Raw genomic sequence first — 288,358 nt, forward strand, 5'->3', positions numbered from 1 at the left:
AGTACACAAATCATTTTACATTTGTATGTGTGATGTTTCGACTCAATAAGTACTAAATCCATTGTAGATATATGTCAGTAATAGGTGTTGTGAATGTGAGCATTTATCTTTCATCCGTATTTCAGTGGTGGTGGAAGTTTTTCTCATTTGGTATGAGATTGTACTATATCAATTTCAAAAGAAAGATTTTGTGAATGTTGTGCAAAATTATATAAGAATCACCTTAAAATAGGAGTCTCCTTTAACATATATATTTGCCCAGAATAAATGAAACGTATATGAAATGTGAAAAATGAATGTTTCACAAATTATCAATTTACATGCAAATTTCATCAACTTTCCTATTACAATCATGCCTCATTCTGTAAAGCTGGTAGCCCAGAATAGATTGTCTATGACAGTGTATCTGTGAACTTCTATGAATTCACAAAAGGCTTTTTAAATGATTGCTGACCCTGGATATTACAGACACATTTTGGAGTGTAAGAAGTAAAATGTGGTACACAACACACTGATTGTTTCTTGTTGAAAATATAGTATTTTTACGCCCTGAATTTATTAAAAAATCGTACCTGGAGTAAATGGCCAGTATACAAGGCAAAACATTAGATTCTGAGCCATCAAATTATTTTATCAAAAAACAGCTCTTATTAAATTTCTAGTGTGTCCAGGCTATGCAAAAGACATATATTCTCCTTGTTACCTAAGCTCTGTGATTATTTTCCTTACTATCAAAACCATGTTTTCCTCAGCACCCCCATGCACTCATGTTAGCTTGAATATACTTGTCCTGATTCCTGATAGTCAATAAACATGAATTCTGTATAACTTCTACAGTACTGATTTTAAGCATAAGAGCTTTTGATGACAATTATTTAAAAAAACTAACGAAAACATTAACTCTTATGAGTATGGAATTTATTGCATTTCACCCAAAACAGTCTCTCTTATGAATAGGTCTTTTTTCCTTCCTTGTGAATTCTAACTTTTAAAAGAACATCTGGGCTTTCTCCTCAACCTTCATCTCAAATTCTCTTCAAAGCTTTGAGGATGAATAAATGCTGTCATGGTTACTTAGATCCTGAAGTGGTGAACAGTGGGGGGAGAGCAGACCTGACTTCCTCTTCATGGTTATAACCACATGACAAACACCACTGTATTTTCCGTAGCATGCAAGGGAAATCAAAGCGAAATATTTCTTCTTCATTCCTTTATGTCCCACAGAGATGGAAATCCAAATTTAATGTCACTTCTGTTTATGAAATACCTTTGTTGTGTGCGAGTCAATAGTTCCATGGTTAATAGCACTCCCATTCAGTGGGCTCTGGCTTCTCATGTGTGTCCCGGCTAAGGGTCCTTTAAGAACAAAGAACCTGAGAACTTTCTCTCTTTACATAATTTAGGCCTAATTTATACCAGCATCGCACCTGGACTTTGAGGTTTCTGTTGCAGGAGGATGAAGCCATCTCTTTTTTTGTGTGTGACTATGGGAAAAGCCATCTCCGTGTATCTGCCCAATCTTCTTCCCCATTCTGCCTCTTCACAATCGTTTTTATTGTTGTTGTTGTTAAGGCAAAATAAAGGGATTAACGTATAAGCCATATTAATCATGAATGCACTAAAAGTTGTTTTTTAAATTCATTTAGCAAGTAATTTATTCAATTCACATCTATCTTGAACTAATAATGGTAAGCACTTAATCTAATTTCTGTAATTACTTCAGTGAGCAAGACAAACCTAGTCCTTGCTCTCATGGAGCTTATGTCTACTGAAAGAGATAAGACACCCCAGTTTAATCAACAAACAAAATACAGTTATAATTATATAATTGAATAGTGTAGAGGAAACAAGATGGATGAGAAGGATATGGTCAATGAGAAAGGCAAAGGGATTAGATTACAGAGAAAAGAACCAATATATTAAAATTCCTCGATGTGTGACAGAGCTTGGCAAATTTTAGGGCTAGAAAGAGGGCTACTTGGTGGAAGATGGAATTACTTCCCAAATTAGAGAAAGCCTCTAATGCACTTATAGGTTACTTTTAACTTATATGAGTATGTATATCTAAAACACATCTCTGTAGACAAAATACACAGTCATCCCTCCCCATTTGTGGGGGGGATTGGCTCCAGCTCTCTCCATGGATATCAAAATCCACCCATGCTCCAGTCCCTTATATAAAATGGCCTAATACAGTTGCCCCTCCGTATCCATGGATCCACCTGTGGTTCACTGAATCCGTGGTGGCAGGAATCCATGAATACGGAGGGCCAATGGTAATTGGTTCTTCTTTGTTAATTCAATCTGACAAATTGTAACTTTTAATTATATTTGCACCATTCACATTTATAGTGATTATTAATATATTGGTATCTCCTATGTTTGCCAATATTTCTGCCTTTTTTGTGTAAATTGAGCATTTTAAATGGTTCCTTTTTATGTTCTTTCTTAGCATACCAATTATTATTAAATTTTTAATACATGCCCTTAAGTTCACTATATAACTACTGTAAATCAACCTACAAATAACACTGTCACTTCACTTGAATTTCAGGAACCTAAGAATAAAATATCCCCAATTCCTCTTGCCCATGTATTGTGGCATTGCTGCCATTCATTTCACTTGAACAAATGTTATTGCAATCCAATACATTTTTACAATTATTACTTTAACTAGACAGGTATCTTTTAAATCAGTTAAGAAAATAAAGGATTTTATTTTACCTTGATTTATTCCTTCTCTGGCCTTCTTTCTTTCTTTATATAGATCCAAGTATCTAACCTATAACATGTTCTTCTGCATGCAATATATAAGCTCTTTACTTCACAGAACTGAAATCTTACTTGCATATTCTTAATTAATGAGTGTGAAAAAACATTAAAGGTATCATGAAATTATTGACTTGCTTAATGCTACACATTATAAATATTTGATATGAAGGCACAAGAACATCATAATCAATATCATTTCATATAAGAGTATTCAATAAATACTGACTTATATTTTAAATTTGTATTAAATGCTGTAGCTGTTATAATTTCTGAGCTTTTAAATTCATCAACAAATCCATATTTGCCACATTCTCTTGCCCTTAGTACCTGTGTGCTATTCCCTTACCTGTAACTTCCTTTCATCATCATATTTACCACTTGCCACAAAATTAATGTAACTCAAGAGATAGTGCCAAATTGGCAGAGGGGTGTCCACCAAAGTTATTCATCTACTTTTTAAATTAATTTGCACATCAATTTAATAAGTCCTTAAATAAGCCTCTATCATCTGCAACATGGAACCTTCTCTAATTTTAGATGATGTGGTACATATTTTTATTTTATTACATTTTGACCTGCAGGCCCACTTCCAGCACAGAAAGAAGAGAATATACCCTCTGATATAGGTCTGGTACTTTAATCACTTTGGCAAAATCAGAAACTACTTGGAACAGCACACTGACTGATTTGCTACTAAGTAACCAGTTAGTGCTCATGGAAAATAAAAATATGCCTTGTTATATTATGTTTACAGATTTTTTTGGCCTTCAGAAGGTTTGTTTCCCCTCAAACTTTATTTTAATATAAACAAAGAGAGAGACTCAGAAAATAAACATTAGCAAAACAGTAAAAAAAAAAAAAATCCCTTTATAGGAAACGTCTTGTCCTGAAAGAAAGAACCACATTAAACCCAGCAAAAGGCCAAACTCCACCTTTCTGTTTGCCACAGTGATTCCATCTGCAAAAGGCAGACATTTGGGGATTTTGAGGCGATGGTGAGGAAAACAGATTTAAGAGGCCAGGTCTTCTCAACAAATTGACCAAATGCTGTATTCAGACATGAAAAATTGTATTAAATTCCTACTAGAAAAACCACAGTATACTTAATAGAATTGAGACGATCAAGTAAGATTATAGATATATTTAACGAGAGTAACATAATCTATAATTATTAACTGGGAAACATTATGGATGAAATCAAAAAGAACAGCCAAAAATGATTGTAGGCATGAATGGCCCAGCTGTCTGGGTTTAAAAGTCTCAAGTGCCCCATGATTCCACCACATTCATTTTACGTGAAAACAACCTTTTCTGTACCTTTTATATATCTTCCAGAATGCCAGAGGAAAAACTATTTTAATTACACACTTTTGCTATCATTTAAAGAATAGCACTTTTCATTTTTATTTTCCTCGTTATCCCTCAGTATCATGGAATTCTCACCATTCGTCTTAATCTCGTAAATTATAATTCATATGCTTGAAAAACAAGAAATTGAAGGCTAATTGATGAGATCAGTCCTTTTTAGTTCCTATGGGTTTATTTCATAAATATAAAATATTTAATTTGTCGTAAGGCTAGAGGGTTTTAATTTAGAATTTATAAAGGAAAAGTAAAGAAAAATAGATATTCCTTAGGATTGAATAATTAAATTTCTGGGTAAACTTAGTAGGAATAAGGGTTCTAAATTCCTTAATTCACAGTTGAAGACACCAAGACCTAAAGAAGGGAAGTTATGGATTAATAACTCAAATCCCCATGTGCTGACTCCCAATTCAGTGCTCCTATTGTCATAAAACTGTGGTGCATTTTTTACCCTTTGGCCATTCTTTTCTCCTTTCTGCCTTTAATTATGTCCTTCAACTGAGGTACAAGATATTGAACACAATACATTGACCACTATTTTCCCTGTTTATTTTGCATGGGTGTATCTGAAATAAGTTCACCTGAAAATTATGAACTGTAACATTTTGTCCACATCATAAAATGGAAATTACTAAAGTTTTCCAATTTTTTTCCCAAAATCCTATACTCTCCAATACAAGAATATGATTTAGCCCATTGAACCACCAACTTTTCATAATAAGTTACTCTTCTCTCTTCATTCTGCTAAGATTTCTCAGAATTCCCTAAATCTGTGTACTGGAACACTCTACACAGGCTAGAGTATACTTATGAAGGGCAGCAGGGATGGAGATCTTGGAAGGCACTGAATTGTTCTGAAATTAAATTAGCCAATCTCTTGGAAATTGAGTCCATAATATACTAAAGAAAAATGCATTTGAAATGTCACTGCCCTCCACTAAACACTCACTGTGACAAATTCTAGCTTGGTGCTGATTTTTAACAGGCAATCATAAGCCTTTTGAAAATAGGGTTTGCATTTAAAATGCTGAAATTTAATTATTTAAAAAACTCAGGTGTCTGAATAGAGAGAAGATATATATTTCCTTTTGTTTTTCCAAGAGAGTAGGAAACTTCAGTGATTGTTTTCATATGATACAATAACTTTGGCTCATTTTCTTTAAAAAATGTTATTAAATACAAAAAAAGAAAATAAATGTATTAAGAGCGCACTTATATGCATTAAATTTCGACAACAATAATTGCTGGAACTCGATCTTTTTACTTAACTTCTGGGCTACTTGTCATCCACACGCAGAAACTCCAAATGTCTTTTCACTCCTTTCTTCTTCTTATGCCTTTTAAAAAGAAATGAGGCTAGCTAGATTTGTGTGTACCATCCAAAAAGCTTCCTATGTCTAATTGGTTTCCACAGACAGAGTGGCAAAAGTTTTATACAGCAGAATTGCCCATAGATAGCAGCACAATGCAATGAACTATTTTTAGATCCCCTCTTCTATTCTCTGTCATAGCATAGTCTATCCATAATAGCAAAGTCTCACAAAGTGAGATGTCCATTACTGTGAATTTCAAATTGCACACTGCTGCAGTCTCTATATCCTAAAGTACTATGTAGCCTATCCTAGGCAATCATTTATATTTTCCCATTCCTTTTTGTTTTTGAATCTGGCCTGTTACCAAGTAAGAGAGCAAAGCACAATTGAAGCATGACTACCTGTTTTACTGATCAAGCTGTTGCTTGAAGTTCCCTGCACCATCCAGCTATAAATCCATAGCTTAAAAAATCTGGCATGTAAACAACAGATCACTGTCCAATGGAACAGAGATTGTTACTGCAGAGGAGGAAAGAGGTTGAAAGGTTGGGAGAAAGCATTTGATTCAGCAAAGGTATTGAACCTGAAAATAGCGAAGGAACCCTAGGCTTGCTGCATATTTGAATACTATATTAAGCGTACTGGAAGAGCAACTGTAGTGGGTAAGAACTACAATCTTCATTTCTTCTTTATCATTCATTGGCAGAAATTCTGTTTGGGCTGACAGGGCCAATAAAATAGACACAAGAAATCATTTACTAGTGAGATATGAAATCAAAAGCATAGTGCGTAATAAATAGCTAAAATATGGGCATTTTTAGCTGTAAACACATTATTAACTCTGACACATATATAATTTTTTATAATTTGGGGGAATTTGTTGTTATATTCCTCAAGACTTGCAATATGCAGGGATGATTATGGGGTAACATAATTGCTATGAGAAAATAGAATATAATATTTTTAACAAGTTCAGCAGAGTATACAGCAAATAAAGATTGGAGAATACAAACTGGGTTTCACTGTTTCCCATTTATGTTTCCAATGAGTTTTACAAAACCCTGTTTTCTTCTTTAATTTCTTTTTGTGAGAATTCAGGACTTCACTTGCATATGTGAGTGTCATTTTCATGTGCGTGCTTGCAGAGGCTTTGCAAATGTGCACAAGGATGAAACGGGATTGACTGACAGGAAGTGTAAAGAGAAAAGAGATAAAATATTGGAGGATTATAGAATAGTTTATAACTGGTGAGATTTGGGCAAGAAAGGAAAACAGAATTCATAGAATACAAGCTTTACACAAACACTTAACGTTTAAGCCCTGACTTAAGAATCTGTGGTTGAGAGGTGGGGCAAGATCCAAACATGCTGAATGTTTTTCAATGTACTTAACAGTCTCATTCAATAAAATAGTGTTTAACCGATAACTGCTGTTTCCAACCCTGAGAAACTGATAGTGTGGAGAATGTGTGGCTCCTACTGCAACACAAGAACTTTGCAAACAATTATCTTCACTCATTGACATTGAAGTAAATGTTCCAATCTCGACTAAATGTTCTAATCACTACCATTGTTTCTAGGCTCTGGTCAACTTGTCTATAATTTCTAGTAGCAGGTGCCCCCCATCCCCCAGCACTTTTAGTGCTTTCCTGACTGCCAGCCCCTAAAAACCTATACTCTCCCGGGAAACCTGTCTTGGCATAAGGAGTATATAGGTTCCTTTTTCTCTTTCTAGTAAATACTGAAATATAAAACAACTATGTCCTTTAATTTAGTTTAAGTATAAATTTCCAATTCCTTTCCTCGCCACCTAATTTCCAGAATTCCTGGGTTACACTCCCTAACAAACTGGCATTGTATTGCATACACTTGGCTTCTACATGAAACATCTAGTTTTGAAAGGGACATCACACAATGTTGCAAGACTAAACTCAGCAGTTTTTACAACATGCCCTGACATTGAAGTTGTAACCATGTCAGGTAAATTTTTACTCTTTTGTAATATTATTATTAATGTTACATAAATGCTATTGAGGATATTTTCTACTATTATATTTATTCCTAATCTAGGCTGTTCATCGAAGTTAACAGAGTAGTACATTTTAAAATATGTGTTCTGGATGAATAAGTGATCTGGAAGATAGAATAATGGAAATCAACCCATCAGGGCAGCAGACAGAAAGGCAAGTGAAAAAAAAAAAATGAAAGCAATATGAGACCTGTGGGATAATATAAAGCATCCCAACTGACACATAATAGGGATTCCAGAAGGAGAAGAAAGAGAAAAGGGTATCAAAAAGGTATTTGAAAAATTATGGCTGAAAATTTACCAAACCTAAAAATGGAAACAAATATCTGGGTACAGGATTCACAGAGGGCCCCAAACTAGATGAACCGAAAGAGACCTATACCTAGACATATTATAATTAAAATGCCAAAAGTTAAAGATAAAGAGAGGATTCTAAAAGCAGCAAGAGAAAAACAAAGTGTTAATTACAAGGGAAACTCCATAAGGCTATCAGCTGACTCTCTACACAAATAGAGATTGCAGGCCAGCAGGGAGCAGCAAGATATATTCAAAGTCCTGAAAGGGCAAAACCTGAAACTTAGGATACTCCACCCAGCAAGATTATCATTTAGAATAGAAGGAGAGAGAAAGAATTTCTCAGACAAGCAAAAATTAAAAGAATACAGCAACAAAACACATATCCTAAAAGAAATATTGCAAGATCTTCTCTAAATAGAAAAGAAGAATCTATAGGAAAGAGAAAACCACAACTGAAAAGTGAATGACTTAAATAAGCCAGTACACAGTTTAAAAAAAAAATCAAAAATGTTTTTGTGAAAGTGATGATAACTACAATAAACAGCCTAAGGATAAACTTGAAGATGTAAAAGAGGACATCAAAAATGATCAAATGTGAAGGAGGAGAGCAAGAAAATGTAGATTTTTTAAAAAAAATGTGTTTGAGCCTATATGACTACCAGTCTAAAGCAAGTAGATATAGGAATGGGTTGATATATTTGAAAAACAAGGTAACCACAAATCAAAAACATACAAAAGATTCACAAAAACCAAAAAGAACACAAGCATACTACAAAATAAAACCATCAAACCACAAAAGGAAAAAGAAAAAGGAACAAAGAAGAAATACAAAATCAACTGGAAGACAAGGTTTAAAATGGCAATAAATGCATATCTATCAATAATTACCTTAAGTGTCAATGGACTAAATGCTCCAATCAAAAGACGATGATTCAGAGAAAGGGAAAGATATCTCATTCTTTTGGATTGAAAGACTTAATATTGTTAAAATGGCCATACTACCCAAAGCAATCTAAAGATTTCATGTGATCCCTATCAAATTACCCATGACATTTTTCACAGAACTAGAATAAATAATCCTAAAATGTATATGGAACCATAAAAGACCCAGAATTGTCAAAGAAATCCTGAGGAAAAAGAACAAAGCTGGAGGTATAACCCTCCCAGACTTCAGACATACTGAAAAGCTACAGTAATCAAAACAGCATGGTTCTGGCACAAAAACAGACATATGGTTTAATGGAACAGAATAGAGAGCCCAGAAGTAAACCCATAAACCAATGGTCGATTAACCTTTGACAAAGGAGGCAAGAATATACAATGGAGACAATACAATCTCTTCAGCAAGTGGTGTTGGGAATGCTGGACAGCCACATGTAAATCAATGAAGTTAGAACACACTCTCACACTATATACAAAAATAAACTCAAAATGGCTTAAAAACTTAAATATAAGACATAACACCATAAAAGTCCTAGAAGAAAACATAGGCACAACATTCTCTGACATAAATCTTACTGATATCTTCTTAGGTCAGTCTCCCAGGGCAATAGAAATAAAAACAAAAATGAACAAATGGGACCCAACCAAAATCATAAGCTTTTGCACAGCAAAGGAAACCATAAACAAAACAAAAAAAACAACCTACAGAATGGGAGAAAATATTTGCAAATGATGGGACTGACAAGGGCTTAATCTCCAAAATATACTTACAGCTCATACAACTCAACAACAAACTCAATCAAAAAATGGGCAGAAGACCTAAATAGACATTTCTCCAAAGAAGACATACAGATGGCCAACAGGCACATGAAAAGATGCTCAACATCGCTAATAACTAAAGAAATGCAAATCAAAAGCTCAATGAGGTACCACTTCACACTGGTCAGAATGGCCATCATTGAAAAATCTACAAATATCAAATGCTGGAGAGGGTGTGGAGAAAAGGGAACCCTCCTACACTGTTGGTGGGAAGGTAAATTGGTGCATCCACAATGGAAAACAGTATGGAAGTTCCTCAAAAAACTAAAATAGTTTCCATGTGATCCAGCAATCCCACCTCTGGGCATATATTTGGAAAACACCATAATTTGAAAAGATACATGCACTGCAAAGTTCATAACAGCACTATTAGAGAAATGCAAATCAAAAGTACAATGTGAGTATAGTGTGGGAAGATGCTCTTTTTTCCTGATTATCTTTGATTCAATTTTCCTTAGTAGATTTCCTCTTAGCTAAACTAGCTAAGAGTTTATAAATATATTTTGAATAAGTCAATTTCAAGCCCTGTACAAAACAGTGGGAGAGACATTTCATGTAATTTTATCTCATTGTGTAGTCAGCTACTTAGTACTGCTAAAAATAGTAACTACATGTGTTTCATGTTGTCAAGAAGGTACTATGAACTGTTTTTGATATTCTGGATGATGCGTTTACTTTATATTGTCATTTTTATTAACTAGTAAAAGCATTAAAAATGTAACATAGTTTATTTTAAAATGCCCATTGTTTTCATTTATACCATATTTCCAGCAAGTAACTTCCTATCTAAGATAAAACAGTTTTATGGAAAAATCCATGAATTTCAAGTATTTAATATTCAAGTTATATGGAGATAGCTAAATTATTAAGTTTTATATAAATATGTGAGAATGGTTTAATCAATTATTGCACAATAATTTAAGCAAATAAAATGTTCTATAAATCAACAAAAATTGTACTTAATGTACATGAAGCTATAGAAAAATGAAAAGGAAAATCCTGTTAGATAATCTACTAATTGTCTATATTTTGCAACTTAAGGTTATTGGTCACATGGTTTCCTTCAAACCCATGATTATTAAATGGGTAATGATCAGTAAAGTCTTTTAGAACCTGTATAGCAAGTCATATTATTTACAAACTGAGTATGTTTTCTATATAAGAAATCTTACATGTTTTGAATACTTAGCATTATAAATTTTACATCTTCATTCATGCAGGGCTTATCTCCCTCACTTTGTTATTTTAGTGAACAAATCTTTGTGTATAAATCTGTCATGAAACTAGACATAGAGTTGGTCCTTTTAAAAGCTTCATTTTAAATTATCTGCTATGGGATAGTACTACTACTATTAGGTGAATATATAAGCAGAAACAATTTTAATATTCAATTAAAATTATATATATGTATGCATGTGTGTGTGTGTATATATATACATATATATATGTATATAGTTTCCTGGAAAGCTTCCAGCCAGCAGAAATGAATGTATGCTCAGATATCCTGAGAAACCCTGCCAAACTGTAGAAAATAAATGGGAGGAGTTAACCTAAGCCAACAGAAAAACTATTTTCAGGAATAACACGGAGAAATAGGAAGATACACAGCCATGGGGAAGAAGACATCACTTTAATAACTTTAATAACCACAAATTATAATATACTAAGTATTTCCAGACAATATTATTTAGGATTTCAAAGTCTTTTAAAATCTTCAGTAGACAAGGAGCTAGCAGTTTTGTTATACACTTTACACAGGTTTTAAAACTAACTGTGCCGTGAAAATTATTTTAGTACTCACACTGTACATGTTTTCACAATCTTAAGTATTTTATCCACTTGACAGTTGGAGTAACTCCCACATTTGGATCTTGGTTTACAGACTAAGTGTTATCATGGTGTGGAAAGCCAAACTGAAGCCTTTGAAACTGTCCTTCTACTTTGGCCAACACAGTAAATCAAAAATAATGTGCTTCAAAGAGAGGTGTCAGACACTAGTGATCCTATTAAAGACCTAAATGATCCAAGGGTGGTGGTCCTAATCATAAGCACTGAAGAATTATTATCGAATGACTCTAGCTCAATGACTCTAGCATTAGCCTTATTGTAGCTGTTGTGCCAGATATGGTATCAATGCCAAATGAATTCCAGAATGTAGCAAGTCCTTCCTAGTAGAGAAGAGACTAATACTGCTTTCAGCTTTGGTGAATTGGCAGAAAGAGGAAGGATAGGCCAAAGAGAATGAGAAGAAATTAGCTATATTTAGAAATTGGGTAAATTATCTGTCATATTTCAGCTGGCATGATTTACTAAAATCTTAAATTTAAGTTTTGAGGACCCCAAGACACACAGCAAATCTCTACCTGCCCCACAACTCTTTACAAGTCTTCATCAAAATGCAAGGAGATAATACATAGAAGGTTGAGGATAGGGCAAGAGAACTAAGGAAGATCACTCTTAAGATACATTGGACTTCCCAGAGTGTTTATGCTGCATAACAAACTACCTAAAACGTGGTGGCTTAAAACAACATATTTATTATCTCATGGTTTCTGTGGTGCTAGAATCCAGGAATGGCTCACTTCAGCCCTCTGCAGAGGGCCACATAAAACTGTAATTAAGGTTTACCCCAGTTCTGGGATCTCATCAGAAGCTTGACTGAGAAAGAATCTACTTCCAAGCTCCCTCCAGTCATTGGCATAATTAATTCCCTTGTGCCTGTAGGCTTTATAGCAAATGGTTTATAGAAGGACAGTTAGGGCAAGTGGAGGGGAGAGCGGAAGGGATGGGCGGAAGGAGGGAGACAGGGCAACTGACTCCAAAGATGGGGGCTCTCTGGAGCCTCTTTTATTAGAGCACTAATCCCATTCATAAGGGCTCCACCCTCATGACCTTAGCACCTCACAAAGGCCCCACCTCTTAATACCATCACCATTGGGGTTAGGTTTCAACATATGAATTTGCAGGGGACACATTCAAACTATAGCAGAGTGGAAAGAGTACAAAACAATAGAAAAGAATATGTTAGTTATTATGTATGTATTACATATATATGCATATACTTAGTTATATATATACAATGTATATAATATACATAATTATAACTTATATATATATACATATATATATATAATTAGCTTTCTATCATTATATAACAAATTACCAGCCCTTTAAGCAATATAAATTTATTATCTCACAATTTCTGAAGGTTGGAAGCCTGGCATGCAGTGGATAGATCTTCTGCTCAGAATCTTACTAGGCTAAAATCAAGTTATAAGCCTGGGCTACAAGTATCTTCTAGGCTCGTGATCCACTTCTAAATTCACTGATTGCTGCCAGAATTAATTTCTCTCTCATACTTTCCACATTGCCCCTCCATCTTCAAGCCAGCAATGGACGGTCAAATTCTTCTTGTGTTTCTCATCTGACTTCCTTTTCTACAGTCATCTTCTAGTTTTATGGGCTCACATGATTACACTAAACCCAGTTTAATAATCCAGGAAATCTTAAAGTCAAGTGATTAGTAACCTCAGTAACATCTAGAAAGCCCCTTTTTTTCATTCAATGGAACTTATCCTTCAGCATAACACCAGGAGTCAAAGGTTATGGGGGCCAAAATTCTGCTGTATATTCAAAGGATATACTATTAACTGACTATTTTAAAGAAAATGCATGCATTTATGAAATGTACAGTATATGTAGAAATAAAATATATAGCATCAAGAAAACAAAGTATGAAGGACTTCCCTGGTGGAGCAGTGGTTAAGAATCCGCCTGCCAATGCAGGAGATACAGGTTTAATCCCTGGTCCAGGAAGATCTCACATGCCACGGAACAACTAAGCCCGTGCACCACAACTACTGAAGCCTGCAATCTAGAGCCCACGTGCCACAGCTACTGAAGCCCATGTGCCTAGAGCCCATGCTCCGCAACAAGAGAAGCCACCGCAATGAGAAGGCTGTGCACCGCGACGAAGAGTAGCCTCTGCTCACCTCAACTAGAGAACGCCTGCTCGCAACAACAAAGACCCAACACAGCCAAAAGAAAACAAAGTATCAGAGAAAAGTAAATGGAATTATGTAAGTCCCTTATATTATTTGTGAAACAGTATAAGGTTATTTAAAGACAAAATCTAATAAGAGAAGATAGACATTGTTATTTCTAGAACAACTACTAGAAAGCAAGATGGAAAAATAAATCTAAGAAGTCCTCATGGTAGGAAAGTCAGATGAAATAATTTGTTTTACTTTGGAAGGGATTTCCCAGAATGCTAAGAGCATTGGTCCTTAGCCATTTCACCAATGTTGCAGGTCTCTGACTCTTTAGTTCCCATCCTCTGGAGTCCTTGATGTCTAGACAGTCTAGATCTCTTTGGTTGACAGGAAAGGGAACAAGGGAATTGACATAGCCCTGGGTAAACTGTAAATATATACCATTATCTCTTCCAAGTGAATGTGAGCTCATTCTGATTCTCTGTCCTAATAAAGATATAAACAAATGAATTTGATAAATCTATGGACTCATGCATGTTTCTGAGATAATGTTAATTTTCTTTAGTGCAGATACTGCATCTGGTAGAGTGTCTGAAATTAAAGTTACCACTTGCTTGAGATAACAGTATTTAATTTTCATGCTCCATATTCTATCTGATTTTTGTAAGGTCTGGATTTATGAATTAAACTGATGAATGTTGGGACCACCACTTCTCCATCCATTAGTTCTTTAAGGTGACATCTATTTCTGCTATTCCCTCAAAGATGTGACTTTTTTAAATTGAAATCCTGGTTGCGGAAGAAGAGCAGTTTCAGAGGTGCCATATAGACTTCCAAACTACAATATAGCCTACCACATGGGCTAAGTGCCAAATATAGTGTTTATGCCTTATGCCAAGTAGATTGATTCTAATTATACATTTAGAGGTTAGAGAGATGACTAACAGGTAGGTCTATGTCTGAACTCAACTTAATACCTGCTCACTTTATGTTCCTAATCTCTAAGGGGTTGTGGAGTAATTGTCAAGAACTACAAAGTATCCGGAATTTTCTCTATTTGCAAGGTAACAAGTTAACCTGCCACAAGTTCATGGATGGTAGCAGAAGACATGAGACTCCTGGGTCATAGATAAAGGACTTTTATTACTCATGGCACAAGAAGAATCTCATGTTTGCATTAGTTCCACCTGTTCTACAAGTCCCATTGGGGTCCATGTGGGGTGATACAAGTGGATACTGCACAAAAGAGTGGGTCTGAAGCACAGCTGACGGACCATAAGCTTACAAAACTCAAATCTGTGATAAGGAAGCTGTTAGAAAACTTGCTTAAATTTCTCCCCAGAGCTAGACATTATCTTTATTATTATAGTTAATAAACAAATCTGACCTCTGCTCTGGAAGGGAACACTATGACTATCTTCTAAGGTTGTTGGCTCACCTTCTTCAGAAAAAAAGTTAATTTAAAAACATGCAAAAAAAAAATGCAAAAACAGAGAGGACCATGGAGAATTGTCTACCAAAAGTTATGAAGCCACTTCATGTCTCCAGATACACATGTGAAATCATACCTTGTGGACAGTCCTCAAAGTATTTAAGTATCTCCTCCATTCCCCTTGCCAACAGTGCAGAGTTATAGGAGTAGTCATGTTTCAGTTCCTTTAGGGAAGGACTGAGGTAATCATTACTGTGTGTAGTTTCAATGTAGAGTCCTTCCTTCTGGTTACCTAACCATTATTTCAGTCAGTTTGCTCTGAGTTTAAAAACTAATGTAGGTCTAGAAATTGAACAAATTATCATGATGTTTTAATGGAACAACTGCCCTCAGATTCATGATCATCCAGCCTTGATTTCTTCTGATGGTACAAAGTTAGAATTACCCTTACTGACTGTCCACATATTTTGCCCTCATGATACTGTGCTCTACTAAATATCCCACAATGCTCTTTGGGTCTTGGCTGTCATTTTAACATTGTTCTTCATTATGATAATTGAACACTTGCCTTCTGACAGCGAAGCATCAACACCTGGTCAATAGAGTTTTGCAAGCCTAGAATCCTTACTGCTATCAGTGGATCTAGTTTTATAACAGAATCTTCTACAGTAAGCTCTGGTTTTCAGAGGAAAGACACCAGTGAACTGCCAAGATGCTGGTGTTTGCCCCACTCACCTGTATATCCCTCATCACTTTAGTAAATAGAATGACCTTTAAATCCTTCCCTGGAACATGACCATCTGGTGGGTTTTGGAGAATTCCTTCACTTAGACATGCTCATTAAAGGCATCTCCACCTCACTAAGCACAGATTATTACTTCAGAAAAATGGTCCTAAGAGCCATCACTGCAACAGGTTTGTGCTAGCTCCAGGGATAGAAAGTAAATATACCCCTTGCATGACTAAACAAGAGGAGAGAAAACAAACTAAAAATACTAGCAATGAAAGCTGAGACAACAGTACAGGTATTACAGTAATTAAGTGGATAAGAGGGAAATATAATGAACATTATGCCACTGAATTTGAAAATTTAGATCAGCCACAAAATTTTTGTAAGAAAAGAAAATTTACCTAAACTCATCCAAAACCAAATAGGAAATGAAAATAGCTTTATATCAATCAACAGGATTGAAAACATAATTTTTTAAAAGCACTATGGAAAAAAAAAAACTCTAGGCTCAGAATGCTTTACTGGTGAATTTTCCTTTTAAAAAAACAAACATCGTATATAAGATCTTTTAGAAAATCCAGCAGAATGGAACTTTCCCAATTCATTCTATGAGACCAGTATAATTGGACTTGAAAATCTGATAAGACTATTACACAAAATAAAATCACAGAATAATTTCTCATCATGATACATGCAAAAGTCCTTAACAAAATATTAGCACAGTGTATCCAGTGATATACCAAAAGGGTAGTACTTCATGATCAAGTGAAAATTCTCAGTAATGAAAAACTGATTTTACATTTGAAAATCAATTTATGGTATTAACAACTGAAAGGAGAAAAGCATATGATCATCTCAATAAATGCAAACTAAACTGTTTGATAATATCCAACATGCATTTATAATAAAAACTCATTAATTTAGAAATAAGAGCATACTTCTATCTGATAATGTGAATCTTCAAAAATAATATCAGTATATAAAAAAGCATTAGTTTGAGCAAAAGAAAACAGATTCTAACTGTCTTTACTCATAATCAGTTACTTTATTTGTATTAAGTCCCAAAATAAGCAAAATAATCCTTGGTAATATAAATCAGAAAGTGATTTCATCAGGGTACAGAGAAAGACTGGAAAAAAAATTTTGGAAACTTTTCTTGATGATGGAACTATTTTATGTCTGATTTTCGATGGTGGTAAGCAGGTAAACACAGTTTCAAAACTCAAAGTAAAAATGTGGGAACTCTTTATTATGTGTAAATTATACCATTAATATTAAAGAAAAATACTAGGTATGCTTGTAATATTTTATTTTTACAGCTGAGTTCTGAAATAGCCAATTAAATGGGCTTATTTGTTTTGGTTTTGCTGGCCTTGTGCAAACATGACTCATGATATTAATGATTTACTGTCTTGTTTGCAGTGTGCCCAATGCATATTTAAGTAACTTTGATAATAGCACATTATCAGACAAACTGTAAAAGGGCTATTTATTGATGTTTTATCCATTTCCTGAGTTTTCACAACAAATTGATCTATTTGCAGCCAAAAGGTCAAGTAATGAAAATAAAAACAAAAATAAATGGGACCTAATTAAACTTAAAAGCTTTTGCACAGCAAAGGAAGCTATAAACAAAACAAAAAGAAAACCTACAGAATGGGAGAAAATATTTGCAAACTATGTGAGTGACAAGGGTTTATCTCTAAAATTGAGCTGTATGAGCTGTTTGTATATACCAAAAGCAAACAATCCAATCAAAAAATGGGCAGAAGATCTAAAAAGACATTTCTCCAAAGGCACATGAAAAGTTGTTCAAGATCACTATTTATTAGAGCAATGCAAATCAAAACGACAATGAGGCATCACCTCACACTGGTCAGAATGGCCAACATCAAAAAGTCTACAAGTAATAAATGCTGGAGAGGGTGTGGAGAAAAAGGAACCCTTGCACAATGTTGGTGAGAATGTCACTATGGAGAACAGTATGGAGGTTCCTTAAACAAAGAAAAACAAGAGCTACCATATGATCCTGCAATCCCACTCCTGGACATATATCTGAAGAAAACCATAATTCAAAAAAATACATGTACCCCAATGTTCATAGCAGCACTATTTACAATAGCCAAGTCATGGAAGCAACCTAAGTGTCCACTGACAGAGGAATGGATAAAGAAGATGTGGTATATATACACAATGGAATACTACTCAGCCATAAAAAAGAATGAAATAATGCCACTTGCAGCAACATGGATGGACCAAAAGATTATCATACTAAGTGAAGCAAGCCAGATAGAGATAGACAAATATCATGGGATATCACTTATATGTAGAATCTAAAAAAAAATTATATTTACAAATGAACTTATTTACAAAACAGAAATAGACTCACAGATAGAAAACAAACTTATGGGGGCTTCCCTGGTGGTGCAGTGGTTAAGAATCCGCCTGCCAATACAGGGGACACGGGTTCGTGCTCTGGTCCAGGAAGATCCCACATGCTGTGGAGCATCGAAGCCTGTGCGCCACAACTACTAAGCCTGTGCTCTAGAGCCGGCGAGCCACAACTACTGAAGCCCACGTGCCTAAAGCCCTTGCTCCGCAACAAGAGAAGCCACCACAATGAGAAGCCCGTGCACCACAACAAAGAGGAGCCCCTGCTCGCTCCAACTAGAGAAAGTCCACATGCAGCCACGAAGACCCAACGCAGCCAAAAATAAATTAATTAATTAAAAAAAAAAAGAAAAGAAACTTATGGTTACCAAAGACGGCGGGGGGTGTAAATGAGGAGTTTGGGATTAAAATATACACATTATTATATATAAAATAGATAACCAATAAGGACCTACTGTATAGCACAGTATTAAGATATTAAGCTATTAATATACTTAGTATAAAGATATTAAGATACTTAATATCTTGTAATAACCTATAATGGAAGACAATGTACAAAATAATATATATGTATTTATATATATATATATACATATATATGCATAACTGAATTACTTTGCTGTACACCTGAAACACATTATAAATCAACTATATTTCAATAAAAATTTTTTAAAAATTAAAAAATCGTTTAATACAACAAATATTTATTCAGTGCCTACTATGTGCTAACCATGCTTTGAGGAGCCCAGGATATGTTAATAAATCAAACAGACAAAATTCTCTGCTTCTGTGGAGCTCACATTCTTCCATTTTCTCTGCCCAGTACAGTTAGTCTCCTTTATGCTATTACCTTTGCATCTTAAACTCTAAAAATTAGACTTATTCAGAGCTCTTTCTTCAATCTCTTATTCTTTCTACATTAATTCTCTTGGTGGTGATATTTACTCTCATGGTTTTACATATCATCCATTCACTGATTACTTCCAAAATCATACCTCCATTTGATCTCTTCACAGAGCACTGGACTCACTTATCCAACTCCCAACTTGACTTCTACAAGTGAATAGCTAATAAGCACCTCAAATACCTAAAACTGTGATGATCATGGGTCCCAGTTTAGCCAAGACAATCTGTATTTACACTTATAGTCTTATTGTCTCTGTATAACTACTAATATATTCCCCTTCAATCTCAAAGGGATCTTGATATGGCTAATATGGACATTCTATCCAAACAGCCCTCTTGATTCCACTTCCCAATTTAGTTTTAGCCATCATAATAATGGCAAATCAATTCACCTAAGCATTCAGTCCAAAATAATGTTTTATTCTCTAATACTCTTGTTTGCTTGTACTCTATCTGCTAGAAACTACTACTGTTTCTGATTTCAAAACATACCAAATCTAACCAACGTATAAAATGCCACAGTTATTTCGGATTTATAATACTTTATTTTCCTTAAAAGGTACTCCTTCAAATTTTAAAACCACATAGCATCCAGGGTGAACTTACTAAAATCTAAATCAAATCTTGCCATTCTATTACTCAAACCCTTAAGTAGCTTCTCATGAATCTCAACATGAGGTCCAAATTAAAACTGATAATATTCTTTATAATTTCCCCAAGCCTACTTCCCTGAGTTAATCTCCTACCACTATGTGTTTATATACTCTGCTTTTGTCAAACATAACATCTCATTGCTCTTTAAAGGTGCCGTTTTTTGTTGACTCCAGAGCTTTCAATTTATTGTCCTTAAATCTTGGAGAACTTCTCTCTTAGGTTTTCTGATGCTTCCTCACTTTCATTCATATGTGTGCTCAAGAGTTCTCTTAGTTGGGAGAAAATATTTTCAATGAATCTCTCACATTTCTGCATGCCTAGGTATTCAAAGCATATTTATTCAAGTTTATTTTTATATTCCAGGATAGTAAAGATAGAGAATGTCTCTTTCCCTAAACATATATACCAAGATTACACAGATAAAGACCTCAATCCTCTATCCTAAGAAAACTTGCTCACATTTCAGGGTAATAATGTATCTTTCTGGAGGGAAGATGAACAGGTTTCCTAGAGGTCACTTTTTAAGACTGGGACTATCCTAAGCATTTCTCAGCTGTGACACAACATATACAACATCCATTTGGGCGCACCTCTGCATCACCCCCATGGGACTCAGGAGGGTAAGTAATGATGAAAACATGGAGCTCATGCTACCTGCTGTATTCTGTGAGTAATCTACTTAGGTTCATTGTCTTCTCATCAGCTGAATCTATGTAATTGTAGTGAGTCTGCCTAGAACCTAGAAGTTGCCCCTGCACTGCTGGTTGGGAACCACTTGGCTGCTAACAGTTAAAAGTTCTCATCACCCAATTTCTACATGGGAGGGGAGGTTTACCTATGCCAGCAAGAATTCTCAGACACCAGCTGGGTGTCCTACAATTCACCTCAAATCTGAGGCTATCTCTCCAGAGATAGGCTCAGATTCCACAGGTTAAGACTTTAGTCCCCACGAGACTGCTCCTCTCTCTTGACTGTAGATATGAGTTGAAAACCCAGGTTATTACCGGTGTTTCTGACCAACAGGTTATAGATTGGATGTTCCAATGACCCTCTCCTCAGGTTTGATTAATTTGCTAGAGTAGCTCATAGAACTCAGAGGAACATTCTACTTACTAGATTATTACAAAAGATTATTTATGTATTATAAAAGAATATAACTCAACAACAGCCAGATGGAAGAAACATATAGGACAAGGTATGGTGAAAGGGCAACTAGCCTTCATGTCCCCTCCAGAAAGACCACTCTCTCCAAATCTCCACACGTTCATCAAACTGGAAGCTCTCTGAACTCAGTCCTTTTGGGTTTATATGGAGGCTTTACTTGATAGGGATAGTTGATTAAACCATTGGTCATTGGCTATTGATTCAAATTCCAGTCCCTCTCCCCTCCCTCCCTGGAGAGCAGGGGGATAGGATTGAAAGTTCCTACCCTCTAATCACATGGCTTGTTCTCCTGCCAACCAGCTCCCCTACTTAGATTGACTCCAAATCACCTCATTGACATAAGATATATTTTATGTCTCTTAACACTTAAGAAATTCCAGTGGTTTAAGGAGCTATGTACCAGAAAAGGGGACAAAGAACAAAAATATATTTCTTATTATAAATCACAACAGTTTTTCAGAGATTAGATAATTCCCTTGTTCAAAACCTTCATCTGTTTTCTGTCTCAGTAAAAATAAAGTCATATTTCTTATTGTGCCTCATAAGGTATGGTCCCTACCTGCATCTAAAAACACATTTACCCCCTCTCTCCTCTCTTCCTCTTCTCCCCTTCCACTCAATGTTCAATTAAGGCTGATAAACTGCTATTCAGTCTAAGATCATTATACCAACACTCATTGCTTCTTATTCTCTACCATTCTTCCTGTTCATAGAATACATTTCTACCCATATCCATCAGGTGAAAACCTATTGATTTTTCAAAATTCCATTAAATTGTCTCATCTTGTAAATAATTCCTCTTTCAGAAGTACTGGCTACTCCCTTCTTTGGTGACAACTCTATGAATATAAGGCTCTTATAATTCTGCATATAACCTTGCTATTTCACTCATATTTGTAGGTCCAACTTTTCCACCAAGCTCTTTAGTGGATACCATTTATTTAGTTCCTACTGTGTGCCAGAAAGTGCACCTTTCACTCTAGATGCATATAAAGTAGATGTTATTCCTATTTCAGGTTCATAGGTCGAAATACTGCTCAAAGACTTACAGTTGTTAAGAAGAAGAGGCAGGATGCTAACCAAAGTCTTTGAATTCCCAAGGCTCTAATTTGCATCACTGTGTAAATTTCATGACACCTATTAGAACAAGACAATATCATTCCCTTTAAACAGGTGATAAATCTGAGCCTCAGAAATGTTAAAACTTTTTCCTGTTCAGAGATAAGATTTGATTTTTTTAAATTCTAGGACTTTATACATAGTTACTGCAGAATAAGAGATTTACAGAGAAAATGAATGAGTATTTCTATGACTACATGGGTTTATAGGGAAAAAAATCAACAAGACTCAAAGTTTAGGTATTGAGATTTTTAGGCTCAGTAAATGAGTGACAGAAGCAGGTTTATTGAGTAGAGGAACCTATTAGGTTCCATATGTCAGGCCTTGTTTCAATTATTCTAAGTGTGAGATGATGATGAGGCTTTTATTGAAGATTTTTAACAGGCAAATTGAGATAAATTCAGTACAAACTCCTAATCTGTTTATGGCAAATGGTTCCTGGGCTAACTTAATTTGTAGAAAGCCTGTCTAATTTCTCACATTTTGACCCACATCTGTCAATCAAAGTAAGTACTCTTTAACACCAGGCACTGAAAAGTGAGGCAAAGTTTTATTTATTGGGTATAGTTGTGAAGACTGCAGGAGATCAGTGGCACTATTGATTCATTAATTTAATAAGTAATTATTGATCTTCTGTGATGTGCAGGATGCTGTGATAGGCAACTATTACACATTGAGAAGTGAAGAGAGCTTACATTTTAGAGAGGGAAGCACGTAATCAAAAAGTACACAAGGAAATAAATGTATAAATAGCATGCACAGTTCTGTGAAGGAAATGAATATGTGACCATGATTTAAAAAACAAAGCAAAACAACAACAACAAAACAATGGTCATACACATGGTAAGTAAGGAGAAATTTCTTGATCAGGTGGTCAGGAAATTCCTCTCTGAAGACATGATGTTTGAGTTTAGAAGGCTAATAAAAATAGTTCAAGGAAGAGCACCCTTAGAAGATAGAATGTGTACAAAGACCTGAGGTAGGTAGGAGAACTTGGCATGTTCCATAACTGAGTGAAAACCAGAATGGAGGAATGCTATTTTAACCAAATATGGATTTTAAATTATTTTCTTTTATCAGTCAGTCCTAAGGAACTGCTAGCCAAGTTGCCTTGCTATGTTCTAAACATAAAATAAGAGATGAACTGCGTTGGGTCTCAAATTATTATCCTGGAAAGCAAAATGTGCCAACTGTTGGTCCATCTTGCAAATGATACTCCCAAAGTATGCAAACCCCACTGTTAACCATCTAAACATGGTTAGTCTATTGGACTCTCTCACATGTAGCTGTTAAATCAAAACTGCACATACGGAAGTATTTTTCTTTGGCTTTTTATAGCTTTATGCTTATAAAAACAGATGAAGAAATGACAAAGAAATGGGCTCATGTTGAGGCTATACCTATTAACACTGTGTTATCATGTTCTAGTTTAACTTCTCAGTGCCTCCATTTCATTATAATCTAGAAAATGAGTGATAATGGGATCTGCCTCATGGGACTTTTGTGAGGATTTAATAAGATAAATCATGTAAAGCCCTCAGCAAAATGCCTAGTGTGTAGTAGATTTCAGTAAATATTTACTATTACGAAGTTTTAAAAGATTTTGCTCTGCTTATAAGAGAAATATTTCTATAGCTATATTATGTTGATGTGTACAGAATTATCCTGATTCCTTTTTATCAGTAAAGCAAAATGTACTACATCTGTGAACATTAGGCTAAACTGTGTTTCACCTCTATAAAAATGAGAATGGGAAATATAAACCTATACTGCAGTGAAAAATCCCCAAATTCCAGGTTAATAGCTGCTTTATCCTTTTTTATTTTGACAATAATTATATATAAATTCAAATAGTTTGAGGTTTTATTTTCTATAATTATATATTTAGTTAATTGAGCTTTAATGGAATAAAAAAATCTCTTAAGAAATATTATTTACCTATGAAAATAGAAATCGTTACTAAAAACAGTTTAATATATGAGGAAGAGTGTGTGTTGGGGTGTGTATATATGTTGGGGTGTGTTGGCCTGGGAAAAGGGTAAGAGAAGAATGAAGGGTGGAAGTTTTGCTCTTTTATTGGTAGAGAGATTATTGAGAAACAATAACAAAAGGCAGAAGTTAACACGGATTTATTTGGATTCGGAATTTAAAAAGATGATTACCTCAAAATCCAGGCTTAAGACCAAGTAATAATGATTTTATAAATTGCCATTGAAAGCAACTACACATTTAAATACTCAAGGTAGTGGAGGACACTAAATTCTGGGTGCTAAAGAGAAAACATAATATGAACAGGCCAGAGGAAATTCTCACAGTCATGTCCACTTGATTAGATAACAAGATTTTTTAATTTATCTACCTTCAACATGCTTCTATTGCAATCTTATATCAATATTTCTCAGTAAATAGAAATCTATTCTTTTAGTTTCTCAAGCCAAACTTTTTCAGCCATTTTTGACCCATCTCTTTTATATTTCCCACCCAATCCATCAGCAAATCCTGTCAAATCTACTTTGAAAAATAAATGAAGAATGCAACTATTTCTCATAATCATCATCACAACCCCATGAGTTTAAGATACTGTCAGCTCTTTAGGTCATTGCAATAGCTTCCAAACCACTGTCCCTGCTTCCCGCTTTGTTCCCAATGGCCTATTCTCCATCCAGTAACTAGAAAGATCAGGTAATATTGCATTTCTGTTGAAAATCAATCAAGTAGCTTCGCCTCTCACACACATTAAGGCAAAGTTTTAAAATGACCTACAAGGTCACTGGCTATGTCACTGGTCTAATTTTCTACCAGTTTTTCCTCCTTAACTCTGCTACTCTCACAACGTTCATTCATTATCTTTACTGTTAATCCCATTTCTGCTTTAGAGGCTATCAACTGCTACTCGTTTGACCTGAATGTTTTCCCCCAGATGCTTTCAGTGGTTGCCCTCCAGATACTCCATTCAGGTATCTGATAAAACATCACTTCCACAGAGTCCTTTCCTGATAACAATATGTAAAATAGCTACCCCTTGCACCACTTGTGATCCAAGTTTGTTCTGTTTTTCCCTAAAACACCTACTACTACCAAATATGTAGTAATTTATATGTTTGTAGCCTTTCTTCTCTCACTACTAGATCCTACTCCATCAGGGATTTTTCTCAGGGAGAGGACTTTATTTCTATAATTACGTCGACTTAAGGATTGTATATGGTATGTTGTAGAAATTCAGTAATTATTTGTTTAATTAAAAAAAAATAAATGTGAGGGACTTCTCTGGTGGTCCAGTGGTTAAGACTTTGCCTTCCAATGCAGGGGGTGCGGGTTCGATCCCTGGTCGGGGAGCTAAGATCCCAAATGCCTCGTGGCCAAAAAAACCAAAACATAAAACAGAAGCAATAATGTAACAAATTCAATAAAGACTTTAAAAAAATGGTCCACATAAAAAAAAAATCTTAAAAAAAAATCAATGTGAATGATTCCATAAAAATAGTAGATATATGGACAAACACAATAAACTCAAGAAAAAATCAGCAACTAATGAAGAATTCTAAGTATATTTTGATATCTAAGAAAGAAACAGATGGTATTTAGATTATTCCTTAAAAATTAACGTGCCTAATATTTTCCCTACAAAATAAAATTTAATTAACATCAGAGAAGAACAAAAACAAAAACCTTTTTCTGACCGTTGATAAAATTAGGTTTTTCCTTACCAGGAAAATAGATTACAGTACTGAAGTATGTACTACATTCCTCATCAAAGATACAAGAAGCTATAGCAAGTCCAGAGAAGGGACTATGCTTTTCAAAGTAGAATGGGTAGACAATCTGCATTAATAGCATCTAGATTGACCATCACAAGTCTAATGTTCAACTCTAATCCAGACCTACTAAAAATGAATCTCTAAAAATTAAGTCCATAAATATTCTTTTTTAAAATAATCTTCCAGATTTTATTTATGTGCCCTAACTTTGAGAAATACTCTGTTATAAACATCTGTCATTGGACCTGTGTTGGCAAAAGACTACTTGATTACATGAATCATGTATCTGAGCAGTCTTAGTATTTTACATTAAGGTATAAAATGTAAATTGAGAAATAATGGAGTTATTTTAAAATCTTTTATGCACAACATATTAAATTCAGGATTGTAATGCTAATAAAATAATTAATTATAATTAATATTATAATTAATAATTTAATTTTAAATAAAATGTATCTCTAAATTAAAAGCACACATGATCTTATTTGAATGTTCTTGTATCAAGCTGAGCTTTTGGTATCCTCTAACAAAACTGATCAGTCAAACAAAACAGACTAACAAATATTTTTAAGAGAAAAATAGAAAAAGCAGACAATACTCTCTCCCTCTACCTCTCTCTCTCTCATGTAACAACAGGAATGTGACTGGTGAAATAATGACTAAGATAAGCAGATAAGCAAAAAATAAGACAATAGTGTACATTATGGCATCAGTTTTTTGAAGTTGAAAAAATGACTAACACTAAATAATTTTAGGTATACCTATCAATTGATGAAAATATAAAAAGAATGTAATAAAAATTATGGTTATTTCGGTGTTGGGGAAAGGTAGGCAAGTGGTAAGGCAATGGTATGGATCTCAGTATAGACAAGCTAATATAAATTAACAGTTCTTTGGTTGGGAGTTGGAATCATATGCTCTCACTGAAAATATAACTGTCAAAAATTTATCTCTGATGAGATTAATTAACAGATAAAATTTGATTGTGCCTTTGATGAAAAAATATTGTTTGATTTTGGAATGTATGTGTTGGAATTTTCAAAATTATAAGATAGAAACAAATTTTAGGATATTGGGAGAGATTTACCTTGGAGACGGTACAGTCTTTATCTTAGACACTGAAAACCAGTGTACACTAAGAAACATAATCATTTAAGAACAATGGCAACAGCTACAGCAACAAACTGTCAAACAGCAACATCCACCCAGCTCTATATGAAGATATTCAGGGATTATTTACTTTTTATGAAGATGCCTCTTCTGAAATGTTCCAAACAAACTGTATATTTCTTTACAATAAATCTTCATCAATAAATTAAAGATATAATGTCATAATTTCTAATGAAAATTCATTTATCCCCTTTTATTTCCATTTTGACATCTTAGTGTATTTATTCTATCCACTTTTGAAATCACTACACATGCTAAGTACAGTGATATTGATATAAGATAATTTACATTTTTATAAATACTCTTCTCATTAATATGCTTCTGCAGCCAAGGAAGAGGCAGTCTTAACCCAAACGGGAATTTTTTTTCACATCAAAAGGAGACAAATGTTCCTTCTAACTTAAAATAACTGAAGGTAAAAGAAACTTGATACAAACAAATGCATGCCCATGGATGGATATGAGTATGTCCTTCTAAAAGGAAAAGAAATCTGTTTTTCCTCTGATCGGGGGTAAAATTCCACAGTGCCTTTAGCTGCTTTCTGATGGTAGGAGGTTTCCTTCAGTTCTGATTTTCAACGCCAGTTACTTGTATGATTAAAAAATATATATATTCTTGGGCTTCCCTGGTTGTGCAGTGGTTAAGAATCCTCCTGCCAATGAATGGAACACGGGTTCAAGCCCTGGTCTGGGAAGATCCCACATGCCGTGGAGCAACTAAGCCCGTGTGCCACAACTACTGAAGCCTGAGCACCTAGAGCCCACGCTCTGCAACAAGAGAAGCCACCACAGTAAGAAGCCCGCGCACCTCAACGAAGAGTAGCTCCCGCTGGCCGCAACTAGAGAAAGCCTGCGTGCAGCAACGAAGACCCATTGCAGCCAAAAATAAATAAATAAATAAATTTATTTTAAAAATATATACTCTTAATGCATTAATCAACTTGTCTGAAATCTTCCTTAATGTCTCCAAATTATTTTCTCCTACATTATATTTGCTGGATAGGATGAAATAGATAACTAAAAAAAGTGTTTATGATATTTTATTGTCTAATTTAAACATATGTTAAAAGTTCACATGTAGTAAGTTCTTTAAACGTTTCAAAAACTGTACCAGAAACTGTTATAAGCAATTTGCACATAGTAAATCTTTTAAATATCAACATCCTATGAGCTAGGAATTTTTATCTCCAGGCAAAAAGAGGAAAATAAATCACAGATAAGTAAATTGTGCAAGGTCACATGCTTAGTAGGAGTGGATCTGAAAACTGTAATTAATTAGTTTAATTGCAGACCCCATGCTCTCAACCATTATGCTATAATACATCAAGCTCTGTTAAAAAACTATTTCCAACTGAAAAATTAAATAGCTGGAAAACACAACTAAATATGTGGTGCAAGGAAAACAAATTTTGAAATATTTAGACCACTATTATCATCAAAAATTAAAATTAATAGTTATTTTATTTTATATATATTTATTAAATAATGACATTTAAAATAATTCTGCTTTATAGTTATAAAACACTCAAGTCTTTAAATGCCTAAGCTTTGCAAGCGTATTCTATGATAAATTCTGTTGTAATGCTCTTTTGTGGACCACTGAAATGGGTATGGAATTTTAAAAACTGTTTATCCTTACACACTGTGGGTTAAGTCAATACCAGTGAAGAAACTGGGCTGCTTATAATGTGGCTACATAAAAATGCTGGGAAAAGAAAATTGAGTCATTTTGGCTCTTTCTAGTGCCCTGCCAGAATAGAAATGTCATTAATTATTTTCATTCAGTCATACATGTATGCAGTCATTCCAAAAAACATTTTCTGAGCCTATGAAGCACAATAAGAACAACAAAAAAAATCTATTATTCTATGTCAAATACAAGGAATAGAATGATAATGAAGAAAAAAATCACACTGTTCCAGCCTTAGGTTTTTCAGAGTCCAGAAAAGTTGATCTTAGTCTGTATATAAACTGCTTATATGTATAGAGTGTGAGGAAATAATCATGTCAATCTTAGGTTCTAGACCAGGGGTCAGCAAAGGATAGCCCAAATGACTAATGTGGCCTTCTGTCTGTTTTGGTTCATTTTGCATGTTGAGGTAAGGAAGTATTTTTCATCCCCAATACTGAAAAGAATCAAAATTATGATATTGTGTGACACATAAAAATTAGAGGAAATCAAATTTTAGTGCCTGTAAATAAGTTTGTTTGTTTGTTTGTTTTTAACACATCCATGCTCATTCGTTTATGTATTGGCTATGGCTGTTTTTGCACTACAAGGATTGATTTGAGTAGCTATGAAAGATGATATGAACTGCAAAGCCTAAAATATTTGCTATCTGTACCTTTCTGGATATGTCTGTTGCCCCTCACATGTACTACCCATATCCACCCATATATGAAATGTTTACTGAAAAATTCTCATTGTATGAATGGAGCTACTCACACTGAAATAATCCTTTTCTGAATAACTTAGTTAACTCTTTGTTAGAAATTCAGATGCTGCCCATTTTGAACAGTGACTGTGACTGATTATTGCAATCTTTTAAAAATACAAGTAATATGTTTGTTTTAAAATATAGAATATTTTGTATTATATATGTGATATTACTCTATTTAATTATGTCAATTTTTTAAAAAAATCTAAAGTGGAGCCCCTATCCACAAATAACTAATATTAAAATAGGAAGAAATCATTAATTACTTATTTGTCAAAACATGGGCTATTTCTTTGGATGTAGCTCTGTTTCTTAAATCTCTAATGTTGGGATAGATTAAGTTTGGGAATAAGGCTAATGTCGGGTGATATAACTATACCTCAGATTTCCCAAGAGCAATTTTATTTTTCTCCCTGATTATATTTTGGGATTCTCTTGGCTTATTTTCTTAGAAGAGTTTAATTTTCTTGCAGCTGATGATATTAAAAAACAAATTCAAAAACAAACAAAAAACTCATACTGATGACCTAGATTAAAAACAATGTTGATCCCGAGATCGCTTACTGTTACTTTGGATTCTATACTATCAGAACCAAGTTTTCCCTCCAGACTTAGTCTTCCATCAGAAAATTTTTTGGATCGACTATAAGAAAACTTGTCTAGTAGTAAAGTTAAGGTACACACCTAAGAAAGAGTGGTTTAAACGTCATTCAGTTCATTAGTGCGAATAATCTTTTTCATTGACTCAGTGTATGATGTAATTTCACTAGAAATACTATTAATAAATTGTCTATTAAATTGTTAAAGACTCCTAGGGTAGCCTTAACCATCTTTTTTCCCTATATTTTTATTTCTTAGGACCCCATTTATACCCAGAGTTTCTTTTATCACTTCCATACATCTTTGGCTATCCCAAATCTGCATCAGCAGTGCCGAATTTCCCCGAGAACCAAACCTGTGTCTCTAAATGTCTGTTGAATATGGCCATGTATGTTTCATGGACAACTTGATTTCATAATGTCCAAACTGAATTTATTTAGTTTTCCTTCTCCAAATTCACTTCATGGTCAGTACTTTTCTTTTTTTTAATAGATCTTTATTGGAGTATAATTGCTTCACAATACCGTGTTAGTTTCTGTTGTACAACAAAGTGAATCAGCCATACGTACACATATATCCCCATATCCCCTCCCTCTTGAGCCTCCCTCCCACCCTCCCTAACCCACCTCTCTAGGTCATCGCAAAGCACCGAGCTGATCTCCCTGTGCTATGCGGCTGCTTCCCACTAGCTATTTTACATTCGGTAGTGTATATATGTCGATGCTACTCTTACTTCGCCCCAGCTTCCCCCTCCCCGCTGTGTCCTCAAGTCCATTTTCTATGTCTACGTCTTTATTCCTGCCCTGCCACTAGGTTCATCAGTCATGGTCAGTATTCTTAATTTCAGTGAATGGTATCAGTTTCCTCTCATGTTTCCAAAGCCAAAATATCGGAATCTTTCTAGACATTTTCCCCACCCTTCCTTCTTGTTGTCATGCCTTCCCTCTCCCCACTCAGTGAAACAACTGGAGATCAATATTTATATATTTTAGCTCCTAGGTATCTTCATCTCTAAGTACTAAATATGTAAACATTCTCTCCATTTCAACAGTCACATCCTTAATTTGGTTCATCATCTCTTATGCTTTTGACTTTTATATTAGCCTCTTTACTAGATTCCTTGCCTAAGTTTATTCTCAAGCTATCCATCCTCTGCAATGTTTACAGAAATGATTTAACAAATCTGCATTAAATGATTAAGTCCACATTGCCCAAATTAAGTCCAAATATTGTATTATGGCATAAGGAGCTCTCAGTCTCCATCCTATCTCCTGTAAAATGCATGTCTTTTTACTTTTAATTGCACCCTATCATTTAGCCTCGCAGAATTAGGGCCATTTCCCGGCACACACCATTCTCCTTTGCTTCTGGGCCTTTTAACACAATGTTCTCTCTACCTGGTTTGTTTCTCTTACCTTTCCTACCTAATTCCTGCTGGTTCAAATCCAGCTTAGTTGTAACATTATTATAAAAGTTTTTCTAGTGTTGTGAGTAAAAATGGCAAAGAAATCCCGAAATGCATCCTTCCATAAAGGCAATGAAAAATGTGTAAAAACTGTCAGAATCAACCTTTATGGAACTTGGGAAAATTATAAAAAGCTTGCAGCAATGAGGGTAATACTTAAGTAATAAAAGCCATCTGAATCTTGGAAAGAACCTTGTGGCATTTTAACCTACCCTGTTTCTACTTCACATTCCCCAGTTATGCAATGTCTTTGAAGATAACAACCCAAAACCCTTGTTCAGGTACCAGTACCAGATGGAACAAAATTATGGTTTGTTTGACCTGTTTAGTGGCTCCCTAGATGACCAGCTCCAAAGGGTTTGCCTTTGTCTTGCCCAATAGGAACTCTCCCAGTGCTGAAGCTATCCGAGGCATTTGTCAAAAACTTTATAGGGAGATGTAATAGCCATTGCTGTCTGGGACAATGAATAACATTTGGAACAAATCACTGACTAAACAGAACGCTTGGGAGAAAAGCCTGGGGAATGAGATGCTTTAGGTAATAGGTGTTTTTAAAAGCTCCAAGTTATTCTTGGGAATCTAGAAGGCAATGTGAATTCCCAGAGTAGGGCACATGCTCAAGAAAGAAAGAAGGCTCTAAACTGTCACCTCTGACTGACCTTTATGCTCTACATGGGGAGGAAGTACAGATTAAGGAAGAGTTGTAAACTGCCTGGCTGAGTGTTGAAGGCGTGCCCAATATGCAGAGGCCATCAGCAGACTGGGAGTTCATTGTTTCTAGGTATTTAAGCAAATCTCACCACTAAACCACCCAAATAGAGGAACTAGTGGCCACACATGACAAAGAATAAAGACTTTACAAAATTAATTATTCAGAATTGTATTCAATGTATTCAATATATAAATTATATAGCTGTATATAAGTGATAAAAGAAACTCTGGGTATAAATGGGGTCCTAAGAAATAAAAATATAGTGGGATGGGGGCATTATCTGATTTCCAGAGTTGTCACATTATCATATTAAAAATGATCAGTTTTCTACAATATGATGCATACAAATAAACAAGAAAGTATGACCCATATACAGAAGAGAAAAAAGCAATAGATAGAAACTGTCCCTAAGGAAGCTCAAACACTGAGCTTACTAGACAAAGATTAATATATTTGTATGTTTCTATTTATATGAAATGTCCAGATTAAGCAAATCCATTGAGACAAAAAATAGATTTTGGTTTCCTAGGGGGGAGGGGGAGGGGGAAATGAGCAATGGCTCCTTAATGGGTATAGAGTCCTTGGGGGTGATTAAAATTTTCTGGAATTAGATAACGGTGATAGTTGCGCAACTTTGTGAATATACTACACACCATTGAATTCTACAGTTAAAATGGTGAATTTTTTGTTACATGAATTTATCTCAATAAAAATGAGTCCCTCCCCCTGCCAAAAGGCTTTCAAGACATTTCCACATTAGGTTTGGTATTCCTTATAGATATCATAAGACCCATGGTATATATCTATCAGATTCTCTTGAAATTGCCATTTCCTTGCATGTTTTTCACTTTAACTGTGAGTTCATGGGGATTAGTGATAATGTACTTCAGTCTAATAGCTAGAACTATTCTTGAAGTACATATTCACTGCACTGGAAAAACTTAAAATAGGACCTTACAAACACCTACTAGGGATTTCTCTATGATCATGGGCTGCTTCAAAATGAGAGTGGTAATTGCCCCCAAAGAATGTAGCAAAAGGAAATGCTGCAGTTTTCAGGGGTGGCCAGAGAGAGCCCTTAGTCTGAGACATCAAAGAGCTTACTATTTCTTTTTTTTTTTTTTTTTTTTTTTTGAGCTTACTATTTCTGAGGAAATGTAAGCACAAGTGAAACAATTCAACTACAACACCAGATGTAAAATATAGGACATGTGCATTACTGGATAACAGAAAAAATGTAAAATATGAGAATGAATGCTATAGAAAGAGTTAATGAGGAAAGTGGAAATAAATCTGGGCCTGAATAATGATTACTTAAACATTTCTTGGGGAAGTCACTCACCATCTTCCCATCTGTAGACTGAGTTCTACCATGTGTAACTGGGTTGTTATCAAAATAAATGTGTTTAACAAGGTACTCAAAGTCTAAGACAATTAATCAGATATGATGGAGCAAGAAGACATTTGAAAATTACCTTACGTTTGCAGGTTTTGATGGCTAGAAAAATTGTAGTGCCTCAACAGTATGAGGAAGACAAGAGGGACAAACTATTTTGAGCAAAATATGATGATCTTAAGACTGGACACGTTATGTTTGAAGACTAAGTGGAACGTAGATATAACAACGTCAGAATTCAGGGGTAAAGAGTGAACCTTTCTTAATATAAACTTAGAGTTTTTTCAAATAAATATAAGTAGATGCTCTTCAAATTGGGTTTTGTTGCTTTAAATGACATCCAGAAGTTCAGGTAACAAGGAACACATATTTAGCAACTTATCTTCAAATTCATATTTCAAATCAATGACATAATAATTGATCCATTAATCCATTTATAATCAATATTAATCACTAATACATGCCAAGAATAGATGTTGAGGATAGATGAGTGAACACTATCTACAAAGTTCTTACCTTTACAGAGCATACTTCATAGAAAAGTTAAACATGTCAGTCAAGTAAGGTCTTCAACTTTGATTTTAAAATATCAGTATGCATGTGCATTACAAAGCTGTCATCACATAACTTTTTCATTTCTGTCCTATTCCTCAGCAGATTAGTTCACTGTTATTATTAACTTCATGGCAAGCACCATATGCTGCCGCCAAGAGGAAGCATTTTTACCAGGCTTCAGTTCTGAGCTGTTCCGACTGCTTCCTTAGTTCCCTTTCAGTACCAAAGTTGTGCTGAGCAAAAACAAAGGGCTTATTGCTGGGTCACAGCTGAGAGGACAAGTATACCAAGGTATATATCATACCCCTGCCCCAGAATGGTATTTACAGTCTAGAGACTGAAGCAGAAATTTATACAAGTATGAAACTATGAGATGTATAGATTGTTAGCTACATATCAAACTTGTCAAACTCAATGTTTTATTCAGAATTCTGAGAGTACATTATGAGTTCAATACCTGTGTCCCAGGATCCTGATCAGTATCAGAGTGTAGTGAGTAGCGAAAGTGAGAAGAGGTATCTACACTCCATTCCAGTAGCATAGTTGAAGGTAGATTCTTCATTCTCGAAAGCCAAGATGGTAAAATTTCATTTGTTTAAAACTATTATTTATAATCACGTATTTCAAATTTAATCCCTTAAAAAAATCAGCATTAGTTACAAAATGATATTTTTAAAATTTAAATGATGATAAGTTTTACATTAGAACTGAAAGCCCATAAACAGTAGTTAGAAATGATTTTTTTTAAAAAGAAAGCCTATAAACAGAAAATACATTCATTTCAAATAAGCTTGGAGAAGTTATAAAAAAATGATCATGCAACTAAGTCACAGAGACATTTTTACTAAATTCCAAAAGAGGAATTTAATTTGCATGACCAAGGTAAAATTATTCTAAGAATTTATTTTGAAGTAAAGACATTCTCTTGACAGGCAAGTTCAACTCAGATCATTGGAGAATGGATAAGATTGGATATAAAAAGGGGAGTACATTTCAGTGAAACAAACTGTGAGCAAAGATACAAAAACATAAGTGATGTGTTTGGTAAATAGCATATATATATAGATATACAGTCAGCCAGAATTTAGTGATTAGGAAGGATATACTACGACAGGATAAGAGGCCCAATATTTAGTCTTTGTATTAGGCATTACTCTTTCATTGGCAAATCATATTTCTTATGCAGCTATGGAATTCTAAGGTGTGCAACTGATCAGAAGCTCTTTATACATAGCTATATAGATGAAATATAATATTTTCAGATTTTCTCTCTTTGCAGGTAGCATGATGACTGGCATAGAAAGCCTTAGCAGAAAAACATCTATCTGCTCTAGCAAAAATATCTTAAAGAGAATTTTGATCAACTCGGCTTGATTCACATGTCCATCTCTAAATCTTTTCTTCTCTGGCTAAGGCAATTTTATTTGGTTTGACATAGGCTATATAACTACACCACACTACCTTGCTATTAAAATTGTTTGAATGGCTTGTATTTCCACTGCTAAGTTAAAAAATTACCACAAATTTAGAAGCTTAAAACAACACATGGTTATTCTCTCATAGCTTCCATGGTCAGGTGTACAGGCATAGTTTAGTTGGGTCTTTTTCTCAGCTTAGTCACAGCAATCTGGAAGCTAGACCAGGACTGATATCAAGACTTCCATCAGGCTGCAGTATAATCTATGTTGAGAGTTTAGCTCAGCTACTCCATGATATTGCTACTTTGGCATCCATTTTTGTGGCGAAGTGGCCTGCAGAGACCTTGAACTGATATGAGCCCCTCCCTGGAGCACATACCTTAGCTAACAGCCCCCAGAGTCCCAAGTAATTGTAAGTTCCTGATAAACTCCCCAGATTTCTTTGTGGTAAGAACTCTACCCCATCTCCCAGGAGATCCCCTTGTCCACTCCTTTGATAAAGCCCTATCAAAGCTTACCAAAACCCCACTCTTTTTGGTTTGAGGTGACTATTCCAGCCTTAGCAGGGGAACCCCAAAACACTCCACCCCATGGACCCTGACAGAGTGTGTGCCCCAGGGCCTGAGGTGCTCCCTCTGCCTGCACCCTGCCTTGACCTCCCTTTATGGCCCCTGGAGGTGTGCTGTGTACCTTCTCCAGAACCTGTAAATAATAAACTTCTCTATTTCACTTTCCCTTGTAGTCTTTTGTTGACCCATGGTTCATTATCAACACCCCAGGGCTCTACCTAACAAATGTTAATTTAACAAAGTCACAACCATCTGAAATCTAGACCAAGGAATAATCCACTTCAAGGTCCCTCAGGTTGTTGGCTGAATTTATTTCTTGTGATTGTAGGACTGAGGTCTCTGCTTTCTTCATGACCATCAGCCAGGCATCTAGAGACTGCTTGTAGTTTCTTTCCATGGGGCCCTTTCTAGACATGGAAATCTGCAACTTTTTTCTTCAGTTTGCTACTCATTGTTGGACTTCACGCCATTCCTGAAAGTTCTGTAATAATTTTCCATTTTACCATGAATTCAGTTGAAATCTTTACTTTAAAAATTAAAAATAGGAACTTCCCTGGTGGCGCAGTGGTTAAGAATCCACCTGCCAGTGCAGGAGACACGGGTTTGAGCCCTGTTCTGGGAAGATCCCACATGCCGCAGAGCAACTAAGCCCGTGTGCCACAACTTCTGAACCTGCGTGCCACAACTACTGAAGCCTGTGCACCTAGAGCCCGTGCTCCGCAACAAAGAGAAGCCACTGCAATGAGAAGCCTGCGTACCACAAGGAAGAGTAGCCCAGCTCCCCACAACTAGAGAAAACCCGCATGCAGCAACGAAGACACAACACAGCCAAAAATAGATAATTTTTTTAAAAAAATTAAAAATAGTCTCCAAGGTGTTCTTACACAATCTTCCACCCAGATTTACTTGTTTTCTTTATTTTTCCTTGAATTATCGCCTCAAAGTCCTCTCTTAGTGGTCTTCATTGTCTTACTTCCACACCTTTTCCCAAAACAATGCCTTATGTGTGGAGATAAATTTTCACAACCCTTTTCCTACTGGGCTTGTCTAGCAAATCCCAATTTATTAATTAAAAGCAATGTCTAGAACTGAATGGCATAAATACCTCTCTCCTGACCAGCCTAAAATGACCACTGAGGAAATGGACATTTTTCTGAGATTCTAAATCAAGACTACTATCTGTATTAAATGTATGTGGGAGACCATATGTAAAGTTTTAAATCTTCCTCTAGGGTTACTGTTCCTTTCTAGATTAACATCAATATTTTAGTGCTCCCTTACAATACCTTTCTTAACATTGAACATACTGTTTCTGACATAATAAACACTACAAAAAACGACTGAATTATTTTCTTTAGTAGAGCAAATCCTAATTTAATATAACTATCTTTTACCCCAGTATGAACTCTGTAGGAGATTGAGCTTGTGGTCAATCAAAAATTTCTATTATTTTAAATAAAGTTTCTGTTTAGCCAGGTCTCAATAATCCTGCACTTATAAAACTGATTCTCTCACTCAATATAAGATCTAATATTCATGTTTGCCAAGTTCATTTCTGTTGGTGTAGACAAATTTTCTTTAGAAGTAAAATTTATCCATGCAGGATTAACTAATCTTACCATTTTTTACTTGTCTACATATTTGAGAAGTATGCTTCCTATATCCTGATTTCAATTATTGACTACTGAAGAGTACAGATTGGAGGGCAGAATCTTTGGTATGCACTTTACTACAAGCTGACATCATTTCATTAACACTTTGAGAGTATATTTTTCATTTATAATTATAACCATTTAATCATCTTAAATATCTAAACTTTATATGAGACCTTATTGAAAGCAGCACTAAAATCAAGGTAAAGTACATGTATGAGTCCTTTCTAATGGTCTTCTCCTAGATATCTACCTCAATTCCTTTCTCTCTTCCTTCAGTTCTTTGAAACCCTCTTTTCAGTAGGGTTTCCACAGTTACCCTATTTAAATTACAACTTCCATCACCCCAGGCATGCCTTACAACCTTTTATTTTTCTTTGTTTTTATGTTTTAGTTATTTGTCAATTACTCCCCCTAGCTAGAATGTAAACCCCATGAGGACAAAGATTTCAATTTCTTTGTTTCTGTTTTATACTTGTGTTCACAGAAGCTAAGAAAGTTCTTGGAATAATGGACACCAATGAATATTTATAAGTGAACATGTGCATTACTCTTATTATTCAACTTGTGTCATATTACCATAATGTGTTTTAAATAAAATCTTGTCTATATTTAATGATTACCATTATTTTTCAAGATGGCATTTCTTTAATCATTCCTTCTAGAACTTTCCTCAAAGCTTAGAATTATTTTAATTTTTTGCAGCTTCTATTCTCAGTCTTTCTCTTTTTTCCAGATGTTTTCCTTTATCCTTCAACAGGTTTTCAATTCCTTTAGAAAATCATACAAAGTCTAAATCAAAGTATGTTTTTCATCTATAAAATTGATTATAAATAATATAAATCTTCAAATAGTAGTTTATAATATTTCTCAAACTGGATTTTGCAGAAGTACTCAATGTCATGTCACCTTGTCTAATAAGTTTTCAAGCTTACTGTAGGCATAGAATCTGAATATTCTACCTATTAGACTTCTGAATTGTCTTGTTTTAATATCAACTGCATTTTTTTCAAGTCTAAGAATAGTGCTTGCTCATGGGTTTTCTTGTAAATGACAAATAAGAATTCCATAATTTGGAATTAATTAATTCCATAATTAATCATGAATTAATTCTGCTTTTAAAGAGGTATTGACAGTCTTTGCTTACTTTTGGATTAATATGTAACAAAGCTATTCCCTGAGGGTACATATCTTTATTCAATATTGGCTGTGCAAAAATGTGCTCTCTCTTAGCCCCTAAAGTACCACTGTATACCAGCATACAGCTTCTTTTCATCCATTAGGAAAGCAGTAATCAAAAGAAGAATATATTCACAAAATGTATGGCTCTTGGCTCGCCTAGAACTTGAGATGACTCTGCTGAATACACTTGATTGACAGAACACTTGGCTACTTTCATTACTGCTCTAAAAAATGAAGCATCCTCAGTGCAACAATTCTAAGTAGAGATCTTACTATTTCCTCCTTCTTAATTTGAATATCTAGCTGGAGACAAATTTTCAGTTACTCTTGATCTTCAAATCTGGGGTCCCTCTTCTTTTACTTCCCTATTCATTTGTTAAAAATATCTAGGACAGATTTTTCCCAAAGAACTTTTTGTAAAATAGTAACTTGGGTTGAAATTGCTGAAAATAAAGCTGATAATTTCTGAAAATACTAAACTTATAAAGGAACAAATATTTAAATTAAATGTGTGATTCTGAATAGCCACAAGAGGATATGGTATAGAGTAATCCTAAATTATTCTAACTACATTTTATTTTTTTTACTTTTCTCAAAAACTTCATTACTTTTTGATGGAACAGTTTTGGAAGTGGAGAGATAATAACTTCAACATTCATGATTTCTATATTTCATTTTAATTTCAAATGTAATTCCTAAACAGATGAAGACTAAATTTAGCCTATAGCATGCCACTCACAACTACATCTTGGGTTAACTACAGTTCACTGATGACAAATTTCATCTTTGAATGTTTGGAAGACTTACCCACAAATTCAGTTAAAATAGTCCACGGCACCTAACTCTACTAAATCACTAGACTGGCAGACCTACTATATTTTGCTAATCTTCCTTAGGTCACTTTCTCTCTCTGAGATAATAAAAGGAACATCACATTTAATGGTTTGCAGTTTGCAAGTGTTATCATATGCATTATTCCATTTTAATTTGATTCCTCAAAATAACTATGTGATATAAAAAGAGTTGTATAAGCCACATTTTAGAGGATAATTAAAGCATAGAGAGAAATGAAATGCCTAATTTCTCATTGCTTGTACATGAAAAAGAATTTATTTAGGTCTTCTGATTTCAAGTTTAGTATCCTTTTATAAAATATCCAAATTTAAAATATTCTACTCATAATTCCAGTCATCTAAGGCCAAAAACAATGATATTCTCATCATCCATCCAGATTTGGCCTCTTGCCTTTATAAACAGGATTGTGAAAAAAGCTAATGCCTTTTATTTTAGTTCAATATTTATTCAGCACCTATTATGTACCAGACAATGTTCTAGGCACTAGGAATTCATATACAAGTATACTATGGCATAATCTCTGAAGAAGCCAACACATTAGAAAATGTATATATACATATAAATATACAAAAATTGCATACATACTAAGTACAGAGAACATAGAAGGTACAAAGGTTAAATAGAGAGCAAATGACCCTTTAAGGAGAATGGTGTTGGTCTGGAAGGGATTTATGGGGAATCTATAATATGATGATACTTTTTAAGAAAAATAGTTTACCAGGTATTTAAAAGTAGAAGGAACTTCAATATAAACAAAACAAACAAACAAAAAAAGACAGAGAAAACGAGTAATGTATGAAAGGTATAGAGAGAGAGTAGATATGAAACATCATGGAATTTTCAGAAAACTGGTCTATTTTTATACTGCTTTAGTAGAAAGTGAGCTGGGAATGAAAAATAGTAAGGTATGATACTGAACAGAAAAGCAGTTTGGTAGAGAGAGAAGGGCCTTAAGTTTGAAGCCAAAATTTCCTACATTCAAATTCTAACTCTCCCATGTATTAAACATGCTACCTTGGGAAAGTTACCCAATTTCTCTGAAACTCACTTTTTTCCCTATGCAATTGGGATAAAAACGCCTACCTGTTATCATTATGAGTGTAATGAACCTACCATAGGATGTGACAATAAGTAAGTGCTACATAAATGAGTTAGTGGTATGAAAGAGTTTAAGCAGGAAAACGTCAAATCTTAAACTTTCAATTTTGCTATGGATCACAGATTCTATCATAAATCACCCTCGAATGCTTTTAAATTATAAAGTAAATTGTAGGGTAAATACATTCTGAACCATCTCAAATCAGTTTTCTTTTCTCTGAAGAAATTAAAATGACTGCTTTTAGCACTTGATCAAAGATCCATTTTCCAAATGTGTTTTATTTATTTTGTCTCATTTTTCTAGCTTGGTGACTTATTTCCATTATATAACTTTAGCTAACCTAGTTCAGTGTTTTTCCATTTTATTTAATGTATACATTTTATCATAAATAATTGTGATGGTGTCATATTCTGGTATTTGGAGAGATCTAAAATACAGTTCAAATTTTAAATTTCATAACTAAATAGCATATGATTTTAAAAACAAAGCAATGTTTTCAATATTTAGTGCTCATTTCAGAGGAAAATAAAAGACTGATAGACAAAACCTATTGTATCCAAAGTGTTTCAAAATGTACTAAAAGTGAAAATTTATAAACTTTAATTAATTATATGAAATTATACATCACAATAGATATGAACCTCAGACTTGCTTCATAATAGAAATAATGATTTATACAAATATTTTTTATTATAATAGTTTTCCAGTGAAATTTGAGGATACCAGTGGTAATTCCTTGTAATTCTTTGGCATACCAGCTATGATTAATGTGTAAACAATGACTTCATTTGGTTTAGAGAAACCCTTAGACATTTAATCCTAATTCTAGGAGAGAGAGCACCAGTTTGACTCTTTCCTTTTGCTTTTCTAATGGTATGTTGATACAACAGACAGAACAGACAGAACAGCTTAAAAAAAAACACAAAAAGAACAAGTAAACATCAATCCAGTATTGAGTTCATAATATATACATACATGAGGATATATATTTAAATTTTTATATTAGATTTAAGTATATTTCTGTATTTAATCTCATGAAACTATAGTTACTTTCAGATGCTTGGGCTGTTTCCAACAGTTTTCTCTGAAAGGTTAAGTATGAAATTGATCCTAAACCTAAAGAAGCAATTTAAAATATTGATATATCATTTGTCTTTACAAAAGTCCTCCTGGGTTTACCTATCTCTACATCTGAATTCCAGATTTTCTCTACAGAAAACCCCCAGTTTTGGGGGTCCCTTTATTCTTTGAAGTTGGTCATGTCAATACCCTAAGTGAGTTTCAAAGATTTTTTCTCCTACTCTATCAAATTTTATGTCCACATCTGGGTCTTAAGAATCTCCAGAACCTTCTGAGTTATTTTCTAATTTAGAATCTGAGGCAATTGGATCTTATCTTAATTCTGAACTGGTTGACATATATATCCCCCAAATATAGACTAAGTAACTCATTCTCACACTTAAAATTTTTTTTCTTCTGAATAAATTAATTCATTTAATCGCTTAGTCATTCTTTTAGGGAACATGTACTGAGTGTCTACCATAGGCCAGAAACTGAACTATTATGGGTCTCAGCTACTACTTTTAAGGAAAAAAAGGCCAATATTATGTGATAAAAGCCATGCTACAGAGAAACAGTTTGGTAGGGTAGCTCAAAAGAGAATGAAACATGCTGTAGGTCAGGGAAGATTTCTTGGAAGAGATGAAGTCTAACCTGATCCTAAGAGAGCACGCCAGTTAGGGTAGTTTGGACTATAAGGGTGCTAGATTAGCAAGCAGGGAGGGATCTAACTGTTTAAGCCTTGGAGTCACTAATGCCTCATTTTGGAGAAGTTTCACATATGTATACCCATTAAGTTCTCTGTGATTTTGAGGTCATAAGTTCAAGTTCTGGGATAAGTGTTTTGGAGTCATTCTCTTTATTTTCTAATATCTTTTTCATATTGGCTTTGTACAATGTATTGGCAATTATAACCAGTGTATTAGATCTTAGTCCAGTCGTCTGGCAAGATGCTCTCAGGATCAGAGAGTATATTCCCCAGAATGCCATGAAAAAATTCAAATTTGCTTGCCTTTTCTCTTCTGCTACAAGATTAAAGTTGATCTATTCACTTTTGACTCATTATCACACATGTTCTCCCAAATCAAATTAGACAATTTGACAGTATCACTATTGTACATACCAGTTATGATGTATTTTAAACAAACCACCAAAATCTAGTTGACTTAGTTTTTTAAGGTCTTTCAAAGTTTATTTACTAGAAAAATATTAGAGGTAGGGTAGCGAGGATGATACGGTTCTTATCCAGTCCCTTCATATCTTTGAGTAAATCATTGTGCAAAATCTAAGTAAATCACTTAAATAAAACACTGATTTTCAGTTTGCCTATCAGTAAAAATGTGGTAATGACAACCTGTATAAATTTGATAGCTTGAGAAACTGCTATAAAGAGTATTATAAGGTTGGGCTTCCCTGGTGGCGCAGTGGTTGAGAATCTGCCTGCCAATGCAGGGGACACGGGTTCGAGCCCTGGTCTGGGAAGATCCCACATGCCGCGGAGCAACTAGGCCCGTGAGCCACAACTACTGAGCCTGCGCGTCTGGAGCCTGTGCTCCGCAACAAGAGAGGCCGCGATAGTGAGAGGCCCGCGCACCGCGATGAAGAGTGGCCCCCACTTGCCGCAACTAGAGAAAGCCCTGGCAAAGAAACGAAGATCCAACACAACCAAAAATAAATAAATAAATTAAAACATCACCCTTGTGTCTGCTACTGAAAAATGACAGTAGCTCAAGATTAAAAAAAAAGAATATTGTAAAGCAAAGTTAGGGTCAATAGAATTGTAAAAAAAAAGATAATTCAGACACTTATGTAGATTTTTTAATGCCAAATAAAGCAATTCTGATTGCTTTATCTGAGCAGTCTCTGGTTCTGAAGACATAAAATGTGGATTTAATTGATACATATTATACTTACTGAATACTGACTGTGAAACTCAGTTTGATTCCTCTTTATTTGTGCTTAGGATCAGACTATGCAAAAAGAATACAATTTTATCCAGATCCAGTAAAACAAAATATTGACTGTATACCAGTTTATTGAAAGTTGAAGACAAAAAAATAGAAGTGATTATCAGATTGACTAAACTGACTAAATTTTGGCATCAAAACTTACTTTTTAAAATTCAAATTTCTAAGAAAACAGTTTTAGTTTTAAAATCACTCTTTTACATGAGCCAGATTATTTCTGTATAGCACAATTTTTAAATACTAAACACTGAGTAGCTTCTTCCTTCACTTAATCTTCTGAAAATAATAAAAACTCAGAGTGGTTGTTAAATTTATTGTAATTAAAGTTGATTCACTTTGTTATCCAGCAGAAACTAACACACCATTGTAAACCAATTATACTCCAATAAAGATGTTTAAAAAAAAAAAGAATAGACATTATGCTAATTAAAGGTAGTAAGGATGCAAATTTCATTTAGCTGATGCTGTAGTGAAAGTGTTTCCATCCTTTCTAATGGAGTCACATATAGGCGTCTGGTATTTAATGTACCAAAGCAGCTGGAGCATCATAGTTGATGTTGGTTTCAATAATTAATCCCTGTACTAATATCTGGCAGAGTGGAAAATTGAAATATCACACCAAATAGTATATAAGTAACATTAAATATCTATAGCTTTCAAATCTTTGGTCAGGTGCCTGCGGGGCATATAGCTAAGGAAAGTTTTGTCATCATGTTTGTTTCTTTATAAGTTTGTATAAAGAGTAGCAAAAACCAAAGTTACAATTGTATAAAATATATTTTGACTATAAGGTATGCAATAATATATTAGTAGGGTGGAGTATATGGCAAGTAATATTCAGATTATCAATAGTAAATTGTTCAATTCATTCACACAATTAATATTTGAATAGCTGTAAATTATCAAGTACCACATTAGGTATTCAAATGATAGACATAATCTCTGGCCTTAAATTGTACAGTCTGGTTGAAATGCAAAAATTAGCCAGAACAAATGCAATGTAAAAGAGATGAAAAGGGTGCTGCAATGGAGAATAATAGGGTCTATGAGGTATATAAACTAGTTGATGGTATATAACTAATATTTTAAGAAATCGTAGATTAAGGCAACAGCATGTCTGAAATTTTAAAAATCAAGTAAATAATGTTGCTTAACATTGCCAGATCTTAATTTGTTTGAAATTCTGTTCACTAATAGTCTGGTTCATCCTGCTTTAATATTTGCTTTAATGGAAGGTATCTGGTCCAGCCGTTGCCTCTTTTCACTGATCTCTTTATAATTTACAAGTGTAAGACTCATATTTCCTATGATCTAATCCAATCAAACCATGAATTGAACATCAAGAATTATGTTTATTATATTTCATTGTGAAATTGTCCTTCAATCACATTTTGTTGACTGGTTTCAGTACAGATATTTTAAGTCATCCAAGCATGTGGTCATAAGGAGATTTATTGTTTATTACTTCAACCATTTGCTCTTTTACTAAATACTGCTTATGCCTTCCAAGTTACAATTCTAGAGTGACCCATTCTTCATGCTCTCTCTGTTACTTAATACTCTACATAATAACTGCTTGAAATAGTTACTTTTATTTGACTCCCAAACTCCTCTGGCCTTACAGACAGACCTTATTTCTGTAACTGCAGAATATGTGATATTGATGACTATCTCTTTCATAACAATAATAGTAATAATGACAACATGAAGAACAAATGTGTACTAGTTTCATTTACCAATGAAATGGTAAATGACATATCTGACATATAAATATATGACATATAAATATATGACATATAAATAAAAATAAAATGTAATCCATCAAAACAAGGATCAACAGCATCATTTAGACACCATAGTGATAATATTGACAATAATAACTTCAAAAGATACACCAAAGATTTAACCATAGTTCTTCTGACTCTAGCACTTTTTCCATCTGTGATACTGTCCCAAAATTACATAAAAAGTTGGTTTAATGAATATATATCGTGAAAGAATTATATGAAGAAGAGTATGCATAAATTATTTATGAAATGTCATCTAGACAATTAAGCATGAATTAAGAAACCAAATTAATATTTAGTATACTTTTGTTTAATCACAAATAAATAAATTACTGAAGAAAAATTGTGAAAGCAAAAGTTATGAGTTTAACCAAAAGCTTGTTACAAATATAAATCATCATATATCCAAATAAAAGGAAAGTAAAATTTATGTTAAAGAGAATATAATAAGATGAAAATTATAATATTTTCTATAAAAGTCACTGAGGGAGAGTACATAAACTATGGAATTAAGGCTTGGCAACAATCCTTTAACATGTATATGTCTACTTGCTTTTTGTTTTCTAATTTTAGGAGAGATTTAAAAAAAGCAAAGTCTCCTTGAAAGATCAATTTAAGTTACATTTCAAAAGCTAAAAACAAAACAAAACAAAATACAGACAGCAGCTGACCCATCCCATTGGTAGTCATGGATTAAATTTGTTGTAAGATTTCTGACTAACTAATATAAGAATTACAGGGAAATTACATGGCTTCAGATCCCTGAGCAGAGAACGGTTCAGAAAAAGATTCTATGTCACATTTTTTCAAACAGGTCATAAAATTATCAAAAAAAAAAAGACAAAACATGATATCATAAGCAAAGTATTAGTGTTTCCATTTATTGTAACTAAAATGTTAGTTTTCACTATTATTTTTTAAAACAAGTCTTAAAATGGTTAGGGACTCTAAAAGATTTTAAGATACTTCTTTTTAAATATATTATGGAATTACCACTGAATAAATATACACAGGTAAAACTGCTTTGCCAAAATTCAATGGATCAAAAAAAGGAAATTTCACACTCATATTTAGAATCACTAAAAAACAATGCTATTCAATATGCTTCCTTTTTTTTCTTTGCACTTACTCCTAATGACAACTTGAAATATTACAAGTGGGAAAAATAGACTTCTAATACTCAGAGCTACTATGACAACAGAAAAAATAATTTTTTTAAAATCCTAGAAATGAAAACCATCAACATAAACTATAGTTTCTATAAAAATGTAATATTATTCAACAGAGAAAATATTTAAGATTAATCAATAGGCCTCAAATTATGTTCCTTTAGAGATACAAAATTATGTTCTTTCAGTAAGAAACTGTTAAACTGTCAATTGACTTCATCCAAATGTTTATTTAGAATTTATCATCTTACTACTAGTCTCTTGATGCATACGGAGTCTTAGAAATTATATGTAGACTGTAGTTATACATTCTACCAATTAATGAAATCTTCTCTATTAATGTAGCACTCTGTGCTATACTGATTCTTTTCTGTTTTAAACTTTTCAGATTTTGTGCAACTATAGTCAAAATCATATTTTGCAACTACTTATGCATATCAAAGTTTGAATCACAGGTCTTTTTTTAACTCAAATAATTACATAGTACATTGCATGTAGTAGTTACTCAATATATCCTGTTGAGTTCATGGACAGAGAATTTGTATGTAATATGAAAGCTAGTTTTGTATTGTTTGTATTGGCATTGCTTTCTAGATGTTATAATACTGGTTTTCAGAAGATGTAATAATTGTGTTAGAATGAAAGGCATCCTCCCTCATAAAGACCATACTTAGATATTCTGTTTGCCAATTCTAGTCTCCAATTCTTTGAATATAAAATTTGAGGAATCTACAGAATATATAGAGTTGTACACCTTATACTTCACAAGAAGAACAATGGAAGTAAATAGAAAATGTAAAAAAATCACAATGGAGAAATTAAGGGAGTATCAAAAGGGAGTAATCTGACAATTTATCTCAATAATTAGAAGATGACATTTAAAAACAGTGCTCTTACCTGGCACAAAATGTCAAGAGCAGATTCCATGCTTACAGACTACCCACACACAAAGAATATATGACAACCTTTTTAATTGCATTGTGGTAGTTGTTCTCCTTGGTGCAATTTTTAGGTTTGCAACTTAACATTATTATTTGCCAGTTATTTAGAACAGAGAAAAAAGGTACATTCTTTGTTTTTTTTTTAAATTTTATAGCTACTTTATTTATTTATTTATTATTTATTTTTGGCTGTGTTGGGTCTTCGGTTCGTGCGAGGGCTTTCTCTAGTTGCGGCAAGCGGGGGCCACTCTTCATCGCGGTGCGCGGGCCTTTCACTATCGCGGCCCCTCCCGTTACGGGGCACAGGCTCCAGACGCGCAGGCTCAGTAGTTGTGGCTCACGGGCCCAGCTGCTCCGTGGCATGTGGGATCTTCCCAGACCAGGGCTCGAACCCGTGTCCCCTGCATTAGCAGGCAGATTCTCAACCACTGCGCCACCAGGGAAGCCCAAAGGTACATTCTTTGAACCTTGTCATATGAACCAAAGGGTCATGCATTAGCTGGATGTAAATGATTACTGTATATTCATTGTTTTGAGTATTTAAGTATATTTTTAAGATTATTAATCAGTTTTTGTAATGTACACACCATTAACTCTACAAATATTTAGAAAATTATGCTAGTTTCAGAGAGAAGTTTTCTTTTTAGGCAGAAGATATATTTAGAGACAAGATGAAGGCCATGAATCTCCTCTTCCAATCTATTTAAGTTATGACAGTGTAAAATAATTGTTTCTGAGCCAAATAGGATTATATACCTACATTCTGAGTTTTTCTAAACTCTTCTTATTAAAACAAAAGACCATCCACAGATTATAGAAATATTCTATTCCTATGGCAGCGTCCTGAATTTCATGATTTCCTTGTTACATCCCAATTATTGAATGTAAAAATCTACAAATATTCCATCATTTGGGTCTACTCTGGAGGCAGTAAAGATTACTGATTAAATGTAAATATATCTGCTCAACTATTAAATACCACTAGAAAAAAATTATCAATTGAAATCAACATGAGGGTTTAAACAACAAGGAAATGAAACTGTCGAAAGTGATTAAGACAGAAAAGAGGAAAGAGAAGAGAAAGAAACCATTGTAAAGACTAAAAATATAAAGTCAGAAAGAGTGATTCCAAGCATATCAATAATCCAAATAAATCAGAATGAGTTTGACTCTCAGAGGAAAATAAAAATTGTTTTAAAATGGTGTTCTTATAAGAGACACATCTAAAATAAAAGGAAGGCATGAAAACTATGTACCATATACAGGCTAGCAAATATAAGTCACTATGGCAATATTATCATATAAATTAAAATTCTGTGTCAGTATTGTTACATTAGGATGTGGCAGTCATGAGAATATGCCTTGCTGACCTTCTATTGTAGGGAGTATAAATGACAAAGGCCATTCCAGCTTTGAAATCCATCACCTTTTTGCACAGAAACTGTGTCATATTGGAATACATCAGAGATACAAAGGCAGACCAGTTCTTGGGAAAGAAAGGATCACTTTGTCTTTTGCCTTTTGTTCAAGGACTCACTGATGGCTTTGCAGAATTTTCTTTACACTGCTGGGCAGTCTAAGATAATTTCACCCAACATTATCCCCCTTTCCGACCTCTCACCCACCCTTTTACATCTCCCTCTCTATTCCCTATAACAAAGGCATTTCCCCTCATATAATTCTCATACATTTAATTCTGTCTTGGTGTTTGCTTCTTGGAAGACCGAGACAAAAGGAGAACACAGAATAAAGGAAATCTGCTTAATTAACATTTAAATTCTAAGAGTCTCTCAGTAGATTATTTGACTTTTTGACGCACACAATTGTAATGTCCATGAATAATGAAAGTTTTATTTCTCTTTTAAATCTAATGAGCTGTATTCTATCTTATTTCTTTTTTGTACTTCTAGGGGTTTTAGTGCAACAACAAATACAAGTAGTGCTATGAGACCATCTGTGTATGATGCTAATTTTTAATAAATACTAGGATGAGATGAAGAAAGTTCCCTACTGTTCCTAGTTTTCAAAGATGGATTGAGACTGTCGAGCTCTCTTTAATCACCCTACACTCTTAATGTGGTGATTTACAATAGTGGATCTTGAAAAAAATACTGAAACCTCTCACTTCTGGAATTAGTCTCCACTTTTTTATGACACATTATCCGAAATTTTTATTTCTTATTTATCTATATTTTTCTTTGTATCATTATTCCTAATAACATATATGCATATATAATGGGATATATTCATAAATTTTACCTTTATTTTTGAAAGACTTAAGATATGTAATTTTTCTTCCTTGTAATTCATAATCTATAAAAATCGGTCAACTGTATTTCATCAAAATTTAAAACTTTCACTCTTCAAAAAGCACTATTAGGAATAATAATAAACAAAAGAAACTATAGACTGTGAGCAAATAATTGCAAGGCATATATCTGATAAAGAACTTGTACTGATCTCAAACCTCAGTTATAAGTAAGCATACAACTCAACAAATAAATGCACAAAAATTTAAACAGATATTTCATCCAAATGTATGTATTTATGGATAAAAAAATAAGCTTATGAAAAATATTCAAATGTATTAGTCATTAGCCAAATCCAAATTAAAACCACAATAAAATACAAGTAGGAATATGTAAAATTAAAAGGAACAGTCAACTCAAAATGGATCAAACGCTTAAATATAAGACCTGAAACCATAAAACTCCTAAAAGTAAACATAGGGGAAAAGCTCCATGACATAGGTCTTGGCAGTATTTTCTTAGATATGACACCCAAAGAACAGGGAACAAAAGCAAACACAAACAAGTGGATCTACATAGAATTAAAAAGCTTCCGCACATCAAGAAAAATAAATATAGTGGAAAGGCAATCTATGGAATGGGAGAAAATATTTGCAAACCATATAACAGTTAAGGGGTTCAAATATATATAAGGATCTCATAAAACTTAATAACAAAAAGTCTAAATAAAAAATGGGCAAAGGACCTGAATAGACATTTTTACAAAGAAGACGTACAATGGCCAACAGGTATATGAAAAAGTGTTCGACATCACTAGTCATCAGGGAAATGCAAATCAAAACCACAGTAAGATATCAACTCACACCTGTTAGAAAGACTATTATCAAAAAGTCAAAAGAGAAGTGTTGGCAAGGATCTGGAGAAAAGGGAATATTTGTGCCATGTTGGCGGGAAAGTAAATTGGTACAGCCATTAGGGTAAACAGTAAAATATATGATCCAGCAATCCCACTTTTGGGTATACCTCCAAAGGAAATAAACTCACTATCTCAAAGCACTCACGTTCATTGCAGCATTATGCATGATAGCCAAGTAAGTGTCCATCAACAGAAGAATTGATAAAGAAGATATGATACACACACACACAAAGGAATATAGTTCAGCCATAATAAAAGAAAATTCTGCCATTTGCAACAATGTGGATGAATTTTGCGGACATTATGCTAAGTGAAATAAGCTAGACACACGAAGACAAATACTACATGATCTCATTTATATGTGGAATCAAATAAAGTTGAACTCATATAAACAGAGTAGAATGCTGATTACCAGGGTCAAGGAGGGTAGGAGAAATGGGGAGCTGTTGGTCAAAGGATGTAAACTTTCAGTTAAAAGTTCAGTTAAGTTCTGTAGAACTAATGTACAAGGGGTGACTATAGGTAATAGTACTGTATTGTATAATTGAAATCTGCTAAGAGAGTAGAACTTAAGTGTTCTCACCACCAAAGGAAAAAAGGTAATTATATGAGGTGATGCATATGTTAATTATTTTGGTTGTGGTAATCATTTCACAATATATACATGTATCAAATATTACATTGTACAGTTTAAATATACTTAAATTTTTGTCAATCACACCTCAATAAAGCAGGAAAAAAAATAAAAGGAATAACTACATTCAACGGTGAAGAGGATGAGGAATTGCTAGTGGGAATGTAAAATGATATGGCCATTTTGAGAAACAGTTTGTCTATTGCTTAAAAACCTAAGCATACAATTGCCGTATGACTCAACCTTTCCATGCAGTTTTTTACACTAAAGAAAAGAAAGGTTATGTCCATAGAAAGACTTACACATATACAGTATAGTGGCTGTATTTGTAATAACCAAAAGCTGAAAACCCACATATTTATTAGATGAATGTTCCACAGGACAAATTTTTAAAAACAGACTATTTATACATATCACAACATAAATAAATCTCAAAATAATTATGAAGTGAAAAAAATAGGATAAAAGTACATACTCTTTTTGGTTCCATTTATATGAAACTCTGTATGTGCAAAGTAATGTAACCAAAAAGTAAAGTAACCAAAAGTGGGACAGGCTTTATTTTTGGGAAGAGAGGGAGTGAAGGTTGGGGAGAGGAGGGAGAAGGAATTGCAAAGGCAAAGTAGGAAATTTTGGGGGGCAATGGATATGTTTACTATCTTGATTTTACTGATAGTTTTAAAAGCTATCAAATTGTGTTCTTAAATATCTGCAGTTTACATCAATTAACTTCAATACAGCTGTTACAAAGACTAAAGGAAACTAATACTTTAAAGTAGTAATTTTCAAATTAATATCCAACAGAATCATCAAATAACTTTTCAAAAGATTACTGGGCCCTAACCTTCAAAGGGTCCGTTATAAAACGTCTGGCATAGGGCCTGAGAATTTGGATTTCTAACACACTCGCATGCACTGTTCATGCTGCTGGTACTAAGACTGCAGTGTAATTAAGCAGTAAGACTGCTTTAAGTCCTGGTTAGTCAAGGTATCCTCAGACTGACATCTTCAGCATCACCTAGGAGCTTGTTAGATATGATCATCTTAGACCACAGCCCAGACCTCCTGTATCAAAAACTTCATTTAAATAAGAAATATTAAATATCACATATGGAGAAAATGATACCTTAAATAGGATATGCATCACTAAAGAATATTTTTCTAAATTGTGTAAGAAAAAATATGTTTAAGTCTCATGCACTGAGAGAGCAAGGAAATTTGAACAATTTTTTCCTCTAGATTGCACATATGATGTTTAAATTAACCTCTAGATAGGTAACTCCCATAGTTTAAATTTATGAATTGTGGATTCTGGACAACTTGTACAGTTGTACTCTTCCAGACAAGGCTGAAATCAAGAATTGTTTCTTCTCTCTCTCTCTACCTCATTCCATCTGAGATGACTAATTCACTGCTATTGTCTTTGACTGGAAATATAAAGTGAGCCTGGAAAGATTATTAGCTGTGTTAAGGAGTCGGGACTTTGTATTTGCAAGACTTTCTGTTTGAAGGCTAGTGTATAAAAACATTAAATTATCTAATAAATCCTTTAGGGTTGAAAATTACACATTAGAGATTTGGCGATAAGATCATCTTCAGAGCTCTTACAAGGTTATATTTATTACAACAAGAGACTAAAGAAACTCCAATTCTACCCAAGCATCACAGTGAGATTCTTTTGGCTGAAATTGAATAGGATAAAATATTAAGATCTTAATTCATTTAAATGCTTGTTTACATGCGTGAACTTTTATTTCTTTAACTTACAAAAAGATGATATTTTATTTCTTGAACTCTAATTTCTCCAAGAGACCTTAATATTTTTAGAGGACTCAATGATTTCATTATTCTTTAACACTGATAATTTTTAAATATTTGTAGAATTTTTATGCTGCCTTTTACACTCATCATACAGCTTCTGTTTGGGACTCATTCAAAATAGTAGATAGAATAGAGAATATATTTTCTGTCTGGGAAACAGTATCTCCTCGATCCATGTCACAGCCTACCAAGGACAAAATAAAAAAACTACCTCTATTGGTTCCAGAAAGATACACAGAGAAGCAATGGTTGCTACTGGCAGAGTAGAGTTATAAACATGGATTTCGACTACTGATCTCTTCTCAGGAATGCAGCTACAACAGCGGTTGATTGTAACTTAACTGATAAGCCCAATGTAGTAAGCAATACTGACTGAACTGCACAATTACTTAGTAAGCATTTATAACCTAAAGGTCTCCGAGAATCACTCTCAGAAATTCTGATCTAACTGGTCAGTGTTGGACCCAGGTACTGGTATATTTTAAAATACACTTGAGATGATTATAATGTGCTGCCACATTTGAGAACCACTGAGTTTTAAATAAAAAAAACACAAAAAAACCCTGGAAACTGTAAAATGGAATTCCTTTCTCTTTTCTTCATTTTTTTCCAGTTTATTTCCATTATTTTTAGCTACTCACTAATAACATACTCTTCTCTCTTCATGGGAAAGTTATAACCTATATGATTGGGGAGCTAAAATGAGGCAATTGAGAAATCTTAATGCAGCTCCTGCTACATCTTTTGAATAACCTGTCTTAAGCATTCAAAAGTTCTGGTATTCTATGCGAAAACTGCCAGGGCAGGTCTTATTCTGCAAGAGATTTATGTGTAGGAGAAGGGGAGAAAAAATGAAAGATTTTAGATCTGGGTATATGGAACAAAGTTATAGTCAAACTATTTCACCATGGGTCCTGCAGCAAATACTGTGGTTTACCACTCAGATACTCCCTCCAGGACTGAAAGTGTTCCCGTTAATCAGTCACAGGTGAATTTCTGCAGAAGTTATTCTTAGGCAAAGGGAGTTGCTCGCCCAAAGTTCTTCTTCCTACCCAGGGGTGGACTGCTTCCAATGACTGCTTAATACAAGGGAACAAGGCCTCCTCCTCCCTTCTATCCCTCAGGTTCAGTGCGGGATATCTCTGAAGAGCTATCCATAGGACTGGCTGAGAATTTTGATGCTACTGCATTGCAGGTTGATTTTTCCTTCTGCGCAATCCTGTTTCTTTCAACCTCTTAAAAGGTATTGTTCCCTAAAGTATTTCCCAATATTCCTAAAACTCCATTTTCTGCAGAACCAGGCTAATAACTGATGGTGTTAGGAGGAGGAAGCAGTTTATAAAAATGGGATTTTGAAGATGGATTATTCATTGGCCTATTTACTGGCAATTAGAACCCCATTGCTGGGATAGGTGAAGCGCTGATAGCCTCTGGAATGAGACAGCTGTGTAATTGTTAATACTCTCACCAATGGTGACCTTGAATTGTATACAGTGAAACGAAGGCACTGAAGCATCAACATCTTAGGCATCTGACAGGTTCAGGGGAAGTAGTAATTATGAGAAACATAATTGCCAGAGGTGTTGCTAGGGGTAATCAATGAACTGGAGAAAGAGAGCAAAAGCCTGTGTTAATTCATCACTAATATAAGACCATGTGTTTAAAAGTCATAGAGCCTCCTTGGCAACAGAAATGGAAACTTTTATCTCCTGCAGCTGGAAGGCAGAAGCTGAAGCTTAAGGTCATCTCTTAGTTATAATGGTAATGCAGCTCCAGAGAAGACTGAATCCTCATATATAACAATTCCATTACACCATGATGGGGCCCTAACTGGGAAGGAGTGAGACCCTTATACTTGGGATGGAGACATCTGTGACAATGCACGTGAACATCTGAAATCTCCATGTGCTCTTAAACATTCTCAGACCGCAGAATCTCCTAAATCCCCACCCCCTAAGTCTCAGTACTCCCCAGAATCCTCCAGGATACCTCCATGTTAAAATCTTGCACCTTGTCTAAAGAAAATCTACCAGTTGCTGCTTTAAGAGATAACATGTGTCCCCCACAGAATGTCTACCTCTCCTCCAGTTTTGTCCATGAGAGCAATAACCAGTATTAAGTGGCAACATAACTCAGCTTGGATGGCACGTGATCTACTAAGGGAGCGAAAGGAATATAGAGCTTATGTAAGGGATTGAATGCAGAAAATCTGATGTCAAGGGTATCATGACATAAAGTTAGGTAAGAGACACGTTATAAAATTGGGAACAATTTCTTATGAAACTCTATTTAAAACACTGTCTAAGATACAAGAGATAGTTTTAACCTGGTAGAATGGAGTAGAAAGCCCAGAGAAGGCAACGTCCCCCACTAAGTACAAAATAAAAGCCACAACTACCCCTAGCAGGCAGTGTAAAAAGGAATTGAGAATCTCGGTAAGACGGAATGTTGAAATGGGTATCTATTATGTAAGGCTGGAAACCACTAGTCAACTATATTTTAAAGGAGGCCTAAAGGACGCTCCATTTACCCAGTCAATAAGGCATGCACTGGTGAGAAATTGAGCAGTAGTTTCTCTGTAAGACTGTAGTTCAGGTCTGACCACTGGAAAAGCTGTTACAGAACTGGGTTCCCTGAGAGCAACGTGAATGGTAATGAGAGTTTCCTGACAGAAAGAAGGTCATGTGATAAATTACTGTAATAAACAACAATGTCATAGCAAAAGTGGGGTGGAGGCTGACATCAAGCCATTGAGGTTTTTAGTTGGATATGGCATCCTTGGGGGAAAGATATGTAGGGCAAGACTGATGGCTCAATCTGTATAATCAATCTTAAAAATCAAGGTAAATTAAGGAGGCATGATCAGGAAGCTAAGGACTGCCACTCAAAAATTCATGATGCTCTGCCCGCTTTCAGGTCCTGGACCAGTTTTCAGGCCCAAAACTATTTGTCTGAAGGAAGGTCCAAGTTCCCAAAAGGAAGGACACTGAAAAGCAATATTATGTGTAAGTACTAATAATACACCTAGCCTCTTCCCAAAAAAGATCCAGGACTCTTTACTCCGGAAATGATACACTAGGGACTGGGAATACATAAATATTTGGAGGATTGATGCACAGAGTCCTAGATGACACTGATATATGGTACCTGCAGCATCATCACTCCTGCTAGAGTGGCAGAATGTGGGGACTAAGTAGTAAGGAAAGACTGACCCAGGTCTGGCTTATATCAGGTTCCACTAACCTCACAGACTTACTATCACCGAATCCTCATTTCCCCAATCCCTAAGTGTAAGTTTAACTGAACATTCTTCTCAGTAAACCAATCCCCAAACTGGATCCTTAGTCTATGTAGTAAGAACTTTTTGCAGGTAAGTCCTGCAAAACTACCCATCCCCCCATACCAGGCAAGATATTAAAATGATATCACAAGCCAGAGGAAATAGGAGAGGTCAGTGCTACCTTTAACTAAAGAATTCCAAGACTGTGGTCTCTGTTGTATCCTCAGTTATTCATCATGTCAGCCCTTACAAAAGCAAGATGGATCCTAGCGAATGATGATCAATTCCCTCAAATTTAAGTGAGTTGTATCTACACTGCTGCTGTACAAGAGGAGTTATCTCTTCAAGAGCTTAGTAACATGGCCTTGGGTACGTGGTATGTAGTAATTGATCTGCTCAATGTATCCTTCTCAAGCCTTACTGTGAAAAAGGACCAGAATCAGTTTACATGGAATGCCACAGGACTATGTTAACTCTCTCCCCTTCCCTCACAAAATACTCTCAAGAATTCTAGACCATTAATATATTCTGCAGACTATCAGACTGGTCCACTATATCAATGGCATGATAATCAAACCAACTGAGCAAAAAGAGCAAGTATGTTTGAGGATTGGTAAGATCCATGTGTCCCAGAGGAAAACTCTAAAAAGCTATGGGATGCGTCACAACAGTGAAGTTTTTAGTTGTCGAATGGACTGGGGTATGCTTTTCTCAAAAGTAAAGAACGATAGATTGCATCTTGCACTACTTACAATGACAAAGGAAGCACATAACCTGGGAGACATTTTGTATTCTGGATATAGCATATTTCACACTGGGAATTATTGTTTTGCCTCATTTGCCAGGTGATTTGGAAGACTGAGAACTTTTGGTGGGACCCAGAGCCAGAAAAAGTATCAGTGGCAGACACAGGTTATGATTCTTCTACTTGGGCCCTTATACTTGGGTTAAATGACTCTGAAGGAATAATACCCCTTAGAATGTATGTCAAGTCCCTGTGAGAGCATCATCTTGTAAAGCTTTAATTTTCTAAAGTCACGTCATCATATGAAAACAACACCTGGCATCATTCTACTGTGCACTTGTAAAGATGGAACAGTTGATTAAGAGATATCAAGTGAATTTCAATTAAGAATGCCAATCATGAGTATGTAAAATGGGTGAAAGGGATCAAAAGGTACATACTTCCAGTTATAAAATAAGTCATGGGGATATAATGTACAGCATGGTGACTATAGTCAGTAATATTGTTTCGCAAATTTAAAAGTTCTAAGAAAGTAAATCTTAAAAATGTTCATCACAAGAAAAAGTATTTTAACTTTGTATGGTGACAGATAGTAACTAGACTTATTGTGGTGATAATTTTGCAATGCATATAAATCTCAAATTATTACATTGTAACCTAAATGTTATGCCAATTATAATTCAATTAAAAAAAAAAGAATGCCCATCCTGAATACGCATTCTATCAGACCTAACAAGTTACCAAGTCAAAAGACTGGGGAGGCCCAGCAGCAATTCATCACAAGACAGAAGTGTTCTAGGAAGCATAGGGCACAGGTAGGTCCAAAGAGCAGAAATTAACTTCACAAGCAAGTGATTCAGACTCCCATGTCGTCCAACGTTGTCCCAATACCTCTCCCTCACGTCACACCTATGGGTGCCAGGGGAGCACTTAAAACAGATGATGGAGAAAGAACAAGGATGAGCTTGGTTTGCATGTGGGTCAGCTCATATATGAATGCAAACTGAAGATACACTCCTTCTATACTACAGCCACACTCAGGTATGACCCTGAAAGCCAGCAGTGAGGTGAAACCTCCCTATTGGTAAAGCTTTGATTAGACAAATTCATGTCAGTCAGCCTGTCTTCAGCAACATCAGTGCTGTTACAGTGGGCCCATGAAGAGAGCAATAGAGCTACACCCACTTACCAAGGCTAATCTAGCTGCTGATGCCTCTGAATATCCAACAGAATCCAGTGCATAAGATCTGTTATGGATCATGCCTAGAAGATACCAGTGAGCGACTTGGTAGCAAGGTGATTACATGGGACTCCTTTCAGCAGTGGACTCCTTTCATGATGACTAGAACTGATGCCCATTCCGAATGTGGATTTGCCTTTCTTTCTTATAGGACCTTAGCCAACATCACTACCTAAAGATTTATATAGTGATCCACTAACATAAGATCCCTCGTTACTCCACATGGAACCAAGCAGAAGATGTGCATAAGTGAGCACATGATCATGACGGCCACTTATTCCATTACCTCCCATACACTCTCCAACCATGAGCTCAACGAGGAAGAACACACTTCTGAAAGTCTACCTAAGACTCCAGCTTGAAGATGGTAACAAGACACTAATTCAATCACGGTATCATTTACTGAAATGAATTCTGGAGATCAAACAGGTTAGAAAAATAAACAAATAGTTTTATACAATGACTATTTCTGACATAAAAATTATTTTTATACAATTAGAAAATTTTATTAGGATTTAGTTCATTTGCTTGCTTGTATAACTATCAAAATCTTATTCGAAAGCTTTCATTAAAAAATTACTAGTGACTTTATTATATAAATTAGAACGAATTATTTTTTTTCTCATCAGCATCAACATCAAAAAGTCATAAAAGGCAGTCATAGTGTTTTGATAATAGGATTAAGTTGCAAACTAGAAGCAATAAATGATTGACACCATGTGGGACAAAATTGATTTCAAAAATTATACTGGAGAAAGGCAGTTTTTCAGAATAATTTGAAAATACTTAAAAATCTTCAAAATATTATTTTACAATGTTCATTTCATCAGAATCTCATTTGGTTAAATGATTTTCTTTGATTTGCCTCACAAGTGACCAGATATAATGTACATGGAAAAATTATGCAGGTGTCTAAATGTCACAAGGGCTTGGTATCCTAGGTAACACCACAAGGATATGAAAACTCATCTCCCAACTAGAAAATGAGTTGGGTCAATGCTCAGTCTATGCTTAAGGTTAAAAAGTAAAGAAGCAACCTCTATTTTACAAAAACGAAATCCCTTCTAGATCCCTTGGTTTCTCTAAATGTTGTTGATGTATTAGCTTTAGCAAAGTAATTGCTAAAGCTGGCCATTATTATATATTTAGACTGTGAGGATTAAAGTGGGATCAAGTAGGTACTGGAGGAAAATGATCACAATTAGGCAGTGATGCTTACATTTATTCTAATTAGCTCCTCTTTAGACTTTCTATCCTTGAGAGCTTTCCAGATAAATTTCATTGCTGAACCTCTTATTCAACAACTAAGTACATCCATCTCTATTTCCTCTCTACTTTGATCTACTCTTTCTGCCTTTAGACATTTAACTGTCATCCTTTACTAAAAGAAATGTTGAACATATGCTTCTTTTTAAGATTCATTTTTGAGAATGAGAACAATGCTCTCATGAGTAAAATGAATGAAGGCCATTAGATTTCCAAATAACACCCTGAAACTATGGCAGATATCATTTGAGATAAACCTATGATAGAGTTACTTATAATAATACAAAGTAAAATTATAGATCTTACAGAAACCTAACAAAATGCATGTTATTGTTAATATTGATTAAAATAAAATCACATATTTTCTCTTAGTCTTATAAAAGGGAAGAAAAGGAGAGGGGATTAGGGTTACATAAGTGACATTAAGGTCTGGTTGCATTCTATGCTGGTTCTTTAACCGTAATAAGTGTCTTTGTTTGAAGCTATGTAAAAGAAATCAAGTCAGCTCTACTGCATTGTTTTCCAAGGAAGTCAGAAACTAATCAAATTTGAATTCTAGCAATGTTTACAGTAAATGGAAAGACACTTTTCAAAAATGAATATTTGTGAAAGATGTAAAAATTTCCACTTACACACTACAATTTTCTTCCCACAGATTTATTTCTCATCACAGATTGAAACTCCATATTCTCTACTGATGTGACATGTGATTTATGCATTAGGTGCCTATTCTAGACAAGTTATATTTCATGAAAGCATGAATATTTTGTTTGACAAAAAAGTAAAGGGCTAAAGGGAGGGAAGGGGAGGGGATGTCCAGGTTTATGGGCAGCAAATTATGAGAATACAAAACTGGCTAAAGGATTTTATATAGCAAGAGTTCCCTGTTAAAGTTGGTAACATAATGATTCATGTTCTATATGAATTGGTGTTTAATAAAAAACCAAGAGCTTTATGAACAAAATTCTGTTCATATATTTGAAGGTCAGAGTTTTGATTTATATTACTTTGATGATTTGGAAAAGAAAATAATACTATGCAAGAATATGTAGCAATATTAACAGCAAATGAAAACTATAGTGACCAAAACTTTGAATGTCAAAATTGAGCCCAAAGTGAAATATTTGTCATCAATGCAATTGTAAACTTTAAAATGACATGGAAAAATGGAAGGGGTTATGGGAGGTATAGCAGATATATTTAGTGGGTAAGTCTTGGATTTGAATCCATCCCTGGCATGAGTCATTGTTTTTCCATTTTTTAATTATGTGATATTGTGTACGTTATTTTTCTACCTCCAGAAATGTTGTGAGAATTACCTAGAATAAAAGAGAAAGTAATCTGCCATCTATAAATATTTAAGCAATTAACATTTAGTGATTATTTTTCTTCTTGTCTAGATAGATAAATCTGTTTTTATTTCCTTTTCAAATGTAAATGTTTCACCATACATAAAAAAATGGTTAGGAACTAGAAATTCAAAAAGCATGACTAAAAAGTTTTTTTAAACAAAAAGCTTTTAATAAATTATTTAACCATAACTCCAGAAGAAATTTTTGGAATTTATGATATAATAAATTAAATCTAAAAAGTGAAATATTTTTTTTAACATTACATAAAACATTTTTATTTAGAAATACAACATTTGTTTTCTTTCTTACCTTGTATTAAACAGTTTTACCTAGGCTCTTGACTTGCAGTACTGGCATCAATCATATAGCCAATTTTTGCATCATGTAACACAGTTTTTGCATTTAAAAATATACATATAGCTCTGTTTCCTTATGATGCTTTCACAAAGAAATCAAATCCTAAACCACATATCTAAATGTTACTAAAATTTATACCAGTTCCCCAAGCCTCCCAGTACTTAGTTGGCATGTGTTTGGTACATATACATCAGTTTGTTGCTTTTAAAGGTGAAATTTTAGAGACTTGTTTACCATCATATAGAGACAATTACAATTGTAAACTTCATGTTAAATGTTTTATCTAATTGGATAGTGTTTCCATCAGCTGAGTCTTCTAATCAGAGATATGTTGGGAAATATTTAAAACAGGCTTTGGCAGTGACGGGAAGTTCAAATCCTGATTTGTACTATTTTCCAATTTCCATAGGGTAATTTCCATTTCCTACTCTGGTTAATTTTAAACTACCAACGTGAAGTCAACTGTCTTGCAAACTTCCTGAAATTTTAACAGTGGGCCCTCCTGAGCCAGCGTGAGCCAAACCCACAACACCAATAAAAAACCACAAACATCTTTCTACCTACAAATCTGGTTCTTTTCCACTTAGCACTCCCAGGTGCTTGTCTTTAATCTGGGTTACTCCACAGTCTCCATCTTTACTGGCTGCTTCTCTTCAATACAAACTCACTTATATTTACTAAAATCTCTCACTCAGTCCCAGCTTAGGCTCATTTTAACAAAAATAATTTCCATAATATTGACATTGACAATATTCAACCTCATGTTAACTCCAAAGCTTAGTGAAAGTTTTGTTCTAATCATTTACATTGTTCTCCGGTCACTAATTACCATGCCATGGCCAAATTTGAAGGTTCCTTTGCAGTTTTCCCAACTCATTTTATGAGACCAGTATCATCCTGACACCAAAGACAGTACAAAAAAACAAACCGACCCCCTGCAAAAAACCACTATGCAAAGTTGATTTAACATTTGAAAATCAAATTAAATCCACGATTCCAACATGCTAAAGAAAATTATTTGAGAAAATCCAACACGATAAAAACTCTCAGAAAGTTACAGAGGAATTACCTCAACTTGATAAAGAAAATCTACAAAAAACAAACAAAAAAACCACTAAAACCAACATCCTACTTAATAGCAAAAGACACAAAGCTTTCCCTCTAAAACTGGAAACAAGGCAAGGACATGCTCTCACAACTCTCATTCTCCTCACTACAGGAAGTTCCAGCTACTACAATAGGCAAGAAAAAGACATAAAACGCACAAAGATAGCAAAGGAAAAAATAAAACTCTCTGTTTGCAGGTGTCCATGATTATCTATGTAGACCAACCCAAGTAATCACCAAAAGAAAAAAACAACAAGTAAGCGAGCTCTGTGAGGTCACACAATACAAGATAAACACACAAAAATCAATCGCATTTCTATATATTAACATGAAACAATGAAGAAAATAACGTTCTTATATTTTAGAGATAAGTACTGATATATTTACAAACAAAATAACAATTTCTGATATTCATTTCAAAACAATTTGCTGAGGAGGACGGGGTAGGGATATACATAAAGCAAGATTGGTCCTAGGTTGCTAGTAGCTGAAGTTGGATAATATAGAAATCTTTACAAGCACTAACCTCTCTTGTTCCGCTGTTCTCTAAGCGTGGTCCTTGCACCGGCAGCACCTTCCTCCCTGCGGAACTTGTTAGAAGAGCAAATGCTCCGCCCCCAACCTATTTATTTGGAATCAAAGGCTCTGCACGTGAGGCCCATTACTCTGGGACTTAACAAGCCCTTCAGGTGATTCTGATCCAGGCTAATGATTCCAAACCGTGGCATGTCAACTGCTCTCACCTGAAGATGTTACCAAACCAAACTTGGGTCCGCTTGCCCACGCGCTGTAAAGCCAATCTACTGACACTGGGTTCTGGTGAAGGAAAGTGCAGCGTTCACTGAAGGGCATCAAGCAAGGAGGCCAGGACAGCTAGTGCTTAAAAGACCCAAATTCCCCGAAGGCTTTCAGGGAAAAGTTTTTAAAGACAGGGTGAGGGAGGGGGGCTTGGGGGGGTGTGTGATCCGCTCATGGACATTCTGATAGGCTGGTGGTGAGGTAGTCAGGAGTCAAGATCATCAAACTTTAGGTTCCAACCGGTCTGGGGTCTCCGTGCTTGTGAGCAGCAGACAGTTAACCTCTCCCACCTGGCGGGGGTTTCAGTATCTGCAAAACAGCTCGAAGGACATGGCTCAGAATATTACCTATAGCGTTTGAGGAGGAACTAAAGGTCCTTGATTTTGTTTAATGGCTAAACTGTTATTATTTTCTCTTACTTGACTGTTTTTCTTTTTTTCTGCATTTTCTCCCTTCTCTGATTAAATTTATTCTTTGACTAAAGTTTTTTTTACAGACAAAAGGCAGGCAGAGGATATGGGGGAAAGGACCATAGGGTCCTGCTCTGTCTCAAAGACTGGTAGATTTTGTTATGTTTTAAATTATCCGCAATACGATGTGGAAATAAATGAAAACACCTATGCCAGATGTTTCACTAGCAAATTAGAATAAACTTTGAAAACATACAATTCTAATCTTAAACACTTTCAGAGGACAGCAGAATGGAATCTGTTCCCTAACTCAGTTTATGAGACTAGGAAAATCTTAGCCCTGGAATTGAACAAAAAGTATGAGAAAAGGAAATATCAAAGCCAATCTCACTCGTGAACACAAGATTCAATAATTTTACACAGGAATTAAGGAAATTGCATACAGCAGCATATACAAAAACAAATAACAACAACAAAACCCCCACCATAAGTAAACTGCAGTTACACTAGGAAAGCAAAGTTGGTTTAACATTGGAAAAACTATAAACGGAAGGGAGTATGAGAGAGGTTTGTTTATTCCTAATATATTCTGTTTCTTGCTCCAAATGTTGGCTACCTGAGTATGCTTGACTTTTTAAAATGTATTAAGATGTATGCTTATGATTGTTACATTTCTGATTGTAAGATAAACTTAAATGAAGATTTTGAAAAAATCTTTAAAATTGTTTTTTATTCTCAAAGTTCTTAGTCATTATTATAACTGATTAAAAAATAGGAAACATAGGAAACTCTATTATCGTAACATAATACACTGAGGAAAGTACAATGATAATAATTCTGCAACTTTTCCTCCAAATAATCTTGAGATACTTTCATCTACTGACATTTGATTTTTAAAACACCCAAAACTTCAAGGTTTTTCAATACTATAATAAGCGTTTAAAAGAGTAAATACAGTGATGATTAAAACCAATTTGGCTTTTTAAATATTAAAATAAACTGGAACTTATCTTACTCAGAATACAAAATATTAAAACATTTGATTTTTTTAAATGAAAATGCAATTATGAATATTAGAGAATGAAATCAGTCTTTGTCTGATGTTTTAAAACATCATTGGTTCACAACTGCAGGAGTTCCTGAGGTAAAATCTGAAACTGGGCCCCTTACACGGAAGGCAAGGAGAGACCAAAGAAAGAGGAGGCCACCCTAGATTGGTAGGTGGCAGGTTTAATAAACAGGGGAACTTATATGTGTGTCTACTGGATTAGTAGATCTTTTCAACTGCCCATGACAATCTTAAAATTTTATATAGAGGCTTTAACTGGGTTCAGTCACATCAACCATCCAGATTGTCTCAACACCACCTCTCTCTCTCAAGAATGTGTCCTTGGAACAGCTCCTAGTGTAGGAATGGTGGGCAGAATGTACATTCCCAGGACAGGAGGTGGGTGACGAGCCTCAGATTGCCCCATCCAGCTTGAGGGTCAACCTGTGTCACGTCTTCTCAATGACCTCCTCAAACAAGCATAATAAAATTTCCTCCTATCTTTCAATATCCCTTTAGTCCCGAAGTCATGTATGACACAAAATGTCAATTAAAAATTAATTTAGAAACAAATTATAATTTTCTTAAACATTTAATTATCACACACCATTGTTATTAAATGAAAAAAAGTCCAAGTTTGGTTTTATATGACTAACAATTTATGCATTTCATTCAACTGAATGAATTATATATAATTTAATAAAATAGTAGCCAACAATGAAAATATTTTGTATTCAAAAAACGAAATATTTTAATGATGAGAAAACACTCTGAAAAAACCAAAAGGAAGTTTATTAACAAGCTAAAGCAACAAAAATTTTAATAACAAATATCTTAACTGACAGATATTGGAAAAACTGGTATCTTTAATTACATAATAGAAATACATTTGTCTCAGAAATGCTATTATTTGTTTCTGTCTGAAGTCATGGAATAAACCAGCCCAATATTCTCTGGAGTCTCCTTCACAGTCTGTGGCTATAAATATTCCACAATATCAGAAAATTTCTTCTTCCCTATCCCCCTCCCATTTTTAAAAAGTGAATCTTTTGTCATTTTTTTCACCTTTCATGCAGCAGAACTTTAGCTAGTAAATCCGGAGAGATCATTTGATACAGACTTCTAGCTACTGTATATAAGTCTAACACTTATCTTTATTTAAAATTTACAGATAGAAACACAGGCATATTTAAATGTATTTTCAAAATTGGCTGTTATAAATTTTTCAGCATAGTTGTTTTAGCACCTTGACTGTTGGCACAAGAAACATGATTTTAAAAGAATTCACATTCTCCACAGAACCAATTTTCTATGGGTCAATACAGGTATCTTTTCCTACATTCTGAAAATAGAGCTCCTTTGTACATAGAGCACTTATTTTTTTTAACCATGGAAAATCTTTTATACTAAAAAAACATGATTCCCTCAGGATGAGATTTTATGTAAAAACTAAGAATGACATATGTATTAAGCATTACTGTGTGCCAGAAACTTTACATAAGTTATTTCTAATTCTCAAAATTTCTGTGACGTACAGACAAGAAAAATCAAAACCATAGAGAGGTTAACTAATATGCCTACATTCATATGACTTAGAGAAATCAAGCTCAAAACCAAGGTTATCTAACAGCAAAATCTGTGTTGTCTACTCATCATTCCCTAAAGGTCTGCAGATAGGAAAATTTACATCTGAAAGATGGTTCACTGCACTGGTTCACTGGTTCACATGCACTGGGCATGATTTTCCTGACCATTTAACGTTATGGTCCTTTTGTAGGAGCTTTTAATACCTAAGATACATCTGGTAAATCTTTTCCTAAGCACCATTGACTACTTAGCTTTAGACAAATCTGGATGAATAGAATATTTTTTCAGCAAAAAATTATGTTCCAAGCTCTAAGCAAGGAGTTGATGTATCTAATCTAAATAAGACAGGGATCCTACTCTCAGAGAATTCAGTACTTTATTAGGGCACACAGACACAAATGATTTAAAGTTAAAATTTTGCCATAGCAAGAGAAACAAACAAATAGAACTATCATATGATCCAACAATTCCACTCCTGGTCATATATCCGGAGAAAACCACAATTTGAAAAGATACATGCACCCCAATGTTCATTGCAGCTCTATGTACAATAGCCAAGACATGGAAGCAACCTAAATGTCCATCAACAGAGGAAAGGATAAAGAAGATGTGGTACATATATACAATGGAGTATTACTCAGCCATAAAAAAGAATGAAATAATGTCATTTGCAGCAACATGGATGGACCTAGAGATTATCATACTAAGTGAAGTAAATCAGACAGAGAAAGACAAATATCATATGATACCACTCATATGTGGAATCTTTTTTTTAATGATATATATCAGCTTATTTACAAAACAGAAATGGACTCACAGATTTTGCAAACAAACTTGTGGTCACCAAAGGTGAAATATGGTGGTGGGGGTGGGGGTGTGATAAATTTCTGATTGACATACACACAGTACTATATATAAAATAGATAACCAAACAAGGACCTACTGTATAGCACAGGGAAAAGAATCTGAAAAAGAATAAATATATGCATATGTATAATTGAATCACTATGCTGTACACCTGAAACTAACAATATTGTAAGTCAACTATACTCCAATACAATTTTAAAATTAAAAATTAAAAAAATGTTTAAAATATTTAATGGGTGCTTTCTTTGCCCTAGATTCTTTATATTCCTTGTAGTAATTTAAGTCTCACGATAGCTCTACAAGGTTAGTATCAGTTTTCTCTTGGTGTTGATCAGAAGTCAAGTTATCTACATAGAGATACATGTATATGTAAAGGGAAGAGTTGGTACTTGAACCAACTATGTGGATTCTAAAATATAAGAAATTTCAACTCTATACACAGCTTCCTATAAACTTTATGTTCAAAATAGTTCCATAGGAAAATTTTAGTTTCAGCTCAGAGATATTGAGAGCCAGAGAGTAGTATTTCTACACTCACAGCTGAAGACTACAACTACTTTACATGAGGGAACTGAGATTGCAAGGCAAAGAACTAACCCAAAATCCAGAGAAAAACAGGTGACTAAAGAGAAAAACAAGATTTAGGCATTTTTGTGTATGGTGTTAGGGAGTGTTCTAATTGTATTCTTTTACATGTAGCTGTCCAGTTTTCCCAGCACCACTTATTGACTCAAAATGGATTAAAGACCTAAATGTAAGGCCAGACACTATCAAACCCTTAGAGGAAAACATAGGCAGAACACTCTATGACATAAATCACAGCAAGATCCTTTTTGACCCACCTCCTAGAGAAATGGAAATAAAAACAAAAATAAACAAATGGGACCTAATGAAACTTAAAAGCTTTTGAACAGCAAAGGAAACCATAAACAAGATGCAAAGGAAACCATAAACAAGATGCAAAGACAACCCTCAGAATGGGAGAAAATATTTGCAAATGAAGCAACTGACAAAGGATTAATCTCCAAAATTTACAAGCAGCTCATGCAGCTCAATATCAAAAAAAACAAACAACCAATCCAAAAATGGGCAGAAGACCTAAATAGACATTTCTCCAAGAAGATATACAGATTGCCAACAAACACATGAAAGAATGCTCAACATCATTAATCATTAGAGAAATGCAAATCAAAACTATAATGAGGTATCACCTCACACCAGTCAGAATGGCCATCATCAAAAAATCTACAAACAATAAATGCTGGAGAGAGTGTGGAGAAAAGGGAACCCTCATACACTGTCGGTGGGAAAGTAAATTGATACACCCACTATGGAGAACAGTATGGAGGTTCCTTAAAAAAATAAAAGTAGAACTACCATATGACCCAGCAATCCCACTACTGGGCATATACCCTGAGAAAACCATAATTCAAAAAGAGTCATGTACCAAAATGTTCATTGCAGCTCTGTTTACCGTAGCCAGGACATGGAAGCAACCTAAGTGTCCATCGACAGATGAATGGATAAAGAAGATGTGGCACATATATACAATGGAATATTACTCAGCCATAAAAATAAACGAAATTGAGTTATTTGTACTGAGGTGGATGGACCTAGAGTCTGTCATACAGAGTGAAGCAAGTCAGAAAGAGAAAAACAAATACCGTATGCTAACACATATGCAGGACAGGAATAAAGACACAGATGTAGAGAATGGACTTGAGGACACGGGGAGGGGGAAGGGTAAGCTGAGACAAAGTGAGAGAGTAACATTGACATATATACACTACCAAATGTAAAATAGATAGCTAGTGGGTAGCAGCTGCACAGCACAGGGAGATCAGCTTGGTGCTTTGCGACCACCTAGAGGGGTGGGATAGGGATGGTGGCAGGGAGATGCAAGAAGGAGGGGATATGGGGATATATGTATGCATATAGCTGATTCACTTTGTTATACAGCAGAAACTAACACAACACTGTAAAGCAATTATATTCCAACAAAGATGTTAAAGGAAAAAAAGGAAAAAAAAAGAATAGCAAGGAAATGTTGTGAACAAATCTATCTCCATAAACTGAACATTTTATATGGAATTGACTAGGAAAGTCGCTTAAGAAATAATAACTCTGAATAGTCCCATCTATCAAAACGGTTCAAGAATACTAAGAAAGTTGATTGCTGGAAGCTCATGGGTTTTGTAGGACTGGAAAACAGGTGAGTGTGTGGGATGTTAAGGAAATGAATTTGTAAGGTCAAGACAACTGAATTTAATTATGCATTTATTGGGAGTGATATGCATCACTATATATCAAGGGAGTGATATGATCAAACACCCAGTTCAGAAACACACACATCTTGGTTGTTTCTAATTACCTCTCACCAAAAACAATGGATTTTTTCCCTTGTTATACACATATAATGGAAGACCCATGGGTGTTCTATGATTTTGTTGTTGCTTATTCCAAACAATAACTTAACTTTGAGTGTACATTTCCAAGTGTGTTAGTTTTCATCCTTGCCTCTTTTTCTTTTTAACAAGTGTATCATCCTAACTAGTGTGTTATGTTGAGACAACTGATGGAAAAACAGTAACAAAAACTGTTATTTTTCCCCATGAAAAATCTCTCAAATTCATCCTATATACTACTTCTGATATATTTCTTTAAAAATAACAATAATTGATTCATTAGTGTTATCTTGCCAATAAATTAAACACAAACATCTTAATCTGTTTTTTTAAATCTGTCCACATTGTGATTATTACCAACAATTCCAATTTTTATATCCCATTATTCCTTTTAACGTACTCACACTGTAACTATACAGTACAACTTACAGTTTCACAAAAAAATGTTCTATGCATACCGTTCTTATATTCATTCATGTGTACATTCTTCAAACATTTATTGAGTTTAAGCCATGCATTAGTCACTAAGCCTATCCTGTATCACTAGGAATAAGATGATAAATACAATCGTATTTTCTGCTCCCTAAAGACGTTGTAGTCTAGTAAAGAGGTATGCAAGTGCACCTGCCAGAAAGTTAATCTAACAAGTTTAAGCCAAAAAAGGACTTATTGGCCGAACATCAGATTGAACTAAGATTTAGGAAACAGGCAAGTTCCAAGCAAGCTCTAAAAGGTGAGACAGTAAGAACAGCAGCAAAGGGTTTGTCTGGTCCACCTGACTGCTGTGGCATAGATAAAAGTGACCTCTAACTAGTTCCATGTTGCCCTAGAGGAGAAAATCTGATTGTTAATACTTGTTCTATATTGCAATCTGACAATCCTATGCTACGATTTCAACAGCCTTTCTTTATGCAAGATACAATATAATGCATAACGTTTTCTTTTTAAATTATAGGTACTTTAATCATATCTCATCCAATTTGCAAGGTTTAGAATTTTGTAAGTTCTCATACTCTCAGACACATACTTTGCATACAGTCTTCGGTTTGCACCATCTAATGATTAACCTCATACACTGTATAAAGAGTAAATTAGGAGAAGCTTATTTTGATTTATTTTCAAGTTATGTTAAAGTATGTCATTACTGCAGCCATTAAGATGTCTAACAAAAATTTTTTTTAAATACAACTAAAAGTTGAGGTATCCTTTTTTCTACTTCACTGTATTTCTATTTTTATAAAATATTATTCACTGGAAAAGGTATAGTTTTGTGTAAAGACACAAAACATGATTGGGTGGTTTAGGATTTCAATAGTGGGAAAAGGAAATTTGAAAGCGCTAAATTACATTTCCAGTTGAAAGTTAACAATAGTTAATATTACATATGGATTTCAAGTATCATAAGTGACTTCAATAGCACCCATTCGTCAACTTTCAACAATACCATTATTCCACAAAACTCAACCAATATTTCTGTTTCTTACTTGACTGCAGTAAAATTTCATTTTGTTTAACCATTTATGTTAAATAAACTTTGAGGTATAATTTACATAGAATAACACTCAGTGATTTTAAGTGTATATCTCAAGGAATTATCACAAATATATACTTGTGTATGCATGTCCATTCCCCCCAAATTTCTCGTGTGTCATAGCAGTCAATCACCAGGAAACCATTCTTCTTCTTTCTGTCCTTACGTTCTAGTTTTGTCTGTTCTAAAATTTAATATGAAATCATATCAACCACTTAATTTAAATGAAATATTACAGTATGTGCAAATTTGCATTTGGCCTCTTTAGCTCAGAATATTTTTGAGATTTATCTTTGTTGTCGTGGGTATCAGTATTTGTTGTTGTTAGTATTCCATTTTACTGATATACCTTGATGTTTATCAGTTTACCTGTTGACAAACATTTGAGTTGGAACATAAATTAAGGTAGTGTAAGTACGAATTTTGTTCTTATTTTTCCTAATTATTTTGGCTATTCTAGGTCCAATGCATTTTCATATAAATTTTGTACCAACCTGTCAATTTTGCTGAAAAAAACCTATTATTTTAATTGGAATTTGAATTCTAAAGATCAATTGCAGAGAATAACTTAAAATTATTATGTTATCCAATTCATGTACATAATAAACTCCACTATTTAATTTCTCTTTGCAATGTCTGATAGTGTTCCTTGTACTGGTCCTTCACATATATTCAATATTTTGATGTTACATTCATTGGTATTTCTTTTTTATTTCATTACCCAATAGTGTATTTCTAGTTATAAAAATACAGATGATTTCTAAATATCCCTATGTCCATTGACTTTGCGAAATCTACTTATTAGTTCTTACAGATCTTTCTATAGATTCCTTAGGATCTTCCATGTATACAATTTTATTTTCTATGAATAAAGGCAGTTTTATTACTTCTTTTCCAATTTGTGCTGACTAGGGTCTCCAGTATAATGTTACATTACATAGAAATGATGAGAGTAGATTTCCAGAAGGCATTCACATGTTCCCCAGCTTTAGCATTCTACACTTCAATTCTCCTATAGCGGTAGACATCTGTAGGCTACTGCTGTTCTTCTCACGTAACAAATAACTACATTTGATTCTCTTACCTATGTATTTCCTAAATCAATAAAGCATACAACGTGCCAGGGACTGTATTGATTTTTTCTGATAAAATTATCACATTAAGCACAGTGACCGCGATGGAGGCAACCACTTGCTAAGATTACATAGTCCAGTGTCATTAGCCGGAATTCATCTGAGTTTTGAAGGGGTCAAAAAGGCAAAGAGAAAGGGATAGGGTCTATCACATCTTCTTTCAGTTTTTGAGAACAGCATTCATATCTGCAGTGCTACTTAGGGTTTTACATTGTTTCTGATTTACTTTTTTAGCCAGGAATGGGTAATTTCAAGGCCTTCTTGTATCTTGGTTCTATTCTAAGTCCAGGTAATCATTCTAAAAGCAATGCCAGTTGCTAAGTATGTCCAACATAAATATATACGTAAGAGTCAAGAAAATAACCACAGGTTGGGTCTGTGTATTCTATGGACTTGGACTAGAACTCTATAGAGCACTTGGCCTCTAGAAGACCCAACTTTAAACAGGGGCCGTGATTTCATTTAGGTCTCACTGATATCAGTGTTTGCTCAGACCCTATATTTAACAGTCCAAAGGAATTCTCCTTTCCCAGAGGTACCATTACTCTTTTAAATAGCTGCAAGCCCTTTATGCAAGTACTGGGGAAATACTAATATCATATACATGTAGTAACATTTCAGGATCCTTCCTCAAGAGTATCTAGACTTACCTTTAATCAGTGGGCTCTGGATCTAAGTGGTTCAAATCTGGAAATTGAGCAAGGTATCACAAATTCCCATAGAGGCAACTAATATCAACTTATTCTGGCTAAGTAAGTCAAGCAATGGCTTGTTCTACTGCCTATCTCTCTCCTCTCTTGGACCACCGTGGTCTAATAGCCAGAGCCACAGATTGCTTTGAGTAAAGATACCCTACCATTCTGCTTTATTTTTATTTTTACCATTATGTGTGTCTTGCCTTTAAGTGCCATCACCTGTGTTCTGCTAGGCCAGGATTCTATCACACCAAGAAATATGGAAGTATCACTCACTGTTAATTCTGGCCCAAGGAAAATAACCAACATTAACTTTCTCAAATACCTCTCCGTTGAATTGCATATCACTTTAGTGTTCTCTGGGCCTTCTAAAGGACAAAAGTTAAGAGAACTCCAGTTTCAAGTAATAAACCTATTTTCTCAGGTCCACCACTTTGACCTCTTCCTTAGAACTTTGCCAAAGAGATCCTGGCATCTCCACATCATTTATTGTAAACCACTACTGCTTCAAGCTTTAAGTAGTCCTCCCAGCATCATATTAAAACCAGCTCTAAGTGTTCACACAGAGTGTATTTTATGTCACTAAATTATGCCTCCAGGTAAATAAAGCTGTACTTCTTCAGCCTTATATTATGTACTTATCCAGTGATATATTATCAATATCCACTCCTATATAGGTTTCTGAGTTTCTGTTAGTGCATATTTACCTATTATCCCAGTCCTGAAGCTTGTCTGATGAGATCTTACTAGTAGCAGAGACTATATTTCCCTTCTTGGACTATACTGAGAGTTGAGAATATTTATAGATTTGAGTGAAATATTGAAGATGTGAATGACCTTCAGAGGAAAAAGTACATTTCAAGGGACTCACCTCAGGTAATTTCTTTACATTGTCCTCTGTCAAGGGAAGACGCTGCTGCCAAAGTCCAGAGATATCAGGAAAATCTGGAGATGCAACATTCTCAGGTCAATTCTTTCCAGCCATCCAAGTTGTCAGAGTCTCACTTACTACCACAGCACTGATGTCAGGAAACCCCCAGAAGCTGAATGTTCCGTGTATTTTGCAATTGTTCAACACTTGTAATTAAATCCTGGACCTGCCTTTTCAGTGTTATCTCTCCTCCAGTTGCAGGTAATAAACAGTGCAAGAAGGCTTTCTTAATTTTCTAGCATGTCTTGAGCTGATAGCTGACTGAACTGAGCCTGCCATTCTTCCACCTCAAGACTTCTGGAACAACTGAAAAAGGTAAGTCGCCTCCACAACCCTTATAAAAGGTTTGCCCTCATAGATTTCACATGTTAGAGCTATTACACAAACCTGTGTGCCTCCCTCCACCTGATTCTCATTCAACTCTCCACAATTGAGTCTTTAGAAACATGGTGGTAAAGCACATAAACAAGGAGTTTTCAGCATCCCATTTATCACCAGTAACGGGGTCTTTCTTGCCATTTGACCTATGAGGGAACCAATTTCAAAATCCCATCTAAAGAGGCTAATTACTATTGCTACTTCCAGTATCAACTGTTTTGGTTTAGGTTCCTTCCTGAGAGCAGGTCCTGAAACAAGCACTTGGAAGTCTGGGGGTGAGGGGAGGAAGAATGGAGTAACAAAAATGGAGAGAATGGGGAAACTGAACAGGTGAAAAAGAAAGCCTGTGATTGAGCACTTATGATGTGGTTAGTGTTGTGAACAGCAAGAGCTAAATCCACTCTCAGGGAATCATTTGAGAAACTACACTGAATGTATCTTAATTTATCCTTCCAGAGAACATGGGGGATGAAACATTTATCCACTCACCACTGGTTAAGACTCCCTTTGAAGGGCATTAAATTTCCTTTACTTTCTAATTCCTCTAATTGTAACTGAGTGGCATTCTAGAGCAGAGAGACATCAGAGTGAGCACTTGACATAGGAAACTGGCAAACATGTGTAACTATCTATCCCAGATGCCTGTGCTGAAATCAGCGGAGTTGAGAGCGTGGCTTGGAGCCCCACATGCAACTACTGTAACAGCACAGCACCTGTGTTTCTACACGATGCCTGGCACTTACTAGGATTTCAATAATTATTTTTAAATTTTTTAACTGAATAAACTAATATAGTTAAATTCTAATGACACCATGATTTTAAGATATTAATCTAGCATAAACTACTAAATTCTTGAAAAGATGTCCTTTATTTCTTATTCCCATAAATGGGTAAAAAGCTTTTCTTTCTCCATCATTTCTTTAGCTGTAAAGTCTTAGCAGACGAGAGCTATCTTTCTTATATTATCAATGAACACTTCTCATATCTGTGTTGCGCTTTCTTATGCATTGGGTGTGCTTTGTGCCCTTTATTTCAATAGTGTGTTTGTCAGTAGGGAGAGTGTCTGAATTCTGGTGTGCACTAATGTGAAACGTTCACAGTATTTTTATCTTTTTGAGCCAAGTGCCTGTGATATATCTTTTGACATTGATGTTCTAATGTAGCTCATTCATGTCAGAGTTCTTTTGATGCCATCTACCTTGACTGGAAAATCATTTGAGGAAGGCGGGTGAAGGTGGGGGAATCATCTTTATGCTTGCTCATGCTATAATTATGTCAGAAGCTGAGGAAATTTAACAGTGTGCTGCACTTTAAGCACTTTGTGATAGTCATCATCTTTGATCAATGTTTTAAAGCTTCACTACTGATAGAAAGGATGAAAAGCAATTATACAGCATTACTGTTGAGCTGTTATTCAAGGTCCATCATGTTTTTCATTCTTTTTCCCCCCTCTGCTCTTAAGAAGAATATGTTTTGTCACATTGACACAGCCATCATATTTTGAGTGGTTGCAAACCTCCTTTCTTCCAATTAAAGCCATTGATAAAGCATCTATGTCTTGGATTGAACTATTCATTCTAAATAGGTTATGATTATACTCACTGTTAGACTTTTTTTTTTTTTGCATGTGTGTTTGCTATTCCATTTAGATCTGGCTCTAAAATACAATCAACAAGCTCTGAAGTTGGTTTGCCTTACATAACCATCCATTATTTGAAATAGAGAAATGCCTAAATTTTTATTATATTAGATTAATGGTCCCTGGGACATTTCATGTATTTTGAATTAAATAAAAGTAAAAATGCATTAAACACCAAATATTACATATAGAACACACATTTTACTATTAGAGTATAATGAGATGTTTTGAGTAAGAAAATTAGCCAAACATTTAATTATTAGAACAAATTTAAACATAGTAAAGGTTTTTTTTGACTTTACTACCATACCCCAATCAAAAAATTAGCATAGTAGTGATGAAAATAATTTTTGCTTTAGGCATAGTAAGCCACAAATGCAGTACACTGAGTACTGCAGAAATACGGGCTAATTAGCTTAGTGACAAATGTATTAAATGCTACTTTTAAAGAAAATGATAATGTTATAGGGCACTTATACCTTAGTATTAAAAAGAATATAAAATTTATTTTAGTGGTTAACAAAATGCTTTAGGAAAACACAAGGCTTATGCTTTGAATCCCAGTGTAAGTAAGCAATTGTCACATCATTCAGTTTTTTTTGGTTTAGAAACATGTCATTGGTATTGAAACATGTCATTGGTATTTACACTTACTTTTATTCAGTTACTGGGTTCTAATCTTCCTAATTTCTTTCCCCCAAATGGAAGAGTCTGATTTTCTAAGGCTCCTTAAGCACAATTAACATATGCTTTTATCTCTGTATCACCTACACCTGGCACATACACTGTGTTCAGTAAACATTAATTAAACCAACGGTACAAATGAATCAGAATACTATTTGTTATATGATTAATACCTCTGGCATTTGGCATTCTAGAATTTATGACCATCTCTAGTTCTTTTTAAGATTTAATCACCACTATTGGTTGACTTTGTCACCATTGTCTTCATCATCATCTTCACCATCTTCACCAGCTAGGCTAACCAGAGACTTTCTGTATATTGATCCTCTCTCTCTCTTCTTTCTTCCCTTTCTTGTTTCCCTTCCTTCTATTCAATACTATTCAGTAAGTATTTTTGAGAAACCTACTATTTTCTTAGCACTGTACTTGGTACTAAGAACACAATGCTAAACAAAACAAGCAAAATCACTAAATATTGTCACTAACTACCTAGAGGAAAAGGCCAAATAAATACATAAACATTACCAAAACAGAGGAAATAATCCTAAAATTCACATGGAACCACAAAAGACACCAAATAGCCAAAGCAATCTTAAAAAACAACAAAGCAGGAAGCATCACGTTTTCTGATTTCAAAATATATTACAAAGCTACAGTAATAAAAAACAGTATAGTACTGGCATAAAAACAGACATAGAGACCAATGTAACAGAATCAAAAGCCCAGAATTATACTCAACCATATACAGTTACATGATGTTCAACAAGAGTATTAAGAATCCACAATGGAGAAAGGATAGTCTCTCAACAAACAGTGCAGGGAAAACTGAATATCCACATCAAAAGATTGAAATTTGACCCTTATCTTACACAGTACACAAAAACAACTCAAAGTGGATTAAAAACTTAATTACAAGACCTGAAATTGTAAAAGTCCTAGAAGAAAACGAAGGGAAAAATTTAAGGACAGCTGTCTTGGCAATGATTTCTTGGAAATGACACCAAAAGCACAAGTAACAAAAGCAAAAATAGCCAAGTAAGACTACATCAAACTAAAAAGCTTCTACACAGCAAAATGAACAATCAAAATAATGAAAAGACAATCTATGGAAGGGGAAAAAATATTTGCAAACCATATATTTGATAAGGGGTTAATATCCAAAATATATAAGGAACTCAAACAACTTAATAAAAAGCAAAAACCACATAACCCAATTTAGAAATGGGCTAAGGACTTCAGTAGACATTTCACCTATTGCAAATTGTCAACAGGTATATGAAAAGATGTTCAACATCAGTAATAATCAAGGAAATGCAAATTAAAGCCACGATGAGATATAACCTCATACCTGTCAGGATAGCTATTACATATTTAAAAAGAAAAAAGTGTTGGTGAGAATATGGGAGAAATGAGAACCTGTACAATGAAAACAATAATGGAAAATGGTGTAGCTCCTATGGAAAACAATCTAGAAGCTCACAAAAAAATTTTAAAAATAGAACTACCATATGATCAAACAATCCCTCTTCTGGGTATTTATTCTAAAAATTGAAATCAGCATCTCAAAGAGATATCTGCACTCTAATGTTAGTACACTAACTGCAGTACTATTAGTTAGTACACTAACTGCAGTACTATTCACGATAGCCAAGATATGGAAACAACCTAAATGTGCATCAACAGATGAATGGATAATGAAAATGTGAAAAAATATTTATATGTATGCAATGACATATTATCCAGCCTTGAAAAAGAAGGAAATCCTGCCATATACGACAACATGAATGTGTGGAGGACATTATGCTAACAAAATAAGCCAGTTATAGAAGGGCAAATGTTGCATGATTTCACTTATATGAGGTATCTAAAGTAGCCAAACTCATAGAAACAGAGAGTAGAACGGTCGTTGTCAGGGGCTGGGGAGGGGGAAATGAGGAGTTGCCGTTCAAAGAGTATAAAGTTTCCATTATGCAAGATGATTAAGTTGTACAGATATACTGTACATTGTCTTTGGTTAACAATAATGTACTGTGCACTTAAAATCGTGTTAGGAAGTAAATCTCATGTTAAGTGTTCTTACCACAATTTAAAAAGAAAGAAAATCAGTGAACAATACATTTTATGAATACGAACACAATAATCCACAACCAAAATCTAGCAAAGTGAATTTATGGACATACAAAAAGAACTATATATCATTATCAAGTGATCAGTCCCAGGAATGCTAGGTTGGTTTAATAGTTGAAAATTAATTAAAGTAATACATTATATCAATATAATTAAAAAGAAAAATCACATTATCATCTCAATAGACACAGAAAAAGCATTTGACAAAAACCAAAATCCTTTCATGATTAAAACACTCAAAAAAACTAGGAACAGAAAGGAACTTCCTCAACTTGTTAAAGAGCATCTATGAAGAACTCATAGCTAACATCTTACTTAATGGTGAAAGAATAGATCCCTTTTTCCTAAAATGAATAAAGGATAAGGATGTCTGCTCTTGCCACCTTTATTCATATTGTACTGAATGCTATAGCTAGGAAAATTTAGCAAGAAAAAGAAAAAAAGGCATGCAGATAGGAAAGGAAGAATTAAAACTATCTCTTCATCCCTAAGATGATGGGATAGGGGAGTTAAAACTGAACGACACAGGGTTTCTTTTGGAGGTGATAAAATATTCTAAAATTGGCTGTGATGATGATAGCACATATATATAAATATACTAAACAACATTGAGTCTTAGAGCTTAAATGGATAAATTGTATGGTATGTGGATTACAACTCAGAAAAACTGATTTTAAAAAGGAAAAACAAATATGTAAACAGTGTAATGTGTCCGTTAATGAGGAAGGGTATTTTAGATGGGGTGGTTATGGAAGGCGTCTCTAAGAAGGTGAGGGCTTTGCTAAGACCTAAATAACAATATACAAATTTACTACTCAGCTTTTGAGTGTGGTTATTAAGTGGTTAGGAAGTCACTAAGTAATTTATACTTAAATTATTCAATTTAAGTCAATTTATACTTAAATATATTTACACGTCTAAAAATTTTGCCTTTTTTTTTTTAAACATCTTTATTGGAGTATAATTGCTTTACAATGGTGTGTTAGTTTCTGCTTTATAACAAAGTGAATCAGTTATACATATACATATGTTCCCATATCTCTTCCCTCTTGCATCTCCCTCCCTCCCACCCTCCCTATCCCACCCCTCTAGGTGGTCACAAAGCACCGAGCTGATCTCCCTGTGGTATGCGGCTGCTTCCCACTAGCTATTTTACATTTGGTAGTGTATATATGTCTATGCCACTCTCTCACCCTGTCACATCTTACCCCTCCCCCTCCCCCTATCCTCAAGTCCATTCTCTAGTAGGTCTGTGTCTTTATTCCCGTCTTGCCACTAGGTTCTTCATAACCTTTATTTTCCCTTAGATTCCATATATATGAGTTAGCATACTGTATTTGTTTTTCTCTTTCTGACTTACTTCACTCTGTATGACAGACTCTAACTCCATCCACCTCACTATAAATACTTCCATTTCATTTCTTTTTATGGCTGAGTAATATTCCATTGTATATATGTGCCACATCTTCTTTATCCATTCATCCAATGATGGACACTTAGGTTGCTTCCATGTCCTGGCTATTGTAAATAGAGCTGCAATGAACATTTTGGTACAAAAACAAAAATATAGATCAATGGAACAGGATAGAAAGCCCAGAGATAAACCCACGCACATATGGTCACCTTATCTTTGATAAAGGAGGCAAGCATATACAGTGGAGAAAAGACAGCCTCTTCAATAAGTGGTGCTGGGAAAATTGGACAGGTACATGTAAAAGTATGAAATTAGAACACTCCCTGACACCATACACAAAAATAAACTCAAAATGGAGTAAAGACCTAAGTGTAAGGCCAGACACTATCAAACTCTTAGAGGAAAACATAGGCAGAACACTCTATGACATAAATCACAGCAAGATCCTTTTTGACCCAGCTCCTAGAGAAATGGAAATAAAAACACAAATAAACAAATGGGACCTAATGAAACTTAAAAGCTTTTGCACAGCAAAGGAAACCATAAACAAGACCAAAAGACAACCCTCAGAATGGGAGAAAATATTTGCAAATGAAGCAACTGACAAAGGACTAATCTCCAAGATTTACAAGCAGCTCATGCAGCTCAATAACAAAAAAACAAACAACCCAATCCAAAAATGGGCAGAAGACCTATATAGACATTTCTCCAAAGAAGATATACAGATTGCCAACAAACACATGAAAGAATGCTCAACATCATTAATCATTAGAGAAATGCAAATCAAAACTACAATGAGATATCATCTCACACCTTTTTTTTTTTTTTTTGCTCACAAATGGAATGGCTCTATCTCCACAGAATTGTCCTCAGTCTGGGTTAAAAACTCTCTATGAATTTATCAGTTCTCTCTTTTTTTGTTACATATTTCTTTACTAAATACAGACATCCATGATAAGCTTATGTAGAATTTTTACCCAGTATTTAATTAAAGGATAACCTATGTCCTCCTTTAAAAAATGAATTCAGACAAAATGTATTTAATGCTAGCTTTTGGATTCCATTACTGTTTTTCTCTTTCACCAAAGAACTTAAAAATAGCTGTCTCATGTAATGGTAGTAACTACATGTTCTCTTAATAGCTCCTCACTTACCAAGGGTCTCTTTGTTCTTATATTGATATATAATCTATTTTTTCCTTTTTTTTTTTTTTTTCTCATCACAAGAAAAAAATTTTTTTGTAACTCTGTGGTGACAGATAGTAACTAGAATTGTTGTGGTGATTATTTCCCAATGGATACAAATGTTGAATCATTATATTGTACACCCAAAACTAGTATAATGTATATGTCAATTATACTTCAATAAGGAGATATATCTAGAATCTGACTTTTCTTATAATGTTCACTTCAACCACTGTATCTAAGCACACAGTGTTAGAATATTGCCAGTGTTCTTTTTTTTTTACACACACACACACTGTATTTTATTTTTACAAGAGATAGACACCAAGCATTGTAAATGGATGACCAAAACAAAAGCAACAATGATTGCAATTACCAAACACGAAACACACTCATACTATGTCATAACATTGACATTCAGTCCAGTAATCCTCCACTGTAACAGCTCCTTTACTTTGCAGTGAAAATTGATTTGTATATTCTTTGCCTCTGAGTCCTTGTGGGATTTTTTTTATTATTATTCAAACAGAAAGCCACAAAAATTATACTCATACTCATCAGTTCACTCAGTCCCATGTAACTAATTTTTTTTTCATCTTGATCTTTTGTTAGCAGTTTTATGAATTCATCAGTTTTCCATGAGAGTTCTGAAAATGCTTATTCATCCAGTTCAGCGGTATAGTCAGTTACCAGAAACCTGTACTTGTCAGAGTCTTTTCCATGAATTCCTTGAAGATGAAACCCTTTTATAGGAACATTTTTGCAAAAGCATCAGACTACACCCAGAACTGTCTGTAAATGACAAAAGACTTAAAAATGACCACGGTTAAAGATTTGATGAAAGTTCATAATAATGCAAAATATCTTTAATGCTAGCTTTTGGATTCCATTACCATTTTTCTCTTTCACCAAAGAACTTAAAATAGCTGTCTCTTGTAGTGGTAGTAACTACATGTTCTCTTAATAGCTCCTCACTTACCAAGGGTCTCTTTGTTCTTATATTGATATATAATCTATTTTTTCTTAATCTAAAAATTGTGGTGGCAAAAATATAAAAGATAGACATAATATTGCACTTTATGGATTCTTTTATTTCTGTGTGTATATATATGAAATATAATTATAAAAGACACATATATGTTTTATATAAATATATATAAAACAGTTATATAAGAATATAATATAATTGGGTAACAGCAACTCAGTAATGCCAACAGTTTATGAAAACAGGGATTCTATCTTCCTCATATTGCATGTTAGCCTTACCTCTGTTTGTCTGGCTCTCCTCTGTTGCCCTCATTCCAGGTTCCAAACTAAAAAGAACTCTACATATATAGCAAACTCTTAGTGGCAAAGGAAAAATAAAAAGGGAGCTGGAAAAAAAAGTGATGGCTCTTAAAGTTTCTGCTCAGAGTCACCATACTGTCACTTCTGATGGTGTTTCACTGGTCAAAGACGTGACACCCTCTGCCCTGCTATCACTGAGAAGGAGAAGTATACTCCTTTCATAGGAAGGCAGTGTAAGTTATATCACAACGAGTAGGAATATATAATTTTCTTAATCATCTTACAGAAGAGGAGAAATAGTACATTTTCCCACACACCTTATGCTGTTAATAAATTTATAATTTTTTATGGATATATTTTTTACCAAAAAGCTTTTTAAAGAATCTTGAGTTGCCTTGAGGAAAGAAGTAGCAAGCCTTATCTGACTTTTAGCTTTAGCCCTCTTGATGATGCTTATGCATGTCCCTGTGACTCTGTTATATTCCTCCTGATAAAATTTCTGATATTCATTCCTATTTCTAAATGTATTTTTGAAATGTGTAATAGTCAGAGGACGTCAGCTTAATCACATGACTCTGTTTAAGATGTTCTTTAAGGTTTCACAACCCATTTGTATAAGTTTGCAAGTGTGTGCGTTTCTTTTTCAAATACACATCATGAGAAACAGCAATCTTTCATTCTTTAGAATTGGAAAATTTGTCTTTGTACAATCTGCTTTCCCATCATGTTGTACTTATACTCTTATCCTGCGTTGGTAAATATTTTGTTGTACAATTGTTTTCTTTTAAGTGCCCCATTATTTTACTTCATGAACCAAGATCTATTTGTCAGAATTAGGTAAAAATTGGTTGTTATACTTCTGATTGCCTTGACCTTCACCAAAATGAAACTGTCAATAAAGTATGAAGCAAGTATGTATAATACACTTTTTATTTCAGTGAAGCACAGAACAGATATCCAATTAAGTCTGGACTTTCACAACTAATACATTTGACCCTAACATTTTGCAGTCTGCATTTTGAAGGTGGTAATTATTTCATCTCTCTAACATAGTTGGACATTTAATAACATACATAATATAGTAACATAACAAGATATTTTCCACTATTTTAACTCCTTTAGATATCTTATCATCACAAGATATTAACATCTTCACATATAAAACTCTTGTGTTGCCTCACTGTAAATTCCTTCCTTTAGAATAATGTATATTTCTGAATTCCAGTTAAAAGTTCCAACCCACAAGGATTGAGATATATCTATCTGTTTGTGCCAACATTTGATATAGTTTTCTTCTTCTAATCATGATTCTGCAGATTATTTTATGTATCCCTTTAATTTCCCTGAAATCACATCTGAGAGAAAACAAAAACATATAGATAAAAATATGCATATCTATATGACTGTTTTTATTTCTTCACTGTACTTTGTTAAATTCATTCCTTTTGCTACCTAAGACCTTGGAACTGTTATACAATAACCAAATTTGATTTCTTAATTTTAAAAAAAGCTAAGAAAACAAATACAAAGAGGTACACTGATTTTTTTTTTTTTGGAATATATTCAGGAACAAGCAAGAAAAAGGATTAAAACAGTAGAAAACTAATCACTTAAGACATGAGACATGCAAAAACTATATTTGACAGTGTGGCAAGGGAAAAATTTATTTCCAGATTCATATCAGTCGTATTCTATCCATGAAAGAAAAGAATCCATCCAGACATAGGTAAAAGCATATTGACTACATCAAGCAAGAAGAGACAGTGTTTTATAGATTCCTTACCCTTTGCAATCAAAGACACAATCAACAATCTTAGGTTATATATTTGCTTAAGTTCATATAAGGATTTTTATAAATAGATAAATATCATATATTCTACATTTTTATTCATTTTCCTATAGTTGCCATAATCACGATTGCTCACATTGTAGCTAAGTACTATCTATAAATTTTATAATACAAATGATAAGATGAAAAAAACTAAATAGACTTTGAGTCTTTCTCTCTTTACCCTACTCATGTAAATCAGATATAAAATTTTCTAATTCATTTTATCATGTCTATATTATAAACTGAGAAATTCAGCATTGGAAGGTAGTACACTATACCACTCTATAGGAAGCTTACAATACGTCCACACGTCATAATATCTGTAGCGTGAATTCTCACCATTTTTTTCCTAAGAATAGTGACTCATGCATACATACATTTAATTTTTATTTACTATTGTTTTGAGGATCATAAAAGTAATATTGGCTCAATATATAACATTTACAAAAGAAAGAAACCAATAAAATGGAAAAAAAATCTTTAATTCCATATACTTAAGGACCTTAGGTGACTATTTTTAACTTGTCTTTCTTTTACATGTTGGAATATGTGTGCGTGATGAAGATATATATCTATCTCCAGGTGCTCTTATGAAGAAATGAAGCTTTTCCTCATGAAATTAAGTGATCTTCTTAACCGTCATTTTTAATAGCTGAATATCATTCCATCACCACACAGGTGTCTTATAGTTTAGACATTCCTCTATTGGCAGAATGTAAATTTTTAGAGTTTTTCCCTGCTACAGATACTATTCTTATTTAAACACATTTTATGCAAAATTTCAACTGCAACTCCAGTTATGTTTAGATAACACTAGTAATATCTAGAATTACTGAGTATGAAACGTCTATATTTTAAATTATTGATACGTATTTCCACATTGCTTTCTGGAAAGATTTTATCAATTTACATGTTTACTTCAAACGTAGGAAATGACTACTATGCTACAACTTAGCTGCCACTGAGTATAATCACTTTGGAGGGTCTAATTTTACAGGTGAAAAACACTTTATTATTTTCACTTGCAGTTCTTTTTTTTTTTTTTTTTTTTAATTAAGCAAAGCCACTAACTACTTAGGCCATAGCTGTAGATGTTCTCAGCACCAAAATATCAGGTCCCCATCAACTAGAGCCTCTTCCTGAACCATCTTTATTACTCAGAAGTAAAGCTAAATCTGTACAGGGACTAATCAATAAGTGGCTTTAAGCACATAGAAATCCTATCCCTGATATTATTCTTAGAGGCAACATATAAGAGGTAAATACCCCGGTCATATATTCCCTTCTATCTATCCATTCTCATGCTGATCTGTCCTTTCTCTTCCTTAACCCAACCACCTATATATCCCATGATTCCAAAATCTTTCTGCTATAATAAAAGCAAAAGATTTAGGGAAACAAAGCAAAATTTGGGAACTGTAAGAATTTAAAGCTTAGAGGTGGGAACCAGCAAAGCAGGGACCCAGACTTCTGGAGTTTGCTGCCTAACTGGGACTGTTTCCTTTGGCTATTGAAGATGATCATGGACATGGACATAATACTCCTAAGAAAGGGGCCCCAGCCAACTGGTGCTGGTATTTCTGATGGGTGCTATAAGGTTGATTATAGAAGCGCCAAAAAAATCTGCAAACTGAAATCCATAGCTGCTACTGAAACCAACTGCTGCTGTAGAGCATAGAAGGATGGCTTTAAAGCTGAGAGACAATTGCTTAATAATGGGCACACTTGTATTAGTTGTTTAATTGTCTAGCATGGACACTAATGCACCCTTATTTTACAGATATGTAACCTAGAAGTCATAAAGTTACTTAATTTGCCCAAGGTCACACAGCTAACCAAGTTTAAGCCCATGCTCTCTGGCTCCCAAGGCTGTGCTTGAACCAATTCTTGAACCACTACTTGAACCACCTGTATATTACAAACATTCTGTATCCTCAGATATTTCTTTGAAGACTAACACTTTCCTAGACATCCATTGAAGCTATTTATTTTCTTATGGCCCCAAATCTCTTTAAACCAGGGGCCTTGTCATTTTCCGATCAATGTCCTAGGCTCTTGGTTATTGGTTTCCACCTCACTATTCCACTCCATTCCAATTTTGCCACTTATTCCTCTCATCAAACTATATATCTTGTTGTCATTGAGAGGGACTCAACCCATAAATTCAACAATTTAACTACATCATTATCTCACTATAATCCCCTATCCTCCCAAACCTCTGATGCATTCACATTGCCTATACCTGTTTTTTGATCTCACAGAGACCTCCAGTGTTTGGATCCCTCTATTTATCTGATTTTGTATATTGGTCATTCTCTGTCATCAGTTCCTTTCAATTCTCCTGAGATTCCATGTGCCATTACATCAACTAATCTTTTAAAAATATCTACAAATGTATCCAGCTTTAATTTCCCTAGTCAGCTCTGTCTCTTTCTCCAGTTCTTTGTAAGATATTTAAAGTCCTTTCTATATTCTTAAATGTTAAAATTGACTTCCCTTAGCCTGAGAGGGGCTATAGATTTAATTAAGTGTTTATAACCAAACACACTTAATTTCAAAGACAGTTATATTTTCTATGCTCTCCAGTTAAAATAGGAAACATGACCCTTTTCCTGTCTTAAGCTCCTCCTCTCTGGGTTCCACTTCTTATTCCATTTTGCCTAATTCTTATCATTATTTAATGTTCATGTTGACTCCTCTGGGGATAAAAATTATCCTATAAACTTATGCGTTCCTCTACTATCACCTTGTCTCTTTGCATCTCATAATGGCAACATTTCTCAAATATATGTCTGTTCACATACTCTGTTCCCTCATTTCCCTCTCTCATTTCAAAATATTTTTTTTCTCTGGCTTACACCTTAACAATCAAACTAAAATAATTCTTGCAAATATAAAAAATAACTTCCTGACTATAGTTCTGGAAATGACAGAGTAAGCGCATTCCATTCCATTCCTCCCACTTACTAAAATTCCTAGAGTAAATTCATAGAGCAATTGACAAAGAATTCCTAAAGGTAGCACACACATGGGACAAATCAGAATAGAACTGCAAAGGCTTTGAAAACTAAGTTGACGTTTCAACCACATACCACTAAGTGGGTTAGGTTTTACGTTTTTGAACCTCAGCATACTGAATGCCTGAAGAAAAGACAGATTTAAATATGAATTAGACTCTTTTAACGTAACACTCAAAATGTCCCAGATACAACCCAAAATTACCCATTACTCCAAGAATAAAGAAAATCTAAACTCTCATGAAAAAAATTTAATTAATAAATGTCAATACTGAGATGACACAGATGTTGGAATTATCCAACAAAATATCAAAGCATCAATCATAAAAAATGTTCTAAGAAGCAATTAAAAACATTTTTGGAACAAATGAAAAAAGATGTTTTAAGTATCAGGAATGAAATAGAAGATAAAAGATAGAACCAAATGAAAATTTAAAACTGAAAAATAAAATATTTAAAAACTCACTGGATAAACTCAGCTGCAGAAGGGAGTTGAGAGAGGAAATAATTAGGGAACTTAAAAATAGATCAATAGATATTACTAAGTCTGAGGAACAGAGAGAAAATAAAGCCTTAATGACTCTTTTAGGACAATAACAAAAGGAACTTTATTTTATTGCTCTTATTTGAATTCATTTTTTTCCTCCTACCTCCTATGACTCCTCTTGGTCTCTGTTTTTAACACAATCACCAAAGACAGTAGATCTTTTGCTTATTTATTTTCTAAAATAGTCTTCCCCTTATTCCATACTTATTGATTCTCAGAGTTTTAAGATCTCTTTTAGTACTCAGTGACTCCTCTTATATTTTTAAAATAATGTTTCATGGTTGAAAGCAAAAATTGCCTGATGTCATCCTCCAAATATGTAGCATAATAATTACTACCACTATATCATAAAATAGAGCATATAAAGGGACAAAAATGTAGTGAAATATGTACTTTCCTTTAAAATTGGTGAATATTGATACTAGTGGATGGTAGTAAGTTGCATATACAGATTGTAATCCCTACAATGGCAGTGGTTGGCAAACTACTGCCCTTGGACTAAAACCTGTCCATCCTCCATCTGTTTCTGTACATAAAGTTTGATTGATGCAATACTATGTCCATTTATTTATGTATTGTTTAGGGTTGTTTTTTGCTACACTTGCAAAATAGACTAGGTGCAACAGTGACCATATATCTCACAAAGCTTATATTATTTACTATCTGATCCTTAGAGAAAATATTTGCCAACACTAAAGCAACCACTAAAAACTTATAAAAAGAAATGTAATCATAAAAATATGGATAAATCAGGCAACAAAAACAAAAATAAAAAAGTGGGACTACATCAAACTAAAAAGCTCTCGTCAGCAGAGGAAACAGTCAACAGAGTGAAAAGGCAACCTGCAGAATGGGAGAAAATGTTTATAAGGCAAAATCCAGTGAAGGGTTAATCTCCAGAATATATAAGGAACTCAAACAACTTAATAGCAAGAAACTAATATCCAAAATAAAAAGTGGGCTAAGGACGTGAATAAGCATTTCTCCAAAGAAGACATACAAATGGCCAGCAGGTAAATGAAAAGATGCTCAACATCAGTAATCATCAGGGAAATGCAAATCAAAACCGCAATAAGATATAACCTCACACCAGTCAGGATGGCTATTAACAATGACAACAATAACAACAACAAAACACAAGTGTTGGCAAGGATATAGAGAAATCAGATCTCTTGCACAATGTTGGTGGGAATGTAGAATGGTACAGCCACTATGGAAAACAGTATATAGGTTCTGCAAAAAATTACAAACAGAATTACCATATCATCCAGCACTCCCATTTCTGGGTATACATCCTAAAGTATTAAAATCAGGATCTCAAAGAGATATTAGCACTCCCATGTTTACTGCTGCACCATTCACAATAGCCAAGATACAGAAACAATTTACATGTCTAGCTACAGATGAATGGATAAAGAAAATGTGTTATATACATACAGTGGAATACTATTCAGACTGAAAATGAAAGACATTCTGCCATATACTGCAACATGGATGAACCTGGAGAAAATGATGCTTAGTGAAATAAGCCAGTTACAGAAAGACCACTACTGCATGATACTACCAATTTAAGGTATAAAAAGTAGTCAAATTCATAGAATTGTGGTTGCCAGGGACTGGAAAAACAGGATAATGAGGAATTACTTATTAACAGGTATAAAGTTTCAGTTAAACAAGATTAATAAGCCCTAGAGATCTGCTGTATAACATTATACCTATAGTCAACAATAATACATTGTGGGGACTTCCCTGGTGGTGCAGTGGTTAAGAATCAACCTGCCAATGCAGGGGACACGGGTTCGAGCCCTGGTCAGGGAAAATCCCACATGCCGTGGAGCAACTCAGCCCGTGCTCCACAACAAGAGAAGCCACTGCAATGAGAAGCCTGCGCACTGCAACGAAGAGTAGCCCCCACTCGCCACAACTAGAGAAAGCCCGTGCACAGCAAAGAAGACCCAATGCAGCCAAAAATAACTAAATAAATAAACAAAAAAACATTTATCAAAAAAACAATAATACATTGTTCATTTAAAATTTTAAGGGGATAGATCTCATGCTAAGTGCTTTTACCACAATAAAATAAAATTTGAAAAATATAGATTAATCGAAATGGTTACTATACGATGTTCAAATAACCCACAGGAAATGAGGAAAGAGGAAAGAGTGGAACAAAACACACACACACAATAAAATAGAAAATAAGTGATATTATGGCAGATTAAGATGTTTTCTTTTGTTTAAGTAAATTGTTCTAATTCTCCATTTCAATTTTATAATTTTCTTAGGAGCTGGTCATTTAGAATGTGTTCATATATTTTACCTATTTCTTTTTTTCTTTTTTTTTTTTAAATTATTTATTTATTTATTTATTTATGGCTGTGTTGGGTCTTCGTTTCTGTGCGAGGGCTTTCTCTAGTTGCAGCAAGTGGGGGCCACTCTTCATCACGGTGTGCGGGCCTCTCATTATCACGGCCTCTCTTGTTGCAGAGCACAGGCTCCAGACGCGCAGGCTCAGTAATTGTGGCTCACGGGCCTAGCTGCTCCGCAGCATGTGGGATCTTCCCAGACCAGGGCTCGAACCTGTGTCCCCTGCATTGGCAGGCAGATTCTCAACCACTGCACCACCAGGGAAGCCCCCTATTTCTTATAGTTACTTTTTATGTAACTACTCTCTGGTGACCAATGACATTTCAATTTTATTTGAAAAATTAATTCAACAATATTTATTGAACACTACTATTTGGTGGATAATTTGCTAGTCTTTAGAAGTTATAATAAAGCATCTCAAGTTGACTACAGTTCATATTTTAATTGAATAACTTAACTTCAACCACTTCCCTGTCCTAGGCTCTGTAGTAAAAGAATGGCAAAGGAAAGGCTTTAATTTCAATGATTACTTACATATATATTTATCCCTTACAAAGAAACTAGCAATTGTTTAATAGTAAACTATTAAAAAGCATTTAGAATGCCTCCTATTATGCAAGATACCTGTAAAATAGTCATTTAGTGGCACTAAAAATCAAATAATTAATTTTGCCTGGTAGAAATAGAAAAGCTTCTTATAAGAGATAACATTTAATTTTATATCAGAGAAGTGGGGATTTTTATTACAAACAGAGTAAAACACAAAAAATTGTGAAAGCAAGTGAAGCATATGAATATATTCAAATCACAGTACTGGGAATTAGATTTAAATACAATATAAGAAGTTAGAAAGAGATACATATGGTTAATCATGGTAAATACAGCAGGGAAGAAAGATTCGAAAAAATATTTAAAGTGAATGAATGAAAGAGAGTGGGCAAAGTAAAGGAGAAGACATTCTAAAGGTAAGTTGTCATGGTTGGAAAGAGAACCATGTGACTGGGAATCATAAGGAGGGGTAAGAATGAATGACCAAGAATGTGTGAACTGGGAATGGTGGGGCAGAAAGACAAAAAAAAAAAAGAATATAGACTGACAAATTTGAGAGTTTAAAAGATGTCCTTTCAAGCCAAAATAAATTAAAGACTATGTGACATAAAACCCATGTTTTGTTGGAATCTTTTTGCCATGATTTGAATAGAATAATGCAAACTCATCAAGAAAAATGTCTCAGAGAAAATGTCCTAGTTTTTCTTTTCATAACTTTTAGTTCAACAAAGCAAACCAAGTCAAAGAAAATGAAACTGAAGTAAGGAATGTATCTTTAATACTCAAATTAAGAATATGTCAAGGTCAAAATATTGATTTCTAAAAGAGATTTTAAAAGTACGAGAATCAATAAGCATGGAACAGTGGGAAGATTATTTTAGACAATAGATAAAAAAGGTCTACTGTCTTCCGTAATTATGTTAAAAGCAGAGACCATGTGGAGGCCTAGGAGGTAGTGGAAAATAAAAGGAATTCAAATAAAAGCAATAAAATAATGTTGCTTTGGTGCTTATCCATGCATAATATCTATGAATAAGTTTGAAAATAAGAAAGCATTTGCCTCTAAAATGAATCAGACATTGTTCGGAGATCTCATAGAATAACAGTAATTTGGCCATGTCTCTAAATTCAGGAAAGATAATACTTAAATGAGCTTAGTAATCATAATTTTAAAGGCTGGAAAGCATGGAAGCACTTAGGAATCAAAACTTGAAATAACCAAAAAGGAGACAAGAAACATCTGCATAGATAAATGTAAAAGGTGGCTTTTCTTACCCTAAAAACCTGACTCAAAATCCAGAGGTAGCAAAATGGAAGAAAAGTCCTCTAGAAAAAAAATTTTTTTTTTTTTGGTAGCTTTACATTTATTTGTCATGGATCAATTAGTCTACCTACATACTAGGTTCATTCATTCATTCATATATTCATCTATTATTTATGGTCCATGGTTTATCTGACAATTTAGGTATTGCAAATACTGATAAATCTCTCATATATCATACTTCAAGGTACAATATTGTCATTCATTCTGTCTAAACTCTTGACAGACTGTTTCATCACACAATAAACTTTTTCTTTTTTTGTTTTATTGTCTCCTACTATATTTATGGGAAAAGTTTAAGAACTATAAACTAGAAAGTTTTGCGTTTGGATGGATACCTAACATGTTGAATAACCTAACTCAGAAAGTACTAACTAATTGGCCTCTGTAAACCTAAGGCAAATTTATGGCAAATTCTGAATCCTAGTAAGAAATTTTTGACAAAAATTTAGAGTAGGTATTGATGGAAAGTGATTTAATTTTCAGATGACATATACCTTTGAAGAACGGAAGATAGAATCTAGATATAAACAAACTTTAACAGGCTGGAAACTGGTGCTGAATCTAAAATGATGAACCTTAATAGGAACAAATGACACATTCCGCCCTTAGTTTCAAATACCTCATCGAATAAACTGTCTATAGAGAACTGTGGCTTTGTAGTTATAAACTTTAAATTGACTTTTTAATTAATGTGAAATAATGTAGCAGCCAAAATAACAAATGAGATCTGAAGTTGTATGGATTACTAGAAATAGAATGCCTAGAGTAACTTGTGTGACAATAGCGTTAATTTATTACATGCCCTTTCTTCCTGGTTAGAAAACAAGCAATATAAGAGCAGAAATCTAGTCACTTAATAGTAAACTCCTAATGTTTAAATGCTCATTTTTTGAAAGACAAACAAAAAACTATGCCATGAAGAAAACACAAATTGCTACCATTAAGAAATAATAGTGGGACTTCCCTGGGTGGCACAGTGGTTAAGAATCCTCCTGCCAATGAAGGGGACACAGGTTCAATCCCTGGTCCGGGAAGATCCCACATGCCGTGGAGCAGCTAAGCCCGTGCGCTGCAGCTACTGAGCCTGCGCTCTGGAGCCTTTGAGCCACAATTACTGAGCCCACGAGCCACAATTACTGAGCCCGCGTGCCACAACTACTGAAGCCCACGTGCCTAGAGCCCGTGCTCGACAACAAGAGAAGCTGCCACAATGAGAAGCCCGCGCACCGCAACAAAGAGGAGACCCCGCTCGCCGTAACTAAAGAAAGCCCGCATGCAGCAACGAAGACCCAACACAGCAAAAAAAAAAAAAAGAAAAAAAAAAAAAGAAATAATAGTATACATTTTTTTAAATTTTGGCATATCTCCCTCTATGCATAATGCTTTTGACATAAATAAAATCACATTGGATATTTTATCTTGTGCATAGTATCTTTAGCCTAAATAAAAATGTATTGGGTTTTTTAATTCCATTTATTTCCTAAAATATTGAAAACATTTTTGACATTAATACTACTACTTAATAAACATCATTGCATGATAAATAATGACTGCATAATATTCTATGACTGTGCCATAATATTGACATTTAGGGCTCCTATACTAACATGTTCCTAATTTTCTCATATCATTTACCTTAGTTTTATTACCAAAAATTGTCAAAGGAAACAAATTGTTTTAATCATTATACCTATTCTCATATTTCATAATGACTTGAGGAAAAAAAAATTTACACTGATTTGCTATCTCAGTCATAAGCTAGGAAAAAGCCTCTCTTATTCTGCTCTAGTGTCACAAATCATCTCCAGAAGCAGACACTGAGATGAAATTTAAGGTGTAAATTCTTTATTGGAAATCAACACCTGTGAATAGAAGAAGCCGGATTGGGCAAAAGAAGAAATCAAACTGCAATTCAGGATTGACAAAGCCTCAGCCAATATGGTGGGGAGCTCTGGAGTATGTGTTGCCTGTTGAAGTGACAGGACTTTTATATCACCACCTGACTCAGTAGCTGTTTGTGGGCTGCCACAGGAAGGACATGACTTTGGGGGAGCTGAGGCTGGCATGAAGGATCTGCCACCTGGAGGCCATGTGCCACCTGCACTCCCTGCTGGTGGGCATCAAGCCCTTTTATGAAGCAGGAATTGGGCAGTGCCTGTACATGTCTACCACATCTTGCCATCTAACTGGGTAGGGTTCTCTTAGTTGGACTTTTTGCCCTTGAGTTAAATCTTAGACTCTCCCCCTTTGCAAATGTTATTCTTGATTGCCTACTTTGTTACAAATTTTAGAATCTTCCAATGGGGCTATCTATGTTACTCTCACTTCTAGCAAGAAAATCCCATTGTGTGTCCACTCTTAAGATTTAGGGGCAGAGTAGAAGATAGTCAGGATATTCAACATGTCATTAATTCATAAATAATGTAACACTGTACAGTTACCTGATAGTTTCTCTTCATATTAAAACATTAGAAATTATTTGGGGACTTCCCTGTTGGCGCAGTGGTTAAGAATCCACCTGCCAGTGCAGAGGACAGGTTTTCGAGCCCTGGTCTGGGAAGATCCCACATGCCGCGGAGCAACTAAGCCCGTGTGCCACAATTACTGAGCCTGCGCTCTAGAGCCCACAAGCCACAACTACTGAGCCCATGTGACACAACTACTGAAGCCTGTGCGCCTAGAGCACATGCTCCGCAACAAGAGAAGCCACCGCAATGAGAAGCCCACACACCACAATGAAGAATAACCCCAGCTCGCCGCAACCAGAGAAAGCCTGTGCACAGCAATGAAGACCCAACACAGCCAAAAATAAATAAATAAATAAATTTATGAAAAAAAAAAGAAATTATTTGTTTCCTGATCCACATAATGACCTTGTCCTATTATCTTTGTCTGGTACAATACATAGAGATCAACTACTCCAAAGTAATTAACTGAGGGTTTTTTTTCAGTCTGATACTAATAAAATGATAAATTAATATTGAACAGATATTAATAATATACAAATTGATTTTATGAACATTATCCAGCATTCACCAAAAAAATCTATAGAGGTAACAATAATAAAAATAACATTTACTGACATTTAATATGAGCCAGACACAATGTAAAGTGCTTCATGTAGAATATCTCATTTAATATTCCTGTCAATTTTTGAATTAGGCATTAGTAATACTGTCTTCATTTTACAGGTGAAAAGATTGGAACTCAAAGAGGAGCACCTTGCACTCAATGAATCAGTAGATGTGTGACTTAGAGCCGGAGCCTTTAACCATTACTCTTTTGTCTGGGTAAGACCATGTATATAGTTACAACCCTCACTTCCCAAGTGAGAAACCTACATTTTTCAGAGAAGTGTCTCAGACCTTTTGGCTAAATGTAGTGACTAGAAGTCTTAATAGTTGATAGTGAAACAACAAGTACAATTTATTAAATAATTACTGTGATGATTGTTAATAAGAAATTAATAATATTGTCACCCATGCAGCCTAGGGCCCAGGCGCAGAAACTTAATATAACAGGCAAAGTAGGCCAAAGGTCACCACTTTCCTTGCCTTGATTTTTCTCTCTGTTTCTATACCAACCCCTGAGAGCTGAAGGAGACTTGCCCTGATTATCTCTGTGTTTGTTTCAAAAGTACCTGGTATATGGCAGAGATGTTTTGCAGCTGTACTTTGAGAGATATATGCTTTGAGAGGTATACAGTGGTCAACCACCTCGAACCAGCACAGACTTGACCACAGGAACCCGCCTGGAGGAATCTGAGTTACCTTTGCTTCATTATCATACTAAGATCTCCACCCAAAGGAGGGATTTGTACTTGGCTAGGCATAACTTGTGCCCCGTGCAAAGGAGCATGGAAGACTGTGCATGCCCTGGCAGCACCTGGAAATTTCCACCCCTTTCCTAGAGGCCCAGAAGACCCGTCTGCATTCTAACCCTTAAAGTCCTTTACTCCCATCCCTTCGGGGAGAAGGTGTCTTTAGAGCTTGAGCTCCCTTTCTCCATTCTCTGGCCATTGAATAAGAGCCTGTCTTCCTTGCACAAACTCAGTTTCATTATTGGTAGCGCGAACCTGAGTGGGAAAGAACTCCCTGACTGAGTCAGGAGTTAGGCTCGGTCCCCAAGAGGGAGCCTCGCGTCTAATTCGGTAACAATATTTTAAAATAAAAGTTAATTTTAGCTCTCTTGATAGGAAATATGATTGAAAATTAAATATACTGAAAAATAATTAAATGTATATATATATATATATATATATATATATATATATATATATATATATATATATATATATATATATACACTAAGCAGATTACAGGTGACCCTTGAACAATGCTGGCATTAGGAGTGCCAACTCCCCCGGTATCTGCATATAACTTATAGTTGGCCCTCCCTATCCTAGGTTTCTCTGTATCCCTATTTCTGCATCCTCTTATGCAAACAACCTCAGTCTGTATAGTTCTATATTATTTACTATTGAGAAAAATCTGCCTATAAATGGACCCACGCAGTTCAAACCCGTGTTGTTCAAGGGTCAACTGTATTTAAAAAATACTATCTCTTTCACATTTGTGTTAAAAAATTTCTACTGAAAGCAGCTTAATATAATGATGTGTATTTGATTCAAATCTCGCCAGTGCCACATTTGACCTCCAGAAAATAATATGAAAAACAATGAAAAAATGCTTAAGCTGATTCTTCATTTTGAAGTAGGAGACATTCCCCAGTTTCTTGTGTGTGTCTTTCACTGTGCAAATGCTGAAAGAAAGAGAATGACCTTACCCTTTCCGGAAGGGATTCTCCCGCTTCTCCTTTCAGCGAAAGGTAAAGTGCTCGACCACTTGCTGGTTCAAACCTCAGTTCCTTAGGGGTTCCCAGGGTGAAATTTGAAACTGGCCCCCTTTATGCAGAGGTCAAAGAGAGACTGAAGGAAGAAAGACCACTCCAGATTGGTAGGCAGCTGTGTTAACAATCAAGGGACCTTACGTAGGAGACTTGTCATGCGTAGTAGCAAGATGAGTAGATCTCTTCACCTGCCACCAGAATCTTAAGAGTTTATACAGAAGCCTTAAGTTCAGTCACATATACTGTCCAGATGGTCTCAGTAACGCTTTACTCTAAAGATTGTATCCTTGAAGTAGCAATTAGTAAGGAAATGGAAGGCAGAATGTACATTCTGAAAACACTAGAGGCAGGTAAGTTGCAGCTTGCATGTCATCCAGTGGTCATGCCCTTTCCGTGAACTCCTCCAACACCACTATATACAGTTTTGCAAAAAAGGACTGTCCTTTTCATGACACTTAGAAAGTATGCCAGGCTGCCACGCTTTCATATCTGTGATCAATGAGTTAATGAGTCATAATTTATTCATAGCTCATTGAGCACTTCTCTTTTTCAATGCATAAATATGAATATATACAATTTTTATTATAAAGCCCATAGTTAAGAATTTGAATAACTATTATGTCTGAATATGTGATCAAATAGACACAATATATTATTTTAGAGAAAAAAAGAAAATTTAAAATGTAGTACTAAATTCTTTTGATTCATCTTATAAATTTTATAAAATACACAAAATTATGAATTAATTGGACCATTAAAGAAAACTTGAAATAGGTAAAATGACATGGAAATATGAGGAAATTATGAGATTGTTTCACTTGTTTTTATTTTAAGTGATATCCGTATCCTTTTTATGATCAATGTAAGTTGGTGGCAAGGCTTCTAACGTATTAATTAACTTTCTGAGGATGAAATGTGCTTATAGCATTTTCCATGAAAATTACGCTTCACTGAATATCATGGAGTACAGCTAAAGTGACTTCTATCCCAAGGTCTAATGGGATATTACACCAAAATATTAATATAGATTTACCCATAATAAAAACTTGCTGTGGTAGCGAGACTGGATTGTAATTATATAAATATTCCTATTCATTCTAACAAATGTTGTAAAAGTAAGATAAAGTAGAGAATTAAGTAAAATCCCTATAGAAGGAAATAACCAGCATAAATGTCTATTAAAAATTCACATAAAACTATATAATAGGCGAAAATTATATATCATGAACTACTACCTTCACGTAAATTCTTTGATGGATTTCATATTCAAAAGATTCTAGATGATTATTATTACATCAATATTAAGGTATTTGGGGTTGTTTTGAGGCTATCATTAAGAGTAACACCTAGTTTCCTCTAAAATGTATGTTTATCATGCCTTAATTCTTATTCTTCAGTTATGTCTGAAAAGAAATTGGTAAAGCACCACAAATTTATTTTACAAATGTAGAAATATATTAGTTTCCCTATATTCCAAGGCATTAACAACCATTAAAAGTCACTGGCAGATGTATTGCCGTGATAGCTGTGTATACACATAAAGTCTCATATAGTCAGAGTTTACCCAAATCTCAATGGTTTTGACATCCTAAAATATTTCCTTTACTTTTTTTTTCCCCAAAGGGAGCAAGAGCCTATTAATAGAGTGGCTATTGGAGTCTCTGTGCTGCTTCTTTTCATGTTTTCTCCTGGAACGTCCAGAAAAAGAGACAATTGAGAAAGTGGGGAAAGAAATTGGTCAGGCTCCTAGACTGTGTCTTCTCTATCAAGTTCTTTAGATTTTTTATGCCAAAAAATAATAAAAACAGTTTATCTAGAATTCTGATGTCAATAAAACTATTACTCTAGTGTTCTGACTCTAATAGCCTGGCATCCAGAGAAAGGAAGTCAAATGCATAACTCAGATAACTTTTCATACATACTGTATTATTAATTACAGTTTGAACTAGAAAGTTACATATTGAAAGGACTATGAACACCTTGAGTCTGATAGTAACAGGTTCTTGTAAATTAGCTAAACATTTATATTGACCCTGAAATCTATTAGGTTTCAAGGAAAACATTAGAGCTTTGGGTTTGAAAAGATTTCCCTCAGGCTTTGTTTTTTGTTTTTCTTTCTGGTTTCTGCTGATGGTCAGGACTACAGCTTTCCTGAGATGAATAACCAGGGTAGAAACTTGGGCAAACAGCCCATAGTAAAGATGGGGATATTTCATTTTTTAGGTACTTTGTATATAGGATATTTCAGGGACCCTGCTGTTCTTGTTTGGGTTCCCCCAGTAAAGCAGGTTTGAGACAAGGACTCTTATGCAGGTGTTTATTTTTGGAAGTGACATTAAGGCACCAAAATGAAGGCAATAATTGAAAAAAGAAAGAGGGAAAGTTGTCTTAAGTAGCATTATTATGCTGTTTCCACTATGGGCTATTGGGACCCAATCCCACTATGGACTCTATGAGGAATCCTATAAAATGCATATCAGCCTGAGACAGGAATAGGGGTATTTGTTTACCCAGTCTGTCCCACAGTTATATGTGCATGCATGCATCATCCTGGCTGATTAGGCTTCAACAGTCTTCCAATGGAGCTGTAGCAGAGAAACACCATTCAGAAAGCAAGACATGTGTTGTATATCCATGTTAAAGTGCTGTCAGGCTAGAGCAAAAACCAACAGTAAAGTTTGAGGTAAATATAAGAAATATCTGATAGAGACCACCTCTCCTTGCACTGCTCAAGATCTCCTGTGCCCTACATTAAGTCCAGTACACCACAGATGTAGTGGCCAGGCTCAGACTCTACATAAAGCTTAATACAAGAGTGTTAATTGAATAACTTAACATACCCAGAATTGTAACTTGTCCCTAGGATTTAACTGATATTCATCATCTCTCTCTTTTACTGTATAGTCTTAGATTACTCTTATCCTCAGCTGGTCTCAGTTTCTTGACTGATGAGAAGACCCAGACCTTGATCCCTGAAGAATTAGAGCCTTCAGTTGCTGTACTTGTCAGCTTAAGGTTGTTGCAACTGTACACATAGTTATCACTATATCTGGATCATCAAGATTTGCCCCAGTGAATCTCCTGAATTCCAGATATATTCCTTTCTGACCTATTGTGTTGCCAAAACTCTAGCAATCTCCAACAACCTCCTTTCACTGTCTACTGAACCAACAGTAATGATAAGCCCAATATGACCATGTGAGAGTCATATTGAAGCTATGAGAGTCATAGCTTCAAGTTCTGTATTCCCTGGTAGAAACCTCCACCACCTCACTCCAGACCAGGACTTTTAATCTTGCCAAGCCTATGGGTGAGGAGATAAAAGGAAAAATTTGGCAAGTGAGTTACAGGAAGTAACACTGCAACTGACTAATTCTACATCTACCCCTTGGTTCCTGGACCAGCATTGTAGGTTTTGAGAAAACAACACCAACTAAGCTATTTACCTGGCATATATTTTCCATGTCGTAGGACAGTTCCATAATCTTGCAGTGTTTTTCTAAAACTGGTACTTTAAACTTTAATAGACCATTATTTGAACTTTTTTAACCATAAAATGGGCCCTTTGGTCTGAGTTAACAATATGGTGGATCCTATGCGGGGTTGTGCTGGAAGAGTAACTGCAGTCAGGAAAAGCGAACATTGATGTCAAGGCCAATAAGAAATAATCATTGTCCCTGGTGAGGTTGATGTGATTTAACACAGTCAGTGTTCTATTAAGTTCCTAGCTTTCTTCTTGAAGACTAGTACCACATTAAAGACTAAACATTAGTCTCTGCTTCTGGCAGGTTTGGCCTTCAGCAAAGGTAGTAACAAGATGAGCCTTGATGAGAAGGAGCTAATGTGTAGGCTTCATAGCTGCTACTATGGCCACTCCACTCATGAACATTTGTGCAAGTGCTGGGATAGATGAGAAGAGCCTGACTGACATCCTTAGAATGAATCTACCTACAAGAATGTTGAGTGGTTCCTCTTTGGTGGATGCTCTCTGTTGTGAATTACTGAGACCCAAATATCTAACAATTTGTGCCACTCCAAAATATCCATCCACTGTCTCTTGAAACTTCAATTTTGTTTCTTCCCTAGCCAATCATCCAAGCTATTTGCCAATGTCCAGAAATAAGTGTTTAGTCATATATTAGGCCATTTTTTAACATAAAAGGTGAATAACTATGTTTAATGCTCACAGCTATGCTTCTGAGAGCATTCTTTAGGGCAATACCTGATGCATTCTTTAGGACAATACCAAAGGAGGGCTGGAGTGCAAAACCATCTCTTTTTGGCTTGCATCAACATATTAAGCTAAGGAATCAGTAAACCAGTTCTGAGTTGGTTCACTCACTGCTATTTGTTAGTAAAAAGCTGCACCATAATCTATAGGTGTGAGTTAAAGCAAAGGCTCTGTGCAACAGAAGTAAGCAACATAGGTGTCTGATCACTCAATTTACCTGAGCCCAAGCTATAATGTACCATTTGCATCCTAAAGAGATTGCTGTTGTGCCCTCTGAACTTGTGACTCACTGGATCAGGTAATATCAAAGTCAAGATTTGTAGATCTGGTGCCTGTAAATTCACTTGATAACTCAGAGTGAACTATTTAGTTTATTCGAGGATCCAATCACTTGCTAGAATATCTTTCAAATGGCAAATTATGCTCTGCTGCAAAAGGCATGGCTTTTTCCCAGAATTTTAGGAATCTGCTCTTTGCTATCTGATATTAGTTCTTCTATTGCTGCTGTAATAAATTACCACAAATTTAACAACTTAAAACAACACACATTTATTATCTCACACTTCTGTAGGTCATTAATCCAAACATGGTTTGGCTGATTTTTCTGCTAAAGGTCTAACGTTGAAATAAAGGTATGAGCCAGATTGAGTTTTTGTCTGGAGAACCTAATGAAGAATCTGTTTCCAAGTGTATTCAGATTTCTGAGAGAATCCAATTTTTTCTTTTTATAGTACTGAGGTCCTCGTTCCTTCATAACTTTAGCCAAGGGGTACTCTCAGCTCCTGGAGTTTCCCTGCATTCCTTGCTACCTGGTACTTTCCATCTTCAAAGCCAACTATAGGAAATGTCCATAATATCAAATCCTTTCACATTTTGAAGGAATGTCTCTCACCAGGAAGAACCTTATTCTTTTTAAGACTCACCTGATTAGGTCAGGCTCACCAATGACAATCTCCTTATCTTAAAATAAACTGCTTTGGGAGCAAAATCACTTCAGTAAAATATCTTTTGACATATAATATAACATAATCATTGGAGTGATAGTTCATCAAATTCACAAGTTCAACCCACACTCAAAGGGAGGAGCTTATACAAGGGTGAAGGCCACCGAGTTTATCTTAGAATTCTACCTGTCCCACTCTCCTACTGGGGCTTCTCAGTATCTCCTTCCAAATCCATGGAAGCTCACCAAGTTGCTTTTTGGAACAATTCAAGTTGTTCCTTTAATTGTAGAGCATGAAAGGTACATCAGCCTTGACTTAAAGATGATGTCTCAGCATGCCCATACCACTGGTTACCAAAAACGTTCAGGAATATTGCAGGCCCCCTGAAAACCTTTTGAAGTTTATCTCCCTCACTTTGGCATGTATACATCTTACTAAGGCATCCAGAATACTTATTTCTTCTGTTCATCAGATTCAACCAGGATGATACCATTAATACAGCATGATGTTCTATGAAATGTCAGGGTTAACATCCCTGAGGACTAAGTTGTGAGTAAAAGCAGGAGCATGAATCTGGGACAAATGTGGACTATTGTCCATCTCACATAAAACAGAAGTAGTTTTGAACATTTTTATCAAAACAAATTTAGAAGCTATTTGTTAGACCACTAGCTACATACCAAATTTTCTGAGTCCTCTGGACGTCCCCTTAGACAATTCTGCTCATTGTACTTTGGTTCAACCCCCAATTCAGGTGCTCATACCATATATCCAAGACAAGAATAAAAAGAGGAGTTATTTGTCATTCTACCTGACCCCAAATACTTATTTGCTTTTTGGAGAATATTATATGTATGTCAAGTCAACTGTGGTTGGTCATTTCCCCTCAGGAGTGAAATACATAGATAGGCTGTTACACTACTATTATCTTTCCACAGAGTCTCAGAAATTGTTTCATCCAGGTATAAATGTCTATCTGCTGAAGTTGAAGTAGAAAAAGGGAAGAATGAACATTGTGGTACATGACTCTTTTTGAATTATGGTTTTCTTAGGGTATATGCCCAGTAGTGGGATTGCTGGGTCATACGGTACTTTTATTTTTAGTTTTTTAAGGAACCTCCATACTGTTCTCCATAGTGACTGTATCAGTTTACATTCCCACTAACAGTGCAAGAGGGTTCCCTTTTCTCCACACCCTCTCCAGCATTTATTGTTTGTAGATTTTTTGATGATGGCCATTCTGACCGGTATGAGGTGATACCTCATTGTAGTTTTGAGTTGCATTTCTCTAATGATTAGTGATGTTGAGCATCCTTTCATGTGACTACCAAATGTAAAATAGATAGGTAGTGGGAAGCAGCCACATAGCACAGGGAGATCAGCTCGGTGCTTTGTGACCACCTAGAGGGGTGGAATAGGGAGGGTGGGAGGGAGACGCAAGAGGGAGGGGATATGGGGATGTATGTATACGTATAGCTGATTCACTTTGTTATACAGCAGAAACTAACACAACAATGTAAAGCAATTATACTCCAATAAAGATGTTAAAAAAAAAATGAAAAAGGGAAGAAGTTCATTGTCACTTCCCATTTCTACACTCTTTTCTTCCTGGAAGTCTTGAGTTCCTGTTAAAAGCTATGATTATTGTGTAGATACATCTTTCCCATATCAGCATTCCACCCTGCAACAAACTCTGATTTGATCCATCCCTCACTATGAAAGCCATCAGCCAGCATTAGTGAGCAAGCTGAACAGTGCTAGCTTTATTCGGTTGAGGCCAAAGTAATGGCAGTTCCATCAAGTCAGCCAAAATTCAGTTTCCAGGGCTTTGGAGTCCCCTTGACTTAGGAATGTTAAGGATATTCTCTCCTTTCAGCAAGCAACTGTCTAGGGAGGCATTGTTGCCTTCCAGGCTTTGTTCTCCCATTGTCTGAGCAGATTCAGAGAAACTCAACGGCAGAGGAGCAATCGAAATAGTGGAGAGGGTTTTTTTGTTGTTGTTTTAAGTAATTTTTAGGCAAGACAGGCAATTCTCCTCTACTGTATATTTGAGAACTCAGAGGCTGTGTGCTGTGGTAGTGAGAATGAATAGCCCAGATATCTAGAGGATGGTAGTCTTCTAACACAGGCATTCCTCACACAATACCTTCTTTTTTTTTTTTAATTTTTTTTTAAATTGTTTAAAAATTGTTTATTTATTATTTATTTATTTTTCCTTATTAGTCATCCATTTTATACACATCAGTGTATACATGTCAATCCCAATCCCAATCCATTTTATACACATCAGTGTATACATGTCAATCCCCCTGTCACTTTCCCCCCTTGGTGTCCATACATTTGTTCTCTACATCTGTGTCTCAATTTCTGCTCTGCAAACTGGTTCATCTGTACCATTTTCTAGGTTCCACACATATGCGGCAATATACGATATTTGTTTTTCTCTTCCTGACTTACTTCACTCTGTATGACAGTCTCTAGATGCATCCACATCTCTACAAATGACCCAATTTCGTTCCTTTTTATGGCTGAGTAATATTCCATTGTATATAAGTACCACAACTTCTTTATCCATATGCCTGTCAATGGGCATTTAGGTTGCTTTCATGACCTGGCTTTTGTAAATAATGCTGCAATGAACATTGGGGTGAATGTGTCTTTTTTTTTTTTTTTTTTTTTTTTTTAGCACTTTTCTTCTTTTTTATAGCTACTTTATTTATTTATTTTATTTTATTTTTTTTTGGCTGTGTTGGGTCTTCGGTTCATGCGAGGGCTTTCTCTAGTTGAGGCAAGTGGGGGCCACTCTTCATCGCGGTGCGGGGACCGCTCTTCATCGCAGTGCGCGGGCCTCTCACTATCGCGGCCCCTCCCGCCGCGGGGCACAGGCTCCAGACGCGCAGGCTCAGCAGTCGTGGCTCACGGGCCCAGCTGATCCGCGGCATGTGGGATCCTCCCAGACCAGGGCTCGAACCCGTGTCCCCTGCACTAGCAGGCAGACTCCCAACCACTGCGCCACCAGGGAAGCCCCGAATGTGTCTTTTTGAATTATGGTTTTCTCTGGGTATATGCCCAGTAGTGGGATTGCTGGGTCATATGGTAATTTTATTTTTAGTTCTTTAAGGAAACTCCATACTGTTCTCCATAGTGGCTGTATCAATTTACATTCCCACCAACGGTACAAGAGGGTTCCCTTTTCTCCACACCCTCTCCAGAATTTGTTATTTGTAGATTTTCTGATGATGCCCATTCTAACTGGTGTGAGGTGATACCTCACTGTAGTTTTGATTTGCATTACTCTAATAATTAGTGATGTTGAGCAGCTTTTCATGTGCTTCTTGGCCATCTGTATATCTTCTTTGTCTATTTAGGTCTCTGCCCATTTTTGGATTGGGTTGTTTGTTTTTTTAATATTGAGCTGCATGGGCTGTTTATATATTTTGGAGATTAATCCTTCGTCAGTTGCCTCATTTGCAAATATTTTCTCCCATTCTGAGGGTTGTCTTTTTGCCTTGTTTATGGTTTCCTTTGCTGTACAAAAGCTTTAAAGTTTCATTAGGTCCCATTTGTTTCTTTTTGTTTCTATTTCCATTACTCAAGGAGGTGGATCAAAAAAAATCTTGCTGTGATTTATGTCAAAGAGTGTTCTTCCTATGTTTTCCTCTAAGGGTTTTATGGTGTCCAATCTTACATTTAGGTCTCTAATCCATTTTGAGTTTATTTTTCTGTATGGTATTAGGGAGTGTTCTAATTTTATTCTTTTACATGTAGTTGTCCAGTTTTCCCAGCACCACTTATTGAAGAGACTGTCTTTTCTCCACTGTATATCCTTGCCTCCTTTGTCAAAGATTAGTTGACCACAGGTGTGTGGGTTTATCTCTGGGCTTTCTATCCTGTTCCATTGATCTATATTTCTGTTTTTGTGCCAGTACCATACTTTCTTGATTACTGTAGCTTTGCAGTATAGTCTGAAGACAGGGAGCCTGATTCTTCCAGCTCTGTATTTTTCCCTCAAGACTGCTTTGGCTATTTGGGGTCTTTTGTGTCTCCATACAAATTTTTTTTTTTTTTTTTTTTTTAATTTATTTATTTATTATTTTTGGCTGTGTTGGGTCTTCGTTTCTGTGCGAGGGCTTTCTCTAGTTGTGGCAAGTGGGGGCCACTCTTCATCGCGGTGCGCGGGCCTCTCACTATCGCCGCCTCTCTTGTTGCGGAGCACAGGCTCCAGACGCGCAGGCTCAGTAATTGTGGCTCACGGGCCTAGTTGCTCCGTGGCATGTGGGATCTTCCCAGACCAGGGCTCGAACTCGTGTCCCCTGCATTGGCAGGCAGATTCTCAACCACTGCGCCACCAGGGAAGCCCTCCATACAAATTTTAAGATTTTTTGTTCTAGTTCTGTAAAAAATGTCATTGATAATTTGATAGGGATTGCATTGAATCTATAGATTGTTTTGGGTAGTATAGTCATTTTCACAATATTGATTCTTCCAATCCAAAAACATGGTATATCTCTCCATCTGTTGGTACCATCTTTAATTTCTTTCAACAGTGTCTTATACTTTTCTGCATACAGGTCTTTTGTCTCCCTAGGTAGGTTTATTCTTAGGTATTTTATTCTTTTTGTTGCAGTGGTAAATGGGAGTGTTTCCTTAATTTCTCTTTCAGATTTTTCATCTTTAGTATATAGGAATGCAAGAGATTTCTGTGCATTAATTTTGTATCCTGCAACTTTACCACATTCATTGATTAGCTCTAGTAGTTTTCTGGTGCCATCTTTAGGATTCTCTATGTATAGTATCATGTCATCTGCAAACAGTGACAGTTTTACTTCTTCTTCTCCAATTTGTATTACTTTTATTTCTTTTTCTTCTCTGATCGCCATGGCTAGGACTTCCAAAACTATGTTGAATAATATTGGCGAGAGTGTACATCCTTGTCTTGTTCCTGATCTTAGAGGAAATGCTTTCAGTTTTTAACCATTGAGAATGGTGTTTGCTGTGAGTTTGTCATATATGGCCTTTATTATGTTGAGGTAGTTTCCCTCTATGCCCACTTTCTGGAGAGCTTTTATCATAAATGGGTGTTGAATTTTTTCAAAAGCTTTTTCTGCATCTATTAAGAAGATCATATGGTTTTTCTTCTTCAATTTGTTAATATGGTGTATCACATTGATTGATTTGCGTATATTGAAGAATCCTTGCATCTCTGGGATAAATCCCACTTGATCATGGTGTCTGATCCTTTTAATGTGTTGTTAGATTCTCTTTGCTAGTATTTGTTGAGGATTTTTGCATCTATATTCATCAGTGATATTGGTCTGTAATTTTCTTATTTTGTAGTATCTTTGGTTTTGGTATCAGGGTGCTGGTGGCCTCATAGAATGAGTTTGGGAGTGTTCCTTCATCTGCAATTTTTTGGAAGAATTTGAGAAGGATGGGTATTAGCTCTTCTCTAACTGTTTCATAGAATTCCCCTGTGAAGCCATCTGGTCCTGGACTTTTGTTTGTTGGAAGATTTTTAATCACAGTTTCCATTTTATTACTTGTGATTGGTCTGTTCATAATTTCTATTTCTTCCTGGTTCAGTCTTGGAAGTTTATACCTTTCTAACAATTTGCCCATTTCTTCCATGTTGTCCATTTAATTGGCATAGAGTTGCTTGGAGTAGTCTCTTAGGATGCTTTGTATTTCTGCAGTGTCTGTTGTAACTTCTCCTTTTTCATTTCTAAGTTTATTGATTTGAGTACTCTCCCTCTTTTTCTTGATGAGTCTGGCTAATAGTTTATGAATTTTGTTTATTTTCTCAAAGAACGAACTTTTAGTTTTATCGATCTTTGTTATTGTTTTCTTTGTTTCTATTTCATTTATTTCTGCTCTGATCTTTATGATTTCTTTCCTTCTGCTAACTTTGGGTTTTGTTTGTTCTTCTTTCTCTAGTTCCTTTAGGCGTAATGTTAGATTGTTTATTTGAGATTTTTCTTGTTTCTTGAGGTAGGTTTGTATAGCTATAAACTTCCCTCTTAGAACTGCTTTTGCTGCATCCCATAGGTTTTGGATCATCGTGTTTTCATTGTCATTTGGCTCTAGGTATCTTTTGATTTCCTCTTTGATTTCTTCAGTGATCTCTTGGATATTTAGTCACATATTGTTTAGCCTCCATGTGTTTGTGTTTTTTACGTTTTTTTCCCTGTAATTGATTTCTAATCTTGTAGCGTTGTGGTCAGAAAAGATGCTTGATATGATTTCAATTTTCTTAAATTTACTGAGGCTTCATTTGTGACCCAAGATGTGATCTATCCTGGAGAATGTTCCATGTGCACTTGAGAAGAAAGTGTAATCTGCTGTTTTTGGATGGAATGTCCTATAAATATCAATTAAATCTATCTGGTCTATTGTGTCATTTAAAGCTTCTGTTTCCTTATTTATTTTCATTTTGGATGATCTGTCCATTGGTGTAAGTGAGGTGTTAAAATCCCCCACTATTATTGTGTTACTGTCCATTTCCTCTTTTATAGCTGTTAGCAGTTGCCTTAGGTATTGAGGTGCTCCTATGTTGGGTGCATATATATTTATAATTGTTATATCTTCTTCTTGGAATGATGCCTTTATCATTACGTAGTGTCCATCCTTGTCTCTTGTAACATTCTTTATTTTAAAGTCTATTTTATCTGATATGAATATTGCTACTCCAGCTTTCTTTTGATTTCCATTTGCATGGAATATCTTTTTCCATCTCCTCACTTTCAGTCTGTATGTTTCCCTAGGTCTAAAGTGGGTGTCTTGTAGACAGCATATAGATGGGTCTTGTTTTTGTATCCATTCAGCAAGCCTGTTTCTTTTGTTTGGAGCATTTAATCCATTCACGTTTAAGGTAATTATCGATATATATGTTCTTATTACCATTTTCTTCATTGTTATGGGATTGTTTTTGTAGGTCCTTTTCTTCTCTTGTGTTTCCCACTTAGAGAACTTCCTTTAGCATTTGTTGTAGAGCTGGTTTTGTGGTGCTGAATTCTCTTAGCTTTTGCTTGTCTGTAAAGGTTTTGATTTCTCCATCATATCTGAATGAGATCCTTGTTGGGTAGAGTAATTTTGGTTGTAGCTTCTTCCCTTTCATCACTTTAAGTATATCATGCCACTCCCTTCTGGCTTGTAGAGTTTCTGCTGAGAAATCACCTGTTAACCTTATGGGAGTCCCCTTGTATGTTATTTGTCGGTTTTTCCTTGCTGCTTTCAATAATTTTTCTTTGTCTTTAATTTTTCCCAATTTGATTACTACATGTCTTGGCGTGTTTCTCCTTGGGTTTATCCTGTATGGGACTCTCTGAGCTTCCTGAACTTGAGTGGCAATTTCCTTTCCCATGTTAGGGAAGTTTTCGACTATAATCTCTTCAAATATTTTCTCAGGTCCTTTCTCTCTCTCTTCTCCTTCTGGGACTCCCATAATGTGAATGTTGTTGTGTTTAATGTTGTCCCTGAGGTCTCTTAGGCTGTCTTCATTTCTTTTCATTCTTTTTTCTTTATTCTGTTCTGCAGTAGTGAATTCCACCATTCTGTCTTCCAGGTCATTTCTCCGTTCTCCTGTCTCAGTTTTCTGCTATTGATTCCTTCTAGTGTATTTTTCATTTCAGTTATTGTATAGTTCATCTCTGTTTGTTTGTTCCTTAATTCTTCCAGATCTTTGTTAAACATATCTTGCATTTTCTCTATCTTTGCCTCCATTCTTTTTCTGAGGTCCTGGATCATCTTCACTATCATTATTCTGAATTCTTTTTCTGGAAGATTGCCTATCTCCATTTCATTTAGTTGTTTTTCTGGGGTTTTATCTTGTTCCTTCATCTGGTACATAGCTCTCTGTCTTTTCATCTTGTCTATCTTTCTGTGAATGTGGTTTTTGTTCCTCAGGCTGCTGGATTGTAGTTCTTCTTGCTTCTGCTGTCTGCCCTGTGGTGGATGAGGCTATCTAAGAGGTTTGTGCAAGCTTCCTGATGGGAGGGACTGGTGGTGGGTAGAGCTGGCTGTTGCTCTGGTGAGCAGAGCTCACTAAAACTTTAATCCACTTGTCTGCTGATTGGTTGTGCTGGGTTCCCTCCCTGTTGGTTTTTTGGCCTGAGACCTCCCAATACTGGAGCTTACCCAGGCTCTTTGGTGGGGCTAATGGCAGACTCTGGGAGGGCTCACACCAAGCAGTACTTCCCAGAACTTCTGCTGCCAGTGTCCTTGTCCCTTGGTGAGCCACAGCTGTCCCCTGCCTCTGTGGAAGACCCTCCAACACTAGCAGGTAGGTCTGGTTCATTCTCCTATGGGGTCACTGCTGCTTCCCCTGGGTCCCAATGTGCACACTACTTTTTGTGTGCCCTCCAAGAGTGGAGTCTGTGTTTCCCCCAGTCCTGCCAAAGTCCTGCAATCAAATCCCACTAGCCTTCAAAGTCTGATTCTCTAGGAATTCCTCCTCCCATTGCCAGACACCCAGGTTGGGAAGCCTGACATGTGGCTCAGAACCTTCACTCCAGTGGGTGGACTTCTGTGGTATAAGTGTTCTCCAGTTTGTGAGTCACCCACCCAGCAGTTCTGGGATTTGATTTTATTGTGATAGCACCCCTCCTACCGTCTCACTGTGGCTTCTCCTTTGTCTTTGTATTTGGGGTATATTTTTTGGTGAGTTCCAGTGTCTTCCTGCCGATGATTGTTCAGCAGTTAGTTGTGATTCCTGTGTTCTCGAAAGAGGGATTGAGAGCATGTCCTTCTACTCTGCCATCTTGAACCAATCTCACCCTCAACTATTTTAATTTGCATCTTATTAATGCTTCCCAGCTTTCAAGGTTCCACAATGCCTTCTTAATAATATTTTCTCATCCTCCTTTATTTCCAGATGTCTCTTCCCCTAGAATTATTTTAGCTTCCTGTCCTTAACCCAGTTTGTCCACTCCTGACAATTTTCTCCCTGACAGTTCTTTCAGAGTCACTCTGGTTTTTGTATTAGCCAGGGAGCTTCAGTTGCTGGCAAACTTCCCAGGAGTCTGGCCCAGAGCCAACAGCATTCATCTCTTAGACATTCCTGCAATTCAGGAGGGGAACTTTCCTAATACAATAGGCTGTCCCCAAATGGAATCAGAGTCTAAGGGAGTATTTTTTGCTCCCTGAGTTCAGCAGCTCTCTTTTCCCCTTCTGATGGGTCAGGCTAGTGCCTTAGTTAGAAGTGAGTCTCCTATGTAAACCACATCCTACTGTCTGCCAGCATTCACAAGTTGAAATCAACATTTAAATTTCTAGCAATTTCTCCAGGCTTGGATGCTCTTGCTTTTGAGGGAATAGTTATCTTTCCAGGTACTGTTAAATATGTTTTGGTTCTGAAATTTTCCCAGAAGATCCTGGTGTTCTCTATAATATTAGCATGCTGTAGCACCCCCACTATAGGATGGTGGGCTCTTTTATCTTTTGTTCTCTCTCCTTAACCTTAAAGCTCATAAGGGGTGAGAGACTCATGAGCAGGAGCCAATGGACTGAATTACAAGCAGGTTTATATCCCTATATACAACAACAGAAAATGTACCTAATTACTGGTTACTAGCAGTTTTTGTTCCAGTCTCTCATTTCAAGTTGAATGTACATCACAAGGTTTCCTGGGGGATCTACCTTCTCTGGACACTGCATGTATTCATGGTAAGTTGGGGTTTGCAGGCAAACAATGCAACAACTAGACAGCTAGCCCTTTCTGTGACCTAGGGTCTTGACCTTCAGTGGATCTGGTGACCCTCAGGCAGAAATATGACCACTAACAGCACCTGTAACCTATCTTTATTCCCAAAGGGTATGTCTCCCTTATCCAAGGTGGTCCAGCTGACCATGATCTCTGCCCCTCCAGGTAGCCTAAATTCAATGCAAGAGATATGTGCCCCAGCCTCAGGGTGATCCAGATGAATCCATCTGCTGTATTCCAAAGGCCATGTCTGGTATAGGAAAAATATGTTCTTTGTGAGAATATAACAAATTTAATTTTTACCATTGATTATTAAGATTGATTTGTAATGTTCCCGTTCAAACAGTCATGTTTATGGCCCAGTACTACCATGCACAGTAAGAATTGCATGCGTAATTATTTATATTTCTATATACTAGCCATAAATAGTAGGAAATTTCAAAAAATAAAGTTTATCAATTGTAATAAATGTACCACTCTGGTAGTAGATGTTGATAAAGGGGGAGGCTGTGCATGTGTGGAGTAGGAGGTATATGGGAAACTTCTGTACTTTCCTCTTAATTTTTCTGTGAACCTAAAACTGCTCTTAGAACAGAATCGTGGTTGCCAAAGGGGAGGGAGGGATGGGGAAGGAAGAACTGGGAGTTTGGGATTAGCAGATACAAACTATTGTATATAGGATGGATAAATAACAAGCCCCTACCGTATAGCACAGGGAACTATATTCAATATCCTGTGATAAACCATAATGGAAAATAATATGAAAAAGAATATATATATGTATCTGAATCACTTTCCTGTACAGCAGAAATTAACACAACATTGTAAATCAACTATACTTCAGTAAATTTTTTTTTAAATAAATAAAACTGCTCTTAAACAAGTCTTTGAAAAAAAATTATTTCAGGCATTCAAGGCTGGCTCAACATTCAAAATCAAAATCAATCAATGTAATCTACCACATCAACAGGCTAAAGAAGAAAAATTATATGATCACAGAATTGGCACAGAAAAAAAATGGACAATATCTAATATCCATTCACGATTTAAAAACAAAACCTCTCAGACAAGCTGCAATACAGGAAAACTTCAATCTGATAAGCAACACTTACCCCAAAACCTTCCAGTAGCATCATACTTAATAGTAAGAAAGTAGACACTTTACCTCAAAACTGGGAGAAAAAATTCTCTAGAAAGGCTAACCAAGGTTCAGGGCAAGGAGGTCCTCTTCCAACACCACAGTTTGTTTGCTGGATGTCTTTGCTAGTGAAATAAGAAAAGAAAAGGAAATAAAAGGTGTATGAATTGGAAATGAAGAAATAAAGCTGTCTCTATTTGTAAATGACAAGATTGTCTACATAGAAAATCCCAAAGAATGGACAAAAAAACTTCTATAACTAATCAGTGACTATAGCAAATTCACTGGACCAACACTTGATATATATGAGTTGAATAGGTGATTCCCAGGGGATTATTTTTAGGGTAGAGAAATGATGATATTCTGTATGATACTGTAATGGTGAATACAAGATGGTGGGCATTTGTCAAAGTCTCTAGAACTTTACAGCACAAAGAATAAACCTTATGATATGCAAATTTTGAAAAATCATTTAGGAGTTCAGGTGATCTCAGGATGGAATGTAGAATGTAACAGAATAGTATAAATGTATTACAACTGTATGACATAACCTCGCTGAAGGGGCTGGGGGAGTGAGATGCTGACCTAAGCACCTTTGGAAATGAGTGGAGTTTTTAAGACTAAAGGCAAAAGGAACTGTACATAAGATTGTACTCTAGTTGATAAAGTTTTTTCCCATGGATTTACAGGTTAACAATTCTGGAACAACTATACATGTGTATAGTACATGTACATGTATACATGTATGTATACACAGGTTAGTATTATATATTCATATATATCTCTATGCTTTTTCAACTGAGAAGGCCTGGAAGTGATGGTAGCCTGGTGGTAATTAGCACCCTTACAGTTCAGATCTTGGTTTCTAATACCACTTACCAATAAAAGGAACCAGTGCTCCTTGGAGAAATGATTGATTCTAATACTGGATAGGAAATATACAAGATGATCCTGGAGTATCTTGTGGTGTCAGAAAATAAGAAAAATCTCAAAAAACAAAAACAAAACCCCTATCCACAATAATGGAGATATTTCAAAAGGACATAGAGGTCAACTGAAAGAGGTCTCCATGGCCAAAGCTGGAAAAATTTGAGCAACATGATTTATAAAGTAGTATTAGATTATAACCCAAATTATAAAATATCTATGTGTCTATATTGATATAAAAATGATTGTTGATATAAATAAATATAAGAGAGTAAATACATTTTATGTTCAGAGTAATTTCAAGTAATTTATATACTTACTCTCCCCTTAAGGAGGAAGAGTATTACTTCCCCTTCCTTAATCATGGTTGTAAATAGTGACTAGCTTCCAAAACTATGAAATGAAAGTGAAAAAAAGCGTAACTTTACAGTGAAGAAGACTGACAAACATTACCTCAAGCCAGATGATCAAGGTTAACATCAAGAGTGATGTGACATATTGAGACAAACTGATAGTATATACCCCTGATATAATGTGAAGATCATAGCACTTTATGCCTCTGGTCTATCTCTCTGAAACAAATCCCTCAACCTAATCATGAGAAAACCATTAGGTCTATCCAATTGAGGGACATTCTACAAGACCCCTTACCAGTGTTCCTCAAAACTTTCAAGTTCATCAAAAACAAGGAAAGTCAAAGAAACTTTAACAATCAAAGCAACCTAAGAAGATATTAGTTGTCTCTTTTTTTTTTTTTAAGGTTTTATTTATTTATTTATTTATTAACATCTTTATTGGAGTATAATTGCTTTACAATGGTGTGTTATTTTCTGTTGTATAAAAAAGTGAATCAGCTATACGTATACATATATCCCCATATCCCCTCCCTCTTGCATCTCACTCTTGAATAACGTGGAGGTTAGGGATGCCAACTCTCCACACACTCGAAAATCCTCATATAATTTATAGTCAGCCCTCTGTATACACCATTCCTCCATATCCACTGTTCTGCATCCTCAGATTCAACCAAGATGGATCATGTAGTACTGTAGTATGTATTTAGTGAAAGAAATATATGTATAAGTGGACACACACAGTTCAAATTCATGTTCAATGGTCAACTGTATACTAAATGCAATGAGGTATTATGGTGGGATCCTGAATAGAAAAAGATATTGGGAAAAAACTAGGCCAATCAGAATGAGGTATATACTTTTAAAGTAGTTTTTAATAACAAAATTAAGTAATAATGTATCAGTACTTGTGGTTCGTTAATTGTGACAAATGTACTATAGCAATGGAAGATGTTAATAATAGGAAAACTGAATGAGGAGTATATAGGAATTCTCTGTATAATCTTTGCAATAATTTTGTAAATATAAAACTGTTCTAAAATTTTAAAAATTTAAAGTTTATTAAAATTTTTAAAAAGAAGAAAAACAATTTACTGTAACATCAATAGCAAGCAAAACTTAGAAATATTTTAACATATTATTTGGGAGACCTGTATCTGGAAAACTACAAAGTATTAGTGAAGAAAATAAAACAAGACTAAATAAATGTAGAGAGGTACAATATTAATGGAGTAGAAGACTCAGTATTTTTATGATATCAGTTAGTTCTCCCCAAATTCATGTATGGGTTTAATGTAATCCTATTGAATAATTCAGTTTAGAAACATATATACTGATTCTTGAATTTATATGGAAACACAAAGGACACAGAAGGGCCAAATTTTGAAAGAAAGGAATCAAGATGGAGAACATACACTATCTGATTTCAAAGCTTAGTCTAAAACTACAGTAAACAAGATAGTTCAGCAATAAAGAAAATACAGGCATAGAGATCAATAGAAAAAAATGAGGGTGTAGAAATAAATCCACCTTATATGAGCAATCAATTCTTAATGAAGCTGCCAAGATAATTCTATTGTAAAAGAATGATTTTATCAACAAATTGTGCTGGAACAAACAAATATCCCTATGCAAAATGAATCTTGTCCCTTTCCTCACACCATATACAAAAGTAACACGTAATAGATCATAGACTTAAATTTAACAGCTGAATCTATAAAACCTTAGAAGTAAATAAGATAAAATGTATTTTGATAGAATCTAGTATTTTTGCTATAATTACAAGTTCACTAACATTTTCTTCTATAGTACTTAATACTTTATTAATGCCATCCAGTGTATTTTTCTTCTGAGGCATTGTATTTTTATCTCTAGAAGTTTTCTTTGGGTCTTTTTATATTGTCCATATCTCTCCTTATTAGGCTCATGCTTTCCTCTACCATAATTTCTTAAATGTATGGAATATATTTGTAATAGCTCTTTTATCTGCTAATTCCATTATCTGTCATTTCTGGATCTATCACTATTGATTGGTTTTCTCCTTATTATGGGTCATATTTTTCTGATTGTCAGCATGCTTGGAAATTTTTGATTGGATGCTAGTCATTATGTTTGTGATATTTTTATGTTGGATCCTGATTTTGTTTTGTTCTGTTTTTATATTTTTTAAAATATGTTTGGGCTTGGTTCTAGGATTCATTTAAGTAAACTGGAAACAATTAATTATTCCTCAGGACTGAGTTTAAGCTCTGTTAGGCAGGACCAGAGCAGCCTTTAATCTACAGTAAACTTGGCCCCATTTTTGAGGCCATTCCTTTTAGAGTCCTCTACTTGTTACTCCATATGTTGAGGAGGTATTTCCACTCTGCCTAATGAGAACATAAACTATAGTTGGCCCTCTTATGTTTCTAGTGATTTTACTGCTTGCTCTCTTTTTTTGTGCTTCTTTGCCTGGGCTTGAATGGTTTCCCTGTGTCCAACATTGATCATTATTCAGATGAAGACTCAAGGGAAATACTCTGTAGATATCCAGATCTCTCTCTTTACGTAGATTACTTCTCTCCAGTGCTCTGCCCTATGGATTATAGATGCCTTGGCTACCCCAAATCTTAAATTCTATATTATCAACTTAGGGAGGCCACCAGGCTCTATTTGGTTTCCTGTGCTTATTTATTTTGTCTTCTCAGAAATCACTAATTTATGCTATATTTGGTTCAAGTCTGAAAATTATGCTTCTTATATTTTGGCTGAATTATTGATTGTTTAAGGCAAATGGACAAACAGGTTATTCCATCACATCTGGAAGTGCAAATGCAAATTTGATGAACTTTAAAAAATATTCACTATCATGTAACAATCACCTCAGTCAAGATATAGACTAACAATAAATAACAAATACAATTTTTAAAGTGAATATCTCTTCATGGTATGATCATGGCTGACTATTTTTTTCTCTTTTCTGTACATTGAAGTTTTTCTTTAATGACTCCATCAATTTTGTAATTTTGAGAAAAATTTAAATGTAATTATAAAACAAAAAATTCTATGTTTCACAGTTTATACGCTTTCTTTGCCTTGTTAGAACCTTCATTTTACAAGATATTTTCTATACAATTTGTCAACAAAGCCTATTTAAATATTAAAAATGCCAAAAAAATCATTTGAATTCTCCAATTTTGTATTTCACAAATAATATTTTGCACAATTAAATTTCTGTATTAGTTTTTCATATATTAAAATTTAATGTGATTTCCATTTGTGTCTAATTTTATTGTTTAAGTAATAAAAGCATTCATTAATTTTTCTGCAATGTTTCTGTCCTATTTCTGGAATTCTGAATAAAGAATTTTCTGAAATGAAGACATTTCCTTTAATAGAATTAAAGTTCAAGAAGTTTTTAAGTTCAAGAAACAGAAGAATGTTAGGCAAAATCTTTATTTAAGAGAATCCAGAAATAACAAGAACAAATAAAGCTATTTATCATTGTAGAACCATGGTAATTGCATACTACTTTAATGATTAAACTAATGATTTAATGCTTGGAATTTAAAGGCTTGGCAGAACTCCTCAAGCAAACAAAAAAAGCAAGAAAGACTGGCTATGGGTTGTACTTGTCAACAACAGCATTAGCTTGAAATTTACTTTGGAAAATACTGTATTATATTAAGATTCAAATCCCTCAAGTGTTTTAACTTAACATGTAATGTAACCAATTGAATTATAATTCAATCAATTATTTGGCCTATGTTTAATGTTTAAATTTTAAAATCCTGCTACCAAGAAGGAAGATGTCACTGACTTATAAATATATAAATTTACATACACACATTATTAATCAATTAAACAAATCAATCAGTTTAATCAAACTAAGAAATTTCATTTTTAACTGGGCCATGGGAAACCTTTCACAATGTTTTTGCCTGACTGCTTATTTAATAGCAAATCTACAAATCTGGAAAAGTTGTGACATTATTTCAAGACAGTGTGAGTTTCAGTTCGTAGTGCAGGGACAATGAAGAAATAAAATGATACTGATTACATATTCAAGTGAATACATATTACATGATTTTGAAACATTTATGATTATTTAGAATGATTCAATGATTATTTAAATGGAGACAGAATTTTTTTAAATGTAAGTTTTAAAAACGCTAGTTATCAGGTGTAGAGTTTATTGTCTGTTGCTTATTGTATCTGGAACTGGCTCAGTTTTCTACATAATAGTTACAAATCTCCAGTTAACTGTGCACTTGGTGACCTAAGGTTAAAAGTGAAGGTAAATGTACCTTATATATTATGATATTACTTATACAAGTTAAATTTTCCAAAAGTACAGTATGGAAACATTTTTTACTCAACAAGCAACAAAGGAAAACAGAAAAATTCCTATACTATTTTGCACTTATTTACTTGTATAAATTCCTAAATGTCTCACAGCTTGGTCCAGAGAATAATAAAAGAAAAACATGTTCAGAATTACTTTCTATGTTTGTAAGAATGTGTTGTTATGAGCCATTTCTTTTCCTGCTTTGCAAAGGGATTGTGAAAAAGTATTCTGGTTCCTATTGCAAACTTAATACCAATACCAAGTTAATACATATCCTGTGCTTCTTTAATCACACAATCAGCTATTCCTGAATCTCTCATAGACTATTAACACAATTTTTGTATTGCTGGAATGCTACTGAATACTAGAACTTTTGGTAGTGCACCAGAAAGTTTATATTATCTATTATCATATTTTTTCTTGTTCACTGCCTAAGCATATATAATTAACTAAATAAGCCAGTTTGTCAACCTGATGTGTTCTCTTTCATAACTGTGAAGCAAAGTTCTTTTAATATTTCAGAGTGCCTATAATTAACTTTGCTATATACTTGTTTTTACCCTGTGCCTCATGCATTTACCATTAGTTTTACCCTGTCATATATCATGCCAAACTCAGCTTAACATTACATCCAGTGATAGTACTTGGCTCTCTTGTTTATGACAAAATAAATTTTATATATGCATCAAATTTGATAAAAAAATGTTTATTCTATACTATTGTGTTAGTTCATTGGTTGAGAAACACATCCCTAGAATCAAGAGAGCTTAGGTTCAAATACCAATATTAGCCATGCATAAGCATAAATCTTGGTTTCCTATCAAATGTATATTTTTAAGGAAATTTAATTATATATTTTAAGAAAAATAAAATAATGTAAAGTAATGATAATTTAAAAATTTACAAAAAGTAAAGGAATATAAGTGATATTTTATTAAAAACACTTTTTAGAAATTAAAAAAAATAATTGTTTAACCAAAGTAGAGTATAAAATAAAAATCTTTACAATTTTTGAAAATATAGTCCATGGCATTGCTGGTATATTTTCCCAACAATTAACAGTTTCTACAATATATCTCTGCATATTTTGTTACCTTTGAGAAATAATGGGGCTTGATATAAGTCAACCTTATAGGAAAAGAATCAAAAAATAAAACAAAAGCAATTTTAAAATCAGGTTTTTCCATTCTCGAATCATTATGTTATATACCTGAAACTAATATAATATGTCAATTATATCTCAATTTAAAAAAAAACAACTATTGCAGGGGCATATACTAAAGAGTTTATTTAGACAAACTTATTTGTGATTAAAACCCATGAGCAATGGGTGTGTCAAAAAATTATAGAAAAAATGGAGAATTGTTATTACTAAAAATCCACTAATCAACTAGTTTTAAAGTGGCTTTCCAGGTATCCTACCACTATTCCTGGGCAAGCTCTTGAACTAGCAATATTTTGTAGAAGAAACTGTGTGTCTGTTCTGCTTACTCTACCAAAGGGACCCAAGAGCGGGTACACAAGACAGTTGACATCACTGAATTCATGTACCTTCATTCTGTAAGCTCCCTGACATTCTTCTATTAAACTCTTTTACTATAATCAGAGGATCTTCTCTTCTTTACTCTCTTTCTTCCTCTACTTTCCACTTCTTGCAAACAAGGATTCTAGTAATACATTGTCCATAGCAAAGTTTTTATAATAAAGTATTGATTTTGGATATGGAAAATGATAGTAAATGACACATGTTCTCCTCCTGTGAAAATGATGAGAAAGTATTCTGCCGTGTCCTTTACTCTAAACCCCCAAGTACCATTGTATTCAAGAGTAAGGATATAATCATGAGTTCAGCTAACACAATGAATGTGATTCTGCTTCTTAGGCAAACTGCTTAACAATGCTCCTTGGTCAGAATCCACGTAGACCTATAGTAAACATAATTTTTCCCCGCCAGTGGGTCTCAAAAAAAAAAAAAAAAAATCAGAAAAGATTCAGATGTTCTTGGAAGAGAGGAATGCAGTAATCTTTCTGGGAGCTACAGAAAATCATATGAATACCTTTATGCTCTTTCCTCAATCACCTTGTATTGTCATAATGTTGACAAAAGATTTTGAAAAAATAAAACAAAACCCCACATACAGTGATAGTACAATAAGAGCCATTATTTAAATCCTGAGGGTAAAGTTAAGGGGAGGAAAATTCATCTCTAAGGGAATAAGAAAGTAAAAAGCGTTACTGGTAAAAGAAGTTTAAAACTGTCAAGGAAATTTTTTTTTTAATTGTTGAGGGGAAAAATACTAAGAAAAAAATCAAACAACAGTACAAAGTTAAGAATGAAAAGATTTTCTAAAAAACATTTGGCAACATAATAAGACAAGGGGAAGATTAAAGACTGTCTAAGATGTTATCAAAGGGACAATTACAATATATAAAGATACTAGGATTCTATCTATGTGAACATTAAGATTACATAAAATAATGACACAGGAGAACGAAGGAGGAAAACATTTGAGTTCAGATAATAGATCCACACATTAAAGTCATATATTTAGAAAAATGTTTGAAATATGAATAAAATGCATTCTTACTTCGATTTGTTGGAAAACTACAATTAAAATGCCCATTGTAAAAGTGAACACAGCTCTTTTTCATATTAATAGTTTTATATGCTATTTGATTTATATCTGTGGCCTTGATTTCTTACTTAGGCCAAGTATAAATAAGGAAAACAAAAAAAGTTCTAAATATTCACATCTAGGATAGCACTTCCTCCAAAATATAACATTTTAAGGGTAAACTATATTGTAGACAGAGGAGCTGTATGCTCCCACCCTTTGGGGACAGTCTCTCATGTGAATGAACCAAAACCAATGGCTTGATCTTACAATATGAACAAAAGCTACTAGAGCAGGATACTTCTATGAAAGGAACAATAAGTAAGAGTATTTCCAATCAATAGGGACTAAAACTATTGACTGCACAACAGGAAGCTTTACATACATTTCTTAAAGGGATAGAAAAAATATATACTATAGTAAAAAACAACAACAGCATGGATTTGGAAACCCAATCAAAGTTCACAGTACTTGGGTTATTATAAAACATGTGATGTGATGTGATGATAACTTTTGATTATTTTTATGCCCTATAGATTACCTTTTCTCTTTTTAGTTCCAATGAGTCTTTGAAAGGCTAAGACTAACGACAAGTAATTAAATAAACCAGTGTTTTTCCTGTTTGCTTTGGTTGAATGTTTTTAAACAGAATAATTGTATATTTTCTGTTTGTTTTCACATTTGGGGGTATTTTTTTATTTAATAGATTGAATACTATCAGTTAATAATGAAACATTTGAGCAAGAAGTTTTTCTACTCTCCCCATTTTTAAAACCCCCTGGTTAATACCATCTTGGGTTATAGTCATAATATAATTCCTAGAGGGGATGGGTGAGTAACTTTTAATATTTTAATGTTGTTGCTTGCTTTTTTTTTTTTTAACTAAATTTGGTGTGGGAAGGAAGAGATTTAAAAATGAAGCCACTTACTTCTCTATTCCTTTGGCCAGAGAAAGTTTAAATTGGGATTAATGAGTGCTTGGAGGCACTTTTTAAAAAACACTTTCTTAAGGTAAAACGGATATGCAAAATTTGCACACGTTTTGAGTACGTTATGAATTTTGACAAATTCATAGATTTTAGAAACCTTCACCACACCAAGAAAATGAACATATCCTCCACCCCCAAAGGTTCCCAGTACCACTACTGAAACCCATTTCCCCCCTCAACATCATCCATAGTCAACCAGTGATCTGCTTTCTCTTATTACACATTAAATTGCATATTTCAGAAATATAAATTCAGGACCTATTCTTCATTTCTTAGTTGCTTTCACTCAACATATGGATTCTGAAAATAATCTATATTTTTGTACTTACCTGTATCAATAGTTGCTTCCTTTTTATTGTTGAGTAGTATAACATTATATGGATAAACAACAATTTACCCATTCACTTTTTATGAACAATGGTTTGATTCCAGATTTTGGCTATTGAAAATAAAAATGTATGAACATTTATGTACATGTCTTTGTATGGACATTCACTTTCCTTTCTTTTAGATCGTTAGCTAGCAGTGGAAAGTTAGGTCACATACAGATGAATAATTAACTGTTTAAGAAACTGCCCAACTGTTTTCCAAAGTAATTGTACAATTTTACAATCCTACAAGCAATGTAGAAGAGTACTAATTGCTTTTCACACTCACCAATATTTGGCATAGTCAGCTTTTTATTTGTTGGTTGTTATTTTCATTGTTTTCTGTTTATCATCACTATTACTATTATTTTAGCCCCTTTAATGTATGTTTAGTCATATGATGGTTTCATTTGCTTTTCTTGGTAACTGATGATATTGAGCTTCTCCTATGCTTATTGGCATATGTCTTCTCTTACAAGGTATCTGTTCACTTTTGCCAATTTTTATTGAACTGTTTGCCTCATTAGTAAAGTGTTATAACCTTTATTCTGATCACAAATCCATTGTCTAATATATGTGTTGCAATTAATTCTGCTAATCTGTGGCTGGCTCTTTCATTTTTTAAATAATATGTTCTGAACACCAAACTTTAAATGAATATTGGTCATGAAATTTGATATATCAAAAATGATTCATGTGTTTTGTTTTGCGTCTGGGAAAGCTATGTCTACTCCAATGTAGAAAAATGGTCTCCTACTTTTTTTCTAAAAGTTTTATACTTTCAGATTTTACACTTAAGCCTATGATCCATTTTGAGTTAATTTTCTGTTTATAATATGAGGTAAGGGTCTATATTTATACTGAATATAGTTTCCTCATTGAAACACCTTGTCAATTTTGTCAGAATTAACTGACAATATAATGTGTGTCTATTTCTGGACCCCTTTATTTCCCCATCCATGTAAAATGTCTACTTTTTCACCACTACCAAACTGTCTTGATTACTGTAGATGTAGAGAGCTTTTACCACTATAGTAGAGCTGAAAATTTTAGAAGTAATTTCAGAGTACCAAAACTATGCTCACATCCAAATTTAGATCCATCTGTCATTTGCTTCAAATTCAGTTAAGTTGGAGTGTATGTATGTAGTCAAGGTAGATGAATGGGGAGCAGTGAGACTCTTCTGATTACCCAATCCCTAAGTTTTCTATTATTTAATACTAAATTTTGAACTATCTTTATGCTTTATCTAGAGTTTCAGAAATAAGATATTTTTTCTCCAGTCCTATCTGCTTTTTATCCTCATTTTTCCACCATCTTAGAATTCAATAATCTTTTTTCTATATCATAAGTTCCACTGCAAGCCATTCCTTGGATATCATTTTGTGTCGTCTCTGAGCTAAACTTCATCTTCTTCCTAGGAAATAACCCACTTGGATCCTCCTACTTGAACTAAGATGAGAAATGAATCTAATATGCTCCATCCCAACTCTACTAGGGCAGTGGCATTGTATGTACTTTTTAAAATAATTATTCATCCACATTAATTTTAGATACAATCTGAAACTGAGAATCAGTAATCCAGCTCAACTCTCTCACTGCAATGGTGAGAAAACCAGAGCCTATTCATTTTCTTCATTCATTTACTTAGTTCACATTTATTGAAATCAATACTGCTGTCAGACACTGTGCTTGGCACTGCAATTACAAAGAGGGAGCATGACTAGATAGAAAACAATAGATCTGTGGTGGAAATTTCATGTTCAAGACATTTTTGAAATATCCAAGTGACAAGGTAAAGTAAGGAATAAGACATATATGCATTTGTGATAGAGCTGGTTATGTAGAAAATAGAATTCTCTCAGGTAAGAGTCTTTTAGAGATGATATGAACACAGGCTTTAGAATCATACATAACATGATTAAGACTGGCTCATCCATGGTACAAGAATTGGTACTTTCTTCTACTATACCCATGTTGTACATCATTAAGTGACTATGCCTTTTGTTTTTTTACAACAAAAGTCTTTTAACATAGTGTTTCAAGAAGATAGTGGCAATTGATATGACGTCTGCAACATATAAAAGGGTAGAATTTGTGTAAATAATAGAAATTTAGGATTATGTTTGAATCTGGGGTGATAAAAATGCAAAATGAAGGATCCAATCACCAAAATCAGGTTTATGAGAGAGGTGAAACTGAGGGAAGATGGGAGCTTGGAATGTCATACTCAAAGCCCATAATCAGAGTCTATTAAGGCATTAGGGTAAGATGTCCAACATCAGGAGATGTAGAATTATCTTAAATAGATGGTTGCTCTCAATACTCTTTGCAGGCTCATAGTTGTGAACATAGTCCATAGTTTGATACAGAGTTCTTAGATTTTTAAATGTAGACATTACAGATTAATTTTATTCAATTAATTGTGCCTTTAAACTCCTCAACTTTTCTATTATAGAAAAACTAAAATCTAAGTACTCTACTTACAATGGAGTTCACATAATCATAGAAATAACTAAAGAAAAATATTTTTCAGTTTACTATGTGTGCCACATATTAGGAACTAGGGCTATGGTCTTCCAAAGAAACAGTACAACACACTGTTACTTTTTAAATTTTAGTGCTTCCCATATTTTTTCACTGAGGACTTCTCAGTGGAATTAAGCTAGGCAAATATGTTGCCTCTATACCTCTCAATTCTCTATGAAGATACTTCCAAAAGAATCAAAAAGTTATGCCCATGTCATCTTTCTGAAGCAATGTAGTTGTTTCTCAAATATCCAGCATATTTTATTTGTCCTATTTTTTTTATCCAGTGTTCCTGTCTTTACTCTTGGGTTAAAAATTATGTCCTTAATCCATGTTTACATGTACTTGATATTTATAGATAGATTTTATGTCCCCAGTCAGACTTTGTTCACTCTAGCTCATAAAATTTGAGGTATTTTAATCCCTTCTCATTAGTCTAACTATTCACTCTCTTAATCTCTCATGTTGCTTTTGCTGTGAGCTCCTGGTTTTCATTTATCTATGTGTTCCTAGGATTGGAATGTGTATAATTAAATGTATTCAAGCAGATGAGATCACATCAAATAAGGAGAAGACAAATCACTATCACCATGCTTGTCAAGTTGATAAAAGTCACACAGATTTAAAAAAAAGCTCTTTTATATTAATTATTCGCCGACATTTTACTATTATGAAGCATTTATATAGCATGTTATTTGCACAGCACTAAATTTTCTTTCATGTATATGCTCCATATTTTTGTCTATTTGCTTAATTTCTTGGTATTGTTTTAAATCCTCCAGTGCCTACTACTGAGATTAGGTCAGATGCCTAAACTCTAAAATAGTTATTACTTCTGAAATTCATTAAATATTTGAACTCCTCCTCTGTTAGTACCATTAATATTGTTTCATCGTTCATAGAAAGATGTAGTAGCTACTCTAAAAGTAGCAGCTGTAACAGTCGTAAAGAAGTTACAGAACGATACAAATAAAGTTAGGTGAATTCCTTTTTTAAGATTAGAATCCCTTTTGTTGGTGAAAATCTATTTTCTAAAATAATCACCATAAGAAAATCAATTGATTTTAATATCTCAAAAGCTTAAATATGCAATAATGTATTGAGATTTTAATTTTCAATCTTTTGTTGTTGTTAAACTATAGTCATGTAAACCTTGTTTAAAACATTAGTACATAAGTTATGACAAAGCAAAAATGGTATTTAGGCTTAAAAGCAGAGCCTGCTCTAAGACCCCTTTATGTTTTTAATGATATTAAAGATAATTCTGCCAGTTGATATCAGTTTTATCTCAGACATTCTATTTCACATTAAGCTCTGATCAATTTATTTCCTATACGTTGTTGAGAGTTAATGGACACTTATAGCCTTGGAAATGTTTAAAACCAAGTCAAGCTTTTATTTGAAAAGAAAAATAATTCACTTTTGTTAACTAATCATGTTCTCCATGATTATTAACAAATACAGAAAAAAGGGACTTCCCTGGCGGTCCAGTGGTTAAGACTTCGCCTTCTAATGCAGTGGGTGCGGGTTCGATCCCTAGTTGGGGAATTAAGATCCCACATGCCTCGTGGCCAAAACACCAAAACATAAAACAGAAGCAATATTGTAACAAATTCAGTGAAGACTTTTTAAAAAATGGTTCACATAAAAAAAAAAATCTTAAAAAAAAAAACCAGAAAAAAATTGTAACAGAAAGCAAAAGCTGTATTTTTTATAGATTGTCCATAAAAATCAGGTCTCAAAATCAAACAGCAACCAAATTGAGGTGCCCAGGAAAAAATCAGAAATATTTACAAAGAAAGCATTTCCTCCTTTTTTAAAAATATTATTTATTTTATTTATTTTTGGCTGCGTTGCTGCACGCAGGCTTTCTCTAGTTGCGGCGAGCAGGAGCTACTCTTCCTTGCGGTGCGCGGGCTTCTCATTGCGGTGGCTTCTCGTTGCGGAGCACTGGCTCTAGGCGCACGGGCTTCAGTAGTTGTGGCACGTGGGCTCAGAAGTTGTGGCTCGCGGGCTCTAGAGCACAAGCACAGTAGTTGTGGCGCACGGGCTTAGTTGCTCCATGGCATGTGGGATCTTCCCAGACCAGAGCTCGAACCCGTGTCCCTTGCATTGGCAGGAGGATTCTTAACCACTGCGCCACCAGGGAAGCCCAAGAAAGCATTTTCTACTCACAATTTTGAGAAAGGCAGAAGATAGAGGTTGGATTTGAGGAGGAGTTAAAAAATGAAGAAAGAACATCTCCAGGTCTCTTCATCTAACCAGCCCCAACATTAGAAAGGATATTCAAGGACATTTCCAAGTTTATATGGGGATGTTGTAACTAACATAATTTTCAATTTTTATTGCAACATCTCACATTATACTGCTATACATATGAAAGCTCAGACAATCATAAAATACCAGAATACACTAGGACTCAGTGATAACCTAATGGTTGATTCTAAGAATAAAAGGCAGAGAGCGCTGAAATGGGAAAAATATAATCTGGCTCTTCCTTTTAGAACCCTAAAGCTGGGTCTTGTGAAACTGCCTGGATGAAAGAAGATCTCCCATACCTCCCCTCTGTGGATGCACTCTTATTTAGTCCTGCAGGAAATAAACACATTTCCAAAACCTCCAGGAGAGTTGTGGTATTCTAGTATTTGTTTTTTTAAAACAAGCCAAAGAAAATCAGGCTTTTGATGATGGTGGGGGTTCCTATTTGAGAACGTCTCTGATTCCCCGAGAAGTAAATCAACTTTCCCTAAATCCTGAGTAAAAGTTTCCAGGGCCTCTGGAATTCCCTGATGGTTTTATCTAGTGTTGGGGCCCAGGGCCAGTCACCCCAAAATATGGCTCAATGTTGTACTGATTGCTTTGAATTAAAGTTACTCAAGAAATGGCCAATGCAAGAGGGACACTCTGACCCTTCTCTCTGTATCCCTAAAAGCAGGAAATAAATCTCCCGTGTAAAAGGTGTAACCCCTTTAACTGGAGGTAGAACACCCTTATCTCCAGAGATAGGGAATTTGGGAGGAGAAGCCCATATAAATAAATCTTGTTATTTCTTTAATTTACCACCCCAAGTCCAAATTCTGTTTAGATTCTTCACTAATTAAGGACCCAAAGCTTAAGTTTCTTTACCCTGTCAATTTATCACACATTTATTGTTTCTTTGTCTAAAAAGTATAAAAGCTACCTGCTTTGGCCACTTCTTAGGTTCTTTTTCTATGAGACTTCCAAGCCCACAAATTAAAAGTTGTTTCTTTTTTTTTCTGCTAATCTGTTTTGTGTTGATTTCATTATTAGTCCAGCCAGAAGAACACAAGAAGGGTAGAAGGGGAAGTTACCCCTTCCCCAACACTAGTAACAAATAATGCACCCTATTACAATAATGTCATGCTGTTAAAATGGTAGCTAACTCTGTACAGTTATATGGAAATCAGTGATTAACGATAAACTTCCCAAAAGTATAGCAATGGCGATTTGCTTACAGAAAAGGACTAAGAACAAGCTCGGAACTCCAACACTCAAAAAGGCTTTGCATTTTTCAGAGTAAAACTGCGGCTTAACTGCTATTTATAATGTGCGATGTCACCGTCCACCTTGAGAGTCCCTTAGTACCATAATTATCAACAAAGAATGAATATTCATAGTATACAGGAAATTTCTCAAAATACTTGAGATTTTATCTACTTTCATGTAGTTGTATATTGCAAACTCAAATGAAAATAATGATTGTAATAATCTCAGGTACATGTATTTCTCTCTCTCTTTTTTTTCTCAGTTGAAAGCATATTGAAACCTCATTGCATCTATATTGTTATTCCCTATTGGTCATATGATAATCTGACCTGGCTAGGATTTAAATAATATTCATCTGTTCTCCATACAGCTTAAAGTTAAATGTGACATTTCTCGCAAAAATATATTTTTTTCCTATGCTCTAAGATAAAAGTTGTGTCCATACATAAAAAAATACAATAAGGCCATTGCCAAGATTGTTTAAGGTATATGTATTTTCACTTCAAATGCTAACTTTTTAAAATCCTAAATACTTTTTCTCTGATATGAATTATTCAGTTAATTATTTCATTCTTGTAACTTCTTTTTCTTTCTGTCCCTTCCCTTCTTTTTTCTCTCTCTCCTAACATTCTCTATAACCCTTCCTCTCTTTTTCTTTCTCCCTTTTTCTCCTCTTTCCCACTCTCTTCTTTCCTTCCTTCCTTACTTTTTTCCATTTTTCATTCTTCCTTATCCTTTATTTTTCCCTTTGTTTATATATGGAGAAATATTTACATCTTTGGTAGACTCTTCAGAAATACTGACCTCAAAAATTATATTTTCTCCTTTATCAGATTGATGTTGTGTGTGTGCAATTTTTTCCTGATTTGAAGAAATGTAGTCAGTCACAGTAAATAGCTACCTCAATTCTTTAAGGTTAATCAGTAGTGATTTTTTTAAAGTAACTGGGTGGCCATGTATGGCTTATGGCAAATTATCTTACTGATACTCAAAATCTAGTTCACCTGTGTACATTTACAAGTAAATTTATGAATTTATGAAGCATTTAAAATTTAATTTAAATGCATTTTTGTTCTCAAAAGGATTCTGATTAGTTTTAGAACTTCAATAAAGATAACAACAGATGTACTTTAGAAGCAGGAGATAAATCTACATAAATTCATAAAAGCAAAGTCCTTTGAAGTTTCATTGGTATACTTTTTTGTTTATACTTTTGTCAGCATTTTACCAGCACTGTACAAAGCTATATGTGCATGCACAGATGTTGAAACTATGCATAAGTCCTAATATTTAAAGAACAGATGGCTGACTAAATGTGATCATCTACAATATATAACTAGCTTATCTGTAAACTCAGCAGCATAGACATTCCATACATCTTTGTATCTATATATCTATATCTATATCTATATTCCAAAATATGTAGTTTCTTTTATCATAATAAAAATTACAAGACTGTTCATAGATTACTTCAAAAGCTCCCACCTCTGTGGGATGCTAAAGATATAATGATGCTAAAGAGAAACAAAGACAAATATACTTGGGGGATATTAAAATGGGAGCCTTATAAAAAATAATGGAAAGACATTTTCTCTCTGTTTCCCCCAACAAACTTTCCTCTCTGCCCCTATTCTAACTTCTCAGTGGGCAAGATACAAATAGGTATTTGGAACTAACTGGAGAAGTTGAACTAGAAGCGAAGTGGTGTTTCTTTCTACCTTTATATTTACTTACATTTCGAATGCTTAAGTCTGATTTACAAACTTGGAACAAACCATACTTATCAGTAGAATATTACTTGCCACTAATTCCCTGAGAAACAATTAGAAAGGTTTTCTCTGATATCACCAGTGTCTTTCTTTTGCCCTTAGAAACAAATGCTTTGTATTATCTTCTTCCTACCACCCGTGTTCCTTCAGAATCTTAAGTGCTTTTGTCGTGTTCCCTCTCTCAAAGGAGACTTTGAAACATTTGACATTTCAGATGAGCTTTGCACTTTGCAAATTTTCCCCAAAACTTTGTTTTAATACAAGCAGTTAATATTTTATTAATATGTGAATTATTATTCAGCTTACTTACTTTTTCCTAAAAACAATTACATAAATATGTACTGCTAAAACAAGAAGTTTGTGGTTAAAAGAAATTAAATTATGTAATAGTTATGAGTAACATTAGGAGATTAATACAATAGAACTGAATGATAGAAATAACTGGGTACATTTAAGTGAATTAAATCCTAATGGTTTTCAGGGTATTTTATTCATCTTCAGTCCCAATGTTAACTCAATGCCTACAACATAGAACATAGTTCATATATCATTTTTTAACTAAAAAATACTAGTACTCAGTATCTACCATTATAGGGTAAATTGTCAAAGAAATTTTGAGTGAATAATATGACTTGACTATTTCTACATTTGAATAGCCATTTGGGTGATTTACAGAAATACATCATCCATTTACATTTTTATTAATTGCTTGATTAATTTTAGAGTATTAGAATATATGTATGCATGTGTGTATATATACATATATATATAGAAAGTTCATGTATATATGTACATACATATACATATGCATCCATATATCTATATATCCATATATATTTGTATGCTATATAAATATGTAACATATATATTTATAAATAAACAGTTGACCCTTGAGCAACACAGGGGCTAGGGGTACCAACTCTCCATACACCTGAAAATCTGCACTTAACTTATAAAAGGCCCTCAGTATACGCAGTTCATCCATATCCATGGATATGTCCACAGGTCTGCATCTGCAGATTCAACCAATCATGTATCTTGTAGTACTGTAGTATTTACTATGGAACAAAATCCATGAATAAGTGGACCCATGAAGTTCAAATTCATGTTGCTCATGGGTCAGCATCCATACATATGAATATATATATATATATATATATAGCCATATATAATATATGTGTTAATATTATATGTGCACACATATACATATACATTGATATATATTTATGTTATATATAAAATATAAGCTTCATGTGAGAAAATCAGCATATATATAGTTTTCAGATTCATTAAAAAAGATGACAGACACCTAAAACTATTCTTTTCCTTGATAAACTTCCTTTTGTTCCTCCACACAGAGAAATATTTTTTTCTATTAACTTCCTAGCACCTGCCTGACCATCCTGGGTCATCTTTACTAGTACCCTTTTAATATGTTCAGTTAACATGTCTTTGTTCAATTACAGTTTTCAGTTGTTGTTTTATTGCATTATGTTGTTTTTCTCCTTCAGAGTTTCAAGTTTTAATATTTTGAAATATATCTGTCTGTTGCTTATACCAATCACTGTCTTTATTTGCTTTTTTCATTTCTATCTCTATGTTCCTTACTGTGATTTTTGTCATATATATTTTAGATATCTTGTAATTTGTCTTTATTTATGAGATTGCTTTGTCATTTCTTCAATTTCTTTTCTGATTTCAGGAAGCTCAAATCTAACATTTCCTTGATTTTCTCTTCAGTTATATTCTGGTTTTGAATTTCTTGGTTTCTTTCATGTAAACAATTTCTTCATTATATTTTTATATTGTATTTATATTATGAGTATTATATTCAATTGCCTCTATTTTGAAATTTTTTGGGGGAAGTGTTTTAATCTGCTGAAATATTTTAATTGTCTTTTTTGTTATTGTTGTTTGTTTTTACATATTAACTTTATACACACTGAGTTTTTTCTCTGTATCAGATTTATATGCTTTATGCCAGAGATAAACCTAAAGCAAATTGAATTAAAGAGGCTAAAATAAAATGACCAACAAAATATATGCCAAATGCAAACAAAAAGAAAACAGAGGTTTATCAAGCAAGGCAGAATTTAACCTCTAACCATTAAATGAGATAGATCTATAGCATTAAAGTTTGGAATTTACAATGGTTGTACAACAACTCCAAACAGCTAGCCTATGAATAACACAGCAACAAAATTTCTAAAGTAGAAACTACAAGAAATAAAGGAAGTGATAGAGAGTCAGACAAAACTCATCCAAAATAGAGATTTAACTTATTAATCTATATACCAAATGGTATATATACCACTTCAAATGGAAATAAAACATAAGTACAGAGAAGACCCAACCTAAACAATATAATTAATAAGATATATATATATCTCATAAATAGTGCTGGGAAAACTGGACAGCTACATGTAAAAAAATGAAATTATAACACTCCTTAACACCATACATAAAAATAAACTCAAAATGAATTAAAGACCTAAATATAAGACCGGATACTATAAAACTCTTAGAGGAAAATATGGCAGAACACTCTATGACATAAATCACAGCAATATCTTTTATGATCAATCTCCCAGAGTAATGGAAATAAAAACAAAAATAAAAATATGGGACCTAATTAAGCTTAAAAGCTTTTGCATAGTTAAGGAAACTACAAACTAAACAAAAAGACAACCCACAAAATGGGAGAAAATATTCACAAACAATGAGACTGACAAGGGATTTGTCTCCAAAATTCACAAACAGCTCATGCGGCTTAATATTCAAAAAACAAGCAACCCAGTCAAAAAATGGGCAGAAGCCCTCAATAGACATTTCTCCAAAGAAAACAGATTGCCAAGAGGACCATGAAAAGATGCTCAATATCACTAATTATTAGAGAAATGCAAATCAAAACTATGAGATATCACCTCACAGCAATCAGAATGGCCATCATCAAAAAAATCTACAAACAATAAATGCTGGAGAGGGTGTGGAGAAAAGGAACCCTTCTACAGTGTTGGTGGGAATGTAAATTGGTACAACCATTATGGAGAATAGTATGGCGGTTCTTTAAAAAACTAAAAATTGAGCTACCATATGATTCAGCAATCCCACTAATGGACATATATCCAGAGAAAAACATGGTTTGAAAGGATACATGCACCCCAGTGTTCATGGCAGCACCTTTTACAATAGCCAAGACATGGAAGCAACCTAAATGTCCATCAACAGATGAATAGATAAAGAAGATGTGATATATATATACAATGGAATATTACTCAGCCATTAAAAAGAATGAAATAATGCCATTTGCAGCAAACATGGATGCACCTGGAAATTATCATACAAGTGAAGGAAATCAGACAGAGAAAGACAAATATCATATGATATTGTTTATATGTGGAATCTTAAAAAAAAAAGATACAAATGAACTTAATTACAAAACAGAAACAGACTCACAGACTTAGAAATGAACTTATGGTTACCAGGAGGAAAGGGTCAGGGGGGAGGGATAGACTGGGAGTTTGGGATTGACATGTACACAATGCTATATTTTAAATAGATAACCAACAAGGACTTACTTTAAAAAAAAAGAAATATATATATATCTCAACATATACTCATCGGTAGTATAGAAAAAAGCACTTCTTTTCAACTGCAAGAGAAAGAGTTTAAACAAAAAAAATAATCTGAACAAGTAGAAATAATATAGAAGTCAACATTTGATTATAGAACACTATGTATCTGGATGTGTTTTGCCAATACATTAAGTATCTGTAATTTATGTATATGAAAGAGATTGATTTATAATTTTCCTTTATTATGTTTGTCACCTTTGGTATCTGGTTATGTTGGTCTTACAACAATTGTTAAGAAATATTGCCTTTTTCCTTGGAAAACATTGTTCAAGATAAATGTTCATTGTTCTTACATCAGGAGCAGTCACTGGTGAATCTAATTGAGATAGAACTTTCTCTTATACGAAGGTTTTTAATAATACAATCAACTTCTTTAATAAATATTGGACTCATCAAAATTTTCATTTCTTATGTCAGATAATATAATTGCTTTCCCAAGGAATTTATGCCGTTGCTTTAAGTTATGAAATACCTTGGCATACAGTTGTTCACAATATCATCTTATTAATTTCTTTGTTAATAGAACTCCTAGTAATGTTCCCTTCATCATTCCTAGCTTTGGTTAATTGTATTTTCCTCATTCTTTACAAAAATATATTTTTATATTATTTTTTAAAGAATCAACTTTTGGCTTTGTTAATTTTCTCTGTTATTTATCTATTTCATTTATTTCTCTTCTTATCTTCAAGGTTTTCTGCCTCGTATCTCTTTTTGTCTTAGGGATGTATTTGCTGTTTGTTTTCTAGCTTTCTGTGTTGGAAGTGCTTAGGTTAGCTAATTTCAAATCTTGTTATTTTCTAATGTATGCATTAAAGTTATAAATATATCTTGGAGAGCTTCTTTAATTACAACCCGCAAGTATGCATTTCCTTATCCCCATATTAATCATTTAAACATATAATTGACCTGTTTTACTAATCTCAGCCTATATTTTAAACTTTTTCTTTCATATTTCAATTAATTTTGAAGTGTATTTAAAAAAATTTCTATGTATTTGTATTTTTTTCTAGTTATCCTTTTATTAATAATTTCTAACTTAAATTCACAGTAGTCTAAGAATAGTTGCTGAATAATTTTAAAATTTATTTATTGAAGTTTTCTATATGGCTCAGGATTTACCAATTATGGTAATTGTTACATGGATACCTGACAAAACTATGTGAACTCTTTCATCATTGAAAGCATGGTTCTCCACACGCAACTTCGGTCAAATTTTTTAATTGTGATAATTTCCTATGGGGTTTACCCCTTTATTTTTAAAAATTACCCCTCTTTATCACTAATAATGCTTCCTTCCTTAAGGTTAATGTTTTATATTAGCATAGTTACATCAGTTTTTTGGTTCATTGTGATATTTGCATGTTACTTTTTTCTATCATTCAATTTTGTTTTATTTTAATATATTTTTGACCAGAGATGTATTACGGACATAGGTGTTAGTTTCTGCAAAAATCCCCTGGTCAATAATGTATTAAGTGTGTCACTTATAAACAGCATATAGATTTTTTTAAATTGAATCTGGCTGTCTTAGTCACAATGAACTATTTAGTACTATTTGCATTTATAATAATTACTGAAATAGGTTTTAATATGCCAACTATGTTTTCAATTAGTGTCTTTTGTTTCTTGTTTTGTTTTGTTTTCATTTAATTCCTTCTTGTTTCTTTGAATTAATAAAGTGTTCATTTCATGTTTTCTATTGTATAATTTGCTTATTAGTTACATTCTTTCAGTGTTCTTTTAGTGGTTATACTAGATAGCACAACCATTATTTTTGACTTATTATATTGGATACAAGTTATTATCTTTACCACCTCCTGCAATATTGTTAGAGATCATTTAAAATGCATTTTCTCCATTTCAGATTTTATGTTATTGTTTACATTCATTTTAATTCTATGTATATTTTAAACTACACAGGTATTACACTTACTGTTTTAAATGATCAATATTCATGTGGAATTTTCTGGCTGTTTAACATTTCCAGTGATTTTTATTTCCTTCTGCAGTTTTTGTTTTCTTCTGTCATCATTTTTTTTTTTCAGATGGGAGAACTCAACATACAGATGTCCACACACACACACAAAAAAGATGGAACTAGGAATATAGAAATAAAAATTCAGACTTAAAATAGCTTTTAAAAAATCCACAATCTATGTAGGAGCTGTCTGTCTTCCTACACCCAGTTGTATATTCTATGATTTGTATCTATAAGGAAACTGCTGCCAAAGACTTAAAGCAAAATTTTATCCTCAACACAATTGGGAAAACAAAAAACAAAAAGAGAACTAGTTAAATAAATTGTTTCCATTATTTCACGCTACTTCTAAACAGAAACTAGCATTTAATTTTATTGCCTCACTGTCACAATAAAACACAAACAAAAGATTCAAATTAATGCTTAGCTATCCCATATGTCACAGTAATTTCTAAACCATCACCTTAATAATACACTAATTTTTCATGATGCTAATTTTATAATAAGGGGAAATATTCTATAATTTACAACATCATACTACCATTCTCCACCTCAAAAAAATCAAATAATAATAATAATTCCTAAGATATATAAATAATTGACTTGCTAGGCATCACATGTTTTAAGCCGTGTCCTCTGGAAAGCGTATTTGGAAGGTACAAGTTTAGGATAATGATGGGGGAGGGGAAAAAAAGGAAATGAGACAAGGAAAGATTTGAAGCAACATGATTTTCACCCTGTTGGCACCTGCCTCATTGATGTCTAAGAACAAACTAAGTAGATTTCTCAGCAGTTGTGTTTACTCAGCATGGAAGACTTTTCTTGAAGGACTGCAAGGAATTTATATGTCTGGCTATCTCCTGTCTGACATTTCTCTTTGGTTAAGTTTCCAACCATGGTAAGCAAACTCCCCTGCACTCCAGGTTGTAATATTCAGAACGGCTGCCATTGTGAAGGAGCCCCATTCCACCCTTTACAGCAAGGTGCTTCACCTAACTAGGAAAGTGGAAAGAGGGAGGCCGTCAAGAGAGACTGGTTTGTTTCCCAGTTTTCCGAGGTGAGAAATTCATATTAAGTCTCACAACTAGCCTATAGGTAAGGCAATAAGTTTTGTCCCATTTTGCAACTGTGTAAAAGACCATCCTCAAGGTCATACAGCTCAAAGTACCATAGGCATAAAATTCAGACTCAGTATGACTGCCTTAAGTGTCCACAGTCATAGCTTGTGGATTATCTGCAATCCCAAGGGTCAATATTAAATTATTATTCTTTAATTAAACAAAAGAAATATTTCTTCAATTAAACAGTTTTATAGTGCTATGCAGGCAGCCTGTCCTTAAGTGGAATATTTTAACAGAGTGTGGGTTGTTTTACATCATTTGGAAAGAATGAATAACTTTTTTAATAAAATGTTGCCCTTGTGGCACTTGAATATATAATATATGGGAAAATTTATTGAATTTAATTTGGTATTGGTTAGATGAAAGTTATAGTTAACTCTGTAAGGAAATCTATACAATTATCTAGAAGTACAAGCATAAATAGTTCTTGATGTCCAATACTTTTTCTTCCTAATAAAGAGGATTATTTATTTAAGAAAGGGAATATAATAAATACTTGATGCTGAGCCAGATTTCCCTCTGCATTTCATAGTCATAACCCACTTCTCCAAGATTTTGCCCCATAAATGAAGCTCACACTTAACTTCAAGGCTGAATTGTGATACAATAGCCTCTGAATTGAACCACACCGTGATATATTTGAGACAGCAGATAATTAGAAGTCATTTCTCAGTATTCTGGACATCATTTCTGTGCTCTTTAAATGGACTTAAACCACCACTGCAAACCACACTGAAAGTGATACAGCCTAGGCAACATGGTATAATACAAGGTTATGATTCCTCTTTTACTGTCAAGCCAAATATTTTATTTCTAAGATGCTAATTAAATTCAAGTCTCTTGTTCTAAGTAATTAGAATACAGTGAATTAAAAGAAAACTGTTTTATAATGTTTTTGTGCAAATAAATCAATGTTTTTAATTAGTTACATAAGGTTCATGAATAGAACTCTGAGTATATTTCAAATGGCCAGTTTTGCTAATAAGGACGAGTAATCAAACACTGATTATAGAGACATAATATATAATTACAAAGATAGCCCTTCATTCCTATATTTTGTTTCCTATAATTTCATTGGTCCTTATTTCTTCATCTTTTTGAGATGTTTAATATTTATTTTTAAATAAAACAATTCTCTTGCTCAGATTTTAGGTTTACCTTTTAACTATGTGAGTACTTGTGTATGCACACACATTAGAATCATCCAAGGGTTACAGGATAAAACAAGTGGAAGATACAGACCTTGACCTATATAGCTTTACCTTTCTTGGCTTTCAAATTGGTGATGAGTAATATGAATGATTTTGTTAATAATTATCCACTTAAATCGGACATTGTAACATTAATTTAAATCTATCGCTTTTAAAGCTCTATCGCTGGAAAAAATTGAAGTTAGGAGATCTAAAGAGTTAAAGTTATCTCTCAGTAAGCTAAACTGGACTTTCTCCCCCTTTTTCAAGAGACTGTATTATAAAAAGAAGAGGCTACTCCTGCTTACTGGGATTTATTGTATTTTGCTACGTTCTAAGTACAAGATAAGCTTTACCCGTTACATCCTACTGTGCGGCACTTAAAGTACAGTGGGTCAGCTCTAAAACAGACCCAATAGCAACTATATAGTTTGACTGAAATGTATCTTTATCTTCAAATGAAATAGGTATTTTCTCTAATTAAACTTTTTCATGGTTTGATATAGTGTATTACCTTCTTTTTTGAAACTTTTAAATTTTCTTACTTATTAATATATTGGCATTTTTTCCACAAGTATAGACTATGAGAAATGCCCTGATTTTGATGGCCTAAACCGAAGGGATACTATCACTTTTTGATCTCATGGAACACAAAGGAAGTCAGTAATTTATTTTTCCTGAGAAAAATAATGCTCCTCCATAACATGGTGGGTATATGTGAGACATTTGAAATCAAATTATGTGCATTTGTGCATCTGAGTTTGAGTTTCCTAAATCTTAGAGTCTCAGTTTTCTCATTTGAAAAATAAAAATAATAATCACTTCAAAGAATAGAGTGTTTGTAGTGAAAATAAGGTTTGAGTACATTGTTGAATACTTACTCTGTATCCAATAAAAATTAACAATTATGTTATTATTATTTTAGTATGCTGATATCAATTTTTAACTGACTAGAGGAATGTCATTAAAGATAGCTTAAAATTCTGATTGGTGTTAGGTATCCTAGAATGAACTAACCTCAAAAAAGCAGAGTAGAGAACTGAAAGTCAGGATTTGAGTCCTAGAAAATGCTCACATCTACAAAAGGAGTTGTTTGTTGATAGATGCCAGTTATTTTAGGAAGTGAAGAACAAAGCTAATCATTGGGTCTGGATTGCATCAGAAATGAGTGGGCAAAAGACAGGTTTAGTAAGTGGAAGTGCAGACCCCAGAAACTGAGATTTTTATTCTAATCCTCACCCACAGTAGCTCAGTGCAAAGTAAGCTCTGTCTTTTAACCAATAAAGAGGAAGTAGGTCCCTATCCTCCACTTGTTTTATCCTCTGTAACACTTGGATGATTCTATTATGCGTGCACACACATGCACACAAAGGGTAAGCCTAAAATCTGAGCAAGAGAATTGTTTCATTTAAAAATAAATATTTAAACATCTCAAAAAGATGAAGATTGTTCATCAATCCAATGACAATGTTTACAGATAACTGAGAATATTTTCTGTATTTATTTGCATCAATCAAGAGCAAAATGAAATCTAAAAATTCCTTTTCATTGCTTATATTATAACTATAGAGGCAAAAATTAGTAATGTGTAATGAAGGCAATATCCTTAGTCAACAATCTAGACTTCGGGACAATAAGCTTCAAAGTAATCTTCTCCTTAATTTACTTTAAATATTCATGTCAAGTACTGTTCTAGGTTCTGGGGAAATTCAGATAAACAAGAAGATAAGACCACTATTTCATAAATTTTGCACTCTGGTAAAGGGAAATAGAAACAAAAAATATAATGAGATTGATCAGTAGTGGTAAATTATATAATAAAAATAAAATAGGTTAATTGAGATAAAAAATGGATGGGTATATTCAGTTAAATTTCCAGGAAAAGCATTACTCTAGTAATATTAAGCATGATACATAAATGACAAGAGATAGCTAGACATGCCAAAATCTGGGATACAAATAGACCAGAAAGAAGAAGCAGGTCACATAAAGGTCTAGAGGAATAAAATTTGGTAGTTGCAGAACCAGAAAGTAGGTCAGTGTGATTGGACTTCAGTGAGGATGCTGGAGGATATCAGGAAGTGAAGTCAACAAATAGGGCCTTAGTTAATGGCAAACTTTTTAGAATATCATATGGAGTTCGGATTTTATTCTTAAATTAATGGGAATCCATTGAGGGCTTAAACAGTGTATCTTCAGGATCTGAGTATCTGGATAGATCGTTCTGGTTGAAGTACAGGAAATGAATAAACTAATATATAGAGAATAAATTGAAAGGGAGTGAATTTTGAAGAAGGAAGTTAGGATAAAATACTACTTTGTTAATCCTGGAATTGATCTAACGAATGGATTTATTTAAAGTGGTAGTAGTGGAGAGAGGGGAATTTTGATATGTTCTTTAAATAAAGTCATTAAAATTTGCCAATAGTTTGGAAATAAAAGGGTGAGAAAAAGAAGAAAAAGAACATTCTTAAGCAGAAGTTTGAGAGTAGGTGTAGAAATCAAGTATTCTTTTATTTTCTGCTATGTTTGCAATAATTATTGGAAATCCAAGTGGATACACGAAGTAGAAAAGTATAGATACACATGTCTGGAGTTCAGGGGAGGAAGGTGCTGAGTCCATAACTCTAAGACTTGTCAGTATATCAATATTATTAAAGTATATCATGTTGAATAAGATCACTTTGGAAAATAATTCAGAGAGAGAAGACAAAGGATTGCGGTACCAATCTCTGAGGTGAAAATATATCCCTCATATTTGAAAATCGGCACTTTGGTTCTTAGTAAAGTGAATCTCATCATTTCCTGATATTAATAGCAATTTTCTTACTGACTTGGCTAATAAGAAATTGACTGTAAATAAAATAAGGATTCACTCTTTTTTATACTAAGCTAGTACATCTACATTAAGAAAGAATAGTTCTAAGCTAAAAATGTATTATCTATAAGGGAAATACTGTATATGTAACTTAGACATAGATTTACCTGTGAGCAATAGAAAACCCTCAGAAATTTTCCTGGCATAATGGCAAAATGTGTCTCCAGGAACTCAGTTTATTACTTAGCCTTGTGCAGAGTCTGGAACTTATTCTCATGTTGCAGAGTAGCATCTGTGCTCAAGGTAATAAGATGGAAAAAAGAATCAAAAACAATAGGAAAAATAATAAAGAATCAAAAATAATAATAGTATCTCTTTAGGAAGACTCCCATAACTGCTACATACAGATTCCATTTACATCCCATTGGCTAACGGCAGTCTCAAAGCCCCTCCACAATGCAAAGGAGGATGGAACCATGGTCTTTATTAGAGTTGACTGTATTACCAGCTAAGTATTAAGTTTCTTTAGAAGGAGTGAATGGGTACTGAAAATAATTAGTATCTCTGCTACTTTCATATCAATATTTAATAAAAATGATGATGTGTAAAGATAGTATTAAAAGGAAGTAATTAAATTGACAGTCATTAACTAACTCAATGAATTAGTCCCACTTTCTCAAAAACCTAAGGATTATATGCTTACTTTAAATTGTATATTGAACAATATAAATTGTTCACATCTAAATTAATTTACTTAATGTCCACACATTATCCTGTATCCTTTTTGCAGCCCAATGTAATATGAAATTAAAGGGGAAAAACTATAAAGTTTAACAATAAAGGCAATAGAAAATTTAAAGGGAATATCTGCAAAGTGTTACAACAAAGCAAAATATTTAAATGAACTTGAAGTGTATGTTTAAGTAGAAATGCTGTTTCAGAGATAATGTATATACTGCACTGTGTGCAGTGCCTGGGATATATTAAATTCTCAACAAGGCCAACTAAATTCTCTTTCTGCCATTCTAAGGACATGCAAATCTTTGCTCATGCAAAACACTCTATGTAGAACATCTGGGGGATTGCTTTTCAATAATTTTTATTTATTTATTTATTTATTTATTTATTTATTTATTTATTTTTATTTTTGTCTGTGTTGGGTCTTCATTGCTACTTGCGGGCTTTCTCTAGTTGCAGCGAGCAGGGGCTACTCTTCATTGTGGTGCACAGGCTTCTCATTGTGGTGGCCCCTCTTGTTGCGGAGCACAGGCTCTAGGCATGCGGGCCTCAGTAGTTGCAGCACATGGGCTTAGTAGTTGCAGCACGTGGGTTCTAGGGTGCACGGGCTCAGTAGTTTTGGCGCACGGGCTTATTTACTCTGCAGTGGAATTGCTTTTAGGTAGAAAAATCAGGGGAGGATTTCAAAAAATATTCAAGATCAAGTATATTTATTAGAATTGGGGTTTTTTTTCTAAATATTTTAGTTCACTAGTAAGGAATAGGTCCACTCTCTGAAAATCCCTAAATTTTTGCTGAAGCACTGAATATTAAAAGTTTTTCCTTGGACCTCTCCAATTACTGAAATTTCCCTTGTCTGGTCTGGAGTTATAGGAGAGTAGTTCTGCTTTCACTTGAAGGAACCAAAATCAGGTGAAGAGCTTACTCCAAGGATAAAAGAGTTAGGTGCCTCTCACCATTATTATTTACTATTACCTCAATGATTAATAATAAAAATTATGTGGGCTGTCTAAACCAGAACAAAATAAAAGTCTGAATAGATAAAGGTAGGGGGTTAATAAGTGAATTTGGAACATTCTTGCATGGTAGAGAAGACCTGTAAAAGAACCCTAAGAAAACAAATATGTTTAAAAATGTTTATTGTAAATTGATTTGTGGGATTTTAGGATTTAAAATCCATTACTTATGGGATTTGAACTTAAAGCAAATTATTTCATATGTTTCCCTCTTTAGTTTTGGTTATTCCTTTTTTATCTTCCTGTGATATTTCCATGTTCACTTTATATAAGTACATTTTTCTCGGGCACATTTATTTATTAAAATGGAAGAGTTTAACCAGCATAAGAAATAAAATGATATATTTTATCTCTTATAAAAGCAAAGTATAATACCAAAAAGAATTGAGAGATTTTCAGAATTGCTACATGTTTAATTTTTATTTTGCTATTTAAAACCTTACTAACAAAATAATTTCTATTTTGTCATTATAGGATCAAATCTAAAATGGATTGTAGAGATTAGTTAGTTCACTACACCACACTACTATCTCTGCTTGAACATCATTAGTGTTCTGTGTTTTCACAGAACACAGAGAATATCCAATTCTATTTTCAAGCAAATGTGCAAATGTTTATGTTCTCTATGGTTTATTCTGCCACCTCTCTCCAAAATCTTATAAACATGGATCTCATTTTAGCTCTCTAGAGTCACAAAAATTCTTGGTCATCATTTTTCTATGTGTCAGACACTGAGTACATTAGCAAAAGTTTCATGTCCACTATGTCTTGTTTTTTCCAGGGCAAAAACTTTATTTTTGTCAAATATTTTTCATATTGCCTTTTTATGGTGGTCCAGAAGAAAGACTGCATTCTTGCCTCCCATGCAGCTGCGTATAGGTAACTGACCAAGTGCTAGTAAATTGAATATAGAAGGAAGCAGTCTGTGCTAAATTCAGAAGTGTCTTTAAGGAGAGATGTGTCCCTCTCTGCCTTCCTCTAACTTCCTCCTTTCATTGGTTTCTTTTAAATGTGCTTGAAATTTGGTTATAAATATATGGAGCTTATGTAAACATCTGAGTATAAGTATGAGCTAAATATTCGAGGAAGATTTCACTGGAAATAGGGAAGGCAACCTGTTACTGGTAACTTGGAGGAACAATGATCCCAACTTGAATGACAAATCTCCAGAGATTTGAATAAGGAATAAAACTTTGTGTGTAATTAAAACACTGTAAATATAGGTGTTTTCTCAATTGCTGCTGAGATGTCTTTTTAAGGAGATGTATTTTTAATGGATACATCCTTATATAAGCTCTCATATTCCAGATGTTTTGTGTGAAGACATTTTGCAATACTGAAAAAACATCACTATATTCATGTACAATATTAATTATGAATGATGACATTTAACTGATATTAAATTATATGAAAAGAATTAGAATAATTTTAAACATTTATATTATTGACTGTACCTGCTGACTCTGTTTTGAAAAATGAGAGATTTAGCATACTTCTTCCCACCTTTTATCTCCATTCCAATAACCTGATTTTGTCAGTTGAGTTATCATTTTATATAGTCAAGATATATCGCATTTACTTTTCTCTTACCTAAATGTAATTCTTAAAATTAGTTTGCCCTGATTTGAGATTGAATAGAGTCAAAGTTCCTGATCAGTTATTTTTTTAAACTATAGCTTTCCAAATTCCTTCATTCTTTATTTTTAGGGATTTATTTGCTGTCCAGATATGATAGTCTTCTAGTAGTTTTCTCAATAGTAAATGCTCAAGGATGGTTTTGCAGATATAAGAACATTCATTGCTTTATGGCTGGTTGAATATTTTCTGAATATAAAATTACTGAGATACATTTCCTTTACTCAAAATTTTGTTTTATTTTGAGAATATTTGAAGCCAACATGATTTTCCAGTAGTATACAAATTCCTTTTCTGACTAGATGCCCATCAGCTTCATAGGATATTTTTTAGTGTTAATTATTTACATAAAATTTTTCCCAAAAACTTCTAAATTTTGTACTGTTAGATTTTTTTTTTTAATTTGTTAACTTTCCTTCATGGAATTAGTTTTCTTTCTGATCGTTTTTCTGTATTTTTAATGACTAATTCTTGTTCACCAGTGTTTGTTCTACGTATATAATTCTATTGAGTGCATGGTAGGGGTAGGATTATGTAGACTTTATAACTTCCTTAGAGCATCTCCCTCATTCTTCAGTGCTAGCCTACCCTCTTATACTACGACTTCCCACTTAATAACTCTAGTGAACTCCAGAGGGTTCAATATTATTCTATTAAGTTTGGTTTATATATCCTTTGAAATATTCCTACTGCATCAACAATGTATTTTTGTTATTGATTTGAACTGTGGTTTCCCTGGTTTTGTTTCTCTGTAGAATCTGAAAATGAAATCTTCTTTACTGACAGAAATTTCTGAAAATTTTTGACATATTGATGGCACGCTTTCTTGTTTTTCTCTGCCATTGTAGCTATAGTCTGATCTCTATGATGGTTCTAAAACTTTCCATGGGACTTGGGGGTTTGTAGGGTTGGTGATCTTAGCTTCATCTGGAATTTTTGTCTGGTGTCCTAAACTTGCCTCTCTGAAGCAAAGTAGTTTCTCTGGAAAATATGACTATATTTTCCAGTCTGTTGTGGTAATTTTATAGCCTGTCTATGTGCTTCAATGGCTTACTGCCAGCTTCAGGTCATCTGTGAATTTCATTTGCATGTTTTCCATGTACCCAGCTAAATCACAGATAAAGATGCTCAACAGGATAATATTAAGAACCAAGTCCTGTGCCTCTGTTCATTCCAAGCTGACACTGAGTCATTAATCAACATTGCCTTGGGATTCTCACTGAGAAGTTATTAAGTGTAGCTAACCATATTATCAGGAAGTTCAGAATTATCCATCGATTCCTCAAAAATATGAAAAAAAATTGTCAATAATCACGCTAAAATTCTCTTACTCTGTAGCTTTAGTATTTCATATCTCGTCTCTCTGCTTTTACTGTCCTCCTTCTGACTGTTCTCTGCTCAGGATCCAAAATAATCCTTCAAATCTGATTAGGTTACAGCCCTGATCCTAATGCATCAATGTCTTTCCTATAAGTCCCCACATGATCTGAACTCTAGTTACCTCCAACCATTCTTGTAAAACATTGCCTTTCTTTAGAAATTTTGTAATTGCTTATTTTCTTACAGGAAATGTTCTTCCCTCACTTAGGGACATGGCTTTCTCCTTCACAGTGTACAGACTCTACTCAAATATATCCCAACAGATATATTCTCTAATTATCCTGCTTCAAAGAACATGCCCTTTCCATCACTTTTTATCTCTTTACACTGTTTTATGTTTTTGCATAGTATTTGTCACTACTTGACATTGCATATCACATAATATGTATCATGTACAGATCAATAGATGATAGATCGATTTAGAGATAGGTATAGGCATAGATGTAGATGTAGATATAGATACATAGGTATAGATATATTTATAGATATAGATATACACTTATATTAGGCAATTATGTTTTTATCCTTTTTTCATTTTTCACCAAGAGGGCAGGGCCTTTTTTGTTTTATTCACAAGCCTATCCACTGTCTTTTGAAGAATTCCTTGCAGTCAAAAACTGTTGCTGAATAAAAGTCTAAATGATGGAATGGAGGAATGAACCCTCTTCTTCTACAAGTCTATCAAAAAATAACTTTAATTAAGTGAGGATTTTTAAAAATCCTCATTGGTTTTTATGGGTCATTCACTGCCTTTCTAAATGTTTATAAATCATCTGTTTGAAATTTTTTATCAAAATTTTCTTGACATTAGACTGAAATTCACTTACCCATGGTCCTGGCATTTAGAACCACCTCATTTACTTTTAAGAAAATTATGTCTTTGAGTATTTCTAACCTTAGAGAGCTTCTAAAGAGATAAATATAGGTAAGTGGTAGAGTATGTGTTAAAATAGCCCATCTTATCCCAAGAACCACTATGTTATGCTCACTGTGATTCATCAGTTTTCAGTGATGATTGGTAGAGAGTCAGGAGCTAGGAAATCAGGGGCAGAACTCTAGGTTGGCTCCTTGGTTCTGCTGCTTATTTACCTTATTTCAATTTTCTGTCTCAAGTTTTGCAATCATTATCCTAGGAATTATACTTCAAAGGGTTGTAAACAAGTATAAGGGAAATAAATATAAGATACCACAGAAGTAGTAGGTGTTCAATAAACATATATTAATATAATTAATAGCCTGATGGAGCAAGGACAAATCTAGTGCCCCCACAGTCTTACCTAACTGGTATTAACAGTTGTTTTCCCACAGTCTTACCTAAACTGTACTTTACTTTTTTATACCAACATTTTCTATACTCTTCTTCTCTGATGAGCATTTTCTTTGAAAATAAAAGGGAAGTTTGAATTTTTTTCTTTATGTTTCTGTCAATACAATTCATAAATTCATAACAAGGATCACTTGGCTAATGTTTTTTTTTTTTTTTTTGGTTGTTATTTTCTTTATGTGTCTTGTCAATGAAAATTTATTGCTCAATTAAGGTTTCCTTGTTTGTAATATAATTAATGCATGATTTCTCTAAATTTACCCATCTGCCACATCTGGACATGTTAGTAAATAAAAATAGAAATACAAATACAACAACACCCCCTCCACTGACACGTACACACACACACACAGATTGCTTCCAGAGAGTAATGGCAGAAATTAATAGTGATCTTGTAGACATAAAGAATATAAGGATGGTGGTGCCTGTCTATCTGTATATAATTTTCAGTCTGGTCATTACAGAACCAAATAGATTATGTTAAATGACAATAGGCAAGTACTAACAGCAACTGAAGTTATGCTATATCTGGTGTCTTCCCTAGAGCATTAACAAGGCCTCAAGTAAAAGGAAGGTGACCAGTGAGCCAATTAATATATTCGTGTCTATCCCTATCACTAAAAGAGGATTTTTCTTTTGTTTTATGATTTATGATTTTAAATTCTATTAAGAACTCTTTACCTAAACCAAGTGCAAGGTATGGTTAGGGTTAATTATTTTTGCATATTTTCCCACCCCATTTGTTGAAAAGTATTCTACTCTTATAATTTTGTACTAGGCCTGGTCTCCAGATTTTTCTACCCTCTGATCATAGGAGATAGGAGTCTTTATATGTTTTCAAAAAGACCGACTAGCTTTCACACTTAGGTATTAATTGGTGGCTAATCACCTTTAGTTTTTCTTTGTATTTCTCTAAGGCATTAATTATACTCAGAAAAAAATCTAATTCCATAATATCTATAACAACTATTTATATCTTTCGAATGTCTAACACATTATATTCGCGTATACATTCTCTCCTACGAGTACCCCATACTAGGTCAGATCCTAAATTATGCCATAAGACAAAGAATTAGGAAGTATAGGGAAAGAAGAAATGAAATGCTGCTGTTTGTAAATAACATAATTGTATAAATAGAAACTCCCAAAAAACTGCAAATAATATATCCAAATTTATAAATAAATTTAATAAGGTCACTAGAAACAAGGTAAATACTGTACTAAAATACTTACATTTCTATTTTACAGCAAAGAGTATTTAGAAAATGAAATTAATATCATTTACAACTGCATCAAAAATATCAATATTCAGAAATACACTAATGAAAGATGTTCAAGATCTTTATAGGAAATATTATGGCCATAACGGTTTCCTATTGCTGCTATAGTAAATTTCCACAAACTTAGAACACATATTCATTACCTTAGAATTCTGTAGATCAGAATTACAAAGTGGGTCAGCAGAGCTACATTCTTTCTGGAAGCTCTAGGGGAGAATTTTTCCTTGCCTTTTCCAGCTTTTAGAAGCTGCCCATATTAGTAGACTTATGGCTACGTTGCTCCAGTCTTTGCTTCCTTTGTCACGTCTCTTTTGACTCAGACACTCCTGTCTTCCTCTTACAGATCCTTGTGACTACATTGTGTCCACCCAGATAATTCAGGATAATCTCCATCCATAAATGTTTAATTTGATCACACCTACGAAGTTCCTTTTTGCTATGCAAGGTAACATATCTACAGGTTTCAGAGATTAGCTTGTGGATTTTTTGCCATACTGCCTACCACAATCGAGAACAGTTAAAGAAGAAATGAATGAAAATCTTTATAGTAAACATTATGGGGAACAATTGAGGAAGGTGTAAATGTTCATGGATTAGGAGTTTAAATATTGCAAAGCAGTCAATTCCTCCTAAATCATTCAATAGTTTCAATGTAATGCTATTTAAAATATTAGCAGTATTTTATCTTTATCCAAATGAAAATGCTGATTCTAAAATTTATATGAAAATTCAAAATACAAAGTACAACTATGATAATTTTAAACTGACCTTAAATGTTGTAGCACTACATTGTCGTACAACAAAATTTATCATGAAGTTTACCATAGTTAAGACAGTGAGGTGTTAGTGTAAAGATAGATAAATATATCAGTGAAATAGGACAGATCAGAGATTCCAGAAATTCATATATATATATGAACATTTCTATATAGAACCTATCTATATTATATTAGAACATACTATAAGAACATTACTAAATGATGTCATGGCAGGCATACAACTAATTCTTAAGCACAATACAGAAAAATCTAATTATAAACATAAGATTTAATAATGGGGGAGATTGATGTCAGCAAGATTGTAGAATAGGAGTTTTCTCTTTTTCCCCTCAAAGAACACCAATTTTGACTATCACCCATGAACAAGAGAGAATACCTTTGTGGAAGTTTGGTAGTCTAGTACACTATTGAAGCAAAAAATCTGAGACTAGATGTATTGAGGAAGGTTAAAGGACTAGTTTCACTTTTGCCCACATCACCCTCCCCCAACGCAGCACAGCTCAGTGCCAAGGGAGACTCTCTTAGCCCATGATGTCTCCCACAAGGGAAAGTGAGCCTTCTTCCCCAGCTGTGCGGGATGCTGCCAAAGAGGCCCACTTCTTTCCCAGTCCATCCAGAGTGCCACCTGGGGAGTTAGTTTGCCTTTCAGATCTAAGCATTACATAGTTCAATAGAGTTTTTTCTCCAGATAAAAAAGAAACCTAGATGGAGATCAAGGTTTTCCCCTGTCCCAAGGCTTTTCCTCCACTTCATGCCTACAGATAAGATTAGCACAATACCATTCAATACAACAAGTGGGAGACATGAACCGGGAGTGGTGGTGAACCCACAAGCACGCTGAGTTGCATGCAGGGACCCTATTCAGGGAGAGGAGAGAGGAAGGCTGAACAGGGTGGTCACAAATAACTCAGGGCTCTGAGATAGAGGACTAGTGGTCACGTGGACCCCACTCCTGGAGAGAATATGGCAGGTGAACTGAACAATCTAATCCAGCCTCGACTGGATTACTAACTGCTTCATGGATTCCATCTAAAGCCTGTCCAGAGAATGCTGAAGATTCCTCACCTGTGGATCCCCCTGACTGGCCCACAGCCACCCCCAATGTTCCATGCGCCTCACCTACACACTCCCAACCCCTATGATGGGTTGCCTGAGTGTGCTCCATGAGCGGAAAGTACCAGACTTTGAAGACAGTTAGTGAGCATGTGCAGAAAGCCAGCCCAACTACAAAGATTGAGAGAAAACACACAAACTTGAACATTTAGCACCATCTTAGAGAAAGAAAATGGGAGGCTGTCAGCATTAAGCCTGGCTTTGTAAGATTAATAGAAGGCATACAATTTTAAGAATTATCACTCTTCCCCAAGAGAGAATAAGTGTGGGAGGGGTAAATCCATACAAAAGTTCTGAGAAAACCTCAGAATCCCTAGCAGGGCTGACAGGTGAGAATATTTCTCTTTAGAAGCCACTCAGTAAGAACTGGAGGAAGTTACTGCTTCTTTAAATGCAAAGATAACAACACAAGATGTAAAGGAACACACAAAAAGAATCAAGAAAACATGACATCACCACAGGAACACAATAATTTTCCAGTAACTGGCCACAAAGAAAGATCTATAATTTGTCTGATTAAGAATTCAAAATAATTGTTTTAAGGAAACATAATGAGTTATAAGAAAACACATAAAGACAATAAAACCAAATCAGAAAAATAATACACAAACCAGTTGAGAAGTTAAACAGAGAGATGAAATCATAAAATATAACCACCCAGAAATTCTGGAGCTGAAGAACAGAATAAATGAAATGGAAAATGTAAAAACCAGTACAGAGATTGAATCAGTGATCAAAAATCTCCAACAAAGAAAGTTCAAGACCACATAGTTTCCTTGATGAATTCTACCAAACATTTAAAGAATTAATGCTAATACTTCTCAAACTCTTCCAAAAAACTGAAAAGTAAGAAATACTTCCAAACTTATTTTACAAGGCCAGCATTACCCTGATACCAAAGCCAGAAAAGGACATAACAAGAAAAGAAAATTACAGGCCCATATCCCTAATGAAAATAGATGCAAAAAGTCTCAACAAAATACTAGCAAACAGAGTTCAACAGTACATTAAAAGGATCATATACCACCAGAATCATGTGGAATTTATCCCTGGGATGCAAGGATGTTTCAATATACATAAATCAGTAAATGTGATACACCACATTAACAGAATGGTATGGATAAAACCATATGATCATCTCAACAGAATGACAACATTCATCCTATACTCATGATAAAAACTCTCAACAATGTTGGATATAGAAGGAATGTACACCAAAATAAGAAAAGCCATGTATAACTCAAACTCACAGCTAACATCATACTCAACGAGGAAAAGCTGAAAGCATTTCCTCAAAGATGAGGGACAAGATAAGGATGCCCATTCTCACCATATCTATTTAACATAGTACTGGAAGCCTTAGCCAGATCAATTAGGCAAGAAATAGAAATAAAAGGCATTCAAATTGGGAAGGAAGAAGTAAAAATTGGGTCTGTTTGCAAATGACATGATCTTATATATAGAAAACCCTAAAGATCCCACCAAAACTTTTTAGAACTAATACATGGATTCAGTAAATTTGCAGGATAAAACACCAAAATACAAAAACCAGTTGCATTTCTATACAGTAACAAAGAACTATCAAAAATATAAATTAAGAAAATAATCCATTTATAATTGCATTAACACAATAAAATATTTAGGAATAAATTTAACCAAGGAGGTGAAAGATCGGTACACTGAAAACTATGAGACACTGATGAAAGAAATTGAAGAATTCACAGATAAATGAAAAGATATCCCATGATCATGGATTGTAAGAATTAATATTGCTAAAAGGTCGACCCAAAGCAATATACTGATTCAATGTGATCCCTATTGAAATTCCAATGGCATCTTTCATAGAAAAAGAAAAAAAAAATTCTAAAATTTGTATAAAACCACAAAAGACCCTGAATAACCAAAGAAATCTTGAAAAAGAAGAAAGCTGGAGGCACCACACTTCCTGATTTCAACCTACAGTACAAAGCAGTCCAAACAATATGGTACTGGCAAAAACAAACACATAGACTAATGGAACAGAAGTAAAGAGAGCCCAGAAATAAATCCATACATACATGGTCAACTAACCTTTGACAAGGGTGTCAAGACTGAGTAAAGGATAGTCTCTTAAATAAATGGTGTTGGAAAACCTGTATATGCACATACAAAAGAATAAACCTGGACATTTATCTTACACTAGTCATAAAAACTAACTCAAAGTGGATTAAACACTTAAGTGTAAGACCTGAAGTCATAAAACTCTAGATGAAAACTTTGGGAAAAAACTCCTTGACATTGGTCTTGGCAATGATTTTTTGGATATAACACCAAAAGCATAGGCAACAAAAGCAAAAATAAGTAAGTGGATCTACATCAGACTAAAAATCTTCTGCACAACAAAGAAAACCACCAACAAAATGAAAGGCTACTTACAGAATGGGAGAAAATATGTGCAAACCACATATCTTACAAGGGGTTAATATCCAAAATATATAGGGAACACGGATAATACAATAGCAAAAATAATAAGGTTTTAAAATGGGCAAAGTACTGAATAGACATTTTTCCAAAGAAGAAATATAAATGGCCAACAAGTGTATGAAAAGTTGCTCAGCACCACTAATCATCAGGGAAATGCAAATCAAAACCATAATTAGCTATCACCTTACACCTGTTAGGATACCATTTATCAAAAAGATAACAGATGGCAAATGTTGTGGAGAATGTGGAGAAAAGGTACCACTGTAAACTGTTGGTGGGAATGTAAATTGGTACAGCCCTGAAAGACTATGGAGATTGCTCAAAAAAAATAAAAATAAAAATAGAACTACCAGACATTCCAGCAATCACATTTCTGCATATATACCCATTTATATCTGAATGAAACAAAATCATTATTTTGAAGAGATATCTACATTGCCATGTTTATTGCACAATTCGGGATGATAGCCAAGATATGGAAACAACGTTAAGTGTCTGTCAATGGATGAATGGGTAAGGGAGATGTGAGATAGATAGTTAGATAGATAGGTAGATGATAGACAGACAAGACAGACACAATGTAATTCAGTCATTAGAAGGAAGGAAATCATTCTCTTCATGACAACACGGATGAACCTAGAGGACATTATGCTAAGCCAGACAGAGAAAGACAAATAATGTACAATCTCACTTATATGTGGAATCTAAAAAAAAAACCAAAAATCATAGAAAGGAAGAGTAGAATAGTGGTTACCAGGAGTTGAGTGTGGGGTAAATGGGGAGATGCTAGTCAAAGGGTTATAAGATGAATAAGTTCTAGGGATAATGTATAGCATGTTTACTATAGTTAATAATACTTTGTTTTACACTTGAATTTTGCTAAGAGTAGATCTTAAGCATTCTCATCACACACACAGAAAAGGTACACTATGTGAGGTGATGAATGCAGTAATTAACCTAATATGGTAATCATTACAACATATATGCATATCAAATCATTATGTTGTATACTTTAAATATATACACTTTTATTTATCAATTATTTGAGGTGTATAATTACATACACCTCAATAAAGCCTGGGAAAGAGAAATAAAATATTTTTAAATTAAAATTAAACCAAAGTACTTTCTTTGATTACAAGAAAATTAAACTAAAAATCAATAAAAGAATGACATAGGGAAATTCCCCAATGATATAGAAATTAAAAGGCTCACTTCCAAATAATCCATGAGTCAAAGAGGAAGTCACAAGGAAAATTTTAAAGTATTTTGAATTTATTTTAACAATGCTAAATCATACTTTTGTTTAAAAAAATAAAATAAACTGGTAAATTACTAAGCATTGGTTCATTAAACAATAGAATTTAAGGGGTAAAAAGGCAGGATATAAAGTGGGAGAGAAACAAATGAGTCACTAGGATGAAATATACAGCATGGAGAATATAGTCAATATAATGTAATATCTTTGTATGGTGACAAAGATGGTCAAAAGGTACAAGCTTCCTGTTGTAAGATAAATAAGTACCAGGGATATAATGTACAACATGATAAATATAAATCACACTGCTGTCTGTTATATATGAAAGTTAAGAGAGTATATCCTGAGTTCTCATCACAAGGAAAAAAAACTTTCCTTTTATTTTGTATCTATATGAGACGGTAGATGTTCACTAAACTAAACGTGGTAATCATTTCATGATGTATGTAAATCAAACCATTATGCTGTATACCTTAAATTTATAGAGTGCTGTATGTCAATTATATTTCAATAAAACTGGAAGGAAACATAAAAAATAAAGTGGGAGAAGAATTTTCAGTAGGAATTTCAAAACAGTTTGGGGCAAATCCCCCAAAACATGTGAAAATTTTCTCAACCACAGTAGTCATCAGATAAATCAAATTCAAGTCAGGATAACTTTATATACCCAATAATACAGCTAAACCTAAAGGCAAATAAATAAAAAGAATAAAATACCAGGTGGAAACAAGGCTATAGAGCTTTTGGAACACTCATACACTGCCCAAAGAAGTATAAATTCCATACAACCACTCGGGAAAATTGATTGGTAGTATCTACTAGAGCTCACAAAGACATATCCTATATCCTATATCCCTATACTATTGTACACCTAGGCAGGAAAAGACATGTGCAAAAATGATCATCACAGCATTGTTCATAATATCCAAAACTTGAAGCATCCTTCTCAGTTTTATTTAATGGAGTGCTTTTGACATTTGGGTGGGATTGTCCTTCTTATTATGGTATAATTAGCATCCTCCAGTCCACCAAAAATAGCAGTACTGTTGTCTAGTCATTTTGACAAAGTATTTCAGTATAGCTTCAAATGGCCTCTAGTAGAGAAGTACAGACCCCTCATGAACTGCATTACATGAATGTCAAGAAATGAATAATACTGCAGAATAATGGACACAGAAACAGGGCATTTCATGAGAGCAAGAAAATAGGTTCAGAAATTGATATTCCTTTTAATGCATAGAAAAGGGGTGTTTCTTTAAGGGATTGTGAGGCGTCTCAGGAAGAAAGACTTAAAAGAGTATATTGAAATTACTTTAGAAAGCAAAGTTTTAAACCATTTCTCTCTTGGATCGTAATCTTATTATATATTTGTGCGACAATTAAGTAAAAAGCTTTTACTTATATTTTCAGTACCAATGAAATCACCCTGGCAGGAATGAAGCAGACTGTCTCATACCTTCTTACTGGCCCTTGTAGAGAGAAGCATCAGCCCATTGAACTGGCTTTGCTTGGAGTAGCTGGAGTTAAAAGGCTATACCAGAGGGCAAAAGAAGTAAGATCCAAGATACTCTAGGAGAACATGATAGAGGACAAACCAGAAGATGGAATCATCTCACCACTATAAATCTCAAAATGAGGAAATCTCATTCAAGCAGGTAACCAGCAAGTAAATACTTTTTGGATTCATTAAGAGGAGGGCAATAAATGGCAAGCATCTTCTCCACCTAGGTCTGAATAACAAAGAGTGAAGGTAGAGGCTAATATATCATCTCTGTTATTAATGAAGACTAATGAGGAGGGTGTAGCTTCATTTCGCACAAAATGGGCATCCCAACTAAATCTCCAAAAGTACCCAACCAGTCATTGTCATGCTAGACCTGGACAGCCTTCTGTTGAGAGGGACCAGCGAAGTATTATGCTCTCTGTATGTTGGTTAGTTTCCAAGAGAGAAAATAGGTGAGCTAAGTATGTTCAGTTATTTTTCTCAAAATTATCAACAGGGCAATTTATAACACATCCCTAGGAAGGAGTGAGTAAATGTGGAGAGAGGACTGGGGCTCCCTTTAGGGGAAGAAAATATCAGGCATGAGGAGAAAGGATAAAGGAATGTGTTCCTTTATCCTTTCCTAGTTTTTTTTTTTTTTTTTTTTTTCTCCCCCTTGACATATTGGGCTTAACAAAGAAGCTCAGGGTTAAAGAATTTTGTGGCATTTCCCCCGACCCAAGTAATTAGCAGTTTATCTGAGTCATACTGCATCTACCTTTCATGAGGCCACTTCTCTAAACTTCTGCAAATGCTGCTCTGTGTATCCTCCTAAGACCATCACTATTTGGTTTACATTTTGCTTCTGAAATGCTCTGAAATGAAGCGAAGCAGTATATTCATTAAACTAATTCCAAAATCACTCTATACTGTCAGTAAAAAATTCACTCCTTGTTCCGTTTTTATACAAAGTTAAGTTCATTCATACTATTCGTCATTCTATATCAACTAGAATGAACTCAATGAATTCAAATAATATCAAGATACTTTAATAAAAAGATGTACAAATATTTTTCAACAACAAAAATTATGTCAAAATGCAGAAATACTTTATAATTTAACACAAATTCTCTATTACTTTTTAGGGAGAAATTCAAATTCAAAGGTTAAACCTCCTTGCAATGATGTTAAGTATTCAATGAATTAAAGTTCAAAATAAAATCCTCTTCTCCTTGTGAATGAATGATTAAAGCTCTCCAGTCTTTATTTAAATCTTAAAATCATTCTTCCAATTCTCTTAATCTGTTAATTTTTTGTTGAAGGGGTTTTGATGCCTGGTAGGAGCTAGAAATTCCCTCTCTGGAACTGTGTGATTCTAGTAGAGTCCCAGAAGTTGTATTAATTTATTTCCAAGTGTCATAAGTGTTACATTTATTCATTAAACAAATATTTGTTGAGTGACTCCTCTGTGACAGGCACTTTCTTAAAATCTTAGGGTACATTAGTTAATAAAATATATCAAATATCTATAATCTCATGAATGATATTCTAGAGAATATGACATAAAAAAACAATTAATAATACATTAAATAAGTTATATAAAATTTTTAAATGTGCTATTGGAAAAAAATATATACAGGGTAAAGAGAATAGAAGCTATAGATGATATTTTAGATAGAGTAGTGAAGCAAAGCCTCATTGAAAAGATCCCATTTAAACATGTCTTAAGGTAGGCAACTTGGGAGAGTAAACCATGTGGCTTCTGGGGAAAGCATAGGAGGCAGAGAAAAGTCAGAGCACAGGCCCTAAGTGCAAGTCACATGTTTCAGCGGGTATTCCAGCATCTGGATAGAGCAGGGGTTCTTTCAGTCACTGTCCCTGGGGTCTCTCACTGGAATGGGTACAATTCCTTCAGAGCTTCAGAAGTTATTTATCAATGCCTAATACATCTAATAAATGTAGTTTACCTTTACTTCTCTGAATTGCATAATTCTAGCTGGGAGGTGTTTTTGCTTCAGCTCAACATCTACTTTAGACATAGACTTTAACTGTCATTGATAACTTTGCTGTATCTTCTCTTAGTTTGGGCATGTTTCCCCCAGGGTACAAGTAATCTCATCATCTCCACCTTCAAAGGCTATATTCTAACCTTCAGGCCTTCTTTCTCAAATATGTCTAGAGTTTTTAACTTCTAGGTATGTTTGCAATAATCTTTAATGGGTAGTTCTTATTATGGATCCTTAAATCATAGCTTTCAAAGGTGTCTCTCAATGGTTTCCTGAACCCTGATTCTCTTTGTGGGAATCATTTCCATCCACTCTGGGATATTTTGTCTTCCCTGTTAAATTTCTTTGGACATTAGTCAATACTTCTCAATTGCACGTAAAATACTTCTTTATTTTAATGGCCTTTTAAAGAGCAGTTATATGCTGGTGCTTATCAGGTTAGCCTGAACTTCCAGATCTCATTTTCCTCTTAGGTATTTCTAATTTGTCCTCTAAAACAGATTAGATCTCAATCTTTTCCTTAAGAATATCTCTCTTCCTCCAGTTCAATCAGCCTGATTTGTTGTCTTTTGTTTTTATTCCTGTACTACTTCCATCCTGATCATCAAACTGAAGCACTCTTCTCAAATCCATCCAATTTCTTCTCTATTTTTAAGCAAATCTGACTCTTAAGATTCAAAGTATTCCAGCAGACCCAGAACATTAATACTGCCTTATTTTATTTTAGCTTGCAATACTTCTTTAAGTTGTTTCTCTACTTCAAGTCATAAAAATGGCATATTATTTTAATATACAGTCTATCACTAATATTTATTTTATAATAGACCACTTTTTATGGGTGAATCCACACGTTGAGTCATAGAAAATGAAGCTCTGGTCAGAGCTCATGTAATTAAAAAATCCAGAACCAATTTGGTCTCAAGGAATGGAGAGTGATGTCTAAGAGCCTGTGAATAAACTACATGAATCCAAAGTTTTCTGGTCCCTTCATAGTTACCCTTAAATCTGACTGTAGAATTAAATTTGGGCCAACCTATCTAAAGCTGCCCAAGTGTTCCTAGTACTAAAACCTAAGAGTTAGGGCTTCATTAATACTCTGTAGCAATATGAAACCCTGCTTAAATGCTTTCCTTAGTTTTATCTAAGCCCCCTCTGCCAGCCTCACATCAGCTAACGCTGGAGCAAGCACACACACACACACACACAAACACACACACTCCAAGTGTAGTTCAGTATCAAGATGTGGTCTGTAGGCCTTGCTTAATGCCCTTTGTATACACTTGCCATTTATCTCAGGCCATTTTCAAAGCCTAGCCTCACCTCCACAAGGTCATAAACTTTACCCTTGGTTAAAAAGCAATCCCCGGACTTCCAGTTTCCACTCCAGCATGTAAGAAAGTCATCAATTCGTACTAACAAGTACAAATCTGAACAAACTGAAAAAATCAACAACTCTTCTTCGATCTGTCAGAGAAGTGAGGTCAAATTGGAGAGATAGACAGGTGCATAAAAAGAATCACAACTTACCAAGAGGAGACTCATGAGCAGAAACCTCCACAGGAACCAGTGCTGGGGTAGGAAAACCTGAACTGTAATTCTTGGATTGCTGGAGGCTCAGCATGAACGAATCTGAGAGTTAAAAACTTCAGTGAGGCCAAGTCATAGGGGGTCACCACACTTATGTGAGTTTTACTTCCTGGAGCTCTACCAGGTTCTCACAGTGAATATTGTAAAACTTCTTCTGCTTCATGTAGGGGGACAGGGAAAATAACATTTTTAAACAAAGTATTCTATCATTTTTAGTAAGACCTGCCCTTAAGAGAAATGTTTTAAAATCAGATCCTAACCTGTAGGGGTTTTACAGGGCCTAACTGACCTGGGAGAAAAGAAATACCCCACTCCAGCCCTCTCGAACCATCCTTGTTCTACCTAAGGCAGAGACAGGTAGGGAGGATGGGGAACTAAAGGCACTTGTAAAGTTCACAGCTCAGGGGCACAGCTTCAGTAAAAGACTGAGAACTATTCATAGGAATATAGAACATTCCCCTCCCCCCACACTTCACCACCACATCATTAAAGTCCTATTTACCAGAGTTCCTCTTACCTAGCACATCATGCCTGGGTTTCAATAAAAAATTACAAGGCATACTAAACAGAAAAAAAAAAAAAATGAAACATAGTTTGAAGAGAGAGAGAAAGAATCAGAACCAGACCCAGATATGGCAGGGATGTTGAAACTATCAGACCAGGAATTTAAAACAACTATGATTAATATGCTATGAGTTCTAATGGAAAAAGTAGACAACATGCAAGAAGAGATGGATAATGTAAGAAGAGAGATGGAAATTCTAAGAAAGAATGGAAAAGAAATGCTAGAGAACAAAAACTATGTAAGAGAAATGAAGAGTGCCTTTGGTGGGTTCATTAGTAGACTGGACACAACTGAGGAAAGAATTTCTGAGCTTGAGGATATGTTGACAGAAACTTTCAAAACTGAAAAAAAAAAAAAAGACTGAAAAAAATGGAACAAGATATCTAGCAACTGTGGGACAAATACAAAAGTTGAAACATAGGTTTGATGGGAATACTAGAAGGAGAAGAAAGAAAGGAACAGAAGAAATATTTGAAGAAATAATGACCAAGAATTTCCCCAAATTAATGTCAGATACCAAACCATAGATCCAAGAAGATCAAAGGACATCGAGCAGGATAAATTCCTACAAACCCACACCTAAGCTCTACCCTTAACTTTCACCAAGGTCTCCAAGCACATACACCCCAGAGTTTATGAGAAGCATCCATCAACTGTAGATCAATGGTCCTCAACTGAGGGAAATTTTGGTTCCCAGGAGACAGTTGTCAATATCTGGAGACATTTTTGATTGCCACATGGAAGGAAGGTACTACTGGCATCTAGTGGGATACTACAATGCACAGGAAAGTCCCCCATACACACAACAATGAATTATCCAGCCCTAAAGTCAAACAGTGCCAAGGTTGCGAAAAACTCTTCCGTGGACAAAAGCCACTAAAGCTAACACTCAACCTTGAATACAAAATGGCAGGTTTTCAGAGGATTAAAAGCCCTTACTTCGGCATCAACAGTTAAAAGCAAATGCAAACTCCTACCCAACTGAAAAATAGCCTTCGCAAACCACCAGGTTAAAAAATTGCCATCACATGTTGAAGAAGTGGAGATAGAGTTCCACCAGTTGTGCCAGCCTGAATCAGCCAGCAGAAACCTTCAAAGAAGGAATGTGATTAGGGTCTTTAAAAAAGATTTAGGTTTCATGAAAATTCTTCCACTTAGATTTACAACCCTGAGAGATTTACTTAAATTGTTTGAGTTTCATCTATAACATGAGGAGGAAAATGCACAATTTATATCATTGTTGTACAGATTAAGTTACTTGGCATATAACTGGTAAGTGTTCAAAGAAGTTAGTCCTGATGAGGAAGATTAGAGTTTTGCTGGATGTCCTATATTTTCTCCTAAAGAGCTGCTCTGCAAAAGTTTCCACCCCGTTCCCTGCTCTGGGAGGCTGAAGTCTGTAGGGTCTACATCAATGATCTCCCTTGACCTCTCAAACCCTGCTGACTTCGGCCAACAGGGAGCACCAGAAGTAAGCTGGGAAAAGAAGGAAAAGTGAGTATTGATTATTCCCTGGGCTCCCTCTCTTGGGGGTTTATGGGTCATAACAGCCCTTCTAGCATCAAAGTGTTGAATTATCCTTGTGGTTTCTCTACACCTGACTGCACTTTCCTCTACACCTTTTGAAAAGAGTTCCTTTATTAAACTCTCCTGAAAATACCCAGTTTGAGCTCCATTTCTGTTTCCTGTCAGGACTTTTATTAATTATGATGATGGTGATTGCTGTTTTTGATGCCATAATGATTTCTGTAGGGGCAAAAATCATGTCTTATACCACTATTTTCCTCAAAGTCCACAGCACTATTAAAATATAATGCAGATACAAACAAAACCAGTGGATTCTTCTGTTTTAGTTTGATTGCCATTAATATTAATTCATCTAGGTCATTTCATTAAAAACTTCTACACATTACTAGACGATAATAAGCATATAAAGCCAGAAACATTAATGGTAAGCAAACACAGGTATATCATCCTTTTAATGTTGGGGTTTGTAATGTTTCCTCGGAATAATAATTTATAAGCAAATGTCTCCTATTTCACCCTCCTCTAGAATTTTGAAATCTTAAAAAAAAATTCCATTAAGTGCAACAAATGCTTAACATAAAATTTAAATAATGGATAAGCTTCTCATACTTCAATTTTTAGCTTAGGGCTCTCAAGAGATTTGGCTCTGAAATTAGATACAATCTCTTTTCTGCCAAAGAAAATTATACTAGTTTAATGAAACTGTCACAGACTAGACCAAGCAATATACACATCAGATAGATCAGTTCCCAAAGACTGGTCTTCAAACTTCATGACTCTTTTTCTAATAGAATAGCAGAAGTTGCTCAAATTTTAGCCATCTTTTTAGTTTAGGGAGCATTTTCTTCTCAACAATGAAGGTCTTTTAGGATCTAAAGCATTAGGCCTTTAAGTTTTATGTGATCATATATAATTTATCACCCTATCAGGAGCTGTTTGAGAGTATCTGGAGGGGCTACTAATAATTATATGAGGTAAAAGGTGTAAACTGGGACTATGAGGAGAAAGCTGCGATATTTGGTTACTCCATTAAGTTCCTACTAGACTGAATAAAATATATTTCTTAAGATTTTCAGGTTGTTTCTTCTTATCCTGTATTAGTGTCAGTCCTCAGAATGTCTCACCTTGGGGTACTTTCTACAATTTTTCAACAGGCTTTGGTTTTTTTTCACTTTTGTTTTTTGGAATTTAAGTGAGAATTAGCCCCTAGGTCTGCTTAACGATACTCTTGGCCCTTCTATTACTCTTCTCGGTAGGCATCAACTAAAGAAACAAAAAAAAATCTGCTGGGTAACTACATCTATCAGTATTTTTGTGTGTGTGATTATAAATTTGATGTTTACCAAAATGTCTATATTCCAAATAAAGCATCCTATAGACAGGTTGGAATTTAGTAAGACTTCCACTGAGGATATTTCTTATTTAAATTTCAATTCTGTTAGAAAATATTAAAGTCAATACTATGGTATAAGGAGTGTTCTTTTAAACAAATAACTGTAGCTGATTATAAAATTTTTAAATTTGAAACTTATCTATAAAGGAAATGTAGATGACAAGCATGTCATATACAGAGTTTTCTGCCTGCAGTCATGTGAACTGATTGAGACAACAGTCTTCAGTATGAGAGTTTGTAATGAAAATAAATACAGGAACATAGCACTGAAAACTCTATTGGTTCTGCTAACATGAAGTGAATTAAATATAATAACCTTGTAAATGCTCATATTTCAATCAAGATATGAACATTTTTCATGTCATTTCATTGCTCTATTTTGAAGTAATAAATAATTATCTATGTACTGCTTTGCCATGATTAAAGTTTAAATGGATGAGCAAAAATCCCATTGAGCTTTGTGAAACCTTAGAAACTGAATATTGGCTAACAGCTCTGAGCAGTTAGTAAATAAAAACATTCAAATGTAAAGCTCTTTCACTGTAGCTTAAAGCAGGATGTCGATATATAATGAGCTGTACAATCTATATAAATAACTGGCATCTATGTTGATAAGTTTATCAAACATATTCTATTAAGCCTTCATGAATTTAGAGATAAGTGCCTCTGTATAGTTGATACAGAGAACCTTTTGACATTCTGCAAAGTAAAAAATGGTGCTCAAGTTAAAATTACAACTTAGAGTGTTCTAAGCAGTACCACAACTCATTCACCTCAAAGAAACACACCTGACACATGTCACTCATTCAAAACGTTCTTACCATTGTAATTACAGTACATACATGGATGAGAGTCAAGTTAACAAGACGACAGACTTTTATCCTGAAAGCACACTTCTTGTTGGAGCTTTGTCCCAAGCTGATTTATAATAGGTAGGTAAGCCTTTTAAAAATATATAGAAAAGTCTAAATCTTTCATGAGTTTGTTGTTACTCTAGCAGAGTGCAGGAAGTTCTGGTTTGAGTAATTAAGGAGTATCAGCAATGGAGAAAGAAATCCAGGTATTTCTAAGATTTTCTATTATTCACTATTCATTCTTCCATTATTGATTCATCTGCTCAACAGACATTTATTGTACCCCTCACATGCCGAAGATATACACTAAGCACTGTAGAAACTAAAAATAAAACAAAAGCTATTGACCCTGCATGTGGTAGAAAGCATAGTGGCCCCCAAAGATGTCCACTTCCTAATCCCTGAAACCTGTGAATATTTTACAAAGTAAAAAGGACTATGCAGATGTGATTAAAATAAGATTTTGAGATAGGATTATCCTGGATTATCTAGTTGATCCAATGTAATCACAAGGATCATTCTAGAAGAAAGAGGTCAGAGGCAGAAAGAGAAATTTGAAAATATTACTCTGCTGGCACTGATAAAAGAGGAAGAGACCATGAGCTAAGGATGCGGGTGGTCTCTACAATCTGGAAAAGGCAGATTCTCCCCTATGGCCTCCAGAGGGAATGCAGGCTTGCCAACATTGTATGGTAAGTGCCACTTTGAACTGCTGACTTTCAGAACTGTTATATTAACTTAATAATAATTTATATTATTTAAAGAATTTTAAAAAGTTAAGTTGTTTTAAGCCAAGAAGTTTGCGGTAATTTGCTACAGCAGCTGTAGAAAACTAGTGCACAACCTTACAGGAATTTGTGGGCTAAAAGAACTACACACTAAAGATATAAGTTAACAAAAAGTCAATATCTCTCTGAGAGATAAAAACATGAGATATGATAATGAAATACTAATAACTGATAACACTGATTGAGCAATTATTATATGCCAACACACATTAATTTTTACAACTCTTAGGATAAAAATATTGTCTACCATTTCCTGTGGTGGGAAAGTTTTTTTTAAACTTATTTTACTTAAAGTAAGTTCAATAAATGGGAAAGTCAGAGCTTGAATCCATGCTGTGTGATTTCAGATCATGAAGTCTAAACCACTGTGTTCTATATAACACCTCACCAAACACAGACATACGGGAGTTAACAAAGAACAAAGAACAAAGACCTAACCAGGCAATGAATTCATGCACATATTAGAGGGGGGTGAGGGAATTATTCTTGAGACCAGGAGCAGTAAACACAACATACATATCCTGAATAAATATCTTCATTCAGGTCTTATGTAGCTTATAATCATAGTCACCTACATATGCCATGCTTTATTTAATACAAGGGCTTTGTGACATGGTATTTTTACCTTTTTTTTTACTTCTTAGGTAGCTTTCACTGAGTAAATTTTCCCCCAGAGTAATCAGAGTCATTTGACATGGTAAGAACACACACACACACACATAATGGCCTGACATAGTTGTGTTTATCTTTGTGTATTCCCATACATGTCATGAAACAAGGCATATACTGAATACCCCCAAAGTTTTATTGAATAAACTAATTAATTAATGAAAATAATCAAAATATTTTATGGTTTTAAGTGTCTTAAGAGCAATCTAGTATAACACTCCCATGAAGAATGGAATCCTTCTTGATAGAGTGATTAAAGTCATTTCTTAGAGCATTTATTTTAAATGTCAGAATGACATATATAATTGTTTCTACTGGAGCAACTTTACCAGTGAAGATTTTTAATGGGAAAATTAAAAGATGATAGTTTAAATTTATGAAAATAAGAAAACTAAATAGAAATTCTGTTTTGAAATTTTGTTTGCGAGACAAAGAGAGTCTGTAATATAAGTTAATATTCATGGAAATGGGAAGGGAGAGAGGTGACTGCACGATCCTTTTTAAAATAGAATTAACCAATTTTATTGAGTGGTTAGATGTAGACTATTGGGAACAGAAGATAAGATAACTCCAATATTTTGAAACTGGGTTAGTTAATGGGAGCTTCACGGAGCCACTGGTAGGCATTCCTAGGGGAATTCTGTCTGGAACTTTTTGAATTTGGGACTTCACTTGGAATACCATCCTGCAGTATGTTTTCTGTGAAGCCAAATTTCTGGTGGCAATTAGTAGGTTTTTATGAGAAAGAAAAGGGAGAGAGACTCTAGTGAAGCAATTGGAACATCTAACCTGATCAAAGTCATTTCTTTTTCAGGATGTCTTTGCACCTTAAATACTACAATATACACTGTGATTATCAAAGAGGAGAATAAATGCTTGGCTGTAGAAAATTTTTCCAGCATATTTTCTGTAATATATAATCAAAAGAACATACTTTAGAAACACAGGAACAGAATTATCCCATAGGTTGTTGAAATAGAAAAATTATGATTAGAAGAAAGAGAGTGACAAGACATTTATGTAGATGAGAACTGAATGTTGGGAGTGCCGAAGGTAGTTACGAAAAATGTGCAGATAGAATAGAGAGTGCAAAACAGATATGAATAACCTACATTTTTATGAGGAAAACAGGAATAGAACACATCAAAGAGGACAGCTAAATTGAAATGAGAATTAAGGGAATTAGAACAGTATGGCATCACTGAAAGAAAACGAAGAAAACATTTCAAGAATGATTCTCTTGATAACAAACCAAATTCTGTATACAGGCTTCAGGGAATGAATAAGGAGGAAACTAGAGTTTGGGAATCAATTTTCCTAAGTCTAGTTATTTTAAAGAAAGCAGTTTCAGTGGAATGGTGCAGTCAGAATTCAGAATGAATTCTGCAGATTGAAAAGGGTTAGAGAAATACGAGGTAATTTTAGTTGTGAATTTTTCAAAATGTTTATGATGTTGGTGAAATGCTCAAGATAGAAACTTGAAAATGTAACAGATTAGAAAGTAATAATATTAATAAAAATATTTGGGTGGTTAAGTAGAACCTGAGCATTTTTATTTGTGGAAAGAAATTATCAATAAAAGAGAAATGAGATTCAATTAGGTCCAAGAGAGAGACACAGGGAAAAAGCAGGAAAAAAAATTAAGATAACCAGTAAAGAGTGAAGATGTAGGAAAGAAAGGGGATTAGAAGATATTTCTGTAGAAATGAAAATGTAAGTGCCCCGGTGAGATTAACTCACTTTGAAAAGCCAAAGATAGGTAGAGGCAGGCGTCACTGAACAATATTCTGGTGGAAGATGTATTGTGATGGAAAGATCATTGCCTTTAGAAAGAAAGATCTCACAGCTTGCCTCAGTCACTTTGCAACTACAAACTGGGCAAGTATCTCTAACTTCTCTTAGACTTAGTTTTCATATTTTTTCTGTGTAAAGTGGTTTGTAGCTGACAAACCTCTTAAGGTAGAAGATAAAAATTATTATAATATAGTCAAAAAGGAGAAACAAGGTCACATATTGTTCTATTGCTTTGTCAAAGAATCTTTTATCCTTCAAGACATTCTGATCTTTCTCTGATATACATGAATTTGGGACTTAAAAGTTACAAGTAGTTTCTTTGTCCACAGATACTTGCAGTGTGGATTTGGGTTGGAGTTTCCGTATGTAAGAGATACCCTGTTTGCTTCTCCAAACCTTCTCATTTTCTCCCTGTTCTGTGCTCCTGGAAGGCTGATCTTTGTGGGCTGCATCAATGGGTTCCCTTGCTCTGTCTTTCTATTTGATTCCACCAATAGGAGTAACTGTAGGAAGATGGCAAGGTGGGAGAAGGGAATGGTCAGAGCCACAGGATCCCAGCTTCCCTCTAACCAAGGCCCAATTCCCACAAGATGACTCCCTCTGAGAGCTACGCTCTCTGTATTCTGACCACTGCTCCCTCACTTTTCTTCTTCAGGCCTTGGGGTGATCATAGCTCCATGCTGTTGCTTGGAAGAATGCTTCACTGTCTCACTTGTTGCTCTTAACTCTGCCAACAGCTTTGTAAATAATTGTGTTCTTCCTAAATTAAATTATTCTCAATTACCCCATTTATGTGTGTCATCTGTTTCCTCCAAGGACCATGACTGATGCAAAGGGGGACTATATGTATGTTACATGGTGGAGCTTGTCCACATCTAGACAGGATCCCATTTATTAGCTATATTACGTATTATATATATATCCCTTATCAGTCCATAATGATTCCCATTTCTCTAATGCTAGACATGAGCTCTAGTTAGATCAGTTACTCTGATAAATCGACGTAAGCATCTTTAGCCCTGGGGAGTGCGTCTAGACTATCACACCATTGATTTATCTCCATAATATGTGATAAAACAGAGAAATAGGGATTTTCATTCAAAGTCATCTTATCTGTGTCCTTGAAAAAGTTATCTATGATTATTTCAGTGAATTAATAGTTTCAATGAGTAGATTAAGTGGGTGATACATGGCAAGTGCTTTGAGCTGTGCCTCAGACATAGTATATAATACAGGAATATTAGCTGCTCTTTGTCCTCTCTTGTTCCTCTTGTCATTATTATTACTGTTATTATTATCATTGTTGTTATTATTCCAATGGGAACAGCCATCCCACAGGAGACATGAGTTTCCCAGGGTCTCTATAACTTCCAGTGAAATACACAGAAAACAGCTTAGACTGATCACTCACACTATTCTACGATTCCATGATGGCTAATTCCATTATTCTCCATATGCCTGTTTACTTCAATCAGTACCAGAAACCCAGGCCTTCCAATTCATGCATCATCACCCGGAATATTATTTCTATATCACAATTTATATCTCACAATCCAAATCAGTTTCCTTTTTTGTCTAAAAGGCTTTTAACTTAACCTCTTAAAACTCAGTTTATCATCAGCAAATGCTTTGGAAAGCTTACAAAACTTTCATTCCACACCAGCTCTTCTTCAGTGGCTGTGTTGAGGGTAACCCACTGATCTTACTATGTTATCACAATCTATCCCTGCCCCATCTTATCATAGCTCTCTTTACCCAACTTAGAGTCTATAACTTATATGAAAGTTCAACATAACTTAGATGAAAGCACCCTGTATTAGTCAAGGTTCTACAGAAAAACAGAAGCAATAGAAGAATTTATATATAGGAATTGGCTCACAAAATCAATTGTTGGATATAGCAGATCTGAAATCTGTAAGGCAGGCTGGCAGTCTGGAAACTCAGACAAATTTTCAGTGTTACAGTCTTGAGGCAGAATGCTTTCTTTTCTAGGAAACCTTAGTTTTTGCTTTTAATGCCTTCAACTGATTTGATGAGGCCCACCCACATAATTGAGGGTAATATTTACTTAAAGTAAACCAATTGTAAATATAACCACATCTACAAAATACCTTCAGAGCAATATCCAGACTGGCATTTGACAAAAAAAAGTCTGGGTACCATAACCTAGCAGAGTTGACAAAGAAAATTAAGTATCACACACCCTTAAATTCTTTTCTGTTGCTTTTTAAAATGATTTATCTGAAAAAAATTCAACTACTAGCTTATTCTAATTACTTGCCAACTATATTTCCCCAGTAAAGTAATGATCCCAATCACCAAGATAGATATTTTAGATCTTTCCTCTAATCTTAAACCTGTAACATTCACTAATAACATCCCAACTCTTACTGCAAGCTGATAAACTTGCAATAAACTTCATTAAGATAAATTAGCAATCACAGAGAAACTCCCTCATTTTCTCATCATGGAATTTACTAAGTTGCTAGTATTTGTATCCATGTTCTTTTCTTTTATTCTGGTGTGATGGATGGAAGAACATCATCTGCTTTAATTAGTCCAATTCCTCTACTTGTGTTCTGTAGTCTATTAATTCTTGACGCCTCAAGGAATTTGTTCTGGCAACTGAACCAGTACCAGTTTCTCTCTTTACGCTGTGCATTTCCATGTACCCCTTACAAAGTTGGTACAAGGTCTCACATCACATTATTTTATTTTCAACAAAGACTTAACTATATTTTCTGTTCATGTTTTAAATTATTTCATTTACTGATTTTATTTGTTTTTAGATTATGGCAAAATAAACCTTATCCATTGTGTTTACATCTGTCTCTGGGTACCTAGAATCATGCCTGGCATGTAGAAGTCATTTTATCATATTTGCCAAATGAGTAAATGAAGGAATGAATACTCTCAGTTTGTTTAAATTATAATATCCATGAAACTGAAAATGTGCATACTTTTCTTCACAACACGTTCTGCAAGTTTAAATGATGTTTATACAGGATCAATAGTAAAATTCAACCCAAGAGGTCAGACTAATAAATATTCTAGTGATGATGGCACCACACAAATCTTCAGGGCTTACAGTCAGGACACATGCACAACAAGTGGAGTCTTTGGAGACTGAATGACTAGGTAAACTAGGACCATGAAGAGCTGGAGTGTGAAAAGTTTTACAGACACACTGAAAAAAAGACAGCTTCAATTAGGGCCTTGAAGAAATACTAATAGAAAACACTTCTTCCAAGTAAAATTCAAAATGAAATGAGTCATTTTCAGAAACATAATTGTGAGTTTAAGGGGCAGCATGGTAAACAGTGATTACAAATACCCACGAAGAGAAATATCGTTATGTGAAGGCTTTCTTGTAAAGACTGCTAATTGCATCAGCTTTTTTAGTCATGCTCATTCACATTCAATAACAACACCATAATAAGCATCAACTTCAAACATAAAGGGCATGATTCAAGAAAAATCGGTACTTTCCTCCAGCATAGGTAAGATCAATTATGAGTTCCTGGTAATAGCTTACCGATTTAAGTTTAAGAGAACTAAAGATTTTTCATCAAGAGTTTTTTCTTTAAACATCCTCCAGACTTAAAAAGGAGAACTAGTCAGTTGAATTATTTCAGGGATAAATCAAGCTTACTAAATTGATTAACCTTCATATTTCTCCTAAGGTATGTTCTCCACTGCTTATGTGTAACCAAAATATTTTCTGAAACATTTCCAACAAGCTCTCATTCCTAGAGAAGGTGTATATCAGTGACTATTTAATTCCTATAGACCAATGTAAGATTCTAAGTGAAAAAAATGCTTTTTTAATCTAAAGTCAAATTTACTGATTTCTGAGTGAAGAATTCCTGAATTTCTAGATTATAACCACCACCCAACCACCACCATCAGTATCATCATAGCTACTTAATTTACAAAGCCACAAATCCTCTCTGAAAATTATTAAACATGGGTCCATATTATACAACATGAAAATTCTCTTCCTACCTCACTCCTTTCCCAATTCCCACTCTTCTGGTCTTTTTCAGGGTATGCTTTTCCAGGTTAATTTTTGTGACCAAAATGAATAAAAGAGTATTTTCTATTTTTTATAATAACGACAAAAATGAATTGAGTACTTTCTATGTCCTGCATTAACTAAATTGTTTACATGTATTATCTCACTTAATAAACACAACTCTATTACACCAGAGTCATTAATATTCCTGCTTTATAGGTGGGAAAACAGGTATTTAAGGTACTTAAATAGAATTGTATCTACATGTATGCATACATATTAATATTTGTGTATTTGTGCAACATACATGTACATATATGTTCATATATTTATGTATATGTTTATAGACATTGTTTCTGGAAAAAGAATACTTGAAGATAATACTAGCTCAGATGTAGGGTTATTTTATGTTTGATAGTTATTGGAAAATTGTTCTATAAAGAAACTAGAACAAATTTTACTATCATCAACATCAAGCACATAACAAGAAGTACTTTATCTCTCATATTTTCAGCAATCTGATGAATCCTTTATCATATTTTCCAACATAATGATTTTAAACATATTTATTTTTGTTTGTTATTGGCAGTTATTTTTCCACTAAGATATTAGTGATATTAACTCCTAGTTATACATATGTTGTAAATGTTTCTTATCAGTCTATTTTGTGTCTGTGGATTGGTTTTGATCCAAATCCTTAGCCTACCAAAAAAGGGAAACACAAACCCCTAAAGTTCATGCCAGGATTGCTTTGACCTTTTCACGGATCTTAGAAATGGATGGGGCTCAAGTCTGCAGAGTTTTTTATGGGAAACACAGAAGTTCTCTTTGGACCTATAATGACTTTAAATAATCAAGAAGAGAAACATGCTATACCAAAGGGTGTATGTCTTGGACCTTATTGTGAAACTTGTGACTTATGATATCCTGTTAAATATAAACCTACTGAATTTTAATCATTTCAACCAAAGGAGTTATGAAATGAAATATTCACTTGAGAACTTTGATGCAAGCAGGAAAACTATGCTTTTTGACCTGATTATCGTATTTTCCAAACTATATGAAATGAGAGTACTTGTTAAGTCACATCAACAATATAAAATATGTATGCACAGTATTCAGATACCAAGTAAACACCACCATAAATAAATCAAAGGTTTTAAAGTTACCTGCATAATAAATAGAATGTTATAAATGTATAGGCATTTTACAAGTACAGAGAGACCTCTGATGTATGACCATCTGGCAGGTTTTGACAGAAGATGTCCTTGAGGCAGATGCAACTGTGAAATACTAAGTTTCTTTCTAACTGTTTGTCAAATAAGTGGATTTAGAAGCATAGCTGTGAATATAATAATGTGTATGGTCTCTTTGATAGAAACTTTAAATGAATGCATTAGTAAAGTACAGCTAAATCTATTTTTATGCTACATTTGAATCGATGGTTTCTTCCAAACACTTTAGGTGGAAAGAATAGCATTCCTAATTGACTGCCTATAGTGGAGAGTGGTGTTTGGGGTTAGGAAGAATTGTGCTGACATTGACTTTTTTTTTTTTAACATCTTTATTGGAGTATAATTGCTTTACAGTGGTGTGTCAGTTTCTGATTTATAAAAAAGTGAATCAGCTATACATATACATATATCCCCATATCTCCTCCCTCTTGTGGCTCCCTCACACCCTCCCTATCCCACATCTCTAGGTGGTCACAAAGCACTGAGCAGATCTCCCTGTGCTATGCGGCTGCTTCCCACTAGCTATCTATTTTACATTTGGTAGTGTATGTAAGCCCACGCCAATCTCTCACTTCACCCCAACTTACCTTTCCCCCTTCCCATTTCCTCAAGTCCATTCTCTACATCTGCGTCTTTATTCCTGTCCTGCCCCTAGGTTCCTCAGAACAATTTTTTTTGATTCCATATATATGTGTTAGCATATGGTATTTATGTTTCTCTTTCTGACTTACTTCACTCTGTATGACACACTCTAGATCCATCCATCTCATTACACATAACTCAATTTTGTTTCTTTTTATGGCTGAGTAATATTCCATTGTGTATATGTGCCACATCTTCTTTATTCATTCATCTGTCCATGGACACTTAGGTTGCTTCCATGTCCTGGCTATTGTAAACAGAGCTGCAATGAACATTGTGGTGCATGACTCTTTTCAAATTATGGTTTTCTCGGGGTATATGCCCAGGAGTGGGATTGCTGGGTCATATGGTAGTTCTAGTTTTAGTTTTTTAAGGAACCTCCATACTGTTCTCCATAGTGGCTGTATCAATTTACATTCCCACCAACAGTGCAAGAGGGTTTCCTTTCCTCCACACCCTCTCCAGCATTTATTGCTTGTAGATTTTTGATGATGGCCATTCTGACTGGTGTGAGGTGATACCTCATTGTAGATTTGATTTGCATTTCTCTAATGATTAGTGATGTTGAGCATCCTTTCATGTGTTTGTTGGCAATCTGTATACTTTCTTTGGAGAAATGTCTACATAGGTCTTCTGCCCATTTTTGGATTGGGTTATTTGTTTTTTTGATATTGAGCTGCTTGTAAATTTTGGAGATTAATCCTTTGTCAGTTGCTTCATTTGCAAGTATTTTCTCTCATTCTGAGGGTTGTCTTTTCGTCTTGTTTATGGTTTCCCTTGCCGTGCAAAAGATTTTAAGTTTCATTAGATCCCATTTGTTTATTTTTGTTTTTATTTCCATTTCTCTAGGAGCTGGGTCAAAAAGGATCTTGCTGTGATTTATGTCACAGAGTGTTCTGCCTATGTTTTCCTCTAAGAGTTTGATAGTGTCTGGCCTTACATTTAGGTCTTTAATCCATTTTGAGTTTATTTTTGTGTATGGTGTTAGGGAGTGTTCTAATTTCATTCTTTTACATGTAGCTGTCCAGTTTTCCCAGCACTGCTTACTGAAGAGGCTGTCTTTTCTCCATTGTATATTCTTGCTTCCTTTATCAAAAATAAGGGGACCATAGGTGCGTGGGTTTATCTCTGGGCTTTCTATCCTGTTCCATTGATCTATATTTCTGTTTTTGTTCCATACTGTCTTGATTGCTGTAGCTTTGGGGTATAGTCTGAAGTCAGGGAGCCTGATTCCTCCAGCTCCGTTTTTCTTTCTCAAGATTGCTTTGGCTATTCGGTGTCTTTTGTGTTGCCATACAAATTGTGAAATTTTTTGTTCTAGTTCTGGGAAAAATGCCATTGGTAGTTTGATAGGGATTGCATTGAATCTGTAGATTGCTTGGGGTAGTATAGTCATTTTCACAATGTTGATTCTTCCAATCCAAGAACATGGTATATCTTTCCATCTGTTTGTATCATCTTTAATTTCTTTCAACAGTGTCTTACAGTTTTCTGCATACAGGTCTTTTGTCTCCTTAGGTAGGTTTATTCCTAGGTATTTTACTATTTTTTTTGCAATGGTAAATGGGATTGTATCCTCAATTTCTCTTTCAGATTTTTCATCATCACAGTATAGGAAGGCAAGGGATTTCTGTGCATTAATTTTGTATCCTGCTACTTTACCAAATTCATTGATTAGCTCTAGTAGTTTTCTGGTAGCATCTTTAGGATTCTGTATGTATAATATCATATCATCTGCAAACAGTGACAGCTTTACTTCTTCTTTTCCGATTTGGATTCCTTTTATTTCTTTTTCTTCTCTGATTGCTGTTGCTAAAACTTCCAAAACTATGTTGAATGATAGTGGTGAGAGTGGACACTCTTGTCTTGTTCCTGATCTTAGAAGACATGGTTTCAGCTTTTCACCATTGAGAATGATATTGGCTGTGGGTTTGTCATATATGGCCTTCATTATGTTGAGGTAAGTTCCCTCTATGCCTACTTTCTGGAGAGTTTTTTATCATAAATGGGTGTTGAATTTTGTTCAAAGCTTTTTCTGCATCTATTGAGATGATCATATGGTTTTTCTCCTTCAGTTTGTTAATATGGTTTATCACATTGATTGATTTGCATATATTGAAGAATCCTTACATTCCTGGGATAAACCTCACTTGATCATGGTGTATGATCCTTTTACTGTGCTGTTGGACTCTGTTTGCTAGTATTTTGTTGAGGATTTTTGCAACTATGTTCATCAATGTTATTGGCCTGTAGTTTTCTTTCTTTGTGACATCTTTGTCTGGTTTTGGTATCAGGGTGATGGTGGCCTCGTAGAATGAGTTTGGAAGTGTTCCTCCCTCTGCTATATTTTGGAAGAGTTTGAGAAGGATGGGTGTTAGCTCTTCTCTAAATGTTTGATACAATTTGCCCGTGAAGCCATCTGATCCTTGGCTTTTGTTTGTTGGAAGATTTTTAATCACAGTCTCAATTTCAGTCCTTGTGATTGGTCTGTTCATATTTTCTATTTCTTCCTGCTTCAGTCTCGGAAGGTTGTGCTTTTCTAAGACTTTGTCCATTACTTCCAGGTTGTCCATTTCTTCCAGGTTGTCCATTTTATTGGCATATAGTTGCTTGTAGTACTCTCTCCTGATCCTTTGTATTTCTGCAGTGTTAATTGTTACTTCTCCTTTTTCATTTCTAATTCTGTTGATTTGAGTCTCCTCCCTTTTTTTCTTGATGAGTCTGTCTAATGGTTTATCAATTTTGTTTATCTTCTCAAAGAACCAGCTTTTAGCTTTTGAGCTTTGCTATCGTTTCCTTCATTTCTTTTTCATTTATTTCTGATCTGATCTTTATGATTCTTTCCTTCTGCTAACTTTGGAGTTTTTCTGTTTTCCTTCTAATTGCTTTAGGTGCAAGGTTAGGTTGTTTATTTGAGATGTTTCTTGTTTCTTGAGGTAGGATTTTATTGCTATAAGCTTCCCTCTTAGAACTGCTTTTGCTGCATCCCATAGGTTTTGGGTCATCGTTTTTTCATTGTCATTTGTTTCTAGGTATTTTTTGATTTCCTCTTTGATTTCTTCAGTGATCTTTTGCTTATTAAGTAGTGTATTGTTTAGTCTCCATGTGTTTGATTTTTTTACAGATATTTTCCTGTAACTGATATCTAGTCTCATAGCATTGTGGTCAGAAAAGATACTTGATATGATTCCAATTTTCTTAAGCTTACCAAGGCTTAATTTGTGACCCCAGATATGATCAATCCTGGAGAATGTTCCATGGGCACTTGAGAAGAAAGTGTATTCTGTTGTTTTTGGATGGAATGTCCTATAAATATCAGTTAAGTCCATCTTGTTTAATGTATCATTTAAAGCTTGTTTTTCCTTTTTGGATGATCTGTCCATTGGTGAAAGTGGGGTGTTAAAGTCCCCTACTATGATTGTGTTACTGTCGATTTCCCCTTTTATGGCTGTTAGTATTTGCCTTATGTATTGAGGTGCTCCTATGTTGGGTGCATAAATATTTACAATTGTTATACCTTCCTCTTGGATCGATCCCTTGATCATTATGTAGCGTCCTTCTTTGTCTCTTGTAATAGTCTTTATTTTAAAGTCTATTTTGTCTGATATGAGAATTGCTACTCCAGCTTTCTTTTGATTTCCATTTTCATGGAATATCTTTTTCCATCCCCTCACTTTCAGTCTGTATGTGTCCCTAGGTCTGAAGTGGGTCTCTTGTAGACAGCATATATACAGGTCTTGTTTTTGTATCCATTCAGCCAGTCTACTGACATTGACTCTTAACACACAAAGAAAGGAAAGCTGGACGAGGGGAATAAAATTGATAAGCTTCGTTTTATAAAAGAGGAAATTGACACTTCAACACAGAACTTCAAAAATGACACACACAGTAATGTGAACCAAAGCTTTCAAACACCAAGTTGGTTGTTATTCTCACTACACCATAAGATCCCAGGGAAGTTATAAACATGAAAATTGAAAAATCTAATTTATCTAATAACCAAAAGATAAAAACCTAATTTATATAATATTTATATGGGCTTATATTAGGGTTAGAGTTTTTAAAGTATACAAATTAATTGTAATAGTTATATTTTAAATAAATCAAAATACATCATGGTATTTTGTGGGATAGGGAGAACAGAAGAAATGCTAAAAGTGAGATGCCAATGAGAATCACAATTATTCGTTTTATGCTTTTAAGGAGAAAGTGTAGTTAATTTGACTTGTGTATTGCTCCCTATAGTTAGACTAAGAAAACTGACTATAGCATCCTCCACATGTCCTTTAAGTTTCGACTGAAATCTTTTAAAATAAATGTAGGTATAGCCCACTGATACACCAAGATTTCTGAGTAGAAATCCTAAATCTGCAAAAATGTTACAACTTATATTAGTTCTTTGGCTAAAGACAAGAAAACATTTGAAGCTCTGGAGATTTATGACTCAGCTTTCTTGTTTTCCCTCAGTTATATTTCTCCTAAGGCTGAATTTGAGAAATATTTCTTCTTTTATACTACCCAGTTTACCTCCCTTTTCTCTTCTTAATTCCCACTGCTATGTTTTTCTAATACAAACACACATCTGCTATGGAAAAATCTTGCCTAGGGATGTCTCTATTCATGGTGAATTCTCATCAGAATAACTCTTAAAAAAATGGATCACATTTTGATATAATTTACATTTGATATAATTTAACATCTTCCTTACTGTTGTATTGTTTTTTCTTCCTTTCTTCCAGCCAACATGAAGCTACATTTGTTTTGAATTTTCCTGCTGACAGGTGATTGATTAGCCACAAGAAAACATACAGTTTCAACATCATTTCCATTAAAATTTACTTTGTTCAATAACTGACAAAGTGTAACATCAAGTATCTATAGGGTGGATTAACATGGGGTTGAGGTCTCAATGTGCGTCTCTTGCTTTTCTCCTACATGACATATAACAAAAGTGTCCTTGAAGATAGCTCAGTGACAAAAGGCTCTGGGAGCTCATGGTTGGCTTTGTTATTTGATAGCTGACCCAGAAAAGCTCTGACTGATGCTTAGGAGCACCTGCTGAAAAACCACTCAGCTGGGCAGAACATGTGCTGAGACTAAATGGCAGCAGAGAATCCAAACACCTGCTGTTTGGTGAACTGAAATAGGCAACTATAAGTTGGAAAAAGAGATTTAAAAAGACACCAAACCCACACATCTTTAAGAAATTCTGCATTGGTGTAGGTACTGCACAGTACTCAACCTGAGTAAAGACTGTATTCCAAAGAACTGTTTCCAGCACAGAGCAACCAGATCTGTGGAAAATAGGACATAGAAATTTTGGACATATGGGCTGTTTGATTCTCATAATACAGCTGTATACTAAAGCACTGGCCTTTACAATAGTCAAGGTCTCCCTCCAGCTGTGAGTTATGTTATGCCTCCCTCCAGGGCACATGAGAATGAAAGCCAAGGCAGTGGGGGAAGGAGGATTATCAGAAATCTCATAGGATAATGGAGAAATGAGGATAAAGCTGTGCCCTGTCCTCTTTCTTTTTCTTAGTGAATAAGAGCTGACATTCCAAAGCCAATTCTGAGCTAGACCATAAAGCATTCAGTTATTTCCAAGCCAAATGAAAATAAAAGTCTGCTCTTACAAAGTGGATGTGGGTCTTATGGAGTATTGTAGGTCCATAAATACAGGAAACAAACAGAAAAGAATATTGAACATAAAAGGATATTCCAAGATTTTTCACTGAAAATAGGAAGAATGGAGCCAGTGTGTTAGAGAATGGCTATCAGAAGGAGCTAGTAGGTAGCAAGTCATAATCATACCGCTGAGGCACTTGTCAGGATTCTTCTTTGAGCTGGAAAATACAGAGAAACTTAAAACATTGAAAAGACTAGGAAAGAAGGAAGGCAAGAAGCAACTTACTCGACTCATGAAAGCATTTGGGACAGCTGCTCTCTGAGAGTTCTGTGAAAATGTGTATGTCTACTGTTGAGTGAAGAGTAGATGATACTTCATCTGAATGTCAGTGGTTTTAAGTAGAAAAACATGCATTGTTTTTGTGGCAGATTTGATATTTCCTGACATGCTTTGGGAATAGGAACGGCTCTTCCTTCCTTATACATCACAGTGTAGAACCTGACATTGTGCCTTCTTAAAGATTACTTTGAGGATCAGGTTGACCAGAGAGCTTGGTACAAGTGGCGGGGTAAAAAGGATGTCTTCACTTGTAACACCATGAGGATGGTTAGGCTTACAATTCCCCACATTTGCTAGATCTGGTAAAAGTCCATTAGGATTCAATCAAACTTGAGGAAGTGGAGGCTGTCCCTAATGAATGTGGCTCAAAGGCAAATATGTGTACACAGAGTGTAAAAAATTAGAGATTTTAAAGGTAGTAGCATCATCTCTAAAGCCACTGTGGTCTTGACAATGATGAACAATGTTTAAGGCCTCAAAGAGAGGGGCCCAGGTTGTTCCCATGTGTAATAGGATCTTCTTTAAACACCAACCTGAGGAAGGGCACTGTGGGTTACTTCCAAGTGGCAAAAACCATTATGTTGCGATGCCTTTCTGACTGCTGAAATCCAGTTCTCTGTTTCTTGTTTTTGTCTCTAAGATGGTTCCAGACAGCATTTAGAAATCAATCTCACTCTACCCAATCAATAGCATCAACTTTTGTAATCTCCATATAGTACCTCTGATTCTGCACCTGAGTGCACTGACTATATTGGTTTATACTGCTAGAGTTGTTTGTCCTGCCCTGACATGGTCTTGCCACTGCATCACCCTCAAAAATGTCTTTGCAGCTACACCTGCCTAGCACTTTATGGGGAAGTTAATTTTTCTGCCAGTCCTGGGCTATGTACTGGGCCAAACTCTCTCAGGTGGCCTCCTATGTCAGAGTCCAGAACAAAGCTGGCCTTGCTTCCTTCTCTACTTCTGCCAACACTCTCTGTTTCACCCATCACTGTCTTTGTCAACATGGCACTTTCTGTGCTAGTTTTCAAACAGCCCTTCCTATGCCATGGGCTCTCATAGATTTTGAGAAGTTGCCAATTCCCTACCCCAAAGCCAGGTGCTAAAAGGAATGATAGGAATGATAATCTCTCTATTGCTCCCCAAATCCCAAAGGCCATTCTGCAGCCAGAGAGGCTCACTTATTTCTGATCAGCAAGACCAAGTTGTTCCAGACTTACCTGGTTCTTCCCATCACTGGCTCAGTCTTCACCAGGAAGCAATTCTGTGGCCACAATCCAAATGTAAGTGAATAAAGCAAGATAGAAATTAAATGGCCCAAATCAGTGTAAGTTGTTTTAAAAAAAAGCCTCAGAAAGATTAAAGAATCTCTGTACTTTCTTTCTTTTATCTTATTTCAAACAATTTATCATCACATAAATGAATCTTGAATTTCTCTACTCGGAGACATTAAGCAGCCATTCAATTGATGGAGAAAGTGCCCATCAAAGGGACACCTAATGATCAACACTCAGAAAATGAATGAATGAATGGAGGTATAACTATTTAGATTAGAAACATATGGCAGGCAATCACCTTAAGTTTTCAAAGTGTTCTCCCTAAACTAATTTGACTTATATTGTCTTATATAATTATTTGTATTTTCTTTAATAAATGTAAAATTTAGACACATTTAGATGCTTAATATTTCTGTTCTAAGAAAGGATAATTTCTAAATATCATAAGGAATATTTTCCTTATTTTACTACACGTGTCTTTGTATGTAAGTATCTTTCCCCTTCACATTTGATCTTAATTATAGAAAGAATCTGATCTGAGATTCATCACCTAGGGAAAAAATAATGATTTTTAGAAGTAAAATAGACACTAAGGGAAGCTAAGGCAGGCTTTGCGATCCTTCCTAATGAATGCACATGAAAATGATCAATCAAGCCTATTGATTAATCAGCTGTTAAGATATAGATAATCGCTGCTATATGATAACAGCTCAAATATGGTCTTCCTAATCTGGCTCTAATGCCAGGATGTCAGGCAGATTTTTGTGTAATAGTGAGAGTATGCTAAATAGCACTTAGATTTAAGAAGCTTTACTTATTCGATTGACTCTAAAGTTGATAAATGACGACTCAGCTTCACTCCACAAGAGAAGGTGGGAAAGTGCTTCTACATCATGTGGATTGGGGATGGTCCTTCCTGCTTCCTAAGGTTATACAAGAATTCTGAGTGTGGTACTTTACGAGATGCCTAGGAAATAGACAAAAGGCTTTTGGTCTGTAGCTCAAGAGTGGTAGTTACTGGAATTTTATCCCAAGAATCTATGGTCATTTGAGTGGAGCAGCTCTAGTTCCTCCACACTAAACATTGTCAAAGAGCATCTGCTGTTACTCGTCAGTCTCCAAAGGTGCACTGCAATACCTTCAGAGGTCCCATCTCTGCAGAGGTTCACCTGCAGAGGTGCAAGGCACGGTGTTCACTGAACTTGCAGAACCTGCCACTGTTGCCCACTCCCAAGTAATCCTTCTTAAAATCTTCTCGGGCAGGGCAAAGCTACCTCTTCCAGGCATATCACCAGACACATCTATTCTGCCAGTATATTCTTGAAACAAATACCTGGGTTGTATTTTTCATGTTAAAATACAACCTCTACAACGCAAAACATTCTTCTAGATTGAGGAGGCCAGACTCAGTTGAAAAAATTACAAGCCTTTTTGCAACAAAGAAAAGAATAACCCAAACAATCAATACAACATTATCTATCTATCTATTCATAGACAGATATGTCATATATATAGAGATAGATATACATAGATGTAGATAGATAGATAGATAGATAGATAGATAGATAGATAGATAGATAGATAGATATAGATATAGATAAACAGATATCAGTAGGGCTATACTAATAAGAAGAATACAATTGAATATATTGATACATTATGCTGCCACACTGATAACCTCACTTATTCATTTATTTAACTGATATTTATTGAGAAATTTTAAACTTGGTATATTCAGGTAGCTATCACTGCAAAAAGATAAGACAGGCAAAGGTAAAGCCTCTTGTTCCTGTCACTGGAACAAATGCTCCATATTTTCTACATTTACTGAGAGAGAGAATATAAACAAAATTAAAATAAATTGTAAACAAGATAACCCATATGAAAAAAATAGAGACCTTAAGACAGTTGCTGATGTTATGAATGTCACTTACAAACATTCTTCCAGATAAGTTGGTAGCCCCAGGCAATGTAAAAATCTGCCAGGACCCTTTCTTTTTAAATATATTTACTGTTGATTACATGTGAAAAATGAGGTATCTACACATATCCACATCTTTCTCTATATAAATATAAATACCCACAATTTTTATGAATTTAATATGTACCATCCAAAATATGTTCTTGTTAAAAACAAATATGAATCAATGAAAAAAAAAGGAACTGTTCATCACATAACACAACAAAAATCCCATGCTAATCAGTCTAAGTGATTTTTAAATTAATGTGATATAACCAAATCCTGGGACCTGACTAAAGATCAAAGGCCAAGACTTTTGAGAGCATCTGAGATTAACACACTTATTTCCTCATGAAAGATCTACCTTCATTTGAGAGAGTCAAATGAAGCAACTGTTTCCTGTTAATCTCTTGAAAAAAAGAATTACGAAATGTTCTAAACTAAGCTGAATAGTCATCCAACAGCTGTTTTTGTAGCAAAAAGTGAAAAGGATTCTGGGCTGTTTTCCTTTAGGGAACCTATGGAAGAGATTCTTTCATAATTAGCATCGAGGAAATGTGATGACTCCATTTATCTTTTAATTGCATGCCATTTTATTGAAATTGTGTATGTGCTAAACAACTTAATGTCTCTTTCATACCTGAAATACTTCATAGCTATAAGATTTGTATAAGAAAAAGACATAAGACATCCCAGCCCTATTTGACATTCACGAAATCTACAGTAGTGCTGTCCATGATATGTTGCTTATTTTTTGCAACATACTCCTGGGAAAAGAGAGAAATTGGGTTATTGATCCACTTACATTACACACACCCACATCCACCCATGCCCCCCACCACACACACACACAGAACAGTGTCTCTCAACTGTGTGATATACAAATATAAAAAAATAGCAATCAATACATGTAACATATAAATGAGAATCAACTGTACAATCCTACCGCTCATTATGATAAATTATATACCACCTGAAAATGAAAAGCAGTAATATTCCATTAAACAAGAGCACTTATGAATTTTATCAGTTATTCACTAACAATAATTTAATGTAAAATGTCCCAAAGTTCTAATTTCACTAGATCATAGATATAGTCCACCTAATTTGGAAGAAGGTGAATTATATTTTAAAAAGTAATTTTTTTTACAAAAGAGGTAATATTCCTAAAACTACTTGTTCAAATTTGGGGGAAGAGAATTTAAATGTTGCTAAGCATATGTGGGGAATTCATCGAAGCCCAGAAGATAAATATTTCCTCACCCTAGCACCTCAGGTAACTTGAATATCACGAGTCTCAACTGGAAAATGAAAATGATCTCCAAATTCTTTGTAGTATACTTTAAAAGATATGGAAACCATGGGAACATTTTTATAAAGGCAAGGATCATGGTTAAACTATTCAAGGCTCTTTCTCTAGTACCTAGCATGGTGCCTGGCTTATAGCATAGACCCTCATTAAATATTCATTCAGAGAATGAGTAAAATATGCTCTCTCTTCCTTGGAAATGCTCAAATATTTCAACATTTTTTTGCAAGCATGTCAACTACTCACAAAAGTTTCTTACGTACTTGGACATATGTATATATATTTCTATTACCTTCGAGTAAACAGAGTAATCATGATCTCTGCAGTATGATGTATTTTTATCATTGGCACACACATGACATTGCTTGTTTGTTTGCTTGTTCATATTTCCTTCATCTCTCCCTCCCTTCTATCTTTCCTTCTTCATAATAAAGCAATATGTTCCATGAAATCACCACCCTCTCCAGAGGCTATTACCTTGAAAATAATTTCATCTAGCCATTTGATACTCCCCTACCCCATGCTTCTGCCTCCCTCCATCCAAATTAACTATGCCCCTCAATCTATTATTTGTTATTTTCTCACTTTCCTTTCAGATATTTCTATCTCAAGTATATATATAATAAGTGAATACAGGTAAATAGACATATATTTAATTTTGGTTCTTTTAACTATGTAAGAATGACATCATTAAGTGCATAATTTGGGGCAATTTATTTTCATTTATTGTGATTTTGAGGTTCATGCATTAGTAAGCAGCACTGCACATCATTAATTTATATTATTGTATTAGCATCCTAGTTTATTCATGCGCTGTCTTGTCATAGGGCATTAGAATTGTTTCCTCATTTTTCACTATGCTATTGTTTATAGCATTTTTATGAATGTTATGGTATATATCTCCCAAGGTGTAGATGCAAGAATTTATCTCACGTATATACCGATGTTGGTAACTGCTAAGTTATCGGATAAGTGAATGTTCAACTTTATGATGCAATGATGAACTAATGAGTATAGAATGGTAACTTTTCCTTGTCTTTATTTGCATTTCTCTGATTACTAATTAATTTTTTAAGAACAGAACTCCTTAATTTTAAAATTATTATAATGATTAGTTTTAAATAGTAAGCCCAACAGGTACTACATAAGAAACATATTTTAATCTTATGGATAGGGAAGGATGTCTTAAAGAATACACAAACAAATTTAAATTGTAGATGGTGTTCAAATTCTTCAGGTTTTTTTTTTTTTTTTTTTGGTTGCTGCTTTTCTTGGCCCTTAACTGTCCCATATAAACTTTAGAATCAATTTAACAAATTTCGTGAAGTACAAGTTGTGATTCTGATTGGAATTTTCTTGAACATATATGTTAAAATAGAAAGACTAGAGAATTTTATGAATTTCAGTTTTTCTATCTATTTATTTAATTTTCTTTAATTCACTTAAAAATGTTTAAAGTTTTTTCCTGTAAAGATCTTACCTATTTTTTGTTATATTAATTATGAGGCCTTAAATTCTATTGTAAATTATTTCATCTCAATTATTTTTTCTATATCTGTCATTGGTGTAGTAAAAAGCAATTATCTTTTCTAGTAATTGCTAATGTCTAATAATTTTCTGATAAATTGTCTAATAATTTTGTTTTATATGTAAATGTTTACATAAAACACATTATCTGTAAAACAATATGTTTCCTTTTTACAATTCTTAAATCTCAAGTTTCTTTTCTTATCATACTGTGCTTGCTACATCCTAAAATAGATGTTAAATAAAAGTAGTAATGGCAGGATCCTTGTATTGTCTCTGATTTTTTTTTTTTTTTAAAGTGTTTTCAATATTTCCCACTTAGGATCCTGTTTTCTTAAATAATTTTAAACAGTTTGTTTTTTTTTTTTTTTTTTTTTGGCCGCGCTGCATGCAGCTTGTGGGTTCTTAGTTTCCCGATGAGGGACTGAACCACAGCCGAGTCCTAACCACTGGACCACCAGGGAATTCCCTAATAGATGTTTGTAAGTGGCTTAGGAAGTCTTTCTTTTCCTAATTTACTAAGAGTTTTAATGTGAGTTTATGTCAAATTTTATCAAATTTCTTTTTTCTGTTTATTGAAATGTTTGTGTACTTTTTCTCTTCAATAACTATTGCCATACTCAGCCAAATTAAATAATTTAATTTATATTACTTCTATAGCTCGTCTAAGGGCTAGCAATTTTTTTCCTTCAATATGCAAATAAGCATTTCTATTAAAGAAAATTTAAGGGTGTTTAGGACCCAAATTTAATTTGAATAAAGTTTCATGATTTTTGTTTATCCAAAAATTTTTTAAAAGATTTATCCAATGGTATCATTACTATTTTGATGTTTTATATATCTTCTTCATGTTTGGGCAACTATCTTCAGGTTTTATGATTGATGATAAAAATCTAACGTATCCAGTATACAACTATCTATTTGATATGGTATAAAGTAAATAATTTAGAGTTACAGAAACCCAATGTGAATCCCCATTGTATCAATTACCAGCTTTGTAATATTCTGAAATACATATACTTCCTTTCATATTTTTTATCTGTAATAATATAAAGTTTTTGATTTTTGAGCCATAGAGACTTGATCTGTATGAAGTGGACAACAAATAGTAGGTATTACTTTTTATTGCCACTGTAATTATTATTATTTATATGTTCCTATATCAAATATTAAATAACAGACAGATATAATACAAAGTGAGATTTTATAAGAAACCTTGTTAGGATCCTACATTACACATATAAATTCCAAACTTTCAAATAATCTGAGAGTGGCAACTATGAGAACTTAAAAATAATGCTTCCCATTTCTAAAATTATAATTAGGCCTTGGAGTGTCCAAATGAAATTCACATTCTGTTCTCTTCCTTAAAGGGAGCACTGACCACTATTTACATATTCACTGTATAAAAGTCATTGTGTATGTGTAGATTTAGGCTTACCTTTGGGCTGATTCTGAATAGATATTGTGGACCTCATTTTTTATTTTGAGTACTAATAAATGATAGTTTCCATAGATACATGATGACTAATTCGAATAATGAGCTTTTCAAAAGTGTCTGTCCCATGGCTTTAAAATAAGGAACTCAATTGTCATGCATTAGATATATCTCCTACTTCCCCTCTAAAAAAGAATAATCTTATTATGCTTGTAATATCAATAAGGGTTGATACATAAAGATATACATTCAGAAGTCGCAGGTAAGCTGAGGCACTTATCTCCACTCTAACTCTGTATTTTTCAACTCCTAGCTCTTTACCCTGTCCCTTTCCTCTGTCCCCTGAGTCCATAAGAAGGCAGGAACTTTTGTTTGGGATCCTTAGCAGTGATGTAATTCCTTCGTTCCATACTGTATTCATCTGATCCTCACCTGGTGCCATTCCATGGGGGGAAAAGGAACACTGGGGAGATGGTGCCTCTCTCTTCGGCCTCTTCCTTGTACAGTCACAGTAAGTGAATAAAAACTTGATCATTGTTTTCAGTTTGGCTTATTGTCCTAATTGACTACCTTGGTACCAGGAAGCTCAACACAGAATTTAATGTTATTTTTCTCCAGCTGGAGGATGAACTATAGGGTCAATTGGATTGTTGATTTAAAGCAGATCACTTGATCTGAGCTCAATATTTTGGATAACAAAGTGTCAGCGTCAAGGGACCCTGTTTGAACTGACTTAGAGTGATTATAATGATGGAAATTGTAGCTGAGGCTACAGCATTACCATGAAGCTGAGGGTAAATGGAATTTTACGGACATGGTGATTAAACTGACATATTAGTATACCGTACGAGACATTTACTTGATCCAATACTGAATCAAAAGTTTGGAAACTAAAAGACAGGACAGGCAATAGGAATACACAGGAGTCAATATTTGAAACATGGCAATGGGAAACACTAGGAAGGTAGTCAAGAGTCTGGAAGCATGACGGCAAGTCTTTCCAGGGAGCATATTTTTAAAAAGACATTGAGATATTCAAATTTCAATGTGAAAAATAAATTCTAAGTCATAAATTGAGCAGAAAATTTCTATTTCTGCACACAAACAATGCAGGAATAGGAAAAATAGAAAGGCATTTGGAAGGTGCAGTTTGTGGGGACACATACAAGAAAAGCAGGATTTAGAAGTGGAAGAAAGCAATTTGGAGTTAGATATAGAGCATCACCAATAAGGAGACTGAAATTGGCAGGGTGGGGCAGTGGATAGAGAATGGAATTAGCGGTCAGATAACCTGGGATAAGATTTCCATATTTAATATTTGTATCAGTTTGCTCCAAACTTGTTACAAACAAAACAAAACTGACCCCAAAGTGGCTTAAGAATGTAGGAGACTTATTCATTCACCAAACTGAATAGGTCTAGTAAGTTGACTTAAAATGCAGCTTTCTGCGGGGACTCAAATAATTTCACAAGGCCTAGACTTCTCTCCTTTTCCTTCTCTGAGTCTGCCTTCTTCTAAATTCATTCCAAAATCTAATATCACCCCCTTATGAGGCACTGTTCCAAGAGCATAAACAATCTCTCTCTTAAAGACTCCAGGTGCCATAGAGAGAGACTCTCTTCCTGAAGCTTCAGTAATAGTCATAGGTTTTCTTATGATCGCACTGGCTAAATGCTATGCTCACTCCTGATGGATCACTGTACCTAAAGGAATATGAACTAGTGTGATGGAGGATCTTAGTCAAAGTAGTAAAAGGAGGATTATGAAACATAATATATGCAAATAATCCAGTTGGGTTCTAACCCAATATAATCACTGTGGCTTTAGAATGCTTACCTTCATTAGTCTGAATAATTAAAAAATACTTCTCCCTTTTGTACTAGGGTACATGCCAATCCCAAGGAAGTTTGCAGAAGAGAGCAGTAAGTAAACTCAATGCAATAAGAGAGTGAGCAGGTAATTAACCTGGAAATTCTTTGTGGTCATATATAAAGATAGGATGGGGGGGGGAGGGGAAGAGTATTAGGTAACCAGATATATAGCAAAAGAGTCAGAAACTATGGCTGTAGGTTAAGTTAGCAACCAGTGTCTCACATTGGTGTCCTGGTTTTCCATCATTCTCATCTTATCAATAAGTCACAGCGTTCAGAGCTCACAAAATTTACACAAGGAAATTGTTGAAACTTAGAATCTAATTTAAAAGCCCAAAACAAGTAATTTTGGGGACTTGAATCAAGATGACAGAGTAGAAGGATGCAGAACTCATATTCCCCCATGAACACATCAAAAATACACCTACATGTGGAAAAATTCTCACTGAAAACTAACTGAAGACTAGCAGAAAGACCTCTGTACAGCCAAGGCTATAAGAAAGATACACATGGTACTGGGTAGGAAAGGAAGAGAATTATCAGGTCAGGACCCACGCCCCTGGCAGGGGATTCAGAGGAAAAATGATATTACATGAGAGAGACCCTCCCTGGGGAGGAGCAGTTAGATGTACATATCGGGTGCCCCAGCCCCAGGGGCCAACAAAGGGAAGATGAGCCCCTTTGGCTGGTTGGATGGCTGGTGGGACTAACAGGAGGGCTGGGGAAACCTGGATTCTGCTCGTGAGTAGTGCACAAATGCTTGCTTGCTCTCGCAGAAGGGCAGAAAGGGTAACTGAAACTGTGCAGCTGGCTGACTGGTTTCCCAAACCATCCTGGCACAAGTCCCAGTCTGAGTGGAGCAAATGCTCTGGCACCATTTGCCTAACTTTGCAGCTCTGCACTGGAGAGAGGGCTACCACAACCAAGGAAAAAGCTCAGCCATGGGGTGCTGTGGGAACTCAAACCCTAAGCGATGTCTGAGCAGGGAGGGACAGCCATTACTGGGGATTGCACAGGTGTCACATCAGAGGCAGACCAGATCTCCGATACACCATGCCCCAACCCTTGCCAGATACCCACACAAGCCCCTCTTGCTCCAGCACTGGTCCCCTCTGGGACCAGTATATGTATACACACACACATACATACATATATATATATACACATATACATACACACACACACACATACACACACATCTATGTGTATATATATAATAATGTATAGTATAGTATATAGAATATATATAGTATATTACTCAGCTATATAAAAGAATGAAATTCTGCCATTTGCAAAAACATGGATGGACCTAGAGAGTATTATGCTTAGTGAAATTAGTCATATAGAGAAAAACAAATACTCTGATATTACTTAAATGTGGAATCTTAAAAATAAAACAAAGTAATGTGCATATCAAAACAGAAACAGACTCACAGATATAGAGTACTAACTACTGGTTACCAGTGGAGAGAGAGGATGGGGGAGGGGCAAAATTGGGACATGGGGATATGGGATTAAGAAACACAAACTACTATGTATAAAATAAATAAGCAACAAGGATATATTGTACAATACAGGGAAATATAGCCATTATTTTGTAATAACTTTAAATGAATTATGATCTATAAAAATATTGAATCATTATGTTATACACCTGAAACTAACATAATATTGTAAATCAATTATACTTCAATAAAACAAACAAACAAAACAAAAAATAAATCATGTTTCTTTACCCAACATCCAGAGTGGAAGACTTTGCACTGCAGTACTAAAGGCATGAATTTACATTAATATACTACTGCTATATGGACTTGACATATAATTCTTGGATAGTGATATTTATTTACCTATTCATTAAACCACTCATTTATTAACTTATTAATTTATTATTCAATCCAAATTCATTCAAAATCCAGTACATGCTAAGTATTCTGTTAGATGTTGAGGGACAGCAGTATTTTTCCCTTTAAGAGCTCTCAATTATGTAGTAAAAAATGCTGGGGAGTTACATGCAATCAGTAGTCCCTCACAAAATCCTGAAATTCACTTAAAAAAAGTAATCACCTTGTGTAAGATCCACTCCCCATCTAAACTCCACCTATATCATCTACTCATCTTTAAGACGTGTCAACTTCCATCTCAGCCATAACATATCCCCTGGCCATCTACCATCTTGTCTATCCTCCCCAGCAAGACGCTAATTACCTATTAAGTCCTGGGGATATGAAAATAGAAAATACGTATATCTTATATTTCTGTAATAGACCACCTTTTTGAGTTGAGTAAATGCTCAACAATACATACTGAATTAAAATGTTTAAGTAAGTAACTCCCCAAAAGGCAATAGATATATTTCCTAGCATATGTATAAAGGCACTACGCTTACTTTAGACTCTCATGAACTAGCCCAATGTGTACAAAATATTTAGGTGGAGTTTAAAATATATAAAAATAAATTTAATAAATTTTAATAACAAATTTTGGATGGCATTTCAAATATAATGGAAGTAGAAGCTATTTTATGTCATTTGATTAGAATATAACAGAAGTATAAATAAATTTATAAAATACATATATAAGAGGAAGGAGGTAACAGTCTATCTAAAAGGAGAGAGCATGTGACTGCATAGTCATAATCAGTGATTCTAAATGACACTGACCTACCCTAATGAGTTAAGATTCTGCCAAAGTCTATTTCTATATATCATGTCAGTGAGAAAAATATATGAAGAAATGATATAAGTGAAATTTAAGTTTAATAAACTTCAAATATATTGATATAATTAAATTTTAAGTTGTCAAGATGAATACACTTCAAAACTGATTATTCTTGGCTGAATTAAAACTTGAGGTTAGTAATTCCAGCAAACAAATTTTAAGTAATCAGAGAGTATATACATACTGACTAGTCACTTCAGAAAAAACCTTATCAAACATTTTGGGTTAGTAAATGGAGTCCCATGGGAATATTTTAGGTGATTTGGAAAAAAAAAAAAAAAAAGTTTTAAAACATAAATCTACTTAAATTTAGTCTACTGTTTAAAATCAATGGAGGAGGGACTTCCCTGGCAGTTCAGTGGGTAAGATTCTGCACTCCCAATGCAGGGGGCCCGGGTTCAATCCCTGGTAGAGGAACTAGATCCCACATGCGTGCCACAACTAAGAAGTCCGCATGCCGCAACTAAGAGTCCATATGCTGCAACTAAGAAGCCCGCACGCTGCAACTAAAAGATCACACGTGCTGCAACTAAGACCCGGAGCAGCTAAAATAAAATAAATAAATAAAATAAAATAAAATAAAATAAAATAAATAAATAAACAAAATAAAACAAAATAAAACCAATGGGGGAAGTCTGTTGGTTCACCATATTCTTTTGCACACTCATTTCTTCCTAAGTTCCACAATATTGTTGTTAACATTAGTATCTTTTTCTACCATCTTTGAAATTAAGGGCTTATGCTGATTCCTTTTAACTTGTCATTATTCTTGACTCTTTTCTGGTACATACCTTGATAGTTAACCTGCTTTTCCTCTGTTTCTGTTAAAATTCTTCTAGAGTAATTCATGAAGTTATGTGGTATGGTCCCTAATATATCTGAATTTCTTGCCATAGATTAACCAACATATTTATAATCTCTTAAATGAGTAAAAGTAAAGAAATGCATCATAATAAATATAAAGCCACAGAATGAAACATATGAGAAATTTGTAACCACTTGTAATTCTTGATTAGTTTCACTACATCCTTTGGATTTATAGATTTGATTGATCTGAAACATCTTTATGAGTATTAAAATTTCCAAACTGGAATAATAATAAGGCTGAAATTAACTTTAAAAAAAACCCAAAAAATTCACATTGTAATTCAATTTTTTAAGTCGAAAATATTATAATGTCTCCAAGGAATTTTTAGGAATTGGTTGAGATGGTTGATAATAACTATTATAACTGTTTTTGAAAAATTCCAAATATAAAACTTCATAATTACTGAGAAGTATGTAGAGAGAACTCTTTGACTGGACAGCCCTTCTTCCGAATACTCACATAACTCTCTCAGTTGAATCAATTATTTTCTCAAATGTTAGCTCCTGAGAGAGGATGTCCCTGAATTGCCCCACTAAGATCATCACCTAACAAAATGTGATCTTATTTCTTTAGCCCTCTATCCTGACTCCACACCTTAATTTTTTTTTTTTAATACTTGCAGAACTCTCCGATTGAAATTTTATGCTGGCAAAATATTCTATATCCATTTTATCCAACAGAATAGTCAACTGTCACATGTGAGGACTGAACATTTTAAACGTGACCAGTATGACACATTTAAAATGTGACCAGTATGACACATTTCCCTCTTGTGTATCCCTCCCACCCTCTCTTCTAGGAGTTTGATGGTATCAGGTCTTGTGTTTAAGTTTTTAATTAATCTCAAGTTAATTTTTGTAAGTGGTGTGAGATAGGGGTCCAATTTCACTGTTCTGCATATGTTTCTCGAGTTTTCATGGAATAATTTGTTGACGAAACTATTCTTCCCTCGTTGAGTATTCTTGGATCCCTTGTTAAATATTAGTTGACTGTGAACAGTGGGATTTAATTCTAGGCTCACTATTCTGTTCCACTGTTCAATGGGTCTATTTTTGTGCCAGTACCATATTATTTTGGTTGCTATGGCTTTGTAGTGTACTGTGATACCACCAGCTTTGTTCTTTTTTCTCAGGATTGCTTTGGCTATTTGTGGTATTTTGTAGTTCCACACAAATTTATGATTGTTTTCTATTTCTGTGAAGAATGCCTTTGGTATTTTGATGGGGATTGCATTGAATCTATAGATGGCTTTAGGAAGTATGGCCATTCTTTTTTTTAACATCTTTATTGGAGTACAATTGCTTTACAATGGTGTGTCAATTTCTGCTTTATAACAAAGTGAATCAGCTATACATATACATATATCCCCATATCTCCTCCCTCTTGCATCTCCCTCCCACCCTCCCTACCCCACACCTCTAGGTGGTCACAAAGCACCGAGCTGATCTCCCTGTGCTATGTGGCTGCTTCCCACTAGCTATCTATTTTACATTTGCTAGTGTATATACGTCCATGCCACTCTCTCACTTCATTTGTGAAATGCTTTTTCTGTGTCTATAGAGATGATCGTGTGATTTTTATCTTTTATTTTATTGATGTATATAGATTGAGTTTGGTAGTGCTTCCTCCTCCTCCTCCACATTTTGGAAGAGTTTGAGTAATATTGCTGTTAATTCTTCTTTAAATGTGTAGTGGAATTCACCAGTGAAGTTGTCTAGTCCTAGAGTTTTCTGTGTTGGGAGTTTTTTGATTACCAATTCAATCTCTTATTATTTGTCTGTTCAGATTTTCTATTTCTTCCTGATTCAGCCTTACTAGGTTGTGCGTTCCTAGAAATGTATCCATTTCTTCTAAGTTATGTAATTTGTTCCCATATAAGTATTCATAGTAGTCTTTTATGGTTCTATGTATTTCTGTAGAATCAGTTGTAATGTCTCCTCTTTCATTTCTAATTTTATTTGTTTAAATCTTCTGTCTTCTTTTTCTTAGTTAGTCTAGCTAAAGTTTTGTCAATTTTGTTTATCTCTTTGAAGAACCAGCTCTTAGTTTCATTGATCCTTTCTATTGTTTTTCCTTTTTTCTCTCTATTTCATTTACTTCTGACCTGATCTTTATTGCTTCCTTCCTTCTGCTAATGTTGGACTTAATTTGTTCTTCTTTTTCTAGTTCCTTGAAATGTAACATTAGGTTGTTTATTTGAGATCTTTCTAATTTCTTAATATACACATTTATTGTTATATACTTTCCTCTCAGAACTGCTTTTCATGCATCCCACAATATTTGATATGTTGTATTTCCACTTTAATCTGTTTCAAAATAATTTTTTATTTCCCTTTTGATTTTTCTTTCACCCAATAATTTTTTAGAAGTATATTGTGTAGTTTCCACATATGTGTAAATTTTTTCACTTTCCTCTTGTTGTAGGTTTCTAGTTTTATAACACTGTGATCAGAAAAGATAGTTGGTATGATTTTAATCTTCTTAAATTTGCTACATTTGTGTTTGTTGTGTGAGTGTGTGGTGTGTGTGTGTGTGTGTGTTGTGGCCTATCATATGATCTATCCCTGGAGAATATCTATATGCACTTGAGAGAATTATTCTGCTGCTGGTGGATGAAATGTTCTATATATTTCTATTAAGTTCATTTCAATTGCAACATTTGTTTGCTGATTTACTGTCTGGACAATATATCCATTGTGGAGAATGGGGTACGGAAGTTCCCTACAATTATTGTATTGCTTTCTAATTCTCCCTTAAGATCTGTTATTATTTGCTTAATATATTTCAATGCTCAGGTTTTAGGGGCATATATATTTACAATTATGTCTTCTTGTTATACTGACTCTTTTATTGTTATGTAATGCCTTCTTTGTTTATTGTTACCCTTAATTTGAAGCCTATTTTGTCTGATATAAGTATGGCTCTGCCTGTCTTCTATTGGTTTCTATTTGATTTTCACTTTGAGTTTATTTGTGTCTTTAGAACTGGGATGAGTCCTGGCATCATATAGGCAGCAGATACTTGGGTCTTGTTTTGTTTGTTTGTTTGTTTATCTCTCCTGTCACTGTTTGCCTTTTTATTGGTGTATCAATCTATTTACATTTAGGATGATTATTGCTATGTACCCTCCATTTATCTTTTTCCTCTTCCCTTCTAATTGTTTTTGTCTCTCCATTGTTTCTTTTTCTTTCTGTTCTGTCTACATTTGTAAGTTGGTGGTTTTTCCACAGTGGATTTGCTCAGTCTCCCCTTTCTTTTTATGCTTTGTGTCTCTGCTCTAATTGTTTGTTTTGTGCTTACCACAAAAATTACATAAAACATTGGCTTTTCTTTTTTTTTATATATTAATTAATTAATTAATTTATTTATTTATGGTTGTGTTGGGTCTTCGTTGCTGCGCATGGGCTTTCTCTAGTTGTGGTGAGTGGGGGCTACTCTTCGTTGCTGTGCATGGGCTTCTCACTGCGGTGGCTTCTCTTGTTGCGGAGCACAGGCTCTAGGCGTGCAGGCTTCAGTAGTTGCAGTGGGTGGGCTCAGTAGTTGTGGCTCGCAGGCTCTAGAGCTCAGGCTCAGTAGTTGTAGCACACGGGCTTAGTTGCTCCGCGGCATGTGGGATCTTCCTGGACCAGGGCTCGAACCCGTGTCCCCTGCATTGGCAGGCGGATTCTTAACCACTGTGCCACCAGGGAAGTCCCAACATTGGCTTTTCTAATACAGCCTGATAGCTCTCTTAGGGTTTCTTCACTTTTTAAAAATCTTAGTTCTCTTTCCTCTTATACCTGAATCATCACTAGATTCTTATTTTCCAGCTCACTAATTCTCTCTTCCATCTGATCTCCTCTATTTCCAATGCATTTTAATGCATTCTTCATCTTATTTATGAAGTTTGTCAGCTCCAGAAAAAGGTGTGTAGTTAGTACTTGGGGCTATGGGTATACCCCGGGCTCTGTAAATGGACTCTCAAAGTGGGGGGTCCCAGAGGTCTGTGGGCAATCTTCATGCCAGACTCCTGGGGCAGACAGCAGGAGACACTTTCCTTCAGTCTTCTTGGTCTACATAGGTCCTTTTCCTTTTCCTCCTCCCAGTCACTGTGGTTTCTCCTCAGAGAGAGCAATGCATCCATCCTGTTGCAGAATGTGTGGTCAGACCCTCTACCTCCTCTGCCAGAAAAGTCACACTGTCCCAATGCTAGACCTGCCACTGCTTTCTCTGCTGCTGCCACCTCTGCCACTGCCAGTTTCACCACCACACTCCATGTTTAGTGCCCCCCTCCATGGTCCAAGCCACCATTTTCAAATGATTTTCAAACACACAGATGGATAGATCTTTTAGGTGTCCTGGTATACTGTGTGGAGGTGTTTTATTTTGTTTTGTTTTTGATATGGATGTCCTATTAGTTGTAAATTAATTGAAGGGTAGAGAAAAAATAAACCACTCATGCTTCCAAAGAACATTTTCTTAAATCTCATAAGATTTTTTTTGCATTGCAAAAGAGTTTGGTCAAATTTCTGGAGGGTGGGAGAGATAAGTGCATTTGTCAAGAGTTGAATGTTCTTGCTTTGTGTTGATATTGCTTATTTGTATTATGGAATAGGCTTTGAGAGTTTTTACACACCATTAAGCATTAGTGTACATGGCTAGTTTTGCTTTTTCTTTCTCTAATTGTTATAATTTTGAAATATATCAAGTATGGCAATGTTTCTAGTAAGGCAAAATGAATGGTAAAAAGAAAATTATAAACATGTGATGGTAAATGGTAAAGATAATCTATAAGTTTTTTTAAGTGTATTTGATATAAAATGCATCCCAAAACATGTACTTTGTAAGTTCTTGTAAATAGCAGCTTAGGAACCCTCTACTTCAACAAATTCAATAAAAATTGTAATATGCTGACAATTTTTTAGCATTTGTTTCATTTTTGATATGATACTCCAAGAAATTTTTCAGTCTATTTAGAGACTCTTATGTAATCCAAATTTTTAAAATGTTGTAAATAATTTTGAATTTTTTCAACAAAATGTATTGTTCTTATGTAATTTAAGATAAACTGGGTTTATCACTTGTTAAATGGAAAATAAACCATTTTTTAACCTCTTGTGCATCAGAATTGTTTTTGACTGCAGCTAACAGAACACACAACTTACTCTGATATTTGTTTCACATTTCAAGAAGGCTAGCAGCAGGGACTACTCTGAGTATCTCTTGGCTTTTTCTTGGCCTCCATATAGTGTAGCATATTGTAGAAGCTAAAGCACTACAATCTTACAGGATGCCATCCACGCACAGAAAAATGGCAGAGTTCTTAATCCCCTCTCTTTTATCGGGAAGGAAATGATGCCCATAAGACTTAAACAGATATCCCATGTGTCTCATTAACCAGAACTGTGTCATATGCCTGTCTCTAGAACAATCATTGGAAAAGGAAAATAAAGGCTAATTTTTGTTGCTTTTACCCTCCAAATTTGTATATTCCTATGGTCTGCTTGTTGGAATTATAAAAGTATGCTCCTCCTACAGTAATTTTTAAAGTAATTTTGTTAGCATATTGTCAAATTGTCAAACTTTCTTAATGCAAATTTTTAACATTTAGATAAAATAGTAGTCATATTTGGGGATAAACTTGTTAAAAAGCTAAAAGTAAAAATAAAGGTTTTTTTTTTAGTTTTTTAACATTCTTCCTATAAAATTGGTTTATTGACCATATCCAAGCAAGCACATACATACATCATTTTATATGAATGAAATACAATATTAATGTCTCAAACATAGTTGATACTCAGTAACTGATGGGCAAATGAACTTCTGAAAAACGTGGATTTTCAGATCAATTAATTTCAATATACATTACCATATATAACTGAATACAATTTAATTGGATAAATGTATCATCATTAATTTCCCTAGTATTATGACTTGACAAACAGATTACTTGTAATTTTACGAGTATGACTAAGGCTGTAATGAGTACCCTTGAGTTTATATACATGTTTGAACCCACTCTATTATATCCTATAGGTAAATTTCTAAAAATAAAATTGTTAGTCAAAATATGTTAATTTCCATCTAATACATATTTTCCACTGTCTATTGGAAAGATTGTAACAAACAAGGAGTCGCAAATTCTCCACACTTTGGTAACAAATGTGCCTATTAATCTAACAGATGATAAAAGTAACTGTCGATTTATTTTATTATGTCTCTTTGTATCTGTATGTGTAAACACACACACATATATTTATTTCATTATATATTTATAATGATTGATAATTATTTAACATGTATTTATTTCATTATAAAGATTGATATGGTTGAGTATATTTTTATGTGTTTTTGGCCATTCACAATACTTTCCTTTTATGAATTGATCATTTATGTGTTTTCCCACTTTTGTACTGGAATGCTTATCTTTTTCTAATTGATTTCTGCTAGTTTAAATTAAATTTGGGCTATTGCTTACTCTCAATCAATTGAAAATGTATCTGTATATTTACTTGAAACTCATATGACCAGTTTAGTGTTAATATTCTTTTTTTTATACATTTATTTATTTATTTTATTTATTTATTTTTGGCTGCATTGGGTCTTTGTTGCTGCGCGCGGGCTTTCTCTACTTGCGGCAAGCGGGGGCTACTCTTCATCGCAGTGCATGGGCTTCTCATTGTGGTGGCTTCTCTTGTTGCAGAGCACGGGCTCTAGGTGCGTGGGCCTCAGTAGTTGTGGCTCACGGGCTCTAGAGCACAGGCTCAGTAGTTGTGGCACACGGGCTGAGTTGCTCCATGGCATGTGGGATGTTCCTGGACCAGGGCTCGAACCCATGTCCCTTGCATTGGCAGGTGGATTCGTAACCACTGTGCCACCAGGGAAGTCCTAGTGTTAATATTCTATGAAAGGCTCACCCAAAAATAAGCCTTTAGAAAATGTAATTAGAACATGGTTTTTCAGAAGCAAATCTTCGTCATAAAAGGCACAGATCTGCAAAACACTAAATGTCAATTTATTGAATTCCTTCCAACAGTAGTTGCACCAATACTGGCTCATGAATTAATGTATTGCTGTGTGTATTATATATGGTAACACATATTGGATTTCCATCAACTTGTTTCTAAATGTTTTCCAAATATTTAATAATATTTGTATAAATAAATAAATAAAATTTAACAAATAAATTCCTTAAAGACAACTGTTAATAATACAAAAATAATAGGACTCAGGAGACCCCAACACAGAGCTTTTCATATTATAACCTATACACATTCAGGTATAGGTGCAAGATTCTGATTTATGTTGCATTTACCAGCTGGTACTTTCCCTCTTCAGTATGAAATTAAGCAATTTTCTCAACCTTGAGACTATAATAATAATTGCCTCCATCAGTCCAATTTTGTCAAAACTTCATTTGTAATTCAAATGATAAAAATAATTTGCTTTCAAAAAAAGTACTTTTCAAGGCCACTCAATATTTTGAAGAAAATTCTCCATTTTCACAGTCATCTCTCAGATTTTTTTTCTCTTATAACTTTAAAGTTTATTAATGATTTCTTCTTCAGTTTTGGCTCACTATTTCTGTTGTTTAGAGTATCATAATCATGATTTCAATCCACAGTGGGGTTTGTTGTTTTTACCTAGTAAAACAAATATTGTGATTGTCCTTCCCAAAATCATGTGCCTTGGTTAATGTGATGTTGCTATCAGTGTATACAAAGTCAGAGCTCCAAGGACCATGCACCTGAAGTTCAAGGGTATTTCCACTAGAAATCATCTTTGTATTTTTGCTAGCATAGCCTAATGACTTAAAAAGTTTGAAGGATTTGCAATGAAAAAAAGTTTTAGAAAATGACACCTTTGCTCAAATTTCTCCCAGACAATAATCACATAGATTCCAATAAGATCATGAGGTAGAGATTCTCTTTGAAGTAGGAATATAATATAAGATCTACAAACTGTAGAAACCCAGCCCAACTTATGTTTTCTATATTTCTTAAATCGGTGTTTTTCAATCAAATACTGGAGTTGTAGTGTGAAAGTCCATTTCTCCCACATATATTAATGAAAGAAAACTATCACTATTGTTTGGTTATTTTCAGAACCACTAAGTTATTTGTCAGTTAACTTGCCACTAGGTCATGGGTTCTCACACTTGACTGTTCATTAGAATCACCTGGGTTGCATTTAAAAATTCTCAAGCCTTGTTTACACTCTGAGATTCTGATTTAACTGATTTGATTGGAGACCTAGAAATCATGTTTTTAAAAGCTCCCCCAAGTGATTCTAATGTACATCCAGGGCTGAGAACCATCACCAAAGAGCTTAATGATTATTGATGAAAGATGCAACCCATGGAAAGAAATGTGAACCTCAGGTATCCTAACCTTTAATTTCAATATTGATAAAACTTAATACTGATCTCTCTAATTAATGGCTATTTATACCATTGCACAGCAAAATTTTCTATTGACTGTTTTGTTTTCTTTCTCAGAGTTCACTCAATCGGATCCTCAAGAGGGGCAAAGATATTATCCCAGTTTATTTTCTGCCTGGTCAAAATAATTCTTAACTTCTATTATGTGGATAGTAGGCCACTGTTATTGAAATTTGAGAATACTAGTATAACCTCTACAATTACAAGTTATTGAATAGGGTCCCTAATTAATATTTTATCCTCTGATCTGTCAGTTATATAGTTATACTGATCCAGTTTTCTGTATTGACTTTTTTTTTTTTTAAGACAGAATAAGTTTGGGGAGTTTTTAGGGAATTCCTTTTTAAAGTAATGGCTGTACCATTACACAGTTTTAAACAAGAAGAACTCAAATTTATTGTAAATTTATTGTATTCCATTCAGATAATGGAGAATGTGATATGGATAATTATAATAATAGTCATGCCTGACATGTTTCAGCCTTGTTCTTTTTTTATATCATCTCTAATCCCTAAAACAATCCTGCAAGGAAGGTCTTATACTGTCTGCTTCATAGGTGAAGTAACAAAAAGTTGTCTAGGTTAGGTCCATAGAGTCAGAAAGTACCAGATTCATATAGCTTTTAGAAAGCAGTAGGGACAGACTTCTATTTATCCAAAACCTGTAATTCATTCATTATACCATGATCAACCAATATTCCTGGAAAATAAAAGGGGTCTGCTGTGTTATTAAAAGTGGTTAGTAGCATCAACTGGTACAACGTAGAAAAATAATAATAATATCTCTTCTAGTAAGAAAATATAGGTAATCAATGCAAATTTCTAACACCAGGTAATTCTCATACTTATTGAAACCTTAAAAATTTCTTAGAAGCTCTCACTACCTTTTTCTTCCCATTTTCCCAGTCTCCAAAGTCCCCAAACACAAAGCCCAGTGAAGGAAGCAGCTGGTTTAAAATCCAAATTCCCTCCCCTGGGAAGAGAAGGTAAAGAAAATAAGGTCAAATCTCCTCCTGATAATAATTACTAACAGAAAGATAAAAGGAAATCCTTACCTATGGAATATTTTTAGCATGATATACCTGGTGTCTAGGTTGTTTATAGTAAACAAACTTGGAATTTATGTATATATGAAGCATGGAACTCTGGAAAATGTTCATAATGTATATAATCATTGGAGTATAAAATTGATCTTTTATGACCTAAATAGCTTCCATTGGCTAAGTGATGCCCTGTATGATCCACCTAGGTACTCTTACATAAAATATGGACCAGAGTACTGCTTAAATGAACGAAGAAAGCACCCATAAAGATGTGTTGATATTACTTCTCCAAGTTTTACCCGTGTCTTTCAGTTTTCTGTATCCTATTTTTGGTGTCATTTGAATTAGTCAGTTATAATATTGTAAAAGATCAGATTATGAGACTGATTTGACAAGCACCCATTAAATGAAATAATAAAGAATAAATTTAACAATATATGCACATGGTCTTTATGAAGAAAACTATACAACTATGAAGAAATAAATCAAAGAAGATATAAGTAAATAATGTTCCACGTTTAATATTAAGAAGACAATATTGGTAAGATGTCAATTCTTTCTCACATGATCTACAGATTCAATATAATTCCAATGAACTCCCAGCAACTTATTTTGACAACATCAACAAACTGATTCTAATGATTATGTGCAAAAGCAAAAGACTCATTATAGCCAACATGTCACTGAAACAGAAGAACAAATTTGGAGGACCAACACTACAAAATTTCAAGACTTACTGTAAAGGGTACAGTAATCAAGTCACCATGATATTAATAAGAGACAAATAGATCAATGAAACAGAACAGAGAACATAGAAATAAGATCTACACAATATAGTCACCTGATATTTGAAAAAGGAGCAAAAGCAATTCAATGGAGAAAGTATAGATTTTGGAACAGATGGTACTGGAACAACTAACTGGACATCAAAACGCAAAAGCAACAAAAAAATAATGAATCTAGACACAGGTCTTACACCTTTCACAATAATTAACTCAAAGTGGATCGTAGACATAAATGTAAAACAAAAACCTATAGAATTTATAAAAGATAATATAGAAGAAAATTTAGGTGACAATGGGCTTGACAATGAGTTTTTAAAAACAGCACCAAAAGCATGATCCATGAAAGGAAAAAATTAGTAAGTTGCACTTCATTAATAGTAAAAACTTCTGCTAAGCAAAAGACACTATTAAGAGAATTTTTTTTTTTTTTTTAGGCCACACTGTGCAGCATGCGGGATCTTGGTTCCCAACCAGGGATCAAACCCGTGCCCCCTGCATTTGGAGCACGGAGTCTTAATCACTGGACCACCAGGGAAGTCTCTATTAAGAGAATTTTTAAAAAACATAGAATGAAAGAAAATATTTGTAAATCACATATCTGATAAAGGACTTGTATCAAAGATATGCAAAGAACTCACATACGAAAAGATGCTAAAAAACAGATACCAATAAGGAATTATAAATTACAACAAAGAAATACCACTAAGCAACTTTTGCTTCAAGGGATCTAATCTAGCTCACTAGTTCAGGCTGAACATTCACTCTCTGAAGTATTTCTTCAGGCATGCAAAAAACAGGGTTAACAGGTTTAATCTGTTTTTCTCCCAAAAGTGACAATCCAGCAATTCCAAATAGAGTATGAAAAGAATCTAATTGGAGTATAATTGCTTTACAATGGTGTGTTAGTTTCTGCTTTATAACAAAGTGAATCAGTTATACATATACATATGTCCCCATATCTCTTCTCTCTTGCGTCTCCCTCCCTCCCACCCTCCTTATCCCACCCCTCTAGGTGGTCACAAAGCACCGAGCTGATCTTCCTGTGCTATGCGGCTGCTTCCCACTAGCTATCTATTTTACGTTTGGTAGTGTATATATGTCCTTGCCACTCTCTCACTTTGTCCCAGCTTACACTTCCCCCTCCCTGTATGCTCAAGTCCATTCTCTAATAAATTGGTCTTTGTCAATGAGAATGTTAACTGATAAAGAATTGATGAACCCCACAGGAATTAAAAGTTGAAAAAAAATAAATGGCTGAAATTTGGGAAAAGAAAAAAGAAATACCACTGTATACATATTAGAATGGCTAAAATTCAATAATAGACAATAGCAAATTATGGTAAGGATGTGGAACAACAGGACCTCTCATTCAATGTTTATGGGAATGAAAAATGGTACAGTCATTTTGGAAGATAATCTGGAAGTTTCTTATAAAACTAAACAGTCTTAGCATAAAATCCACCAATTACACTACTAGGTAACTGAACTGAAAACTTATGGCCTCAAAACACCTATACATAAATGTTTATAGCAACTTTATTCATAAGTGCCAACACTGGAAGCTGACACTATGTCCTTCAATAAATAGGTGAATGTACCAACAAACAGTGGTAAGTCCATGCAATGGAATATTATTCAGCAATAAAAAGAAATGAGCTATGAAGGCATAAAAAGACACAAAGGAAACTTACAAGCATACTTCTAAGTGAAAGAAGCCATCCTGAAAAGAGTAGCTACTATAAAATTCCAACTATATGACTTCCTGGAAAAGGCAAAACTATAGAGAAAGTAAAGAGACAAGTGCTTAGCAGGGTTTAGCAATAATGGGTTGGCTTGAATAGGTGAAGAAGTGAAATTATTTTGTATGATACTACAATGGTGGATACATTACATTATGCACTTGTCAAAACCCATAGAAATGTACAATAAGAGTAAACTTTAATGTAACTACAGATTTTGTTAATAATAATGTATTAATATTAGTTCATTAATTATAACAAATGTACCACACTAATGCAAAATGTTAACATTAGGGGAAATTGTGGGGATGGAAGGGAATATATTGGAACCCTGTACTATCTGCTCAATTTTTCTGTAGATCTAAAATCGTTCTAAAGATAAAATCTATTATTTAAAATAAATAAATTATAAAATTGGATGTAATATAGCCCTGGCAGAATGCCATTATTCTTTGCATACAATAGAGTCAAAGTAGGTCACCCGAACTAAAAAAGAAGACCTCATCATTATAAACATTTCCATGCCCTGGTTCCATGCCCTTTGTGTCATCCAGCTCCTTTCACTGCTGTCTAATCTTACCATTGCCATCTATCATCAGGACAGTAAAGTGCTGCTTTCTGTGACAATGACAGGATAGTATGCATTCCTCGAGAGGTACTGACATGTCTGCCTAGGTGGTGAAAAAATTGTACGCTGATGGCCACATGCACATATAAACAATAAAGTCTGTTTGTACAGGCCTTACCTTCTCTCATTGTTCCTTGAATTCAGTGTCCTGGGGACTCCAGACAGTTCTCATCTGACTTGGACTTCCTAGGAAGTGATTTAGCCACCATGTCTCCTGTTGCCTCTATAAAAATAATTACTTATATCACTAATATAGTGGATGCTATTGTTATGTTAATATATAATTAATTTCATGATTTATTATTATTATTATGGCATTCAGAAACATTAATGAGCACCTATCATATGGCAAGTAGTGTTGCATGTGCTTTTTACCAGTAACAACTTTTATCCTTACAGGAATTAAATGATAAACTTATAATGACTATTCCTTTTTTACAAGGGAATAAACCAAGGATTTGAAAGGCTAAATAATCTGCCCAAAATCACAGCTAATAAGTGGTGTAGCCAGGCTTTAAACTAAGGAAGTGTGACTTCAAAGCCTATGCTCTTATTGCCTCTGTTCTGCTGTATGCAGAGAGCTGCTCTCCGATATTCCAGATTGTGGAAATTAACCTGAAATGCACTGTGGTGTAGTGAAGACTGTAATGGACAAGAAGCAAGGCATCCTGTATAATTTTACCGTCAGGTCACGCGAGTTTTTAGAAAATTCGGGGCGTTTTAATTTATAAAATATAACTAAGTCTATCTTCAAAACTGTGTGAATATCCCTTGAGAGGCTGTATATTAAAGAGTATATAAAATAGTCCTTAGGCTGGAAACCACTACATGCATAAATTTTTTCTTGTGATATAATAAAGTAGAAACACAAATCTTAAGGGTACAGTGCAAAGTATTTTGATGAATATATACACCCTTGTAACCAAAACCCCAATGAAAATATAGAGTATAACCATTATCCTAGAAAGTCCCCTCATGCCTTTCCTCTCCATCCTCCTCCAGTGGTCTCCACATAGAAGTTCTTGAACTTCATTAAAATAGGATCATATTGTTTGTACTTTTAGGTCCGGCTTCTTTGCTGACTATAATGTTTCTGAGATTCACCTCAGTTTTGGCATATATTACTAGTTATTACCAGTTCGTTCCGTCTAATTTCTAAGTAGAATTCCATTGTATAAATTGACAAATTTGTTTACCTATTCTTCTAATGATGGATATTTTTGTTGCTTCCAATACTTTGCTATATTGAATAAAGCTAAAATGAACAATTGTGAAAATGCATCCTGTGGACATATGTTTTTTCTGTGTCTTTTTTGCAAATACTTAGGATTGGAACTCCTGAATCAAAAGGTAGGTGTATATTTAACATTATAAGAAATTGACAAATAGCTTTGCACAATGATTTGACGATTAGACACTTGTATGTCTAATCTTGTATGAAAGTTCCACGTGTCTTCTCATCCCCTCCAACATTTGGTGTTGGTACTGACTTCATTTTAGCTGTTCTACTGGGTGTATCATGATATATCATTATGGCTTTAATTTACATTTTTCTGATGAAAACAATGTTGAGCATGTTTCCATGTTTACAAGTGCTAGTATAACCTCTTTTTAGAAATATTACAATCATAATCAAGACTTGGTAGCACTAGTATAAAGCTAAACAAACAAAGCAATAACATTGATATAAAGTCCAGAAAGAGACCCAAACATATATGGACACACAATTTTCAACTGTTACAAATGAAACATGTATATATATTTTCCCTTACATAAATGGTATAATATAATCTATATTTTTCTTCCACTTGATTTCATACCTAGGGAGGATATTTTTCAAATAAATAGATCATTTTTAATGACTATGTATTACTTGATTATATGAATGTAACAATTACTATTCTATTCTCTTATTCACATACATTTAGATTTCTTTCTGATTTTGTATCATAAAATTGATCTAATGACTATTTTTGTAAAAATAGATTTATCAAATTATACCATAATTTTTAAAATTATGGTAGAAACATTAAACAAGATTTACTCTCTTAACAAAACTTTAAGTGTACAATACAGTATTGTTAGCTATAAGCACAATGTTATACTTCAGATATCTAGAAATTATCTTGTATAACTGAAAATTTATACCTGTTTAATAGCAAACCCCCATTTTCCCCTCCCCCAGGCTCCTGGAAAAAACCATTCTATTCTCTGATTGTATGAGTTTGACTATTTTAGATACCTTGTAGAAGTGGAATCATGCAGCATTTGTCTGTCTGTGATGGGCTTATTTCACTTAGCATTCCATTATTCCATTGTATGTATATACCACATTTTCTTTATCCATTCTTCTGTTGATGAATATTTACACTGTTTCCACAACTTGCCTATTGTGAATAATGCTGCAACGACTGTAGAGGCAAATATCCCTTCAAGATCCAGATTTCAGTGTCTTACAGCTTTCTGCATACAGGTCTTTTGTCTCCTTAGGTAGGTTTATTCCTAGGTATTTCATTCTTTTCGTTGCAACGGTAAATGGGAGTGTTTCCTTAATTTCTCTTTCAGATTTTTCATTAGTGTATAGGAATGCAAGGGATTTCTGGGCATTAATTTTGTATCCTGCTACTTTCCCAAATTCATTGATTCGCTCTAGTAGTTTTCTGGTAGCATCTTTAGGATTCTCTATGTATAGTATCATGTCATCTGCAAACAGTGACAGTTTTTTTCTTCTTTTCAGATTTGGATTCCTTTTCTTTATTTTTCTTCTCTGATTGCTGCGGCTAAAACTTCCAAAAATGTGTTTAATAATAATGGTTAGAGTGGGCAACCTTGTCTTGATCCTGATCTTAGTGGAAATGGTTTCAGTTTCTCACAACTGAGAACGATGTTGGCTGTGGGTTTGTCATATATGGCCTTTACTATGTTGAGGTAAGTTCCCTCTGTGCCCATTTTCTAGAGGGTTTTTATTATAAATGGGTGTTGAATTTGTCGAAAGCTTTTTCTGCATGTATTGAGATGATCATATGGTTTTTCTTCTTCAATTTGTTAATATAGTTTATTACATTGACTAATTTGCATATACTGAAGAATCCTTGCATTCCTGGGATAAACCCCACTTGATCATGGTGTATGATCCTTTTAATGTGCTGTTGGATTCTGTTTGCTAGTATTTTGTTGAGGATTTTTGCATCTATGTTCATCAGTGATATTGGCCTGTAGTTTTCTTTTTTGTGACAACTTTGTCTTGTTTTGGTATCAGGGTGATGGTGGCCTCGTAGAATGAGTTTGGGAGTGTTCCTCCCTCTGTTATATTTTGGAATAGTTTGAGAAGGATAGATATTAGCTCTTTTCTAAATGTTTGATAGGTTTTGCGTGTGTAGCTATCTGGTTCTGGGCTTTTGTTTGTTGGAAGATTTTTTTTTTAATTTATTAATTTATTTATTTATTTTTGGCTGTGTTGGGTCTTCGTTTCTGTGCGAGGGCTTTCTCTAGTTGTGGCAAGTGGGAGCCACTCTTCATCGCGGTGCGCAGGCTTCTCACTATCGCGGCCTCTCTTGTTGCGGAGCACAGGCTCCAGATGCGCAGGCTCAGTAGTTGTGGCTCATGGGCCCAGTTGCTCCACGGCATGTGGGATCTTCCCAGACCAGGGCTCGAACCCGTTTCCCTTGCATTGGCAGGCAGATTCTCAACCACTGCGCCACCAGGGAAGCCCTGTTGGAAGATTTTTAATCACAGTTTCAATTTCACTGCTTGTGATTGGTCTGTTTCTATTCTCTATTTCTTCCTGGTTCAGTCTTGGAAGGTTGTGCTCTTCTGAGAATTTGTCCATTTCTTCCAGGTTGTCCATTTTATTGGCATATAGTTGCTTGTAGTAATCTCTCATGATTCTTTGTACTTCTGCAGTGTCAGTTGTTACTTCTCCTTTTTCATTTCTAATTCTGTTGATTTGAGTCTTCTCCCTTTTTTTCTTGACGAGTCTGGCTAATGGTTTATCAATTTTGTTTATCTTCTCAAAGAACCAGCTTTTAGTTTTATTGATCTTTGCTATCATTTCCTTCATTTCTTTTTCATTTATTTCTGATCTGAGTTTTATGATTTATTTCCTTCTGCTAACTTTGGGGTTTTTTTGTTCTTTCTCTAACTGCCTTAGGGATAAGGTTAGGTTGTTTATTTGAGATGTTTCTTGTTTCTTCAGGTAGGATTGTATTGCTATAAACTTCCCTCTTAGAACTGCTATTGCTGCATCCCATAGGTTTTGGGTCATCGTGTTTTCATTGTCATTTGTTTCTAGGTATGTTTTGATTTCCTCTTTGATTTCTTCAGTGATCTCTTGGTTATATACTAGTGTATTGTTCAGCCTCCATGTGTTTGTATTTTTTACAGATTTTTTCCTGTAATTGATATCTAGTCTCATAGCGTTGTGGTCGGAAAAGATACTTGATACGATTTCAATTTTCTTAAATTTACCAAGGCTTGATTTGTGACCCAAGATATAATCTATCCTAGAGAATGTTCCATGAGCACTTGAGAAGAAAGTGTATTCTATTGTTTTTGGATGGAATGTCCTATAAATATCAATTAAGTCCATCTTGTTTAATGTATCATTTAAAGCTTGTGTTTCCTTATTTATTTTCATTTTGGATGATCTGTCCATTGGTGAAAGTGGAATGTTAAAGTCCCATACGATGACTGTGTTACATTTATTGTTGTTAGCATTTGCCTTATGTATTGAGGTGCTCTTATGTTGAGTGCATAAATATTTACAATTGTTGTATCTTCTTCTTGGATTGATTCCTTGATCATTATGTAGTGTCCTTCTTTGACTCCTGTAATAGACTTTATATTAAAGTCTATTTTGTCTGATATCAGAATTGCTACTCCAGCTTTCTTTTTTGCCAGTTTTTTAAAAATTTATTTATTTATTTTTGGCTGTGTTGGGTCTTCGTTTCTGTGCGAGGGCTTTCTCTAGTTGTGGCAAGCGGGGGCCACTCTTCATCATGGTGCGCAGGCCTCTCACTATCGCGTCCAGCTTTCTTTTGATTTCCATTTGCATGGAATATCTTTTTCCATCCCCTCAATTTCAGTCTGTATGTGTCCCTAGGTCTGAAGTGGGTCTCTTATAGACAGCATATATACGGGTCTTGTTTTTGTATTCATTCAGCCAGTCTATGTCTTTTGGTTGGAGCATTTAGTTCATTTACATTTAAGGTAATTATCGATATGTATGTTCCTATTACTATTTTCTTAATTTTAGGGGGTTTGTTATTGTAGGTCTTTTCTTTCTCTTGTGATTTCTGCCTAGAGAAGTTCCTTTATTATTTGTTGTAAAGCTGGCTTAAGAATGAAATTAGAACACTCCCTAACACCATACACAAAATAACTCAAAATGGATTAAAGACCTAAATGTAAGTCCACACACTATAAAACTCTTAGAGGAAAACATAGTCAGAACACTCTATGACATAAATCACAGCAAGATCCTTTTTGACCACCTCCTAGAGAAATGGAAATAAAACCAAAAATAAACAAATGGGATCTAATGAATGTTAAAAGCTTTTGCACAGCAAAGGACACCTTAAACAAGATGAAAAGACAGCTCTCAGAATGGGAGAAAATATTTGCAAATGAAGCAGCTGACAAAGGATTAAAGTCCAAAATTTACAACAGCTCATGCAGCTCAATATCAAAAAAAACAAACAACCTTATCCAAAAATGGGCAGAAGACCTAAAAAGACATTTCTCCAAAGAAGATATACAGATTGCCAACAAACACATGAAAGGATGCTCAACATCACTAATCATTAGAGAAGTGCAAATCAAAACTGCAATGAGGTATCACCTCACACCAGTCAGAATAGCCATCATCAAAAAGTCTACAAAGAATAAATGCTGGAGAGGATGTGAAGAAAAGGGAACCCTTTTGCACTGTGGGTGGGAATGTAAATTGATACAGCCACTATAGAGAACAGTATGGAGGTTCCTTAAAAATAGAACTACCATATGACCCAGCAATCCCACTACTGGGCATATACCCTGAGAAAACCATAATTCAAAAAGAGTCATGTACCACAATGTTCATTGCAGCTCTGTTTACAATAGCCAGGACATGGAAGCAACCTAAGTGTCCATCAACAGATGAACGGATAAGGAAGATGTGGCACATATATACAATGGAATATTACTCAGCCATAAAGAAACGAAATTGAGTTATTTGTAGTGAGGTGGATGGACCTAGAGTCTGTCATACAGAGTGAAGTAAAGAGAAAAACAAATACTGTATGCTAACACATATATATGGAATCTAAAAAAAAAAAAATGGTTCTGAAGAACCTAGGGGCGGGACAGGAATAAAGACACAGATGTAGAGAACGGACTTGAGGACAAAGGGAGGGGGAAGGGTAAGCTGGGATGAAGTGAGAGAGTGGCATGGACATATATACACTACCAAATGTAAAATAGATAGCTAGTGGGAAGCACCCACATAGCACAGGGAGATCAGCTCGGTGCTTTGTGTCCACCTAGAGAGGTGGAATAGGGAGGGTAGGAGGGAGATGCAAGAGGGAGATGATATGGTGATATATGTATACGTATACCTGATTCACTTTGTTATAAAGCAGAAACTAACACACCATTGTAAAGCAATTATACTCCAATAAAGATGTTAAAAAAATAAAAAAACAAACAAAAAAAATAAAATGTTTAAAAAAAAGAAAAAAAGATCCATATTTCAGTTTTTTGGATAAATACACACAGAAGTGGGATTACTGGATCATATTGTATTTTTATTTTTAATATTTTGAGGAATGTATGTACTCTTTTCCAAAAGGAATGTACAATTTTACATTCCCACCAACCATGTACAAGGTTTCCAGTTTCTCACACATTCACCAACATATTCAAATATTCATTCCTATCTTTTCTTTTTTGGTTAATAACCATTCTAATAAGTATGAGGTGATACATCATTGTGGTCTAATTTGCATTTCACTGACCATAAAAGAAAAATTTATTAACTTGTCTTCACCATATTTTAAAATTGCTGCTTTTCAAAAGACATTGATAAGAAAATAAATAGGCAAGCCTCAGACTGGGAATAATATTTCTAGCATATGTCTGATAAAGGACTCATATCTAAGTTACATAAAAAACTCCAAAAAATGATTTATATATGCAGTTCTAATAATCATAGGAACCCTTAAGCTCTACATAGAATGAGATATTAGCAGAGTTCACATGAAACATTGAATCCCATGCATTTTATCATCTCTCAGAGGTCTTTGAGGCATCTGTGTAATACCTCTATGGTTGAAAGCAAATGCTCAGATGTTGACATTTAAAGTAGCATTATAAATAAGAGAACAACGTTTTTACTTGATTTGATTCTTTTTTTCCTCCCTTAGGAAGTCTTTCTGAGGAATCTCACTGTCAAAAGGAAAGTTCTGCCTACATCTAAGGATGCTCTCCAGCTGCCACAACGATTTAAGTTGTCCAAAGTTTACCAAAAGCAACGGTTTACCCTTGTTGCTGGCTGATAGGTGGGCTAAGAAAAAGAGGTTTAGTGATTTGTTCAAGGCTCCATTTGAATTGTTATAGATGTAGGACTATTCCAGTTTTCTGAACAAGTTTAACAAACCTCTACTTGTTCCCCTGAACAGCAAGATGATAAAAACATAAATACTTCAGGATCTCAGATCTCAATGAATATATGTTCTCTTGACTCCCAATAAGTTGTTTTATCTGCCTGATAGGGCAATCTAGTGAAAAGGAAACACACACACACACACGCACACGCACACACACACAAAGGGGAGGTAACTCTAAATACAGTGGGAGAATAACATCATTTCTGATGAAAACATAATGGCAACAGTCTTCTGCAATTTACATCATGCCTTATCTTACACAGAGTGGTTGATCCAATAAGCACTCTACAATGTTCTCCCTCTGAACACCCAGATTTCTAGCACGGAGGGGCCAGTTTATCTACCATCTCTTTTTGGGACCCTGGTTCTTAACCACTTTTGCATCATTCTTACAATGCCTTGCTCATTAAATATTACCTGAATTAATTTCATTGTCTTAATTTACCATTCTTCTCACAAGTAGTACATTTCAATTAAAAATCTCTGCTGCTTTGTCTTTTTGTTCCGATAATATAATTATATCCAAACTTGATTTAATTAGATTTTTGTGGGTTGATCTGGTAGCTTAGCACTATAGCATTGCTTTGCTAAAAAAGTATACTCCTAAAATATGAAAACTCATTTATAAACAACTTTGAAGCATAAATAATTAATAAGTTGGAAGCTTATGAAAAAATAAAATACGATGCTTATGGTTATTCTAAGTCAACTGATATCACCAGCATTTTGTACTCCCCTGTTAACTGTGGTATGAATGTTTGTGTGTGTGTGTGTGTGTGTGTGTGTGTGTGTGTGTGTTTGGTCCATCCTTCTATCCTCCCACATGCCTAAATAATAATGATAATATAACCATATAGACTTAGTCTATGGATGTGTTCCTTAACATTTAAAAAACATGCTACGCTTGTATACAGAAAAATATATAAAGATGGTATGCGGTCTCTGGGTTCTCTATTATTAATTGATGCATCACTTAATTCACTATTCCTTTTAGGGCATTTTAGTTACTCATTAAGTAATACATTTTGGGAAAATTCTAAGTATCTGAATATTCTATTTAAAAAAAGAAGCATCACACTGAATTAATAGAAAGCAATGATTTGATTAGAAATGTTAAGTTCTATACTTTCCAAATTATGTAAATAATAAACTAAGCATGTGGCATTCTATAGTGAACAAAAGAGGAAATTAATTTCTACTTTTAAATTAGCCTTTTTATTTATATCATTAAGATGCAAATATGAACAAAGAGGGAACAAAGAGGAGGAACAAAGTGTATTCACTGAGGGAACAAAGAGGGGGGATTAGAAATTTCAATTCTCTTCACATAGTTCCTGACTCTGCTAGTACTTTCAAATAATCAGAGCATCATGGAGCTTAAATGGGCTTTAGAGATCATCTTGTCTAGCACCCTCATTTTGCAAATTTTTGAATCTCAGAGGGGTGCCAATTCTCTAAACAAATATATTCTAGCAAAGGAGATATCTTGATTATATGTTTATACGATGGTTGTTTAAAATTCTAATTAGTGTATTAAAGTAATTATTAAAGAGAAGTCTGTAAAATATTCCTCTCACAGTTCGGAAGAATCACAATAGAGCATTTCTCCCTCATGTGAATTGTATTTAAGAAAAAAAAATACAAATGGTATGGTTTTTCCCATGATCAGTTATAAAATCCATTAATTCATGCTGACATTTAAGTGGTTCGTTTGAAAAATGAAAATCAGTTACCCAAATAGAGTATATCAAAAATAACATTAAATGTTTTACAGTTTAAATTCTGTTAACTTGCAAACTCAGTAATTTCTGTCAAGTCTTATATGAGAAGAGTTAATTATACAAGCTAATAGGGCAAATTTATTTCTCTTAAATGCAAAAGATGAATTTATAAAAATTTTAGAATCCTATAGCTCTTGGAGGGTATATTCAAGAACATCTCCATTCAGTAATGAAAACTCTAAATCCATCACTGAAACATGAAAATTATATATATTTTAAGAACTCAGTTGAAGAGGGACTGTATAACTTCCCTCTGTAATTCATTCCAAGGTTTGAAAATCCTATTGTCAGGATTTTCTTCTTCTTATCTAACCTACGTCACTCACGCTTCAGTTAAGTCCATTACTTCTTGTTTTTTTTCTCAGTATAAATTGAGAACTGCTGAGATAGAGCTGATTTACAGATTGAAACAGGTTGAATTGTTTCCTGATTACTATCTCTTAGAAGAGAACATTCTAAAAACAGCAATTTGGGTAACTTAAATAGAGTTAAATATACTGAATTACCAAAAACAAATAAATTTCACTGAAATAATCTGTAAAATTCTTGAGAAGTAGTAGAAGTGGTGGTAAATTTACTTTTAGGTGGTTTCATACGGCCAATGTCTTAGGTAAACAGAGGTAAATGCTCTGATTACATTAAGAACAACAGAAACAGAAAAATGTGTTGGCATATATTCAGAAATTTCAGAATATGTAGAACTCTACTATATAGAGAGTTCTATATATTTTGAATTTTTTTATTTTTAAAATGACATAATGTACAACATGGGGAATATAGTCAATATTTTATAATAACTATAAATGGAGTACAACCTTTAAAAACTGTGATTCACTGTACTGTACACCAGCAATGTATACAATATTGTAAATCAGCTATACTTCAATAAAAAAATGCATTTCAAATTTCTTTGATTTATCTGAGCTTATTTTTTTTTTTTTTTTTTTTTTTTTTAAGCGCTGTGGCATTTTTTTTTTAATTAATTAATTTATTTATTTATTTTTGACTGTGTTGGGTCTTCGTTTCTGTGCGAGGGCTTTCTCTAGTTGCGGCAAGTGGGGGCCACTCTTCATCGCGGTGCGCGGGCCTCTCACTATCGCGGCCTCTCTTGTTGCGGAGCACAGGCTCCAGACGCGCAGGCTCAGCAATTGTGGCTCACGGGCCTAGTTGCTCCGCGGCATGTGGGATCTTCCCAGACCAGGGCTCGAACCCGTGTCCCCTGCCCCGGCAGGCAGATTCTCAACCACTGCGCCACCAGGGAAGCCCCCTGAGCTTATTCTTAAATGAATATTACAGTTCCTGTTTTAGTTGATGAAACTTCATCACCAAGTGATTACAAAAACTTAGAGAAGATGGCAGAAGCACGGCTTGAAATGGAAACTTGTGTACTGAATTCTTGGGTATTTTTCAAACCAAGTTCACATACCTGACATTATTAGCACTCTATGGTTTGATCAGTAGTTCTATGCCTATGATTTTCAATCCTTTCAAGGTTAGAGAAACTATGAGAAATCCTTCTCTTTGGAAGAAATCCCATAGATGGACCCAGAGATCTGTCTTTGAGAGAAATGATACTTTATACTCTGCATAAATCTAGAGATTCCTGTAGTACCTGCAGTTGACCTGAATCTATGTACAACCACAGAGAAAAATTAACCAGGTCACACCAAACTTGGAACATTTTATCCATAAAAAAGAAAGCAGAACTTCAACAGAAAAGAAAAGTAATTTAAGAGATTACAATTCAGACAACCTGGGTTAATTAGGGTGCCGACATTCCACATCCGTTGTACTTGACATGACTTTGCAGGTTCAGTGCTGAAAAAAAAAAAACAAAAATTTTTTGGCTTCTACCACTGCCCTACTTGAAACTGTAAGACTTAGAGATTTTTCTCTGTAAATTTTTTCTTACTTTCACACTTTTCCAGCTACCACATCAGTATATTTTATGTAATCAAAACAGTATATTTTCAACTTCTCTTTTAGAGAATTTTGTTGAACTTTAAAATAAGCCATGTGAAGAGAGAGAGAGAGGGAGAAAACAAAATTTGTACAGAAATATCAAATACCCAGACAAGAAACTTCCACAAGATAGAAATGTTCCAAATCCTGTAAAGGGTAAAAACAAACAACTAAAAATGCTTAAATTCAGAAATAGTTTTTTTTAACATCTTTATTGGAGTAGAATTGCTTTACAATGGTGTGTTAGTTTCTGCTGTATAACAAAGTGAATCAGCTATACATATACATATATCTCCATATCTCTTCCTTCTTGCGACTCCCTCCTACCCTCGCTATCCCACCCCTCTAGGTGGTCACAAAGCACCAAGCTGATCTCCCTGTGCTATGCAGTTGCTTCCCACTAAGCTATCTATTTTACATTTGGTACTGTATATATGTCCCTGCCACTCTCTCACTTCATCGCAGCTTACCCTTCCCCCTCCCCGTGTCCTCAAGTCCATTCTCTACATCTGAGTCTTTATTCCTGTCCTACCTCTAGGTTCTTCAGAACCATTTATTTTATTTTATTTTATTTTTAGATTCCATATATATGTGTTAGCATACGGTATTTGTTTTTCTCTTTCTGACTTACTTCATTCTGTATGACAGACTCTAGGCCCAGCCACCTCACTACAAATAACTCAATTTCGTTTCTTTTTATGGCTGAGTTATATTCCATTGTATATATGTGCCACACCTTCCTTATCCATTCAACTGTCGATGGACACTTAGGTTGCTTCCATGTCCTGGCTATTGTAAACAGAGCTGCAATGAACATTGTAGTACATGACTCTTTTCAAATTATGGTTTTCTCGGGGTATATGCCCAGTAGTGGGATTGCTGGGTCATATGGTAGTTCTAGTTTTAGATTTTTAAGGAACCTCCATACTGTTCTCCATAGTGGCTGTATCAATTTACATTCCCACCAACAGTGCAAGAGGGTTCCCTTTTCTCCACACCCTCTCCAGCATTTATTGTTTGTAGATTTTTGATGATGGCCATTCTGATTGGCGTGAGGTGATACCTGATTTTAGCTTTGATTTGCATTTCTCTAATGATTAGTGATGTTGAGCATCCTTTCAAGTGTTTGTTGGCAATCTGTATATCTTCTTTGGAGAAATGTCTATTTAGGTCTTCTGCCCATTTTTGGATTGGGTTGTTTGTTTTTTTGATATTGAGCTGCATAAGCTGCTTGTAAATTTTGGAGTTTAATCCTTTGTCAGTTGCTTCGTTTGCAAATATTTTCTCCCATTCTGAGAGCTGTCTTTTCATCTTGTTTATGGTTTCCTTTGCTGTGCAAAAGCTTTTAACTTTCATTAGGTCCCATTTGTTTATTTTTTGTTTTTATTTCCATTTCTCTAGGAGGTGGGTCAAAAAGGATCTTGCTGTGATTTATGTCATAGAGTGTTCTGACTATGTTTTCCTCTAAGAGTTTTAGAGTGTCTGGTCTTACATTTAAGTCCTTAATCCATTTTGAGTTTATTTTTGTGTATGGTGTTAGGGAGTGTTCTAATTTCATTCTTTTACATGTAGCTGTCCAGTTTTCCCAGCACCACTTACTGAAGAGGCTGTCTTTTCTCCATTGTATATTCTTGCCTCCTTTATCAAAAATAAGGTAACTATATGTGGATGGGTTTATCTCTAGGTTTTCTCTCCTGTTCCATTGATCTATATTTCTGTGTTTGTGCCAGTACTGTACTGTCTTAATTACTGCAGCTTTGTAGTACAGTCTGAAGTCTGGGAGCCTGATTCCTCCAGCTCTGTTAAACTCAGAAATATTTTTAAAACCTACACAAACTCCATAATCTGAAATTAAGATTTTTTTTCTAAAATATGGATTATACCTGAGGTACTAGTTAGTTAAAGGTCCAGGTTTCTGAGCATCAGCCTTGACTTACTAAATCAAAATCTCCAAAGGTGAGTCTTGGATATTTGCATTTTTAACGTTTCCTATGTGATTACCCAAGCCACTAAAAATTGTAAGTACCCCTGTGGAGTTTCACAGATATGAAAACAAACAAACAAAACAAAACCTCTTCCAAAAGGAAAGCTGACATGATGCCAAAGTCTAAGTCCCTTTAGACTGATTAGCTTGGTTGAAACAGAGGATCCCTTCATCTGGCCAGAAAGCCATCTCATTAATGCTATAGGAGCAAGATAAAGCAAGTAATAGTCAGTAAAAGCAATCACTCCAATGCAGAAGTTTCCTTGAGGACAGAAACACTGTGGTTCACAGTTGTGTCCTCAGCACAGAGTAGGCACAAAAATATTTGTCAAATGAATGGGTGAACATAATCAGAAAGTTTGCCCTCACAGTCAAAGGGCGATCTAATGCCTTATTCAATGCACAGCAGTCTTGTTCAGAATGTATGACCAGCTACAATACCTTGAATAACCCAGCTCTTAAGTATGCTGAAGGCAATGGTGTGTAGGGGAGACTAATGGAAAATTACCAGCCAAGAGTAAAAGCAAGCTGTGTTCTTGACCTTCTCCGTGCTTTTCCTTTTTACTATGCAATTGGCACTATTATTGTTTTCATCACTGCTGCTTGTGGTATTCTTTGTGAGCAATTTATTGACATACTATTCTTCTTTCTGCATCTTTCTATTGTATTTCTTCCCTTTAAACTTTCAGTAAATTTTTTCAGGTGAAACTTTATTTTATTGCAAAAATGGTAAGGAGATACTTAAAATGCTGAGAAAGTTTAAATTTTACCTGCATATCTTAATGCACTGATTTCAAAGCATTAAATTTTTGGCATAGATTGAGTGCTAGTAAAGGGAAAAATCAGTACCTAGAGAACAAGTGAAACACTCTAGCAAAGGCTGGTAATATTTGGTGGACTAAAGCAAACAGTGTTGTGAATAAGAATTTCACAGTCTGAAGAATCCATACATATTGAATGATAAAATTTGCATAAAAATATGTTTATGAAATAAAAATTTCACAATCCAACAGTCAGACACAATTAGGGTAAGTCATTTGACCTATTTATTACAATTCTGACCTTCTCAAAACTTGGTAAAATAAAGTTCATGATTACTTAGATACAATATTTTTATTTAAAAAATGAGAAGTCAAAACCTAATGGGTAGTTTTAAAGTGGGACAAATTTTGTAATACCAGAAATGGTACAAAGATTACCTATTATTATTTCCAATTTAAATTTACAAATAGCATGCATTTAAAATATTACCTATTATTTATAAGTAAGACACCATGGAAATCTAGTGTCATAAATACCATTGCAAATGCAATACCTACTGTTATGTAAATAAAATGTTGAAATAAAAACAAACAAAAATAGACATTGACCAGACGGAAATATAAATGGAAGAAGAGTATTATAGACAATTTCAAAAGCCCTGAGTTTTTCCAGTCAATTGTTATCAACCCAAAATAGCTGGAGTATAGGGGAGAAGAATTGTGGAAAGAAAACATATAAAATAACTGCTTTGTTGATGACATGTGAAAGCTTGAACCCTTTTTTTTTTTTTTTTTTAAGTACTGATGTTTTATTTGGGTGATGCAAATACAGGGCATTGAGAGTGAGAAAAGGGACTCAACGCAAGAGAATGGGAGGCAATGCCAGGTGATAGCAGGTTGAGTCTGCTTCATGACAAGCTTGGAAGAGGCACAGAAGGTGTGTCCACTGGCTACTTGGGAGGTCTCCCCATTGGGAGAAATGGTGTCTTGCACCAGACCAGTTCAGGGAAGGGAGGGAAGAAGAGGGAATTTATTGGCCTGGATTTCTCCCACCTCCCATTAGTCAAATGTTACCCCAGGAGCACTAACTCTTCCACATTCCTGGGTTCCTAGTGGCTACTTGAGGTGCCAGATCCCATGTCTTGTGGGGGCATTCCATCCAAGTCTGGAAATGATGGGAGGAGACAAACTCTGGGCATGAGGTTGGTGAGTGCCGGACAGAATCTGATTTTGTACATAAGATGTGTTCACAACAGTCCAATACTGTTTTTCTTTTACCAGAAGAGGGAACCTGGCATAATGATCAAAGACCCTTCCCAAAGTCACATGGCTAGTAAGTGGTAAATTCAGGATTTGAACATAGTCTGTCTCTGGAAACTGTCAAAGACCAAGATAAGGAACTTTGATTTTATGTAGCAGGCAAAGGAGAGTCGCTAAAGGGTTTCAAGCTGGGAGTGATGTAAGATAAAGAGCTTTTTATAAAGCTCACAATCGCTACTTTGCTCCACCTTGCCATGTGGCTGAACTTGGCACAAAAGTAGGTGGCCCCAGAGATGTGAGGACATCCAAGACAGTTTTTGAGGGGCCCTGACTAGGTCCAGAGCTCATATGGGCTTCCACACTGTCTCATAATCTTTCTGTCTTCATCTAAACCTACACCTACCAAAGAGACTAGCTGGTCAGACGCAGGCAGGATCTGGGCAGAGAAGCCAAAATGAGGGGAAGAGCAGATTGACCTAAAGACCAGGAGCAGGAGGAGGACCAGCCATATGTCCACTGTCAGCCAGCGGGTCTGGGGATGTTGGCACCCGCATATGAGTCCTTTGGTGTTGCCTGAGATAGTCAGATCTCATGAACTGTCGGCCGCACTGGTCACATTTATGTGGTCGGTATTTGGTGTGTATCCGAGTATGTCTTCTAAGTTCATCAGAACGGAAGAAGGACCAACTACAGGCTTCCCACATGCATTTATAGGGCCTTTCACCTGTGTGTTTGCGTTGGTGACTCACGAGGTGGGAGCGCTTAGTATAAGCTTTTTCACAGTTCTCATAGTCGCAGCGGTAAGGCCTTGAAACTGGGGATCTCCTCCTAGGAGCCCTTTCCTGGGCCCCGGAGTACTGCTCCGCTCTCCGTGGAGCAGGTAAGGGCTGCTTAGGTAGGAAGGGGTCTTCCTGGGAGACTGGCTGGCTCACAAAAGAGCCTGGGATTCCAAAGCCAGCAATAATGGTGACCCAGCTGGGGGCATCCCATAGTTGTGGGGGTTTCTAGGAGGCACCATCTGATCCAAAGAGCGGAGCATTGCCAGGCCTCAGTGGAAGGCATGGTTGGATCCAATAATGTTTTAGGTGTTAAAGGGCCTCCATTAGAAGTTACTGTTGGGAGGTCAGAATAAGGCATTGTTCGCATTCTGACATGGGACATCATTGGGATTCCACTGTCAGGTGAGACTGGCGGCCCATTGGGGGACATCCTTAGATTCCCTCCAAAGGTCGTGGCCATCCCTGGAATACTGGGCTCTCCTAAGGGCATCGCCTGGGGCCCCTTGAACATCATCATTCCTGTCTGGGAAGGAGACATTCCCTCAGTGTAAATCATCTGGGAAGGAGTGAAAGTCACTTGGGGGCAGTAGTTCACACCGTGGTCAGGCAGCAACATACTGAAGTGTGGCCCCATTTCACTGGCGTTCTGCCTGGGTGCCTCAGCAGAGACCAAGGAGATCGTCTCCAGCTCTATGCACTGAGGGACGTGTTGAATGCCTGATGGGCCATGGTTCCAAGAGGTGTGCACTCCACTGCTTCCGGGAGATGAAGACACATCCAAGATGGACGTTGACTTCTCAGTATCCTCTGTGAACTGGTGCAGAGCCCCATGCCACTGGCTTCGGTCCTCGGCTCCCTGCTCCATCTCAACCTGGGATCGGTTGCACATCGAGCCTGCGTGAGGGTCCAGGCCCACACCTGAACAGCTTGAACCCTTTTTACTATCCACTTTGTTTCAAACCTGAATTCTCCATTATCCCACCAGCATGAACCTTTCCAAGTCCGGGCATACCTGCCAGCAAACTGTCCTACTCATTTCTTTCACGTGTGAAAGAAAATAATGTAACTCTTTTGAATTAATAACTCTTTTCTCATGAATATCTCTGCTGAGAAACCAAGATTATTTCTAATGCCTAGGGGTAAAACAACACCATCGATGAAACTTAACTCCAGTTAGTTATCAGACCTAAGAAGAACTGGATCTGTTTCCTAGGCTTGATGGTCCCCTTCAACTTCTGGTTATGGTAGCAGTTAAACACCATGATCCATGCATACTTTTGCTTGTGTGTGAGAATTCAAAAATATATTACATTTATGTGGAATGAGGCAAATATTTGCAAAGTTGGTAAAAAATAAACAGATTTTAGGAGTTTTAAAATGTACTAATATTTATACTTGAATATTCCATTTTCATAGAATTTGATATATCTGAATTCAAAATATGTTTGAAATCTCCATTTCTAAGTCTCCATCTGATACCTACATTCATAACAATGAGTGAAACATTCCTTTTGCTGAAAGAGTCTAAATGGAAAACCTACAGGCATAAGATAAAATATATAGCTAATAATACAATTTATAGAGTGCTCGAGTATATATTATTTTATATAATCCTCATATCATTTATGTGAGATTTCATTGTCACATGCATTTACTTAGAAAGAAATTGAAATCTTCAGGTTAGTCTTTAAATTATACTGCTAGTAAATTTCAAAACTCAGCCTTGAAATAAATCTTATTACTAATCCAGTGTCTTTCCCAAAAGTTGTGCTCCAGGTGACAGCACACATGGATGATGAAGCCAAAGTCAAGGGTGACATCACACCAAAAGGTAATTAGATTTATTTTCTGATCCAATAATGTATCATTTAATATTAATTAAAAGTCATCCCTCTTGTAAATACTTATCACAGATACCTAAGAGGCATTAGAAAAGAAATTCTGGATAGTTCAGGGGAAATCATAACCCGTAGTGGATAAAACAAATCTACCTTCATATAATTCTGATGATTCATCAAAATAATTCCAAATGCACACCTGACTGTATATCTATCTAAAAGTCTATCTCTAATTATAGATAGGTAAGTATAGAAATATGAAATATCGATGTGTGTGTAGAAACATAACTATTTTACTTTTATAACATTTGAGCTATAGTATGCTTTCATTAGTAGAAATATATTTTTATATTTATTTTTGTAATACTTCAACAATATCAAAATGTTTCACTATATTTTTTTGCTTTCCCCTCCCTTTGGTTTCACTTTGAATTTTTATTCTGATTTAACCTCCCTCCATCAAAGATGAAAACTCTCTCCTCATACTTTAACTGATTAGTTCTCTATGGTTCTCCAAATCCCATCAATCAGTAAAATGGCTTATTATCAACATAGTTTTTTCTCTAAACCAGTATGGGTTGAGATATAAAAAGAGATATTTGGGTTTTCTACAACTTCTGTCTAAAACATTGTCAGTGATCCATGACATAGCACAGTGATTATCATGTAGTAGATATTCAATAAATGTTTGTAGAATTATAGGAGAATGTGGGAGAAGGATTCAGTTCATGGAGGAAAAGTGATATTAAGTAGAGTAATGGCTCTATAAATTTATAGGTAGTTGAATTCTCCCAGCATATGTGATTCACAACCCCAGGTGAATTATCCATTGCTCAGACAAAGAAAACAAAACAACAAAAAACTACCTAATCTTTGGTATCATTTTTCTTCCTCCATTTATAATGAAAACTGAAATAGGGAAGAAAAAATCAGAAGTAATAATGAGAAAAGATTAATTAAACTTTTAAACTTCATGAAAGTTAAAAGTTTGAAGAAATGGAAGTTTCTACTTTAGATGACCCAGAGCATCCATTTCTAATAACTCTATAATGACAATTTTCCTTTTAAGTGCATCCCTTCTTATGCATGCTGTTTTAGATTGATCACAGAATCCCTTGAAAGGTCGATAATTATTCATGCCTGGCTTTAATGAACTTGTATATTAGGACAGGATTTTAGGAATGATTTGGTTCCTTTTTCCATCCGCCTGGGAAGTACTGTATGGTCGCAGCCATAGAAAAGGGTCAGAGAGAACCTTATCCAGTCTGTGTGGCTGTCCTCATTGATATCATATTGAGGACATGATCACAGAATAGTCCCAGAATATATCATATTTTCATGTTGGTAAGCCTTTAGATTGTGTTTCACTACCATGCAGGTTTTTTTTTTTCTCCCCAAAAGTGAAGGCATTCAATTCAAACAGCCAATAGAGCAACAAACTGTTGGCTTCTGTGGTTGATTGCTTCTCATCCTTAATTCTTTAAAATAAACGAATTCTTTTTTAGCAAGTTACTTATTCTTTCTTATAATATTTCAAAACATTTTTTGAATGTCTGCTAAGTGCATTGCACTGTGAGAGCTGAAATCATCTTAGCTCTGCCTTCAATCTAGTAGAGGATTCAGACGGGTAAACAAATCATTACTCGATATACTGGGATGGGAGCTTTAAGAGAAGCAAACTCAAAGCACACTAGTGGTGAAAAGACAACAGTGTTTTCACAGAAGGTCATACTTGTGCAGGATTTTTTAGAAAAAAAGGGGGGGTGGGGCTTAAGAAGGTGCAAAAATGAGAGGAGAAGTTATTTCAGTCAGAGAGAATAAGGGGTAGAAAGGCAAAACAGTATGAACAAGATAAAGTATTTTGGGACCAAATGTGATTAGAAGTATACTCCCTTAGAAGAATAAGCATAACGTACTTTGTTCCTCTAGAATTCTGGAGTGGGAAAAAGATAATAAAGCCAACATATGTCAGTCAGTCAGAATCAATAGTAGTTAAATTAGAAGTGGACAGAAGAAAATATTTGCAAAATGAAATTTGAGATATTGAAAGTGACAATGAATAGACATTTTCGACCCATAAAAGCACCAAGTGTTAGATATAATTTCTCCTGAACAACATTATGAAATTAATTTTGGTGTTACTATAGGCCAAATAAAACTTTGAGGTCAGTTTTTGTGTATGTGGAGTGAGTTGGAGGGTATTATCGTCGTAAGGCCGGGGAACCACTTTCATGAGTGCGATAAAAAGAAAAGCTTTATTATGAGAGCATATCAAGCTCCAAGTCTCATAAGATTAAAAAACATCCTCTTTTTCTTTCTTTTTGCAGCAAATTCTAAATAAGTACTACTCTCAAAGAATCTACATCTTACTTTTTAAAATTTCAGACCCATTCTATAAAAAACATTTAACAAAATTATTTTTGTATAGTATTAATACATATCGCTAAATTTCAAATGAATCCAGCTTTTAAAAGATCTGGGATACAATGGTACATATTTATATCATATCAGCAGAAATAATGATGTAATTAATGTACCAAGGGATATTGAATAGTTTTTTCAAACATAGTTTTTCAATACTCAAAGACTAAGAGGAATATACCCATCTTGAAGGTTCAGATCAAGAAATAGTTGGCATTCAAGGAAAGGAAGGCATGGATATGAGTGCAGAAGAACACACAGCTTTCCCTAAACTTAAAGCCTCAGTTCTTTTTGCCTTATACCATTGCACTGCTCCCTCCTACAGCTGCTATCTGCTTAAGCAGGACAGGAGCTGTGAGCTGAGGAGTAAGCAATCTGTCCTCACCGAGAGTGAAGAAAGACTCAGTCAAAAGCACGAACCATTCACTAACCTCATGCATCCGTTCTTATCCCTAAATATCATTATGATATAAACTTTTTTCAAATTTCTCCCCAACGTCCAAATGAAAGAGTTAGGGGAAAATAACTGTCAAATGCCTTCAATATGCTGCCTCAAAAAATCTGCCTTTGTGGAGATATAAAACATTACCTGGAACGAGTAAATTAGAATTTCTGTTACACAACTAAAATTCACACAAGCACAAAAAATGTTGTTGGAGTGAAATCAAACAAAGAGAAGACAGACACTGTAAATTGCATATGGTAGCCATCATTTCACCTATCAAATCAAGAGATAGTAAGCAAAAGCACAGTGAGAATATGGATGATTTCAAAATACTTCACTCTAGGGAGAATTTTCTAATTCAAACAACGTCAATACGAGCCTCAAGCTAGAGATAATTTAGATTCATTAATCATCAATAACCATATTATACTGAAGTGAGAGGTCCATGAAAGGAAAGACAGCTGCTAAGTGTTCAATTAATTGGCCATAGTGCCTTCAAAGTGAAATGCATGGTAACAATTTCTCAGAAAGAGAGGAAAAAAATTATATATATATATATATATATATATATATATATATATATATATATATATATATATGTGTGTGTGTGTGTATATATATATATCTCGCTTGGACACATTCAGTAGAAAACAATGCAACCACTATGGAAGGGCTCACTACTTCTTACCCTTCCTTTCTCTCCTTGCCAACAGATTACAGCTCTTGGGCACAGACATAACATGCAATATAGAAAAATGTGAAAGTTGGAACAAAGAATAAAGATGGGCCTTCTTGATTCCTTTTTTTATATAACCCCTCACACATGTTTTATTCATCAATATGCCCGGGCACTCAGCCTCCAAAGAATATCCTATATCAGTTCATTTCTCTACTTTTCATGGATTACTACCAATCCAAGTCTTGAACATCTCTGTCTCCACTGCTTAAATAGCCTCCCAACTGGTCTCCTGCTCCTCAGTTCTGCCACCATGCCCACCATTTCTTCATTCTCCACTTAATTTCCAAATAATCATTCTGAAATAAAAAACAGATAGGTCACCCCCTCATGAAAACACTCCAAAGACCTTCCATCGTACTTTTTAATGTATATATGTATGCATAACTTAAATACAGTAAAATATACTGCTTGATGTGCACAGTGTATGGGTTTTGCCAAATACGTAGAGTCATATATCCACAATTATAATCAATTAGGAAGGAGGGGATTTTACAAAATTAAAATAAATAATACTAATTGCTCAGCCCCTGCTCTGCCTCTGAGGACTACTTTAACTAGGGTTCCCATGCAAATTCTCTAAACAGTAGACACGTATGTCTCAGTGGACATGTGAATGAAAACAGAGAGCCATGTGAAGATTTGGAGGCACAGCATAAGAAATCAAAACCCAAGTGAGGATAAATTTTAGTATGTCTGAACTACAGAAAGGTCAGAGTGACCATAGTACTGTGAACAAAGAGAAGAGAAGTAGAAGATGCGCTTGGAGAGGTGGTGGGTCCAGCTCCTTAGAGACTTAGAGGCATGATGAAGAGTTTGAATTTTTTTCTAATTGTGAAAACAGAAATGGTATACTTTAATTTATGCTTTAAAAATACTATAGCTGGCTGCTGAGTAAAGAATAAATTGAAAAGAAGAGGAGTAGAATCAGATCATTCAGCAGAAATATTGTCATGGCTCAGGTCAGGATCATGGCATTTTGAGCAGATATCTTTCAAGATGATGGAAATGGTTGAGTTGGAGATATATTCTGGAGACTGAAGAGATAAGATTTTCTTTGGGATTTGATAGGATGGTGGAGCATGGTAGGAAAGGGAAAAATAGTACGTATGGTTGTATCAGTTGCCAAAGCAACTGTAGAGGGAATAAACACATTCTTAAAGAGAAATTAAGGTCTATTTAGACTTGTTAAATTCAAAATTCATTTATGACACCTAAGTATTGTACAAATGATGATAGTGTTTAATTATATTACCTTAAAAACATATTTTTGCAATTCTCAGCTGAAGTGACAACTCTTGTGGAACTTCTTGATGTCTTAGGTATGTACCTCTTCTCTCTTCTCATATTACTCTGTGCTCACCTCTAATATCCCAAATGAAAGCAAATATAGTTTCTTTCATCAGCCTTAAGAGAGTTCCTAGCCTAGAATGTATTCAATTAATAGATTTTAAATACACAGTTATCTCTTTCTCATATTTTAATTTTTTGAATCATATTTCCCACAAAGAACTTTCTACAAGTAATATTTTGAAAATATCAAAGTATCAGACAACGACAGTAGGTTAAAAGGAGCACATACAGCAAGGAACAGAAGAGAAAGAGAAACACTGAGAGACAGAGAAGGGTATAAGGGACAATTTGCCTAAATGGGATGGTCCAAATGCTCACAGTGCAGATGTTCACGTAATGCCAAGAGGGCTGCTTTGCTTTCAACTACTTCATGATATTTAATTAAATATGCCTCAGAATCCTTTCCTTTACATAATAATTTATTCTCATTTTTTGCCTTAAGCTTTACATTTTTGACAGTTTAAAAGATGATCCTTTATTCTTTCTATACACCCATGTCACAAAGATTCATTTTTTCATGGCCTTCTTCCTTTGTTCACACTAGAAATTTTTTTCACCTCCCTGATATGAGATCTTGCAAGATTCCATTTGAATTAAGCTTTGGATGAACAGTCTTTAATTACCAGTTGTTGTTGAACTGACATAAATGTTGTAGATAAAACTATCATTTTCTACTGAACATAGTTTTGATCTTTTCTCTATTATATGACCATAACCAAAGTTGAAACTATTTTTTTCTACTCTCAATGTATATCAATAAAAGAAAATCCCAGGATTTTCTAATACTGATCTTTTCAGCTTAATAACTTTTACTAATATAATTGATACATTTAACTTTTTTCACAAGCTGTGGGTATTTAGGCATCCATACACAGAATAATGTTTTACTAAAATGTTATGTTTTTATAAAGACACACGGAGTTAAGACAGGCAGTATAAATTCTAAAATATTATGAGCATGGTAAAATAATACCATGTTGAAACAATATTTATGATTTATTTTACTTTTAAATGTTTATTGTCTACACAAAATTATCAAGGAATGCAGCTACCCACAACACATCTGTCTACCCCTACACATTTAAAAACAGCTTAGCCACAGGAAAAGCCAAGTAGCTCCAGAGAGAGAAAGTTTACAAAAGTAAGAAGGATAGTCATCTAAACAGGCTTCATGTGTTGGTGAATTCAGAAAACAAATACCTCCTAATATCTGTTCTCTAATGATTTTTTTAACATATGGGAACTCATGATCTCCTTTATTTGTAAAGCAGTAGCATTTAACTAAAATTAATTATAGGACATTTCAGTTGAAGACAAGGAGTGAACGGGAAAAACATGCAGTCTTATAACCACAAAGGACCTAAGAAAGGCAACTTACAGTAAACAGAATATTTATGGTCAATCAAATTGCAATGACTCCAAATATATTTTTACCCAGCTAAGCAAATTGATGCAGCAGAGGAAGAGGGGTGGGGAGTGGGGAGTGGGGATGAGATTGCTTGAACTATTTGCTATATATATTACACCACATAGCAAATACTATTTCAAACACACATTATAAATTAAACCATAAATTAGATACTATGATATAGAAGAGGCATGGCCACTTTCTTCAGGAATTTACAAATTTATTTGGAATAGAGGAAACTACACAATTAAAAATAAACTGATAACATAAATCATCATTCTTACACATTTTGGTATCTTCATTGAGGCCTCAAATAATAGTACTTTCCTTACTATTTTTTGATTGATTTGATTAACCATACCACTTATTCTCCATAAAGTTTAAATCAAAGTGGCAAAAGTTTAATGATAATTTTGTTTATTTAATGTGATAGAATTTTTGCATAATTTAATATATTATTACATGATTTCACATATAAAACTCTTGCTTTATTATAAGATATAGATTATTTCCATCATTTAGTTGTTAGAGATATTACTGTTTAAGTGGGCTAAAATAGTTTTATTGCCTTTAATCTCATCATTAAAATGTAAATCACTGTCTCTCTAGTATATCATACTTGATAATATTTTCATGAATGCTTCAAATTTTAACCTGTTTCACATTCCTATTTTTTAACTGATATATCACATAGCAAATCTGTAGTTCCTTGAGTGTTAAAATCTCCTTATTTTTGAAGTTGTTTATTGAATCAGAACTGAATCAACTATTTTTGTATTACTTCCAAAGAAATGATCGTGACGAGGATATTATGCATGTACTATAGTTTTTTTTAAGTGCACATTATAGTGTTAAGAAATTATAATGTTCTCCTGATAACCTCTAGTTCTTTAACTGAAAGGTCAGTTTTTTCACTGATTCATTTATTAAAATAAACACATTTAACAGCAATAATGAGTCAAGCATAAGCTCCTATTATGAAAAATAAACAACTGACTGTTCAATAATAAAGTCTATATTAATACACATTCTAAGAAAATAATTTAATAGTACTTTTCTTAAAATTATTATCTGTTCTTCAACAATTTTACACAATGAGGCAATTGAAATAAAGTTATTAAGTTCAGTATATTGAGGGGCCTATGAGTAATTTCTATATTTTTTCTTTGTTTCATTGGAAGATTTAGATTAATGACTATATGATAATGTAGCTGAATTTTTAGCTCTTTATGCATTCGAACATTCATTTTAGTTAAAACTGAGTGGGGCGGCATGTGTTACCTGTTTCTACCAGGGGATATTGTGTAAGCTGCTTATCTTTAAAAAAATTCAGTGAGCATTACCCACAGAAGGGACATCATGGGAATACAGAGGAGATGGAAGGAGCAATAGATAAAAATAACAGTTATGTTTCCTGACGTGATGTACTAAACAATAGAAACAGTTCAACCAATGAGAAGCATACTCTCAATTTTGGTGCGGTAACTTAGCAGTAAGTTAGTTCCAAGGAAAACACACCTGATCTGATCATGTGCCATTATAAAGCAGACTCAATGCTTAATACTATGTCAACGAAAAATGCTATTAAAACAATGAAATCTACACAGGTCAAAATATTCAACCTGCTTAATCAGATGATGCTGTGACAACATATTTGATTTCCTTGGTTTCCAGGAAGAAATAAGTGGGAACTTGGCAGCACACAAGTCCTAGTCTAAGAAGCACCACCTCCATCACTACTACATTCGTCACCAGCTAGGCATCCAACAGGAACACTATACCTTGGGAGCCAGGATGAAATAACTGGGGTATAGGCAGTTAGTTTGCTAATGTGCTCTTTTTTCACTTTACCCCCAATAAATATCCTATTCCTCAAAAGTCTAGCAAAAATGCTTGCTTTTAATGGTGGGCCCCAGGGAAATGGGAAATGCTGGTAAAATCCCCACTCCCTTCCCCAGATTCCCCAGCTCATTCAGGGGCCATCTTAAATAAAGAAGTTGAACAAGTAGCTCAAGTTCCAACAACTTAGCTCTGCATGACCCAGACTTTACCCCTGAGTCTAACTTTTAAACTTGTACTAGTTGATGCTGCGTTATTAATTGAATATGGCCTGATTGGTTCTTGCCAGCGAATTGGTGGAAGATCTACTAGAGGAGTGGAATTCTTATTGACTAGAAACTTGGAAGGGGAAAAAGTGTGTGTGTGTGTGTGTGTGTGTATACACACACACACACTCTCTCTCTCTCTCTCAGTTTCATTAATTCCTTCCCCTTGCAACAATCTGCCATCTAACTATGATACGTGGACATTACATAAATTTCCATTTTTTCATAGTCAATAGCTAAAATCATCACAAAGCTTTATTTTACTCTAGTAAAATCAAAAGATGGCCATGGAGACATTTCCCAACACATTCTGCAATCTGATATAAGAAAACACAAAAACGGAAAAAGAAATTGTGATCTCATGCTTTCATTTTGCTACTGGAATTAATGCATGAAATTGGATGCCGATGATTATAACTACCATTAGTAGCCGTTAGAAACTGTTTCTCTGTAAGATATTCTATGGAGGAATTGCATTAGTTGGAAGGCCTAAAAGGAATAGCACAAAGTAATTTGGGAAATTGTTATTAGTGAATTGGGAAAAGAGAGAATTTGGAATTAATTATTAAAGAAGAAAACTTAACATAATATTCAAAAATGATTAAAACTATGATGATAAAATAAACTTTGGAATTTTTCCAGACCCTTGGCTGGCCTTTCTAATTTACACAAAAGCCCCAAGCTCTCAGAGCTGACCCAAGCAGAACAGGCATACACTCATCATACTACTAAGAACTTCCTATGATTTTTTTAACTTCAAGGCTTACAAAAGAATATAATCAGTAATCCTTATAGACAGGTTTTAAACCAATACGGAAAGTAGTTAAATATATTATTGTGAGCTAGGAAAATGTTTGAAAACTCACAAAAGCAGAAAGTGTTTACAGATTCCAAATATGTATCTGGCCATGAGATTTTTAAACCTGTTTTTAAAGCAAATCAAGGATCTCAGAATTGAGCTAAATACATGATTTGTGACCCCAAGAGGTCCTAGAGAGTTCTGAGTAAGGGTCTTCAGATCAAAGTTTTCTGCTAAGAAAAGAGTTTGGGAAAAGAAAAATGTTGTTTGAAAACATTATATTGTGAAAATAAAACTGCAAGATCTAGATGCTCTGTTTTAAGAGGAATAAAGCAAAGAAAAAAAAAGAGCCGGATCATGAATATATGTTTATTGTAAAGAAATATTGCCTGAGGAACATTAAATATGAATTCTAGATTTCAATCTAAAATTGTGCCTACACTATTCAGTCAGATATCAAATCTAGACCTTGAAAAAAATAAAATATTTATATACAAATAAAAATGTCCATAAAGGAATTTAAATTTTATCCCTGAATCTGCCACTCTAACACTACAACACCAGAATGTTTTCAACATGGCATAAATTTACATCCTTGAAAGGAATCATGACTTGAAAACCACAAGAAATTCTCTGGTAGTAAAACAATACAGCACAGATAAAGTTTTTTGTGCTGTTGTTGTTAATTTAAAAACATCTAAAACATTTATAGAGAATTTTAAATTATGACTCATGATAATTTATTTATTCATTCAACTATAATTTATTTAGAATTCTACAAGCTAGCAATCCAAGAGCTGGAAGATGTATAAAGTTCCTGTTCTTCTGAAGTTTGCATTCTAGTTGGTATAAAATTAAAATAGAGGAAAAAAATTAATGATTAAGAACATGCCAATTAGTGAGAAGTTACATGATAAAGTAAATAAAATTAAATGAGAGGAAGTTACTTGCATAAGCTACTTTAGAAATAATCTAAATGTGCTTTACATGACAGGGATGGTGTGAAATATATAGATGCTATACAAAAAAAAAAATTTGATCTGAAATTTTAAGAGCAATTTCAGTGAAATACTGCACTCACAGCACTGATATAAATTTTCAAGTTAGCCTAGATCAGAGTACAAAAAAGTAATGTTTTTTTGTTATTATATAACTCAAGCTATAATTGGAACTTCACTGAACTAAGAGTCAGAAGACCTAGGTTCTAGTTATTTACTTATTTTATTCATTCATCTCTTAATGAATTTATTTTTCATTCATTCAATACATATTTATTAAATGCTTGCTAAGTGCCATAAAGCCTTGCATGGAAGCCTTAATATATGGCAGTAAATACTATGCCTAAAGTCTTTATCCTTCTAATTTCCTTCTTAGAACTTATAACAATTTATATTAAAAATCAAGGACTATGTCTGTGATTTTGACCACTATATAGCTAACACTCTCATGTAATAGATGCTTGGTAAATATCTACAAAAATAATAATGAAGGAAGGAAGGTAGGAAGGAGAGAAGAAAGAAGGAAGGGAAGAAAAGAAAGCAAGAAAAAAGGGAGAGAGGAAGGATGAAAAGACAGTAAGAGAAAAAGGAAGGTAAAGAGTGAAGAAAGAGAGGGACGGAAGAGAGACAGAGGGAATTTAACAAATATTTTATTGAGTGTCTACTGTTTGTCTAACCCTATCAGATTAACTGTTTCTGTGATGAAAACAAATAACAACAACAAAAACCCTACCAGTTTAATGAAAGTAAATGGATATTTCAAGAGTAGAATAGCTATTGCTATGAAGGAGAAAAACACAAATGAGAGCCAATAATCCAGTTTAGGAAAGGAATCAGGGAATCAGAGTTGGGAAAGGTAATGGTAGATTCTGTCACAACGGTCTGTATTTAGATAAGTTATAAGTCTAACATAAGACTTTTTTGCTGAAGTTCAGGCGAACATTTCTAACTGCCTACTAGATCTTCACTAGGGTCCATTCCATAGTAATATAAATTCAGTGTGTCCAAACTAATTTTCTCATCCTATTCTCTATATCATGATTTCTTCTTTTATGAATCATGTGATCATTCATCTCATTAATGCCCCAAAAATGAGAGAGCCTTCCTCTTCCTTATCTATTCTATCCAAGGGGTCTCTAAATTGTATCAATTTTCTTCCTAAATATGTCACAAGTTCTTTCTATCCATCCATATTTGCACTGCCTTGTTTCAGATCCGCCTTGTTTCTTTGCTAATTATAATGCCTACTTAACTAGGATTCCCTATCCCTGATGTTGGGGCTTTCATTCTACAGCATAAATGAAATTTTAAACATCCAGATATAAGGCTGTCATCTCCTGGATTGAAATACTTCAGTGACCCCCCCCCCCTTTAATAAAGATAAACTTAGCATAAATGAAAGTTCCTTCATGATTTGGTCCATAAATACCTTCCCTACCTCATGTTCCCTATGTTCCAGCCATACACAAATGCTGAATTTCCCAAACGTGTCCTCTTTTTCTCATCTCCATAATCTTACATGTGGTGTTTATTCTTCCTGAACTGATTACATCCCTTTGTGAATATAACTAATTCCTTCTTACCCTTCACTTTTCCCAAACTCCTCTTGGATAATATTACTCAGTCTTAGTACCCATGTTTACCTATTCATAGAACTCTTAACACAATGTTGTGCAGTAGGTGATCCATTTTGTCTTTGCTATTTAATTTTGAACTCCTAGAGAACAAAAAAGTGTTGTCTGATTCACTTATAACCATGAGTGGTACATAGTTAACTCCTGACAAATACTGAATAAATCAATGTAGAAACTAATTAGTAAACAAACCATCAAACAGTTTATTATCTCATACATATGTTTTCAGTAGATAATTTTATTTCTAAGTTACTCTCCAATGATCAAACTTCTTATTTTATTTAAAAGGAAAAAATATTCCAGGATCTTATATATTATTCTAAGAGGGAATTCATTCTTATTGTTTCTACAGAGAACGTGTGTGTGCATGCATGAACACCTGCCTATAGACTTTCTGTTCAGGATATTTTCTTATTAAGAAAATAATACTTAAAACTTATTAAGTTTTCTTATTAAGAGAAATCAGGATTAAATAAGAAGGATGTGGAAATATAAAATTGCACTGTTAATGCAAATTAGCATGCCAATGAATAGTTACCTCTGATTACCAGAGCTTTTAAAACTCCAATATATGTGAATAAAGCATTTTAAACTATACTGAATTTTCTTCCCACCATTTTCTTTTCTTAAGAGAATTCAAAAGTCTAAATTACTCCAGGTGTAAGTTTTAAAGAAGTAAATGCCACATATCACTTACCATTGGGGACACACACATACACACAACCTTAAAATTTGGAGATGAGCAATGAAATGGAAATTTAGTTAAGGTGGATTTTTTAAAAATATTGAATGCTAACATCAGCAAGAAAAATCAATCAGTACAATTCAGCATCTTTTTTGAAAGGAAAAATTACAAGACACAGTCCTAAGTAGGAAACAACAACAACAAAATCCTTGGACTGACAGTTTAAATCTATTCTTGCTTTCTAAATCTTGATTATTTCAAAACCAAAAATAATTCAGGAGATGTTATTGACACAATAAGCTAGACTCAAACATTGAGTAAGACAAACTATTCTATTATCAAACATACTCAAGGAGAACAAAATAAACAACATTTTGTAATATAAACCCTAATTATGAAAGGAGAAAGTTCTCAGACACAGTGTACCAAACAGATTTATCTTTATGAAGGGAAATATGAGATATCCTGACACCACTAATCACCGCCTACTCCCTTGGTGCCCCAAGGTTGAATCTGTGAGGATGCTGTTGGGAAGAGGAAATCAACTGCATATTTTAAAAGCTGAATTTAGTACTTCGGTATTTTTGTTTAGCCTTGTGACGTTCTTAATAACACTTGATAGACAATATTAGAAACTTTTCCTAAATGCTCTTATTAAGGCTTATATCATACTGTAGTGAAAGTGCTCATTTTCTTATTGTTCTCCTATATAACATTAAGTTTCTTGAAAATAGAGAGTGTTTTTCTTTTACAGCATCTTTAATGCCTAGTGTTGCCCAAATACATAAGTATTCATGATCTTCTGTTCCTGTTGAATAAAGTATCAGTGTCTTCTAGCCAAAGACCACAAGGAACATACCCATAGTTAAACAAGTTGTTTTATGACTCATGGCAGCCAGGAAAAGCACCCATCAATAAGGAGCAACAGGGAATCTCAGTAAGAGGGTGTTAGAAAAAAATTGATTATAGCATTTGATCCTGTGTTAGGTAACTTTGGGGCAGGTCTAAGGAAGGAAGGATTTGCTCTATATTTGATGCAATCAGGAAGTGGGGTTAATTCTATGACTGGTCATTTTAATACAACTTATCGAAGGGAAGAGAAGGCTAAACAGAGGCCAAAGCTATAATCAATAAGGTAGCCGCAGTGGACCTCTCAGCCTAGGGTAACCGCCAACTAAACACATGGGCATGACAAACTTAGGCAAGGCCAAGAGAAGAATCATCCAGTCAACCCACAGAATTGAGAGAAAATAAAATGGTTGTTCTTTGGGATGACTGTTATGTAGCAATAAATATTTGTACTATCCCAGAATAAAAGTTCATCAAACACTTTAGTAGGAGTCTACTTATCCAAAAGGAAGTTATATTTCTTGAAAGTTAGAATAATAAAAAGGACAGAAAATTAAATCATTAATTTTAATGCAAACATGCAAGTTTTTCAACAATTTTTTAAAAAATTTTTATTGGAGGGAAGGGGAAGAAGATGGCGGAAGAGTAAGACGCGGAGATCACCTTCCTTCCCACAGATACATTAGAAATACATCTACACGTGGAACTGCTCCTACAGAACACCCACTGAACACTGGCAGAAAACGTCAGACCTCCCAAAAGGCAAGAAACTCCCCACGTACTTGGGTAGGGCAAAAGAAAAAAGAAATAACAGAGACAAAAGAATAGGGACGGCACCTGCACCAGTGGGAGGGAGCTGTGAAGGAGGAAAGGTTTCCACACACTAGGAAGCCCCTTCGCAGGCAGAGACTGTGGGTGGCGGAGGGGGGAGCTTCGGAGCCACGGAGGAGAGCGCAGCCACAGGGGTGCGGAGGGCAAAGCGGAGAGATTCCCACACGGAGGCCTGGCGCCGAGCAGCACTCACCAGCCTGAGAGGCTTGTCTGCTCAGCCGCCGGGGCGGGCGGGGCTGGGAGCTGAGGCTCGGGCTTCAGTTGGATCACAGGGAGAGGACTGGTGTTGGCGGCGTGAACACAGCCTGAAGGGGTTAGTGCGCCACAGCTAGCCGGGAGGGAGTCCGGGAAAAAGTCTGCAGCTGCCGAAGAGGCAAGAGACTTCTTCTTGCCTCTGTTTCGTGGTGCACAAGGAGAGGGGATTCAGAGCACCGCCTAAACGAATTCCAGAGACAGGCGCGAGCCGCGGCTATCAGCGCGGACCCCAGAGACGTGCGTGAGACGCTAAGGCTGCTGCTGCCGCCACCAAAAAGCCTGTGTGCGAGCACAGGTCACTCTCCACACCGCCCCTCCCGGGAGCCTGTGCAGCCCGCCACTGCCAGGGTCCCATGATCCGGGGGCAACTTCCCCAGGAGAACGCACTTTGCGCCTCAGGCTGGTGCAACGTCACGCCGGCCTCTGCCGCCGCAGGCTCGCCCCGCATCCGTGCCCCTCCCTCCCCCCGGCCTGAGTGAACCAGAGCCCCCGAAGCAGCTGCTCCTTTAACCCTGTCCTGTCTGGGCGGGGAACAGATGCCCTCAGGCGACCTACACGCAGAGGCAGGTCCAAATACAAAGCTGAACCCCAGGAGTTGTGCGAACAAAGAAGAGAAAGGGAAATCTCTCCCAGCAGCCTCAGAAGCAGTGGATTAAACCTCCACAAACAACTTGATGTGCCTGCATCTGTTGAATACCTGAATAGACAACAAATCATCCCAAATTCAGGAGGTGGACTTTGGGAGCAGGATATATTAATTTTTCCCCTTTTCCTTTTTTTGTGAGTGTATATGTATATGCTTCTGGGTGAGATTTTGTCTGTATAGCTTTGCTTTATAATAGCTTTATTTTACTTCACTATATTTTATCCTCTTTCTTTCTTTCTTTCTTTCTATTTTTTCTCCCTTTTGCTCTGAGCCGTGTGGACGAAAGGCTCGCGGTGCTCCAGCCAGGCATCAGGGCTGTGCCTCTGAGGTGGGAGAGCCAACTTCAGGACACTGGTCCACAAGAGACCTCCCAGTTCCACATAATACCAAACGGCGAAAATCTGTCTGAGGTCTCCATCTCAACATCAAGACCCAGCTTCACTCAACGACCAGCAAGCTACAGTGCTGGACACCCTATGCCAAACAACTAGCAAGACAGAAACACAGCTCCATCCATTAGCAGAGAGGCTGCCTAAAATCATAATAAGGCCACAGACACCCCAAAATACACCACCAGATGTGGATGTGCCCACCAGAAAGACAAGATCCAGCCTCATCCACCAGAACACAGGCACTAGTTCCCTCCACCAGAAAGCCTACACAACCCACTGAACCAACCTTAGCCACTGGGGACAGATACCAAAAACAACGGGAACTACGAACCTGAAGCTAGTGAAAAGGAGACCCCAAACACAGTAAGATAAGCAAAATGAGATGACAGAAAAACACACAGCAGATGAAGGAGCAGGGTCAAAACACACCAGACCTAACAAATGAAGAGGAAATAGGTAGTCTACCTGAAAAAGAATTCAGAATAATGATAGTAAGGATGATCCAAAATCTTGGAAATAGAATAGACAAAATGCAAGAAACATTTAACAAGGACGTAGAAGAACTAAAGAGGAACCAAGCAACGATGAAAAACACAATAAATGAAATTAAAAATACTCTAGATGGGATCAATAGCAGAATAACTGAGGCAGAAAAACGGATAAGTGACCTGGAAGATAAAATGGTGGAAATAACTACTGCAGAGCAGGATAAAGAAAAAAGAATGAAAAGAACTGAGGACAGTCTCAGAGACCTCTGGGACAACATTAAACGCACCAACATTTGAATTATAGGGGTCCCAGAAGAAGAAGAGAAAAAGAAAGGGACTGAGAAAATATTTGAAGAGATTATAGTTGAAAACTTCCCTAATATGGGAAAGGAAAGAGTTAATCAAGTCCTGGAAGCACAGAGAGTCCCATACAGGATAAATCCAAGGAGAAACACGCCAAGACACATATTAATCAAACTGTCAAAAACTAAATATAAAGAAAACATATTAAAAGCAGCAAGGGAAAAACAACAAACAACACACAAGAGAATCCCCATAAGGTTAACAGCTGATCTTTCAGCAGAAACTCTGCAAGCCAGAAGGGAGTGGCAGGATATACCTAAAGTGATGAAGGAGAAAAACCTACAACCAAGATTAATCTACCCAGCAAGGGTCTCATTCAGATTTGATGGAGAAATTAAAACCTTTACAGACAAGCAAAAGCTGAGAGAGTTCAGCACCACCAAATCATCTTTAAAACAAATGCTAAAGGAACTTCTCTAGGCAAGAAACACAAGAGAAGGAAAACACCTACAATAACAAACCCAAAACATTTAAGAAAATGGGAATAGGAACATACATATCGATAATTACCTTAAATGTAAATGGATTAAATGCTCCCACCAAAAGACACAGACTGGCTGAATGGATACAAAAACAAGACCCATATATATGCTGTCTACAAGAGACCCACTTCAGACCTAGAGACACATACAGACTGAAAGTGAGGGGATGGAAAAAGATATTCCATGCAAATGGAAATTAAAAGAAAGCTGGAGTAGCAATTCTCATATCAGACAAAATAGACTTTAAAATAAAGACTATTACAAGAGACAAAGAAGGACACTATATAATGATCAAGGGATCGATCCAAGAGGAAGGTATAACAATTGTAAATATTTAAGCACCCAACATAGGAGCACCTCAATACATAAGGAAAATACTAACAGCCATAAAAGGGGAAATCGACAGCAACACAATCATAGTAGGGGACTTTAACACTCCACTTTCACCAATGGACAGATCATCCAAAATGAAAATAAATAAGGAAACACAAGTTTTAAATGATACATTAAACAAGATGGACTTAATTGATATTTATAGGACATTCCATCCAAAAACAACAGAATACACATTTTTCTCAAGTGGTCATGGAACATTCTCCAGGATAGATCATATCTTGGGTCACAAATCAAGCCTTGGATAATTTAAGAAAATTGAAATCATCTCAAGTATCTTTTCCGACCACAACGCTATGAGACTAGATATCAATTACAGGAAAAGATCTGTAAAAAATACAAACACATGGAGGCTACACAATACACTACTTAATAACGAAGTGATCACTGAGGAAATCAAAGGGGAAATCAAAAAATACCTAGACACAAATGACAATGGAGACACAACAACCCAAAACCTATGGGATGCAGCAAAAGCAGTGCTAAGAGGGAAGTTTATAGCAATACAAGTCTACCTCAAGAAACAGGAAACATCTCGAATAAACAACCTAACCTTGCACCTGAAGCAATTAGAGAAAGAAGAACAAAAAAACCCCAAAGCTAGCAGAAGGAAAGAAATCATAAAGATCAGATCAGAAATAAATGAAAAACAAATGAAGGAAACAATAGCAAAAATCAATGAAACTAAAAGCTGGTTCTTTGAGAAGATAAACAAAATTGATAAACCATTAGCCAGACTCATCAAGAGAAAAAGGGAGAAGACTCAAATCAATAGAATTAGAAATGAAAAAGGAGAAGTAACCACTGACACTGCGGAAATACAAAAGATCATGAGAGATTACTACAAGCAACTCTATGCCAATAAAATGGACAACATGGAAGAAATGGACAGATTCTTAGAAATGCACAACCTGCCGAGACTGAACCAGGAAGAAATAGAAAATATGAACAGACCAATCACAAGCACTGAAATTGAAACTGTGATTAAAAACCTTCCAACAAACAAAAGCCCAGGACCAGATGGCTTCACAGGCGAATTCTATCAAACATCTAGAGAAGAGCTAACACCTATCCTTCTCAAACTCTTCCAAAATTTTGCAGAGGGAGGAACACTCCCAAACTCATTCTACGAGGCCACCATCACCCTGATACCAAAACCAGACAAAGATGTCACAAAGAAAGAAAACTACAGGCCAATATCACTGATGAACATAGATGCAAAAATCCTCAACAAAATACTCGCAAACAGAATCCAACAGCACATTAAAAGGATCATACACCATGATCAAGTGGGGTTTATCCCAGGAATGCAAGGATTCTTCAATATACGCAAATCAATCAATGTGATACACCATACTAACAAATCGAAGGAGAAAAACCATATGATCATCTCAATAGATGCAGAGAAAGCTTTCGACAAAATTCAACACCCATTTATGATAAAAGCCCTGCAGAAAGTAGGCACAGAGGGAACTTTCCGCAACATAATAAAGGCCATATATGACAAACCCACAGCCAACATTGTCCTCAATGGTGAAAAACTGAAACCGTTTCCACTAAGATCAGGAACAAGACAAGGTTGCCCACTCTCACCACTATTATTCAACATAGTTTTGGAAGTGTTAGCCACAGCAATCAGAGAAGAAAAAGAAATAAAAGGAAGCCAAATCGGAAAAGAAGAAGTAAAGCTGTCACTGTTTGCAGATGACATGATACTATACATAGAGAATCCTAAAGATGCTACCAGAAAACTCCTAGAGCTAATCAATGAATTTGGTAAAGTAGCAGGATACAAAATTAATGCACAGAAATCTCTTGCATTTCTATACACTAATGATGAAAAATCTGAAAGAGAAATTAAGAAAACACTCCCGTTTACTATTGCAACAAAAAGAATAAAATACCTAGGAATAAACCTACCTAAGGAGACAAAAGACCTGTATGCAGAAAATTATAAGACACTGAGGAAAGAAATTAAAGATGATACAAATAGATGGAGAGATATACCATGTTCTTGGATTGGAAGAATCAACATTGTGAAAATGACTCTACTACCTAAAGCAATCTACAGATTCAATGCAATCCCTATCAAACTACCACTGGCATGTTTTCACAGAACTAGAACAAAAAATTTCACAATTTGTATGGAAACACAAAAGACCCCGAATAGCCGAAGCAATCTTGAGAACGAAAAATGGAGCTGGAGGAATCAGGCTCCCTGACTTCAGACTTTATTACAAAGCTACAGTAATCAAGACAGTTTGGTACTGGCACAAAAACAGAAATATAGATCAATGGAACAGGATAGAAAGCCCAGAGATAAACCCACGCACATATGGTCACCTTATCTTTGATAAAGGAGGCAAGCATATACAGTGGAGAAAAGACAGCCTCTTCAATAAGCGGTGCTGGGAATATTGGACAGATACATGTAAAAGTATGAAATTAGAACACTCCCTGACACCATACACAAAAATAAACTCAGAATGGATTAAAGACCTAAGTGTAAGGCCAGACACTATTTAACTCTTAGAGGAAAACATAGGCAGAACACTCTATGACATAAATCACAACAAGATTCTTTTTGATCCAGCTCCTAGAGAAATGGAAATAAAAACACAAATAAACAAATGGGACCTAATGAAACTTAAAAGCTTTTGCACAGCAAAGGAAACCATAAACAAGACGAAAAGACAACCCTCAGAATGGGAGAAAATATTTGCAAATGAAGCAACTGACAAAGGATTAATCTCCAAAATTTACAAGCAGCTCATGCAGCTCAATAACAAAAAAACGAACAACCCAATCCAAAAATGGGCAGAAGACCTAAATAGACATTTCTCCAAAGAAGATATACAGATTGCCAACAGACACATGAAAGAATGCTCAACATCATTAATCATTAGAGAAATGCAAATCAAAACTACAATGAGATATTATCTCACACCGGTCAGAATGGCCATCATCAAAAAATCTAGAAACAATAAATGCTGGAGAGGGTGTGAAGGAAAGGGAACACTCTTGCACTGTTGGTGGGAATGTAAATTGATACAGCCACTATGGAGAACAGTATGTAGGTTCCTTAAAAAACTACAAATAGAACTACCATACGACCCAGCAATCCCACTACTGGGCATATACCCTGAGAAAACCATAGTTCAAAAAGAGTCATGTACCACAATGTTCATTGCAGCACTATTTACAATAGCCAGGACATGAAAGCAACCTAAGTGTCCATCGACAGATGAACGGATAAAGAAGATGTGGCACATATATACAATGGAATATTACTCAGCCATAAAGAGAAATGAAATTGAGTTATTTGTAGTGAGGTGGATGGAGTTAGAGTCTGTCATACAGAGTGAAGTAAGTCAGAAAGAGAAAAACAAATACAGTATGCTAACACATATATATGGAATCTAAGGAAAAAAAAAAAAAAAGGCCATGAAGAACCTAGTGGCAAGACGGGAATAAAGACACAGACCTACTAGAGAATGGACGTGAGGATATAGGGAGGGGGAGGGGTGAGATGTGACAGGGTGAGAGAGTGTCATGGACATATATACACTACCAAATGTAAAATAGATAGCTAGTGGGAAGCAGCCACATAGCACAGGGAGATCAGCTCGGTGCTTTGTGACCACCTAGAGGGGTGGGATGGGGAGGGTGGGAGGGAGATGCAAGAGGGAGGAGATATGGGGATATATGTATACATATAGCTGATTCACTTTGTTATAAAGCAGAAACTAACACACCATTGTAAAGCAATTATACTTCAATAAAGATGTTAAATAAATAAATAAATAAAATAAAATAAAATAAAATAAAATAAAAAAATAAAATGTTAAAAGATGAAAAAAAAATTTTTATTGGAGTATAGCTGCTTTACAATGTTGTTAGTTTCTACTGTACAGCAAGGTGAATCAGCTCAACAATTATTTTTCTACTACTAAGTTCAAAGAAATATTAAATAGGAAAACTTTAATGGATAACTTTGAGTTCCATTTGTGCCTATAAGGGAAATTTTACAGCAAATGTGGTAGTAATGTCCATCTGACTATTTCTATGATAATTCTCAATATAAGAGTATAATATTAAATAAAAACAAATGAAGAACTCTTAAAGAAACTAAGTAATGTACCCTGAATGAACAACCTTCTGGTCTAACATTATATAAGAAGGTAGAGTAGAAGTCTTACCTTCTAAGCTGGTGAGCTGAATAACAGACCATTTGCAGCAATAGTTTTGGATGGAGCTATTCTGTATAAGTGACTGAAGGGAAGATAAGATTAAGATTGTCATATCAACAGGGGATAGCACTGACTTTCTAACAGGAAGATCAGAAAGTGCTGGCAGCATTGTTGTTCAACCAGAAAGAACACCTCAACTTTCAAAGAAAGATGTACCTTCAAAGACATCTGCAGATGTAGCTAGAATTTTCCTTAAGAAGGCCATTTGTATCCGATCTAGCACTTGAGTTGTAGTTACTTGAAAATCTAGAGTCTCAAACTATAGATTATATTATAGATGCTGTTTTTCCCAGAAATCTATTTGATTGGACTCTTGTTCAAAGAATGCATTAACAATTTCTCTCTAACTTGGTTAGAGAGAAACCTCACAAATGCTTCTGTGGAACATCTAATTTCAAGGAGCATAATCTCCAGTGCAACATTTATGTGCTCTATTACTTAGCAGTAATCATTTTTATTTTGATAACGATCTTCTAAAAGCAATCAGTGATTCTATGAATATAATTATTGTTGAAACTTCTTTTCAGTGGTAGTTAGGAATTGGAGCCAATTATCTACAGGAATAGACTTCAAGGAAGCCTAAAGCCTGGAATAACAAAGAGATGGTATACCTGGGAAACTGACCTTTGTTTCACCTACTCCCACAATAAATGTCAAGGAATATACTTGAGTTGTTAGTAGTTATGTGCTTTTGATTGCAAACAGGGATAACACTTGAATCTAGGAACATATCCTGCCCCCATAATAATGGCAGAGCATGGCTCTGCAGAAAGGGTAGTGGGCTACTTACTCTATTCAGGTGTGGCACTGGGCACTGTTGTAGGAATTTGAAAATCAGAGAGGCTTGTCCTTTTGACTGAGACTACTATTGTTTTTCTGGCTTTGAGCAGCAATTTTGTGTATATCAAAGGACCTATGTCATTTGACTGAGTCTGGCCATCTTTCTGTCACCATCCTCATAATGGAAGACCTGGGACTGATGCCTAAAGAAATTTAATATAAAGCATCACATTCTGGTTTACTGATTTGTGGAGATATAAAAAAACTGGAAGGATATGATCCCAGAAAAAACAAAAATGATCATATTTGTAACCATTCTTGTACCAGACCACAAAAGCAGTATAGCTGAAAAACTGGGAAGAACAGTTGTAACAGTGTGTTCTCGTCCCTTTTGACTCTAGGCTCTTTGGCACTTTGGCCAACTGGTTAAGAAAACAAAACAAAACAAAACAAAACAAACAAAAAAACACCTAGAATATGAAGCAAGCAAAATGTATAATTCCCCTGGGGCTTCTGTTGGCTCAGTAGAAGAGGCACCTGAGGTTTTACAAAAGAGAAGGAAACAGGAAACCACGAGATTAGGTGTCTGGCTGGCAAGGCAGCAGATACTAAAACTGTGGTCCATGTGGCTGGAAAGAAGACAGCTCTAATGGTACTGCTCTGAATGGCTGAGGTCCTGTGGGCCTTGCAAGCCCCAGCCTGGCATGTAGCAGCTTTTGGGCATGCATTTGCAAACTGCTGAGGTACTAGATATGGGAAAGGGTAAGAAAGGAGCTGAGAAGTGTTTTCCCTTGTACTGATGCAGTTCTAACTGCAGAAAAAGAAAAGAGGATGAGGAGGTCAGATCACAGAAAGGAGACAAAATAAGTTAAAGCTTTGGTATCACTTTTAAATGTGAGTAACTCTGTTTTAAGATATGTGAGTTAATCTTGCTGCTTTTACAGACAGGCTGAAATGAGAGCAGTGACCTTGGAGCACTGTGATTTGTGCAAGCTAATTGGGTTACAAATAATGGTATTCAGAAGACTGAGTATTACAAATAATTTTCTAATTAGAGCAGGTGGCCTCCAAGTACAAATGTAAAGTACTTAATTGAGACAGAAAACTTTAATTGGTAAGAGTAGGCAAAAGCAATTTCTTTCTGAACCTTCTGACTTAAAATATGGCACATAATATGTATGGGAGCTGGCCAGGAATAAGGTGTTTTTCAACTATGGCATTGTTGCCATTCTGAGTACTGCAATTCATTATTGTTCAGAAGCATCCCACACATTAGAGGACGATTAGGATCTCTGCCCCCTGCTCGCTGAAAAAAGGGCATTATCTTAAGAGTCCTCAGTCATTGAGCAAAAGCACTTCCACATAATTGAAAAAAAAAAAAAAAAAGCTAGGGGCATGCCACCTAAATGTGAATTTAATAAATACACACTGACAAATTTTGATCTGTCCAAGATTCCTAGTATATGGAATTAATATGATCTTGTGATCATGCTGATATGTATTTCTGACAGAATTTTGTTGAGGGGGAAAAATGACTTCTCTGGGCTGAAGCTAACTGAGAAATAAAGGGGGCATGGTGGGGAGTAGGGGAGGAAGGATTGACAGTGCATATGAACCCTTTCCCAGCTCCCAAGTCTTAATTTTTAAAAGTTTTCCTCCTATTTTTAGAGATTTTTAAAGTTATGGTTTAAAACTACTATTTCTATACTGGGAGGGGTCAATGTGGGTAAATGTGTATACCTTCTTTCAATATAAGATGGTTCAAATTTAGGTGAACTGTCTCAAAAATGAACTGAGTGGGAGCTGACAAAAGTGTCTGTCTGTAGACCCAGGTGAAAAGAATTCAAGTGACGTGAGAGAAGATGCAGACTTGCTACAAATGCTGAGAGCTTGAAAGAGGTCTTCAGCTGGGTCTCATTCCTAATGCAGCTCAAGGGTGCCTTCTATGCAAGAAGCTCATGCATTTAATGGAAGTGACTCCAGTTTCATTGCTATGACAACACAAATGCTTTCTGGTATAGTAAGTCTCCTGAGAGAGTGCAGATACTAATTTGATAAGCAAAACAAAAACTATGGTATTATAAGCCATCAAGAAGATAGTGAACGTGAAGTAGCTAATTCATGAGAGGTTTTTGTCAGTGTACACTTGTAACCCCATGCAGTTACTCTGTCTACACCAGGGGCAAAATAAGACAACCAATGACTTTTGAAATTTGGCAAAACCATGACTACCTTTACTCCACCAATTTACCCAGATAAAGTGACTGTGTGTTCCTTCTCTGTTGAAGTCATGCAACTGGCTCCCACAAAATGCAAAATCAAGCATGCAGAGATGGTATGCCTTAATTCATGCAAAATGTTGAACATTTGCAATTGATCTTCTCATAAAAATAATTTACTGAATATGTTGTTTCTATGTGTATATTAAAATCTCTGGAGATGAGTCTAAAGTGACATAAAGTTACATATAAAGACTTTGAGAGATAAGTAAATGGAACATGAACATAAATATGAGAAAAATTTATTAGTGCCCTTTATGAATTAAATTTCATGAGACATCACAGTAATGTAAAAATGTAGATTTAAGACATTATTCCACTTAAACTTTGGAGTATTATTTTTAAAATCTATGATGTTCCTAGATATTATATTTTTAATTTATTTATCTATCTATTTATTTATTTGGCTGTACTGGGTCTTAGTTGCAGTATGTGGGATCTATTTCCCTGACCAGGGATCGAACCTGGGCACCCCACATTGGGAGCATGGAGTCTTAACCACTGAACCACCAGGGAAGTCCCCCTAGATATTAATTTAATTGTACTTTCTAGCATTCTATAGATTTTTTGGTTAGAAAAAGGCAGGAAATATATTATATTGTTAAAGGTTCTTAGCAATTTGAGTTCAGTATTAAGGTTACCCATGATAAAAATTGAATAATGACACAAGCAAAAATGAAGAAAAAAGAGATAAAGGAGTTTTAGACTCAGCTTTAAAGATTTTTATTTGTCTGTATTGTCCCTTTTTCCTGGCTGGTACTTATTAACTATAGGTGATTCTAATTGAGAATGATACATAATACATAATATTTACATACTAAATATTATGTATTTCGAAGTGTTAAATAAATTGAATACATTGATGTGAATCCATAGTCTTCTAAAAAAGGTTATTTTCCTGTTCTGTAACTTTAAGACCTGTTATTCTATGCCACTCTGCTCTTTTTTTATAACCATAACTGAGTAGTTCAAGTACTTATTGTGTTAATACTGCTTGTAATTTGTTTAATTTCATATATATATATGAAATACATACACACATACATATATGGCATACATATCTTAGATTGCAAAATTCAATTATTAAGACATCAATTCTTCCAAACTCAATCTGTAGATTCAACACAATCTCAATCAAAATTCCATCAAGCTCTTTTGAAGATATCAACAAAATCACTCAAGTTTATATGGAAGCAGGAGATTTAGAATACCCAACACAATACTAAATAAGAAGAACAAAGCTGGAAAACTCATATTACTCAATTCCAATACCTACTATAAAGCAACAGTAGTCAAGACAGCATATATTAGTAAAAGGAGAGAAACACAGAGCAATGCAACAGAATATAGAGCCCAGAAATAGATTCTCACAAATCTCATAAATTGATCTTTTACAAAGGAGAAAAGGTAACACAATAAAGAAAAGATAGTCCTTTCAACAAATGGTGCTGGAACAACTGGATTTCTTGTGCAGAAATATAAACTAACTCACAAACCTTATACTTTTCATGAAAATCAATTTAAAATTGATCACAGACCTAATGTAAACACAAAATGATAAAACCTCTAGAAGATAACATAGGAGGAAATCTAAATTACCTTGGCTTTGATGACTTAGATCCAATACCAAAAGCACAACCCATTAATTAAAAATATATTAAGTTGCACCCTATTAAAGTTAAAAACTTCTTTTGTTTGTTTTGTAACATCTCTATTGGAGTATAATTGCTTTACAATGGTGTGTTAGTTTCTGCTTTATAACAAAGTGAATCAGTTATGCATATACATATGTTCCCATATCTCTTCCCTCTTGGGTCTCCCTCCCTACCACCCTCCCTATTCCACCCCTCTAGGTGGTCACAAAGCACCGAGCTGATCTCCCTGTGCTATGTGGCTGCTTCCCACTAGCTATCTATTTTACGTTTGGTAGTGTATATATGTCCATGCCACTCTCTCACTTTGTCCCAGCTTACCCTTCCCCCTCCCCGTGTCCTCAAGTCCATTCTCTAGTAGGTCTGCGTCTTTATTCCCGTCTTGCCCCTAGGTTCTTCATGTCCTTTTTTTTTTTTTTAGATTCCATATATATGTGTTAGCATATGGTATTTGTTTTTCTCTTTCTGACTACTTCACTCTGTATAACAGACTCTAGGTCCATCCACCTCACTACAAATAACAATTTCGTTTCTTTTTATGGCTGAGTAATATTCCATTGTATATATGTGCCACATCTTCTTTATCCATTCATCTGTTGATGGACACTTAGGTTGCTTCCATGTCCTGGCTATTGTAAATAGAGCTGCAATGAACATTTTGGTACATGATTCTTTTTGAATTATGGTTTTCTCAGGGTATATGCCCAGTAGCAGGATTGCTGCGTCGTATGGTAGTTCTAGTTTTAGTTTTTTAAGGAACCTCTATACTGTTCTCCATAGTGGCTGTATCAATTTACATTCCCACCAACAGTGAAAGAGGGTTCCCTTTTCTCTACACCCTCTCCAGCATTTATTGTTTGTAGATTTTTTTGATGATGGCCATTCTGACTGGTGGGAGATGATATCTCACTGTAGTTTTGATTTGCATTTCTCTAATGATTAATGATGTTGAGCATCCTTTCATGTGTTTCTTGGCAATCTGTATATCTTCTTTGGAGAAATGTCTATTTAGGTCTTCTGCCCATTTTTGGATTGGGTTGTTTGTTTTTTGATATTGAGCTGCTTGTAAATTTTGGAGATTAATCCTCTGTCAGTTGCTTCATTTGCAAATATTTTCTCCCATTCTGAGGGTTGTCTTTCCATCTTGTTTATGGTTTCCTTTGCTGTGCAAAAGCTTTTAAGTTTCATTAGGTCCCATTTGTTTAGTTTTGTTTTCATTTCCATTTCTCTAGGAGGTGGGTCATAAAGGATCTTGCTGTGATTTATGTCATAGAAGGTTCTGCCTATGTTTTCCTCTAAGAGTTTGATAGTGTGTGGCCTTACATTTAGGTCTTTACTCCATTTTGAGTTTATTTTTGTGTATGGTGTTAGGGAGTGTTCTAATTTCGTACTTTTAAAACATCTGCTCTGTGAAAGATCCTGTTAAGAGAATTAAAACACAAGTCAAAGGCTCAGAGAAAATATTTGCAAAACATATATATGATAAAAGATTTGTATCCAAAATATAAAAGGAACACTTAACTTTCAAAAATAAGAAACAATCCATGGAGACCTTCAAGATGGCAGATGAGTAAGACGTGGAGATCACCTTCCTCCCCACAAATACATCAGAAATACATCTACATGTGGAACAACTCCTACAGAACACCCACTGAACGCTGGCAGAAGACCTCAGACTTCCCAAAAGGCAAGAAACTCCCCATCTACCTGGGTAGGGCAAAAGAAAAAAGAAAAAACAGAGACAAAAGAATAGGGACAGGACCTGCACGTCTGGGAGGGAGCTGTGAAGGAGGAAAAGTTTCCAAACACTAGGAAACCCCTTCACTGGTGGATAGGGTGGGTGGGCAGGGGGAAGCTTCAGAGCAGTGGAGGAGAGCACAGCAACAGGGGTTCAGACAGCAAAGTGGAGAGATGCCCGCATAGAGGAATGGTGCTGACCAGCACTCACCAGCCTGAGAGACTTGTCTGCTCACCCGCCAGGATGGGTGGGGGCTAGGAGCTGAGGCTCGGGCTTTGGAGGTCAGATCTCAGGGAGAGGACTGGGGTTGGCTGCATGAACACAGCCTGAAGGGGGCTAGTGGGCCACAGCTAGCCAGGAGGGAGTCCGGGAGAAAGTCTGGACCTGTCTAAGAGGCAAGAGACCATTGTTTTGGGGTGCGTGAGGAGAGGGGATTCAGAGCACCGCCTAAACGGGCTTCAAAGTAGAGCGCGAGCCAGGGCTATCAGCCAGGACACCAGAGACAGGCATGCAATGCTGAGGCTGCTGCAGCCACCAAGAAGTCTCTGTGAAAGCACAGGTCACTATCCACACGTCCCCTCCTGGGAGCCTGTGCAGCCAGCCACTGACAGGGTCCCGTGACCCAGGGACAACTTCCCCAGAAGAACACACGGCACGACTCAGGCTGTTGCTATGTCACTCTGGCCTCTGCCGCCTCAGGCTTGCCCTGCATTCCGTATCCCTCCCTCTCCCCAGCCTGACTGAGCCAGAGCCACCTAATCAGCTGCTACTTTAACTCTGTCTTGTCTGGGCAGGAACAGACACCCTCAGGTGACCTACACGCAGAGGCAGGGACAATCCAAAGCTGAACCCCAGGAGCTGTGCGAACAAAGAAGAGAAAGGGAAGACTCTCCCAGCAGCCTCAGGAGCAGCAGATTAAATATCCACAATCAACTTGATGTGCCCTGCATCTCTGGAACACCTGAACAGACAACGAATCATCCCAAAATGGAGGCAGTGGACTTTGGGAGCAACTGTAGACTTGGGGTTTGCTTTCTGTATCTAATTTGTTTCTGGTTTTGTTTATCTTAGATTAGTAATTACAGTTTATTCTCACTGGTAGATTTGTTTACTGATTTCATTGCTCTCTTCCTTTTCTTTTTTTATATATAGATATATATATTTCTTGCCTTTTTCTTTTTTGTGAGTGTGTATGTGTATGCTTCTTTGTGTGATTTTGTCTGTATAACTTTGATTTTACCACTTGTCCTAGGGTTCTGTATGTCCGGTTTTTTTTTTTTTTTTTTGTACAGTTTTTAGCACTTGTTATCATTGGTTGATTTGTTTTTTGGTTTCTTTGCTGTATTCTTTCATTCTTTCTTTTTTTTATTTCTAATAATATAATTTTTATTTTTTATTTTAATAACTTTATTCTATTTTATTTTATTTTTTCTTTCTTTCTTTCTTTTTTCCTCACTTTTCTTCTGAGCCATGTGGCTGACAGGGTCTTGGTGCTCCGGCCAGGTGTCAGGCCTGTGCCTCTGAGGTGGGAGAGCTGAGTTCAGGACATGGTCCACCAGAGACCTCCTGGCTCCACGTAATATCAAATGGCGAAAGCTCTCACAGAAATCTCCATCTTAACACTAAGACCCAGATCCACAAAATGACCAACAAGCTACAGTACTGGACACCCTATGCCAAACAACTAGCAAGACAGGAACACAATGCCACCCATTAGCAGACAGGCTGCCTAAAATCATAATAAGGTCACAGACACCCCAAAACACACCACCAGACGTGGTCCTGCCCACCAGAAAAACAAAATCCAGCCTCATCCACCAAAACACAGGCACCAGTCCCCTCCACCAGGAAGCCTACACAACCCACTGAACCAACCTTACCCACTGGGGGCAGACACCAAAACAACAGGAATTACAAACCAGCAGCCTGTGAAAAGGAGACCCCAAACACAGTAAGTAAAGCAAAATGAGAAGACAGAGAAAACACAGCAGATGAAGGAGCAAGGTAAAAACCCACCAGACTAAATAAATGAAGAGGAAATAGGCAGTCTACCTGAAAAAGAATTCAGAGTAAAGATGATCCAAAATCTTGGAAAAAGAATGGAGAAAATACAAGAAACGTTTAACAAGGACCTAGAAGAACTAAAGAGCAAACAAACAATGATGAACAACACAATAAATGAAATTAAAAATTCTCTAGAAGGAATCAATAGCAGAATAAGTGAGGGAGAAGAACGAAAAAGTGACCGGGAAGACAAAATAGTGGAAATCACTACCACAGAGCAGAATGAAGAAAAAAGAATGAAAAGAATTGAGGACAGTCTCAGAGACTTCTGGGACAACATTAAACACACCAACATTCGAATTATAGGGGTCCCAGAAGAAGAAGAGAAAAAGAAAGGGACTGAGAAAATATTTGAAGAGATTATAGTTGAAACTTCACTAGTATGGGAAAGGAAATAGTTAATCAAGTCCAGGAAGCACAGAGAGTCCCATACAGGATAAATCCAAGGAGAAACACGCCAAGACACATGTTAATCAAACCATCAAAAATTAAATACAAACAAAAAATATTAAAAGCAGCAAGGGAAAAACAACAAATAACATACAAAGGAATCCCCATAAGATTAACAGCTGATCTTTCAGCAGAACCTCTGCAACCCAGAAGGGAGTGGCAGGACATATTTACAGTGATGAAGGAGAAAAACCTACAACCAAGATTACTCTAAACAAAAAGGATCTCATTCAGATTCAACGGAGAAATTAAAACCTTTACAGACAAGCAAAAGCTAAGAGAATTCAGCACCAGCAAACCAGCTTTATAACAAATGCTAAAGGAACTTCTCTAGGCAGGAAACACAAGAGAAGGAAAAGCCTACAATAACAAACACAAAACAATTAAGGAAATGGTAATAGGAACATACATATCGATAATTACCTTAAATGTAAATGTATTAAATGCTCCAACCAAAAAACATAGACTGCCTGAATGGATACAAAAACAAGACACGTATATATGCTGTCTACAAGAGATGCAGGACAGACCGAGGGACACATACAGACTGAAAGTGAGGGGATGGAAAAAGATATTCCATGCAAATGGAAATAAAAAGAAGCCGTAGTAGCAATTCTCATATCAGACAATATAGACTTTAAAGACTATTACAAGAGACAAAGAAGGACACTGCATAATGATCAAGGGATCAATCCAAGAAAAAGATATAACAATTGTAAATATTTATTCACCCAATATAAGAGAACCTCAATACCTAAGGCAAATGCTAACAGCCATAAAAGGGGAAATCGACAGTAACACAATCAGTAGGGGACTTTAACATGCCACTTTCACCAATGGACAGATCATCCAAAATGAAAATAAATAAGGAAACACAAGCTTTAAATGATACATTAAACAAAATGGACTTAATTGATATTTATAGGACATTCCATCCAAAAACAACAGAATACACTTCCTTCTCAAGTGCTCATGGAACATTCTCCAGGTTAAATCATATCTTGGGTCACAAATCAAGCCTTGGTAAATTTAAGAAAATTGAAATCGTATCAAGGACCTTTCTGACCACAAAGCTATGAGACTACATATCAATTACAGGAAAAAATCTGTAAAAAATACAAACACATGGAGGCTAAACAATACACTAATTAATAACCAAGAGATCACTGAGGAAATCAAAAAATACCTAGAAACAAATGACAATGAAAACACAATGACCCAAAACATATGGGAGGCAGCAAAAGCAGTTCCAAGAGAGAAGCATATAGCAATGCAATCCTACATCAAGAAACAAGAAACACCTCAAATAAACAACCTAACTTTACACCTAAAGCAATTAGAGAAAGAAGAACAAAAAAACCCCAAAGTTAGCAGTAGGAAAGAAATCATAAAGATTAGATCAGAAATAAATGAAAAACAAATGAAGGAAATGATAGCAAAGTTCAATAAAACTAAAAGCTGGTTCTTTGAGAAGATAAAAAAAAATTGATAAAACATTAGCCAGACTCATCAAGAAAAAAAGAGAGAAGATTCAAATCAACAGAATTAGAAATGAAAAAGGAGAAGTAACCACTGACACTGTAGAAATAAAAGGGTCATGAGAGATTACTACAAGCAACTATATGCCAATAAAATGGACAACCTGGAAGAAATGGACAAATTCTTAGAAAAGCACAACCTTCTGAGACTGAACCAGGAAGAAATAGAAAATAGAAACAGACCAAACAAAAGCACTGAAATTGAAGCTGTGATTAAAAATCCTCCAACAAACAAAAGCCCAGAACCAGATGGCTTCACAGGTGAATTCTATCAAACATTTAGAGAAGAGCTAACACCCATCGTTCTCAACCTCTTCCAAAATATAGCAGAGGGAGGAACACTCCCAAACTCATCCTATGAAGCCACCATCACCCTGATAGCAAACTCAGACAAAGATGTCACAAAGAAAGAAAACTACAGGTCAATACCACTAATGAACATAGATGCAAAAATCCTTAACAAAATACTAACAAACATGATCCAATAGTACATTAAGAGGATCATATAACATGATCAAGCGGGGTTTATCCCAGGAATGCAAGGATTCTTCAATATACGCAAACCAATCAATGTGATACACGATATTAACAAACTGAAGGAGAAAAACCAAATGATCATCTCAATAGATTCAGAAAAACTTTTGACAAAATTCAACAGCAATTTGTGATAAGAACCCTCCGGAAAGTAGGCATAGAGAGGACTTACCTCAGTATAATAAAGGCCATATATGACAAACCCACAGCCAACATCATTCTCAATGGTGAAAAATTGAAACCATTTCCTCTAAGATCAGGAACAAGACAAGGTGGTCAACTCTCACCACTATTATTCGACATAGTTTTGGAGTTTTAGCCACAGCAATCAGACAAGAAAAAGAAATTAAAGGAATCCAAATCAGAAAAGAAGAAGTAAACCTGTTTCTGTTTGCAGATGACATGATATTATGTATAGAGAATCCTAAAGATGCTACCAGAAAACTACTAAAGCTAATCAATGAATTTCATAAAGTAACAGGATACAAAATTAATGCACAGAAATCTCTTGCATTTCTATACACTAATGATGAAAAATCTGAAAGAGAAATTAAGGAAACATTCCATTTACCATTGTAATAAACAGAATAAAATACCTAGGAATAAACCTACCTAAGGAGACAAAAGAACTGTATGCAGAAAACTATTAGACAGTGTTGAAAGAAATTAAAGATCATACAAACAGATGGAGAGATATACCATGTTGTTGGATTGGAAGAATCAACATTGTTAAAATAACTATACTACCCAAAGCAATCTACAGATTCAATGCAATCCCTATCAAACTACCACTGGCATTTTTCACAGAACTAGAACAAAAAATTTCACAATTTGTATGGAAACACAAAAGACCCCGAATAGCCAAAGCAATCTTGAGAAAGAAAAACGGAGCTGGAGGAATCAGCCTCCCGGACTTCAGACTATACTCCAAAGCTACAGTAATCAAGACAGTATGGTACTGGCAAAAAACAGAAATGTAGATCAATGGAATAGGAGAGAAAGCCCAGAGATAAACCCACACACATATGGTCACCTTATTTTTGACAAAGGAGGCAAGAATATACAATGGAGAAAAGACAGCCTCTTCAATAAGTGGCGCTGGGAAAACTGGACAGCTATATGTAAAAGAATGAAATTAGAACACTCCCTAACACCATACACAAAAATAAACTCAAAATGGTTTAAAGACCTAAATGTAAGGCCAGACAGTATAAAACTCTTAGCAGAAAACATAGGCAGAACACTCTATGACATAAATCACAGCAAGATCCTTTTTGACCCACCTCCTAGAGAAATGGAAATGAAAACAAAAATAAACTAATGGGACCTAATGAAACTTAAAAGCTTTTGCACAGCAAAGGAAACCATAAACAAGACGAAAAGACAACCCTCAGAATAGGAGAAAATACTTGCCAATGAAGCAACTGACAAAGGATCAATCTCCAAAATTTACAAGCAGCTCATGCAGCTCAATATCAAAAATACAAACAACCTAATCCAAAAATGGGCAGAAGACCTAAATAGACATTTCTCCAAAGAAGATATACAGATTGCCAACAAACACATGAAAGAATGCTCAACATCATTAATCATTAGAGAAATGCAAATCAAAACTACAGTGAGATATCACCTCACACTAGTCACAATAGCCATCTTCAAAAACTCTACAAATAATAAATGTGGGAGAGGGTGTGGAGAAAAGGGAAATCTCTTGCACTATTGGTTGGAATATAAATTGATATAACCACTATGGAGAACAGTATGGAGTTTCCTTAAAAAACTAAAACTAGAACTGCCATATGACCGAGCAATCCCACTACTGGGCATATACCCTGAGAAAACCATAATTCAAAATGAGTCATGTACCACAATATTCATTGCAGCTCTATTTACAATAGCCAGGACATGGAAGCAACCTAAGTGTCCATCAACAGGTGAATGGATAAAGAAGATGTGGCACATGTATACAATGGAATATTACTCAGCCATAAAAAGAAACAAAATTGAGTTACTTGTAGTGAGGTGGATGGACCTAGAGTCTGTCATACAGAGTGAAGTAAGTCAAAAAGGGAAAAACAATTACCATATGCTAACACATATGTATGGAATCTAAAAAAAAAAAAAAGGTTCTGAAGAACCTAGGGGCAGGACAGGAATAAAGACTCAGATGTAGAGAATGGACTTGTGGACACGGGAAGGGGGAAGTGTAAGCTGCAATGAAGTGAGAGAGTGGCATGGACATATAGACACTACCAAATGTAAAATAGATAGTTAGTGGGAAGCAGCCACATAGCACAGGGAGATCAGGTAGGTGCTCTGTGACCACCTAGAGGGGTGGGATAGGGATGGTGGGAGGGAGACCCAAGAGGGAGGAGATATGGGGATATATGTATATGTATAGCTGATTCACTTTTTTATCCAGCAGAAACTGACACACCATTTTAAAGCAATTATAATCCAATAAAGATGTTCAAAAAAAAAAATAGTAGGAATTGAAACTATCAATACCATGTAAAATAAAACAAAACACAAAAGCTCAGTCCGTCAAAACTTATTAAATACCATCAAAGTTGTAATCAGAGAATATTCTCATATTTAAATGTTTCCTTTAATAATCAGAGAAGGTATGATAATGAAATAAAGAATTTAACTAATTTTTTGAAAAATAAGTAAAAGTGGTAATCAATAATTGATAAACAAAGTATGATGATGAAAGTCCACTGAAATTACAGAAAATCCACAGATATTTTCTGGTAACTGCATTCCAGAGTTGGCTCATTCACAAATGCAGTATAATCCCTAATCAAATCAAGAAAAATAAAAATAAATATTATAAATACACATAATTTGTGTGAGAATGGACATAATCTTAGAAACTGAGTAAATATCTTGTAAAAATTTACTCTGAGATATTTGACAAGATTCAATAAAAACTGCCAAATTGACTTAATGGAAAAAATTAAGAAAAATTGTTTAAGGAATGAATTTCAAAATCAAAATGTACCAAGATGACTTTATAGATTTGGTTTTCAAATTTACAAAGAAATATAAAAATCTCATGGTAAATGTATTATTATACATGTATAATATACAAATGTGCCCCAGTTAATATTTCAAATCTCATTTGACCATCATATCAAAATATTTTAGCTTAATAACTTTTTTTCAAACACTAAATAACAACCTTAGGTAAGCATGCATTTAAAAGGTCAATATATCATTATGACATCTAGAAATACACTAAAAGCATGACTAAAATGTATTTTGAGAAAGTAAGTATATTTTGATACTGGGATTTTTCTCCTATATAATTTAATATTTTATTGAATCAAAAGAAAAAAAATATAGACTGTTATTAAATGCTGCAATGTCATCTGAGGAAATTATACAATGTCATTTGAGGACATGATAAAATATCTTATTAAATTTAAAAAAGATATTTCCTTTACATGATAATGAATATGTTTCAAGTTAATAGTGATACATTAGAAGTGTATGTCTTGAAGTTGTGAACAAAACATGGATGGACTCTATTACCTTGATCTTCTAGCTAATGCAATAATTCAAGAAGGAAATATGATGAATACATAGTTGCAAGAAGAATTCAACATTAAATTATTAGAGATGATGCCATCTACCTAGAAAAACTCAGAACACATAAACTTACAAAGAAATTCAAATGGTCATAAAATAACCTTGGTCTCTTGTATGCCCATATGATAGGGGCAAAGCCTAGGAAAGCCATTCTATTGTATGGTAAAACTAGCAAGTGCAAGTTTTACCATATGACAGAATATTGCTTTCCACTGGTAAAAGATTTTCGAGGGGTACTCCACTGATCTGAACCTGATCCACTCTCACCTCCAGCACATGACTGAACAAATCAATATTATTTATAGAGTTTGACCATATCTTGTTTATTTACTTTGCTATCACTCTGTTCTTGTAAGAATGGGAGTTTTGTGTCAGCCTTCAATACCAACCCTGTCTTTTCTGCCCTGCATCTCGTACATATTCCTTCAAGGTTCGGGCTGACAGTATCACTTCCTAGTTTTCACTTGAGGAAGACATTTTTTAATTTTACATTTCTCCAGCCATTTCAATTTGTATTTGGAGGAGAGAGGTTGGGAGATCATGTTTATTATATGTACATTTTAAATGACCCTTTCAAGGAAAAAAATAAATTTTCTTGGTTCAAATAGTTTTTGCCTTGAACTTTTAAAATTCACATGAAAATCTTAGCTTATTGCAGCAGTATTTTTCCTGGTATTACTTCTTCATTTTTTGTCATCATGAATATTTCTAAATAACGCTTTAGCATTGTCTGTTTAACAGAAAAAGAAATGGACTGTAGTGTATGCACACATGTATGCAAGTGTGTTTCACCCAATATCAGTATGCATTTTAAAAGTAACTTTAAGCCATTTATACTTATTTTTATAACATTTTAATCTAAACTTCGTCATATTTTTATGCTTTTTCCTTGTAGAAATTTACTTTCTTTTTGTTTGTTTTGCTAACTTACTACATTTCTTTCCTCTTTTGTTCCTTTTTCTAACTTTACAGGCTAACTACCATTAGGCTTGAACATACTGTAATCTTTATATTTCTCTAATATCACTAAAAATAATCTCTTTAGTCTTTTCCCATCCCACATATGAAGTCATTTACTTTTTCTTAACTTTCTTGCACCTTGTATAATCTCTTATGTTCCATTTATATTATTTTAAAATATTTAACCTCATTTAAAAAATAAATTTGGCATTTTCATGTAGTATTTTTTGATATACAAAAGACAAATGGATACCTACTAAAAATATAAAACCCAAAATAAAGGAAGCTGCAACAACACCAAATGTGTTTTTTTAATGCATTAAATTAGAAGCATTAATAAAAATCATTAATATAAACAATTGTCTAAATATTTTTATAAATATGTCTGTAACACTATATACAACAGGAGATAGTTAGATGATTGATAGATATATAGAACTATCCCCTGTTGGCTCTGATAAATTGATAGATATATCTATGTCAATCTATATAGATATTGATATATAGATATAATCTATCTCTTATTGGTTCTGTTTCTTTGGAGAACCTTTCCATATATATATGATATATGACATATGTTTAGGGTTTACCATGTACATATTAACTTATCAGAATCAGCTTTAGCTTCATACAAGCTTAATTCCAGTAATATATACAAATGTTAGTCCGAAATAACTCTATTCTTTTTTCCCAATTTTTGTGGCATTACATAATATACAGTATGTTTACTAATCTTACATACCCAATAATATACTGACATAATTATGACTTAACTGTCATAATTTCATTACCCCACCCACTTTGATCCCATCCATTTCCTTTGTTCTGTTGTATTAATTTCTATATTGCTGGGTTACAGGTCCACCCACCCAATTACAATTGTTTTCTTTATCAGATAAGAGAAGAAATGAGGAAATTGTGCATTAATAGTGTCTGTTATAATTACATAATTACCATTACTTTTGCTCCATGTTTGCATGTATTGCAAGGTCACTTGCTTTCAGCCTGAAGAACTTCCTTTAATATTTCTTGTAAGGTGGGTCTGCTAGCAATGAATTCTCTGTTTTTATTTATATGGGAAAGTCTAAGTTTCACCTTTAATCCTGAAAGATAGCTTTGATTGTTAGATGGATGGATGGATGGATGGATGGATAGATATATAGATAGATAGATAGATAGATAGATAGATAGATAGATAGATAGATAGATAGATAGATAGATAGATAGATAAAAGATATATAAGGTCTATTTATCATCTATCTACAGTTCTATCTATATCTCTATTTATTTCTTATGTCTATACCTATCTATCTCTCTGGAGATAAACAGTCTTGAAACTATTGATAAAGAATTGGCTCTTATGATTATGGAGGCTGAGAAGATCTGCAGCCATAATCTGGAGACCCAGTCTAGGTCGGAGGCCTGAGAACCAGGACAGCCAAGAGTGGAACTTCCAGTCAGAGTCAGAGTCAGAAGGCAGAAGGCAGAAGACTGACGTCTCAGCCTGAAGAGATCAGAGAGAGAGCAAATTGTCCCTTACTCAGCCTCTTTGTTCTATTGAGATCTTCCACCAATTTGATGAATCCCACTGACAATGGGGATGGCAAACTGCTTTACTCAGTCTACTGATTCAAATGTTAATCACATCAAGAAACACTTTCACATATACACCCACAACAATGCTTAACCAAATCTATGGGCACCCCATGGCCCAGTCAAGTTGACATAAGAAATTAACCATCACAATATCTATGAAATTAAAATGCTATGTTAAAAATATTCATTTAATGCAAAAGAAAGCAATAAAGGAGAAATAGCAGGACACAAAAGGCAAGAGACCTGTGGAAAACAAAATATAAATTGGCAAACATAAATCTAAATATATCAATAATAACATTAAATGTGAATGAATTACACAATCCAATCAAAAGGCAGAGATTGTTAGACTGGATGAAAAAAATGACAACTATATATTGCGTACAGGAGACAGTTTAGATTCAAGACACAAATAGGTTGAAAGTAAAAGAATGGAAAAAGATATATCATTCAAACAGCAACCACAGGGGAGCCAGAATGGCTATACTAATATTAGAAAAATAGACTTTAAAACAAAAAAAATGTTAAATGAAAATCAAAACCACAATGAGATACCATTTCACACTCACTAGAATGTCTAAAGTTTAAAAATCACATACAATGAGTTGCTAAGGATGTGGAGAAATTGGAACCTTCATTCACTGCTGGTGAGATTGTAAAATGGTTCAGCCACTTTGGAAAACAATCTGGCCGTCCCTCAAAAGTCTAAACAGAGTTACAGTATGACTCAGCAATCCCACTCCTTGGTATATATGCAAGAGAAATGAAAACATACATCCAAATAAAAGTTTGTACACAAATGTTTATAGCATCATTATTCATATTAGCCAAAATGTAGAAACAACCCAAATGTCCAGGAATGGATGAAATGATAAAATGTGGTATATACATACAATGGAATATTATTTGGTCACAAAAGGAATAAAATATGAACACATGCTACAACTTGTGTATGAAGCTTGAAAACATTATGCTAAGTGAAAGAAGCCAGTCACAAAAGATCACATAAAATATGATTCCATTCATATGAAAGCTTAGGATAGGAAAATCTGTATAGATGGAAAGTAGATTGATGGTTGCTTAGGGTTGGGAGGATAGGGCAGGGGAATAGGGTGGAAATAGCTAAAGGATACAGGAGTTCTTCAGGTGAATAAAATGTTCTGAAATTGACTGGTGATGATGGTTGCACATATTTTTAATGTACTGAAATACACTGTAACATTTAAATGGGTAGATTGTGTTGTATGTGAGTTATAGCTCAACAAGTCTGCTTAAAAATTCTGTTCTTTGAAATTATTTAAATCAAAGGAAAGAAACAAACTAGAGTAATAAAATATTCAATCCCCCTTTCACACAAATTTCTTTTCTAAAGAATACAAAATTCAAAGTGACATTTCACTATTTTTCATTTCTATACTGTCTCCTGCTTGTGATACCTTTCTTCACTCCAACAACAAAAAATCTAATTCTTATTATTCTATAAGCAGTTCCAATGTCACTTCACCTGACTCTTCCATAGGCAACATAGTCACTAATGTGATCTGTGTTTTTATAGGACTGTGTTCATACCACAATTACAAAGATTACCCTTGATCATAATTGTACATTATCATTTCAGTTTCCTTCTCTACACCATGAGATTTTAAAAGACGGGTCTTTAGTAACATTTTTTTTTTTTTATGCTCAGTATTCAACACTGTAGACTTAGAAGCGAATTTCACTTGAAGAAGCATATATAACTCCACTTTTGTGCAATATCCATTTCAAGGCACCAAGGGGAGAATAGAAATATATTAGATAAGATTATTTATTTTTTCTAAGTTTCTCTCATTGTCATAATTTCTCTTTATAGTCAAGGACAAAGCATCTGCCTATTCATATTATAATGGAAAAAAGCTTTCTCCAGGTTATCCAAAAGTATGGAAATATGTACTGCAACTATAATATGCTAGTACAATTTATTAAGTATGTTAATTCAACTTAATAATTAGTTCAGGGGAACTAGTATTTTTAATAAAAATGATTGTTTTGTCTTATAAATCCATATATAAGCTGAACATATATTTTCATATTTCACATTTTATATATGTATATTTCAATTTATCTTAGCGATTGCACTTCTTGGTTTTATGGTTATTCTCATTATGTTGAAAGATTTTCCTCTCTCAAAAGAAATAAATTTGTTCAATAATGTCAGTTTAAATAAGGCATTTTGAGAAGTCATGACATATTCATAAAATTAGAATATGCCTTCTAATGACATAGGCATTTAGATGAATATGTGTAAATCTTTAAAGATAAATTTAAAAATTGACATTCTATACCCAACCAAATTTGGAAATGAAGAAAACTCTTTATGATTTTGCTGTATTTAGCATTGCTAGGAATACTTTTGATGGTGCCCATCTTTAAGAAGCATCTTCAAATGAAAAAGCAGAAGACAAACATTGGCAGGATGAAGCTTGAGGCTCTTTAAGCTGTCAACTTGTCATTTTTAGAGAATTATGTTTAACTTATAATGGTTTTACATTACTTCTAATGCTTCTTTTAATGTTATTTCCCATGAGTTGATTTCACTATATGTACCAGAGGTAAAATATTTCTTATACTTTTTATTTTCCCAGGATGTTAGATATAATAAATATTAGCTCTGTCCTTCCCTCTTCCTCACTATCCTACTTCGCTCCTCCCCATTTTATAAGTAGCTCAATCTTCAACATTTATTACCTTTGAAGAGAGATGATACAGTGCTGGAGGAGGTCACGGAGAGGACGTGACCACAGGTTGACCACCGAGCAGGACCCGGGCAAATGGAGGCTCCTCACTCCCTCCTTTGTCTTTGGAATGCACACTTTTCCCACCATATCCACAGTGAGAGTAATTTTCAGTGATGCGACCTTGAGAGAGCAACCTGTTGTAGAGACCATCTGGACAGTACACTTGACTGAACGCAGTTAAGTCCTGTATATAAACTTTTACGATTCTGGCACACGCAGAGATCTACTTGGCATTCGGCCATCCGACACAAGCCTTGTATGTAAGTTCCCTTGCTTATTAAAACAGCCAGCTAACAATTTGAAGTGGTCTGCTTCTTTCTTTGGTCTCTCCTTGCCCTCCATGTATAGAGGTCAGTTTGCAAACCAACATACAGCAAAAAGGAGAAATCAGTTCTTCTCTTTTAAGTTTAAAAACAGTTTCCTTAGAGGAATAATTTAGACGAACAAGTGAAATAGTTGAAACACCAGGCTAGTCTCCAGATAGAAGAAAAAGAAGTTAGATGAAATACAGGTGGTCCTTAACTATGCCTCCCACGTGAAATCACTTGGATGCCCAGCTCTGTGTGAGAGAAGTCTGTAGAGCTCCACCCAGATTTTCAGCCTTCAGGAGCAGAGATGCACCATGCTCCTATTTCCAGGAAAACACCATGTGAGGCAAGAAGCCAGGGTTGTTTGTAACTAGCATAGGGCAGAAGCAATAGGATAAAAGTGGTTAAGAACTTTTTTTCCCCTAGGCAAAATCCTGATGTGGTCTCAGAATTCCCACCACTCAGCTAGGATCAGGATGATTAAAACGTTTACTTTCTCATAAAAATGGCATATAATGGTGAAGGGCTTTGAACATAAGTTACCCATGGTCACACAGGGAAACTTACAGAGTAGAATGTTTTCTCTGCCCCTTAGAGGGGTATATATGAAGCCAAGAGTGAACCAAATAAGGAGAAACTTTTGGTTAAGGGTCAAGAATGGCACAGAGGCAACTAACAGGAATAAATATCCTGATGTCAAACAGGAAGGCAGAGACACAGGTGTGAATAAGAATCATGATGCTCATGAAAGAAAAGCCACCACTTCTCTCTCCAGCCATGGTTTTGCACTTCCTAAATCCTCCAGAACTTACACAAAGCCTCAGAAAAGCAAGAAAATCCTAAACTGATAGCGATCACACAAATAATATGTGGTAGAACAAGGACTCATACATGATATGGATTATAGAAAATTAAATTACATTTCTTACACACCTGAGTTTCTGGACTGAGATTCATATGTTCTAAGAAACAATTTAGAATATTGAAATCTTTATTTTTAGGAATTTGTTTGAAGTTATCTAAAAGGAACACCGAGGTGTTTAAAAATAAGTTCAAAGTACTGCAAACACAAGACTACGTGATAAATAGCATCTACGAGGAGAGATGTGGTTTAACAGGATATCAGAATTGAAGGCACCTGGATTATCAATATTTTGAAAATAAATATCAGGGTGAAATTAAAAATTGACTGAAATGATTTCTTGACTGATTTTTTTTAATGCTGCTAATTTCTGCCAAGAGGGATTTTCCTAAACCTCTCATAGACTGGAATAATTACATGTTCTTTAATTGAGAGATAATGAATTAATTAATTTTAAACCTTTTGTCTTTTTTCTACTACATAAAAATAGTAATATTACAATCCTCAAGATATTTTATATTAAGCCTCCAAGTATTCTCTTTCCAAATCTTTTTCTCAAGATTGAAAAATGTATATATATGAATACCAGAGGTATAAATCTCAGAACTAAACTCAACTAAAATCTATCATTTAATAAACACTTGATAGTATATGAAGGATGTGGTAGGTGTTGCAGAAAATGCAAATATATGTATATATGTATATATATGTACAATACGGTGGCTAGAGAGCTTATACTCTAGTGGATAAATAAGACATGTAAACAAATATCTGTAATGCAAGATATAAAGTGATAAATGTTAAAGGCAGACTGATAAATTATGAGAATTAAGTAATTAAAACATCACTTCTGGGCACAGGGATCAGGGAAAATTTCATGGAGGGGAAAGCTGGCAAAAATGGATCTTGAAAAATGAATGTCATTTAAGCAAAGAGAAATGGAAGAAAAGGCTTTCTAGGAAGAAAAGTAACAGGGAGCAAAATCATATAGGTGAGAAAGTGAGTTATGTAGAACAAAAAAATGTACCTCAATTTTGTGAGAAATTAGAGCAGCACCATATAATAGAACTTTCTGAGAGTGAAAATATCCCCTGTGTGTGCTATACAATACAACAGCAACTAGCCACATGGTTATTGAGCACTTGAAATGTAGCTAGTGTGACTAAGGAACTAAATTTATAATTATATTTAATTTTAATTACTTTAACTTGAAAGTTCAATGGCCACACATGTCTGGTGAATATCATATTGGACAGAGCAACCTTTGAGTGAATTGTGGCAAATAAGGTGTTGAGCCCCGTTTGTGGATTGAGTAATAAACTAGTAAGCAATAGGAAACATTTCAGGTTTTCTAGGAGGAGAATATCAAGAGCACAAATATAGAAAATACCAAACTGACCAACAACTGACAGCCTTGTGAAAGAGTAGATGAGAATAAAACAGAAACGAGAGGAAAGAAATCTTTTATGAACACTTTTGCAACAGTGTAATGAGAGCCTCAGTTAGAATAGTCTCATTTAAATGGTGAAATGCATAACAGAAGCAAGGAATCTTCCAGACATGCAACTGCCAGTGCTTGGCACTACCTTATCTGGGAAGCCTTCTCTGACTTCTGCTAAATCTCTTCTTGACTCTCCTCATTTCCTCCAACATCCATTATGAGTTTCTGGAATATGCTATCAAAGTGGATATTTCTATAGTATTATTTTACAGGACTGTGACTTTCTGGTTATCTCTCACTCCTAGTAGATTGAAAATTACAAAATGACAGAATGTGGTTTATAAGTCATGGCATCTGCCAGTGCTGGGAACGTGAAAGTTATTCACTATGTCAATGGCTAAGACTGAATCGGTAAGAAGGAAGGTACTAATAACAAACACACTGGTAGTCAAGTCTGAATTATTGGAAAGATGGTGATGCCATGAACAAAATGGAGAATGCAGAAAAATGTATTTAGCAGAAACTGGTGAATCATTTCAGGCATGCTAAACTTATGATTTCTGGCAACATTCAAGTAGTCAGAAAGGTAAGAAAGAACTTAGCTGTGGGGAGAGCAGTTAAGAAGAAAGGTGTAAGTATAGGAGCAACCCACAAAAGTGGTAACTAAAACTGCAGATATCTAGGAGACTGTAAAAATGTGTGCACATAAAAAGGACACTGGATTAATTAGCACAAGGTAATTTTATGTTTCTTTAAACATAAAAGCAGTAGATTTGCCTATTTAATCAAAGTAATAGGGAAAAATAATTGAGGACTTAGCTCTCTATGTACTATATTTTGTTCTCCCAAACAAGAATAAATTGTTTTTTTACCTTCATTCTATTTTTCTAGGTGTTAGTGTCACCAATTCTGAGTTCAGGTAAATGGATGAGGCATTAACAGCTCAATATCCTTAGGCTTGCTCATGGCATGTGAGATACACACACAGGTCTATTTCACAAGGCAAGGTAAAAAAAAAATGTATGAATTATCATTGTTTTTCTAAGGTTAATTAATTATATCTTTATACTCTTTAATGTAGTAGTTCCTAATATTATTCTTTAAACTTGTTCAGAAATATATGTGATTTAATAGAAATAAAATAAATACTGGGATGAAAGTCAGAAGGTCTGAGTTCTAGACCTGACATAAAATAATTGACCATTTGAATGTTGGCAAATAACTAAATATTTGTCAGCATTGGGATCATTACCGACTAATGCCTGAATTGAAATACATGAGCTTAAGTTTTTAAGTGGTCAAAATAAATGAATTTAGACAAAGAATTTACTTTTGAGAAATAATGTTTCAATAGTGAAAACAAAATTTGACTCTAAACTCTTTTTTTATTCACAAATATTGTCAAATTTCTTTGGTTATGTTGTTGAATCACAGTAACTTATATTTTTGCGTTAGTATTTGCACCATACTCTGGAAGACAATATCTACTGAGATAACCGATAAATGCACACCACCATCATTGACTGCTATCATAATGTTGATTTATTTTGTAAAGGATGCATGTGCCATAATCAGAATCTTTAAACATGAAGAGAAACATATCCTTCCTGTTTCATATCCTTTCCTATTCATATCCTGTTTCAGATAGTATGCTTTCTATCCACATCCCAGTGAAAATAGTTGGTCTCTATTCTACAATATAGAAGATCAATGACTTATTATAATAATAACTGTGTTATTTGCTAAAATGTTATGTTCACTTACTTTTCTATCACTTAAATGGTGTAGGGAGAACAACAAAGGCAGAAAGATATGATTCATTTTTATGTATAACATGTGGTAATAATCAATAATGAATACTAATAACTAAAGTGGGAAACCTAAATTAAATAATGAATTTACAGATATGAATTTCTTCTTAGTGATGATTTTTCCTTGCCTATTCACAGAATCTTTACCACAGTTTAATTAGGTATATTACTCTTAACAGAACTAATATGTTCAAGAGGGAAACACTTTAAAAAAAATTTGTTCTAACATTAACATTCAGTTAACTGAATTAACATTCAGTTTATGAATCTAAGAGCCTTATATTTGTAACATCTGACACATGAATATGTTCTTGTAAATTTTTCATATAATAGAGAATTATATTCTATAAAAAGTGAAAACTTACTATTGAGGCAAACACATAATAGTTTGATGCACATGCCTCCATCATTTTCCTAAATGCACTTAGAAAAGATTTAATTTGCATAAAGGGATTATACTGTATATATTCTTATTTTACCTAATAATGTGTCTTGGCAATCTCTTCATACCCATTTATAGACATCTATATAGACATCTACCTATTTTTTTTTTATTATGACATAGTATGCTATTGTAAAAATTTGTCATATTTTATTTAACCCTTTAATAATGATGAATATTTAGTTGTTTTCATGACCTAATAATTTCCCAAAGACCCAACCTCCAAATACCATCACATTGGACATTACGATTTAACATATGAATTAGGGGAGGGGGACACAAACATTCAGTCTATAGCACCCATAATATCTTAGTCCCATTATATTTTTCTCCTCAATGTAGTGGCTTAATACATTCTATTTCTATTAACAATCCTGATACGTTTCTTTCCTTCAATAAATCAAATCATTTTTCTGATCAATACTGTCCAGTATTATCCACTATGCTATGCTCTTTAATTTCATTATTCAAACTAATCCTCATGAAAAACTTACGAGTTAAGAATTTTGATATTTCTGTTCCATATGAACAAATAAGCCACGCTTAATAGTCTTATCAAGTGGTATATATCAAATCCTATTTGCTGAATAAATCAATACTTTAAAAACCTCAAATATTTGGATTTGGATGTACTAAAATCAAATTACATTTCAAAAGCTTAATACAGTCACGTAATTAAAATATGAAAATACCTCATGGTAAGTCTATGAAACCTTCCAAGATTGAAAGCATTTCCTCCACTACAGATTCCTCATAGATGGTACTTCAGTATCAGCTAGTACTTCAGAAAACAGCCATGATCATATCTTCTAACTTCATCACATCTTCCATAACATTCATTACCTCTCCAAGCTCCTGTAAAAAGTCTTGCTGTTTTGTGGATGGTAGGCACCATAGGCATATATCACCTCAGTATTCACATTTGTTAAATTGCTCTCAACTATTCTCAACTTTTTCTTTTTTAAATAAAAGCCATCTTCTCTGCTTCATGTTCTCCATATTTCTGGATGACTCAATGTCTGTGTGGACAATCCTTCCAACATCCTGGTTACTCGGTTTGTAACTTCATCTCTAGGAAAAGCCTTTATTTTCCTTTCACTTCCACTGACTGCATCCATGGCCACAGGTTAGACATTATCATCATCCACTGAACTGCTGCATCTTTAACCATCTTAGTTCTCCAACCATTTTATCCCAGTACATTACACCTTTTTATCTAATATAATTAAGGCTCTCAGTCTCATTATCTCTCTTCATTGTCTTCTCTACCCTTGACTTTCCTTTCCCATCCAATATTGTGGACCTTCATCTCAAATCTGTATTTGCCAATACCCACAATTCCATTGTGTGTGCCAAATTTAAGGAGAGTAATTAAGAAGTTATTTCAACAATCTAATTATAATTGAAGATAAAATCTGAAAAATTCAATGATTGTTTGAATAAATGCTATGAGTGATACCACTATGTCAACAACATAAAATACACAGAGATCTCCATTTTCCCCTCATTATATTTCTATGCTCCAACCATGTAGTATTTTTATTTTCATCAAATATTACCTCTCCCCCCATTCACCCACCCAACTTGACATGGCTATATTCTATTCATACTTTAGATGTCAGATTAATGATACTTTTCTGACCTTGAGAAATTAATAAAATGCTCTTGAATATGCTGCATTGAACCCTATAGTCTCCTATAATAGCAATGATAATGGTCTATTGTAATCTTCTGGATTCTGTTTCATTTTGTTTTTTTCCAAAGAACTGTAAATTCTCTGAAGGCAAAAACTTTGTCTAACTTTATTTGTTAGTCTCTCAGGTAATAGTACAGTGTCTAACAAAAGTCATGCAATAAATCTTTATTAAGAGAATAAATAAATGAATAAATAAGTAGATTGGTTAATCAATAATGGCTCAGTATTAGATTAATAAATGAAAGACAACTGAACTAATTTGAGAGTCAGTCAGTTAAGCATCCCAAGGTAAAAAATTACTGAAAGCCTTAGTTAATGGTATAAAAAAGCTTAACAGATTAAGCTTTAGAAGATTCAGACAATTTCCAGTAAAGTTTTCCTGGCTGGTGTGGTTTTGCATATGGCAAGTCCCATGGTATCACATTCAAATACTGAAACTCCCCCTACTGGGCTTGATGAAGCACCCTGCGCTTTGCAAACTGTGTACTTTGGCTTCCTTTTGGACATCTGAAAACTGCAATCCTCCCATTTGTGCATGAGTGAATGATATGGAAAGCTCATGGGGTCTTTTGAGTTTAAAGTGTATAACTTAATCTGGTATTTCATCCGTGCAAAATATTTAAAATTAACTTACACTGATTATTTGGTGTCATATGACTATAAAACTAAAATGCCTTACACGTTTTACTTTATTCTGTCAAGCTCATTATATGAATAGACATAGTTTTGAAAAGTATCTCAAGTTCTTCTAGAGTTAGCATTTTGGTTTGTTCTTATTTAGTGGCACAAAATCTGAACTACATTATCTCTTGATTTGGTATGGTGGGTTTCATTTTTATCTAGTTAGTATAAAAGAATTTGTCTTTTTAATGTACCTTGATTTTTACATTGAAATAAAGTATCATAATTTAACTAACGGCAAACGTTTGCTTGTTTTTGTTTCTAATACTACCTAATGTGGTTAGGATTATAGAACAGCAAATATTTATTTATAGTGAGATGGACTGATCTAGAAATATAAATAATAAAATGTAAAATAGTCATGCATTCGACCATATATAACTAATGGTGTTCATGGGGACAAAAATACAAGTACTGAGTTCTATGTAAAGCAAATGCAGTTAATGTAATTTTATAAAAAGATGAATTTATTTCTTGTAAGACATAACCAGATGTATGAATTTAAGGCAACTTTAAACAGCAGAAGTATTATTTAACAGGGCATATTCTAGTGTCATTGAAAAAATACTGGCTAAAAGTCCACATATGATATCAATTATATGTGGACTCTAAAAAAAGGGTACAAATGAACTTATCTGCAAAACAGAAATAGAGTTACAGATGTAGAAAACAAACTTATGGTTACCAGGGGGTAAGGGCGGGGGGAGGGATAAACTGGAAGATTGGTATTGACATATACACACTACTATATATAAAATAGATAACTAATAAGGACCTACTGTAGAGCACAGGGAACTCTACTCAATGCTCTTTAATGGCCTATATGGGAAAATAATCTAAAAAAAGTGGATATACGTATATGTATAACTGGTTCACTTTGCTATATACCTGAAACTAACACAACATTGTAAATCAACTGTACTCCAATAAATTTTTTTAAAAATCATATTTTAATGAAATATTATTTATAAATCAAAATTAATACAAAAAGTCTATGATGAACAAAATGTCCATTTTTAAACAAAGGCATGCTGCTGTTCTGCTCTCTGTTTGTTTTGTAACCCTGTGCTATTTGCACAACAGGAACAGACATTTTCAATCAGCCCAGGAATCCCAGCTCTCCTGTCAAGTAAGCTTGTGACAATAGCGTGCGAAGAGATTGAACAACTCAGGACTTTATATTGTCATTTTTAAATCATAAAACTTATAGTAACTAATTCCACTTGGTTTGAAATATGGGAGACTATTTTGGTAAGTATACATATGGGCACGCCTTTTTCCTTTTACAGCCAACTCCAATATGGGTCAGCATGATACAACAAGCAAAGAAAAGAAGCTAGGCAAGGTGACTTTAGGTGAAGTTTCAAACCCAGCCTAATCCCTTGAGAAAAACTGGAATATAAATTACAGTTGGGTCTCAGTATCCACACATACCCCATTCACAGATTCAACTGACCACCATCAAACTCGACCCTGAGGGTATAGAGGGTCCAACTGCACTACAGGGACTTGAGCATCCTCAGAATCTGGTGTCCACTGGGGAGTCCTGGAAGCAATACCTTGCGGATTCTGAGAGGGGGCTGTACAAATTAAAGTTTGTCTATCTTGAGACAAAGGGTCTGGGATTTTATCCTCCCATACCAGCAAAGCACTGGCAATCAGCCACCTCCAGGAGAAGGTGGAACAGACTCCCAGGCACTTCAGCTTTTCCACAGAGATGCCAAAGGACAATCGTCTCAAGAAGGTTGCAGGTGCAAGCCTGAACAGCAAACCTCACAGACACTGTGAAGAAAAATGATCTGGCCAGGGCGACAATTTCATTCATTTTAGGTGTCCACTGAATTTATTTTGTGACTGTCGGCAAGCAATTTAAACTCCCTGAAGATAATATCCATCTTGATCACCTCATAGATCTGTTATAAATAAAAAATGTAAGGTAGTAAGTTAACCTATCATTCTCAAATTCAGTCCATTAATAGAGAACACAGACATAGGAGTCAGCAAGTGAGCCTAAAAGAGGTCTGAGTAATGAAATAATATTACAAATTATACACATTGAAACTCACACGCTAGTCACAGTAGTGGTACTCATATTCTCTCTGGGACCCTATTTCTTATTATACTGAAATAATATTACAGAATTTAGTTGTGTGGTTTCCAGGCTCCTACATAATAAAGAAGTAAACAAAGCTGAAGGTGAGAGACTGCTCCAGATAGATCTGCAGACAAACAAATAGCTTGAAGGGACAGAAATGAGATGTGACCATCTGCCAAAAACACTGTCAGTTACAAAGATGATAAAAATCATATAAATGCCCCCAACTAGCAAATCAATTTATATTCATTTACTATAGCTATACACACACAAACACATATATGTATATGTATACTCATCATCTACTTTATTTCAGAAAATATTTATGAAACTTACAAGAAATTATTTTAGATGACATAGAGAATTCTAAAGAAAGGAAGAAGAGAAGAATTGTCCAGCCAGAGGGTAAGAAGTAGTGATGATCGGGAGATGGGGCTTGCACAGTAGAGTCAGAACTGAGGGAGTCTTCCCATCCACATCTGCAGGCATTCATAGCACCATGTTCTCAGACCACCTGGTCACCTCCCTCATCACCAGATCTAGCTGGGTATAAGCTCCTGGGACTAGGAGCTGGAGGATGTATACTAGATCCATACCAATGGAGGGTGACTTTTTGGTTGCAAAAGCAATAGAAGTTGTGGGTTGTGTTAGTGATAGCATGTTCCAGTAATAACTAGTGACCATGAGACTGCTATTGGATAATGGAGATGATATTGAGGAAAATACTACACACTTGTAGAAAAAGGAAGACTGCTTCACTGAGGCACAGGTTATTTTCCCTTAATCTGTTCAAGACCTCTGGGGAATACCTAACTTAAGGAAGGGTTTTAATGCAAGTGGAAAGAGTTTTAAGCAAACTCAAACAGACAACTCAAACATTTGGCATTCATTCATTCATTCATTCATTTATTTATATCTTGCTATCTTAACCTGATATGCATTATGAGACTGTTACTATTTGTGGGGCTACGTAATAGAAATTAATTCTGGCTAGCAGATTCAAAGTGAGAATTCATTATAGAGATCTTGAGACCCTGGGGTCACTCACAAAATTGAAAAAGATGAAAAAATAAACTTAGAAAAGTGAGGAACCAGGGCAAATTGGAAATTCAATGTAGTTGGAAGTAATTTACAGCAGTATTTGGTTATCACCACTATGCTAAATCAGCTCAAATAATTTTTCAGTCTTTGTGACACTGTTAAATATTCAAAGGATCCAAAGTAAATCACAATGAACAAAGCTAGGTCATGTGCCCATATATGGCTAGGGATCTTTAGGAACCTTGACAGACAGCTCTATAAAGACTGCAGACAAGGAGAGTGAGGTAATAACCAGAAAGGAAATCACAGTGTGATAACCAGAAAAAAGTTAAGATTATGTTGTACAAACAGAAAAACGAAAGTAAAAACAAAGAATGAAAATATCATTTAAGTCTCTCAAAAGCTATCAAGTGCACATTGGTTGGACAGGAGTCATATGCAGTCCAGAGCACAGAAGAAAAATCCCCAATAACATCATATCAGAACCAGGGACAAAATGAGAGTAAAAGATATGCAAGTCAGAAGCCCCTGAACTGTTATGAGAACTGAGATGCAATTTGAATTCAGTTTTCTTGTCAACCAAAGCATGAGTCACATCAAACAGAGATCTATCTTCCACCATACAGAAATGGGTGTTACACCTAAAATTTAATATAAAGAAAACAGAAAAAAACTGATGTAAATACCTGCTGTTTGAGTCATCAACACAGTTTTTTAAATATAGAAAGTGTGTGCTACATTTTGGAGCAGTTTCTATTCAAAATAATTGGTCTCAACAATACATAAATAATGATACCCTCAGATAATTGGAAAATTCTGTGATTCAGAAGAAGTTTTCTCCCAGAGTTATGAATACCTGGAAAAAATAATTGCATTATTGACATGATATGTGTACAATATTGAAAAGTCATCATGTCAAAATTGCATACATGATCTATAAAATACTAGAAATTGATAGAGCTGTGCAACTACACAACATTTAAATTCAATGTTTAGAAGTCAGTGTACTTCTAGCATCCTACATGCATTAATTTTCTAATAAATTAATACATTGAGATATTTCCAAATGATGTAAATATCAATAGGTTTTGAATTAAAACTCCTGAATTAAAAATTGGTTTGCTCTGCAAAGGGAAAAGAAAATAAACATTTACAGGTGTATTAAATATTCACCTTTTCTATGTGTATGAAGACTGTCAATTTCAGGATTCTTCTGCATGCAATTTATATAAATATCACCAAATAATTGATGCAAAACTGTTTATTTGAGCAGCAGCTTAACTTACTTATCAACAAGTTAACAGCGTGCTCTTTCCCCCTGCCCCTTCCTGCTTCAGCTCTCCCAGGGCCTCAATGTGTTAGCTGATTAGTGTGATTTCCAGATATTATAACATCATTCAAAGATACAATTTTATAATTTGTATTGAGGAAAAATTAGCTTTTTTACATAAATCGCACAATTAAAGTAATTATAACAGTAGATATGTTTTTCTTGCGTTTAATTTTTTTTCACCAGTTTTCCCATTTACTAAACAGCCTATGGCACCCAAAAGCTTGCTTGGCTAGACTTAGGTAGGGTGCCTATTCTCTTTCCTGGGAAAACTGACCCATGTGAAATTCACTATCCTCTTTTAACCTCTACTATAAAGAAGCGTGTTGAAAATGGAGGGGCCTGCTATATCGCTTTTGATTCAGTAGGGCGTCAGGTCATTTTGATGGACACTAAAATCTTAAAAATTCACCTGTTCATGGCACAGAAAAATCCAATTGCTACTTCCAGAGAGAAAACTGTTCAACGTTATCAGAATTTGATTAACACAAAATCATGATCTGCTAGGAAACAGTGATACTGTCATAACATCATTCTCTAGTATTTTGCAGAGTGACCAGCAAGCATCTCAAAAAGCCATAAATAGGAAGGTTCTCAACATGAATTCCACAATACCAGAAAACTTGCTGTATTTCCCTGCATATTTTCTCCTTACATGTTCTATGTTTTTAAATACTTAGAATAGACACATGTACAATTTAGTGCCCTGATCAAGCCTCCTCATATTTTTTTTTTCTGCATTTGGACAGGATGCCCTAAGCATAGTGTATCTTATCCATGCCAGATCGGACAAATGTCAGACTAAAGGAAAAGCAGAGTAGCAAGTAAAGAGAACCAATCAGCATGAATTCTGTCAATACTAAACTAAATTTAGACCCAAGCAGCCCAAGTAGCTGCCTTGGCTGCCCTGATTTCCACTGATTAAATGTGCTAAAGACCTTTAATCAATTACGGTCAAATTACTTGAGAATAATTTCAAGACAAAATGAGAACAAAGGTATTTTTAATATGTGTTCATGTGTATATTACCAGATAAAATTTACTTTCTCACGTTCATATAAGGGACCTCTACTTACCCACTATGAATTGAATTCTTTCCTGTGAATTTCACTACAGATCTTGTTTTTCAATCATTCATTCATCCAATCAATAATTTATCAAATGTCTAATATTGAAGGGCACTGGACTAGTATTTGAAGTTTTGGAGGAAAAAAAAAAAAGACACTGTTCATTAGGACCACAAACTTGAATACAAAGACTAAATAGGTAAAAATGGTGATACATTATGATAAATATTCCAACAGGATTATGCACAAGTTCCTACCAGAACACAGAAGGTCATTTTGCTCAAACCAAGGAGAATAATAAATTAATTCTGCAAAAAGGAAAAAAAAAAAATCACCTGATTTAGTTTGAAGCCTATCCTGGAGTTTTCCATGCAAAATGGGAACAAAAATGAGGGAGCAAATGTCAGGAAAAGGGAGCAGCAGTAACTGGTAGAAATGCACATATTTTTCAAATAATTTGAAGGACATACGTAGACATTGAGGAATTTTAAGTAAAAGAGTATAAAATGAACTGAATTATGTATCAGAAAGATCAATCTAAGTCCTCAGTAGAGAATGCATTGAACTGGGCTGGGATGTGAAGTGTTGAGGGCCTGCAGAAAATCAGTGATGATGAAATTCATAGGAAGACACTGATTTTAGAGGTATTAAGGACACAGAATAAGAAAGAAGTGAGGAAAAGAGAGGAAACAGGCACAAATTCTAGGTTTCTGATTTTGTCTACCGGCTAGGAAATTATGATTCAAAAGTTCTAGACTTCAGTTGTGAAATAAGTGAGAAAACAAATTAAAGGAAAATGGTACAGGGCTTCCCTGGTGGTGCAGTGGTTAAGAATCTGCCTGCCAATACAGAGGACACGGGTTTGAGCCCTGGTCCTGGAAGATACCACGTGCCGCAGAGCAACAAGACCCATGTGCCACAACTACTGAGCCTGCGCTCTAGAGCCCGCAAGCCACAACTACTGAGCACATGTGCTGCAACTACTGAAGCCCGTGCGCCTAGAGCCCGTGCTCTGCAACAAGAGAAGCCACCGCAATGAGAAACCCGTGCACCGCAACGAAGAGTAGCCCCAGCTTGCTGCAACTAGAGAAAGCCCGCATGCAGCAACGAAGACCCAATGCAGCCAAAAATAAATAAATAAAATAAATAATTTATTTAAAAAAAAGAAAAATGGTACAAAATAGGAAAAATATTTGAAACATTATCATCATGATATATAACCTTAAGAAATTATTCTACTTGACTACCTAAAACCAACCTTGGTTTTAAATCAAATCCAGTCTAGTCATCAGTAAAGCTAGGTAGATAAGCTAGGTAGATACTTAGTGATATTGATCAACCAGAGTCTACTATAGTTTACTGAGAACCAGCAATACATCCCTTAAACAATATTAAGACCCCATATGTCTTCCTCATCCTCCATAAATGAATTATGAATAAAACAAAACCAAAAGCTGTTTAAGAGATAACAAGAATTAAAGAATTTGCAGCAGATGGTACCAGCTGTGCACATTTAATTCCAGCTCAAACAATCTGCCAAACAGACAGAACTGCTTTTGCATGGGAAATTGGAGTGTCTCGGAGCCAAGGAGGAAATCAGAGAGTAGAATTTCTGGCATTAGTTATCAAACCTTTTATTATAATTAATGTTAGTGGACACAACCCTTCTTTCCCTTCCCTGCTTTCTTTGCACTATGTGCATTGCCTCTCCTTCCTCTCTCTTTCTTAAGCATATATACACCTACATGCATATATACATACACACCAATGTTTCCATCAATTAAATAAAGAATAAACTCAGAGTTACATAGTCAAAATGTAATCTAGGCATTCATCAAACATGTATTAAAGTGATTAAAGTGTATAGTATAAAAGTGTTTATTGTGGACCTTTTAAAGATACATTTGAAACAAATCCTAACAAGTTTCAATACATTTGTACAGACATAAACTATAAATAACAAAGTAAAAGTAAAGTAATATAAATGTCATAATATAATCCATATAGACAATACGTATATGCTTAAAGAATATAAGACCTGAACTCAGCCTTGAAATTTGGAATTGGATAGGCGAATAAAAGATAAGTAAGTATTAAAATCCAAGAGAGCAATATCAACTAAGACTCAGATGCAGAATGCAAACACATTTGGAGTGTGCGCTGATTAGAATTGACTCACTAGAAGGAGGAAACATCCCTGAATGGTCTTGACTATGAGATTTAATACCGTCAATTTATCCTGAAGATAATGATAATGGAACAACATGAAGGTTGTTTGAAAAGGTAAGAACCATGATGAAATGATCATACTCAGTGCATGACAGAATGAAGCAGAAGCTGCAAGCCAGTGTAACTAGTAGGTCCTTGCAATAACATATGCATGAGATAATTAGTACCTGAGCTCACATGATGGCAGTAAAATGGAAAGGAACTTAGTGGAGTCTAATATAAAGGAGGCATTTTCAGATATTAGTGTTTGACTCTACCACAGACATAAGGAAGAGAGAGGTGTAAAAAATGAGGTTTTGACTCTGAGTAGTTGGGATGAAAATGGCAACGATTACAGAGAAGTTCAATCAGAAGAAGCAATTTTGGGGAGGGAGGAGAATACGGAAGAGGATGAGTGCAATATGAGCTGCATTGTGCCTGAGATGTTAGGAACAGAACAAAATGTACATAAATTGAGCTCAAGCTGGGGCTTGAGAGTTCTAGATCACACACAAATATTTATGTAAAACTCATTCTAAAAGAGGTGACAGTCATAAGAATACATCAGTATTTTGAAATAAGTGAATATTAATCAGTGAAAACTTATGGAAGTCTCAAAATGTTTCAGTAAAGAATGCTCCCACTTAGGGTGGGGATAGGAAGAAGAGCCTTTGTTGGGGGTCAGGGGGACAGATATCAGAGATCAAATTGGAATCCACTAACCATGTTCCTAAAACCAATGTCACTGGCTGTCTTGGGTACAGTATTAATTTCCTAGGGCTGTGAAAACAAATTACTAGAAACTTGTTGCCTTAAAACAACATTTAGAGTTTGAAATCAAGGTGTCAGCAGGATAGATTCCTTCTGGAGCTTCTGAGGCAGAATTCATTCCATGCCTCTCTCCTAGCTCCTGATGACTGCCAGCACTCTTTGGCCTTCCGTGGATTGTAAACTCATCACTCCAATTTCTGCTTCTTTTTTGCATCAATTTTTCTTCTGTGACTTTGTGTCCCATTTCTCTCTCTCTTTTTTTTGTTAAGGACACTTGCCATTGGGTTTAGGGTCCACCCTAAATCCAGAATGATCTCATCTCAAGATCTTTATCTTAGTTACGTCCATCTGCAAAGACTCTTTTTAAAAAATAAGTTTACATTCACAGGTTCCAGGGGTCAAGAACTGGAAATATCATTTTGGGGGGGGTGCACTATTCAACCCATTAGAGGTAATATGAAATGGTATGGAGTGATAACGGTATACGGTGACTTCTTCTAGCAACATACCTCTTGAGAATGTTAATTAAAAATGTGTGAAGCAAACAGTTATCCCGTTTTACAGATGAAAAATTAAGGCTCATTCTGTTATCACCAAGTGATAGCTTTCTTACCCTAAAGGCATTTTCAATCTCAGTTTTTTTTATCTAATAGGCATTACTGTAACTGCTTCAGATTCAGAATAGCATTTATCTTATTGTTTTTGCTTTGAAAAGGAAGAATTTGTGTTGACACACCATATTCCTTTTCCCCACTCTTTTCTGATCACTGAATGTACAAGATTTCTAACCAGGAAGAGTTGTTTATTTGTTTGCTTTTTTTATTGTTTTGTCATCATTGTTTGCTTTGACTATGTTTTGCTTGTTTGTTTGATTTAGAAAAAGAGCAGAGGTAATTGGGAAGAATAAGGATCAAGATTTTATTTGTCCCAGGGTAAGCACACTCTAAAAAACTGAAATGGACAAATTGAGTGATAATTACATCGTAATTGTTGGATAGCTTAACCTCCTTAGAGATGCTGTTGCTATTGTATTTATATATTTAGACTCTTACGTCATGCACTAGATTCATTGACCATTCTAGACATGTGAAATCTCCCAAAATTCAGATTGGTATTCATATACTGGATAATGAGGTAAATTCTCTATGCATTTGCAAATATAGTATTTGTTCATAGTGTTACTATACTTAACCAGACACAAAAATATTCCAGATCTACCTACTTATTTATACTATATATTTATTAATATTAACAGTATATATTGCATATTTTATTTACTATGTGCTATATTAATATTAAATTGTATTATTTAATAATTATTGAATCTTACTAGTATGTTTCTAATAAATGCCTGATGACTTCAATCAACTTGAAAGGTTACCTTCATTCTTTCTATAAACCACTGTATACAAAATGCCAAAACAAACTGATTTGCTTATTCAATGAAACGATCCACTGACTGAGTTGTTTTAAAAATGTGCCACTGGAGGTTTACTTGAACTGACCAAATATTATGGCCTACTAAAGAGAAAGGAAATGTAGAAAATATTTGCAAGGACACTTATTGTCTCCCAATTCCCACCTCTCCCTGGCTCATTTTACCTTTCTGGCCTCATCTGCCATGTCTTTATCACTTAACCAAATTGACCAAATCCTAGATATGCTTACAGAGTTTCTAACTTACTTATAATATTTCTGGAAAATAGCTCTCCACCAAGATATTTTTCTGCCAAACATCTCCAGATGATTCTAGAATGGCTCAAAGGTATATACTTTGCTTGAAGTTTTCTCCATTTCCCCCAGCTATATATAATCTCCCACCATCTTGGTGTTTTATAAGCATCTCTCTTAAAATGGTTGAACTATTTGACATTCACTACTGTTACCTGAGAATATATTCTATCCCTTCTATTACATTGTAAGCTCCTTGAAAATAATTTGTGAATCTTGTTTTTGTTTCCTTGCAGTAGGAGCTCAAAATGATTTCTTAAATAAATGAATGAACACAGAGATGAAAATGATACTTGCTACACAAAGAGTAAAGATGAAATTGATCCCTGTCCAGATGGGACAGATATTTGTACTTACAATCCAAATTGGATTATGTGTAGCCAAACCAAAATCAGCTGCATTGATTTTCCTTCCTTCTGTGGCCAAAATGATCCTTCTAAGTCAAGGTCACAGTTATCTTCCTCTGAAGAAAGAATGCTTATGTTGTTTGGCTTCCTGTACTCTTATTCTGGGAAATATTTCTACATTTGTTAATTTTAGATAAATTTGAAAAATCAGTGAAATAACAGAGTTGTTGGTGATCACTTGGGAAGTTTAAACACTGGGTCAAATTATGCAATAATGAATATTCATACTTTTAATATGGTTCAGACACTAGCACATGTAACCACATATATGGATTATGGACTTCAAATTTGTGAAACCTCCAACAGTTCTATTATTAATGGCTCCTCTAATGAAAGTTTATAAATATTTAGGAAAAATAACCTCACAATTATATTTATAAAAAGTTAATAAATTCTGCTTTATCACCAGCAAAACCACTTCACCATCTTGTGAAAGGAGATTTCAAGCACAGGTGACATACTTGCCTTTTACCTCTGGGCTGTGTTTTGCTTGGTTGGGGCTTCTAGGATTATGATCAAATACAATTTAAAGCTTGCACCTTTCCAGAATTAACTTTCAGTTTTAGAATTGTTTACTTCTAAGTTTAGATTTCTCAGCAAAATTTCATAAAACTGATGTTTAAGTAGATAAGTGAAACAAAATATAAAGAAGGCCTCATACATGCTACCTAATCTACAATAGACTAGCAAAATGCAAAATAAAATGTATTAGTGGTTTTACTGAACTCTGAATATTTGAACATACGCATTTACATCAAGAAATTATAATCAATTTTGAAGATTAGCCAATAATATATAGATGATCAAAAAGTCAAACATTTTAGGAGATAATAATGAGTTTATTGGCAGATAACTCCAGGGCGTGAAATCAAATATGCATTGCATTTTAATAGTAATGATGATAGATTTGGTATCTTTTGAAATCCAGCCATTTGATTTATATTCTCTAAATATTTATGCATTCTCAAGTGCATTTGAGGCTGATACCACATAACTATATTAGAGTTAAAGTAATGACGGGAAAAAGATCTGCTACACTGGGAGCTCAGATTTATTCAGAGCTTGTCAGCAAAACAACTTTATTACTTATGAAAAGAAGAGACCTGGATTATCCTGATTGTTCAGCAAAGATACCTTTTGCTTAACTTTTTATTTCTATTCCTTTACACAGAGACAAGTTAAGTGATATTAAGGCCCAGGGTTAGCAGGAAAGTGAAATTATCCTCAAGACAAACAGAACTGTCTTTAAAGATTCTCTCAATTCTTATCTTTTTTCTTTTAGGATCATTACTTACATGTTCTCCAACTATTTACCATGGTTCTTTTCCTTTAGGGAAATGTGCTCATATAGTTTATATTAAACTATCTATATATTATATTTATATTGTCTATATTTAAGAAGGAATCAGTTTAAAAATTTGAATGTTAATGTACTAAACTTATACATGTGGCTCATGTCAAAAATAAGTTTTTTTGGAGTCAAAGTATGATTTTTTGTCTGGATACAGCAATAGATACTGCCTTCAGTTTTAAGGCTTTTCTGTTCTCTCATTGTTTAAAACACACTGTTATTACCCTTATGTGACATAGAAATTCAGTCTCTGACTTTCTTAATGTGGTTAAAGCTGGAAAAGACTGAAATGCCTGTTAAGCCTCACTATTAATGAAACTGAAAGAGGAGTCAGGACATAAGAGGAATGGATGCCTAGGAAGCACACTTAGCAACACTTCCAGGATGCTCATCTCCACCTCTCAACAATGCTTCCTGATTAACAGCAAGACAGATACTTTTATCCACCTGATAATTTATCTTCTTAAATATGATTGCTTAAAGAAAATTTACTTTATCATGAATATTAGATCTCTTTTTTTTCTCCTCAACCAAATAGGGACTATTGCAAGTCGAAGTGTACAGACTTGAATTAGAATTCCTGCATTATTCTAGATTTGACATTTAAATTCAAATGTTTTATTTCCCAGGAGTTGGAGAGGTCAGATATGATGGACTCAAGAAGGGACACTTAAGTAGAAAAAAATGAGAAAATTAGTTCCTCTTTTTATCCTACTCTCCTGGCAACAAATTCTAAATGAAAACTGTGAACAAACAGGAAAATTCCTGCTTATTTGTAAATCATTAACATTTTTACTTTATTGTTTTCCCCCACAGACCCATAGGTTTGAATTTGAGCATTTTAATTAAAAAGTGTATGTCTACAATCAGTGGACATTCATCACTAATAGGCAGGAACATTTCTATGACAAAATAAATACTGCATTTGAACAGTAATCCTCATGTAAACCTGTATATCTGTGACATGAATTAAGAAAAACACTTTATAAGTTCATGACTCTGTCAAAAGTACATGCAATTCTTTTCAAAGTTAAAGGTAACCTCTTCCCAAGTCTTTACGTTGTCTTTTTCTCAGTGTATTCATTCTGTTTTGATCATTTTTCTGTGATATTGCCCTTGTGATGCTAAAACAGAGTAAATATATATCGAGGACCTCGTTTAAAATGGAGCAATTTTTGAAAAGGTGCTTATTTTCTCCCTTTTAAGTGCCAACTAAGTCTCATTTTAAGATCAAACTTCACTGTATTCCATAGTATTTGGGAGAGGGCCACTGAAAGGGAATGGAAATCTGGTACTTCCAGTTTAAAGAACCTGTCCCTTTCTGATCTAAACTCTTTTTAAGAACTCTCCAGGGTACCTCATCATTGTGATTGGCTTGATGATCCTTACCAAGTCCCTATTTCCCTTGATCTGTATGTGAGAAGATCAATAGACTGCAAGAAGTTAAAAAAAAAAAAAAGAACAAAAGGGGGGGGGGATTTTAGTAACTGACAAGTATAAAAAGAAAAGAAATGTTTTTTCTGTGTGTGTGTATATATACATATATACATAATTTCATTACCTATACATATAAATTATATATATATATATAATATATATAATTTGATTACCTTTAAATCATCTTATATCTTTGCTTTTCTATAGTTATACAGGTACATTTGTTATAAAAATCATATTTTTTGTTATTAGACTATTTTAAAACAAGCATCTTTGGGAGCTAGCATAGGAAAGAACAGTGGGCAAGCACACTGACTCAAAAATTGGACACCATAGATCCATATTTCCTCGTAAATATATTACCTCGGGCAAGGCAAGACAGTTAACTTCTTTGTGTATCAATTTCTTCACCTATAAAATGAGGATAATTGTAATACTTGTCTCAGCAAGTTGTACAGAGACTGAATACGATATGCCTTGTGAATATAATACAATGTCAGGCATACAGTAAGCATTTAATGTTAGCTATTATGTTAGCTATTTTTTTATTTTCTTTTTCTAACAGCCTTAAACAAATCTATGTACAACTGTGCTGCTTTCCTACAGATCAGCTGAGATAGATGATTTCTTCCACCCAAATTTAGACACTGTATTTTTCCTTCCGGAGAAACTGAGGAATTTCTCATCCAGGATTTTGGCTGATAATATTATGTTTCTGGAATACCTCTGGGAATGCTCCCTTGAAGAGGAAGCTGTTTAGCATGAAAGACAAGAGTGTGATCCAGCACTGACTGTACTGGATTAAACGTTAGTGCTCCTGATGATGACCTTGGATAAACCATTTCATTTCCCCATGCCTTAACTTTTCACATCTCTAAAATATGATTTCCCATCCTATCTCAGGAGCTGGAAGATGCAGGTAAAAAACAGCTCGTGATCTATTATGAGCTGTAAAAACTAGAAACTATAGTATTGTTCAATGTATTAGGTGCTACCAGATAAATCTTTTAACAACTTCACATTGAAATTATAGGCAGGATTCATTTAGGGGAAGATAATTGGATTATAGGATTAGCATGTTTGACAATAAATTTTAGACACTGATATCTTAGTAGTAGTCATGATGGTCCCATAGTCAAAGTTTATTTTTGCACAATAATTACTGTTAAAAGTATTCCTGACTTTTGAGAAATAAAGTTTTTGGGTGTAAATTCCTCCTGTCTGGATATATACCTATGTGTTCAAATAGATTACATACACCCAAGATTTTTTTCTTTTAATGAAAAGTGAAATCAGTTGAGGTGACTAAGCTCTGCACATTTGGTAAGGAGGATTTTGTCAGGTGTCCTCATCAAGTCCAAGAACCTGTTTGCAGGTCCAGCAAAGGCAACAGCAGCAGCAACACACCCTGACATCTTGACTGAAATCACTGCCACAGCTGCCACCAAGGTGGCTGAGCAGGCGAATGACGTTTTCACTGTTGATCCTCCCAGCCTCCGTCTAGTCCCAGCCTTGTCGCCCACTCCCTGGAATCTGCATATGCGGACAATAAAAGAAAGCACTGGTGGGAAGGAACAGTATCCTGCACACCACCCTTAATGCACCTCTCCGAGTTAAATGAGGTCAGTTATGCATTTACAGCTTTAGCCTCTTGCTAATGTTCCCTACCCAGAAGAGAAATTTCTCTTTCTCTTCTTTCTCTTCTCCCCTCGCCCCCCACGAACATACACACAGGCACACGCATATATACTGCACAGACACACTTGGGAAAACACCCACACATAGAAAATCATATTCCTCATCATTTCCATAAACACACACTCTTACCCTTCACTATAGCGCCCATGTACACACACACACACACACACACACACACACACACATACACACACACACACTCTGTGGGAGAATCACAGACTCACACAAAATGCCACGTACCCGGAGAGCTCAGAATCCTTCCTATGCTTGCAGATTGAACCCACACACCTCGCACGCCTATTGACGCTCGCAGTGTGCCCACTCCCCAGAGTAAAACTCCCTCCAGATGCAATAGGCTTGCTCTTGTGAGTTGGCAGCTCCACATCATCGAGCCCAGGGACAAAAGCTGGCCAGGGTTCTGGTGTGGTGCACGGGACAGGAGCCATCATTTATGGGCAATGTGGAAAGCTGCAAACTCAAATTGGGCAGTCCTCTTAACCAAGCCCTATAGATAGATGCTAATCCCCCTGATAGCCTTCGGCATGCAAATGGAGACAGAAGCTTTTGCAATCTATTGCAGAACCATTGCTGCAGTCCTCCCCCTCCTGAGATGGTATCAGATTCCCGAAAAGGTCAGATCTCCAAAAAGGCGCCTAGTCTAAGGAACATGTGGGTTATAAGACCCGGGCCAGGACCAACCAAAAAAAGATTAGAAAATTGACATACAAGAGCAAAACACGCTGGTCTCCGGACAAAGCTCCCCCACACCTTGGGATGAGGGAAATTGGGTACCTTTTAGATGTGAAAGAGAAGCGGGAGGCTTAGCGAGGGCCAGTAGATGGCGCAAGAACTCTTCCTCTGTACAATGTTAACCCTTGAGTGGTGTGTTGGCGCGGCCAGGTCCAAACGTATAGATACATAGGTTTTCCGTTTTGAAAGAACCCTCCCATTTACATATTTGGGACCGATTCAGAACTAAGACAAATGGGTCTGTTCCAGATAACTACCACAGATAAAGCAGTTTAACTGCAGCACACATCAGCTGAAAATGGGGTAGGGAGGATGAAAGGGCGAACTCTTTGAGGAGATGACTGACTCCCTCCCCACCTCTCACCTCCGCCCTGGTCAAGGATGAAATCGGTTTGCCTAATGATCAAAAAACCCGGTTGTGGGTTTACATCTAGGCACTTGAATATGTAAATGCGTGTGTACAAATAAATTCTTCTCTGTGATCTCCCTTTTTCAATTAATCACAGGATGATAAATGTGAGACGCCTGCCTGAAATATACTGCAACTACAGTAGTAACACATGTCCCGTTATAACGACATGGCCATCGATGGAGCCCGATTCATTTATCATCACGGTTTCCCTAAAAGCAATACAGATTCTCCGATTAAAATATTCCTTTAACATGCTTCTATATTCACAGGCTGCAATGGAGAACTCAGTGACAATATTTCTTGGGCTGTTTTACAGGCAGAATTGATCTATTCGGGGAAAAAAAATCAAACCCCTTAATTTCAAATATTGTGGGGAGTTTGTCAAAGAGACGAGCTGGCCTTTAAGAGGCTCACTGGTGGTTTCTGGTGGTTGCTATAACGAGCTAGAATTGAGGTAGATTTCGGTGGAGGGGTAAAAACGCACAAGAAAAGACAGAATCCAGAGTAGCAGAGACTTTGTGCCCCCGTTGGAGAGAGATGGTTGAGTCCTCGTCAAGGTTGCTGTGGTATCCCAGAAACACCATTCACTTCGAGCTGTGACCGCGCACCAATAACAGCAGCAACTCCGCTGCGCCGGGCTGAGGAGCAGGAATTAGGAGCTCGAGAATAACATGAAAGGGATCCGCAAAGGGGAAAGCCGAGCGAAGGAATCCAAACCCCGGGAGCCTGACACGAGAAAATGCGCTAAATGTGGCCGCCTAGACTTCATCCTGATGAAGAAAATGGGGAGTCAAAGTGGA

General features: G+C 34.8%; 2 protein-coding genes across 4 annotated transcripts in view; one reads left to right on the top strand and one right to left on the bottom strand.

Moving 5' to 3' along the window:
• Positions 1 to 220,383: 220,383 nt before the first annotated feature.
• Positions 220,384 to 221,551, bottom strand: LOC118883281 (Krueppel-like factor 17). The gene is given in 3 exon segments (XM_036829909.1): positions 220,384 to 220,850; positions 220,853 to 220,951; positions 220,954 to 221,551. Coding segments are annotated over 3 exon segments (1,164 nt in total).
• Positions 221,552 to 288,229: 66,678 nt separating this feature from the next.
• CSMD3 (CUB and Sushi multiple domains 3) overlaps positions 288,230 to 288,358 on the top strand; it is a 1,196,954-nt gene continuing 1,196,825 nt past the window's right edge. For all 3 annotated transcript variants that reach the window (XM_036830958.1, XM_036830959.1, XM_036830960.1), the window contains exon 1: positions 288,230 to 288,358. This exon is cut by the window's right edge and continues 49 nt beyond it. In XM_036830958.1, the coding sequence (XP_036686853.1) occupies positions 288,230 to 288,358 (129 nt within the window).

This window comes from Balaenoptera musculus, chromosome 17 (assembly GCF_009873245.2).
Source record: "Balaenoptera musculus isolate JJ_BM4_2016_0621 chromosome 17, mBalMus1.pri.v3, whole genome shotgun sequence".
NCBI lineage: Eukaryota > Metazoa > Chordata > Mammalia > Artiodactyla > Balaenopteridae > Balaenoptera > Balaenoptera musculus.